The sequence below is a fragment of the Pelodiscus sinensis genome, chromosome 20 (genome assembly GCF_052426305.1).
Source record: "Pelodiscus sinensis isolate ZL-2025 chromosome 20, ASM5242630v1, whole genome shotgun sequence".
In the NCBI taxonomy this organism is placed as follows: domain Eukaryota; kingdom Metazoa; phylum Chordata; order Testudines; family Trionychidae; genus Pelodiscus; species Pelodiscus sinensis.
The window spans coordinates 7,462,795-7,665,312 of NC_143071.1; the positions used below are offsets into that span (position 1 = coordinate 7,462,795).

The 202,518-nt window shown below is 48.4% G+C and overlaps 4 protein-coding genes across 27 annotated transcripts; 2 read left to right on the forward strand and 2 right to left on the reverse strand.

The window, feature by feature from the left end:
• Positions 1-14,080: 14,080 nt before the first annotated feature.
• ARSG (arylsulfatase G) lies at positions 14,081-162,616 on the reverse strand. Of its 21 annotated transcripts, XR_016347541.1 has the most exons (16): positions 137,489-137,698; positions 135,533-135,721; positions 124,114-124,943; positions 122,269-122,456; positions 120,501-120,548; positions 119,132-119,243; positions 118,107-118,244; positions 105,668-105,864; positions 103,711-103,791; positions 96,335-96,443; positions 81,983-82,103; positions 71,586-71,676; positions 68,903-69,244; positions 60,635-60,772; positions 39,584-39,644; positions 14,081-16,059 (listed from the first exon to the last, which is right to left on the reverse strand). XR_016347541.1 is itself a non-coding variant. In XM_089771907.1 (14 exons), the coding sequence occupies exons 3-13, from the start codon at positions 124,332-124,334 to the stop codon at positions 68,946-68,948; spliced, it is 1,605 nt and encodes a 534-aa protein (XP_089628033.1). In that variant the 5' UTR covers positions 124,335-124,943; positions 135,533-135,721; positions 137,489-137,698; the 3' UTR covers positions 14,083-16,059; positions 68,903-68,945. The 21 variants fall into 21 exon arrangements, 16 of the variants coding, with proteins under 16 accessions (XP_089628033.1, XP_089628030.1, XP_089628032.1 ...); XR_016347544.1 differs by lacking the exon at positions 60,635-60,772 and having other exon boundaries at positions 14,082-16,059; XR_016347543.1 differs by lacking the exon at positions 39,584-39,644 and having other exon boundaries at positions 14,082-16,059.
• Positions 21,910-66,743, forward strand: WIPI1 (WD repeat domain, phosphoinositide interacting 1). Its single transcript, XM_075903985.2, has 13 exons — positions 21,910-22,068; positions 33,072-33,154; positions 36,734-36,903; positions 43,102-43,198; positions 47,862-47,959; positions 49,235-49,327; positions 49,662-49,732; positions 51,577-51,684; positions 53,392-53,556; positions 54,112-54,219; positions 55,875-55,996; positions 58,753-58,853; positions 66,190-66,743. The coding sequence occupies exons 1-13, from the start codon at positions 21,992-21,994 to the stop codon at positions 66,235-66,237; spliced, it is 1,341 nt and encodes a 446-aa protein (XP_075760100.1). The 5' UTR covers positions 21,910-21,991; the 3' UTR covers positions 66,238-66,743.
• Positions 138,040-153,177, forward strand: SLC16A6 (solute carrier family 16 member 6). Of its 2 annotated transcripts, XM_006110555.5 has the most exons (6): positions 138,040-138,178; positions 143,189-143,430; positions 144,456-144,599; positions 145,972-146,100; positions 149,025-149,846; positions 150,515-153,177. In XM_006110555.5, the coding sequence occupies exons 2-6, from the start codon at positions 143,196-143,198 to the stop codon at positions 150,754-150,756; spliced, it is 1,572 nt and encodes a 523-aa protein (XP_006110617.1). In that variant the 5' UTR covers positions 138,040-138,178; positions 143,189-143,195; the 3' UTR covers positions 150,757-153,177. The 2 variants fall into 2 exon arrangements, with proteins under 2 accessions (XP_006110617.1, XP_006110619.1); XM_006110557.4 differs by lacking the exons at positions 144,456-144,599; positions 145,972-146,100.
• Positions 162,617-163,448: 832 nt separating the features above from the next.
• On the reverse strand, positions 163,449-194,010 carry AMZ2 (archaelysin family metallopeptidase 2). 3 transcript variants are annotated; one of them, XM_006110564.5, is made up of 7 exons: positions 193,935-194,010; positions 188,970-189,252; positions 185,789-185,962; positions 183,404-183,532; positions 168,761-168,924; positions 166,454-166,630; positions 163,449-165,664 (listed from the first exon to the last, which is right to left on the reverse strand). In XM_006110564.5, exons 1-7 carry the CDS (start codon positions 193,938-193,940, stop codon positions 165,518-165,520), a joined length of 1,080 nt encoding a protein of 359 aa, XP_006110626.3. In that variant the 5' UTR covers positions 193,941-194,010; the 3' UTR covers positions 163,449-165,517. The 3 variants fall into 3 exon arrangements, with proteins under 3 accessions (XP_006110626.3, XP_006110625.3, XP_075760101.2); XM_006110563.5 differs by lacking the exon at positions 193,935-194,010 and adding an exon at positions 189,573-190,642; XM_075903986.2 differs by lacking the exon at positions 193,935-194,010 and adding an exon at positions 190,985-191,105 and having other exon boundaries at positions 163,451-165,664.
• Positions 194,011-202,518: the final 8,508 nt, after the last annotated feature.

Consider the following 202,518-nt stretch of genomic DNA (forward strand, 5'->3'; position numbering starts at 1 on the left):
TGTCCTAGGCTACCATGGCACTTGACTGCACTGTAACTTTCTGGCTCAGGAGTGTGAAAAAACCCATCCTCCTGAGCGCAGCAAGTGACAGCGCAGTAAAGCACCAATGTGAACCAGGCTCCCAGATGAGTTAGCTACTCCCCCGATGGAGGTGGTTTACATGGGGCGCTGGGAGACAAAGCCCTAGTGACAGTCATGTTTCAACACCATTGCTGTAGCAGAGTTTTAAAGCTTCATCTACACTGAGTCAGGGGACACAGGTACAACACAATTCCATTTGTAGCAGGGATGCAATGTTAAGTGTTCTCCACAACCATGCTAAGGTCTTAGATGTGTCGTTGGACACACTGTACATCATGAAATCTTGAAATCAGATGCCCTGCTTTGCAGTGTCAACAAGTGTAGAGAATCCTGTTATAAACCCATGCTATTTACTAAGAACTCTCCCACTTGGGAGACTACACTCACATATTTACCGGGTTGGTAACCAGGTTGTATTTCGGGATGTGAAAGTGTAACCATGTAAACGGTGAACCGATGCGCCTGTGCTTATCAGTTAACGGTCACAGTTACACACAGACTCCCGGTGCATGCATGGAGCCAGCTTAAAAGCCAGCTCCTGTTATGCACCAGCTCCCAGGTAGCCGCCAGCCACCTCACATGTAATCATGTAACTACTGAAATGTTCAGCAATTACAGAGTTACTTAATTACATGCGTTTTAGCATCCCTAGCAGTACTATAGCTGCACTTGACTTGTGCTCACAACATATACCATAAACGGTTCCTAGCAACGTGACTGTGAGCTTGGCTGTACCATGAATGTTTGGCTATAAATGGGTTCTTGCTTAGGTCTGTGTGTGGGAAGTCTTCCTAAAATTCATTGTTCTGTGTGTTAGTAAAATAAAATAACTCTTTCTGTCAGCGTATAACCCGCTAACAATGAAATAGAGCTATGAATGAAATGACTTGGGATCACTGTTAGGACTGCTCCCTAAGTAACAGCTGAGGCCGAATGGGAAAGCGACCCCAGTTTCCCCCAGAACATACAGATGCAAGCATGGTTGTGCGGTATGGTAGGTATGGAGAGGCCAACTCCACTGACATGAGGGTGTGGGGAACATGGTGTCGCATGGATGTTGCTGAACCATTCTAGCGGAAGCCTTGTCAGAGCAGCATGGTTAAATGTAGCATGGTTCTGTCTCTGGTGAAGCTAGGCCCTCCAGTATGGTTTTGCTAGTGCAGTTCTCAGTTCCGGCCAGATCTATTCTAGACCGGGAAGATCGTCTTAAATAACGTAGCTGGAGTGGACATATGTTAAGCCAAGCTTGGTGCCATCTTCACAGCAGGAGATCAATGGGAGCAAATGCTCCCGTCGATTTCTCTTACTCCTCATGAATCGAGACACTGTGGCACCCACTGGGGTTGCCCTCAGCATTCGATTTAGTGGGTCCTCACTAGACCCACTAAATCAAATGCCAGCAGATCAATCCCCAGCATAGTAAGTATAGACATGGCTTCTGCTCCTGCTCCATGGAGGGGGCTGTCTCTAGCTCAGTTTTAGCATGACCAGAGTTGTCCCATTCATGGGATGGTTAGGGGTGGCCATTCCGGGCCCCACACTTTTGGGAGACCCACAATGGCTGGCCCTGGTGTTCTATGGATGGGAGGGACCCAGGGATTGCAGGGGTCTGGCACAGCAACAGTAGGGGTCTCCCTCACCTCCCGTACTCACAACGGCAGCAAGAACCAGAGCAGGCAGCCTGCTCCACTCTGCCCTGCCACTCTCTCCTGGCCCACTGTGCCCTGTTTCTCAGTGGGGGTGGGAAGCCGAGCGTCTCAGCCTCAAGGCACTCCAGTTCCCACTGCCACAAAAAAGCGAGGCATGGGGGGCCCAAGAAAATGGCGGGGTGGAGCGGAGCAGGCTGCTGGGCTGTTCTGGCTTCTGCCACTTGTGTGATGAGTGGGCAGGGAGGGGAACCCTACTGCTGCCATGCCAGGCCCCATAATTCCCTGGGCTGTGTTGATCGGAGGACGGGCAAGGAGTGGAGATGGGGCGGAGCTTAGGGAAGGGGTGGAGCAGGGGCGGGGCCTGTGGCGGGGAGGTTGCACTGAGTTGGGGTGCCCTGTACCCCCCTCAGGACGGCCCTAAGCGTGGCTTACAGAGACAGGGGGATCTTCCTAGGAACCTTTTAGCCACCATTGTGCTTGAGCGCAGTTGTTACTCCCATGGTTACAGCCGTAAGACAAACAGGGCTTTGGAACATTCACTTTTCCTGACTGGTAAATGCCACTCCCGGACAGGGTCTCGGATGGAAGGAGATCGGGTGAATTTCCTGCGGATCATGAGGTGATGTACAGTCGGCGAACGAAGAGCTGGGGATGTGACAAAGGATCGCAGGGGACTCATCCTAGTTGTTGTCTAGGAATGCTGCCCACGAGCTGGAATTTCTGAAGTTGTTCATTCACTGTCCTGTGGTATTAGACAGGAGTCAGACTATGGGGACAGCGGTACCTTCGGGCCTTGCAATCCCTGTTAATTCTGCTGACTCGGATTCTGCCACAGCCAGACATCGTGAGCCAAACTCATCCCTGGTGACGCTCCACTAGCTTCAGTTGAGTTACTCCAGGTCTTGAATTGCCCCCGTACATGAGTTACATTTGTGTCATGCTCTAATAAGCCTGACATGAGGGAGCCAAAAGCAAAAGCAGCACAGAATCCAGTCACAGCTCAATGTAACTGGTGTTTCTTCCCCGTCTCTCTCTTTCCCTGGTTCCTCCCACCTGCCTCACGCCCACGGCTGACACTGATCTCCTTGGCAGCCTCCTCCCGATGAAAGCACAGGGGCTGCTGGAATAATGTGCCACGTCCGGCACTGAAATATTAGCTGTGAAGGAAGGAAGTTCAGCTTGTAACAGCCAGGTGCAGCGCAGTCATCTCAGAGTGACGCTGCCTGCCTATTTCAGATTGAAATGACCAGCTACCAGAAGAAAGCCAGCTCGGAAAGACCCCAACAAGAGGATAAACCCAGACTGGGAGTGGAGTCTTGGCCAGACACCTAAAAAAGTATCTGCAGAAGTTATACCGCTGTGCCAAGGAGTCCGCTACTTGATTATTTTTGTGTTATTTCGGGGATGGTCGTGTTATTCAAAAAAGCTCGTCCCCCAAAATCGTGCTATTGCAAAAATGTATTAAGCGGGCACATGTTAAATGAGTAATTACTGTACATTTTGTATCTAGAACCCTGCAGATCTGCGGATATGCACAGGTATCTGTATCGGCAGATGTCAATGCGGATATCCACAGCTCATTTTTGCAGCTGCAGATATAGATTTTGTATCTGCACTGGGCACTACAGATACATTCCTCCCTGCTTTCCTACTTTGGTGTCCTCCCCAGGAATCTCGCCATATCCTCTGCTACTAGCAGGTGCTTCAGGGAAACCTTGTTAATCACTGTGTCCATTTAGGACACTCAATATTGCCATGAGGAAGCATTTAATTACTTATTTTTTACAGCACCCAGCGGTGTGCGAGGAGCTTTGCATCACAGAAGAGAGACATGCCCTGCCCCAAAGAACTTGCATTCTACTTTAGACGTGGCCAAAGGGCGGTGATCAGTGTGAGCTCTGCGCTTGGGCGGCCACCCAGGAGAGAGTCAGGTGCTGCCCAGCTGAGTAGCAGAGCGCCTACAGCCACTTATAGCCCACACATATGTTTCTATTGGTGGTGCACATCTGCACATGCCTTGGTGTATATGTAACTTTGGGTGGACTAGACTTCACTGGCCTTCTCCAGTGTCTAAAAAAAACGCCACTCGCATAGAAAGTAAGTGTACGTCTAAACTACATGGCTCCATCGACGGAGCCATGTAGATTTGTTGTTTTGGCAAAGGTAAATGAAGCCGCGATTTAAATGATCGCGGCTTCATTTACATTTACATGGCTGCCGCGCTGAGCCGACAAACAGCTGATCAGCTGTTTGTCCGCTCAGCGCGCTAGTCTGGACGCTCCCCTGTTGACATCAAAGCCCTTTGTTGGCAGCCCCGGTAAAACTCATCCCACGAGGAATAACGGGACTGCCGACAAAGGGCTTTGATGTCGGCAGGGGAGCGTCCAGACTAGCGCGCTGAGTGGACAAACAGCTGATCAGCTGTTTGTCGGCTCAGCGCGGCAGCCATGTAAATGTAAATGAAGTCGCGATCATTTAAATCGCGGCTTCATTTACCTTTGCCTATGTGTCTAATCTACATGCCTCTGCCGACAGAGGCATGTAGTCTAGACACAGCCCAACTGGAGACCCTGAGTTCCGCCTGTAGGGAATTTCAGCAAGGATGGCCCAGTGTCAGCCTCCTTACATTCAAGTTCCAAAACAAACTAAAGAAATGAATGTAATGAAATAACTTTATAAAATCATATGAACAAATAAATAATAATCTGATTCTTACCACAGAACACAGCTATTTTATAACCCACAAATATTGTCCAGTTACAGTAAACATAAGAGAAAACTAAAAGTAAAATTTGAACACTTCAGTCCACACAAACACAATGGCTACGTCTAGACTGGCATGATTTTCCGCAAATGCTTTTAACGGAAAAGTTTTCCGTTAAAAGCATTTGCGGAAAAGAGCGTCTAGATTGGCACAGACGCTTTTCCGCAAAAGCACTTTTACGGAAAAGCGTCCGTGCCAATCTAGACGCGCTTTTTTGCACAAAACAGTACTGTGCTGTCTACACTGGCCCTCTTGCGCAAATGATTTACGCAAGAGGGCTTTTGCCCGAACAGGAGCAGCATAGTATTTCCGCAAGAAGCACTGATTTCTTACAGTAGGAAGTCAGTGTTCTTGCGGAAATTCAAGCGGACAGTGTAGACAGCTGGCAAGTTTTTCCGCAAGAGCAGCTGATTTTGCAGAAAAACTTGCCAGTCTAGACACAGCCAATAAGAAGAGACTGAAAGATCCCGAAAGCTTTGATTTAGATGACCAACGTTTCAGTTTGTCTCTGATCATCAAGTCTGCACCATATGCTGAGTCTGAACCGTCTCTCCACTTGCTTGTAGGAAATCCTCGGTTGGAGTCCAGGCAGACTCTTCCTCTGCTATGGATCACTGCTAGGCAGCCAGCTCACTGATTAACCAGTCAGTTAACTCACAAGTGAACAGATTTAAAGAAAACCCTGTTACAAGAAAATACAAAAACGGAGAACAACAAAACAGAAATGGCTCTTTCCTCATTGCTACATTTCAAGAGGAGCTGAAGAATTCCACTGATTGAGAAAGTGAACTAGAACAGTTTGGCTAAAATCAAAACAGCATTTGAAGCAGACCATTAACGCAGAAAAAGATATTTTCCCTCCCAGGTTTTCGTTGCTGTAAGTAGCATTGCCCATGACCCCTGGTAGAGGGTTAACCACATCACTAACCTGCTTCAAAGCACTGCAGAGCAAGGGATGACAGTCTGCTCTCTGCTTCTGGCTCAGGTTCTCCTAGCTCACAGAGGCCGTAGAAAAGCATCTGTCCTGCCTACTTGCTCATGAAGTCTGACCCCAGACTACCACACCCAACTAGGGTTGCCAGGTGTCCGGTTTTGAACTGGACAGTCCAGTATTTGAGCTTTCTGTTTGGGAAACAAATTGAGAAAATAGAAATGTCCGGTATTTTCTAACTTGATGTAATGTAGATTGTGATGTCATGTCAAGTGTGTCCGGTATTTTTGTTGAAACCATCTGGCAACCCTACGCCCAACTCTAGCAGCTTCTGGGTGTGGAGTGTTAAATCCGTCCAGCTACAGTAACACTCAACTCACTTCTACCACCCCCACTGGGTCTCTTAAGTGTATTTCACACATGGATGGAAAAAATTAGAAGGAACATTGTAAGTGATGGGGGAGGTTGGCCAGGAGTTACAGCAATGTGATTACACCATTACTCAGTGAAGACATGAGAGTCATGGAGTATGAGGAGAAGAGAGTAGTGTGCATGGGTTTGGAGGGAGAAGAGGAGAGCCTGGTCAGATTGGCAGGCCAAAAAAAGTATTTTATTTAAGAAGTTGGAGTTTGCATGCTGTGCAGGGGATGTCGATGTTGATGACTCCAGACATAAAGAGTCATTAATCCAAGATGGGAGGTAAGTACAGCATGGAAGAGATTTTGCTGCATGCACAGCAAGAAAAAGCCCCATCTCAGAGATATTGTGCGGTAAGAAACAGCTGATTTAGACTCAGCCACGTGGTGTGTGCAATACATAAACAGTGAGTATTGCAGCTGGTATGTCTGATATAAGTCATGTAAGGACATTTTCCCATCAATAAGTCATATAATGACATTTTCCCATCAATAAAGTACAGTGGTTAAAAGCAAATAAATGAGCCAGCCCTTCCCTATAAACCAGAGCTAGCCCAAGTTTAGCCTGCACAGCTGGCAGACTTCTACATGCTGGTCCTCGGCTACCCCAGAGGTGTGGCTCACAGAAAATCCCCTCCCACCATGGTATTGTTATGCATGCTGCTAGGGCTGTTCCCCACTCTGTGTATGTCTAGAATACAATGTTTTTGCGGGAAAAGGTACACAAAATGTACTCTGCAATTTGCATACCTTTTTCTGCTTTTTTTTTTTTCTTTCCAGAAGAGGCTTTTCTGAAATGTGGCCTGTCTACACTGGGCCAAATTGTGGGGAAAAAAACCCTCTTTTGGAAGAGCTCTTATTCCTCGTGGTACGAGGTATACAGGACTCCCCAAAAGAGTGCATCTGCTCTTCTGCGAAAAAAAGCAGAAGAGCAAAGGCATTCCCTGGACAAGGCGGGGATACTCCAGGGTGGCAGGCAGATGAAAGTAAATAACTTGTTCCCATAGCACAAAAACTAGGGGTCACCAAATGAAATTAATAGGTAACAGGTTTAAAAAAAACAAAAGGAACTTTTTTCTTCACACAGAGTGCAGTCAACCTGTGGAACTCCTTGCCAGAGGATGTTGTGAAGACCAGGACTTTAACAGGGTTCAAAAAAGAACTAAATAAATTCATGGGGGTTAGGTCCATCAATACTTATTAGCCAGAATAGGTAGGAATGGTGTCTCTAGCCTCTGTCAGGGGCTGGAAATGGGTGACTGGGAAGGGATCACTTGATGATTACCTGTTTCTGTTCACTCCCTGTGGGGCATCTGGTATTGGCCACTGTCAGAAGTGGGCTAGATGGACCTTTGGTCTTACCCAGTATGGCCGTTCGTATGTTCTTAGAATCATAGAACACTAGAACTGGAAGGAACCTCGATAGGTCATCGAGTCCAGTCCCCTGCCCTCATGGTAGGACCCTGTACTATCTAGACCACCCCTGAAAGACAGTATTGCAATGCCCCCCAAAAAAGATACTCTCTGAGGAACAGTCCTTCAGGGGCAGGAAGGTTTACTAGATACTAGGGCTGTAAAACCTCATTTAATCAGTTAATTGGTTAAACTTTAGGTTTAACCAGTTAACCAATTAAGCAAGATCCCAGGAGGTGCTGCTGGTGGGACTGCTCCCAGGTTCGGTTAACCATTACCTGGTAAGCATCAGCCGGAAAGGATAATGTTTACCAGGTAACTGGTTAACCGGTTACCCATTCACATCCCTACTAGATACTCACACAGGTCTTGCCTTCTTTATAATTCATGGGGGGATGGGACTGTACCACTCTGTGCTTCTACAGTCACAGAACAACTCAAACAGTTCATCCACTGCTTTAGCATCTGCAAATGTGATTTTCCCACCTTTGTCTGTACTGAAGCAACCCCGTTAATGGGACATGAGATAGCGGCCATCCATTGATTTTCCTGAAACAAAGGCCACCTAGTTACCAAGGTTTAGTTTTCTAAAGGACTGCAAATACTTTCACTAAAAAGATCCCAACTTCCCAAGCAGCTGGAACACAAGCACTCTGGGAAAGGTCATTTGCAGAACAGCTTCACTACAGAGTTATATGCTCCAAACTTCCCACGTATTCATTCTTCCTCTGTGCTTGACTCTAACAGACAGGTGGCTGAGTAAACACATAAAGAAGTCAATCAGATCCACTATACTTAGTCTAGATTGGCATCTCAACATTTTACTGGTTGCAGGATCAAGTGATTTCTGGTGCAGCAGGTGTGAACTCCTCCTCCCCCACCTTATACACAGAGTGCATAAAACACTGTAGACATTTTTACAACTCTCAAGATACCTCTTTCAAAACAAAAATCAACCTTTGAACTGTCAGCTGCCTCCTCGTTTGTGTGTGGAGTCTGAGTATATGCCATATGTAGCAGGACAGAAGCATTTTAATGCTCAGGCCAGGTTTACACTAGGGGAGAAATTCGATTTAAGATACGCAACTCCGACTATGAGAGTAGCAGAGCTGAAGTCAACATATCTTAAATTGAATTTCTCCAGCAGGTCCACTGCGGGAAGTCAATGGGAGACTCCGTGGTGTACGTGCGTTGATGGGGCCCTAGGGTTGCCAGGTGTTCAGTTTTGAACCGGACAGTCCAGTATTTGAGCTTTCTGTTCAGGAAACAAACTGAGAAAATATAAATGAGAAAATATAAATGTTCGGTATTTTCTAAATAAGATGTAATGTAGATTGTGATGTAATGTCAAGTGTGTCCGGTATTTCTGTTGAAACCATCTGGCAACCCTATGGGACTCCCATAAGCATTTGCAGAGGTCAAAGGGAGCACCATCAGTATTTGATTTAGCAGGTCTGTACTAGACCAGATAAATCAAACCCTGAAAGATTGAGCTCCAGAATGTCAATCTCTAGGTAAATACACACAAGCCCTCAGTGTAGTGATATTTATGAAATAGAAGGATGGTCCAGTGTGTAGTGGTAAAAGGCTTTTTATCAAATTGTGCATCTTCAGAAGCTGCTGGGTATATTTACCTTTACCTCTAAAGAAGCTGTTTTCGCACATTGAAGGTTTGAGGCGGGAACCCATCTAGAGTGCTTCTTAAGGATTTATTCAAAGAATAGGCAAACGGATATAAAGTGAAGCATCTGTATGGGTTTGTCTGCACTCAAAACCCAACTGCTGCTGTCATGCGTCAGTGAAGACATGACCCACGTCCACAGGAAGGGTTCTCTCAGCAACCTAGGTAACCCACCTCCCCAAGAGATGGTAGTAAGATCAAGGGGATCATTCTCCCATTGACATTGCACCATCAATACTGGGGATTAAGTGCAGTTTAACTGCATCACTTAGGGTGGTGGATTTTTTGTACCCCTGAACAACATAGTTATACCAGCTGAATTTCCTAGTATAGAGCCGGCCTATATCGCTAGCTAGGTCACTGCTAATTTCCCTAAACCAGTCAATCCAATATAACACAATGCAATGATCAAATCAAGGTTATGATTTGAATCTCAGTAACTGGATCAATGGTTCCATTTATCTGACCAGCTGTGGGGCTGACAGCCACAGCAGGCCCCGTGGGGTCAGGGGGGGTCCAGCTCCATGCTTCCTGGCCAGCCGTGGGAGTTTTATTGCTGTGTTGACATCCCCTCACACAGATGCAGAAGTGATTCTAAGTCAGGCTGCTTTGGAATAACATGCTTTTCACCCCCCTCCCCCAAAATGTCTTACTAATTAGATAAGAAACTTTGTGGGAGGAGGATTAGGGAGAGGGTTTAGTGTCTTATCTGGGGAACTGGTTAGTCACACACGTATTTCTCTCTCACTCACTCCCGTCACCTCCCCTTCCTGGGACCTTGGAGGACTCCAACGTCTCTTTCTGTCCAAACAAACTCTCTTTCACCCCTTCTAGTTTCAGAGGGTCTGTCAGCGCAGCACCATCGCTGGGACCACTGTGTGAGTTGCAAGCACGCCCCAGCGCAGTGCACTGTAACTCTGCCACATGCCGGCCGAGGGTGTGAACTCAGGGGACTGAGTTAACACTAACTAGGTATTTTTAAATTCCTGCCCACATGGGGGCGTTCCAACGCAGCACACCTAACTCCCAGGGTTAGCTGACGGATAGTTCTGGTGTTGCCAATAAGGGAGAGCTCCACACGCAGGGAGCTTTTCTCTGTCTCCTGTCTTCAGGCTTGATTTTGCTGATGGTCAGAGCTCTCCACTTCTTCTCTGGGTAATGGGTCTAGGGAAGGAAGGAGGCTACAACGTGAAGCGGGTGGTGGTGTGAGAAGCCCCCTCCCCTTTTCTTCTGCATGGTTAGAGACTTTCCTAGGGTGTAGTGTCCCCTCAGGACCGCACTGGTCCTGCCAGAGCGTTCACAGGGCCGGCCCACAACATTTTGGTACCTGAGGTGGGGAGGTCAAATGATGCCCCCTCGCTTGGGCCAAAACTTTGAACGGTCCCAATTCTGCCTTCTTCCTGTTCTACTCCTCTCTTGGGACTGTTCTGCTACCTACATATGCCCCAGCAGCAGACACAATTTCCTGCACTCTGGGCCCAAGTGGCGCCCCCTCACAGTCTGGAACCTGCGGCGGCTGCCTCAGTTTGCCTCGTGGTAGGGCCAGCCCTGAGAGTTCAGCATGTGGGCTGTTGCTCATTGTAGACCAGGGCTGGCAACAGATTCTGCCAGGTTCTGAGCAATGGGGGGGGGGGGACTCAGCTTTGAGCCCCCCAAAGGGGCAGGGCCTTGAGCAGAAGCAGTGGAGCTAGGAGCAGGCAGCCCTCAGCACTGCCTGGACCACGGCATGCCTCCCCCAGCCAGCACTCAGCACCGCACAGGATTCCCGTGGCAATTTAAAGGGCCCAGGGCTTCGGTCACCATGGTAACAGCAGTGGCGCCCACAGCCCCGGGCTCTTTTAAGTCATTGGGCCCTTGAGCAATTGTCCCCATTGTCCCCCTGCTCCCATTGGCGTCCCTGTTGTGGACCAATCACTTAGGATTTTTCATCTGAAGTCACAGGGGGACATTTGCTTGCAAAATCCATCCGTAGCCACAAGCCGTTGTCCTCTTCGAATTCAAATATGGCCGACATGCCTTACATATGGTGAGGGCAGCAGACTTAGACTTCAGTGACTTGAGTTCAGTTCCGGGCCCCTTATCCATGAAATGGAGAAAATAGCACTTTCTTCTTTCGCAGGGGCATTGGGAGGCGCTCTGATACCCCAGGGACGAGAGAGATATAGCTTACCAAAGAAGTCAGGGCCCAGATCAGACTAAAAACCCCGGCTCATCTAGATGCCCATGATCTTTGAGAAAATTCTGATCTGGGCTCTGAACTTTTTGACTTGGACCCATTTCTCAGATGGGTGCAACCCTCTCTTTCCTCCCCAGGTTACTCGGGAGCAGGCCACGTTCACTCTTGTGCCAGGGAGCCTGATGTTTTTAACGTTAAAGGAGATCCCGCGTACCCCAGTGGTGATGTTGGATAGTTAGAGATCCCCTATCCACCACCCCTTTAGAAGCAAGGAACTGCAGCAAAGGAATATACAATGGTGGTGCCTCTATCTGGCTGGCCCCTGTACATTCATAGGCTATGTCTAGACTGCAGGCTTCTTTCGGAAGAAGCTTTTCCAGAAGAGATCTTCCGGAAAAACTTCTTCCGAAAGAGAGCATCCACACTGCAAAAGTGTACTGAAAAAGCAATCTGCTTTTTTGAAAGATAGCATCCACACGGAATGGACGCTATCTCACATTTCAGCTGTGATTACTATGGATGGAGTAGCCACCAGGGCACCTGTGCTTTTTCCTATTTCCTCTTCTTGCAAAAGAACTCCCTCTTCCCTGTCCACACACGCCTTTTTCCAAAAGCGCTCTTTCGGAAAAAGGCTTTTTCCACGTAGAATGAGGATTACCAATATCGGGGGGAAACCCCTCTGTTCTTTCGATTTTCTTTTGGAAGAACATGATTGCAGTGTGGATGTAATTGAAGTTTTTTTGGAAAAACAGCCGTTTTTCCATAAAAACTCTGTAGTGTAGACATACCCTCAATGGTATGCCTTAAGAACCTCCAGGAACAAACTTATTCCAGTAATAATCTGGATCTAACTCCCAAATAACAATTATAAATAATATACAACTAATTGTAAATTAGAATTAACACAGCTTTATTTAACCACTTAAAGAAACAGGGTTTAACAAACTAAAAATAAATAAAAACAATTAGCAAAGGACACAGAAATCAAGGAAACATGTCTCGCTGGCATTTTCCCTGTCACCATTTATCCCAACCGAGAGCCAGGGCCGGCCTTAGGCCGATTCGCCCGATTCCCCCGAATTGCAACCTAAAAGGGCCCCATGCTCTGAACCCAGAAGTGAGCCGGGCGCCATGAGCAGCGAGTTAACATTCAGAGCCGGGGGCCCTGCTCTAGCAATTTTTGGAACTGGGTCTCTCCCCCGGTTCTGACTGGAGCGGTGCCTGGCCCCCACCTGCTCCCCCCCCAGTGCATTCTCTCACCCTGCCCCCAGAGCATCTCCCTCGGCCCTGTCCTGTCCCTGCCGTGTGCAGCTCTCAGTGCGGCTCCCCCTCGCTGGTGCGCGCTGCTGCTGCTGCTGCTGCCATGCGCGGCATTAGCCGGTGAGTGGGGAGGACGCCTGGGCATGACGTGACATCACGGCTTGGGACTTTAAAACTCCTCGGCGCTGCGTTGCGCTGCATGGCCTAGCTGTGGGTTCGGAGTCCAGGGCCCGAGCACAGACTCCAGCCCCGCAAAGTGGAAGACAGAAGGTAGGGGAGGGGGAAAACTAGGGGAAGGGGGTGGGAGAGGAAGGGGCTTGTGCGGGGGAAAGGGGAGAAGAAGGGGTTTGTGCGGGGAGAGGGGGAGGGGTGACAGAGGAAGGGGCTTGTGTGGGGGCAGGGATGGGAGAGGAAGGGGCTTGTGTGGAGTGGGAGGGGGAAGAAAGGGGAAGGCACCAAGAGACAGGATGGAGGAGAGACAAATGCCAGGGGGCCAAGTGCAGACAATGAGGAAAAGGGCAGGAGGGGAGGTGTCAGTGGGAGGGGGGGGACAGGGTGATGCTGGGAGAGGAGAGGAGATGGAAAGGTCATTGAGGGCTAGAGAGGGGAGGAGGAGGTGCTGGGAGAAGGCTTGAAAGAAGCGGTGGGCATGAGAAAGGTAGGGATAGAGTAAGTCATGTGTGGGGGCACAGAGGGGCAGGAGGGGAATGGGGGCAGTAGGTGGTGAGGGGGTGGGCATCAGGGAAAAAGAGGGCAAAGGGGGCAGGGGCAGTGAGGGAACAGGGAGGCATCAGGAGGGTGCAAGGCTAAGGGAAGGTGCAGGTGCCAGGGGATTCTGGGGTGAAGCAGAAGGGCAGACACCTGCAGGGGAGGGACCAGCACCAGAGGAGAGAGGCAGGGCTGGTGTGTAGAGGGAGGTGTTAGAAGAGCGGATGAGGAGGAGTAGCTCACATGATCAGAGTGGGGCTACTGGAGGAGTGGGCACAGGAGGGAGAGAAGGGCTGGTGGAGGGGGGCAGGTCTCAGGAAGGCTGAGGGCAGTGAGAAGGGCAGGAGTCAGGACAGCAGAGGAGGGTGAGGAGTTGGGGGGCAGCAGGCACCAGGGGAGCTGATGGAGCAAGGGGAGGAGACATGGCAGCAGAGAGAAAAGGTCGAGGTTTATAAAATATGTATTAATAACTTGGGTGCCACAGTGGCACATCCAAACAAGCCACATGAACTCAGTACAGGTGCACAACACAAAATCCATTCTGCTCATGGGAGGGAACTCTTAGGGCTCGTCTACACTGGCCCCTTTTCCGGAAGGGGCATGTAAATTTCATGAGTCGTAGTAGGGAAATACGCGGGGGATTTAAATATCCCCCGCGGCATTTAAATAAAAATGTCCGCCGCTTTTTTCCGGCTTTTAAAAAAGCCGGAAAAGAGCGTCTACACTGGCCCCGATCCTCCGGAAAAAGTGCCCTTTTCCGGAGGATCTTATTCCTACTTCAAAGGGCACTTTTTCCGGAGGATCGGGGCCAGTGTAGACGCTCTTTTCCGGCTTTTTTAAAAGCCGGAAAAAAGCGGCGGACATTTTTATTTAAATGCCGCGGGGGATATTTAAATCCCCCGCGCATTTCCCTACTACGACTCATGAAACTTACATGCCCCTTCCGGAAAAGGGGCCAGTGTAGACGTAGCCTTAGGCTATGTCTACACTGGTGGCTTCTTGTGCAAGAATATCTTGCACAAGGGTTCTTATGCAAGAAGTCTTGCGCAAGAAAACATCCACACTGCCATGTGCGATCTGTGCTTTTGTGCAAGAGCATCCATGGCAGTGTGGACGCTCTTTTGAGCAAGAAAGCTCCAATGGCCATTTTAGCCATAGGGGTTTCTTGCGCAAGAAATCCCTGCCGAGCATCCACACTGCCCTCTTGCGCAAGAGAGCTTACACCTGATAGAAAAGAGTATAGCTCTTGTGCAAGACGCCCTCTCTTACCACGCCATACTGTAAATTTCCTTGCGCAAGACGGGTGGGCAGTGTGACTGCTCTGTGGGTTGTTGCGCAAGAACAGCTGTACTTGCGCAAGAAGCCGCGAGTGTAGACATAGCCTTAGAGGGAACACTTCCCCCAGCCTCTCTGCTCCTGAGTTAATGTCACACACATTGGGTTAATGCAATTGCAGGATAGCTGCAAGCGGGGGGTTTGGTGGGGCCAAACTAATCCCTGTTGGTAGGAGGATGATGGGAAAAATCCTTCGATAGGGATGACATGACACCTTTTACTTCTGGTCATGTGTCCATCTTGGCCTGAGCGTGTTACCTCCAGAGGCCTGGTTAACGGGGGTCAGAGGGTGTGGCTAATGGGGGTTGGGGCATGGTTAACGGGGTTCAGAGGGTGTGGCTAATGGGGCATCACCAAAAATTATACAAATCTGCCACCCCTGCCAGCTCCAGAGGAGAAGTGCGTCGGCTGCCTGCGCCACAGGAGGTGAGTTTAGTGCAGGGTTTTCCGTGCCGTGTGAAGGGTGTGTGTGTGTGTGTGCGGGGGATTTTTTCAGCTCCACCAAATGCCAGCAGCTCTGGCTCCCTGAGCAGATCACTCTGCCTCTCTTCAGGCCCAGAGTCAGCCTCTCTTCTGTGCTCCGTCCCAGGCAGCATTTCCCAAACAGCCACAATTACTCAGTTACTCCTGTGCAGGCTCTTCTCAGTCACAGGCACAGCCAGAATCTCTCCCCTCCAGAGATAATCACCAACAGCCCCTGAAGCAGCCTGCTATATCAAAGCCCCAGCAGACTCTCAGTAGCAGCCTCTAGCTTCCAGCAGCAGCTCCTGGACTGGAAAAGGCTCCCCACCAGTAATCAGACTCCTTTCTCCAAATTGGAGCCCATCAACTCTCTCCCTGCACTGTCTGGAAGAGAGCAACCATTTCCCTCCTTTTTTCCAAGGCGTCATGGGAGTTGTAGTCTCTAGGGGCTTATCTAGGCTACGCAGAACAGTTGAAAGAGGATATGCAAATTCTGCGGGAATTTGCATCTCCTCTTTTGACTGTTCCGCATAGTCTAGATAAGCCCTAGGGCTAGATTGCAGCACAAAGGATCCTCCCAGTAAAAGTCAGAGGCTCCTATATAGGAGTTTAGTAATGAGACGTTAGATGGTTCATTTCAAAGATTAGCTTGATGCTCCAACCCTTGAAAACAGCAAACAAGACTGTAGGGAGAATGGCCATTTTTGTTTACTGACATTTATGGGAATTTTTTCCTTCCATTTAATTTTGTCTTGAGTTCATTTGCTTTAGGACGTGACTTGGAATCTTGGGATTGGATGAACCCACAAAATAATCCAGAACTCCATTGAAACAACCTTATTTAGTCTGGTTTGAGGCTTAAGTCAGTTTTACACAGTACCCTCCCCCGAATCACGAGTCTCCTTTTCCCAGTCATAATTGTTGCTCTATTATTGTTTGGTTTGGGCCTGTGCCCTGTAACATTCCTAATATACCACTTGCTACAATGCAATGGGATGTTTTAGCTTACATGAAAGGGATTGAAGACAAGTCCTGCCCCGGTCTTTGGGGTTCAAAGATGTTGTTTGGTGAGCTTCTGTTGGAGATGGGGAACACAGGTGGATGGATACAAGGGGCCTCTTTCTCTCTTATGGGGCAATCCTGGATTGGATCAGCTTCAACAGCACCATCACCATTACAGATGCTGCAAAAGACAAAGCATTTGTACTTGCATTTTCTGTTCTTTCAGTGCACTTACATCTTGCTCAGCCATACCCTTTTATTCAGGGTACGTCTACACAGCAGCGTTCATTGGGAATAACTGACATTATTCTGAAATAACAAAGAGTGCGTCTACACGGCAAGCCATTATTTCCAAATAATGGCAAGCTAGAGGACTTCTTACTCGGACTCCTGTAATCCTCCTCCTTGTAACACTCTTTTAGACAATTGAAAACTGCTATCGTGTTCCCTCTCAGTCTTCTCTTTTCTAACATAAGCAAGTCCAATTCTTTCAGCCTTCCCTCAGAGCTCATGTTTTCTTTATTTTAGTCATTTTTGTTGCTCTTCTCTGGACCTTCTACAATTTCTCCACCTCTTTCTTGAAATGTGATGCCTAAAACTGGACACGATAATCCAACTGGGGCCTAATCAGCACAGAGTAGAGCAGAAGAATGACTTTTTGTGTTTTACTCACAACACTCCTGTTAATGCCTCCCAGAATCATGTTTCCTTTTTTTGCAACAGTGTCACAGTGTTGACTTATGTTTAACTTGTGATCCACTATGACCCCTAAATCGCTTTCTGCAGTGCTTCTTCCTAGACAGTCACTTCCCATTCTGTGTGTGTGATACGGATTGTTCCTTCCTAAGTGGAGTATTTTGCATTTGTCCTTATTAAACTTTATCCTGTTTTTACCTCCAACCATTTCTCTAGTTTGTCCAGATCATTTTGAATTTTGGTCCTATCTTCCAAAACACTTGCGACTCCTTCCATCTTGGTATCATCTGCAAACTTAATAATTGTACTCTCTGTGCCATCATCTAAATCGTTGATAAAGATATTGAACAGAATCTATTCCAAAGCAGACCCTCTGTGGAACCCCACTTGTTATGCCCTTCCAGCATTATTGTGAACTGTTAATAACTACTTAATTCCCAATTAAGAACACTTCTCTAGATGCCCCAAAAGGCACAACTGAGGAAGGAGGCCATATTAGTTAAAAAAATTCAACACGGTTGAGAGGAGAGATGAAAGCAGCTTTAAAACATTGTATATAAAACAATTAGAAGAAAGGTGAAGCACATGGTAATAAATGTAAACCAAAGGTAAGAATGTCTGGGGAAAATATGATAAAGTCATAGCATGTGATCTCTTTCAGAGAGATTAGCAGAATGGAAGGAGTACAGTAATACAATAGTTTCTAAAGTTAGAGATTGTTAAATGAGCAGGTCCATGTAACTTGCATCCAAGAGTTGGAAGAGAGCTGGCTGCGGACATCTTTGGCCAGTGACTGTTGATTTCACTCAGTCCTGGAATGCTAGGACTGTTCCAGAGGACTAGAAGAAATCTATTGTTGTCCCAGTGTTTAAGAAGGGTAAACAGTATGACCTGGGTAACTATAGGCCTGTCATTCTAACATTAGTCTCAGCAAGAGAATGGATTGGCTGTTATGGGGCACAATTAGTAAAGAATTAAAGGACGGGAATGTAATGAATGCCCGTGAACATGGGTTTATGCAAAATAGATCCTGTCAGAATATGCTGATACCGTTTTTGGGAAGGTTTCAAGTTTGATTGATAAAGGAAATAGTGTTGATATAATACACTACGCTTAGACTCCTGTAAAACCTTTTTATTGAAAAAAATCTAGAAAAATAAAAAAAAATCCCTCCCATGCCGTTCCGAAAGACTACTGCTTGACATGTTCTGGTGTGAAGCCTGACAGAAATCTGGGGAGGGGCCATGTGACCCTGCATTCCCCCCATATGTTGCCTTGGGAAGATGAGGTACCAAGAGGAGTGGGTCCATTTCAGAGGCCCAGCCAGGCATGCAGGATGAAGAGCACTAGGCAGCAATGGTTGGGTCAGGTCGGTCAGTCACCCTCAGCCCCATGTGAGAGAGGTGTACGGGAATAAGAGTGCGTCACCTCTCCTTGTGCAAGCCTTAAAGATAAGCAGGTAAATACAAAAACTCTAGCTAGGCAGTATTTCTTTGTAACAGGGGCTCAGGCAACTTGATGTGTAGTTCTGATTGATTGCCATTGAATTCACTTGAAAATGAGTAATTTTACCAGGTGTCCCATATTCAGCATAGGAAAATATGGTCACCCTAGCCTGGTCTGACTCAGCGGTGTTTGACATCTGTCAGAGTTGGTGATCATTTCTTGAGGCCACTCCCATCATCAATTATCTTACTGGCACGTAGAGTGTCTTCACCACAGAGGTGAAATACTAGCTGTAGGCAGATACTGCAAAGATTGGTCAACGCAGTTGCGACAGTGTTGGATGGCAAAACAGAAGTATGGTTGCAACTTGTATTACACAAATTTCAGTTGCTCTTGTGACTGGATTTTGCTTGTGTATCATTTTAAAAACCTCCAAGGGTAAATTTTATCATCACCACCCCCGAAGTGTAAGCTTTTGATTATAGTGGCTAATCTGACAAAGTTCCTTAAAACCAGGCATGAAGTTTATCTGCACTACTCCCCTTTAGACAGCAGGGTTGACAGCCAGGGGCAAGGTGGGGGCGGGGGAGGGAGGGCTCCATGTCCCTGGAAGGGGCAGGGCCTTCCGTGGAAGGGGCAGGGCCAAGGCAGTCAGCCCTTAGTGCCCCGTAGCTCTCAAAGTCATGCAGAGTGGTGCTCTGGTGGCAATTCAAAGGGGCCCAGGGCCACAGCTGCAAAGGCAATAGCAGGGACCTCCAGGCCCTAAGAACCACCGGGCCTGGGGCAATTACCTCTGTTATCCCCCCAGGGCAATTACCCCTCTCCCCCTACCCTGGTCGGCAGCACTGCTTAAACTCTATGGATAATATGAGGTCATGTAATACAAGCTTTTCCATGTTTTTTAAAAGGCTTAATATTAATAGAAGTGTTTTCCTGAAATTCTATTCATTTTAACTCTTCCCCCTGCTGTGTTTCCCAATTAGCTCTGCCCTACAACGTTAGCTCAGCCTAAATACATCGCTCGGGGCTGTGAAAAATGTCACTCTGCATGAGGTAATTAAGTCAGCCTAAGCCCCAGTGTAGATACCACTAGGGCGAGAGAAGAGTTCTTCCATACCTCCATCACTGTGGTAAGTGTGTCTATTGCAATGCTGCAGCTGTGCTGCTGGAGTATGCCTTGTGTAGACATACCCTTAATCACTACATTGCATTGAGCATGAGAACCATTTGCCAGGCCAGGCCATCAGCATCACTGAGCTGAGTCCAAACCCATGTCAGCACGAGCTCAGAAATAATATTAAATTGGAGCTATTTGTTTTAACAGAAACTTTCCCTAACATAAACACTTGGTCAGAGACTGATCATTCCTGACATGTTTGTGGGTCTTTAATTCTAAAATACTGAAACAAGAGAGATTTAGGGACTAGATCCTGTGGAAAGGGATTCATCCAGGCATGTGGACACAAGCATCTGGAGTGATTTGTGGACCCATTCACAGGTTCAGAGACGTGCCTACAACCACTACTCTCATGGTACTCTTTCACGTACAGTGTTCCCACTGACATTAGCACTCACATGAGGATTAGTCATCTAATTAAGGGTTGGCAGGCTCTGTCTTCAAGTCTCAATACAGATGTTTATTTAACCATTAGTTTAGTTATATGAACTTTTAGAACATTTGTGATTTAGAAGCATGTTTTCCCTTTTCTTGGTGTTTTCTATTTAATAGGTTTGGTTCTACATGTGATATGAATGGGTTCATTCCAATGTGTAGGATTAATTGCTCTGCTAAGAAGTCTTAGAAGATAGCTGTGTTAGTCTACTTTTTAAAGTAGTGTCCTGCAGCACTTCAGAGACTAATTTTTATCTATCTATCTAGATAGAGAGAGGTTTGTATCATGAGCTTTGGTGGACAAAACCCACTTCTTCAGATGAAACAAAAAACAGGACTATGTAGCACTTTAAAGACTAACAAGATGTTTTATTAGGTGATGAGCTTTTGTGGGCCAGACCCACTTCCTCAGATCAAATAGTGGAAGAGCCCATGAAAGCTCATCACCTAATAAACCATCTTGTTAGTCTTTAAAGTGTGACATAGTCCTGTTTTTTGTTTCAGCTACACCAGACTAACACGGCTACATTTCTTTTACTATTCTTCAGATGAGTTAGTCACATTTCATGAGTGCTAGTTGGCTTGACCCCACCAGGGTCACAATATACTTGGCACTTTTTACACCACCCTTCATCCAAGGACTTTAATTACTTATATGATGGCGAAGGATGGTCTTTGTTTTAAAGACAGTTGACTGGGACTCAGGTTTCTCAGATCTGCCATAGGCATCCTTTGTTTCCTTCGTCAAGTTACTGGATTTCTCTGTGCCTTAGTAAAATATAGATCAAAGTATTATTCCCCTTTTCCTACCCTTTCTTGGTCTAGTCTAGTCAGGTCCCACTTCTGCAGGGATTTACAGCTGTCCCTACAGTTTACATACATCAAGTGCTTCCTTTGAGTCAAAACAATGAGGAGTCCCGTGGCACCTTAGACACTCAGATTTATTTGGGCATAAGCTTTTTGTGGGCAAAACCCACTTCCTCAGATGTGGCTGCAGTTTCTCTGATGAAGTGGATTTTACCCACGAAAGCTTATGCCCTAATAAATCTGTTAGGGTATGTCTACACTTGCACCCTCTTTCAAGAGAGGAATGCAAATGCAGCTGAGCGAAATTGCAAATAAAGCGCGGATTTGAATTTCCCGTGATTCATTTGCATAATCGCGGACCACTGCTATTTCGAAATACCCTGTTTCAAAATAATAAACACCTTGTAGACTCAGTTATTTTGGGAGAAAATCCTTCTTCCGAAATAACTCTTATTCCTCATACAATGAGGTTCACCAGTTATTTGGGAAGAAGGGTTTTCTCCCGAAACAACCGCTATTACACAGTGTTTGTTATTTCGAAATAGGGTATTTTGAATTAGCGGCAGTCCGCGATTATGCAAATGAAGCATGGGAAATTCAAATCCGAGCTTCATTTGCAATTTCACTCAGCTGCATTTGCATCCCTCTCTCAAAAGAGGGTGCAAGTATAGACATACCCTTAGTCTCTTAAGGTGCCACAGGACTCCTGGCTGTTTTTGCAGCTAACAGACTGACAGGGAGAACCCTCTGAGGCTGTTCACCGTTGAGTCAAGACACACTTCAGTCTTTGTGTAGGGTTGCCAGGTGTCCAGTTTTGAACCAGACAGTCCAGTATTTGAGCTTTCTGTTTGGGAAACAAATTGAGAAAATACCGGACATTTCTATTTTCTAACTAAGATGTAATGTAGATTGTGATGTAATGTCAAGTGTGTCTATTTTTGTTGAAACCATCTGGCAACCCTATTGGGAGAGGAGGGCCTTCTCTTGCCAGCTCTCGGAGACCTGGGCTGTCTTGCTATGTGTGTGCCCGGTGCCTGGCACAAGGCTGATTTGGGACACGAGTTGCTAAATCAATCAGGCGGGTGCAGGAGAGGGGGAAGCGCAGAACCACTGAGACAGTGGAATGATGCGGGTTACAGATTACATCCGAGCTGCCCAATCAGCGGGCGCGTCTCTCCGCGAGGGCCCAGCCCAGCTGTTCCCTCCCTTCCAGCTGTTCCCTGCCCCCCCCTCCCCACAGCTGTCAGGAGTCCAGTCTGATGCAACCACAACACAACCACGTGGCCTCAGGGAGCGGCTCTTCCCCTCTAAGCCAATCACAACCGGCCCTGTTGGCCCCGGGGGCGGGGCGTGCCGCCTTTGGCCCCGCCCCTCCCCTCAGAAAGACACGCGATAGGCCGAACCCCGGCCAGGGGCGGGCCAGGTGGCCCGTCCGAACGCCCGTCGGCCAATGGGAGGCCTCAGGCGGCTCCAGCTGGGCCAGCGGAGCCCGGGCCCCCGGGGAGCCACCGAGGCCGGGCGCGAGCGAGGTTGGGGCTGCCGCGCGCCGCCCATGGAGGCCGCAGCGGGAGGGGGCCCGGCCGGGGGGCCCGAGGCGCTGAGCTGCTTCTCCTACAACCAGGACTGCACGTAGGACCGCGGGGGGGGGCGCTAAATGGGGGGAGGGGAAAATGGGGGGAGGGATGGAGTTAGAAGGGGGGAGAGGAGGATGGGGGCAGGAGGCATGGGGGGGAGGGATGGAGTTAGAAGGGGGGAGGGGAGGGGGTAGGAATGGGGGGGAGGGATGGAGTTAGAAGGGGGCAGAGGAGGAGGGGGTAGGAGGCATGGGGGGAGGGATGGAGTTAGGAGGGGGCAGGAGGCATGGGGGGAGGGATGGAGTTAGAAGGGGGCAGAGGAGGAGGGGGGCAGGAGGCATGGGGGGAGGGATGGAGTTAGAAGAGGGGGAGGGGAGGAGGGGGGCAGGATGCATGGGGGGAGGAATGGAGTTAGAAGAGGGGGAGGGGAGAATGGGGGGCAGGATGCATGGGGGGAGGAATGGAGTTAGAAGAGGGGGAGGGGAGAATAGGGTGGGGGAGGAGGGATGTGTTATGGGGGGGGGAGAATGAGGGTGGGGGCCATGGAGGAAGGATGGAGTTAGAGGTGGGGGAGAGGAGAATGAGGGCAGGAGCATGCAAGCGGCTCCCGTGGAGATGGGGAGAGAGGAGGGCAAGTGTCAGACAGGGATAAAGGGGAGAATGGGGCCAGGGGAAGAGAGCCACCGGGGCTGAGGACCTGGCTCTGACTTCTCCCCGGGTGGGGGAGGAGAGAGACACATCTCCTGCTTGGCCCTGTGGCAGGGCAGCTGCCCTGGAACAGGAACAAAGAGACAGCTGTGTCTCCCTGGCCTCCTCTGGTACCTGCTGGTTCCAGGCCAAGTCCAGGCCGCTGCCCGGGCCAGCGTGGGTCTGATGAACCAGGCGGGGCTTTAGCTGGTTGTTGCTGACTCTCAGGCTTTCCAGCTTGTGCCTGGGACCCAGCAACCCTGTCTCTGTCCCACACAGGAACAGCTCTTCTGCTGGGAAAGAGTTGGCTTCAGCATGGCAGAGCCTGGACCGTAGGGACAGTTGTTTCAGAGCTGTCAGGGTCACACTGTTGAAGTTTCCTGTACAATAATATTTATCTGTCCTATGTTTGGGCCTCGGCCAGCAGGGATATCCGGCTGTTGGTGTGCAAGTTAACTCCAGAGCTCCTCTTTCCCTCAGTACATGAACTTACCAGTTACTGTAACTGTTATATGCCAGGGAGCTAGCTGGCACCCCGTGCTGCTTTGATACCAGGAGTCTTATAATGCAGAGCTCACAGCATGTAACCACTATGATTTTTTTTAGTTACCTAATTAACTGCTTTACAACATCCCTCGTACAGACAGCCTTCCTCCTCCTCAAGCCAAACCACTTTATCTTGGGCCCAATCTTGCCAGGTGCTTGGGCACCAGGACATTCTTGGAAATTAGCGACAAGGCATTTCATGGGATTAGGCTGCTTATGCCAAGCTGGTTCATATCCCAAAGGCTTGCTGCAGCTTCCCCAGTGTACTTGTTACACCACCAGGGCCGTGCGTCTGTGGCAATGCACAAAGCGTCGTTGCCAAGGGGGAGTGTTGACCTGTCACAACGTAGGGTTGCATCCTCAGTGTGATCTGGTTAGGGCAGTGGAGTTCAATCCCATCTCACGTCCTGCTTCCTGCTTTACCAGTTTGTGCTTTCCTCACTCCGTGTCGCTGTTGCGCATTCAGGGCTTGGCCGGTCATGAGATGCATTGATATTAACTACACAGTGGGGATGGCAACATCTAGATGCCTGTAGAGATTGTGAGCCTTAGTTTCATGCCCCTGCTTCTTTGTTAGAACCACTGTGTGCATTTATTGACAGAGGGGGTATTTAAATAGTAGTTCAGCTGTGAGCTATTTCTTGGCACGATGACTTACATGGTAGCATGCTAAGTGAAGCTTCCATTGGGTGATCTGACTGCAGGGGTGGGCAAGATGCAGCCCACCATACCTTTCAGTCCTGCCAGCAGCCCGTCCTGTTGAGACCCTCAGGCAGGGAGCAGCCCCATGCTCAAAGCAGCTGGCTGCTCCTTGTGCCTCTGTGCCACACAATTGTGGGGGAAGGCTTTGTGCATTGCCCCTGCCCCCAGCACAATCTTCTATTGGCTGGTTCCTGGCAGTGGGAGCTGAGACACTGTGCTAGGGGTGTGAGACAGTGTGCAAAGTCTTCCCTCCTCTCCCCCGCCCCACTCCTGGCATTCACATGGAGACAGCAGCCAGCCGCTTTGAGCCCTGGGGTTGCAGCAGGCTGAGAGTATGCCTGAGGGTCCCAATGGGCTGCTGGCCAGGAGCCACCTAGGTAAACTCCTCCTGGCCAGAGCTTGCCTCTGGCACCCCACTCCCTCTGACACCCCAACTCCCTGCTTCAGGTCACCCCCCCTTCCTGCCCTAGCTCACCATCCAAATCCTTTGCACTCCTCCCCCTCCCCAGGTTATAACTTTTCTCCCAGACCCTGCACCCACTCCTATACCCCTCCCCCAGGTCAGAATCCTCTCCTGCACCCATGCCCTTCTGATACCCTGCACCCCAGTTCCCTACTCTAAACTCTTTCTGTGCCCAATCTCTGTCCTAGACCACACACTATCTGCATAGAAAAGTGCAGGTGCAGCCCTTTTCCACTTACCAAAATCTTGGAGTGGCCCCTCCATCAAAACTTATTGCCCATCCCTGTCTTACTGCTTTACAAGGGCAGGTGAGAAATATCTCCCATTTATAGACAGGGAAACTGAGGCACAGCAGGTGTCTGCCAACTAGGGATGTAAGCAAGTACAGCTGCTCCCCAAGTTACGAATGCATCAATTTACGACCATTTGTATTTACGATCAACCTCCTATACAGCCGGAACCCGAGTTACGAACGAAATCTGCACTTAACAGCGCGGCCATATATAAGTGAATGCAATCCGACTTATGAACAGATCGAGTTAAGACCTAGTGTTTGGTACGTAACTCATTCGTAAGTCGGGGTCCGGCTGTAGTCGACTACCGGATAGGCCTAGGCTTATCGAGTAGTCGAGTCGACTATTCGCATTCTTATTGAGTAGTCAAGTTGACTACTCACATTCTCACCCCCTCCCCCTTACTACCTCTGTATCAGAGGCAGCAAGGGGGGGAAAGCAGGAGCCAGTGCTGGGGGGAGCCAGCTTAAAGCCAGTTCCCCCCAGCACAGTCTCCACTGTGCCATCTGCCCCTCACCACGTTGCTGCTTCTGATAGCGTGGGGGTGGGGGCAGGGGAGGCTGCCATGAAGCAGCCTCTGCCTGTGGAGGGCCCAGGCTCACTGCAAGCACAGACTGCTCTGCATCCCCAGTGGGGAACTGGGACCCCCTGAGGACAACGACTACTACTGGAGGAGCCTCTGTTCACAGCCATCCCCAGGCTGCCTGTGTGCCCAGCTCCTACTACATTTAAGCTGCAGAACCACAATGGTGATAGCTCCTGGACCTGGCGTGAGCCGGAATGGAGAGCCTTCCCTTATCGACTAATCGTGTAAGTCGATAACATTTGTATCAACTACACAATTAGCCAATTACCCACCTCTTAACATCCTTAATGCCAGCTTCACCCAGGAGTTAAATGTCAGGGCTGAAATAAACCTAGGTGTGACAATCTGCTTTCATAGCCACGAGAGTTGAGTGTAGCCTCCAATACATTTGGGAAGAGACAAGGAAGTAGAGGGGTTGATTAGGATGCAATATCCTGTTTAACTGGTTAATTAAAGGGAGGTGGGCGGAGGGAGGGGAGGCTGCACCAGCCCGCCACTGAGAGAGAGCATGAATACCCCACTGTAGACAAGCTGCTTTGGACAGCAGACCCTGCAGACTAAATGTGAACAGTATTCTTCCTACTACTTAGTCATCCATCTCAACCATGGGTAGCTCCAAGTAAATATCTCAAAACTATTGCAAATCCAGAATAACAATTTTGCAGAAGTAGGGGGAGAGGTTTTCCCCAATGGGTTAATAATTCACCAGTGGAGGTATTATGCATAGGTATTGTTGGAAGACAAAGTGTGTTCTGCAAGCTAGCGTTCTAGCATACAGAAGAGCTGAATTATCTGTTATGCCATTTACTAGATATCCAGCACCAAGGTACGTGTGTGGTTCTTGATTAAATGTCTGGTATCAATCATCAATAGATGTCCCTGAGCCAAATTCAGTTTTCCTTAACCTGTGGTTTGACTGTGGGTAGGAGAGTGTGACTTTTACTGGCTGCTTGGGTGGTCACTTAAGAGAAGTTTCCCTTTGAGACATAGGCTGCATACTGACAGTTCAATTGCACTGTACTACAAGACCAAAGCTGTTTGCTAAGAAATCCTTATTTATGTATTCGAGAAATGTGTAGCTACCAATATTTCTAGAGATTTGGCAAGAAAGCGTTCTATTATGTTTGCACTGCTATCTTACACTTCCAGTTAAGTATCTGAACAAAGAGTGCTTTGACGGAGTTGGTGATGTGCTTCTGATGTGGTTACACGGATTGAGAGCAGTACCAGACAAACACTTCACTGTTCTCCCTTGTCTGAGTTTCTAAACCGGTTGCTGATTTAAACCTAGATGTTGACAGTTACCTGAGCCAAGTTCTGGCTATGGGGAAAAAAGCCTGCACTTTGCGCACACACACAACTGTGCAGCAGCATCTTTCTTGATGTCCTGGCAGCAGCAGCCAAACCAGTTAGGTCTTCGCGGCTCTCCCAAAACACCACTATTTTTAAGATAGAGTCTTGGATTCGATGCTTTGCAGCCAGAGAAAGGTCTTGCTTCTGCTGGCTAGAAGTCTCTACTGGTAGCCTAACAAGTGTTCCTCCTTTTCCCTCCCTCCCAGCAAGCTTTGGAGATGTTTGTATGTATGAAAGTTCTCACAGCTTTTGTAACGCTGCTTAAGTTTCATCCACCTAGTATATTAAAGTTAATGACTAACACCACCCTTCCTCCTCCCCAACCCTCAAACCCAAGGGATTCCTGTCACAGTCCAGGGAAACTGCACCTATCTTTCCTTCCATGTGGTCCCTCGAGGGCACTTGCTTTTCAGCTTCCAGGTCCTCAGTCATTACCTCTCTTGGGCAGAGACCTACTTCGATTCAGTCAGGAGGGATGTCTTGTGTATCTTAGATCTACTTACAGCAGGTTCCACAGCAGTGTTCCCTCTAAGATGTTCCAACCACGAGTGGAGTGAGTTTTGGCTTGTGCACAGTATTGAGGTCATGTGTGCTGGTATGGATGTGTGCCACTATGGTACCCAATTGATTAACACACACTGGAGCAGAAAACCTCCCCTTTCCCCACCATGCAACATGTCCCATTCCCCGCTGCCGGAGCAGACCCCACTCCCCATCATGTGGCAGGTCCCGTTCCCAGACCCAGCCACCAGAACAGATCCCGGCCCTCCCGGCCACCAGAACAGGCCTCTGCCATGTGGCCACAGCACATCCTGGCCCCCCATTCCAGCGGCTTCCTCACCATGCCGTCTCAGCTGGCCCCCTGCTGCGTGGCTCTCCAGAGGAGGTGGGCGGGGAAAGAATTTTTTGTGCACGGCCACGCAGATGTACGCCTTAGTGGGAACTATGGTCCACCCCGTTGTATGTCACTGGGAGAAATTTTCCCAACAACTCCCCTTACTCATCTCATGCGGGTGGCATATTAGAGTAGATGCCCCAAGTATCAGTGGTCGATTTAGTTGTCTTCACGAGACCTGCTAACTTGACTCCCAGTGGACTGATCGCCGTGATATGGCGCCACCCGGTAGCGGAGACAAGTCCTCCAACTGTCTACAGAGGCCAGTGTCTGCTTTTTGCTTCCTGTCTACAGGCTTACAAACAGCATACTTGCTAGCAGTTACCACATGGCTCTTGAAGGAAGCACAATTATTCTTAACGTGAAGGCGTTACAGAGAAAACATCAACACGATAAAAGCCTGTATTCATTATGGATGTAAAATTCTGGTTAATCAGTTAGCCGGGCCTGTTCGGGAGGAGGAGGGGGTGCTCCAGCTGGGCTGAAGCGGCCCCTGCCTGCAGTGGACCCCACCGGGCTGGAACAACACCCTGCCCATGGTGGGTGGAGGGGCTGCTCCAGCCCACCAATTAATCATAGCTGGTAAGCATCTCACTTAATGGTTAGCCATCACATCCCTCGTACGTGTTCTGACAGGCTTGTCAGAAATCATCCCCCGATCGAGTCAATCCTCAAACCTCACAAAATGGTTTTTCTCCGGTTCTAAGCGAAGGCTGCGGTGACCAGCCATGAATAGTTCAGTCTTTTTGTATACACCTTGGCCCTCCCATTTTCAGAGTCTGGGGACAGGCAATGAGCAGATAGTGGCCAGGTCACGGGGCGAGCACTCCGCTGCAGCACCTCCTGCTGGTTGCTCTGTGGAATTTGGTTGGGCAACAGGGCGCCTCCTCCTGGCTGGCGACTCCCCCCTCCGCGGTCCATGCTCGGGTTTCAGACCCAACCACAGTGTCTGCTCCAGTGGCCTCTCGCCCCCTTCCAGGGGGGTTATTGGCAGTCCTATGTCTCCACTGTCACTCTGGCCAACTGTGGCCTCCAAGCCTAGCCCCTCAGTCTCAGGGGTCAGCTGCAGTCTGTATGGGCCACGCCTTCCTCCCAAGAGGGCATCAGCAGTTCTCCGTTTCACCCACCACTGTGGCCCTGAAGCCTAGCCCCTTATCTCAGGGGCAAGCCCCAGCCTGTGCTAGTTATGCCTTAGTGGTAAGGTGTGTTGCAAGGGGATCCAGGCCCACCTGCTACTCTGTGTCCTGACCCAGGGACCCAGTGGTGGCAGCCTTGTCCTGACCTTCTCTACTCTGTCGTTCCCTGAGCCACTTCCCCCTGTGACGACTGGCATCCTCCTGGCCTTTGGAGGTTATCAGGCTGGAGCCTTCCTCACTAGTCCCCTGAGCTTGCCCAGCACTGCTCTCATGAAGTTGCTTTTCTGGGAACACAGTCCTACACCTTCCCTGGTCAGGGCCTAAGTCCTACTTTCTCCTGAACTGCTCTTTTTATACAGGGCTGCCCCAGCAAGCTATACCCTGATTGGCTCCTTAAAAGCCTCTCCCTGATTGGCTAGGCTTCTGCACAGGGTCCCTCCAGCCTACTTCAACCCTTCTTAGCCAGCATGGGGCTAGGGTTGCCAGGTGTCCAGTTTTCTACCGGACAGTCTGGTATTTACGCCCTCTGTCCGGTAGAAAAATTCAGAAAATACCGGATGTGTGCAATGTCCAGTATTTTCTGAATTTCCGGCTGTGCGCCAGACAGAAGCCTGAAGGGGCGGGGGAGCAGCTGGGAGGCGGGGCACTTTTGGCACTGGGAGCTCTCAGCCATTTCCCCCGCCCAGCTTCTGCACACAACCAGAAGCTCCCAGTGCCAAGCACGGCCCCACTTCCCAGCTGGGAGCCTCTGGTTGCCAGCAGAAGCTGAGCAGGGGGAGTGACTCCTAGCCCCTCCCCTGCCCGGCTTCTACTAGCAACTAGAGGGAGTGCCTGCCGGGGGTGCGGCCTGTTGGACTCTGGCTCCGGCCAGTGGCTGCACCCCCCCCCCCCCGCCAGCTCTGCTTCCTGCTCCCCTTCTTCCAGCCCCTCCTCCTCCTGTCTGGCCCCCCCAATCTTCCCCAGCTCTGCTTCCTGCCCCTCTTCCTCCCAGCCAGCCCCACGCCCCCTGGCCGGTCCCTTCCCCTCCCCCTCCTGCCCGCCCACAATCAAGTGTGTCCGGTTTTTTTGGGGGGGAGGGTCTACCTGGTAACCCTACATGGGGCAGTTGCACCTTCTCAGGCCATAGTTTTAAAAGGCGATGGTTTTGCATAAGTGGGGGTGGGGAAACTGCATTTACCTCCCCCCTCCATACTTCTCAGGAAATTCAATTCACATGGAGTGTCCTGAAAGTTCTTTGTTTGCGACATTATTCAGTGTAGTTCTTTGATCATCCCGGCCCACAATAATTCGTAGCCTTTGCAAGAATTCCAAAGACACCCTAACTTAATTCAGTAAGGAGTTTCAGAGATACTGCAGGAAATTGCCACATCTGTGTCCCTGCTCTTTTTACCTTACGCAAGAGGAATATTTTTCCGTCATTGGGAAAGGACAGTCGAGTGAGTAGAGTATTGACCTTTTAAGGAACCCAGAGATCGCATGTTAATAGGTACTAAATTAATGCTGGCAGTAGAAGTCTGTTCTGTTCCCAGCTCTGCCTCAGACTTGATGTGCGACCTCGGGCAAATCACTGAATTTATGCCAGAATGTGACAAATTTGTATTGAAAATCTAAAGCAGTTAATAGAGACTTCAGTGTAAAAGCCAAATAGCGGGGTATGTCCATAGACTGGGCCAGTTTTAGGATTTATGGGGCCTTACACAGTACACAGCCAACCTGGGGTTGGAAAACATCTGTTAACTGGCTTCGTTACCGCTAAGCATGTAAAAATCTTGTTTAATTGGTTAGCCAGTTATGTTTAATGTTTAACCAGTTAACTGATTGAAGTGGGAGGTGGGTGGCAGGCCCCCACCAGTTAATGGGATCCAGTTATTGGTTAACCATTCACATCCCTAATGATCACTTGAACGGCTCTTTCACAGGTTCAGTGTTCTGCTTTCACTTTTAAGTTAACTAGATCCTCTCTAAAAACAGCAGGAGGGCCTAGCCCTGAGGCCACCTTGGCCCCAGCTCTCTCCCTGCCCCCTGGCCAGCCCTGGCTCTCCACCCCACCCTGCTGCTGGGCAGGGCTAAAACTATGCCAGCCCGGGCTATCCCCACTTGTCCCTGGCCAACCAGGGCTTTTCCCCCCACCCCGACTCTTGCTGCCCTCCACCATCCTGGCTGGCCCTGGCATTTACCCACCACTGGGCAGGGCCAAGGCCGTGCCAGACCGGGCTCCTCCCTCACCTCCTCCCAGCAACTGGGAAGGGCTGAGGCCACGCCAGCCCCAGCTCTACGCCCTCCCAGCCCCCTGCGCCAGCCTCAGCTCTCTCCCCACAGCTGGCAAGAGGAGGGGGACTGGGCTGAGGGACCGCCAGGCTCAGCTCTCCCCTGGCTTCCTAGAGGGGCTGTGGCGGGCCTGTGCCAAGGCTGCCAGGGGAGCGGGCCAGGCTGAGGTTGCAGCTTTCCCCGACTGCTGGGAAGGGCCAGGCCAGGGCCATGCCAAGGGTGTGCCAGCCCCGGTCTCTCCCTTCTCTTCTCTTTTCCCCCCTCCCCACCACCGTGGAGGGCTGGGCTGAGGCCACAGGCAGCCCCAGCTCTCCATGTAGGCCCTGGCAGACAGAGACAATCTGCTCCTCTGAGGAAGTGGGTTTTGCCCAGAAAGCTCATGATACTAGATATATATTTGTATTGGTCTAAGGTGCTACAGGACTCCTCGTTTTTCAAGTTCCAGACTAACACCGCTTCCTCTCTGAGACCTTTGGATCCTCTCTGGAGGAAGCAGAACCACAGAACAGGGATAGGAAGAGGGGGATGGGTGGACATTAAGACCCAGCGGTGCCCCAGATTTTCCTGTGGTCTATGCAGCTATGTATTCTGTGTGTGGGTAAGGATGGCCCTGTCCAGAGCACTTCAGTTTTTCCCCACTGTGAAGCGAGACTGTGCAGCACTCACAGGAACGAGGTGTCCGATGGTAGGAATAAGAGATCCTCCAGAAAAGGGCTTTATTCCGGAGGATCGCGCCAGTCTGGACGCTCTTTTCCGGCTTTTCCCCAAGCCGGAAAAAAAGCGGCAGCCATGTTTATTTAAATCCCGCGGGGGATATTTAAATCCCTCGCGGATTTCCCTATTCCAAAGTTAGAAATTAGCATGCCTCTTCCGAAGAAGGGGCCAGTCTAGACGTAGCCATGAAGTGAAAGACAAAGGAAACAGATAGTAGGCATACAGAGATGGGAGTGCTGCATCAGATACTACCTAATGTGGAAAATTACTTATGGTAATGAGTGAGCCACCCCCAATCCCTATTCAGACCCATTCTGATGGGGTCAAATTTGCATATGAATTCCAGCTCAACAGTTTCACGTTGCAGCCTGTTTTTGAAGGGTTGGTTTTGTTTTGTTGTTTTTTTTCTTGAGGATAGCAACTTTCAAATCTGTATCTGTGTATCCAGGGTAGTGATATAAAAGTGTAACAATGTACACGGCTAACTGATGAGCCCGGGCTCAATGGTTAACCTTCATGGCTACACACAGGCTCCCAGTAAGTGAGGAGAGCTGGCTTAAAAGATGGCTCCCCACCTCATGCACACCAGCTCCCAGGGAGCTGATATCACCTTGCGTGAAATTTTCAGCAGTTACAAGTTTACGTGTCCAGGGAGGTTAAAATGTTCTTCCACTGGTTTTTGTATATGACCATTCTTAATGTCTGATTTGTGTTCATTTATTGTGTTGCATAGAAATAGTCCAGTTTGTCCAATGTACATGGCAGAGGAGCATTGCTGGTGCACGATGGCGTATATCACATCAGTAGATGTACAGGTGAATGAGCCTTTGATGGAATGGCTGATGTGGTTAAGTTCAGTGATGGTATCAGTAGAGTAGATATGTGGACAGAGGTGGCTACGGGGTTTACTGCAGGGACTGGTTCCTGGTAGGGATGTAAAATCCTGTTTAATTTGGTTAACTGGCAGCGAGTGGAGAGGGTGAGGCTTACCAGTTAACCATTCACATCCCTAGTTCCTAGTGTTGGTGTTGCTGTTGTGGGGTGTGTGGTTGGTGGTATGTGTTTCAGATCAGGGGGCTGTCTGTAAGCGAGGATTGGCCTGCCTCCCAAGGTCTGTGAGTGCAAGGGATAGGCTGTAGACCCAGCCCACACAGGACACTTTGCAACTTAATTAGCATTGGTAAGCTATCAACCTCCGATGCAAATTGCTTGTTATGTGCACCTAACAGATAGAAACTCAGTTACTGTGGCAGACGGTTACATCTGTTAAGTTGAAATTTGCATATTTGACCAGGGGAATTGCTCCCTCTAAATGACACATTGTACTATTAATTTCATTTTCTGTGATACTGAATGGTTTCCAACATCTGAGCAAGACACTACAAACTAATTGGCACAAGTTTTGTCTTTTGCAGCTCCCTGGCAATTGGAACCAAAACCGGATACAGGCTTTTCTCCCTAAGTTCTGTGGAACAATTGGACCACGTCTACGAAAACTGTAAGTTGGTTTTACCTTGATGCAGAAGAATATTGGGTGGTGATCGTCTTTAGTTTGTATGACTGCTCTTCTAATCTTCCTTAAGGAGAAATTCCATTTGGTTAACTTTCCTATTGTAGCAAAGATAACCTCAGCTTCTGCTCCATCCTCACTGGACTAGAGCGGTGCTAGTTACAGATACGTTTAAAGGAATATTGGCAGGCTTTTAAAAAATCAATTGGAAACACATTCTTAGTAGTATTTCTAACACCAGTGTAGGTGGCTAGACCTGAGCATTTAAGAGCTTTTCATTGATAGGTTGTTAGTTGACATTTTCCATGGTTCAGACTGAATGAAGTGTAGACACTAAACAGTCTTGCTTTCTGGTAGGTCTGCCTCTCAGTTCCCATAGGTTAGCTGAACTCAGGTTTGAGTTGCAGACACGAAAAGATGGAAGAATTTTCATTTACTTTATGGCTAGTAAGTTTCAGACTCACAACTTCAGTCTTCCACCTGCATTACCTGAGTTTGATATTCAGAATAAGGGTTGCTACCAGCACTTCTCTTTTAGGGACCCATCTGCAAGGAGGTTTGACTCCACTGAGCAACTTTTATGTTACCAAACAGTATAAAATGCAATTTTGTTTGCCAAGATCAGCCTAGATTTTAAGAAGCCTGCTTACCTAGGTGCTCGGCCAAAGCCCTTTAACATTATTATAACAATTTAGCCTCATGAATACTGATCTGCCCAGCTGTGTTGCACCACCTATTAAAAAGCATGGTAGTCCCAACCGATCAAGGTGCACTTCAGTAACACAACATAGCTGGAACCACACAGTGTTCCTGCAACAGACTTGTCCTCTTGGATTTCCACAGACTTCAGGGACACTGTTCAAACAACAAGTCTCAGAAGGCTAGTTATCTGAGTGTGAACAGGAGGCCCCCGCTTTGTGACAGCCCGATTTACGACCTTTTCTGTAGGTGTGGAAGGGGGCCAAAATCCCCCGACTTGCGTCATTGGCCCCTCATTTACAACGATATACGACACGTATCGTAAATGTGGACTAACAAGTTATAAAGAGAGGTTAAAATGACTGGGACTTTTCAGTTTGGAAGAGATTGAAGGGGGATATGATAGAAGTATATAAAATCATGAGTGGTGTAGAGAGGGCGAATAAAGAAAAGTTATTTATTAGTTCCCATAATAGAAGAAGTAGAGGGCACCAAATGAAGTTAATGGGCAGGCTTAAAACTAATAAAAGAAAGTTCTTCTTCACACAGCGTGTAGTCAACCTGTGGAACTCCTTGCCAGAGAAGGCTGTGAAAGCTAGGACTATAACAGAGTTTAAGAGAAGCTAGATAATTTCAGGAGGTTAGGTCCATAAAATGCTATTAGCCAGGAGATAGAAATGGTGTCCCTGGCCTCTGTTTGTCAGAGGCTGGAGAAGGATGGAAGGAGACAAATCGCTTGATCATTGTCTTTGGTCCACCCTCTCTGGGGCACCTGGTGCTGGCCACTGTCGGCAGACAGGCTACTGGGCTAGATGGACCTTTGGTCTGACCCAGTACGGCCGTTCTTATGAGTTACGGCACCTCCGATTTGCGACACTATCCCCGGAACTGATCACGTCGCAAGTTGGGGGCAGCCTGTACCCGTTGAAACAACAAGGAGTCCTGTGACACCCTAAAGACTAACAGATTTATTTGGACCTGAGCTTTTGTGGGCAAAACCCCACTTTGTCAGCATCTGATAAAATGGGGTTTTTGCCCACAAAACCTTATGCTCAAATCTGTTAGTTTTTAAGATGCCGCAGTTCCTACAACACTGGAAGCTGATAGTGTTTAGAGTGTCACAGATGACTGGTACAAGTGACAGCCTACAAGAGATGTAGAGCACAAGTGGGCTGACATAGGGGGCCAGTCCCACTCCACACTATTTAGGGGACTCATATTAAAACGTTACTGTTGTCAGAGTTGCCTGTTGTTTTTACGCTCTCACTTAAAATACTGTAATCCAAGCAACAAAGAATTAGTTTGCACAGGCATGGGCAGTGGGTAATGTAGGCAAGCAAAGGCATTGCCTTTCTAAAACTGCTTACAGTATTCGGCTGCCAGGGAGCACTGCAGCCCCGGCCCTCCAGCCAAATGGGGAGGATTGGGCTTGAGAGCTTAGGATGGGCAGAACTTGGCTGGGGGTTGCTGAAGGGGCGTGGTCTTGGGGGAAGGGTGTGACTTCAGGCTGAAGGAGTGGAGCTATGACTTGCCTTCACCAGCTGCCCATGAGCACAGATCTGGTCAGTGAAGGGCAAATATTGGCTGCCTGTAGCTAGAGTGAAAAAGGGGGAACCTCTCCCAGGGTATCTGGGGAGGAAGGGTTGGGGTGGGAAGAGAAAGAGGCCTCTATTTACAGAAAGTCAACCCAAGTACCTTGGCTCCAAGGCATCTGGAGGGTTGGTGCAGCAGAGACTATCCTGTGTCTTATCTTCCTTCGGGCCATTCCTGTTCTCAGGGAGCCCAGAGCAGCCACATAGCAGGTACTCACAGGAAATACCAGCAGACTACGCAGTGCTTGTCCCCTGCCTCAGGGCATCCTGCTCTGTTTGCTCACGGATCCATTTCTTCCCCTCTAAGGAGCTTGTCCAGCTTCTTCCGAGGACATGTGCTCCCTTGATTAAGGTGAACACCCATGAGGGAGCCTGTTCCCTTCTAATTAACTGCACCTGGAGGGCCCAACCCAGACTAGTCAGGTGTGCAGCTACTGCAGGCACTAAGTTCCTATCTCCAAAAGAAAAACCATTAACCCCTTCCTGTCTGGGCTCTGTGCACATCCCCATCTGAAGGCCTACCTGAAGTCATTCCAAGCAACAGTAATCTACTGTATATTTAAAAGTTTGTTTGATCAAGAACTCCTCCTAAACAGTAAGAGCTAGGGCTACCAAATTTGGTACAGAGCTTGCTCTGATCATAATTTAAAGCAAGGTAAGGGTTTGCTTGTGCCAGGAAAACAGGATGTGCCTGGAGTGGGACAGAGACAGAATCAACAAATCACAAACAACTGTTGAAAGAGACTGAACCAAGATGAGCCAGAAAAATAGGATGAACCTGCAATAGGATTGCTTCTCAATAACCCTTACAGAAAAGAGATAAAACAGGGAAACTGGGAGCAGTGCTCTGTTTTGGCACCGCTAAATCAATGCTTAAGGCTTGCAAACTAAAAGACAATGTTATTGGAAACCAAATTGACTACAGCCCTTTTTGGTTAAAACGTAGCGCATGATGAGTTGATAGGGATGAAGAAAAAAATAGACTTGATGGAATTCCCATTTAAAAAATACTAAAATTAACTTCAGTAAAATAACACTATATTTTTTTAAAAATACAATCATTTCAAAAATACGTATGTTTTCCTTTTATGTAAAATATATATATGAATGAAGGCCCTCAATACATCTTCTAGTGTATAACAAAAGCAGAACTCTCACACTAAGCATCTAACCCTGCAACTCCTGAGATAGGCACAATGCATATAAGGGATTTTACTCTTAAAGAGCCAAGCCCCCAAGATGAAAGTGTTGTCCTCATCTTCTTTTGGTTGAACAGATGAGATCCCAGATGTTTATATTGTGGAGCGCCTCTTCTCCAGCAGCCTGGTGGTCGTGGTGAGTCACACCAAGCCTCGGCAAATGAACGTCTACCACTTTAAGAAAGGGACCGAGATCTGTAACTATAGCTATTCTAGCAACATCTTGTCTATCCGTCTGAATCGGCAGGTAAGGGATGAAGGCAATGTTCTCTCTAACTTTTTCTGGCCATGTGTGGAATAAATTTTATGTGCAGATATCAGAGGGGTAGCCGTGTTAGGCTGAATCTGCAAAAGCGGCGAGGAGTCCTGTGGCACCTTATGCACCTCGCCGTATGTGCAGATGTGCACCATCAGTAGAAACACATGCTGCCTGCTCTCCCCTCCCTGGCTGTGGTTTTAAGTTGTTCTCACTCTATTGACTTCCGTGAGGTTATACCCTCTTCCTATAGCCTTGTATTCTCCTCTCTACAAAAAGGGGAGGTCAAGGAGGTACATTCACGCCCACTGGTACCCACAGGTGAGCTACATTGTTTTAGCTAGATTCCATCATTCAGTTCCACCCTCGAGAGCTATGTGGTGTTAAATGGATGTAAGGGGGTGGGCGTGTGAGGACCACGAGCTTTCAGTACCTCTACAGTAAAAGAAGTGCCAGTGCAACTGCCAATTCTGGCTTCAGACCTACCATGGCATCTTCGTCACGGACGATGTAGTCACGGCTAGTAACACAAGCCTGGTTGTAATGCAGGGTGGAGCTTTGTCCAAAGGCTAACGTCTGCATCCATGAGCAGCCCCAAGTCTCGCTGTTTTTTAAAGGTGTCCCTCGTACCGTGACTGTCCTGCTGAACTTACCCTGTTTCCTAGCAGCTGGTTTGGTTTGGTTTTTAGGATTTAAAGTTCTTCTTTCCCACGTCCCCTCTCCTCTCCCTTCCCTCCCCCGCCCCCAATTTCTTCCAAAACACATTAGAAGTTATCATGAATAGAGTGAATTACAACACAAAACTAGGCCCTATAATTGTATCTAATTGGCCATTGCTAGGTTAGCAACAGCAAAACCTGCAGTAAGCATCTCCAAGAGGCAAGCCCTGTCTTGAGTTTCCAGTAAAGTTTTGTTTGACCATTTAATTTCTTCTCTGAAATGTTTTGTGGCAGGGAGGGAGGAGCTGGCAAAAGCAGGACTTCTTTTTGGAGGCCGATTTACGTTTTGCAAATGTCAGTGTAGTTCTAGGCGACTGCCATTCCTTTTGGTGGCTCTCGCTTCCCTGTGCAGTGCCATGAGCCAGAAGTTTGCCAGAGAAAAGAAGGATGCTGTAGTGACTTGGGCACTAGATTGGTCCTTGAGAGACCCCAGTTCATTGCTGTGTGATCGTGGGCGACTCACTCGGTCTTTCTGGGCCTTCGTTCGCCAGCTGTAACTAGGACAGGGTGACTACTCCCAATCTCCCAAGGGGGTTATGAGGATAAATACATTGAAGACCGAGGCACTCGGACACAGTAATAATAGGGACCCTAGATAGATGGTATAAACACCCACTTGGAGGAGAGCTAAATTATTCTAGTGCTGTAAGTATACACGCCACTTGGGAAAACACATAAAAGATACGGTCACTGTCCTGAGATGCTACTGCTCTAGCACAGGTGGATACAATCTATGATGGTTATGACCCAGCACCGGAGAGCAGCATTGGAAAACTAAGCCAAAGAGAGTTTTGAAGATGTAGGAGGATACTCATCACATGGGAGGGTTAGATAATAATGCTCACTCGCTCCTGCTTGCCATTGGGAATAATTTATTTCACATCAACTGTCATTAACATGTGTAAATGGTGGTATTAAGACTATTCTTGTTCCACAGCATTGGGGAGACAAGTTGAGGCAGGTGATACCTTTTATTAGACCAACTTCTGCTGGTGAGGGAAATAAGTTTTTCGGGCTTGTTACAGGCTCTTCAAAGAGCTTGTCTTCGAAAGTTTGTCTCTCTCTCCAACAGCAGTTGGTCCAATAATAGATATTACCTACCCCACTTTGTCTCATTTAAAAAAAGTGTGTGAAGCTGATTCCGCTAGAGGGTTTGCAGACGTTCTATGACTGGATCGCTGGCTTACCCAAATATCTGAACGATCATGCGCAAAATTCTCTCTTGATACTAGGAGGCAAAGTTGGCCCCGCCCTCTGGACATGGATGCATTTTGTTTCAGTGCATTGCTGCACAAAATCAATACAACCTGGGCCAAATTTATCTCTGGTGTAACTGACTTCAGGAGACTAATCTAGCCTGTCTTAAACTTAAAAACAACAAATAGTCTGGTAGCACTTTAAAGACTAACAAAACATGTACATGGTATCATGAGCTTTCATGGGCACAGCCCACTTCTTCTGATGACCCTGGCTTGTGAGTTAATTGGCTGACGATCAAGTTAGGCATTCACTTTGTTACTCTGAAAATCCTGGTCTTGGACTTTAGTATGGAAACCAGACTGCACTGGAGAATATCTGTCATCGTAGAAAACCCATCCAAGCCAAAGAATCACCGTCGGCCATGAAAGTTTAAATAAGAGCAGATCTTGTTGGGTGAATAGTTTTGACTTCTGATTGGAAGATCAGTGGAAAATCTTTGTTGTTCAAACTGAAGAATCCATTTGAATTAGACTCTGGGGCTGCTACTGATTCATGGAAACTCTTTGTTCCCAGCACTGTTATTACTTGCACATGGTGGAAAAACAAGATTTTTTTTTTCCTTTAAATGCTGGAGCAGAGGTTTGTGCTTTAGTCTGGTGAGAAGCAGTGTTTGCATTTCAATGAAAACTCCCTGTGTTTTCCTTGGATCACTCAGCTGCACTCCCGCAGCCGAATCCTTTTGATGTACTTACCAGAAGGACTTTGTTGCTTCTCATTGTGCAGGGCAAGATGATTTTGTCCGTTTCTTGGTGTCTAAATGAAAGCAGAGAGGAGAATGCTGTGGAGCAGTAAACAGCCAAAATGGTACATTCTACATAATGCACGTTGTACAGATTGAACCTCTCTAGTCCAGGCCCTGGGGACCTGACTGGTGCCGAGCCAGAGAATTTGCCAAACCACAGGAGGTCAAGATTGTCTAGCAGCATCACCCACACTTCCACTGCTTGCTGGACACTCTCGGAAGACATTTAGGGGTAAATTAGAGCTAAATAACAGCACAGAACACGGAGAGCCAGGACTGGTGGCTGTAAACAAACCATATGGGACTACAGGAAGCCTGGCCAAAATTCTGATAAGTGGATGTCCAGCTGACTAAAATCATGCCGGATCACGGATGTTGCCGGACCAGAGAGTGCCGGACTAGAGAGGTTCAATCTGTATTGCTGTCGTTCCTTCTCACGCACCCTAGGAATTAGTACTCCACACAGTTCTGATGCACCATTCCCCAGCATCTAAGCAAGCAGCGCGATGCTAGTTCCTCATCCGTGGGCCACTATGTGCCCCTAGCACGGTGCTTTACACTAGTGCGAATGAGACACACATCCTTCCAGTTGACACTAGTGTTAACGACTGCCCAACGGGCAGGGCAATGGAGAAGTAGGGCTTTGTCTGAAACTCTCCCTGAACTACTTCAGGGAATAGTCTCTCCCCTTTACCTCCATGCTCCCACCTGTCACCTGGTGTCTGCTTTTCTAGGATCGTGTTCTTGGTGCAGGACACTGTAATTCTGCCCCACAAACACCCCATCTCACATCTGAAAACCTATTTGCATTCTTCCCCCTACGCATCCATCTATCTGCCCCTCTGCTTCCCTCTAGCTGTGCATCAGCAGCCTCGGATGGTCGAACTCTGGGAAGCCTCGAGACACCTTTGCACACAATATGCTTCACGCACATTATTTTTATGATGTTATGAAGTTGAAGGCTCTTCCTTTCGAGCGTGCCACAGTATGCTAAAGGTGGGCCTCCTTGAATGGCTGCAAGAATAGAAGCTTCTCTTGAATTAGAAGGCGGCTTTGATTTCAAGTAGCATCGGTTGAGCCAAAGTTTTAAAGTGTGGGTGTCTAAAGTGAGTCACTGACCTCCACACGAAGAACTAAAATAAGTGGCCGGCTGGCCAAAAGGGGTGGCAGTATCTGTTGCCAGAGCCGCCCAGGTCTGAAGAGTCGGGCCTCGCCTGCTAGTGCCAGCGTGTCCGAGGGGCTGAGTGTCTGCCACTTCCATTGATGCTGAGGGGAAGCTACAGGTGCTCAGCGCTTCTGAAAACAGGCCCCAGCTGCCTTCTCTGTTTGTACCAGTGCTGAACATATTAAGAACATAAGAACGGCCACACTGGGTCAGACCAAAGGTCCATCTAGCCCAGAATCCTGTCTGCCAACAGTGGCTAATGACGAGTGTCCCAGAGGGAATGAACAGAACAGGGAATCCTCACATGATCCCTCCCCTGTTGCATATTCCCATCCTCTGACAAACTGAGGCGAGGGGCCCCATTCCTACCCAACCTGGCTAATAGCCTTTGATGGACCTAACCTGCGTAAATTAATCTAACTCTTTTTTTAAACTCTGTTGAAGTCCTGGCCTTCACAACACCCTCTGGCAAGGAGTTCCGCAAGTTGACTGTGCGCCGCGTCAAGAAAAACTTCCTTTTGCTTGTTTTAAACCTGCAACCTATTAATTTAATTGGGTGACCCCTAGGTCTTGTGTTACGGGAACATAAGTGACAAGTATCCGATTGCAGCGCCACTGTTTTGAGGCACGGTGCTGAGCGATCATAGCCCTTGCCTTTATATCCTGACAACACTAGGTACAGCTCCGGGGGATCCTGTGTTCTGCTTCTTTCCATTTCTTCCCCTCTATTCTGCAGCCCTCTTCCTGGCAATCGGTACTGGGGGTGGTGTCAACATAGATGGGTGAATGGCAGCACGAGGCAATGCAATGGAGATGGGGCAGATCACAGTAGCTGTCTGATAACCTGTTTCATCTCTGTTGTTCCTACTGAGCTAATTGGCCCTCTGTAATGTGCGTTTCCCCCCTCCCCCCCCGGCGGAATCTGAACACGTCCTGCTGCAGGACCTAGTGGTTTTCAAAGTTACGACCCAGTATAGGTGGTGGAATGTCAGGTGCTGGGTCGCATCACTGTAGGCTGACCCGGTGATTAATGGGGGTTGCTAGGCAGGCTTCCTCCCTCTCCTCGCACCACGGACCACACTGCACTCCAGAAGTGGCCAGCAGTGGGTTCAGCTCCTAAGCGGGGGGGGGGGGGGGGGGGGCACAGGGCTCCACGCACTGCCCTCCCCCTGCGCACCAGCTCTACACTCTCATTGGCTGGTTCCCGGCCAATGGGAGCTGGTTCCCGGCCAATGGGAGCAACGCACAGAGCCACTGGCACCCCTCTGCCTAGGACTCAGGCTGGCTACTGGCTGCTTCCTGGACACAGCGCGGTCTGAGGTGCCAGGACAGGCGGGAAGCAGCCTTAGAGTCCCCACTGCTCTGCTGACTGGGAGTCACCAGCACCCCAATCTCCTTTCCCACCCTGAGCCGCTTCCTGCACCCCAAACCTCTCATTCCCAGCCCCACCCCGGAGCCCGCACTCTCGTCAAAAGATATAATGATGGTGGGCCACAGGCATCAATCATTTTCTTCCACTGAGTCATGAGAAAAACGTTTGCCAACTGCTGGTCTAGACCGCTTTGGAGTGGGGAGCCGAGGCTGGGTTCCCACTCCCAGATGCTGAGTCAGAAATCCCCCACAAGCAGCCGGTGCTCCTTTGCTGCGGTGGTCTGTGAGGCTTCGCACTGGAAAGCGGGAGGAGTCCCATCGCAAGGATGACGTTCGAGTGGATTGGAGGGAGCCGCGCCGGGCTGTGGCGGGAGTCGATTAGCTGGGAAACGAGCGCATCCCGCTCTGATTGTTAGGATTGTAAAGGATCCTGATGTGAAAGGGGCCACAAAGGGGAAAGTGTTTAAAAAGAAAAGCCTACCTCGAGTGAGGCAGGAACGAAACATGGGGCTATTCGGAGACCACCATCGTGGCTAACATTCAAGCTGCTCCCAGATAATCCCTGGCAACCGCACAGCACGGTGCATTTGCGAGTGCTCTTTAAAATCAACTCCCCGGTAAGGTCAAGGCCAAAACGCTCAGGGTGTGTCATCTGGGTTCCAAAGTAGAACGGAATGCAGGCGGCTCTTTGTGGTGTGCAAACCTAGTTTTCCGGGAGCAAGGGGTTTGAGAGGAAAGGTCTCCCCGCTCTCATTAGCCACTCTGGCAATCAGAGATGCCTGGTTTGCGCTCTCAGCTTGCAGGACCTGAGTGCAAGAGTAAACTCTGCTGGGAAAGACCAACATAACTGGCACCTGCTGACATGTTTTCAGTCTGGGTGCAGGGGGCATTAATAGGTTGCAGTTGTGTACCTATCTGCTGTGTTGTTGCAGAGGCTGATTGTTTGCCTGGAGGAATCTATTTACATTCATAACATTAAGGACATGAAGCTTTTGAAGACCATCCTGGAGACACCGCCGAATACAACAGGTAAGCAAAGGAGACTGGATCAAAGGGAACACGTGACAAGCTGGGTGTTCTGCACCGAGCTCTGCCGATCTGAAACGTCTCTAAGAACTGAAATTGAGCCAGCCCCAGCATTCTTACTAACAGGGTTAGCTGGGTGCTGAGAATCCAGAAAGGCCCTGAAGACCGTAAATCTCTCCAGGGACCTGTGCATGTGAGAGGAGTTGTGCCTTGGCCATGCAGAGCTGGAGGAGTAGGAACCAGGGATGGGAGAGGAGGCACAGCTGACTGGGGGAACGGCACCCACTTCCATGGAAATAACTTCATGGAAATAACTCTGACAACACTGCTAGGACTCAGTCTAGCTGCGTTTATGTTGCTGCGACACCCTTGTAATAGCGTGTCCAACAACGGGTAGGAGGCAGCCTTGAAATGCCCAGACCTGGCTTGGCTTTGCTTGATATGGGTATGGGGTAAAAGGAAAGGGGCTTCTTCTCGAAGTATTGGGGTTTCTAGCTGAAGACCGTGGTGCTGCAGGAACCAGGCTGCATGTGTCTTTCTGAGGTAGCCCCAGCATCCAGCTTACGCTGACATCTGTTGGGTACGTGACCTCCAGCAGGCAGCCCGCTGTCTCCAGCAACCACTTAAAAAATCCCCCGTGTAATTAAATTCACCCGTACAATCAGGTGGCCCCGACACGCTCCTCTCCCACGTCTTCACTCAGCCCACACGCAGCACATACTTCCCTCCTCTTCCTGGAGTCTGCCTTTCTTCTTCCACAGCAAAGGGATTACTGCAGGGACCGTACCTAGACTTTACCCTCCTGGGATCCTTCCTGAGTGGGAGGATTAGCACGTCTAGCTTCAGGACGTCCTGCCCTTTCCTCTAGCAATCCTGCTTCAGAGACGCTCCCAGCCTTTTGCATTCCTGTGCACAGGAGACCCAGCTGTGTTTGTCCCCCGGGCGAGTCAGCCGCATAGCTCTGCGCCTCCACATGCGGTCCTGTCGCTCGACACCTGATTTTAACTCTGTATTTAGACCCTGGCCCAGAGAGGCCTGCGGCAGCCAGGGAAGCCTGTAGCATGGTGGAAAGCCCTTGCAACTAGGCTTCTGCCAGGGACCTGTCTGGGCAGGGAGGGGGGTGGCCAGTAGCGGGAGGGAATGCACTTCTTCAGCTCGCCTCTCTGAGCTCCCATAGAGCCTGGCCGTGTCCTAACACTGCTCCGTGCCAGTGGAGGGCAGGGAGCAGCAGAGTCCCCTCTTGTGCGACTTCCGGGAAATCCAGCTCTGCAGCCGCTATTTAGCTGAGCGAGGGGAGGGGAGGGGAGTCCGCGGCGGCTGCTCGTGGCGGGTTCCTGTGTACGTGGTTCTGCTGTCACTGCCGTGGGTGGTGGCATCTCTCGCTGTAGAGCAGGGGTGGGTGATCGTTTTTGAGGGGGGAGGGGCCACTCCAGGATTTTGGTACGTGGTCCAGGGCCGCCCTGCTTCGGGGTCTCCGCAGGGCGGGCTGGATCAAAGGGCTTGGCAGGCCACATATGGCCCATGGGCCATATCGTGCCCACCCCAGCTGCAAAGCCATCTCCGTGGAAGAGTTGCCTGTCTGCTTGGCATCCTGGGAACACAATGCCTGGCCCTCCAGCGCGACCTACTTCTGTCTTTTAACAGATGGCCTCTTGCTGAGGATTAAACATCCTAAATCTTCGACTATAATTCGATGCCGATCAAAAATATCCCACAAGAGACACGCACGCCCAGGCCTGCTGCTGTTGTACGGCTGCCTTGTCTTAGAAGCCACAGGTTAATGGTGTGCTGCTAGCACTGAGCACCGAGTGCTCCTCATCTCCCAAGAGTTTTGCAGGCTGCTAACCAGTCCTCTCTGCCGTCACTGCGAGGGAGCACAGCCCTGTTCTGCAGGCTGGGGGAAACTGAGGCAGGAAGGGTAGTGACTCCCCCCAGCCACGGAGGGGGATCTCTAGCAGAGGCAGCAAGTGGCCTCCAGAGTTCACGGTGCTTGGGGCTGGAGTGCGGGTACGAGATCGCATCAGCGGCGGGTTGTAAGTAGGCCGGTTGCCTTTTTATTAATGATGTCAGTGGCTCAGCGGTGTAATGGCCCTGGCAGGACATTCTGCTCTCACAGGCTCTTGTAGGACTGTCTGGGGTACGGAAGAGCCACATTTGCCTGCAGGCTTGAACTCAGCACAGCTCTGACTTGTTTCCCTCTTCTCTCTCTGTGGGGACTATTGCATCCAGCCCAGCTGCTGCCTCAGTTTCCCCCGCCCAGCTCCCCAGTAACTGCTTGGAGGCTCTCCTGTCTCGACTAACTCCCCTTCCTGGGTGCTGGTTTATTGAACTCCGATGAAACTGAACCTTGCTCTTAAGTCCAATTAGTCTCCCCCTGACTCCTGCCGCCTCTTTGTGCTCTGGGCAGCCCCCCGCCTGCTCAGTGACGCTAAACCCTGAGCTGATCCCCGGAATCAGACAGCCGGAGGTAGCATGGGGCTAGCCCTCTCTGCCCCCATCCTGAGCAGCACCCAGAGTCTGGGCCCACGTCTGCTTCGCTGGGTAGCTCGAATCCGCCGAGATGAGACTATGCTGCCCCGGAGGAGGGGACATCAGACCAGTTCTTCTTCTGCTGCAGCAGTGGTGCTGCTCTTTGTCCCAGGCCTGGCTTCCTGGCTGGGTCTTCTAGCCAGGCCAGTAGCAGGGTGCAACTGACTCCTAGCCTGGCTTCTTCAGCTTGAAGACTCTCTAGCTTAGTGGCTCCCAGCCTTTTCAATCTATTACAATTTTACGTCCCCACCCCAAACAAGATATCTGTGCCGGCAGCCTGCACATCCCTCAGCCCCCGCTGCTTCCCGAGCCGTGGGAAGCAATGTGGGTTGAAGGACGTGCTGGCTGCGAGAGGCTCCATACCTTTATTATCATTTCTGTGTTAAACTTTCCACATGCCCCCGCCCCCACAGTACCGTCACAGACCACCAGTTGGGAACCACTGCCCTAGATCCGAAGTCCTCTCCAGGCTGGTAGGAAACAGTCTCCCGCTGTTGCCTTTAACCGGTAATGACTGAGAGCAAAGGCCTTCCTTTTGAGGGAACTCGCTCCTTGTCTCCTTGGCCTTTTATCAGCACTTTAGCCTCTGGAACACACAGTTAACCTCTGGAACTCCTTGCCAGAGGATGTGGTAAAGGCTAGGACTTGAACAGGGTTCAAAAAAGAGCTAGATTGATTCATGGAGGTTAGGTCCATCAATGGCTATTAGCCGGGATGGGTAGGAATGGTGTCCCTCGCCTCTGTTTGTCTGGAAATGAGTGACAGGAGAGGGATTACCTGCTGTGTTCCTTCCCTCTGGGACACCTGGCACTGGCCACTGTCGGCAGACAGAACAGTGGGTTTGATGGACCATTGGTCTGACCCAGTCTGGCTGTTCTTACGTTCATTTAGTTTTAAAAAAAACTCTGGTTTAAAAAATCCTTCCCCCGTGACACAATCCCACTGTTTGGGCTTTATCAGCTGCCTTGTGTGTTACACTGGACAGCAGCGGAACTGTGTTTATCTGGCTGCTGCTCACCTCAGCGTGAGGCAGAGCAGGGCTGGCAATGTCTCAATACCCTGGATTGCTAACGGGAGAGCTCACGTTACTGGATGCTGCTCTAGTTCCAGGGCTTTTGTTCCGTTCTAAACAATGATCTGAAACAATAGCTGCTGCTAATGCTGTCTGGCTGTTGGGCCTTTCCCACGGCAGTATCCTGGCATGACCGGCCCCGTGAAGCGTGCAGGGAGGGGAAGTGCACTTCCTGTTTGGGGAGCTGCACGCACAAGCTGCCTGGATCACAACTAGCCTTGAACGCTGCAGCCTCCCCTACGTGCGGCGCTTTCCTAGGAGCGCTCCGTGAGGTTTGACGCTTGCTCAGAAATGCAGGTTCTTATGGGGCCAGCTGTCCCCTGCATTCTAGCAGCAGCCACAGCAGCTGGGGGGAGGGGTACCTGTGGCCCATCAGGGGTCTGTGTGAGGCCCATGAGACATTGGGTTTCCTGGTGCCCATGTGCAGAGTTGCCAGATTCTGCTGGGTTTCATCCGCGTCGTTATTTTCCTACCGATATTACTCAAGTGACACACCCGCCAAGCAAGGGCCCGTGACGCGAGGTGGGTGCTGGTTGCTTGCAACAGTGGCTGTGAGAACCAGGCGCTCCCACTGCATCCAATCACAGCGCTGCTACACCCTGCGAATTCTAGGTCCGCCAGCGCAGTGAGCAAATCTGCCCTATCCCGGGAACCCATCCTGGAGACGACCATCTCATGGCCCACTGAGACGACGGAGGGCCACTTGTGCGGTGAGGAGCTTGGCTCCGTGGTGAGGGGGGACCCATAAGAGCCCTTTGAAATGTTGCGGGTGATTGGAGACAATCAGTTACCAGGCTGGTAATTCAGATGAAGGGGGAGAAAGAAGCCTCTTTAAAAGGGCTATCGAGGAAAAAGCGAGCCCTACCCGCACATGCCAGTAGGTGCCACCAGAGTCCAGGAATTTCCTAGTGATTTCCAGCCCACAGTGCGTGGCTGGACGCTCCTCTGGTGAAGCAATGCAGCTGGAACTCCAGGGTTTCAGTCATGGGCTGCACCCGTTTTGTTTTTATGGCATGTGCTCACTCTCTACCTGACCACGTTTTTCTTTGCCTCGTGCCGTGCTAGGTTTATGTGCACTTTCTATCAACCATTCCAACTCCTACGTGGCGTACCCTGGCAGCTCGACTATTGGGGAGATCATGCTGTACGACGGAAATAATTTGGTAGGTGTGCTAACCATGCAGATACTGACACGGATGGAAAATAATGTGCGTAAAAGCTTCAGAAATGCCCGGCAGAGCTTTTCGAACGAAAGAGAAAAGCCCATCCGCATAACCATGCTGCACAGAAATCGACCACTAATATTGGGGGCATCTTCCACCCCTCCTTGTCCAGACACAGCACGTGGTTCAACTAATTATCTGGCATGGGGCTCAGAGTGAAAGTACTGAATTTAAGATCAGTGTGTTTATGGTCTAGTTCTTTGGCAAGGAGAGCAGCCTTCATGCCCTGCGTCCTCAGCAACTGGGGAGAAATGTGTGGTCGTTATAGGGCGAAGGGAGCTGCAAGGCAGAGAGAGAAAAGCCAGCAAGTCACATCAACTGCTTTGGAGAGGCATATAGTGAAAATGATTAGCAAATCCTCAGTCCTCCCTTGCCAGGGTTTCCCGGGGATAAAGTCCCAGGAATCGGTAAAGTTCGGTAAATTAAAAGCTTCGCAGAGCGTGAACTGTCCCCAGAGTTCAGTTCTGCCTGTGCCCAGGCAGGTGCCAAACATCAAGGCTATGTCTACACTCGCGGCTTCTTGCACAAGAATCTGCAGAGCATCCTCATTGCCCGCCTGCTCTTGCGCAAGTAAGTTTACAGTGCAACGTGGTAAGAGGGGGCTCCTTGTGCAAGAGCTATGCTCTTTTTTTGACAGGTGTAAGCCCCTCTTGCGCAAGAGGGCAGTGTGGACGCTCAGCAGAGATTTCTTGTGCAAGAAAGCCCTATGGCTAAAATGGCCATCAGAGCTTTCTTGCGCAAGAAAGTGTCCACGCTGCCATGGATGCTCTTGCGCAAAAGCACAGCTCGCACATGGCAGTGTGGACATTTTCTTGCGCAAGAAGCCGCGAGTGTAGACATAGCCCAAGGGAGCAAGGTAGAAGGGCAGTCACATCTTCTCAGCCTGGTGTGAAGCTAGGCTGGGCACCCACAGCTGCCAGAGGAGTTGTAAGTCCTGGGCACGGTGGCTGTGGTAGGTGGGTAGGAGGAGAGCTGGGGTGGGTGGAAGGAAGCATAGAAACTGTCCTGAACGTAGAAGTAGGCTCAAAAGACAGTGTAATTGCTTGGGACCTAGTATTTCCACATTCCAAAGTACGGGATGGATGGAGGGTAGAACGCAGCTGCTTGAGGGCCCAAAGACATATGGAATGAGCCGCCGGAAAGCAGGTGTGTGTGGGAGAGGAGGGGAAGGGGTTTGCACTTTGGTTGATCCTCCTGTTACCTTTTTACCAACAGAGAACAGTCTGCACCATTCCTGCCCACGACGGGCCTCTGGCTGCCCTAACCTTCAACTCCACCGGCTCGAAGTTAGCAAGTGCGTCGGAAAAAGTGAGCGAGAACCCCGCTGTGACTAGCGTCTCCTTAATGCCTGTGTGTTCGTGGGGTTGCAGGTTTGCTGAGGATCCACAGAGCCAGCCAGTGGTTGGGTTAGCTTGTTTTATAGGAAGTGGAACCTTTCTGTTTCATGCCAGTGAAGCCTCCAGTATTGATTGAGAAGAAGAGGAAAGCTGGGGTGAGGGAGACCATTGAAAGAAACACAGTTGGGATTTGCACCAGATGGGAGGGTGGGAATGTCATTTGCATGTTCTGGGAAAGCATCAGAAAAGGGGCATGTTTCTGCTCGCCCCGCTTGCTGCATGACCTTTATCCTGCATTTTTACAGGGCACTGTTATCCGTGTGTTTTCCATACCTGATGGGCAAAAACTCTATGAATTCAGAAGAGGAATGAAGAGGTCAGTTCACTCCTTAAAATGGTTGACAAGTATGTCCTGGAATCAAGTAACAGCCCGTTCAATACATTCTCACTGCAGGCATTCTTGACCATGTAAGACCATAGCTGCTTCGACATATGTTACTGTCCTTCTATAAGAATGTGATAGCTGTGTATGGCCCCCGCCTTTTTTTGTCTCTGGTAAGCTAAGTGGTACAGTTCAGTCTCTTGCAAAACTGGGTGATTCCAGAGAATTGCAGGCATACTGGATACACTGACTCTTTCTTTTTTGCATAATCTCCCCTCGAAAGGAAAGGTTATTGAATTTCCATTTAATGTAATGAAGTCACAATAGTTATATTGTTAAAGTGAGAATCAGGTCTCTGTATATCTGGGTCAAGTGGGTATTACCGTTTACCTGTTCTGATCTGGTTGGGTTTTATGCCCACATTGTCCAGGCATAAATGACTGTGCCCAGGTCTACACTACAGTTAGGTGGACAAACTGCCTTACCTCGACCTAACTTTGTGTTTACCCTAAAATGTAGCTCCCACCGTTGTAACTGGCCCACTGCACTGACTAAGGCCAGATCTACACTGGTGGAGAAAATCGATGCAAATATGCGACTCCAGAGAGGAGAATTGCGTAGTTGGAGTCGACGTCCCTTGCACTGATTTCCTGGGGCGGCCCTGCAGTGGGAGGTCGATGGGAAAAACTCTCCTGTCAGCTTCCCTTACTCCTCACAACTATGAGGAGTCCTGGGGTCAACGGGGGCGCCCTCTGTGTTTGATTTAGCAGGACCTTACTAGACCCACTAAATCGAACACTGGACGATCCTTCTCCAGAACGTCTATCTTCCTGCAAGTGTAGAAGTGGCATGAGGGCAGGGCCTCTGTGTGTGTGTGGGCTCCTGTGGAGGGGAAGGGGCGGTGTGAGGGCGGGGCCCCTGTGTGCGTGGGGGAGAAGGGGTGGCGTGTGGGGGGGGCCTGTGGAGGGGAAGGGGCGGCATGAGGGCAGGGCCATGGTTTGGGCACTGGTAACCCCCACACACACACTTTTAGGGAGCTTCTGCCACTCCTGTCCTAGTATGAGGGCCGGGGCCATGTCTCCCTCCTAGGGTTGTATTTAGCCTGACCAGGAAAAAACATGGTCAAACGATGCTGCCAGGGCTTAGTTGGGCAAAATGTCTCACCAGCTTTCCAGTCTCTGGGTCAGAGCTGAGCATGCGGCCCATCAGGGTTCTGTGTGTGCAGCCATGACCAGGGTCCCCTGCAAGCTGAGCTCATGAGTGAGAGTCGGTGCTGCCCAGCTGATTAGCAGAGGGCCCACAGCATGTGCTTCTATTGGTGGTGCACATCCATACATGCCTTGGTGCACATAATAAAATTTATTCCAACACGAATGGGAAAAAATTAGCGGGAACATTCGTCCCCGAGACACTTTGTTTGTTGTTTCCCACCCAGAGGGTTGCCAGATTCCACTGCTTTCTGTCCACGTAGTTTTTTCCCGACTGGTTTTAAAGAAGAGGCACGCACGTAAAGCCAGGTCCTGTGCTGCGAGGTGCATGTTGATTGCTCAAGCATTGATTGTGAGAGCCGGGTGCCCCCTCTGCACCCGATCCCAGTGCTGCTGCGGATCCATCAGCGCATGCTGCAAATTCTAGGTCCGCCAGCGCAGTGAAGAAAAACTGCCCTGTCCTGGGAGACCGTCTTGGCTACGACAATATCCCGGCCCACTGTGACACTCTTGTGTCTCACTCATGAGCCTTGGTTGCCTGTCGCGCTCTGGGTCCTCTTGTGTCTGGATTTCTAGATGGCCCGGTGTGGCTGCTGCGGAGTGACGCGCCCCTTCTTTTCTCTGCCCCAGGTACGTGAACATTAGCTCGCTGGTGTTCAGCATGGACTCGCAGTTCCTGTGCGCCTCAAGCAACACTGAGACCGTGCACATCTTTAAACTGGAACACACCACAGACAGGTGAGTGGCTCTAAGCCAGGCCCACTGGCCAGGGAGGAGGAGGGAGAAAAGAGGGCAGGTGTCTCTAAGTTAAAAAGGGATGCTGGGTTCCTGGCCCCTGTTGCTGCTACTGTGCAGTGGTAGTGCCTGGGGCCCCTTAAATTGCCATGGGAATGTGGGCGGGCGGGACCCAGCATTGAGGGCTGGATGCCCCAGACCTGCCCCTTCCAGGTGTGCTAAGCAGCCCCCCCACCTTGCCCAGTGGCCTGCAGATGTTGTCGGCCCCTCAGCTCTGAGTTCCGCCATTTCCCCCCCCCCGTCTCGACAAGGGGAGTTGCCACACAACCATTAGCATGCGGCCTTCCCTTCAGTGAGACTGGTCAGACTGCCCCTTCAGCTCAGTATCCCAGGGGACTGGCTGCTAGGAAGCGCTCTCCCCACTCTTGGCTGGAAAGCATGTCAGGCTAACCTCTCCCTGCCAGTGTCTGGCCAGCTCCCAGCAAGGGTCCCCCTCCGCCGGATGCCGCTGACGTCCGAGTTGCTATAGCAAAGCCAAGCAGTGTTGCCACGGAGCCGCCGTGTGCGTGCGGCTGGAGGCAGGGGGAAGAGACGTGCTGCAGGCAGCACAGCCCTGAACTGGCCATGAGGTCTCAGCAGTTTGCCTGCTGGATGCGTTTCCACCCCCTGTGGTCACATCATGTTAGAACTTGCTGGCCCTGCTGCTCGCTGAGTCAGCCCCAGCAAGGGGAGGGTTTCAGTCTGACTAGCAGAACCCGGCTGTTCCCTGAAGAGCAGATCCAGCAGCGGGCCTTCAGGCTGTGTATGGGGCTTGCAAACGGGGCCTTTCCGCTGGAGTCTGCAGACAGTCCCCTAGCAGCCGTACCGACCGGAGGACAGCTCCCCTGTCATGCTGGGGGCCTTCCGCAGGCGGCTGCAAGGGCAGAGTTCTGTGGCTCAGATTGTGGTCTCGCTCCCCAGCAAGAGAGCCGTCCTTGAAGCCGCATTCCCCCACGCGGCTCAGATGTGAGGTGCAGTTTTCAATCCAGCTGTGGAGGGGGGGAGTGACTTATTGGACCAAGCACTGCTCTGGGACCCAGGAACCCTGGAGCTCTGTTCTTTGCACTGCTGCTGGCCTGCTGGGCGACCTTGGCTAGTCGCTTTGCCTCTCCGTGCGTCAGTTTTGCCTGATGCTGATCTGTGCGCTGCACTGTACTTACAGGCCCTTTGTTCTAAAGGCCTCCTGTCCGAGTGAGCCTTGCGAAGTGCTAAACATGCAGGGAAAGTAACTTATTGGGGTTTCTGGCCAGGCAAGAAAAGGGTTAATTTTTAATCCTGGTCCTCCCTGAGGCGAAGGTGGGGAAGTAGATTTTGTGTCTGGCCGAGGCCATTTGAATTAGTTGGGCAAGCCTACGTTCAAGCAGGTTGCGTGTTTCTGGCCGTATCTAGCACGACAATCCTGCAAGTCACTCTCAGGAGTTCGCAAGCGGGGGAAGGCTTGCAGAAGTTACCAGCACGGCATTTTTTCTCCGTGCAAGCAAATCATTTGTATTAGGTAACGGGGGTGTTGCAAAGCCTGTGAGTCAGCTCGCACAGTCCAGCAAAAGGCAGATCCGTGTGCCGCTGTTCTGATAAGTATGCACGTTCTAACTAGCCATGGTCTCTGTTTTGTTGATGCTAGATATAGTAGCCACTGCACTTAGCCCCACTGACTGGTTTTGTTACCCTCAGCCGGCCAGAAGAGCCTCCCACCTGGAGTGGTTACATGGGGAAGATGTTCATGGCTGCTACCAACTACCTTCCTGCTCAGGTATCGGACATGATGAACCAGGACCGGGCCTTTGCCACCGTGCGCTTGAACGTATCTGGACAAAGGAACATCTGCACGCTCTCCACGTACGTAAGAGCAGCTGCATTCCTCACCCCCTCTGCCGGCAGAGAGCGCTACAGACGCAACCGGACAATTTCCTCATGTGACACATTAGCAATCAGCTGGGCAGGCAGAAAAGAGTGGTGTAATAGTTTGCTGAAGGCGCATTTACTGCATGTAGGGTACCTCCTACACAGTCCTTCAGGGGATGTGGCTAGGTACAGACTTGGTCCCCTGCAAAGCCCTTCCGTAACTCTGGGTCCTCATGTAGGTCTTGTTGACTCACCAGTCTGCACTGGTTGAGTTACACCAGTGCAAACCCATGGGGTCCCTTTAAAGCTGTGTCGACATGACTAGTAACCGGGTTTGGATGGGTTAGGGCACGCCCCAGGCTTGGCCTCCCCTGCAACCTGCTCTGGTGCAGTGTATGCACCACCCATCATGGGGTAAATAGGGCCGGGGGGTGTGCGAGGTAGGAACATCAGGCAGACACGTGGTAGGGATGGGCTGTAATTTCACGCGCTGCATCCCTACCATGGTGCCCTACTGGCTCCGAGATCCATGGCTTCGTTTCTGAATAGGATTCAGAAGCTGCCACGACTGTTAGTTACCACGTCCGACGGACACCTGTACATCTACAACCTAGACCCGCAAGATGGAGGAGAGTGCGTCTTAATTAAGAAACACAGGTAAGCGCCTCCCAGGGGCGCCAACCCCATGGCCTGGCTAGGGAATGGCCTTCCAAAGGGAAACTTGCCTCCTAGAGTAAAACGAGACACCAGGGTTTAAAGCGACTTGTAGTTTTGGGTCCTCAACGTGAGGCTCTTGGAAGGAGCCTGATTTCCAGAGGGCAAACACTAGGCACTTCCTCCCCCGCATGGTGTCTCCAGCTGAGCACCCTGCTGTCCAGGCATCACAATCACTCACGGCTTTGCCGGACTCTCAGCCTGTTTTGGGCAGGGGGACGTTTGCAATCACCTCCTCGCAGAGGTTTGTTCATCTCCGAAATGCGGAGACCCTGACCTTCTACCGCCAAGGCCAGGGCACATCCACTGAGGTCAGGTCCTCTGCACTGACCAGGCAGGAGTAGTGCCCCTCTGACTGGGGAGGGATGATAAGGCAGGGCAGTTCTGGGAACTCTCCTGCCCACCCACAGACGTCAGGCCGAGTGCAGTCTTCTCCTGTGCTGCTGTTTTCATTTGTACGTAGTAGGGATGTTAAAGTGCATTTAAGTGATGGCGTAACCGCTGAAAACGTCAGCGCTTACTCGCAGGGCGGCAGGGAGCTCCTCAGGAGCCAATGTGCATGGGGCAGAGCTCTTAAATATTGGTTAATTGACTAGTTAATTAACCTCATGAATGCTTATCGGTTACTCGAATATTCTGTAGTCCCCAGGGGTGGGGCTGGCAGCCAGTGCACTTCAGCCCCACTCCCGAGGATCCTCCTGCAATTCTATGCTGCTGCCTCTGATACAGAGGCAGCAGTGCAGGGTAGCAGCAGCCCCTGTCCAGGGGAGGATCTGAGCTCCCGGACCCAGCCTGAGCTGAAACAGAGCCAGGCTACCTGCCCGCCTGGCTCCTAATACACTTGAAATGCAGAGTCACAGCAGGGGTAGTTCCTGGACCCAGCACAAGCTGGAACTGAGCCAGACTGCTGGACAGCCTGCTAAAAAATTTACTGGCAAGGGGGTAGGTGCGTGTGGTCTATAGCATTAACTGATCGCTTTTGCTTCTCAGTTAATTGGTTAATGGACTACACTATTACATCCATCTTGTAGGGAGCTGGCTTTTAAGCCACCTCTCTGTGTGTACTGGGAGTCTGCATGTAAGTGCGCAGGTTAACGGAGGAGTGCAGGCTCACGGGTTAATGGTGTACACAGTTACACTTTCACATCCCTAGTACATATATCTGAAATGAATAACCCCAGAGGGTTACGTGACTGGATAATGAAAAGCCTTCGGGGAGTGGTGGAAGGGAATACGTGTCTGTATCTGCCTAAGCATTGTCCGTTAAGCCCACCAAACTCACACACACAAAAGCTGGCTGCTCAGCATACTCCAGTGTGCCCAGCTAATTCAGACATCCGTGACACAGGCCGAGCCATGTACCTTGTGCATAGCACAGGTCCCAGATGGGCCATTTCAGGTTCACGTTTGGCTGCCTGGGTTTTACGGGCTCCTCCTGGTTTTGCAGCAGGGTTGGCATCTCGCGGAACCTTTGGATGAGTCAAGTGAGTTTAAAGCTGATTATCCATCCCCGGTGCTTTGTTAGAGGTGCTGCAGGTGAGAGGAACAGAGAGGATCAATGCTAACTCCTATTCCTTCCCTTGCTTCAACCCGATTAGCCTGCTTGACTCGGGAAAGCCAGACGAGAACCAAGAAAACGACCTCCGGCCTCCCTTCCCTCAGTCTTACGCCGCCACCGTAGCCAGACAGAGTTCGACGCCTTCCTCTTCAACCAGGCCAGGTGAGCGTGAGCTGGGCTTGCAAGGGCTCACAGAACGGAGCCGCGGAGAGGCCTCCCTGACCCGGCCCTTCCCACGCCACGGCCCATTGGAATGACTTGGGATGATTTGTTCTGCTTCCCATCACCCCAGTTCCTGCCATCAAGTCCAGGGCTAATCCTTATGCTCAGGTAGCATCCCTTGGGGGCTCCCAGGCCCTCCTCCATGGATCCAGCTGCAGGGTGGAATTTCACTGCAACCGAGTCCATTGCAGGTTCCATCGTGTTGACCTTCCTTCCCCGCGCCCCGTGTTTCATGACGATCGCCGATTCTGAAATGCCAGTGCTCGTGGGCACGTTTGCTCTTGTGCGCTGAGCACAGGAGAGGGCATCGGGAACACCTACGTTTTGAATTTCCTCTCCAGTACTGACGCCCTCTATAGCAGGGGTGGGCAATAACTTTCACAGGGGTTCACTTAATGAACTTTGGCGCATGCTTATGGGCCAACTCCACCCCCAGAAGGGGCGGGGCCTGAGGTGGAAGGAGGCGGGACTTGGGGACTAGCCTTTTCCCCACAGTTGTCTGGGGCCAGAGGCTTTGAATTAAAAACACAGCAAAGGGCTTGCAGCTCCTGGACCCGCCACTGCCTTGTTGCCTGGCAGCTGCCTGGGGTTGCTGCAGCTATTTAAACAGCTCCCAGCCCTTGCTGGGGTAATGTTGAGACCATGAGCCATTTAAATAAGATCCTGCTGCCTGAGCCACCACATGGAAATTCGGTGGCATGGGCAGCAGGCTATAAATGGAAAGTGGCCAGATGCAGTCCGTGAGCCAGAGCCAGGCCGCATCTTGCCCAGCCCTGCCCTATATAGCCTTGAGCTAGCCATGTAACCACTTTGTGTCAGATGATGCCACCTGTAAAATAAATCCGTGTTGTGAAGCTGAACAATAAGACTGTGGAGCCATACAGGGCATGTCCAAGAGCTCCGCATATAAATGTTCAGTATGTTTCAAGTGAACAGCGTGAGCACGAAGCCCTGGGGCAGCACGGAGGTCTGTCAATCCATGTCTTCCCCCACCCTTCTCTGAACTAAACACCACACCCTTTACTGGACTCTTTCTGATCAGAACTTTGCATATTTCTGGTGTTTCAACCTGGCTCACAGCCCATTTCCTGGACCTTGGACCTGCACAGTGTGTCCAGGAACAGTGAAGAGTTTACAGCCATATAAAGCCGCCACTCGGCATGTAACTCATTTGAAGAGTCTGGTCATTGGATTTTTCAGGAATGAGACAAACTAATTACAGTCAGTTCACCACCGCAAAAAAAAAAAAGTTGTTTTCCTACTTCACAGGGGGATGAATGGGCTATAATACTTAACGTTCTATCATCAAAGCGATACAGGGCTTTGACAGTAGGAAGCACTAGCTAAGTGCTAAGCATGATTAATAATGATGAAAATTACCCTGCAGCTCCCCTGAGAACAGTAGTAACTTTATCGTCACTTGCACTGAAGTTTGTTACTGATAACAGTTGTCAGATCTGTGTCCAACCATTGAAACTGCGGTTGTGCACAAAAAGCCAGATCTCCTGTGGTACCGCCTCAGGATTGTTACAGGTTCATTGAACCTACAACTGTGCCTTCTCCTACAGAAACTAGCAAATGATGCCTTTCAGTGGGTGACTGCCTTGTTAAGACACTCTGGTCGTCAAGACTTGCATATGTTCTAGTCCATGTTCTAGGAATCTGGGCTTTCTTTAATGGACCCAGACACCTTTAACACATCTCCTCCCAGCATAAAAGAAATGATTCCAGCTGCCTTGCAGAACACTTAGACCTAAGGTGATCGGAAATAATCCTAATTAAATACACGAAGGAATATTTCAGGTTTCTAACTCTTGGGGTGGGGGTGGGGAATAAATTAGCAAGACCAAAGTGTCTGACAAGACTTTGCTAAAACATGGAGCATGACTCCTCAGCAGTTTGGTAGCATCAAGCAGGCTGCTTCCCTGTCTTATGCCGAATGCGTGCCAGGGAGAATTCGTTTGCGGTGGGTGGGTGGGTGAGCATCTCGTCCTGCTCTGAGGCACAGTTTCTGTTAATATTCAGCAGAAGTAGCACATACCCACTGAGAGCAAAATACGGTCCCGGCAAAGGGCCTTTTATGGGATCGGCTCTTTTATAAAGAAATTCTTGGCAGTATCTTGCTGCTACAAGGTGCAAATGTACTTTCGGCTACATCGTTTGGTTGTCATAATAACCAAAGAAATGGAAAGACTGTGAAGCAGTAGAAAGCATTATTACCATTTAAACTTTCACCTTTTTTGGAAACACAAGTTGGCGTGATTTTTTCCCTGGGCATTTGTCTGTATAGCCCGAGATCTGTTTTACTATTGAAACTGACTTCTCTGTGAAGCCTCTTTCCTTCTTGCATCCCACAGGAACAAATGCCCTTCCAAGTCTTCTGTACGAAATACTCTTGTGCTACAGCTGTGTGGCTGTTAAAGTTATTGTAGCAAATGAGCCAAGTCCCTCTTGGTTTGCCAATGGTGGGAAGCAGAAAACTTATTTTGCAGAAGCTAATACGTTAATCTGTTCCCCAGGCTACTGCGGGCACAGAGAAGCACCCACATCACACGCACACCGGTAGCTTTGCCAGACTGCTGCAGAAACCAACTTCAGGCTCATGTGCAGTGCAAGAACAGTGTCTCCGCGCGCTCGGTGCTGGGCTTTTTGGATTCATTTGGTCTTAAGTCTGTCGCCTTTCTTTGGTTTTACAGGTTACTCAGAAGACGGGGGAGCCTTGCGAGGGGAAGTTATCCCAGAGCATGAATTTGCAACTGGACCAGTGTGTCTCGATGACGAGAATGAATTCCCGCCTGTGAGCATTAGGAGCCCCTAAAACAGCAGTACAGCCCTCTTGCTAAGAAGAAAGTAGTAACTTCTTACGGAAAAGATGGTTGTTCTATCTCTCTAATGTGCCCCGATCCATTATCAAGCCTATTAACAACTGTGTTACAGACACACCACCAGGTCATTTACACTCTCAGGCATGACAGCGAGGAATGGGGATGCAGCCTACAGAAACTAATGTTAATTAGAGCTAGGGCCAAGCAAATTCCTGTGTTTCAAGCCCCTTCAGGCTTTGGTTTGAATCTGGATCTGACCTTGTAATTTTGGGCCTATCTATCACATTAATAGAAACAGCTTTAATTTCAACAAAGGCGGCATTTTTAACAACACAGTAATTATTCCCTGCAGTGTTTTCACTGCATACATAATCCAGCATTGGGTTAGTGCAGCTGTAAATTGAAATGACCAAACCAAAGGTAAAACTGAGCAATCTTTCAATATCCAGGCAGAGGCCAGGCCTACACTAAAGGGGAAGGTCGAATCAAGACACACAACTCCAGCTATGTTAATTACGCTGCAGGAGCAGGAGTACAGGCTGCTGGGGGGGAGAGGACATGCCCTCTCGGTTCAATTTAGCGAGTCTTAACTAGACCTGCTAAATGGAACTCCAGAAGATTGATTGTGGCAGTGTGAAGACATGGCCTCAGTGAAATGCAAAAAATCCCAGCGTCTTTAGAATCAGAGGTGGCAAGCTCCTCCGTAAGGAACATATTGCGGGGGCTGATCTGTGCTTCCACCCTAGCTTCCCTGTAACATGCAGTCATATGCAAGAGGAGATGGGGGAGAGGCAGGTGAGAGTGGAACCTAGAGAGATTGGAGCAGCCATTGCGGCACCTACGTGGGGAGCAGATACTGGAAGTTTGAATTCAGTAATGCAGCTATGTTAATTGCGTAGCTGCATTTGATGTACCTTAATTTGATCTTCTGCGCTGTCTTCATAGCAGGAGGTTCCCTTACTCCTCACGAATCAAGGAGTACGGACATCAACAGGGGTGCCCTCCACATTTGATTTAGTGGATCTTTACTAGACCCACTAAATCAAATACCAGAAGATTGACTGCTGCAGCATCAATCTTACTAGTATAGATGTGGCCTAAGTAGTTCCCCTTTCTCCCCAGGCAGAACACCCATCCCACTCCACAATCTATCACTGACTCCCCCCGACACACACACACACACACACACACATACACGCCCTGTCTTCCCATGTAAAGCACCTCTGATCCTTTGCCTCACCATCACCACCCCCAATTCACAGTAAGCTTCCGCCCCCACTGGGGGGGAAAAAAACCCAAACCTCCACTACACATGGCGACAGCCATAGTAGAATTTAAAATCCGTTTCCAATATTTTTAACAATCAGCATTATTAGTCATCAGTGTCAGGGACATTTTTGCTCTTTAAAACTGACTTTGGACCTGGCAGTGTCTGTCTAACTATGTGATCTAGTATCCAAACACTATGCTGTTTGCTTAGAGCAGTGTTTCCCAATTTTATTTGGCCATGGAACCCCTAGTGTTGCCTTTAAAAAAAAAAAAAAAAAAAAAAAAAGGCCCCTGCTGCGATTCATCGAGCAAAAAAAAAAAAAGCCCCGACACCGCGATTCCCACTGCAGCTCTGGGCTCTGTCTTTTAAAGAGGGGACAGGAGGGAGTGCCAGCTCTTCACGGAATCCCAGGGTTCCACGGAGCACCAATTGGGAAACACTGGCTTAGAGAACAGATGTTGGTTAGCTGCAAGAATAACTTACAGTAGTTGGCAGCCTCTCCATCATGGTAACACACTACTACACCAGGACGTTGTGACATAACAGTGCGGTGACAATTTACTGCGGGCCAAATCTTCAGCCCTTTACTGAGACCTCACCCATCTTCAGTGGAAGTTTTGCCTGTGTAAAGACCAAGTAAAAACTATATTAAGATCTCAGGATGTGACCCACAATTGGTGGCTGAGATTTTGAAGTTGACTCGGGTTTAGTGAGCCTGTAGAGCACTGAGATTTACTGATGTAGAGTGCTGTGTAAGAGCAAGCTAGCCAGCACAGAACTCTTGTGAAACTCACGGCTGTAGCTGAGAACTGTGTATGACACAGCCTGGAGTACACAGTTCTCTTTTGTTGCCTGGACCTGGCGCGCGCGCGTGTGTGTGTGTGTGTGTGTGTGTGTGTGTGTGTGTGTGTGTGTGTGTTCGTGTGTGTGTTCTCCCCCTTCCCCATTGGCTTCCTGTTTATGGTATTTAGTCTCAAGGGTCTACCCTTTCATGATTGCATGTTGACCCCCTGGGATGCTGAAGCAAATATGCCTTGTAGAAGGAGTGGAGCCTACCAAAAATGCCTGTGCTTGTTTCTAAAGGACCCGCATTAGGGCTTGTGTTCTAGGGACAAGCAAGTGCCAACAAGCAGGAGCTGAACTGGCCTGATACGCTTAAGTGAGTTTGCATGCTGTGACTGGATTGTATGGAAGCAGCCCAAAACCCCTGCTGGCCATCATCAAGCCCTTGATTAAATGGACTTTGATCTGTAAGAGCCCCATGCTGTAATTTACGTGACAGAACAACTTACGTGTCTGACTTATTTCCCAAAACAGGTCCCTCTGCCATGACCTAGCAGTAGGAGCGTCCAGATAAAGCATTTGGAGTCAGAACTTTGTTTCCTCCTTGATGCTGAAGGTTCCAGTTGCTAGTGCAGCATTTGCTTATCCTGAGTTGTTTATAAGTAAGGCTGGTTGGAGCCCTTTACGTGGAGGTAGGTTGATCTCGATGAGGTTTTCAGCAGAAAGGCTTTTGGAGTCCAGGCTGTGCTGTCTGGTCATTTTTTGACTAGTTGACCTAAGCCTGACCTTTCTGATCAGAAAACAGACATTTCAACACAACTCTGTTTAGTGGAAATCAGCACCTCCTAGGACTGGAAGGGATCTTGAAAGGTCATATAAAGCTTGAAAGGTTTTGGCTTCATTCCAATGCAGAACAGAAACAAAGAGCTGTTGCAAAATAGAACTGTTCTCCCTCAGCCAGCTCTACTTGGTAGAGTGCTGCAAATCTGCGGATATCCACAGCATATTTTTGCAGATGTAAGGGCTCTGTTTGTTGGACTTTGTACCTGGACACGCTTTTGTGGAAGGAGCAGCATATGGTATCCTGTAGTTCCTCATGGTTTTTAAATACTTTCCTTCTACTAATTCAGACACTGCTTAATGTGACCAAGTCATTAGTATTAAAGGTATTTATCACATGGGCCTGATGCAGAGCCTGTTGCTGGCTGTAGAAAGTTGCCACTTAATTTGACGAGGGAAGAGCCAGGTCAGATCTCAGTGAGAAGAGGCAATAGAAAGCCCAAAGAAAACCTGTGTGATTTCAGAGTATCATCTGACCACAAGTAGAAGTTGTTTGGGTGATACAAGGTGCTATTGAAACTGGTAGTGACACGGAGAACCAGGCTAATCACCTATTTCACTTGCAATCGTGGGAATAGATTTCATCCTGTGAAATCCACTGGGGACCTTGCATTTTTGAGTTATGGTAACAGCTGGCACGATATTACCCTAAGACTGATGTCTCAAAAGGAAGGCATGGAGGTCCATACTTGATCCCTGTAGAATCCTGACTGGCTGGGAGGACCAGAAATCCTTGTGGGAATGGAGCAGTGACCCCATTTTATTTATTCTGTGTACAGAATTTATTCTATTAAACCTTCACGTGGTTTTGGCCACACACGGCTGCAGAAGTTCCTGGTGTGACTTCTCCTTACCGGTGCTGGTGCTCGGAACACACGGCATTCAGTCCCAAAGAGTTTTCTAGGAGACAAAGGGGTACATCTGCACAGCAACATTATTTTGAAATAACTAGCATTATTTTGAAATAACTTAGTTTACGTGTAATGTTGAAATACTGTCAAGCTGGAGGACTTCTTACTCTGATTCCTGTAACCCTCATTGTACAAGGAGTAAGAGAAGTCGGAGGGAGGGTGCTCTGTTTTGAAATAAGTGCTGTGTAGATGCTCCCAATTTCGAAATAAGCAATTTCGAAACAGGCAATTGACATAGCTCAGTTCTCATTGCTTATTCAGAGTTAAGCCCTGTAGTGTAGGTGCAACCTAAGTCATGGTGGATTTATGCACTTTACTCATGAGTTTAATGCTGGTGTGATTTTTGGACACGTAGCCCAGAATAACCTTTCGTAATTCGGTGCAGCATCTTGAGGCTACCATGATCGCAAGGTGTTTTTCTGAGTGTTCTAAAGGGCTAGAGCTGTCGGGGGCTTGGAAGGAAAAGTCCTGTAGGACTGAGTAAGCATCCCTTCCAGAGAAGGATGACACCAAAAAAGCGTCAGTAGAAATGAAATCGCTGCAAAAGCCCGGGGACTGGAATGGCAAAGAGGACCTGTGCAGAATGTGACGCCCTCCTGTCGAGCTGTAACGCAGGGGGATCCTGCTCGCCTACGTTTCTGTTGGATTCTTCTAGAAAGGCTGAGGGCCAGACAATCAGGAATGTCAAGAGGGAGCCTGATAGCAAGAGGGAATTTCATGAGCTGTGTTTTCCGAATTCCAGCACGGGAGTGCACAGAAATCAGTTGCTTGATAGAACCAATCGCTTGGGACTGACATGCAGAAGGAGCCTTTAAAATAGCTTCTGGGCTCAGGACCTCTTGTTCTGTTACCACCTAACTAAATGACACTTGAATGGCCGGTATGAAAGAGCATGAAGTGGACGGACATTGCTGCCTCTGGGAGCGGATAGCTGCTTTGTGCATGCCCAATAGCAGTGAGAAAACAGAACCCTAACAATAGGTCACACTCTCTGTATGCTGGGTACTTGGGCAGCTGCTCAGGAGAGATTCAAATGCTGACCAGGTGATAAGCTGAGGGCCCATGTTTTTGTTGCTACTGGTGGTGCACATTTGCACATGCCTTGGTGCACATAAAATTATTCTGCACATGGATGAAGAAGATTAGTGGCTCTCTACCACCTGTGTGCTGCCGTTTGGATTAGTGAGATGCCAAAACGGTGTAGAGACTTTGATGAACGTATGCCTGTTACAATTCGCATCCCAGTATTTCTGCTTGGCCAGTGAGGAAGAGGCTGTTCAGAAAAACCTACTGCTGTAGGTATTTCATTATGTCCACTTTGTTCATGCTGAATTGACTCGAAATTGAAGCCAGTAAACAATGTGGAGCACTAGAAAAGAGCATATTGTACTGGATGCAGTGTAATTAGCATGAGTTATGGAAGACTGTCCAATCGCGATGATCAGAGAGTTAACAAGCCTTGCTTAGCAGAAATTGTTTAGTCCCTAGGGCAGGATAAAGGTGACATTGCAGCCTTGTAAAACAGAAGAAGGCTTAGCAACAGGTGCTGACAAGAGCTATGCGCTAGATAAGCTCGTGGTGACGTGTTTTGCCTCTCCAGCCTAGTGCCAGGGAACAGAACTTACTTATTACAACAGGGAGCATTATATTGATCGGCTTTGCTATGCAGAAGTAGGTGGAGCTGCTTCTGTGCACTGGTGCCAAAAGCAGCATTTGCTACAGGCTCCAAAGGTGTCTAAGCCCTGGAAATGTTGGTATGCCCAAAGTTGTTGCGTGGTTTTGCTGTTTGTCAATGTTGGCGCTCTCTCATTTTGATTGCACTAACTCTGCTAGGTAGACATTTGACCTACTGTGAATTTTTGGCTACGTTGCTTATGAGTGGCCACCTCTACAGTAACAAAAAGCAAAAGCGCCTCTGTGGATAATGCACCTTCTTGGCGGAAAGCTGCCGTGGAAGTAAAGCTGCATTTTACTCCTTGCTGCAGCAACTCCTGACCTACTGAGTTTAGAGGGAAATTGGCCTGAGTAGAAATAGCAATTCCTGCAGGAACAGACCCGGATGCAGCTATGTTAGCTTGATTCCTTTTGTGGTGTAGAATCCAGCTGTCTCTCTCTCAGCTTCAGCCTCATTATATACAAAATTAGCAGATTTACCTGGCTTTGCTCCAGTCCTTAATTCAGTTTTTTTTAAATAAAAGGAAAATGTACATGCTTCATTGAAATAATTGCGTTTTTCAAAAAGTGTTATTTTTATGAAGTTAATGTTAGCACCTTTTTTAAAATAGGAATTCCATCAAACGTATCTCTTTTTCTTCATCACTATAAAACTTACTATGCTTTCACCAAAAAGGGCTGTAGTCAATTTAGTTCCAATAACATGGTCTTCTAGTTTGCAAACCTTAAGCACTGATTTAGCGGTGCCAAAACAGTGCTCTCCTCCCAATTTCTCAGTTTGATCTCTTTTCCATAAGGTTTTATTGAGAAGCAAACCTATTGCAGGTTCATCCTATTTTTGTGGCTTGTCTTGGTTCAGTCTCTTTCAACATTTGCTCAGTTATGTCCGTTTGGAAGACTACATTTGCTTTGGTGATTCTCTCTTTTCTGTTTGGTTTTATGAGAAGCAATCCCATTCCAGGCATATCCCATTTTCCTGGCACAACCGAACCCTGACCTTGCTTTTAAGTTATGATAAGAGGAAACTGCATACTAGATTTGGTGAGCCTAGCTCTTATGTTTTGGAGTTCTTGATAAAAAAGACAGTCAAAATCTCTTAAATCTATAGTAGATTACATAACTTGCGTGGCTGAAGGACTGTGGTTCCTTGCAAGCTTCTGAAGAATAAAATCTTTTTTTTTAATCAGACCAGGATTGAAAAGATCATTCAACGTCTCTGCAACTTGGCCCAAGATGCAGGTCATTTCAGTAGGAGCTGGGGGACAATCTACCCCCAAAGGACATGTTAGCTGCTGCATGGAATCTCTGCAGATCAGAGGAACCCGTCTTTGTATAGGGAGTGGGAGATCCTTAGCAGCACAGTCCCATCCCAAACTTTTCCATCAGAAGAGGCATTCTTCCCCGGCGATGGTTAATACGTTGTTGTGAGATGTGTACCATGCTGCTATGAAGTACCTATTTAAAAGTCCTTGCTGTTGTGTGTTTCCTGCCTGTGGCTTAGGAGGCTGCCATATTCTGTTACTGGAGTTACTAGCTGACATGTAGCAATCCAGTGTGTATGCATGCTCTGGGGTTTGTTTTTTTGGTTCTGTGTTCTGGATGAGATGGCAGCTGGATAAGGGACAGATTAATGCCAAGCCGGATGGTTCCTGTTCCCATTACTGTACATGTAGGGCAAAAACTAACTGACCCACACAAGTCCCACTAACCAGAAAGTAAAACCGTGCATGGTGTGTTTTCTCCTGCACGGGTGCAAAGTCACCTACAATACACCCTGCCTCACAGCCTGTCTCTAGGAAAAGTAAGGCAGTTCTGTTTTGATTTTGGTAGATAAACTTGTGCCGTGGAGGTCAGCCGGGAGAAGAGAAGAGGTCCTGATGAGACGCCAACATCAGGATTCAGGACAGGCGCTGGGAGGTGGTTTGGAAAAAAACCCCAAGCTATGTGGAAGAATGGAATTGTGGGCACCTACCACAGGGGGAATAACCGGAGGTGCTACATTGCTTTTACTACAGTATGTTCAAGTGGTTACTTCACCCCTCTGGCCCTGTGTTTGCTGTGGTATATGGGTGTGATGTAAATGTACTGTATGCACAGTCTGTATTTAACAAATGAGACGTGAGAACCCCCTTGTAAATGCTAACCTAACCAGATTTGTATGGAACCTGAATTTTATATCATGGGTTTTCCCGTTTCTAATTTATGCTGTTTTTATGTGTATAAAGTCTATTAAGCTGTGTCTTTGTACAGTATATACATAGTATTTTACCCATGCAGAGTATTTTTGCAGTGATAGGAAGATATTAGGGGGCTGTCCCTCCTTCCCCCCCGTTTATTATGTTTGAGCGCTACCAGAAGTCGAGTAATAAAGTCGCCGCACGTCAGTGGCTGCCCGCTGTGGGAGTTCTTGCTGTTCTTTGGGGGAGGATTAGTGGAACTGCTCCTAGTTTGGGTTTGGGCTGGTGGGGAATCACAGCCCGGTGCCTTCCGCTGCATGCTGACCTGCTGGTTCCCAACAATATTATTTCTGGAGGGGTTGTCAGAGCAGGGAATTGAAGGCGGCGGCGGCTGCTGCAGAACCTGGACTGACCTACCCCCCTGCCCAACCGCTTGTGGTTTCAGGAGTGCTGTGCAGGGTCTGGTCTCGGCTTGCTGCTGTGACACTGACCTGCTGCAGCCTCGGCCTAGTCACTTAACTTTAGCCCTGGATTCCCCGTTTGTAACATGGTGGCAATGGCCTCGATTCCCAGGTCTGCCAGTGCAGCCTGGAGAAGCAGGGCGTGGGGGTGGTTCGGGAACTGCCAGTTAATCTCGGGGCTGTGCTGCCTTGTGCCCAGGAGTTGTGTTCGTGGTCAAGATTGCAAGAGGGCACCAGGCTCTGGCTGTGCCCTCCACACCCCTTCTCTAAGCCAGCCCCAAACGCCCTGCCACCAGGCCAGCCTGCTGCGCAAGAGGAACCCTAGGCAATTGAGGGAGGAAGGGGCCACAGGCAGCAGGGATACCAACATGACGATTAACTGATACACCTGGGCTTATCAGTTAATCTTGTCAACTACACACATTTCCCCTCCCCCCCCTTGCTGCCTCTGACATGGGAGGAGCCGGGGGAGCAGGAGGCAGTGCCCATGAGGAGCTGGCTTTAAGCAGGCTCCCCAAAAACCTGGATCTGCCTGCCCCTTACACCCCTGTGATTCTGTTTCTGAGAGAGAGGCAGCAGTGTGGAGGGTGAGGGAGACAGGCTGGGGCGATATGCATGGGGAGCTGGCTCCACAGACCCACCTGTCCCCCACCCTCCCTGCTGCCTATAGAGGCAGTGAGGGGGGACAGGCAGGAGCCGGTTCCCCCCAGCACCAGCCCTGTGGTGCCACCTTCCCCTCCCCAGGCAGCCGGTCTACATAGGGAGCTGGTTTTAAACTGATGCCCCTGGTGGACCGACTCCTGCCTGCCACCCCAAGCTGCTACCTCTGACACAGAGGCAGCAGCTCAGGGTGGGAGGGGTCTCCTCAGGAGTGCACTGGCTGCCAGCCCCTCCCCCCCACCGCCCTGCCACCCCAGGGACTAATGAATAGTCGTGTAACTGCTAAGATTTCATGAGGTTACACAACTACTGAATTACACGATAACTAACATCCCTCTCCGGTAGTGCAGCCCCTTGCTCAAAGCAGGACCGATCCCGGTCCTCTCAGGCTGAGCTAACACTTGGCAAAGTGCGGAGAAGTACTGGGCATCATTCTAGGGGCTGAGGGTGGCAGCTGGCCTTACCACTTGTCAGCTGTTTACGTCTCTAGGAGGAGGGCAGTTCTCTGTACAATTCCCTTGTCTCTAGGGTACAGAGCTGGGCCACTGTCTTCATCTCTGTTATGTAAATTCCATATTGGTTTAGCTCTCGCTGGAGACAGGAATGACGACCGTGCGTTGCCAAGGGGAGTGAAAATTACCCCAGGAATGTCAGGGGGTGTCTGGCTCTCGGAGCCAACAGATCACAGAACCTCTACCACAGCCAAAGCTATACCTAGAAAAGTTAAATCGACTGCTTCCTGGGCCCCTTCCTCCCCATCTAAGCCCATCCTCCCTCATCCCTGTCCGCAAGACCCTTCAAGGCCAGCTTGAGATCGGAGTGGCACGGGACGTGCAGTTTCGTCTTTTGCAGCAATTGTCCTCCAAGCATGGGCAAGGGGCAGTGCCATAGACCAGGGCTTTGACCCAAAACTGCCTCGCCATCCCTCAGCCACAATCTAGATCCGTGGTTCTCCGTGGGCGGGCCTCCGGCACAGAGCCGTGGCACTTAGGGCTGGATAGGTGGGAGTGGATACAGCCCACAAAGGTAAAAGGGAGGAAGACCCCTGGGTTAGATCTACCAGCCCTCGCCACGCAGGCGCAGAGGTGATCTTTCCAACTTGCTCTGTCTCAAAAGGATGCCACAAGCCCATGCTGTTCTCAACACTGCTCTCTCTCAGGCCCATGCTGGCTACATGCGGACGCATTAGTCCTTCAAGTGGGTTTAGGCAGCCTCCAATTTATTTGCATACAGCACAGAACTGACCTGACAGCCGACTCCATGTGACCCTCTTGTCTACTGCTCCCCGTTAGTCCATTGCGGCTGGGCTAGAGCCGCATGCCTGACATCGGCAAACCGGGAGCTGTGGATTGCAGCAGGGCCTCGCTGCGGGATCCTGGGAGTAATCGGCCATCGAGACGTTATCCGTTGCGATATCCTGAAGAAAGTCTGCCAAAGCCCTAGTTATCGCAGGTAACACAGCCTGATACTCGCCAGCCCTCACGTCCAGAGGCACCTGCTCCTGCACGTCACGAGCCAAATTAAACACGAGCGGTGGTTGGTGATGCTCTTCCAGCCCGATGCTTCCGTCACAGGCTTTCGCCCCACCTGGAAAAGAAACCCAGCGAAAAACTCAAGTCCCTAGCAGCCATCCGTGCTGCAGTGTCATCACTTACCAGCAGATGTGGCAGCCTGAACACAAGCAGCAGGTACTTGGGTTGGCAGGGGCCTAGGCTAGCAGACCTCACTATGGCAAATGAGTTACTTGAAAACAAAGGAGACCAGTGCGTTTCTAGCACAGATCTACTCTTACACCTACAGTAGCTATCACCTTGCTGGACATGGCATCGCAATCTTGCAGCAGCCTGAAAAGCTTTGAGTTCTACGTGGATTATTCCTGTGACAGGGTAGGGAACAACCTGCCTAGCACCATTTACTATGCAGTGGTGCTGTATCGGCATCAGCCGTAGAAGTCACTGTCTGCTCTTTAGGAATCGCAGCAGAGGAAGGACAGGGAGCTAAATTACAATATCTGGCAAATAATAGCACGACAGCCTGCGGTAATTATAGCTCAGAAACCCTATACGGCAACGGAGACCTCCGCTGTGGCTGAACCCCCTCCAGCAAGGTTGTGCACAGGTTTGCAAGGGCTGATCGGAGTTTGACCCAGTTAGGAAATTAGAGCTTTTGCATACTCAACGGGCAAGGGAAGAAGAGCAAGGAGTCGTGCAGGCTGCTCTAAAAGGGAATCGAGCAAAGGGAAACGCAGCAACACAAGAAAGCAAAGGGAACCAAAGGTTAAAAATAAACGAGATGAGGAGAAACATGAGCAGGCCCAAAGCTGCTGGTAAGCAGAGACCCTAGGAGAGACAGCACCAGCTCTGCAGGGGCTACAGATGACATTGGAGAGGCCTTAAAATAGCAATAGGCAACCTAGGCTAGGGAGTGGGCCTCCTTCATCAAAGCGGGCCACAAGATTGTCATCATCAGGACGGTCTCCCGGGACGGGGCAGTTTTGCTCGCTGCACTGGTGTCGCTAGGCTTTGCAGGGTGTGCTGATTGAGCCGTTGCAGCGCCGTGACTGGCTGCAGAGGGAGCGTCCGGCTCTGAGTCAGTGTTGTGTGCAATCCGCACGCACCTCGCGTCACGGGCCCTGGCTTTACGTCTGTGTCGCTTTAGTAATATGGGTAGGAAAAAAACGACGTGGATGGAAACCAGCAGACTCTGGCAACCCTGCAAATGTCTCATGGGCCACACACAGAACCCCCAGGGGCCCCGTGTGGCCCTAGGGCTACAGGTTGCCCACTGCTGCCTTAAAACAAGCCGAGTGCTATGAAGAGGAGCAGGGGAATTGTGCACAGGGTCTGAAATTGGGGCAAGGGGCCCATTTTAATCATCCAGCCTTGGAGCACTTCCAGAGGGAGGTAAGAGTTTAAACGGTTCATCGCTTTAGCTATCGGTTCCTGTTACCATGTAAACTCAGCTAGGGAGTGCGGGTGGGCAGCCCGGACCCCACAGGGCCAGCAGAGGCTGGGGGCCCAGACCCGAGTAAAGATGATCCACTTGCTGCAGTCGGCCGGGGCCGGGGCCGGGCCCAGGAGGGGCCCCCAGCACTCACTGCCTGCGCCACCTGAGGAAGAGGCTGTTCTGGTTCAGCCAGGAGCTCTACCTGCACCTCTGACGGGACTTGCACTTCCTCGTATGGGGCTTTGCGGGGGAAGAGCCAGGAGAGGCTGGCCAAGGAGCTCTGCTTCTACCCGGGACGTGCTGAACCAAGGCAGGTGGCAGCTGGGGTCTCACAGCCTGGACGCCCACCGAGCCCCTTTAACCACGCACGTTTCATCGGTTTCACGGTTAATATTTTGTAACATTTTTCACACCCCCTACTCCGGAGGAGAACGTTGTTCTTCTTGCTGGCCTCACAGCAGGTTCCTTCCTCCGTCACTTTTGCTGAGGTGCCCCAGGTGGCTGCTTCCCCAGCGTTGCATCCAAAGGTCTCCAGTATCCGTAGTTGTGACCCATTGCAGGTGCTGTGGCTAAAGCCCCCGTCCCCCCCACCTCCCCTTGCTCCAGGTCCTGATTCAAAGCCTGGCAGCATGCACCTCCCTTCACGCACATGGCTTGCTCCGCTGATGCTGAGGTGCCTTGCTGAATGTGGGGCTGAGAGGGGAAGCGGCGGTCAGCCCATGCACTGGGAGGCAGCCTCGCCTTTGGGAATTCACACGCCGCTTGGTCTGAAGCGGCTCCGAAGGTCGGTCACACTGGGCCACGAAGCCTGCAGGGGAGGAGCTCGTAGCTGGGGTGAGGGTCTGAGTGAGTTTGCAAGAGGCTACTGGTTTTGTGCTTATTTGGGCTCATCTGCCTGGATTTTTAAATCTCTCCTCAAGGGCACCTTGGCCTCTGGCTAAGGGGCTTTTCCCTATGCTGTATAAACTCAAAAACACTCTACCTGTAGTGTAAAATGCCTTGTATTGAGCCAGCCGTAGGGCCTTTATCTCTCCGTCCTTTCCCGCTGCTCCACTATTGGGGTGAAACAATGTCTACAAGGAAGAAAAAAAGGCAAGAAGTTAGGGGATCCCAGGTAAGAAGGTTTTGTCTGTTCCTGCCCTCAGCTCTGCACAGCCCCGAGGCCAGGCTGTGCATGCAGCGGCTAGCACTCTGCCTCCCCCCGCCGGATTATAAGTATGGAGGACCAAGCATGCTCAAAAAGTGAAATTCTGCAAAGGAAAAGTAAGAGTTGTTGATGTTTCTCTGCATTTGTCCCGGGTGAGAGGATGGCTTGCTGAGATGTCAGACTGTAAGAGCTACATTGTCCTGCATTTTGCTTCAGCTATCCCAGACTAACACGGCTACATTTCTATCACTAGACTGTAAGAGATCTGCTCGCCAAGATAAGACACTTCTCAGAGGGGTCGCCGTGCTCGTCTGTGTCTGCAAAATCAATGAGGAGTCCTGTGGCACCTTAGGCTATGTCTACGGTACAGAGTTTTTGTGCAAAAACCTGTGGAGTGTCCACACCTCAAGTGTGCTTTTGCTCAAGAAAATTTACAATAAAACGGCAGAACAAAGGGCTTTGTGTGGTGTACATATACCTCTTTCTACAAGGAATAACTCCTTTTAGTGCAAGAGTGGACACTGAACAGGGGCTTCTTGTGCAAAAAGAGCCTATCAGAAAAAGCACAGGTGAATGGCAATCAGAACTTTCTTGCGCAAGAGCATCCATGCAGTGTGGTCGCTGTCTTGCGTAAAAGCACATGGCTTTCGTGATGCACTTTTGAGGTCTGGATATACTTTTGCGCAAGAAGTTTTTGTGGAAGATCTCTTCCGCAAAAAGCTTCTTGCACAAAAACCCTGCAGTGTAGACAAAGCCTTAGAGACTTGAGCTTTCATGGGGAAAGACCCACTTCGTCAGATACATTGTCACTTAGACAAGTTACTACCTTCTTTGGATGTGCTATTACATATATAGCTCTACCTTGTGATTTTTACTCCAGGCATCTGACAAAGTGGTTTTTACTCAGGAAACCTTGTGCCCAAATAAATCTGTTAATCTTTAAGGTGTCATAGGACTCCTCGTTGGTTTGCAAGGTAAGACACTGAATCTTGCTCCCTAGCTGTGTTTTATTAGCCCTTTCCAACCTTTTCTCTTGCATCTTGTTTCTTGAGGCAGGGCCCTTGGAGTCCCTTTCGTTCCTTGATGACTAGTGGCCAGGCACTAATTGTGCACTAGAGATTTCATCAACCATTTTGCCTGTTTATAACAACCCCTCCTGTTTTCACATCTCATTCTTAGCAGGGTTATCAACATTGGAACAAATACCAGACAAGCCAGAATGTAGCAGATCCTTGGAAAAGTTGCTAACACCCTTCGTTAGGCGACCGGACAACCCTACGGACATACTCTCGGCTTGTCTACGTTCCCACAATCCCCATGCAGCTGTTGCTGATGAACACTGCGCCCATTGCATTATTGCTGCTTGGCTTAAAACATGAACAGCTTGAACAGACCCCTTATTTTTTCCTCCAATAGAGCTGTTAAAGATTTCAATACGGCCCAACAGAAGCTGCGCTAGTTTCACTCCAGTCAAGTTAACTACTCTGTGTTTTCTACTCCGATACCAGCCCTGTTACACGAACTGTGCTATCGGGGCCTTTGAAAGAGAAGCGGCAGAACGTTTGGCGCTAGAGAACGGAATGTATTTAGCACGCAAGCTGCTGTTCTCCTGTAACATCCCCTCTAGACACCCTCCAGGATGCCTCTAAGAGAACAAGAAGCATTCTGGTCCTTCCTGCTATTATCACAGCTCTGCCAGTGGCAGGGATGTCTAAGAGATCTTTGCAGCAATGTGGGGCCAGCAACCAAGCCACAAGTTCATAATGACTTCATGTTTCTTAGATCATGCCCTGGAACAGCACTGTTCATCTCCACTGAGTCACTCAATCCGCTGGGGGGAAGTCCCTCTTCGCGAATACGGACGTATTAAGGGGAGCTAAGGTGACAAGGAGTGGATGGGGTGGAATCGTTCTAGTTCAGTTTGACACCCTGAATCCACCCTGGATAATCCCCGGGAGCCCAAATATAATTGCAGGGCTAAGTGAGCAGGGTGGGCCAGTCTGTCAGATCATCTCTGCTTGGAATCCTGCTGTTTCCATATGGAGATGAATCACGAGGTTTCCTCCGGGGGAAGGAGTTGAAGTGATTCATAAGGTTTCCACTGGGCTAAAAATTAGAAACAGCTGCTGAAGTTGGAGGCAGCTGTCTGGCCAAGCTTAGCACGAGCGTTCACAGCTGACGAGCAATACGATGCCTGAGCAGGTGTTCTGACCGTCTCCGGACCTCATGCAACTTCAGCTGGGGAAAACGAGCAGACTCCAGCTGCAGGGGCCAGGTCCCACTTCCCCCGTATCCAAACTACAAATGACACGTGAGAACTTTTTTCCATTTTCAGAGAGGCGCTACTCTATTTCCCCCCAAAGGAGAAAAACAGGATCTTAACATTTTCATAGACAGGTTCCATGTGGAAAACATAAAAGGAACTGGGCCCAACTGGGCCGTGGCCACTCAGCGCGTTAGCTCCCTTTGACTCAACATCTGGTCTTCTCCCAGTTTGATGCACTTTTATGGAGCTAGGAGTCAACTGCTAGGGCTACTGTCTGTCCTCTGAAGTCCCCCAAAAGGGAAAGGAGGCCACCTGGTGCAGGGGTCGCAAATAAACAGACTGCCGGCTGGATGCAGGTTGCCAGGGTTAGCTCTTGGTGGGCTGCCAGATAATTTACCTACCTGAGCATCCGCAGGTACGGCCGCTTGCAGCTCCTGTTGGCCACAGTTCACTGTTCCTGGCCAACGGGAGCTGCAGGAAGCAGTGTGGGCCAGGCCCCTACTTCCCCGCAGCTCCTGTTGAGCAGGAACAGTGAACTGCGGCCAGCAGGAATGGTGAGTACCTGCGGATACTCAGATAACAGAGGCTGGTGGCCTGCCAGAGCCTAGCCCTGGGTGAACTGCGTCCGACCTACAGACCGTTTATTGCCCACCCCTGCCACAGCAGTACTTTGAGAAGACCATGTCAACAGAGAGCTGCTTCAAACAGCATGCTTTACGGCAGGTGCACAGTGCTCCTGGCAGGTAGCAGCAAGGCAGAAAGAAGTGTTCACCTACTGGAATGCAGGGCAGTCAGGCCTGATTTCTTCAGCTAGAGGACTCCTGTGCTGATGCTATGCTCTGCCCATATCGGCACCTTTCAGGCAAAGAACTCAAGGGCGCTGACACACAGATCCTGATACCAATTTACAGATGAGAAACTGAGGCATAGTGAGGCTAAGCCACCCGCCCCCAAGGTCACACAGTGAAGCAGCAGCAGAGCTGAGAACAGTCCTGGCTCTCAAAGCCCTACGCAGCCAGGCCAAAGGGAGAACAAGAGCAGGCCTCCAGCACAGGCTCCTGCTATCCTAACAGCTCAGTCAGGGCCAGGGTGGCTGACAGGACTGCTGGATTCCTGGGCAATGGGGTGGGAGGTGATGGCTCCTTTCTCTGGGAAAGAGTGGGGCTGGGGCAGCCAGGCTCCTGCACCACCCAGATGATGTGGCGCCTTTCCTGCCGGCCGGAGCGCAGAGTGTGGGGCTCCAGCGGTGATTCTAAAGGGCCTAGTAGCAGCAATGACAGCCAGGAGTTCGAGGCCCTTTAGAATTTCTGGGCTCCGGGGCACTGGCCCCCTTCACCTCCTCCCCCGCCTCCCGTCAGTGCCATCCCAGAACAGATGCTAACAGCAATTCCCCAGGGGCAGCTATAAATGCTCATAACATCTAGCATCCTTCCGGCCCCGCTGCCCTCTGAGCAGCTGCGGGAGCGGAGATTACCACGAGCTCAAGGTATTTCTGGGGCCCTCATCACCATGGTACCCTGGCCTGGTCCCATTATGGGAGCCTTTATGTTCAATTGCTCAGCAGCGCGCCAAATCCCCTCCCTCGGCCTGTCCTGGCTCTGCGGAGCTGCCCATGGAAGGCTGTTACCAGGAGAGCTCAGGCTCTGGAATGTTGATTAGCGCTGGCCTTTTGCAGGTCCCAGCCTGTCCGAAGAACGGAGCAGGGGCGGGAGACAGGAAAACACGTTGCTGAACAGCTGCTGGTTTAGCAGCATGCAGTGGGAACAAGTGACAGCCCCTCAGAGGAGCCAATCAGTGCCCTGGGCCATGGCCTCAGGCCAGGGCACATCACGCAAATGCTGCCTCTCATCTACCCTGCCCCTTCTCCTTTCCCACCCAAAGGGAACATTCCTTACCCAAGCGGCGAGGAGTCCTGTGGCACCAGACTAACCGAAGTGTTGGAGCATAAGCTTTAGTGGGCAAAGACCCACTTTGTCAGATGCATGACAAAATGGGTCTTTGTCCACGAAAGCTTATGCTCCAACACTTCGGTTAGTCTATAAGGTGCCACAGGACTCCTCGCCGCTTTTGCAGATTCAGACTAACACGGCTACCCCTCTGATTCCTTACCCAAGGCCATCCCTTATCCTGCACGCTCCTCATGGCACGGTGCAGCCTACAGCCCCCTTGCACAGGTATAAACAGCAGTGTAGACAGTTTAAGTGAGCAGAGTAAAGACACGCCAGAGCCTTAGGGTATGTACCCAGCATGTGCATACAGTAATTACTCGTTTAACACGTGCCTGTTTAACACGTTTTTGCAATAGCACGATTTTTTTTTAGGGAACTTTTTGGAATAACACGACCGTCCCCGAAATAACACAAAAATAATCAAGTGGCGGATTACTTCGCACGGCAGTATAAGTTGGTGAAAACAGTGGTAATACGCATGAGCGGATGAATACACGTGGTCACAGCGCTCCTCCGCTCACTCATGTGTTTATCTTTGTGTTTTAACAAACCGCGGCGGCGACTTGCGTTGCTAGTTATCATAGAATCATAGAATCATAGAATAATAGGACTGGAAGGGACCTCAAGAGGTCATCGAGTCCAGCCCCCGCCCTCAAGGCAGGACCAAGCTCCGTCTACACCATCCCTGACAGATGTCTATCCAACCTGTTCTTAAATATCTCTAGAGAGGGAGATTCCACCACCTCCCTTGGCAATTTATTCCAATATTTGACCACCCTGACAGTTAGGAATTTTTTCCTAATGTCCAATCTAAACCTCCCCTGCTGCACTTTAAGCCCATTACTCCTTGTCCTGTCCTCAGTAACCAAGAGGAACAAATTTTCTCCTTCCTCCTTGTGACACCCTTTTAGATATTTGAAAACCGCTATCATGTCCCCCCTTAATCTTCTTTTTTCCAAACTAAACAAGCCCAGTTCATGAAGCCTGGCTTCATAGGTCATGTTCTCTAAACCTTTAATCATTCTTGTCGCTCTTCTCTGTACCCTTTCCAATTTCTCCACATCTTTCTTGAAATGTGGTGCCCAGAACTGGACACAGTACTCCAGCTGAGGCCTAACTAGCGCAGAGTAGAGCGGCAGAATGACTTCACGAGTTTTGCTTACAACACACCTGTTGATACAACCTAGAATCATATTTGCTTTTTTTGCAACAGCATCACACTGTTGGCTCATATTCAACTTGTGGTCCACTATGACCCCTAGATCCCTTTCCGCCATGCTCCTTCCTAGACAGTCGCTTCCCATCTTGTATGTATGGAACTGATTGTTCCTTCCTAAGTGGAGCACTTTGCATTTCTCTTTATTAAACCTCATCCTGTTTACCTCTGACCATTTCTCTAACTTGCTAAGGTCATTTTGAATTATGTCCCTATCCTCCAAAGAAGTCGCAACCCCACCCAGTTTATCTAATGTTGACGTTGACAACCCAGCACCAACACAAAATTGGCTTTGCCACCACCACCTGAAACGCAACCCCCGCCTTTTCCATTTTTTTGAATGGGAAAATTGGCCCTGTATAGCACGTTTTCACTTAGCACAAACATTTTCAGAAACACATCTATAGTGTTAAATGAGGAATTACTGTATTTAACATGGCTCTCTACGCACCCAAGCAGTGCTCCCCGGTCTACACCACCGCGGTACAGTGTCCTGCTGCCTGAGCCTTTCCCTGTCACAGTGACAGGGAAAGTTTCCTAAAATTTAAGTCAACTCCTCTACAGTGTTTAGGAGTGCAAAAAAGCAATTCTTACTGCACAGGCATCTCAACTGAAGCCCTCTGATGAGTAGCTCTAGCAAATAGCAAAGCTTTGCTCCCATGTATCTTAGTGGTCTAGTGAGTCAGGACTTTATTAATTTTCTTTTAAAGCTGATCATTTAAAATTGGGTCTAAACTACTTAGTATATTTCTATGACTGACCGTGCCTGTTGTTTGTCCCTATGTTATGCTTTTGTATTATTTGCTTTTACTGCTAACAATCCTTATTCAAAACAGGACACTGGCTACAACTCCAGAACTGACACAGGTGCTACTACTAGTAGGGATGTTAAAATGCGTGTATTCAGGTAAACATGTAGACACTGAAAATTTCAGAAGTTACATATTTACACATGGGGGGGGAGAGGGGAAAGAGGGGGAGAGCTGATACAAAGGCAGCAGCACGGGCAGGACAGTTGCACATAATCATGAAAGTTAACCAATGTAACCATTTGCACGTTTACACGTTCACATCCCTAACTACTAGTGAAAACTAAGCGCTATTGGAGTGGAAAGCAAAGGCTACCTAAATGAGATAATGTGTAACTTTAGAAACAATTAGTTGTGTAGCACCTTAGAGACTAACATACTTTTTTTTTGTCTCAAAGGTGCTACACAGCTACTCGTTTTTAAATGAGATAAAGTGAGGAAATGTGTAGACACTGCAGTCAGCAAACTGACTCCCTCCCAAATAAAGAAAACAACCCCAAACAGCAGCCAGAACGGTGTATAAATCAGACACTGGGGGGGGGGGAGGAGGGAGGAACCAGTTCAGAGAAGATTTGTGTCAAGGAAAAGCCTGTAACATCAAAGGCAGTTTTGCTATTGCTAACTCACAAGTACAAGATAAAAGGGAGTGGATTCTCATCACAGAACAGTTGGCTATATGCACTCAAGCAGGGAGGTACAGTAGAAATGCAATCAGCTTTCCAGCATGAGTGTTTGGGAGGGGCCAGGCCAACTGATTGCTGACCCACGGATGTGCCCGTATTAGAATGTAATGCACACGCTCCAAGATGCTGGATTGCTTTGACAGACTCATCTGTTTCTCCAGCTGCAGGGTGGAGCACATCCCAGACCAACTATATCAGACTGGCTGGAACAACTCAAGCCGCAGCTGGCTAAAGGACAGGGAGCCAAGCAACTTCAGACACATCCGGTGGGTTCTGTGGGTTTGGACTATGGTTCAGAAGTGCACCTTTGTCTAGCTTGTAGGTAGAAAACACGCAAAACGGCAGGGAGCTGAGCCCTAAACTGGCTGACAGGTTGTCCTAGTCCTAGAAAGAGCAAGCTACTGTTTGTCCTATATTTAAACAGTTTCCCAAACCCAGGGAGCATCTGGCCCTGACAGGGTTAATTCACTGCTGGGGAGAACTAGAAAACTTGCTCACCTTTAAAGGGGTGCTCCAGAGACACAAGCTGATGGTTTGAAAGGCCACGTATGCAAGGCACTTCTCATTTGAGTGTTACGGGATATCCCCTGTATGTGCCCGGGTAGCCTCACCCACGGAGCGGCTTGTTTTTGCAGATACAGACGTGGATGCAAAATTTCCTATCCACGCAGGGCTCTACTTATCGTCTCCATGGGAATGCGAAGAGCAGAGCAGGACACAGCCCTAGCTCTGGGAACAGCCCTGCGCAGGCAAGGAGAGAACACATTTTCCATCCCATCCCAGCCTCCTCAGCTGAATTTCCAGGAGTCCGCAGGGTCTCACAGGAACACAAGTGGTTTGAGACAGGAGTGTGTTATTAATCAGCGGGTAATCACAGGCAGGGCAGATCAGAGCTCTAGCAGCAATAAACTGGAGACAACAGTCAAACTAAATGAGTACCCAATGCAACCTTTCAGAAAGCGTTGCTATTATGACAATCAAGGGCTTAAGGTCAAAAAATAAAGTATTCCTTTGGGTATCAGCATTCCCGGGCTGTTGCACTGCCTAGCAGCCTGCAACAGCCGCCCAGACCCAGCATGGTGCTCTGCATTACCCCCATGCCAGCACCGTACTCTCTACTACCCACAGTCTCTAGCACTGCATTCCCTGGTGTCCTGCAGCATTGTAACCCGAGCCTGCATCGTGCTCTCTTTTGCCCTGCAGTCTCTGCTTCCCTGCCCCACGACAGACTGTCCATCTTCCCTTTCTTCGTTGTGACCCTCTCTTGCACCTTCTTCAATTTCCTCCCCTCGCGCTTTTGGAAACTCCCGTGATGGAAACGGGCAGTCCCGCAAGTGCAGGGGTCAGCAGCCGATGGCTCCGGAGCCAAATCCGGCTCGTCCGTCATTCCCAAAACACACACAACTTTTGACATTCAAATGAACAATGGATTCAACATTTTAAAAGAGCGTCATTACTCGTGTCAAGAGGGTCTGTTTTGGTCTATTTCACCTTGAACCAGAGGCGAAAGGAAGGCAGTGTGCCTGGATAAGAACCGGCTATGCCCCAGCAAGAACCAGCTGGGACACACTGCTCATGTGAAGGGCCGGCTGAGGATGTGCTGTAGGGGCGGGTGCATGCTCTCAGCTGGGATACTGAGAGGAGCTGGAGGCAGCAGATGCCTCCATCTGTCCGCAGCGGCCTGGCTCCAGCCCCCATCTGACAGCCATGGTCTGTCCCCAGCTGTCGTGCTCCTGGGGTAGACCCTGTGGCCCAGTCCTGGTGGCCCCGCAACTTCTACAACAGCCCGGCTCAGGTGCGGCCCAGCCCCGATCCTGGGGCAGTCCCTGCAGCCTGGCCCCCATCTGGCAGTAGGAAGGGGCTGGCGGCAGCCCCCCTCCTGCTGCAGCACGGATAGGAGGGGAGGCCATGATCTGACTGCGGTGGTCCTGGCTTGGCCCCTCATCCAGCCCTGCCCTGGCCAGGTAAGGTAATACAGCCCCAGAGCCTACCCCCCCATACTCTACTTCCCACCTCCAGCACCTTGTCGCCTGCACCTCCCACATATCCCAATCCTCTATAAGCCCCTCATACACCCCAACCCTGACTCCTGCAGCCCCACATCCACAAACTGCACCCCCACCAGCAGCAGAAGTCCAAGTCCGTGAGTACAATGTTTCACACATGCGATTATTCATCATCAAGTCATTATGAACTTGCATATTTTCAGCCCTGCAAATGGGCCGCCTTCTCCCGGCTTTTGTTGACCGCTTGTTCTGAATTTTGATGTAGTCTGGCCCTTTGGTTTGAAAAGGCTGCCAACCCCCGTGCTAGCAGATCTCTGAACCCAAGCCCTTCTATTGTGGCTATTATATTTCTCTGGAACTGCTTTGAGGCTTTCAGCCACAGCCAGGCAAATGGCCACTCGAGACGTTAATTCCCTGACTATTGCTTAGAAACGGGACCTGCACTGCTAATTGTAGCATTTCACTGCGACCCATCACTATACACTCATTGTAATAAGGGTCATCCAAACTCACACAGCCAATGGGCTTTCTCCATCTCTCCCCCACCTCTGTTGTTTATCTCAGGCATCAACAAAGGGCCCCATAAAAAAATACTAAATACCAAACATGCAAGGGATTTGGACAGCAAATCCCAACCGGGAGCCAGTTTGAGATGCTCCCGAGCAGGACAGATTTTTAAAGCAATGAGCTTCACCATGACTTTAGCTATGGGATACTCATTAACGACCGCGGAGTCCTGCCGCCAACATCTTGTGTAACTCTCCGAAAACATGTCCGTGCAGTGGTGGTTCGGCTAACCGCATTTCTCATGCACTAGGATGCTGGGAGATGGCCCTATTGTCATGTGGACTGAATGCGGCAGGATACGGGACGGGCTGCCCTACTTACAGATTGATAATGGGCACGTTGTTCAAGCCAAGGTCAGAGCGCATAAGAGCTTAATCGTAACGCTGTTTGGTCAGATCAAGACAGACACGCTCCGCTGGCTTCAAGTGCCTGGGATTTTTGTTTATCTTTCATGCTAGTGCTACGGTGACCCACATACTGCTTGGGGTGGCGTTCTTCCCGCTGCATCTCAGCCATGAAATGCACAGGGAGCAAGATCTGACAGGTCAACTGCCAAGCAAAACCGAAAGGGGCAAGGACCAAATTGTGGTCTCTGGCTACTCACAGGCAGCTCCTGGTGATGCCAGTGACACACGGAGCCCAAGGCTTAACAACTCGCCCTCAGCGAGGTGGTGTTTGGAATACCTTCCCCCCTCCCTCCCCGGCAGCAGAACGCTGAAGAGAATGCACAACGTACCTTGTGCCCTTGGTGCGACTGCCCAAAGAGAACCTCGGACACGTCTGAGCCATCGAAACGCCGGTGGGGAGGGAGACTTGCCTTTGCCAGGGACACCAAGGTGGGGAAAATGTCCGTGGCGCTGGAGCGAAGAGGAAAGTTTCATTAGAACACGGAGGCAACGTCCTGGAAAAATCCACACCCCTGGGCAGTTGCGCCTATCCCTCAGATAGCTCTTCCCAGGCCTGACAGAAACGCCAGAGCCCCTGGGGAATTCTGGAGTTCGATCCTCCCACTTATCGGAGCTAATGGTGCTTGGAAGTCAGGGCACCCATCCAAGAAGCTACCATAATCCCCAGCCGTGGCGAGTTGAATGGCCCAGCTGGCTGTCAGCATGCTCTGTGGAGGAGACGGAAATGCCTGGTAACCTGTATCGATTAGCACCCTTTTAAGCTAGCAAGCGTGTATGTGAGACAAGCCAGCACGTCTTACACAAATCAATGTGCCAAAGGACACAGCCGCTGGAAAGAGCCCAGGAGCGTGAGCCCCCCAGCGACAGGATGTGTTGGACAATTTCACTACTACATATACGAGAGAATGGGTCAAAATGGGCTTTGCCCAGCAGCCTTGTAGAACAGGGCCAGAGCTGTGAGGGAACATGGTTTCTCTCCAGGCACTTATTGGGCCTCCACACCAGTGTTCCTGAGAGAGACTGACCCCAGGAGAGATTTAGGGGGCGCCCAGCTGATTGGCAGAGCACTCACACCTGCGCACAGCATGTGTTTCCACTGGTGGTGCACATCCACATGCCTCAGCGCACATAATAAAATTTACTCTGCACATGAATGGAAAAAATTAGAGGGAACACTGCTCCCCACCTCTGCAGCATCTGAGCATCTCTCACTGCCCTCGATCAATGTGTCCTCATCTCTCAAGTGAGGGTAGGAAGCCTTATTGTCACAGATGGAGACCTAAGGTCTTGAAGGGTGTCTGTGGTAGGGAGTATCTTTATATTCTGTCTGTACAGCACCTAGCGCAATGGCCTTCAGGTCCACATCTGGGGCTCCTCAGTGCTACCTCAATATGCACAATAAGCAGGTGGGATTGGAAACCTAATTCTCCCAAGTGCCAGCCCATTGCCCTAACTCCTACATCAGCCATGGGCAACCGAGGCTAGTGAGGGGGCTGCAAGATTTTCATAACAAGATGGTCTCCCGGGATAGGGTAATTTTGCTGACAGTGCTGCTGTACCTAGAATTTGCAGTGTGCCGACTGAACCGTAGCAGCGCTGTGACTAGACAGAGGGAACACACGACTTCCACGGCCAATGTTGTGTGCAATCAGCATGCACCTCACTTCACGTGCCCCTGCTTTATGGGCATGACAATTTAGAAATACCGGCAGGAAAAAACAGACATGGGCAGAAACCTGAAGAACCTGGTAACCCTGCGCGTGGGCAACGGTAAACAAAATGTCTCGTAGGCCACCCACAGAACCTCGGTGGATCACAGGTTGCCCACCACTGTCCCAACCTCCCTGCTGGCAGGGCTGAATATCTCCTTCCAGAAAGGAATTCACAAGCACTGCGGACACAGAGGAATCTTACAGGCCTCCAGGTGCTCGGATACCCGGAGTCCATATCAGCAAGGAAGCCGGCAAGGCAGCTGCAGGAGAGCCTCGTAACCCTTTCTGAAGGCCTCCTGGAAGGTGCCAAGTTACCCTCTGAAGGGAAAGTGCTAACTCAGTCACTTTTCACTCCACTTACGGCAGATCCTGTAGCCTAGGAAAATGTGGTCTCACTTATGCATTGCACAGAGAAGTCATAGACACCAGACTGGAAAATGAGAGCAGTGCTGTTTTGTGCATTTATACCGAAAAGCCGTCAGCATTTCCACCATCATCCTCTCTTCTCAGGGGTTTACAGCTCAGCCACAAAATACTGCTCTGGGCTAATGCTCAGTTATTCCATGTATTAAGATCCTGACCGAGAGAGAAGCAGGCAGTTCAGTATCCTGCCACCCAGGAGCTGCGCTGTATAGACCCCTAAGGCCAGGAAAGGGAAGGGCAGGAGTTTCTTCCTGCTGTTTGTGGACCGCAGCCAACTGTTAATGTGCCGATTGACACGAACATGGTCTGGTGAACTGAGCATGGGACTGGTACCAGGAATCACTGAGCTCCCGGCTCTGCTACTGACTTCTTGAGTAGCCTTGGGTAAGTCATTTAACCTTTCCAGGCTAAATTCACCGCTGTCAGAAGCAGGCACAACTCCAGTGAGATAAGAAGCAAATCCAGCTCTCCACCTTTCTGTTCCCCCTCATCTAACCCTCACTCTCTGTAGCTCTGCTTCTCTTCTAAACCTCCCTGTTGTGAAGCACAAATATGAACGCACTCCTAGGGATGTGAACGACTAGTTGACAGTCAACTAGTCGCTTCCCTCCCCCAGCCTCCATCTTGCTGCCTCTGTCAGAAAGAGGCAGCAAGAAAGGGGGGAAGAGGAAGGGCTATTTCAAAGCAGCAGCACCACATGTAGCCTGGGACCAGCTGGGGTGTCCCCAGGCTGCATGTGGCGTTTCAAAGCGGCAGCGCCACATGGAGCCTGGGATCAGCTAGGGACTCCCCTGCTGACCCTGGGCTCCATGCAGCACTGCCGCTTTGAAACGCTGTGTGCAGACTGGGGACACCCCAGCTGGTCCCAGGCTCCCCATGGCGTTTCAAAGTGGCAGTGCCAGGGAGTCCCCAGCTAACCCGGGGCTCCACGCGGTGCTTTTGCCTTTGAAATGTAGCAACAGCTGTTGCTACACTTCAAAGGTAAAGGCACCCTATCGACTAATCAAATAGCCAATGCAAAATGCCTCCACTATTCGATTAGTCTATTACTCCATATTTAACATCCCTATGCACTTCCATGAGTGCCATGTATGATTCCTACATTCTCTGGCGTGGACAGCCACCAGTAAGCGTGCATGCCAGGCAATCTAGGATGGTCAAAACAAGGTCCATGCTGACTCTGAGGACAGATATGTCCTCCCAGGACAGTCCCAGCCCTTTATAAAGGAACCAGGATGTCAGTATGGATGAGTGACACTCTCCAGGGCTCCCTGGACCATGGGCACATTTCATGTTTAAAAACATGTTGAGATCCACAGATTAAACTGCCAGGTAAGAGCTCAGCAGTGTTCACAGCCTGCTTCAATACGAAACAATGGGGCTGGAGATTTTGAAGAGGGCAGCCGATGCTAGAGAGTGGATTACATGAGTGGCCCTTCTTCATCTCCGGCTACACTTATAGGTTTTTGTGCAAAAACGGTGGTTTTTGCGTAAAAACCCGTGAAGCATCCACACCCCAGGCACACTTCTACGCAAGAAAATCTACAGTCAATTGACAGAACAGAGGGCTTTTTGCGGTGTAGGTAAACCTCCTTCTACAAGGCATAACTCCTTTTTGCGCTACAGCTCTTGGACAAAAAGGCATGTGTGGACGCTCCGCAGGGGTGTCTTGTGCAAAAAAAGCCTATCAGAAAAAGCACAGGTGAATGGCCATCAGAGCTTTCTTGTGCAAGAGCGTCCATGCAGTGTGGAAATGCGTTTTGAGGTGTGGACGCACTTTTGCGCAAGAAGTTTTTGCTTAAGAACTCTTCCATAAAAGACTTCTTGCGCAAAAACCCTGCAGTGTAGACGTAGCCTGAGCGGGCCGCAAGATTGTTGTAACCAAGACGGTCTCCTGGGATAGGGTAGTTTTGCTAAGTGCACCTAGAACTTGCGGGGTGTGCCGATCGAATTGTAGCAGCGCTATGATAGGATGCAGAGGGAGCGCACGGCCAATACTGTTTGCGATCAGTACGCACCTCGCTTCACATGCTCTTGCTTTACATGTGTGTCACGTTAGTAATACTGGTAGGGAAAAATCAACATGGATAGAAACCAGAGCAATCAGGCAACACTGCACATGGGCAACAGTATATAGAATGTCTTGCAGGCCACACACAACCCTCATGGCCCACAAGTTGCCCACCACTGATCTCGACTCTTAACTCCCATTGACTTTCCAGAATAGCTAGGCGCGTGGGCCCCTATGAAAACCGTAGCCGGTGCTCCTTGGACTACGAAACCTCTAGCAAGCAGCTTTGAGAAGGCCCCTTATGCTGGGCTCCTACAAAAGTTACAAAAAGGCTACAAGTCTCAGGGCACGGGGATGCCATCGTGGGCAGAGTAAGTCAGCAACCATCACCACCCCCTCCTCAGGGGCTTAGTCTTGAGACGTTAAAGGGCGTTGGATAGAATAAGGAAACATAACTGATAACTGCCCCCAGCCCTAGAACTGCAACCTCCGAAGCTCTCCGTGTTCTCAGAGGCCCTTATCTCCCACATGCCTAAGTTGCCTGAACAGGGTGGTAACTCCCTGCTTGCTGGGCTCCTCAAAGGTCTCTGTCCCAGCTACAGCACTGACAGGCACGTGGGGGAGTCTGTCAGTGCTCCTTCAGCCCCTGGTGCTTCCAGGCGGCTGGGCTGAGCCACTTGATCACACCCCTGCTTTAGGCAGCCAACATTAGCGGGGGCAGGTGCCACTGTTGAAGACACGAGCCCCCCTGGCAGGAGCTCAGACTTGTGCTGGGATCTCGGGTAACTCGCCGAACCTACGTCTTAGCTCGCCGGGCCTGAGGAAGGCGAAACGGCCCTGCACCTTCCCTGTCTCGTGGGGCACTGGGAGTGGATTATTGTTACTGGGCTGCCGCAGAAGGGCCATTGCAAGCAGCAGTCCAAGTGCCAGGTCTGACAGGGCCCAGGCCTGAACTCCTGACTCAACCAACACTCAAGAGTCAAGCAGCAAGACTGGAAACCAAGGGGAGCACCTCTGGCCTGGGCTGCCTGGTACTATCCCGGGTGCGTTGACTTGGAAGCAGAAGAACTTGAGGCTCCTACTTCTCCGGCTGCTAAGACACCGAGCGGCCAAACGACGCCGAGGAGAGCAGAAAGGCAGGCCCTGGCTAACACCCTCTCCTAGAGGCCGGCCGCTGGGTTAGGCTATTAAATGAATCAGGCTCCAAACAGCGAACACTCGGGTCTCATCGCAGAGGAATCCTGCCTACGCCGACCAGCTTTCCTCAGCCTAGTGACAGTTGCTCGGGGAGGCGGCGTTCCTACACCAACGGAAACCCCCCTTTTGTCACTGAGTGGGGTTGCACTCAGGGCCGGACGGAGGCATGGGCGAGCCGGGCAGCTGCCCAGGGCGCCAACTGCTGGGGGGCGCCTGATGGCAGCTGTAAGGGGCGTGCGGCGTCCCTTACATCTGCCATCAGGAGCCCCACGCCTGGCTCCCGCAGCACTGGCCCACCTGCATCCCTGCGGCGCCGGCCAGCAGCGCCCTTTCCCCCACGGCCGCGGGGCTCTACCTGGCCTGGCACGCGCGGTAGTGCGCCTTCAGCTGTAGCTGGGCTGTGCATGCGCAGTGCGCCCCAGGGGCGGGCCTGCGCTCCCTAAGTGGGTGGGCCCATGCATGCACCATGCACCCAGGGGCGGTGCCGCGCGCCCGTGTCCTGGGCGCCAGAATACCTCGGGCCGGTCCTGGCTGCACTACTCCAGCGCCCGTAGTGTAGACATGGCCCTAAAGCTCCCTCACAGAGCCAACTCCGAGGCTGCCCCCTGCCTGCAGCTCCCCCCGCTGGCCAGAAGAGCTGCAGATGCTCCACACACCTCAGGGTCTGGCTTCAGAATCATAGATTCTAAAAATACTAGAACTGGAAGGGACCTCGAGAGGTCAAGTCCAGTCCCCAGCGCTCACAGCAGGACCAAACTCCACAGACCATCCCTGATAGATGAGTATCCAACCTGCTCTTAAATATCTCCAGTGATGGAGACTCCACACTTCCCTAGGCAATTAATTCCTGTGTTTAACCACCCTGATAGTTGGGAATTTTTTCCTAACATCCAATCTAAACCTCCCTTGCTGCAATTTAAGCCCATTACTTCTTGTCCTATCCTCATAGATGAAGCAGAATATTTTTTCTCCCTCCTCTTTGTAACATCCTTTTTAGGTACTTTGAAAGTCCCCTCTCAGTCTTCTCCTTTCCAAATTAAACAAATCAGCTGTGTCTAGACTGGGACATTTTTCCGCAAAATCATCTGCTTTTGCGGAAAAACTTGCCAGCTCTCTACACTGGCCACTTGAATTTCCGCAAGAACACTGACGATCTCATGTAAGATTGTCAGTGTTCTTGCGGAAATACTGTGCTGCTCCCGTTCGGGCAAAAGCCCTCTTGCGCTAATCATTTGCGCAAGAGGGCCAGTGTAAACAGCACAGTACTGTTTTCCGCAAAAAAGCCCCGATCATGAAAATGGCGATCAGGGCTTTTTTGTGGAAAAGTGCGTCTAGATTGGCCACGGACGCTTGGGGTTATTCCAGAACACGGCTCAGGCTCACCCTGTTTTGGGAGTCTTGAACGAGAGCCAAGCTTTGAGTCTGTAACGCCCTTCTTTGTAGGCTCTAGGCTGCATGTGACACTCTGACTCTAGTCTCTTTCCCCATCCCCTCTGTGGGCAGTCTCCCCTGTGACTGGCGTTTGATCAGGAAGATTTCAGAGTTCTCCGGGGGTATTACATTCCAGAATCCCCTGCAGATATGAAGTGCAGATCACAGATGTCAGGAGGTTTCATGCTGTAACAGACGCTTTGATGACAATTCATCTTTCCTGTCAACGTTCCAGGTCTTCGGCTCTAACACAAGAGCTCTTTCTTAGCTGGTATCTCAGGATTCAAAGTTCACTGACGGCTGAGCTGGGAAGACACAAACTGGATCCAGAGACTTCTAAGACTGCTGACAAAACTCAGTCCCAGGCCAGGTCAACCGGCACAAATACATTGCAACAGTCCTGCTGAGGCTCAGCTCAAAGATTAACAATTTTGCACTTCAGCTCCTGTGTTACCTTTCGTATTTTCAAGGTGGCTGCAATAAATAGAGGATGGCACTTCCTTTCTGGGACAGCGACATTCAAACACAAAACCCACTTCCTCTGCTATGAATCAGTGCAGCTGTTCCCGACCATTTACCACAATTGCATCCAAACCTCTCTAGGTGAATGTGTCTATGCCCCTGAGCAATGCACAGACGCAATTTCCAAGAGCTGTGCGGAGGCCAGTGTGATGCAAGAAGAATGACTCTCAGGAGGAAAGCTGGGAAAATGTGTCAGTTCTGAAAGGGGAAGATGCTTTGGCTACATAGCAAACACTGTAATCTAAGGAGACCTGTGGGTAAATACAGACATTCCAACTCTCTGCTTAGGGTCCATGTCTATTTGAACAACACTGGAAGTTCCTCCAGGTGTTCCTTCCAGCTCATTGCAGGCACGAACCAAGATGAATATTTAAAAAAAAAAAAAATCAAAGAAGCAGAACGGCAAGTAACTGACAAGGATCCTGGAGGACATCAGTGAAAGCCGCTCTCTTTCAGTTCACCTCAAGCCATGTAAAGCCTCTGATAATCTGAGTGTTGAGCTTTGCTCAATCTGCAGAACTTTGCCAAGAGTGTGTGGTAAAGGATGGCACAATTTGCTCCTTATTCATCCCAGTGACCTACTTCGGGCCCTACTTTTGACTCGTGAGGAGAATGGTAAAGGCCTCTGCCACTAAATATCATTAAGCAATTAGACATGGCAGCTTTCAGTGGAAGCTTGCTAGCTGCTGCACATTCGCATTCACACTGGCACACGGGAGGGCAGCGTGTGTGAAAGAGAATGCAGAGTGCATCAGCATTTTGCTGTTCAGTTCTGACTCGCTTTCCATGGCTCAGCCCTGCTGCCCACTGACCGACTGGCTCACTCCAGGACCGCCGCGCAGAACACAGAGGGATGTGAAAGTGTAACCGTGCACCCGGTTAACTGAGGAGCCCGGGCTCGTCGGTTAACGTTCATGGTTACACGCAGCCTCCTGGTACATGCAGGGAGCTGGCTTTGCCCCCTCTCTCCTCCTGACCCAGGGTTGCTGCCTCTGATACAGAGACAGCAGCATGGGGGAGGGCAGGTGGAAGCCGGTATTTGTGGACAGGTGATTTAAAAGGCTAGTTCCCTGCGTGCATCAGCTCCCAGAGAGCTGCCTCTCCTCCTCCCCCCACCATGCTGCTGCCTTTGATACAGAGGCAGCAGTGTGGGATGGCAAACGGCAGCCACCTGCCCCCCATGTGTAACCATTGAAATTTTCCAGTGGTTACATGATCACTTTTTTGACAGATCCCTTATGCCTCCTGCAAGGAGGTTTACAGGATTTGTCGAAAAAGGCTTTCTTTCTCGACAGACCCTCCTCTAGACTGCCGCTTTTTGCCGACAAAGTGCTGCATCGGCAAAACGTGGTGGCCATTTTTATGCAAATTAGGCGTGCGATATTTAAATCCCTGCCTCATTTGCAATGTCAACCTGCCTAATCTGCATCTCTCTGCCAACAGAGGGATGCAGTCTAGACACACCCTGGGAGACTTGGCTGCTTGGCTTCTTCCCCTAGGGGAAGAAAGCCATTGGCCTGCCTGCTTCAATTAGGGCTGGGCATTGCACCCCGTACACCTTCCTCCAGCATTCAGATCCACCGCTCCCAACTCCACGGGGATGTTCCCTCCCAGCCGTGGTGTCCTTCCAAAGCAGGCAGAGTCCTTCCCAAGTCCGCGTCATGCCGGTGGCACTAGCATGCCAGAGCCAGAGAAGCTGGAGTGCAGCCAGGCTACTACACAGCTGTGCCACTTTCACAAGGGAGCCAGCCGCTTGCGTTTCCTGGGCGTGGGGTGTTGCATCCTCCCAGAGACGTCCCGCCCATAGGACGGTTCGGGGTGACCACCGCAAGTCCCATGCTTTGGGGCCCCATAGTGGCCACCTCACTCTGGCATCACGAAGCAGCAGGGGTCACCGTCGCTCCCGCATTCGCCCATATGGCGGGAGCCCTCGCCGCCCAACCGTCTACTCTGGCGGGGCGGGGCGGGGCGGAGCTTGCTGCCAGGCCGCTCCGCTCTCACCACTGTGGGGAGTGCTGAGGGGGTGAGCCCTGCTGCCGCCCCACACCCGGCCCCCAGTAATCCCCTGGGTCAGGAAAGGGGTGGAGCAGGGACAGGGCAGGAATGGAACGAAGGTGGAGCCTGCAGAAGGGGGACTGCTCTGAGCCCCGGCGGAGTTACCCCTGGCCCACACCCCCTCGGGACAGCCCTGCACCCTCCCTTCCTCCAGGGTGTTAATTTCAGGCAGCATCTATGCTCTCCAGGGCCAGGAGGGGCAGCAGGCACAGGAGATGGGAAGGACCATGTCTCAGCACAAGGCCCATGGCAGGAGAATTCATTCTGGCACCAATGGGGGGTGGGCCCAGGGAGCCATGGGATGATGCCGGTAAAAGGTGCAGCGCTGGGAGCCCTGAGGACTGAATGCGGCAGAGACCACAGCAGTGCCTGCTTCAGCCGGCAACTCAGGTCAGAGTGGCTGCAAGGGCTGGCAATTCCCACCCTGGCTGCCACAGTCCCTCACAGGCCCCCCTGCTGCCAGGGGGGGAGAGTAAAAGTTCGAGACCCAACAGCTTTGCACCTGCCGGGGGCTTTCCAGCTGCCTGGGCTGAGACTCAGGAGACAACGATTCACATTCCTGGCTCAGTCACAAGCTTCCTGTGTGACTCTGGGCATGTCACTTAGTCTCTCTGGGCCTCAGTTTCCCCTCAGTACAATGGGAAGAACAGCCCTGCCCTTCCTCACAGGGATAACGTCCAGGAGTGATTGCCAGGTGCTCGGTGGCCGCAGGGATGAGAACCCCAGAAGCACCTAGACCAGTGGTGGGCAACGTGCGGCCCAGGGGGTTCTACCTGCAGCCTGCACACACCCCCATTCGCTCTTGTCTCTCGCATACTGGGGACCCTGCACTTAGCTCCTCCTCCCTCCCAGCACTTCCGGGGATGAATGTTCCTATGTGCATCAAAGGGGAGGTGACTTTGGTGATATTGGTGCACACAGCAAAATCCCTGTGACGGGAGTGAGGCCCAGGAATGCTGAGTGTGGGAGGGGGCTCGGGGCTGGGGCAGAGAGTTGGGGTGCAAGGGCTCCGGCTGGGGGTGCAGGCGCTGGGGTGGGGATGAGGGGTTTGGCGTGCCGGAGAAGGGCTCCAGGTTTGGGGAGGGGTTCAGTGAAAGAGGTTGGTGTGCAGGAGGAGGTACAGGCTCTGAGCTGGGGATATGAGCTTTGGGGTGCAGGAGGGTGCTCAGAGCTGGGGAAGGGGGTTGGGCTTTACCTGGGCAGCTCCCGGCTGGGACTGGCAGGGAGGGGTTCTTCACGCTGGCTCCAGCAGCTTCAAGGCTCAGGAAGAGATCTCTGCAGCCCTCAGCCCCTGCGTGGGGTTTCATGGGAACCTGCACGGCCACATGGTTTAGGGGGAACTTAGACCCCTAGAGAAAATCTGTCCCGGTGAAGCAGGCACAGCTGTCATCTCTGCTATACCTACAGTCCTCAAGGCTCCTGGTGGTGCACCCATAACTGGCATGAACGTCAGGTATAAACCCCCACAGCCTCAGGATAACACCGCCCTGGGCCCAATCTGTTAGACTGTCTACAAAACCCCAGGGCTGTGTCTAGACTGGCCAGTTTTTCCGGAAAATCAGCCGCTTTTCTGGAAAAACTTGCCAGCTGTCTACACTAGCTGCTTGAATTTCCGCAAAAGCACTGACGATCTCATGTAAGATTGTCAAGTGTTCTTGTGGAAATACTATGCTGCTCCTGTTCAGGCAAAAGTCCTTGCCAATCTAGAAAAGCATCCATGCCAATCTAGACGCTCTGTTCCGAAAATGCTTTTAACGGAAAACTTTTCCGTTAAAAGCATTTCCGGAAAATCATGCCAGTCTAGACGTAGCCCAGGGCTCCGCCTTGTTGAACACCCTCGTATATACTCCTGCTCTTCCTGCAACAGTCCTGGTGTGACTGACACTCACTGAGGCCCATTTGTGGAGCTGCTGAATTACATCACCACCGGATGTGGCCTGTTGAGGGGAATTCCTTGAAGCGGCCAGGCTGTCAGCCCTTCACAAGCAATTTCCTGCCTTTTGTTGGTCTGCGTCACACACTTGGTGTTATTTAAACCTCCCCAGAGTCTGTCGTCTTTCAGTTTCCTTGTACAAGATCGACTTCCTGGCAGTGCACAGGAGGCAACTGGAGGCAGGCCAGGCTACAAGCACTGGGTCTGGGCTCATGTCAGTCCCGTGACTGAGAACCCCTAGCTGTGGGTGCAAAGTGACCCCAGGGACCTGAGTAGAAGAGCTGCATGGACGGTGGTTTGCACCCCCCAGCCTTGTGAGTGGGTTTCACAGGACAGTGCACACAGCTGGATTGCCTGGGGACCGTGCGGGATTGGAAAGCGGCATCTTTAAATACGTCACTCTGGAGCTGGGTATTTCTGAGGGCCGGCAAGCACCCTTCAGCCCCAATCCAGCCTCGACAGGGCACCCTGAAACTCTGGCAGCTTCCGAGAGGTCGCAGTGTCCAACCTGCAGGGCTGGCGCTGGTAGAAGTCAAAGCAGCAGGGAACCCCCAGTTTCTCCATTCCCCGCTCAGTGCTGCAATGCATTCGGTAACTGCACGCCTGTTTGCTGGGGTGGGAGTTTTACACCCTTCCCTGCAGCGTCCAGTCCTTCCCGCTCCCCTCCTCCACCTTCCTGTGACTGCCTGTTGCTCTGATCAGCTAGAGCAGGGCTTTTGGGTACAATCACAATCCCTTTCTTCTCTGCAGCGGGGGATTAATTCTGAGGAAGTTTTGCCCCAGGCTGTCCTGGCAGGGCTCACTGGTGCTGGCCCTCCACAAGAACCATAGCACAGGAGAACTGGAAAGGGCCTTGAGAGGTCATTGAATCCAGTCCCCTACCCTCATGGCAGGACCCACTACTGTCTAGACCATCCCTGATAGATGTCTGTCTAACCTGCTCTTCAATATCTCCAGAGACGGAGATTCCACAACCTCCCTAGGCAACTTATTCCAGTGTTTAACCATCCTGGTAGTTAGGAAGTTTTTCCTAATGTCCAACCTAAACCTCCCTTGCTGCAGTTTAAGCCCATTGCTTCTTGTCCTATCCTCAGAGGCCAAGAAAACAATTTTTCTCCCTCCTCGTGACACCCTTCTATATACTTGAAAACCGCTATCGTGTCCCCTCTCAGTCTTCTCCTTTCCAAACTAAACAAGCCCAGTTCTTTCAGCCTTCCTTCTCCAATTTCTCCACCTCTTTCTTGAAATGTAGTGCCCAGAACTGGCCACAACACTCCAACTAAGGCCTGAGAAAAGCACAAAGACTTGGATTCCACCAATGCTGCATGATACGCACAAGACGCAGTCCTTGGCTCCACGTGCATGGAGGTTTGAGCCAGCCCAGCCTGAGGTTCGGCAGGAACAATCCGCCCGGCATGTCGGGCAGGGATCCTGGATTCCTTCTACCGCCCTTTGCGCCACTAAGCAATGGCTCATCTGTCAGCACCAAGCAGAGAGACTGTGCTTCGCTTCCCAGTGGGTAAAGCGCATCGGGGCTCTCTGTGAGACGTTTTGTTTACCTTTGCCCACGTGCAGGGCTGCCAGACTCTGCTGGTTTCCATCCGCATCGTTTTTCTCCTACTGGTATTTCTGAAGGGACACACACGTGATGCGAGGTGCGTGCTGATTGCTCACAGCATTGACAGAGAGAGCCGGGTGCTCCCTCTGCACCCAATCCCAGCGCTTCCGCGGTTCCATGGGCGCCGCCTGTGAATTCTAGGTCCACCAGCGCTGTGAGCAAAACCACCCTGGTTATGACGCTCTTGCGGCCCACGGAAATGGAGGAGGGGGCCCCTAACTAGCCTCGGTGGCCTGTCGGTTCTTAGCTCATGTCATGCCCTGAGAGCACATTCTGAGCTTGGGAGAAGGACGATGTGAGATCCAGGCCTCCTCTCACAAGCGTCCAGTCCTGTGCTTAGAGCATCAGAGCTCACCCAAGGAAAACAAACACACTGTTCCAGGGGGTCTTGTGGTTCAACTCCCCTGTAAGCCAGAGAGGTGGCTGGGGTCAGCAGCCGGCTTCTTGACAAAGGTCTCCCCAGGACACGTGAGTAATCCAGCGACCACCACTATTCTCAAATCTCCACCTGGACTCCTGGGTGCTGGAGAGACCCTCTCCGTCTCCCAGGGGCGGATGATAATTTTGCGGGGCTCAGAGCTGCAACGCGGGGCCCGGGGAGGCACAATTTTGTGCATGCGCCTTGGCAGCAGCCAACCGGAAGTTTCGTGCACGGGGTGCATGCACGGGGCCTATTGAAGCACGGGGTCTGGGGCAGCCGCCTCGCTCGCCCTGCCCTATATCCGCCGCTGCCCTCTCCAGTGTGCTCAAGTGCAACTGGCCTGGAGAAGAGAGCATCCCCTGCTAGGCCACCCACATCACTCCCTGCCATGCAGTGCCCCAGGAGGGGCATGGGACCATGGGCGAAGAACTTGCACAGCAGACAGACCATGCTTATGAAATTCGCTGCTGGAAGAAATTCAAGCAGCGTCTCACCTCCCTGCCTCCTGGTGTAACACCCGACTCTTTGCCCCAGCTTCCCTCCTTCATGTTCCTAAGCCGCCTTCTTGGGGGAAAGAGAAAGCTGTTGTCTTTTCATTCGCACGACAGTGATAAGAGATTTCTCCACCTGGGTTCTGAGGGCTCTCAACAGTAGGGTTGCCAAGTGTCTGGTTTTCGCCCGGACAGTCCGGTATTTACGGCCTCTGTCCAGTAAAAAAAAAAACAGAAAATACCAGACATGTAAATTGTCCGATATTTTCTGTTTTTCTCGGACAGAAGGCTGGTGGAGACATTCTTCCCCTGACTTGTCCAGTGGTAGTGGGGGGATTTAAAGGCACAGTGACTTTTTTTTTTTTTTGCTCAACAAGTTTGGTCCCGTTTTTTGCTCAACCAATTTTTCCCTCCTGCTATGTTCGGTATTTTTTATGAAAGTATCTGGCAACCCTACTTAACAGCCAACATAAATCCACACAGAGAACGCCTTCAAGTACTTCTTTGCTGAAGCATTAAAGTGCAGGAGGCTTAGGAGCAGGCTATCCGGCACACAGTTTACCCCAGGCTGGAGATAACAAACAAGGGTCACTGCCGGTTACTTTAAGACAATCCCCTTGTTTGCAAAGCTGAAGGGATCACTTGTAGAGCTACGCAGTGACCTTTTAACTCGCCTGGCAACACATGCCTTCCCCAGCTAAGTTAGCTGCGCCCCAGGGCGACATGCAGTTCTGGAACAAGCAGGAGACACTCCATTGTCTCTGATGCAATTTTAGTCCCTGCCAGAGCCCACAAATCTTGGTGTGCACTAATGACAAAACAAACAGTCCCCAGGTGCCAAGAAACGCAACAGTTTTGTCCTCCTACCTCAACAGTGCCGCACTTGTCACATTTGCAGGGATCCTGCCAGGCCAATAAGCCAGCGCTGGAATGCGATGTCCCCCTTCCCAGGTCGTTTGCTTGGCTGCACTCCCACCTGGAAGACAGACAGGTCTTCTCACAGAGACCGTCCTTCACAGGAGCTTTTTGTTAACCAAAACCTCTCCTCATACAAAGAGAAGGAATTATTCAGCAATTATTGCAAAAGAGAATTGCAACAGAAAACTGAAGCCATATCAGGAAAAAAAAAATCCCTACAGCAAAGTGAATTAAAAGAGTAGCTTCCTCCCATCCCTCCAGTTTCTTTAGGGATGAAATTCACCCGGGACCAACACCAGACCCATGCATGGCTTAACCCCTTGTGTATTTTGAGTCTTTCCAACATGTGGGGGTTTTAATGCTACAGAGTTCTTTTTTCAGAGGAGGAAAAAGTTGAACTGGATTTCCAACTTTTGCCCTTTTTAACAATGATTTTTGGCTGGAGAATGGAGGTCCCTTCCAGACCAAAGCTCCCAGTAGTACCTTTACTTCTTATCCCTTTTAATGAGCAATGGAAAAACTGCAGTGCTGGTTTCATGTAGCTGGTGTAACATTATTTCCACAAGTCTTTGATGTTGTGTGAGAACTTAACACACAGAGGAAACGTTTAGCTTGTGGTAACTACTGACTCTGTTTTGTTTCTATGTGCAGGCCTCAGGGGCTGGCTACAGCGGGGTGTGTACATGCATGTGTTCATACAGTACCAACTGCAAACAACTCCGCTACACGAAAGCTTCTCCTTCTGGATTGCTGAAGCAGCATACAAACACAAACCTGCCAGGCCTGCACCTTCCAAACTAAATCTGCATCATCATTTCTCCGGCTCTTAATTACCCACTAAGTCATCTTCCAACAAACCTGGGTCTAGCTCTGCCAAGGGAGGAAATATAGTCCAGTGGTTAAACATAACCTAAATAAGTCCCCAGGACCATGGGGTATCACCCAAGAGTTCTGCAGGAACTCAAATATGAAATTGCAGAACTAACTGTGGTATGTAATCTATGGCTTAAAAAAGTCTCTATACCAGATTTTTAATTTGACCCTCCATCCATCCATCCCTCTACCTACCTACCTATCTATCCATCCCCAGACATCTATCTATCCATCCATCCATCCCTGCACATCTATCTAGCTACCTACCTATCCCCAGTTCCCCACACTTTTATCTACCTGCCTAACTATCTATCCATCCATACACATCTAGGTATCTATCTATCCATCCATCCGTATGCATCCATCTATCTATCTATCCATCCAGCCATCCATCCCCACACACCCCCTCTATCCATCTATCTATCCTCACCCCCTCTATCTATCCATCTATCCCCACACTCTCCCTCTATCTATCTTCACCCCCATCTATCTATCCATCTATCTATCTGTCCCCACACCCCCTCTATCCATCTATCTATCCTCACCCCCATCTATCTATCTATCTGTTCAAGAACTCTTCCTAAACAGTAAGAGCTAGGGCTACCCAATTTGCTATGCAGCTTCATCTTCTCCTGACTGAAAGCAAGGTCAGGGTTTGGTTGTGCCAGGACATCCGGAAGCCCCAGGAAAGGGACAGTTTCCCACAACATGCACAGGGAGGGGCTGCTGTTCGGAGGGACGTGGATGGGAGTGGGCACCAGGGGCAGCGAGCCCGCAGGGGAGAGCTATCCTGCAGCATGTCCATTGGGGGAAGCTGCACCACCAAGGCAGCGGCTAGCAGGGCTGGGATTCCACCATCTTGCCTGCCAGCAAACCAATAAATAGCCCCCCTGCCACAAACCTCTTCCCCCCCAGCTCATTGCTGGAATTGTGGGGGGGGGAAGAGAACAGGCCCTTGGGTGTGTTGGGGGGTGGCCTGGGGTACGTGTGAAAGCACAGGCCCTGGGTGGATGGGGAGGCGAGGTGTACTGGGAGGAGATGAATGAACAGGTCCCAGGCAGGCTGGAGGGGGGTTGTCTGTCGGGGAGGAGAAGAGGCCTGAACAACGCCGGGTAAGTCTGCTAGTGATCCAAATAAAAAGAGGCCCCTGTGCTTTTTAAATTACATTTCCCTTGTACCAAGTTACAGCTCAATTAACCGACACACAATTAGTCAAGGGATTTGTATACAAACCCGTAACGAGTCATAGCCCACAGAAAGAGTCAAAGGAATAGCCACTAGCTTGCTGTCTATTCCACATACTGTGCTGCCTTTAAGTTTAAACAGGAAATCACAGCGGCCCTTTCGACAGGCGAAGCAAAACAAAACACAAAGCCACATGGATTTTTCTCACTAATACCGGTTGCACAATTGTGCAATGACATCACATTTCAAAGGCCAAGGCTTTCTACAGAAGCTGGACACCAGGCAGGACGGAACATTCCCTTGCAAGTAATAACAAATCCAGCTCAATGACAAGCCGAAAGCGAAGGCGTTTCCAGTGACTAGGCACAAAACAGGGGAACCCATCCTCGTATGTCTTGGAAGGGTGGTGATGAGTCTACTAATTCCTTCCACAGCAAATTCAACGCACCTCCAACGACACCTTACATGGCAGGTGCATCGCTACAGACACATCAGGGTATTCCACTGCCATGTCAGCCCTTCCAGAGGTTCAGCTAAGGACCCCCCCAGCCAGAGATGGGATGACAGTTTCCCCCATGGGTTGGGGGGCTGCTGCAGAGGAGAGAGGAAGCTTTTATTCTGCTGTATGCTACTCATGGAGAAGGTGGGAAAGGCAGGACCTCAGTATTGCTATTTTCTCTCAGTAAGAGCCTAATCTAAAGCTCATCCGAAACCCTAGGCCAAATATGGGTCGCCATTACATTTCAAAAGGGTCACCAGGCGTCTCCCCAGGTGGCTCTTAAGGAGCCATTCACACATTTTTTGAACTGCCCTGGGTCACCAAGTCTTCCTGAATTGTCAAAATGGGTCCCCATCTGGAAAAGGCTGGGAACCGCTGCCCTTCACCAACTCCTGGGATTTGGATCAGGCACTAAGGGAAAGGCAGCTTGCTTGCAGAGTGCTTTTACTAATAACCAATGTCCTTTTGTAAACTTGCCAGCTAATTTTTGGTCTCACCCAACCCATATGAAAATCCGTATCATATGAAAATGGCACTCAGAACACTAACAACAGTGTTCCCCGTAAGCTGAGTGCTTGGGCGACCTCCCAGGAGAGAGTCAAATGCCGTCCAGCTGATTAGCAGAGCGCCCACAGCTGGCAGTGTGACTTTCTGCTGGTGGTGCACATCTGCCCATGCCTCAGTGCACATAACATTTATTCCACACATAGATGGAAAAAAAGAGAGGGAACATTGAATGACACCTCCCTTGCTCCCCTAAACTTCTACCCACACATACACATGAACACCCTACCCAAACCCCACACATACACATAAACACCCTACCCAAATAAAGGTTTGATTCTCCAAAAAGGAGAAATATCAGAGACGCCATAAAATCCAGCAGGGACTTCACAATTGCTATTGATTTTACACTGCAGGTGTTCGGATTCTGCATTTATGAGCGAGAGTTTAGAACAGATAGATCTTATACTCTGGGAATATCAGAATAGGCAAACTATATCCATAAATTTATAAAAGAGATCTCGGGCAACAGAACAGAGACAAGCACGTAAAGGACTGAGATGCTATAGAATAAACAAAGATATTAGAGTCACACAGGCATTTTTTTTACTTGGAAATCTCTATAAATATTCCAGTTTAATATGGAACCCAGAGGGTATGTCTACACTACAAAGTTAATTCGAACTAACGGACGTTAGTTCGAGTTAACTTTGATAGGTGCTACACTAGCGCTCCACTAGTTCGAACTTAATTCGAACTAGCGGAGCGCTTAGTTCGAACTAGGTAAACCTCATTCTACGAGGACTAAGCCTAGTTCGAACTTACTAGATCGAATTAAGGGCTGTGTAGCCCCTTAATTCGAACTAGTGGGAGGCTAGCCCTCCCCAGCTTTCCCTGGTGGCCACTCTGGCCAACACCAGGGAAACTCTATGCCCCCCTCCCGGCCCCGGACCCCTTAAAGGGGCACGGGCTGGCTACGATGCCCGTGCCAGGTGCAAGCCTGCCAGCACCCAGCTAGCAGACCCTGCACCTGGCACGGCTTGAGCCAGCCACCCGATGCCCCCCAGCCCTCGACCTCTTCCCGGGACCAGGCTGGCGGCTCCCGGGAGCTTGCCCGGGACCGCAAGAGGCGGGCACCCGCCTGGTCTAGTGCGGACATCGTGGACCTCGTCCAGAACCTCCGCACTAGGCACAGGAAAGTGGCCGTCTAGGGCAGGAGAGCTGCCAGCCTGGCCACCCAGGAGCAGGTGTGCATGAAAATCAAGGTGGTCCACTGAGACCCCCAACCCTGAGCTCTGAGCTTAGAATGGCCGTACTGGGTCAGACCAAAGTCCATCTAGCCCAGTAGCCTGTCTGCCGACAGCGGCCAACCCTAGGGACCCTGAAGGGGATGGACCGAAGACAGTGACCAAGCCATTTGTCTCGTGCCATCCCTCTCCAGCCTTCCACAAACTTTGGCCAGGGACACCATTCCTACCCCCTGGCTAATACCACTCCATGGACCCAACCTCCATCACTTTATCTCACTTCTCTTTAATCTCTATTCTAGTTCTAGCCTTCACAGCCTCCTGCAGCAAGGAGTTCCACATGTTGACTCTCTGCTTTGTCAAGAACAACTTTCTGTTATTAGTTTGAAGCCTGCTACCCATTCCTTTCCTTTGGTGTTCTCTAGTCCTTCTATTATGGGAACTAATGAAGAACTTTTCTGTATGCACCCTCTCCACCCCACTCATGCTTTTACAGACCTCTATCCTATCCCCCCTCAGTCTCCTCTTTGCTAAACTGAAAAGTCCCAGTCTCTTTAGCCTCTCTTCATATGGGACCTGTTCCAAACCTCTGATCATTTTAGTTGCCCTCCCCTCTCCCACCCTCTCTCTTCCCCTCTCCCACCTCCTTTTCCCAGTCTCCCCAAGTTTTGTTCAATAAAGAGAGATTCCATTTTTGACCACACGTTTTCTTTATTTTGTACATCAGGAAGGGGGGCTAGGGAAGGGTAAGTGGAAGGAGGTGAGGGAGGAATGGGGTACGAGCCCCCGATGGGGAGGACTGGGCTGGCTCTGCGGGCTTCTGGGGGTGGAAGCTCTCCTGCAGCCCCCCAATTGCCCCCTCTCCCCAGATGGCAGCCTGCGGCAAGTGCAGCCGGTCTGATGGCCGAGTGCTGTGATGTGCCCAGTGTGGGCACTCAGGGCACTCCAAGACAGGACTGCTTTGCAAGCGGGGCACCCCTGAGAACTGTCTGTCCGGGGTGGGGGTCGGGTCCCTTTAAGCACAGCCCTCGGCTAGCCTGAGGCAGCAGCTCCACGCTCTAAGTCCTCATCTGATGCCCTGCCGGCACTGCTTCCGGCCATCCTTAACCCCGGTTCAGGGTCCACTTAATGTGGACATGCTAGTTTGAATTAGCAAAATGCTAATTCGAACTAGTTTTTTAGTCTGGATGCGTTAGTTCGAATTAGCTTAGTTTGAATTAACTAATTCGAACTAAGTTAGTTCGAATTAGCGCTGTAGTGTAGACATACCCAGAGGGATTTTTAAAATCTCGGCTGCTGCCAGGTGTTTTGCTATCCTTAGGGAATTGCTCCCCTTTCTGTGGTATTTATCCACTGGTGGGTATGGTTGTCAGTGAGCAGTGGATGGCTAGTCCTGGTTTGTTATTGTAAAGCTGCTAGTCAGGGCTAGGCTGCCAGTCATTAGCAGACACTTGGCTGTGCACAAGTGTGCGGGGATATGGCTAACGATGTATTTTTTTCATTAGGTCAGAAGAGAGCCTACAACCCGGATTTGCTGATTCTGGAGAAAAAAGCAGCGATACAAAATAACCAAGAAAGTATTGCAAAAAGAGGCAAGGCACAGGTCAGCCCCTCAAGCAGCCTTTTCTCAGAATCCTACGTCAGTTTCCTTCCAGGCCTCTACTATATTTGGTAGGTGTCAGGAAACAGAGGAGGAAAGAGATGCTGTCTCACTTACTGCCCCCTCCCCTTCCGTCCTGGAGCAAATGGGGAAATGTAAGCTGACACATATTGATAGTGTATAACATGGGACGCAGACGCAGGAAAAGCCTGAGTCACGCTGGAGACTTTTGGCTGCTTCCATATAAATAATCAAACCCACCACACAGATGGCTCCCTTGGGGACAGCAACACTTAAAACCTCCATACAGTTAGACTGGAGGGCTTAGAATGATATACACTTTTATAGGCCTGATTTCCAAAAACCTGGAACACCCTTTAACTCCTACAGAAGTCAGAGAGAGCTCAGCATTTCCGGGACAACATCCAAGCTCTAGAATAATTCTCAGTAGAGAGCATAAGTCTCGGTGTGGGTCCTCTCAAGAGCTGGGTGGACTTGAAGACCTTTTATATGCATCTCCCAGCATCCTTCTCCATCAGGGCCACAGACAATAGTTTTTTCTCTCTCTAGACCAGTGTTTCTTAAACTGTGTTCCATGGCACACCGGTGTGCTGCAAGGCAGTCGGCGGTGTGCCACGGAGAACAACAGAGTTCAAAATGGCTACCCTTAAAGGGACGGGAGACTTTCCCCCCCCCCCCTCTCAATAACCCCAATGTTTTGTTTTTTTTCTCAATAACTTTCCCCGGCCGTTTTTTTTTTTTGCTCAACAAAAAGTTCTCGGTGTTCCTCATAAAAAAAATTATTGTTTGGTGTTCCTCCCTCTTAAAAAGTTTAAGAAACACTGCCCTAGACACTAGAGTAGATGACACCATAGGCCCAGACCAAGGGGCTCAGTTAAAAAATGATGTTGTGCAATAAAAGAAAAGCTTAAAATGTGAGTCGCACAGGAACACTGCCTGCCTGAGTCTGCAGGCAGCTTAAACCAACAGCTCCAAGAGGTGTGAACGTATCCAGCCATCTGAAGGCTGTTACCTGGGTAAGAAGGAGTCGAGCCATGGCATGGTGGAGGGGCCAGGAGGCTCCCTGGGCATGTGCCCAGGGCCCAAGTTTGCCTTCATTCGGCTTGATGCCTCGGGATGTTTTGGGGAAACACTTGCCACTTAGTACTAGCTGATCTATTCTGCAGGCAAGGCGACTGGAGCTCTGCAAGTGAACCACGCTGGCAAGGGCCTCGCTGTAGCCAGGCAGATGGGAGTGAATTCTGCCAGAGGCAGGGACATATCTTCTCTCTCCCTTCTGCTTGGTGGCCAGATCTGAACAAGGGCCTTCCAGGAAGAGGTCGCTCCCCATTCCCAACAGGTGGCCTGTGACAGCCACCGAGACAGGAACGGCATTGCCAGCAGCCTCACAAGTTACCTCGTTGCCTTTGCCAGGCCCCGGAGAAGGGGCCCACGCTCCCTGCAAGCTCGCACTTCTGAGCCCACGGGCCGTTGTCTCCTGGAGGGGAGATAAACACCATGCGTGAGAAACAGCCAGAGACAGGCAAGTTGGACTGACACAGAGTGAATGCGTCGGACTGCGGAGGCCACGGGAGAAATGCCAGTCTCCAGCCCACAGGCGTAAACTCAGATCAGCTGCGTCAAACCGAAGAGTGACTCTGATTTCGATCTGGGAAACTGAGTGAGGAAGGCCCAGTCTCACTAGCTTCCACAAAGCAGATTGTCTGGTGGCCGGTGGCAATCAAGGGTGCTCCAGACAGAGCCCCTTGATGTTTGGGGGGAAGCGGGGAGCTGCTGCGTCAGGTCTTTGCTCCCCGGCAAGCAATGTCCTGCTCCCCTCCTCTCCAGCGCCTTGATGGCCTTTTACCTCAGCAGGCGCTTGACTGAGGACTCGCTATACTGCTGACCACCATGGAGTTTATTGCCAAATAACAAGGCCATATTTTCTCCAGGGGGCTGAACTTCCACTCAGGGGACTGAGTCTAAGACGGGGAAGTGGGGGGAGACAATAGCAATTGGCTTCAGCATTAATGAGCCGTGGAGCTGTTCCTGTCCTCGGAAGGGTAATGAAGCAAGAACTCCTCGTTAGGAAGGCATCTCAGCAAGAGCGGATTTGGACTTTTTAATTAATGGGGATTTGAGGTTTAATTGGTAGACACGGATGTCCAGGTTCATCCATCTGCCTGAAGCGGGGCCGCCTGGGGCGGGGGAAGACGGGTTGGAAAACAAGCTGCCTGAGGGAAGGGACCGGCGCCAAGTCTGACAGAGCAGCACAGCCCTGTGAGGCCCAAACTTTGCCTACAAAGCACCTGGAGGAGTCCTGCCTCCTGGCAACACCACAAGGCGGGCGAGTCTGACCAGTCTGACCTAGCCAGGCATTTACAACCAGGGGCAGCCCGTGAGCCTAGGCAGACTAAGCGGTCGCGTAGCGCGCCGCTGGCCTGGGGCATCCGATGATGACATCACGGCTATTGACAGCCATGCAGGCGGGGGCGCCAATCGCGCCTTCTGCCTGGGGAGCTAGCTGCCGCAGCCGGCCTCAAGCCACTCCTGTTTACAACCCAACAGGACAGCCCAGGGAAAATCTCTGGGGATCCTGGTGTCCGTTCCCCACAGCCCCCCAATTACAAGGGGGAGAGGAGTCCCCCAAGTTTCAGGGTGACCCTGAGAGCCAGTTCCTCTGAGAAACCATGTCACTCTCCGTCGTGTCTGGGGGGGTCCCACCTGAGGCCAGACACCAATCAGCATTCTCAGCACCAGCTCTGAGTATTGTCAGGGCACACAACTGACCAAATCTCCTCTGTCCCTCCTGTGCCTGCAGCTCCTCTTGCTCCCCAACTCCCTGAAACTTGGCTGGGAGGGGCTTATTCTCCCCCTGTTGCCCTCCCCCAAATATCTTGGCGTACATAGGCCTGTCCCGTGCTGGTTCTCCTCGCTCTAAGAACGGTCGGGGAAGGGCACATTGCAGGGAAACATGAGACAGGAAAATAGGAACAGAAGACACCAGCTCCGTAAAGATCCTGCACTGGGGAAGTGCAGCAGCTCCCGCTTCACTCCAGAATGGCTGAGAGCAGAGCATGGCCTGTGGCTTTCATACTGTTCAGCACACAGACGAATACAAAGGAGCAGAGTTCATGGAGGATGGAATCCACCCCCTCGGGCAGAACCCAGGAACAAGCGTCCTTCCTCCCTCAGGAGCCACACTTTGGCTCTTAACCGGGTGCTAAGGCCCTCCCTAAAACAGCTTCACATCTGCATGTGGCTGCGCTTCACCCCTTTCCCTGAGCCCCTTGCCTCGCCAGCCCGCCCAGCAGTAAGTAAATATCAGTTATCGAGATGATCTGTTATCACTGCAGCGGCTCTTAGTGCTTCACCTGTGAACCAAAGGAATGTGTTTTCCGCCCCGCAGCCGGCAGCTTTGTCCTTTATCTGTCCCACCAGGGCATCCATCTCCCTCAAGCTGGCTCGGTAGGGCCCAGGGAACGAGGAACCGGAGGGAGGCTGAGCGACGACCAAGGGCACGTGCACATGGGCCAGGGCGAGGTATAGGAAGAACGGGCGTCCGCTGTCACTAAACAGGAAACACAGGAAGTGTGTTTAGCATGCATCTCTTTCTCATCCAGGCCCAGCTCTCCCCGGTGTCTCCAGCCCTTCAGGCCACTCTAGGCAAGTTACCATACGTCCAAAGTCACTCCGACAGCTTTGCCAGGTACTTCACCCCCAGGCCCTGCTCTCCGAGGGCCGATTGCCAGAGCCATTACAAGCTGCGTGGCAATAAACGTGGCAGGCAGTGCCCCCCAGGAAGGGGGCCTGTCTCTATGGGCTGGCAAGCACCCAGCCCTGTGTGGGGACATGGAGCAGGAGCAGACTTTCTCTCGTGCCGCGGGGCAGGGCCCTGAATTGCGACAAGGGAACTGAGGATGCCTAGGGAAGACAGCAGAGCCGGGTTCCCAAACTGGGCCAAGGCAGAGGGTTGGCCTCACACACCTTTCTGCACAGGCCATTCCTGCTTCTGGGAAGGTATAACATGCCTGGACCCACCGTCCATGCCTCAGCCACAGGCTTCCCGGCCTGTCCAGTTCAGCCCTGCCCATCTAGCCTCCACATGAGGGGGAGGGATGGAGAACATCACTGGCTTCTGTGCAGAGCAAATCTACGCGAGGGGCAAACATGCCTCCCAGGTGGGCTCCAGCAGCCGGCACCTGTTCCAGAGTGCGGCAGCTGCCCCACGTTCCAAGCCTGGCCTCGTTCTTTCCTGTCACTGGGCAAGAGTCCGTTTTTCTCTGGCGCTGTTTACTCATCCCAGAATTTTATTTGCTTCTTCCCCCACCCTGGGTTGCTAAGCGCCCGCTGCATCCACCACCGCTCCTGGCCCGGCCTGAGGAGCAGACAGGGGCCGTTTCCTCACCCTGATTGCACTTCCTCAGCTCGTTTCTTGGCAATCCAAGGCACCCGCTGCTCGGCTGCCTTCCAAGCCTCGTCTCTCCTTCCTGGCAGTCTGCAGCCCTCCCCAGCGAGCCACGCACGCAACAGGTACAGCAGCAGCAACGCAGGCTTGCTACCCTGTCCCCTCCATCAACAGGCTACCACCCTGGCCCAAAGGGCCCTGCTAGCCAGGCAATCTGAGCTCGGTCGGTATCTGCTACAGCGGGACAGCCACCCTAGGCCCGGCACTGCTGTTCCTACCCCACGTCATTACAGAGTTCTGGAGGGAGACTCAACTTGCCCCCCCCCCCCCCACACACCCCGCCCCATGAAGAGATTCTGGGGGCATCTGTGAAGGAGGAGGACAGTGGGGTGAGGCCCCCACAAGTGTAAGATTTGTGAGCCCCAAGTTCAATTTCCTGCTTCACCTCAGACTCCCGGTGAGACCATAAGCAAGTCACAGGCAGGGGCCTCGCCAGGCCCCTGGGCAAGACGGGGTGCAAGCCGTACTCCTGAAAGAGGCGGGGCCTCAGGCAAAAGGGGAGGAGCTTGGGTTCACCTCCCCTCAGGGGCGCCTCAGTGTCACCTGGAGCGCGACGTGCCTCTCCCGAGCACCCCTCAGCACCCCATGGAGCGGGACTTCAGCAGCAATTCAAAAGGGCTTCAGCTGCCATCACTGCCACTAGTCCCAAGCCCTTTTGAATCACCAGCAGTTGCCCCCTTTACCCCCAGCGGCAGACCTGGCTTCAGGCCTCTCTGTGCCTCAGTTTCCCATCTGTGCGATGGGGACTGCCGAGTGCTTTGCGATCGACCGGGTTTCCCTTTGTTTTCATTCCCCTGCAGTAATCCTAGGTAAGATCTGGACCCCACAGCACCAGGAAGTTGTTTCAAAGGGTTAAACCAACCGACAGGTGCCTGCGCTCCAGCAGTGGTTCTCGGAGCTGCAAACCGTGCACGTTCAACTGTTCACAAGGCATGTTTGCAGGAGAATCCGGTTCTCCAGCTAACCAGCGGGCTGATGATCGTCGGCCCTGAAGTTTGTTTTTAAATCACCAGCGGATGCATCCTGTTTTCTTGTTTACGGGCTATATTTATCTCCTCGAGAGGCCTGCCCTTCCTCCCGGCCCTCTGAAGGGAAGGGTGGGATGACAAGGAATAGGGAGGAACTGGGTCATCGCAGGGATGCGTGTGTACGCACAGGCTTCCAACAAAGGACTGGAAGTCACCAAAGGACACTGCAGTCTGCCACGCTGATTCCCAGCCCTGCAGGTCCACATAGCCTCTGCTGCCGAACCAGGGTCTGATCATCATTAGAGCCTGATCCAATTTCAAAAGAATTAAGATGCTGCCATGACTCACGCAAAGCATGCTTCAGTCCCATGGCCTATGTTTCCTTCCTTTGCCTTGAGCAGTGGTTCTTCAACTAGGGTCCACGGACCGCTAGTGGTTCATTGCCGCCTTCTAAGTGGTCCGTGGCTCGAGCTAAGCCCTCCCTTCCTTCCTCCCTCTCCCCACAGCAGGGAACCCATGCGCACGCTGCAGCCTCACACTCCCCTCTCCCCACTGTGAGGTTGGATCGCCAGAGCTGACTTCCCGGGGGAGGGGGATAAAGTCCCGAGCCTCCCTGCCAGATCCGTCTCGCAGGGAAGAAATGGAGCCAGGAGCGGCTCCACGAACTGTGGCTCCTCCCGCCCCACCCCCCGCCAGCTGCGGGAACAACAGCACATGGATGTGCTGGTTGGAGGCTTTCCCCACTGCTCCCATTGGCCTGATTCCAGCCAATGGGAGCAGCAGAAGGCCATGGCTGGGACACGATGCCTACAAATGGTGAGAGGAGTGAAGGCAAGTAAGTTCCCCCCTTTCCCTCATGCCCTGAGTCTGCATCCCCACCCCTCTCACACACGCCCCCGAAACCCCAAGCTCACTCCTCCACCCTTTCCTATGACCAGACATCCCAACTCCTGCACCCTTCTTCCTGCCCAAACACCCTTACCCCCTGCCTGCTCCTGAATCTTCCCTCCTGGGCAGACACCCTACCCCCACCTTGCTCCTGCACCTTCCCTCACTCTTGCCCCCTCCCCTCCTGGCCAGACACCCTACTCCCAGCCTGTTTCTGCACCCTACCTCCCACCCACCCTCATCCCCTCTTAGGGTATGTCTACACTACCACCCTAGTTCGAACTAGGGTGGTAATGTAGGCATACCGCACTTGCAAATGAAGCCCGGGATTTGAATTTCCCGGGCTTCATTTGCGTAAGCCCTGCGCCGCCATTTTTAAATGTCCGCTAGTGCGGACTCCGTGCCGCGCGGCTACACGCGGCACAGACTAGGTAGTTCGGACTAGGCTTCCTAGTCCGAACTACCGTTACTCCTTGTGGAATGAGGAATAACGGTAGTTCGGACTAGGAAGCCTAGTCCGAACTACCTAGTCTGTGCCATGTGTAGCCGCGCGGCACGGAGTCCGCACTAGCGGACATTTAAAAATGGCGGCGCCCGGCTTATGCAAATTCAAATCCCGGGCTTCATTTGCAAGTGCGGTATGCCTACATTACCCTCCTAGTTCGAACTAGGAGGGTAGTGTAGACATACTCTCACAGCCCATCTCCCACCCAGATCCTGCACCCCCATCCCGATACCACTCGCTGGCAGCCTGTTCTGCACACTGAACCCCTAGTTTTTGTCCCCACCCCAAAGCCAACAGGGGTCCACAAAATCCACTAACCGCGGAACCTTAGAAGAGTAAATCTGGACTATGGGAAGCCCTGAACCTCAGTCCTCCCTGCCCCTCCCCCTTGCCTTGTGGGGCTGAAATGCCAGAGGAGTGAGGTGTCTCAGTTGGAGGCCACATTAGTTAAGGCTGGGAAGTTTTGGAGGAGTTGTTTGCTTCTCACTTGTGTGGCCACCAACTGATTTTTCTGTGGGTCTGTGGTCTCCGACCCAATAAATGTTCCTCACCCCTGCCATAAATAAAAAAAACATTGAAACCTCTAGTGTTGGACATAAATTAATATTATACTTTATTTAAAATTAAGTTTGATAAATTAACATGAGAAATTTAACCCGCTTAATCTGTTTTAATAATTTAAATTAAACCATTCTCCCTGCAGCACTAGCAAAATGGCTCGGGCGTAATTGTGTAATTAACAGCGAGTTTCCATTAGCAACTTTCCACGCAAAGGTTTGCTTTGGGCCAGGTGGGCCACGGGCCAAAAAGTTTGAGAACCACTGACCCAGAGGAGGTCTCCCACATGGAGTTAAAAAAATCAGTCCATCCTAAAAGTCCCTGAATTGCCTCTTTATTCTACAGCCTAGCTGGAGCCAGCCAAAGAGTCACACCCTTTTGCACTTTCTTTGTTGGGCTGTTACATTCCCGCACAAAATTTAGCTTTAATTAAAATATGCATGTATGTTTCTAGCCATGACTGCTCTGGGGGGAAAAATCACTTTATGTGGTGATGAGACATGTGTTTTCCTGAGACTGCAGAGAGCCTGAAACAACAGCTCAGGGAAGAGATGGGAAATGCCCCTTTTGTTTCAGTAGGGCAGCAACCACTGAGTTTGAGCCCTGGTCTACACTAGGGAGCTATTTCGAAATAACTCCCCTTATTCTGAAATAACAAGTGGCACATCCACACTCCCAAGCCTGTTATTTCAAAATAATAGGCAGGTTATTTCTTCCTGTTTTCCACAAGGAATAACACTAATTTCGAAATGGTAGTGTGGACGCTTCCAGTGCCACTATTTCGAAAGAACTACTCCCCACAGTAATTCAAACTAATTACTTGCCAGTGATTCCTGGGGCTCCATGTCCGAGGTAGCACGTCCATGTTAACAGAGCCTGCCTTGGACTAATTTTGAGGCTTCCCCATAGTGTGGACACGCTATTTCTAAATTATTATTTGGGGAGTTAATTTTATTTCGAAATAAGTTATTTTGACGCACCCTGATAGTCTAACTCAAGAGGGCCTCATTTTCTGAATGCTTCCATTGAGCCTGTCTCAAATCAACCTCTGCAGACCCAGGAATAATAGTTCAGCAAAATTTCAAACAAAATTATTCACCCTTTCAGCACAAAAGAAGGATGACGACCCCCCTGACTTCATATCTGGGGAATACTGGTGGAAGTTAATCAAGATCTTTGGGACAGATCAGTTGGTTCTGTTTGTACAGCCCCTACCATAACACAACCCTGGTTCAACACTGGGACTTCTAGGAATAACCTCAAGACATACTATTAAGGATTTAGCCCACTGATGAGGGATCATGTTTGGACCTGGGACTCTCTGGTCCAGCATCATCTGTGGTCTGGCAGGACCACGGATGCTGCTAGACCAGAGAGCCTCTGGACCAGAGAACCCCAATGACTAAGAGCTGGGAGTCTGGCGGCAGAGGGGCTGGTGGCCGGAAGCCTGGCTGGGGGACTAGCAGTGGGCTGGTCCTGTGGCCACGGTGCCGGCGGCCTGTAGTCCAGCTGGGGACCAGTAGCAGAGCCAGTCCCATGGCCGGGGAGTCAGTGGCCCGAAATGCTAGCAGAGCTGAAGCCCGAGCCCACCTAGGAGATTGAGAGCAGGGACAGTCCCATGTCCAGGGGGCTCTGTGCAGAGCCAGTCCAGCTGTCAGGGAGCCTGGCAAGGACTGGCAGTGGAGCCCAGTGGCTGGGACCAGCAACCATGAGGGGAGCCTGGCTGGGGGGCTGGTGGCCCCTGGGAAGAGCCCAGAGCCTAGCAGCAGAGGGGCCAGAATTGATGATCCCTGGTCTGGCAAATTCCTTTGTTCAGGACCAGTCAGGTCCCGAGGGTGCTGGACCAAGGATTTCCAACCTGTACAGTGTTTCTAAGAGGAGGTGGGGAAAGAATACAGAAATCACTAGATTCATCCCTGGTCCACTCAGCTGTAAATTCCTGTTGCTTTTGCATCTACACTACATGCTGCTGCAAAAAAAAGTATATATAAACCAAAGTATTCCCGATGCACCTCACGTGTGGCCACTGTCTAGCGATGTGAGAGTCAGGCGAAGAAAAACTATAGTTAACTAACCTATTTAAAAGTTAAGGAGCAGCAGGCAAATTGGACTTTGCAACCTGCTTCATCCAGTTCTCTGCAGAGAGTGAAACATTTCCTCCAAATATCTAGAAATTCATTTAAAAGCTTTTCCATTAACCCTGTATGTGTACAACCGGGCACAGTGCAGCTGCTTCAAAACAGTCACATGGGTTCAGGGCACCAATTCCAGAACAAGCCTTCCAAAGGGCAGCCGTGTTTCTGCATAGGCTCCATTGAGGCAGGCAAGTGCTCCAATACATGTATTCTGCTGGGATTCTAATACATAGAATCACAGAACACCAAAAATGGAAGAGACCTCAGGTCATCGAGTTCAGTCCCCTGCTTTCACGGCAGGAAGCACCATCTAGATCATCCCTGATAGATGTCTGTCTAATCTGCTCTTAAATATCTCCAGTGATGGAGATTCCACAACCATCCTAGGCAATTTAATCCAGTGCTTAATTACCTTGTCAAAAAGATTTTTCTAATGTCCAACCTAAGCCTCCCTTGCTGCAATTTAAACCCACTGCTTCTTGTCCTATCATCAAACATTAAGGAGAATAATTCTTCTTCCTCCTCCTTGTAACCCTCCTTTTAGGTACAGGCAGTCCCCGGGTTACGTACAAGATAGGGACTGTAGGTTTGTTCTTAAGTTGAATTTGTATGTAAGTTGGAACTGGTACATATTGTAGGGGAAACTCTAGCCAAACATTTCTCCAGAGCTCAGTTTTATTCTCCCACACCTCACTTCCCTTAGTCCTTTATTCTCAAGCTGAGGTGTCTGCTGAGAAAAGCCGCTCCGTGTCTCCCCGGTCTGCTTGGGGGGGGGGGGGGGCGCTAGCTTTGTGTCTCCCTGGTCTGCTGGGGGGAAACAGCTAGTGCGGGGTTGCCTCTCCCCGTTTGTAAGTAGGGATCCGATGTAAGTCGGATCCATGTAACCTGGGGACTGCCTGTACTTGAAAGCTGCTATTATATCCTCTTCTCAGTCTTCTCTTTTCCAAACTAAACAAGCCCAATTCTTTAGACCTTTAATCATTCTTGTTGCTCTTCTCTGGACCTTCTCCCATTTCTCCACATCTTTCCTTAAAACATGGTGCCCAGAACTGGACACAGTACTACAGGTGAAGCCTAATCAGTGCACAGTAGAGCGGAAGAATGACTTCTCGTGTCTTGCTCATAATACTCCTGTTAATGCATCCCAGAATGATGTTTGCTTTTTCTGCAAGGCTACGTCTAGACTGCCCAATACTGCATCCAAGGAGCGTGTCCGCTTTTCGGAAATATTTTTCAAAAAATCAGACATGCTCTTTCACCACCCCTGTAAACATCGTTCCATGAGGCATAAGGGATGTGTCAAAAGAGCACTTTTTTCCAAAATTTGGCGCCATGCAGATGTGCCAAATTTCAAAAAAGGCTCTTTGGAAAGTAAATTGGAAAAAGTCATGCAATTTGCATACCACAAATTGTGTTTCTTTTTCCCATTTAACTCTGCAGTCTAGACGTAGCCCAAGTACATCATGCTGTTGACTCAATAGGCACAAGCAAGATCCAATTTGGGGTCTTTGTGCTCTTAGAATGGGTGTAGGTATAAAGTAACCTCAGTACTATAGCAGATTCTAGTTGCTCTCACACCATAACTTTAAAGAGGGTTGGGTACCAAAGGGATAGATAAAAAACAGATTAGCACAGAGGTAACACAGGGCAGGAACTGCACTAGAAAAAAACACATTTTAAGCATGTCAATACCACTCCCTGGCTTAGATAACACAATCTGAGGCTGGTCAGAGTTCAGGCTCAGACTTCGACACTGACAAACGAGGCAGGCCTAGCACTGAATTGACAGACTCTTCTTGGTGCACGTCAACAGGACACCAGCCATGTCAGTTTGTACAAGGACAATGGACCATGTTGCCTGTGAGCTGCATACATGGGCAACAACCCAAGAGAGATTCAGGTGCTGCCCAGAGTCACTCACAGAGCCAATGGGAAGGAGAATGCAGTCATGGGAAAGCCTGGGAAGATAGGCCAGTTTTACACTTATCTCTGGGCAGAACAGTGTTCCTGGACACTCCTATTTTATCTGGCAGCATCTGGGGGGGAGCACGTAGGCTGTGAACTAAGAGCTGCAACAAGGAGCATAAGGGAGGAGAAGATGCTAATCAGAAGGATGTGGTTTCCTAGATCTATGATTCTGCGAGCTCCCCAGGCGAAGAATGATTTAAAAGACCAGCGTAAACACTTCCAAGGTCAGCGCACTCTCTAACACCGTTCCTAGATCATTTACCAGAAAGACTCAAAGGGCGCAAGCCTCCAAATCCCATTTCAGTTGAGTGGCCTACTAGCTTGCAAAACACACACAAGATGCCTTTCCAGCCACTGATCTTGGCGGGCTAGACAATAGGTTGCAAAAAAAAAAAAAAAAATCTGTCCCTGCATACAGTGATTTTTACACAATCCTTTTCCATCTACATCATCAACCTTCGCCTATCCCAGAAAGCTGTCCCACCTAAAGGGGAAAAGAAAAAAAGTTCTTTTCTCAAGAGCTGTCAGCTTGACAGCAAACAAGTGATTTCAAAAGTGCAGTGAATGGGTGGATCTAAAGTGCAACTCCCAAGCAAAGAGCATTTAACTCCTGACAAACTGGGCTTTGCTCTTGCACTCTTAACAGCTCCTGAGCATTTCCGAGTTGGCCAACGTATCCTTCTCCCCTGTGACAGGCCTTGTTGTGCTGAGAATTGCTCAGTTCAGCTTTCCTAGGCCAGAGTCAGGAAGCGGGATGCTGTTTCTGAGTCTGGTTTCTTCTCAAGCGCGTTTCCACAGCTCAGAAAGCCCCCTTTTGTCCTCAGAAACCTCTGGGCCTGATTCTGTTACTCGCAAGGATGGAGTGGGCTACCACAAAACATAGTTTTAAGCTACCTTTACACAGCCAGTATTTGGGGCCATGCAGAGCCCTGTCCGACCTCTGGTATAAGCTAGAGCAGTCTCAGCGCTGCTCCAACTCATGTTCAGCTTCCCCATCCTGGAAGGGCTGGCTAAGCCCCTTCTTGCTGTCAAAATGCAGCCTGGCCCTCCATGTCTCTTACCGAAATACAAATTAAAAGCCTGGAGCTTTCTAAAACGTCTGACCTGCCAGCCAGTGTTCCTGCTAAACTGCACGGCAGCACAGGTGATTAATCAGCCCCCCACCCCAGTCAGCTCCGGAGCCCTGAGCCTCTGACTGGGCAGGGCTGATTAATCACCTGTGAAGCTGTGTTGCTTAGAGGGAACACTGCTACCAGCACACACAAGAGATGCACTGAAGAGGGCAAAACTCTTCCTATGAGCCCTGCAGAACATCCTTTCATGGCTAGCAGCCTTTTTCCCTGCTGAAGAGCGCTCTGAAAAGTGATTCCACTGAAATTTTCGACTCCCCAGACTCACTCCCTGTACATATTTCAGAGGGAGGGGCCACAAACTCTGAGGATACGCTTCAGCGTCACAAAGGTACACAGGTAGCTAATTCCCATATTGCAATAAGAGGAAGGATCCTAAACGCCTCTGAGGATCTGGGCCTAAGACTTGGGTTGCCAACACTCCTACAGCAGACGGCATTGCAGTACATGGTGTCTGGTCCATCTGGTGAGGAGACCTGGCAAGCCAACCTAAGACTCTCCGTGCTGTGCTCCTATTAATGCTGGGGCAATGGAACGGTATTATTCACTATTCCAGCATCAGCAACACACATGCAAACTCAGTTACCCAGGGCTACGCCAAATTCTGCTCTCAGAGGGACCTAGACCACAGGCTTTAGTCAACAGAGGCTTTGTCGACGGATACGGTCGACAAAGAGCATCTAGACTACTGCCAGTTCTGTCGACAAAGCAAGCCGCTTTGTCGATAGAGAGTCTAGACGCTCTCTTTTGAAAAAGCACAGGGTGGATGCAACAGCGCCTTTTGTCTACAGAACTCTGTCGACAAAAGGCGATTATTCCTCGTAGAATGAGGTTTACCGCCGTCGACAAAACTGCCGCGTTCTGTCGACTTACTGTCAACAGAACTCGGCGGCAGTGTAGACGTAGGTATAGTTTTGTTGACAAAAGTCCACTTTTATCGACAAAACCCTGTAGTCTAGACACACCCAGAAATACCAGAGGGCATAAAAAGCCATGCTGGGTTCAGAGAGGCAAAGTCTGTGATCATTAAACAGGCTCCTCTCTAGAACCTGGGACTGAACCTAAGTCTCTATTAGTCCTCTGGCTGGCAGCAAACAGCTGTGAAACCAAGTAGCAAAGTGTGTGCCTTTGAGCAGGCTCCCACATGGGTGCATGACCTACTTGCTGCTATCGGTCTGTTAGCTCAAGAGGCCCAGGTCTGTGCCCACTGGTTACTCCTCAAGAGAGCCGTACGATTTCCTGCGATGCCATTTCTGTTCATTCGGTTTGCTTTTTCAGAAACCTAGGAAATTATACACAACAACTCTATTAAATGAACATTATGTTGGGTTGCAAGGGCAAAGACTCTCAAGTTAGGCAATATCAGAATTAAGATTAACTGGGCAACCTTACTTCAAGCCCCTTGTGCAGCCGCATGCTGATACAGCTTTTAACTACAGGGTCACATACTTTTTTTTTCACCGGACTCCGTCCTTAGTCAATGTACAGGATGGACAGTGCTCCTCGAATGAGCAGTTATTCTCTATTTTATTTTATCCTCATGGCTCCGGGAAGGCCATACGGCTCATTTGCTGAACACTGCTCAAACTCTGCTCTAAAGACAACAGTATTAATTTCCTCATGGGCTTTTCTAGAGTCCTCAGTACCACAGGATGTGAGTGCTTCAGAGGCATTGCACAATTTGTTTTCATAGGCTCTCAGGTCAGCCACACATAAAATGAGGAACACATGGTTGGTGACCACCTAATGAAAAGTCTGATGAAAGCAGCTTGCCCAGCGTCACGTAGGAAATCTGTAGCAGAAGTAGGGATACAAGCCAATCTCCCAAGCCAGCATTCAACAGCATTAATCATGAAATGTTTTTTTCCCCCCTTTCCTATAATATGCCTCATTTGCTACACACCTTTCAACTTCTGTAACAAATGACCTAGGACAGTCTAATTCATTGCTCTACAGGGGTTCACTCCGAGAGCACTAAATGAGGCAGGGGTCCTGTGGAAAAAATTAGTAGGCACTCATGTTTTGGAAGATTTATCACAGCAATGGGCAATCTAGGCTAATGAGCGGGGGCCCTCCTCCATCTCGGTGAGCCGCAAGATTGTTGTAACCAAGATGGGCTCCCGCGATAAAGTAATTTTGCTCACTGTGCTGCGTTCCTAGAATTTGCAGGATGTACTGACTGAACCGTAGCAGCGTTGTGATTGGGTGCAGAGGGAACCCAAGGTTCTCATAGTGTTGTGTGCCATCCGCAAGCACCTCACTTCACATGCCTTTGCTTTTCAGGCGTGTCGATTTAGTACTATCGGTAAGAAAAAAACCTACATGGATGGAAACCAACAGAATCTGGCAACCCTGCACGTGGGTAACAGTAAACCAAATGTCTCATGGGCCAGAACCTCAATGGGCTGCAGGCAACCCTTCGGCCGCGGGTTACTCACCACTGCGGTATCACAATGCATACACACAAGGGGATCAGATTACGGTTGCACAGACAATCCTATTTCTGTCATAGCCTAACTTCTGAGTGCTGGACTTTGCAACCATCACCTTCTTTTAGGCTACGTCTACACTGGCGGCTCCTTGAGCAACAACAGCTGTTCTTGTGCAAAAACTTGCAGGGCGTCTACACGGCATGCGTATGCTTGCACAAGTAAATTTACAGTCTAGCATCGGAAAACAGGTCTTCTTCCAGAAGAGTTATTCTCTCCGCACGAGGAATAAGCCCTGTTGAGCAAGAGGGCAGTGTAGACAGGCAACATGAATTTCTTGCGCAAGAAACCTCCATGGCTAAAATGGCCATCAGAGCTTTCTTGCGCAAGAGAGCGTCCACACTGCCATCGACGCTCTTGCGCAAAAGCACATGCCAGTGTAGACACGCTCTTGTGGAAGACTTTTTGTGCAAGAACTCTTCCACAAAACAGTTCTTGTGCAAGAAGCTGCCAGTGTAGATGTAGCCGTAATGTTATTTTTCGTGGTCAATTTCCTAGGGGGTTAAAAACAGGGAATAAACAGGAATTCCATCGCGTGAGCTCTTGCTTACCGCTCCGCAGGCCAGCAGCAGGGTGGGGATGTTTCGACCCACCCTACAGAACTCAGCCACTTGAGTTAATGGAGTAGCTGGTTCAAGTAGCAGGACTCCACCAATGTTGGGTTCGTCTCCGTGGAGACAGAGCTATCTCAGGGGGCTGCTTACCTTGCGCGCTGGATGAACTGAGTTGCTTTTTCTGCATACTCCGCAGCCAGACCAGTCAGGTTCACGGGCTGTTGGACAATGGTGCCGTTTTCAAAGAGAGGAAGAGCCACCTTGGTGTAACAATCTCTCCCTGGGCTGCTGGAGAGAAACCAACAAGCCCCATGAGTAATGACGGAGGCTTTCTGAACAGAAAGAGCAGGCCTGCTGGTGCCCTGATGCCAGAGGGGTCCGTTCGCAATGTGGCTCAGTCTCAGGTATTTCCCTCGTATTCGATGTGCCAGAACCTCAAGACTCAACTCTCCGGGGTTTTGGCTCTACTTGTGAGACAGGGGACCTGAACTCGGGCCCTCAATATCCCCTCCCACTCTGGGAAAGCAAACACGTTTTTGTTACCACAGGGCCGCCTGGAGGCTCCAGGGCCGCTGGTCTGTACAGACTCTCAGGGAGGGGTAGTTCCTGGGGAGCTGACAGTCTCAACAGATGGGAACGGAGGCATAGACAGACTTACCCAAGATCACATGGGAGGGGGCTGCGGCAGAGCCAGGGACTGAGCCCAGATCTCCCATGTCCCCAGACAAGTGTCTTAACCACTTCTCTCCCTTGGATCCCACTCAGCCACTGACTTTGGCAGCAGCTGGCCAAGGTGGCCGTGCTCGCTGGTTACCTCTTCTGGTTGGTGCATGAAGGTGCATTGACAGGCTCCTCCAGGTTTCATTGGCCTGAGGAAGGTTTGCCACAATGCCAGGGGAGGAGAGGGCAGGGGGTTCAAAGACCCCCCCAAACCTGCTGTGTTTAAAACACGCTGCAGGGTGAGAGGGAAGGGTCCCTCTGCAAGGGGAAAGGAGAGGGCAGTGAACATCCACCCCAAACCCTTCATCTTTACAGCCCCTGCCAATGTCTCATTCCCAGGATCCACTGGGAAGCATTTTCCATTCAGCTCTGACATTTCACAAGAGAGAGGCCTTGGGTCACGCCGGCTCCCGTCAGAACCCAGGCCGGAGTTCACCCCACCAAAGAAGCTGTACCTTGCAGCTGCAGAGTGTCGAGGGCATGCCGGACAGGGAGGGAGGTTGTAGCCTGGAGTGTCAGTGCAACCCATGTCGTGACTGTAGGGAATCCCAAAGTAATAGTCGAAACCTGCATCCAAAAGAGCGTGTTAATGTGTCTGCAGCTGCCTGCTGGGGATGTTTGCCTTTTATATACTGTTTACATAGTTGTTGCTGCCCAGTTTCCAAGCTCAAGGAAGGGAACAAAGTCACTTCTGGGCAAAAGAACTGCTTAGAGCCTGGTCCTGTAAGAAGAACCACACAGGCGAAGGCTCATGCCCATGGGGCTGCATGGAGTTCTGTCCAAGAAAAACAGAAAATACCGGACATTTTACATATCCAGTATTTTCTGGGTTTTTTACCAAACAGAGGACACAAATACCGGACTGACTGGGCCAATACCAGACACCTGGCAACCCTAGATTTAGTTCATGTTATAACAGGATGAGGCTTCGTTGAGACTTCATCATTTGCACTTTCCTGTGGGGGTTTTTTCCCAGCAAAATCCTCTTTTTAAAAGGCTCTAATATGGAGTTTATGGGAGACTGGAGCGAGTAAATAGCACAAGAAAAGGGGCTTTATTCTAAGGATGAATTGACAGCAACGCTGGACTTTCTGCCAAGGGAAGATGGACTTTTTGGGTCAACTCCACCCAGAAATAACTCCACCCACCCCACTGAAAGCAGCCGTTGGTGTGAGCTTAGACACAGAGAGGTCTAGAGCGGAAATATCCCCTACTCCACCATGGCTACCCAAAGGAACCCACACCTCGCCGACTGCACCCCCTCTCTGCCGACCCATGGGAGCTTGGGAACTGGCATCCCCACTCAGGAGCTAGAGCCTCTCTTTCTGCAGGGAAGTCAAGTCCCTGGCCACCCGGCAAATCCCTTCTGTTGCTGTGGAGGTGGGCAGTCTCCTGCACCGCCTGCCCCTTCCCTGCCGTGCGGCAGAACTCTTCCGGCTCTGCACATGAGCATGAGCGGAAAGGGTAGCACAGTATCGCTGCAGACGAATGCAGAGGAGCCAGTTCCTGGCTCCCTCCTCCCTTTCTGACGGCAGTTACCCAGGAAGAAGGAGAATGGGCTTAAAAAGAGGAAGGGACAGTGGGAAACAGTGTTTACAGTAAGCTGTGCACTTGTGCGGCCACTCAGGAGAGAGTCAGATGCTGCTCAGCTGATTAGCAGAGCGTCCACCGCTAGGTTTTGTATTTTTATTGGCAGGGCACAGTCACACAAGTAAAAATTATTCCGCACATGGGTGGGAAAAAAGCTTCACATGGATTTGAAAGATTAGAGGGGATATTGGTGAGAAACAAAAACATGTCTTGGGTTTTACAACACAGTCTTACCACGGAAGTTGGGATGATAAAGGCCGCTGTGTCCTAGGTGCCATTTACCTGCACGGAAGCAACAGAAAGTCTTTTCAGCAGGAAAGCTTTGCATGTACTAATAATTACATAAAGTGCCCAGGGCCTGCCACTTAAATCCAGTAACAAGAGTTGATGTCTTTTCAGATCCAGCTTAAAACAGGTAATTTTACCAAGAGCTCCATTCCTTAAGGGTGTTTGATTTCAGAGGAATTGCATAAGATAATTCTTATGTTTTCTCAAGTCTTTCTCATTGTTAAGCCCTTGAAAGCTCTGCCATTCAGTTTTTGAAGACAGGACGTTCTACAAGGTTCTGAATGGTGCATTTGCTGAACTGCCAGATATAGGTTTTCACAATCTGGCCCAACATGAAAACCAATGGTTTTAATTATGAAGCTTTCGCTATTCTGGACCATATCTTGCTGTAATTTTGCATGGAAAACCACCTTTGAAGTCAAAGAATAGTTTTGCATGTAAGTCAATGTAAAGATATGGCAAGATGTGCATTGAACTAACTGAATTTCCTGGTTTCTGTGACTTTCTTTTATTGCAATTTGAATAGCTCTGAATGAAAGTATAAGATTTACTCTCATTATCCACAGATGACTGATTTGACACACTAGAATGACTCCCTTGGAAGTTGGTACAGCACTCCATATGTTTACAGTAGGAAGGTCAAAACTTACAGACCATTGACACAACATAGTATAACATAGCTTTTCATGCTAGCACAGGGTATTGCATCAAGGAATATTCTGGTCTGGGGACCCAGAACCATTCTGAACATCATCAATATTTTGATAAAAAGTTACCAATTGTAGGGGAAAAAACACTTTCCTGAAGCAATTCGCCCATTTAAATTTTGGAGGGGGCCAAAAGTTTAGTTCACATCATGAATTAACCACCCAGAAAATTACACATTATTTTCTTTTAAAATATCACAGAACTGCCAAAAGGGAGGGGAAAAAAACCAGGGAAAAAAGCAGTCCTTTAAGTTCTTCTTTACTGAATGCATGGGTTTCAATGTAAGGAAAAGACGCCCAAGCAGTGGATGGGATCCTGTATAAAAAGAGAAAGGAAGAGAGAGAGAGACAGCGACAGAAAGTAGACTGGAGAACATACACCAAGCATCTTGAACCATATAGTTCAACTTGCTCCTGGACCAACCTGCCTCAATGCTAACCCAGAATGGACTGATCCTGGAGGTGAATGAAGAGTGAGTTTCCATGGCACATTTCAAGATTTGACCTGCCTGCTAGCAAGGGAACTGTCATCCAGTGTCAAGCGAGATGATGCTTCAAATGATGCAGACATCCCGTAGCCATGATGGTCAAGCTCCCTTGGCTGAACCACCATCACCATTAGTTAATGCTTCAGTCACAGTAGCCTTCCAAAGCCCCAAGCGGGATTAAGTGGTACAAGGTGCTGCACAGACCACAGAGGCAGACACAGTCCCCACTCCCAAGACTTTACAACATAAATGCTCATATAATCACTTGCGGCCACACCTAACATGGAGTTGAGCCAATAAATTAGCTGCACGGTCGATCCTGTGTCCCCTGCTCAGGGTGCTGCAACGATCTTTATAGTGGGAGGTGCTGAGAGCCACGGACCCTAACTGTAAACCCTGTATAGAATGGAAACCACTTCCAGCCATGCGATTCCCAGCACCCTTGTTCTAGTGCCCTTGCTGCCACTGTCAACATGAAACAGAACCAAGTTAGTGAGCCGCATGCAGCGTGTTAATTACCTATTACCCCAGTGATGTATCCTGCATCCTTCAGAACCTCAGCTAACGTAGTCTCATTGAGGGGGAGGCCACCCACGGATGTGACAGCAAAGTTGTGGGTCACTCCATTGCGAATGCCAAGCCTTCCTGTGAGCAGGGAGGCACGGGAGGGGGAACAAGTGGATGCAGCAGAGTGAAAATCCACAAATCTAGAAGAGAAAGAGACAGAAAGTACCTTAGGAGTTGTGCCTGCAAGGTCTGGCAAAGAGCTGAAAAAACTGTCTCTCTTTGCTGACAAAAACTGACAGGGACCCACATGCTGGGCATTGTTCCAGGAGCCCAGGGCTACAAACCACACACACGATTGCCATTTACTTACCACAATCACAAGTGCAAATGATTGTGCTGTCCATGTTAGTGGCCAAGAAGATGCCCTGTGGCCTGAAGATAGCTGAGTTGAATATTCCTACTACCATGAATCTATCTGGCTACGTCTACACTGCCCTCTCTTGTACAAAAAATATGCAAATGAGGCAAAGCGTGGAATATCACCGTGCCTCATTTGCATAATTAATGAGGCTCCATTTTTGTGCAAGAGGCTTTTGCGCAAAAAGGAGCTGTCTACACGGCTCCTTTTTGCACAAAAACTTCCTCTTGCACAAGAGCTGTTCTTCCGCTTTTTTTCAGGAAGCTCAGGGTTATTGCTACAATGCATTGTATACCCCGGTAAAAAGGTTATTAAAATCATTTTCCAGCTGAGATTTCTCTCTGGGTTCTTCACAAAAAACATGGTATGATTTCCTCTGTGATTACCATAAGTTGTATTTATCAATGGCCTTAAACACGAGACTCCTTATTTGAACCAGGACCTGCCTCTAAATATTTGCTGAACAGAAGAAAAGGCTTTACTGCTAGGCAGTTGGTTCATGCAAATATCTAGCAGGTGTTCCTAAACTGTAAAAACCCAGGTTCCCTGCCACACTGGCCTGAAGCTAACCAGTGTCAGCGTGAAGAACAAATATGTTGCAAACCACCAAAGTCCTAAGCAGTTATGCTCTGTTCACTGATTTCCTGAGCATCTGTGCAGGTTTTCCGATCTTGATGCTTAGTCAAGAACTCTTCCGTGGGTCACCACCTGCACCTTTGGGGGTTGCTGCTGCCGCCTGCAGACCCATGCCATACATAAGAAGGATACTGGGCACTTGTATCACCCCTTCTGTGGGAGTTCTCGAAGGTTTAACAGACACTAAAGCTGGAACTATCAATGGGGTCTTAGGAAGCTAGGTGCCCATCATCCTTTTGAAAATGCCAGCCTGGAAGCTCAGCATCACAACCCGTGTGGGGTAAGGAAGCATTATTCTCCCCCAGTTGCTGAGAGGGAAAGAATAGTGAGGAAAGATACTGCCCAGGGCCACCCAGAGTTTTGTTTCACATTCCTGGGCTTTAAGCACCCTCCCCGTTCCCCCTTCTCCAACCAGCTCATGGCTGACCTGCCTAATCCAGACCCTTTCTAAGGCAAATGCAATGTCTTTTGGCTCTTCATCCTTCTGGCCTGTGCCAGGGCCCCTACAGTGCCATGCCCAATCACCCCCAACTGGTGAGGCAAAATCCCTCCTCTTGCTATTTTGAGGGCATACATGATGTGACTCATGGACCGCCCTGGGCTGGGGCTGGGGGGTGTCTCAGCATTGCGATGAATTTGACCACAGGATGGTTCTCATGTGGGTCTCAGACAGGATGCACTGGCACGTACTGTTGCTGTAAGAACTAGTGAGAACCTCTGTTCGTTTTACTGTTGGACACCTGCCATTTGGTATCACGCACTCAGAAGACTCAGGAACAGTCAGATGCCTCTTTGAGGCTTACCTCATTCCTTCTGAAGCCATCCGATCCAAGTTAGGAGTGTCTTTGGTTTCTGCCCAGTTCGCCCCAAGGTCCCCCCATCCCATGTCATCTGCCAAAATGACGATGAAATTCGGCTTCTCTGCGGTCCTCTTCTCACCCACACAAAGATCTGAGAGGTAATAGAAGAGCCCAGCTAAACAGCCAGCCAGCAGCAGAAGTGTTTTCAGGAACAAAATCTCCATGGTGCTGTGGGAATGCCTCCTGCAGACCTTTATTCGGAGTGAGTCGGTGGCAGTGGCTTATTCCTGCCACACGCTCATCTGAGAGCTCCCATTGTCATGCGTTCCTCAGATGTGATTCAGCTGTTCATTGCCACCCAAGGAGTCACGGTCTCTGGATGGTGCTCAAGAGATGAGCCACAGAACCACAGTACTGACTTGTGAGAATCTGGAAATCAATGGAAGCCTCTCTCTCTTTTCCACTGGCAAACAGCAGACATGCTAAGTGAGATCTTATAGGAAGTCACAATAGTCAGACTGTCATTTAGTAATTGTGGGGTTTCACTAAATATGCAATGAAAATGATAATGTCTTATTAACATATGGGTTTACTGGTTTTTCCCCAAGCTTCTTTATCCTGATTCCAAACCGTCTCCACGTTTTATAAATGACTTAGTCCCAGGAAGCATGACATTTAAATTACTGATGTTTGCAGTAGAACGCTCTAATTTGGCCTTCTAAAAAGGACGTTGTCCATTTTTCCAAAAGAAGAGACAAACGCCGAAGTTGAATGATGTTGAACTGTTCTTTCAATTCCATAAGGGAGACACCTTTACATTACTGCAAATGTTCCTAGGCAAGAAAAACAAAAGACTATTAACACTGGAAAGAGCTAGACCTTTTTAGACTTTACCCTAGTGAGCGTAAGAATTGTTTTTCTGTGGCACAGACATTTCCTTTGCTTTGCAATTTTGCTGTCAAATTTAAGGTGGTTGTAACTCCACTGATAACTACTCCAATGCCTGGAAACAAACAGGCTGTGTCTACACTGGCAAGTTATTCCGGAAAATCAGCCGCTTTTCCGGAAAAACTTGCCAGCTGTCTACACTGGCCGCTTGAATTTCCGGAAAAGCACTGAGGATCTAATGTAAAATCATCAGTGCGTTTCCGGAAAAACTATGCTGCTCCCGTTCGGGCAAAAGTCTTTTTCCGGAAAACTGTTCAGGAAAAGGGCCAGTGTAGCCAGCACAGTAGTGTTTTCCGCAAAAAAGCCCCGATCGCGAAAATGACGATCGGGGCTTTTTTGCGGAAAAGCGCGTCTAGATTGGCCACGGATGCTTTTCCGGAAAAAGTGCTTTTCCGGAAATGCTTTTAGCGGAAAACCTTTTCCGTTAAAAGCATTTCCGGAAAATCATGCCAGTGTAGACGTAGCCACACAGTGCCCATTTTCCCTAATCACCACGTATCAAACATACAGTCTATAATTGGATAAACAATCAAGCCCTATTTCTTCTTATACAATTAGGAGTTGAAGATCACTGGAGAGGTAATTTTGCCTAGATTTACCATGTGATCTCAGATTTGACTTTTGAGCATGAGGTCCTGGGTTCAAAAAACAAATTAGATAGATTCCGGGCGGATAGGTCCATCAAAGGCTAAGAACTGAGATGGTCAAAGACATAACCACATGCTCTGGTTGTCTCTAAACTTCTGATTCCTAGTAGCTGGGACTGGAAGACAAGGGATGGATCACTTGTTAATTGCCCTGTTCTTTTCCCCCCCTGAAGATCTGGTACTGGCCACTGTCTGAAGACAGGACACTGGGGCAGATGGACCTTTGGTCTGACTCACTATGGTTGTTCTTATGCCATGTGGTGTTACTAATCTGCAGACAGGATTTATGTGCAGACTTTCCACCATTTTTAACAATTTACAAGGACTAAGCTCAGTTAATAAAACTCAGAGGGTTTTTTTTTTTTTTAATTAATCTTGATTTACACTGAATAAACCCACTCCTCAAACAGAGCCAGGCTTCCTTGTGTGACACAGCATCTTATCCCAGGAGAAGTGCTGTGGATGTTAGTAGGGCCAGGCATGGAGTTCTCGCAATGCGACACAATCTACAGCACAGACAGCAGTGCTGGGCGCAGGGGAGGCTGGAGAAAAGCTAACATAGTAGCTGTGCTGACGAATTGTCATGAAAATCAGTGCACTGGCATGGTAGTACCTAGGGACAGATTTGGTCCAAGGAGATGTATAAAAAGGCATCAGAATTAGGGCTAAGTCTGCATTGGTGCTTTACTGTGCTGTCGCTTTCTGGCTCAGGGGTGTGAAAAAACACACCCCTTCCCTCCCCCCCACTATAAAGCAGTGTTTCCCAAACTATGGGCCGCGGCCTGTTACCAGGCCGCAGGAAAAAAGTACTGGGCCTCAGCGTGGTTGCCGGGGTGTTCCGGGCTCCCGGAGTGCCTGTGTGTCACAGGGTCTCCCAAGCCTTTGGCCAGCCTGGGCGGAGTCTGCAGCTGGATCTTCCGGCTCCCGGCAGATGTGTAGCTAAGGGAGGTCGGGGGGGGGGGGGGGAGGAGGAGAGAGCTGGCCATCAGAAGCAGCACTGGCCGAAATCGGGGCAGACCAGGGAGATTGGGGGAGGAGCAGCCAGCAGAAGCAGAGCTGGGCAGGGGGCTGGCCGGGGGAGATAGGGAGGAGGAGTAGGGGAGAAGCGGCCGCTGGAAGCAGGGCTTGCCTGGGCCATCGGGACTGTCTGTGAGAGATTGGGGGCTAGTGGAAGCAGGGCTGCCGGGGGGGTGCAAGGTCGGTGGTAGGGAGCTGGCCGGGGAAGATGGAGGGGAGGGAGAAGCGGCCACCGGAAGAGGGGCTGGACGTGGGCAGCGGGACTGGCCAAGGGAGATTAGGAGGAGAAGCGGGAGAGAACTGGCTGTCCGGGAGGGGATTGGGGGAAGTGGGGCTGGCCGGAGGCACAGCAGGGGGAGCGAATTGGCCAGAGGGGAGCGGGACTGACCCGGCCATATACGGATCTCAGGGCGCTGCCCCCCACCGCAAAGCACGAGTGAGTCTGGCCCGGGGATTCTATTGTGCCAGAATCAACTTATTTGAATATTCATCATTTGATTAATGAATATGCAAAATATGCAAATGAATGTTACCGGTCCTCCAAAAGTATGTGAATGGATTTACTGGTCCCCATGTCAAAAAGTTTGGGAACCCCTGCTATAAAGGACTCCCAGCTACCACTCCCCTCATGAAGGCAGGTTACCTAGAACAGTGTTTCTCAACCTTTTTTTTTATAAAGTACCCCCTTTTCCAAAAATAAAAGTAAGTACCCTAGTACCTATAGTTTTCAGACACAAAATCTTTTTCTACCATTGCAACACATTTGTTTAAACACCCGGGCGGGGTGATGAAATTCTGGGGGATAAAAAGTACAAAAATAATAAAATGCTGTAAAACTTAAAACAAAAGTTCCATTTTTTCCAAATTTCAATTGTGTTGATGTATCCCCCAGACTTCTCTCGAGTACCCCTGAGGGTACTCATACCACTGGTTGAGAAACAGTGAACTAGAGTACTGCTGTGCTTTCAACTTGTAAGTGTAGACAAAACCTAAGAGAACTAAGTTTGGCTGAAGGCAGATCTAGGGGACAAATGCCCGTAGGGCAAAGAGAAACTGCCCAGAGTTACAATTCAACATCTAGTGGAACATATAGCTGAACATATAATTTAAGTTGAAAGTTATGCTTTAACTAAACTGACTAGCCAAAATTCACCAAGAAAATGAGCTGATGCTGAAGAAACCAGTATGAATTTCAGGAGATGGTCATGAATGAGATGAAGGGAAGTTGAGGTAATCTACAGGACTTCAAGCTAGTTATACAAAGCCCTCAGCACAAGCCTAATCTGCAAGGACAACAAGAGTGATATCAGAGGATGAGACATTTGAATGGGCAAAGAACTGGTTCGAATATCAAATACAAGGAGCACTGTGAATATGAGCAGATTGAAGTGGGCAGAGAAAGCTAGATGAGTCCAGCTACAGCCAGTATTATGACAGCTGTTTCCAGTTGTGTATCAATGCCCTTGAGGAAAGAATGTGCAGCTGATTATACAAAACTTGTGGGTCAGTCAACACAACCGAGGAAGGCAAAAAAATTCAGAACGATCTCGATAAACTCAGAGGAAGAGTAAATAAATGAATGCTCAAAAACCAAAGAGACCGTGAGATTGCCGAGTAAAAAAAGAGAGAAAACACAACAAGCACCAATGTGTAGGTCAAGAATTTAGCAGCTGGCAGTGGGGAATTAATCATCATTTCCCAGCCAAATTCGGTACTAAGTTTAAAAAACCTTAGGACTGCTGATCAGCAGCTTTCTTTAGTCTTCTAACTTATACTAATAAATCATTGTCACAAATATGACTTTGTGTTGTTATTTAACACCTTAGGTTATACTCACACTACGCTGCCACTTTCCTCTGAGGCTCTCAAAGCTCTCTATAGACATTCATTAACAAAGTGTGTGAGCTACAGAACAGCCCTCCAGATGCACAGTCAATCCAGGGTCACACACAAGCCATTGCCTGAACCAAGAGCAGACCTCAGGATCTTGACTCCCATTCCTATGCATTGACCACAAAACCATAGTCTCTCCCTCATATATTATGCTACCAAAAAGAACCTATATCTGATAGGGAGCTAGATTGAATTAGCACTAAATTGTAGTAAGATTTATGGGCATAAAATTCCTTTAGAAAGATTTTGAACAAATGAGCCCAAATTGTTTCCTGCAGGGTTCCACAGATTAAAGTTACTGCAAGTCTCTTTGGACTTCCCTGACCGATATAACTGTTTTTTCCTATTATTTGGGTTGGATGTTTGAGTTAGCTTTTTTTCTGTTAATGGAAAGAGAAGCATCAGAAATAAGTCAGATGTCTCTTTTCTCAAGTCTTTTTTCTCAGTGTACCTTGCAGAACACTTTAAATATTGCCTTGTGTTCACAGAGAAACATCCCATAAAGTTTGCCAGATTTCATTTTAAAAAATATTTCTGGAATAAACCCTGTTGTATAATCATTTCATATAGGGATGTAAGCAACTAGTCGACTAGTCCCTCAGCTAGTCATTCTTCCCCCCCACGCTTGTGTGTTAGCACTGCGTTTAACCATTTAACCAATTAAACAGAATTTTACATCCCTTGTCTACACTAGAGTTTTTTGCTATTTTACAAACATCACAGAGGACATGTCTACACTGCCCCTTTCGGGCTACATCCACACCGCAGGCTTCTTGCACAAGAAGCTTTCTGCAGAAAAGATCTTGCACAAAAACTTATTGCGCAGGAGCGTGTCCACACTACAAAAGCGCATTGCAAAAGCGCTTTTGCGCAAGAGAGCGTCCAGACTGCAAGAAAGCCTCTGTTGCCCGCCCACACACACCTTTTTGTGCAAAAACTCTTGCACAGAAAGGAGTTATTCCTCGTAGAAAGAGGAATGCCTACACTGCAAAAACCCCTCTGTTCTTTTGATTTACTGTAAATGTACTTGTGCAAAAATGCGCTTGAAGTGTGGACACTTCGTTTTTTTTCTGCAAAAATGGCCATTTTGGTGCAAAAACCCTGTGGTGTAGACGTAGCCTCAGTGCTAAAACTTTAGTTGTTCAGGAGTATGAAAAAAAACAGATTTAAAAAAAATATCTTGACGATTTGGTAACCTTTTTTTTTTTTTTATTAAAGCCGATGGGAAACTCAGTCACACTTGCAAATCGCCTCTTCTACCCTAAGCAATTCTTAAACCATATGTGTGTCCTTGCTGGAAACACTGCCTGTACTCATCAGAGAGGAAGCTCACACTGCTACTATTGTAAAAGGACTGAACCAAGAAATTTAGTTTGCTCAAAGCTGTTAAAAAAAGCCCTAATTCTAAAATCACCAGAAATCACGCTGACATTCTGATTTGACACACACAGCTAACTATTCAGAAGAAGCTGTTACACTGAGCACCCATTGTTTCCAATGTCTGCAGCCTGGGAGTGTAGAGGTGTCTGATCAGACGGCTCTGAAGGAGACGGTGACCAGGAAGCCTCCTGGGAGAAGCCATCGTGAGGCGAACTGGATGTCAGGGATCAAAGTGTGTGGGAGAATCTGGGAAAATGTACCTTATCTGAACTTTGTCAGCTTTCAATTCAGTTCAGAAAAAGGACAAAGGTCAGAGGGGTCTTTGATTTATCCAGCCCCTCCCAGCCCAACCCACAGTGCTGCAGTCAGGCTATGCTTCCCCATACTCAGAAGCAATAGCCTGTTGCTACAGCCTCTGGGACTTTCCCAGGCATCCAAACCACACACCACTTCTTGGTCTTCTGCATGAGGTCAAGTGTACTATCATATAGATGTATCCTCCAACAGGACACTGTACTTTGCCTTGTCCATTCAATAGTCTGGTAGGTATTTATATCTCAGAGTTCCAGGATCTTGGGCCCTGATCCTGTGGGCCACTCCATCAGGAGAACCCAGCGCCTATAGATGGTCACCATTCATGTCAGTGGGCACAGTGGTCTGTGTTGCCTCACGACTTGACCAGCAGAGTAACTTGAAGGATGGAGGCTATACTGCCTGTCTCTTTTGCAGAAACTCTCCATGCACACGCCATCCTAACCACACGCCCACCAGCCTTCCCATCCTAATAGCACAGTAAAGTAAATAAGCAAAGTTTAGCATCACGAGAAAAGAGCCTAATCCGCATTTAGAGTAACAGCCCATGAAAATGTGTCCTTGTGGTGCACCAAGGGTGCAAAACAGGTAACAGTGCTCTTAGCTGAAAATGCCCAAGCAAGGTATCTTTTAAAATTGTATTTGGGAAAAATCAAACCCTGCTGGTAGGATATGTCCTGCTAACAAAAGTGCTCCTGGCTTTGCCTATCAAATCTCACTTAGCACGAGTGACCTACCACAATAATGCATTGCCACACCCTCACCTGACCAAGCTAACTGCGTGTTCAGATAACCAAGAGTGAGGCTAAAGTCTTGGGAGAAGTTTCAGTTTGCTGGAAGGAGGTAAGCAGGTATAATATGGCTAAAAAAAGCCATCCAAATCATTTTCAAAGGACATTGTCCTCTCTGAGGGTGTGTCTACACTGTTATTCTGAATTTCAAAATAGCATGTCTACACTGCAGGGAAGTCTCAAAATGAGTCCAAGGCAGGCTTCTCTAATGTGGATGTGCTATCTCGATTTAGAGCCCCACGAGGTACTGGTGAGGAATAACTTAGAATGGCCCTGGTAAGAGGCTATTTCGGAATAGCAGAGGTGGAGCATCTACACACTCCTATTTTGAAATAGGTATTTCGGAATAGGCGTTATTCCTCATAGAATGAAACTTACAGATTTCAGAATAAGCTGTCTTATTTCGAAAGGCTGTGTAGACACTCACTTTGTTATCTCAAAATAACAGTGCAGTGTAGACGCATCTTAACTGAAAAGGAAAAAGTCATTGAGGCCTATACCTATCCACTAGGATCTGATTACACTGCTTGAGCCTCTTAACCCTCAGGGTATGTCTACACTGCAGCTGGGAACATGTCCATAGCTGGGGTAGGCATAAATGCACTCAGTCTGATGGAGCTACTGAGCTAAAAATTGCAGCATGGCCACTGCAAGCACAGACAGCAATGGGGGCTAGCCTCCCAAATTCAGGCTCGCGGATCCCCAGGGTACGTTCTTGGGTGGCTAACCCATGATGCATAGGCCATACTGCTACTTTTAGTGTGTTAGCTTGGGCAGAGTTAGCACATCTTTACATGAACCCTCAGAGTCATTAATAGAGATGTAGCACAAAGTACAAAGAGACCTAAAACATGCCTACGCGACAGATAATCTGTGCCCAATTCTCCATGCCCGACCATGAATCATCCAAACTTCATAGTCAGCAAAATGCTATAGCGTGTGCTTTTCCCCCGGACTTCAATGGGATTCATGCAAGGGCTTAAGTTCTTTGGGATGGGAACCAGCTCCCTGCTTAACGTCATCCGGCCTGAGGAAGTCTTTGTGCCGTGGGCTGGAAGCCCTGCGCCCTGGTTCCTCCACTATTAGGCTGGATTTGGGAGCACTGGCTTGTGGCAATCGGGGAAGCTCTGTGTGCTGTCCTTTTCCACAGGCACTGTCCCTGCGCTCCCATTCACCACGAACCACGGCCAATGAGAGCGGTGGGGGCAGCACCTGCAGGCAATACCAGGGTGCAAAGCCGCCACTGCCCAGGGGTCATAGGGACGTGCTGGCCACTTCTGGGAGCGGCACAGGACCAGGGCAAGCAGGAACCTTGTCTTAGCCCCGCTGCCCCACTGACTGGGAGCTGCCTGAGGAAAGCGCCCCATGTCCTCTCCTGCATCTCAATCCCCTACCCCAGCCCTGAGCCCCCTTCTGCACCCTAACTCCCTCCCAGAGTCTGCACCCCCAGCCCAGAGCCTCCTCCCGCACCCCAAATTTCTTGTCCCCTTCCCCACCCTTCACATTCCAACCCTCTGACCCAGCTCTGAGTCCCCCTCCTGCACCCAAACTCACTCCCACAGCCCACACCCTCACCCTCTATGCCAGCCGTAAGCCCGCTCCAGCACCCTCACTCCTGCCAAGGCCCCACACCTACACCCTAACCCCTGCCCCGAGCCCACTCCTGCCCTCCAAACCCCTTGGCTCCATCCTGGAGCTCCTTCCTACATCCCAAACTCCTTATCCCCCACCCAGAGCCCGCACCCCAGTCGGAGCCTTCACCTCCTCCTGCACCCAAACTCTCTGCTCCATCCTGGAGCCCCCTCCAATATTGTGAACTCCTCCTTTTCGGTTCCATGCTAGAACCTAGTGGAAGGCCTGAAGCCCGCGCAGCAAGGCTGTGTGTGGCTCAGGACTGATATATTTTCTGGGGATCAGTGGCCCCTGATAGGAAAAAGGTGTACCGGTAGTTCGGAATAGGAACGAGGTGTACCGGTAGTTCGGAATAGGAAGCCTAATCCGAACTACCTAGTTCAAGCCGCGTGTAGCCGCGGGCACGGAGTCCGAACTAGAGGACATTTAAAAATGGCAGCGCCCGGCAAGATGCAAATGAAGTCCGGGAAATTCAAATCCCGGGCTTCGTTTGCAACTCCGGTTGCCTACATTAACCACCCTAGTTCGAACTAGGGTGGTAGTGTAGATATACCCTAAGAGCCTTAGCATGTTGGTTTCTCACCTGGAGCCATACATCTCTTCCACTGCCTCAAAACTATTTGCACTGTAACCCACGGAGTGAATGACAGAGGATCGGGCAGGCGATGAACTCCTCAGAAAGATCTTTTTCACCCACAGGTCTTTAGTAAAGAGGAATCAGAGAGATGGGACATATGCTGATGTCTTCACTCAGAGGAAATGTCCTTGAAAGTCAATGGCGTGAGTTGCCAATTGAAAGTGAATGGGAGTTTTGGGCTGAGTTGCCAGTTGAAGTCAAAGAAAGCTCAAGATTGTTTCTCGGGGATCTGATCATTTACGCCCCAGAGCTGAGCCAGGGATTCTATGGGGCTACACAACCACTGAGAAATGATATGTGCTACATGAAATGAAATGGGCTCTGCAGAATGAGTTAAAAACTGAACAAAGACCTTGATTTATTTCCTAATTTTTGTAAGTCTTAAATCAGATTCCTTAAAGTTCTTTTGAATCCCATGTGAACTAGGGCAGAGTTAATTTTTGTGTTACAGTTTTTGATTATCATAGCAATGTGGCAAGTCTCCACCATCCATAAGAACTGCAGAGCAAACAAGATAGGACTGTTTTATACCCCATTCTGGTCTCAATGAAGTACTATTATCTGCTACAAGTAGGCAAAATCATTGACTGTAAACACAAACAATGATTAATGGTGCAAGGCTTAAGAATACAGAAGGAGAGCTCTGCTTTAAGTCACAAACAATGGGCGTGTGGTGAGGGATGTTGAGATTAAAAAAACAAGAACAACCACAATCTGATTGTATCAATGACACAGTTTGTGTGCTTAGAGAACAAAGCATTGAATGCCTCCCTGGCCAGAAATGAACACGGAAAATAATGTGACTCTTTTAATTGGGGCTACCAGTCATTTTTCAAGCCCCAAAGGTTCTTTTTTCCACAAGCTGAATAATAGCCTGAAACACAGACTTCTTTGGAGACAAACCCTAAAGAATGGACCTTTTTGAGTCTCCAAAGCTAATCACATTATCAGCCAAGTTGATTTAGAAAAAGTTTAATTTTCTCTTGCAAAATCCCTATATGAATCCAAATGCTGGCACAAGAAGCCATACTTTCTGCTTAGCCACAGCCACCACAGATAAAATGAATGCAAGCCTCCTCATATGATTCAGGCCAGGTCTACTCTACACCCAGAAGGTTCGCTTAAGGTCTGCAACTCCAGCTACATAAATAATAATTACTAAACCTGCTAAAACGAACCCTGGAAGATCAACCCCCAGAGCGTTGATTCTCCAGTAAGTGGAGACACGGTCTTAGCAACATACCTGCCGATTACACTGGTTTGAAATCTCTCATTTTAGTTCCAAGGTTACCTTCATTTCATACAAATTTGGTTTCCTTTCACTTTATTCCGGAAAAATACTAACTTTAGGAATAGAGAACTGGAGCTGAGGTTACAGGATGAGTTATTTTTATAGCTGCATTTCCCAAACTGTGGGTTGTGACTAGGGAGAAAGGAGAAAAAGAAAATGCAAGAAAGCCAGAATAAATCCTACGTGAAGAAGCACCTGTACTGCAAGGATGCATGGGCTCCGCTCACTGCTACAGCAGTTGTGGCCTGGCTCACGGAGCACAGACTCGCAATACCATTCATTCAAATGTGGCCAGTCCAAATTAGTCCGTTCAACCTTTTGACTCTAAAGGCATCACCTAAGTTTGTGTCTAGTGCACTTCTGGGATGGCTCTTTGGGCAACTGAACCAAGACAAACATAATGTCCACATCCTGTTTAAAGTTCAGGGCAACTAAGCAATCTGAGACAATATGTTCTGCATTTGTACAGTACCTAGAGCAACAGGGACTTGCTCCATGACAAGGGCTCTTAAGTGCTACAATAATACAAACTATAATGATAAACGCAGCACTACTTCTCAATATGAATTTCATGGTAGATAGTCCTGCCTATATTATTATTTGATCGGGTTTTTTTTTACATTAAAGGCAAGGAGAATCTTTTTTAAAAATGAACAAAAACAAATGATTTTTTTTGTAATGGATTAAAAGTGAAAGCCACACTCAGACTGTCAGTTTGTTTGTCAAGGCTCCAAAAAGAAGACCTACCATTATTGTGGCACTAAAAAAAATAGGCACCAATTAGTCTTTTAAAATAATTAATCAGTGACTGGACACTGCTAGGAAAATGCAACACTTGCAGGAGCTAACCATTATTTTTTCAAGAGAAGCTTACCAGATTCCCTCCTTATAGCAGGCTGGGACTTCCACTTGCACTGTTATATGCACCATCCATAGGATCCTGTCTTGCATGTCTTTCTAAACTGCACACATGCCAACTGTAGTTGAGAATTAAAGAGAATGCTGAATGCAGCGGTTTCAAAGCAAGCAGGTTTCTGATGAGACGCCAGCAGTACCTAACACGCTACAAACAGAGTGGGGGGGGGGGAGAGAAAACATTGCTTCCTTTGTTTTACACAAATATCCATTCTGTCTCTTTATCACACAGAGATGCAAGGGTGTCTACACAGCAAAGTTATTTCGGAAAAACAGTTGTTTAAACAAATGTGTTGCAAAAGAAAAAACTGTGTGTCTGAAAACTAGGTCCTGAGGATACTTTTTTTTCCAAAAGGGGTACTTTATGAAAAAAAAAGATGGAGAAACACTGATCTAGAAGCCTGCCAGAGCTCTTAGCAGAACTCTTGAACCCGTGGAAGAGCCACTCTAGTGGTGACGAAGCCTTCACAAGCCCTTTGCCCTCTCTAGGGATATCCTGTCTGTTTCCCAATTGACTGGGTGAGGCGACAGGACTTTCGTTTTCACATGGGCTCTACCCAGGCCTCTGGCGCTGAAGATAATACAATCACTCCTCTTAAAAAAAAATCCTCCCCACCCAGCCGCCCCCGGCTGCCCCACCTGAGTAAGAGCCCAGTGGGGGAGCAGCATTTGAAGGAAGAGGATGGCGGGGAGCACAGCCCCCCCTCCCTGCCCCCCACATGCACCACCCCACTGCAGCCCGCCTGCCCCCCACATGCACCACCCCACTGCAGCCCCCCTGCCCCCCACATGCACCACCCCACTGCAGCCCCCTGCCCCCCACATGCACCACCCCACGGCAGCCCCCCTGCCCCCCACATGCACCACCCCACTGCAGCCCGCCTGCCCCCCACATGCACCACCCCACTGCACCCCCCTGCCCCCCACATGCACCACCCCACTGCAGCCCCCCTGCCCCCCACATGCACCACCCCACTGCAGCCCGCCTGCCCCCCACATGCACCACCCCACTGCAGCCTGCCTGCCCCCCACATGCACCACCCCACTGCAGCCCGCCTCCCTGCCCCCCACATGCACCACCCCACAGCAGCCCCCCTCCCTGCCCCCCACATGCACCACCCCACGGCAGCCCGCCCAGGATTGCAGGGTGCAAGCTGCTGACTCCGGAGGGGGAGGGGGGGGAAACCCGCCTGCGCGGCGCGCGCCCTTGGCCCCTGCCCCGCCCGCCGCGCTTCCGGCGGGGACTCCGGCTCGCGCCCACACCCACCCGAACTGGAAGAAACCTGTTCTGCCCAGCCCGGCTCCGCTCCGCGCCGGCTGCACGCGCTGGAACCTGGGCGGCGCGCGCCCGCGCCCACTCAGCCCCCGGGGGGGGGGGGGGATGCTGCTGCCGGGCTCGCGCCCGCCGCGCGAAAGAAGCGCTGCCCGGGGAGCGCCGTGCTGGGGGGAGCAGCGGCAGCATCCGCCCCCCCCCCCTTCTGCAGCAGGGGCCGTGCGGGTGCATCGCAACCCCTTTTGCAAGGGCGACAGCATCGGAGGAGGGGGGGCCGCAGGGTGGGTTATTCCCCCTGTGCAGCCCCCCCCTTCACAGTCACAGCCCTGCCCCTCCCGGAGGGTCAAGCGGCAGCAAAACCCAACTTCTTGGCCTGCTGCGCTGGGGTTTGCGCGGCAGCGGGTGCCCGCGGGCGGCTTTGCGCTGGTGCGCGGCCAGCAGGTTGGAGCGCAGGCGGCTCCAGCCCGGACGCTGGGCGTGGGAGCCGCCAGCAGCCCCGGGGAGGGGGTTCTGTCTGGGGCGTGGGTTGGGGGCAGGGAGCGTTTGCCCACGTATCCCTGGAGTAGCAGCTGGAAGGATGCTGCGACTGGAGGGGGGGATGGGGGGGAATGTCCGGCAGGTGTCTGCTCCCTCTCCACTCACAGTTCGGTGAAAATGCAAAGCTCCCCCACGCAGCCTTTCCCCGGCCATCACCACGTACACGCGGAGGGTGGGGGGGGCACCACTCTCTCGCTCCCCATGTGCACAGGACCATCACCCTCGAGGAGGGGGCGACCTCGCTCCAAACTCCGGCAAGAGGAAGGGGTGGGATGCAAAGCAAAGAAGAGGAGTGGCCGGGGGAGGCGGGTGTATTTGGGGGCCCTTTTGCGGGGGGGGGGTGGGGGCTGGGATATTGGGGTCGGGCAGCAGGTGCTGAAGGACCACCCCTCCCCCCTTCGCACGCTGACTTTGGGCCGCAAACTCTGCTTTCCCCCCGCCCCCTAGCGCGCACCCCTCCCTGCAGCGCCCGGCGGCTGGTGCAAGCCGGGACCGGCGCGCACATGGCGCTGCTGAGCAGCCGCGCGCGCCGGGCCCGCCGGCAGAGACCGGCTCGAGCCGGTATATAAAGCTGGGGAGTGAGCGGCGGGGACAGCAGCCGCCGCAGCCCGGGCAGGAGCAGCGCCAGGGCGGCACCCGCCGGAGCCAGGCGCTGGGAGCAGCCCTGAGCGGGGCTGGCATCTCGCCCCCGCTGCTCCAGCCAGCCCACCCACCCACCCACCATGCGGCGGCCCCGCTGCTGAGCCAGCTCGCACCCCCGCTGCAGCCGGGGGGGCCCTCCTCCCCGCGAACCCGGTAAGTGAGACCCATGCGGGGGTTCCCCAAATCCCAACCAGGAGAGGGATTTTTGCACCCAAATTTTTTCCCCTATATTTTAACATTGGATTGGGGGTGCACATTTCCAGACCGCTTTCTTCCTAATTTCTCCCATTAGTGATGACCTCTAGTGCCCAAGATCAGTACCCCCCCCACACCGTATTCCTAGTGCCCCCCACTGCGGGGGCGGGTGTCAAGATTCCTCCAAAGTTTGGAGCAAGAGGTGGGCACTCCCCTGCTTTCACCCCAGGGCAAGTTCCCAATGCTCTGTACTTCAGCAGCGTCCTGTTCCTGATTCGGTCAAGTAGAGCCATAAAGCAAAGCCATTCATTCTTACTCAGCAAAGCATGGAAGTCAGTGGGGGCATCCGCTTGTTTAGCGATGGACAGGAAGGCATCCTCCACTGCTTTGTTGAATCAGGGATCTATTTTGGAGAGGATCCAGAGTGCATAGGAAGAGCAAGTAAAGCAGCACTGAGATCCAGAGCAGAAAGCATCCTGCATGCTTTGGGGAGGGTACAAGATTGGTGAAATCTGCCAGGTGGACCTGAGTGCTCCATTGAACGAGGAAAAGCAGAAAGCTGCCATCCTATCCACCCTATGGCTCAGAGCATCACTTCTGCTAGGTGCCTACACAGCACAAGTTGGCCCTAAATCATTAAGGTTTGTTCCCAATCCCCATTTTGTAAAATGTTTAGGAAGCTATTGTTATTTGACATAGTGCTGAGAACAAATATCTCCAACCAGTTTTCTCTGGCTGGATTTAAATAGTGACAAATGAGTACAGCAGTGTCATAGGAAAAGTATACATTGTAACTTTATAAAACCTTTACAAAAACAAGCCCCCTATCAGTGTTCCTTCAAGCCAGCATCAGTGTGAAATGCACTTTTCACAAGAGACTTGCTGTAGCATCTCTGAAATCCATTATAATAATAAGTTTCCCTAATTGTAAACTACTCTGGGCAGTGACTGTCTTCTGTTAAGAAATCAAATTGCATATTGGGGCCATTGTTGGAAATAAATAATGATTAAGTAGTTGCCATTTCTAGCGAGCTGTAAGGAATTTGGTCTTTGTGCATACAGTCACTAACTGTACTTAAGTGATTTACAACTTGAATGGATTTGACCCTTTGTGCTTAACCAAAGAAAGCAGGTCATTTTCTTTAAGTCATCAAGTCTTCAGTACAAACAAGTCCTACTGCACTCTTCAGCCAAGTAGGAAAAGTTGCGTTTGCATAGACAACTTGTCTCCTAGCACAGGTTTACTCTTCAGCTTCCAGGAGTGTTATCTTCATGGAGCAAGGGGCAAAACTGTAAATCCTTAATCACAGTTAAAAATTAGATTTTGTAATTAGTCAGTGACCTGTATCAAATGCCCTGCGACAGCTTTTTCCATCTTTTCTTGAAGTCCATTTTAATATACTTACATGCTTGTCCTGAATATCAACATGATCGACTGGCCAGCTTTTAATGAACAGATCACAATCTAGCAAAGAGTATGCCCTACATTCAGATCTGTTACACTAAAAGGTGTGTCCGTGTTTCAGTTTGAAATTCATCCTTGAACTCTAAACTTAGCCTGAAAATAGCATACAAAACCTAAACAGACACCTTAGGGTTTTCTCCCCCTAAAAATGTATGGATTTTTTTGAACCTATGCAGGTAGAAAGGAGGAAAAGAAATCATTGTGTAAAGATTTTGGGGGTGGAAAAAAGCAGAGCTGAGATACAGCAACCAGCTGGGACTAGTTCAAGATCCAAGGTTGGTATTAGCCTTTTGTGCCACTATAGTATCTAGAGGTCAGGGTCCCGTTTTTCTGAGCACCGTACAGTAAGAGGTACAGGTTTAGTTCAGCACCCTCGGGATCTGACCAGTGCCTAACCACAGAAAGTCAATATTGTCTAGCAGCATTAACAGTACTTCCACTGCTTACTGGGCTCTTAGAAGACATTTAGAGGTAGATTAGAGCTAAATAACAGCACAGAACACTGAGAGCCCGCACTGGTAGCTGAAAACAAACTTTGAGATCTTGGGAAACCTGGCTGCACCTATGATAAGTTGACAGCAGAATAACTAAAATACTAGACCACAGATGTTGCTGAATTAGAGAGGTTCAATCTGTAAATAGGAAGAACTGACACCCTAAAGCAGTGGTCCCCAACCTTTTTTATATTGTGGACCAGCACACTTATTCAAAAACGGTTGGTGGACTGGCACTGAAATATCTGCATATTCATTGTTGTAATTTTAGCCCATGGTATATCAGGCAAATCAAAGAGGGGGGACATGATGGTTAACAAAAATTTGAAAAACTGCTGCACATGTACTTTTTAAAAAACCAATAAAATAGTTAACACTTGTTAAAGCGAATTCTCCAGCCCAAACCTTTTGCTTCTACTGCACCAGAATTAAAGAGGCAGTAGGTAACAGGTCTGATGGTGCTGACACATTCTGCACATTCATATTTTCCTATGCATTTCATAATGAATAATAATAATGTGTACACCTGCCAGCTGGGAGCAGCTAGAGGCCAGGGGGAGGCTCCTGCTGTGCAGGGAGGGAGGAGAATAGGGTCACAGAGACAGCCACGCTCCACGTGGCCCCAGCAGCCAGCTGTGTAGCAGCTGCCGGAGCTAGAACTAGGGCCAAGTTGAGGCTGCCCCAGTAGGACAGCCTCACCGTGGTCCTGGCTTCAGCTGCAGCTCAACTGGCTGCCCACCACCCCCACTCACCCTGCTGCTGCATGGATAAGTGGGCTGGAAGGGAATTCCCTGGGGAATGGGCAGGGCTAAATAAAAGCCCTCCATCTCAGTGGGCCGCAAGACTGCTGTAACCAAGCTGGTCTCCACGGATAGGACAGTTATGCTCACTACGCTGGCAGACACAGAATTTGCAGGTTGTGCCGACTGAACCGTAGCAGCACTTTGGATGCAGAGGGAGCACACGGCTCTCACAATCAATATTGTGTGTAGACAATATGCACCTCACATTACACACCCTTGCTTTAAAACTACTCGGATGAAACTTTTACCTTGTGTGGGGGCAACTGGAAACAAATGCCCACCATTGGTATAGACCAGGATGTCTCTGATTGCTCTCTGCCCATCCTACTCAGAAGCACAAGTCACAGCCCTTCTCAACTAGCAGGAGAATCGTTATGACAGAGGCCCTTGGGTTTTCAGTGGGAGCTCCAGAAAGAGAAAGGACTCTCTGCAATTCTGTATGTTGAAAGCTTACAAAATAAAATGGAGTCTTAACTTACTCTGGTTAGCTGGCAACAGGGACTCCATGATTCGTCTTGATGCTGTCACACTCATTATAATGCCAGTTTTCAGAAAACACTACGGAGTGATGTTTGGAGGCATCGTTGGAGATGAAGATTAACCCTGGGTTGGAGGGGGGGGGTGCATCTTTTTCTGTTGATTTGTTTTGAGACATAGTAGTGCTTGGCTTTTTAAAGCGAATAGGCCATGTTTATCCCTGGTATAGCTCCACTGACATCAATAGAGTTGCATCAGAATGATTTGGGTCTAGCTTAATATCCTGTATGGCAGGGATTCTTAACCTTTTTACCTTCACACTTCCCCTGAAACTGAACTTCATGTTCACACCCCCCCGCCCCCCGGAGCCATTTTGTGCACGGCCTAGCCCCGCACCTGACAGGAAGATAAGGGGCGTGGCTAGAACGATAAGAACTATTGTAGTGTGCCGATCTCTAGAAGTTAATTAATGTTTATAATTTTAATTCATAATATTGATTATGAAGAAATCTAAACTTTAGAATTTTATCCAGTGAGAAGGCAATTGCAATATATTTTCTGGGAGGCACCTCACACCTCCCCTGTATCCCCTTCACACCTCCCTTGGGGAGGCACACCTCACTGGTTAAGAACCCCTGCTATAAGGTATCACACCACTCCAGAAACCATGCTGTCATGTTTACAATAGGACTTGTTTATATGTCTATGCTAGTCCTAGCCTGCAGAAGGTACCAGTGGTGAATGTGAAATCACCAGATGCATGACTGTTTCACTGAGCACTATTTGCGATACCTGGCATGTCACAACTTGAGACTTGTGCAGGGGGGCACATGGTTTTCCTTTATAGTGTGTTCAGTGCCCTCCTTTATTAATGCTATGAGTGTTCAATCCATCATGCTGAAGCAGAGCGTTCTTTCTGTTTTGCGGGTCACCTTTAACTTCCTCAGCATCGAACTCGTCTTAACAAATCTTTCTTACCATGGAAAAAGCTTCAGAAATTGACCAATGTTTCCTGGCCCCAAGAACCACGAGGGGGCTACACCCATCTCCAAATTTATGTTGGCTACTTGAGGGAGAGGTGAAAGAAAACAGGTTTTTTTCCCCCCTATCTTGAAGAGGTTAGGTTGATGATCCAAGTCACTCCACTCTCTTTCCTTGACTCTTGGCAGCCATTCAGGAAAGCATTTCATGGCTTTAAAAGCCACAGGAAAAAAACAGCCTCTAGATGATTTATGTACCTAACTAATTCTGCAGAGACCATGTGGAGCTGTGCAGGGGTCTGAGACCACCGAGAGATCCTGGAAGAAATACAGTAGAGAAGTTTCAGCCTCCCCTACTACTTTAGTTTTTTGGTAAAGGGCAGCAAGCTAGCAAAACGTAATTGTCAGGATACCGTTCTGAAGTCTGTCTCATTTCATGAGCCCTGTGGGCTCTTCTGCATATTTTTCCATGAACTGCATTTCTTCTGCATTTAACTTAGATGACTTGGGACCGCTTGTCTTCATGCCAAGTTATAAGCTTCTGGTTCATGATTCAAAGGCCCCACTAGCAAATCACTCCTATCTCATAGAAAAAAGAAACTTCTGGAGCCCCCATGTTTAAACTCACAGCAGCAGAGAAAGTGCCTTTCCTCACCAATACATTATGCCATGTTATAATTATTAGTCTTATTAGACTTTGTAAAAAAAAAATAGAATTAAAAAGATGCCTTGTGTTCTCTCTCTTCCAGATTAAGAATGACTGTCAAAGCTATAAAAATGTTGTGCGCCACTCCTAATGTTTATACGAAAGTGCCTGACGGAGGATGGGGGTGGACTGTTGCTTTTGCTTTCTTTGTCGTGGAAGCACTTACCTACGGTATTATAAAATCATTTGGAGTCTTCTTTAATGATTTGATGGAAAGCTTCGATGAAACCAACAGCAGGATATCCTGGATAATTTCAATATGTGTTTTTGTACTAACTTTTACAGGTAAGCACATGGTACATTTTCAGTTTGAACTGAAAATTATTAAGGGTCAGTGTGGCATGGCACTAGTGCACCCATATAAATATTGGAATTTATACTCATTCACATCACACTTAATTCAGAGGAGGGAGAAGTATATAAGCTATCGGTGATTACTGTAGACTGCATATCCCACGATCACAAACCATAAAGAAAAAGGGAATAAACAGATAAGTCATTATTCAGCCCATCCTCCACTCTACATATCAGTTCCTTTTCTTAGGCCAGGAAGGTAGGCTTCAGGTATGCAACACCAGCTACATAGCTGGAGTCAACATACCTACCTCAGTGCCATCTGCACAGTGAGAGTTCGACAGGAGCAAATGCTCCTCTCGGCTTCCTCACCAACGCCAACTGGGGGGCTCCTCAGCGTTCGATTTAGCGGGTCTTTATTAGACCTGCTAAATTAAATGCCAGAAGCTCTATCTCCAGCGTGGCAAGTAGAGACATGGCCTTCGTCTCTGCTAATTCCACAATTCACTTCTGCATTTTTATTCTTAACTACCACAAGACCAGGGATGCAGAAGAAGATCTGGGCTCTGTACATGTCTTTGCTTCTGACTTCTTGTGTGAGCTGTACAAGTCATTTAACTTCTTTGCACATCAATTTCCATACGTATAAAGGGGGGTGGGGTTATGATCAGCACCAAACTTTTGTTTTGACTTTTAAGTGACTTACCATACATTGCTGGTAAGTGCTATAAAAGTACAAAAGGTGGCATTGTAGCTCCACTGAAGTGGGAGTTTTGACTTCAATAGGACCAAGATTTCACCCACAGTATTTATTTCAGGCTCCAGAATTGCTCCCTGGGTATAAAATGCTTGCAGAAGTGTGGATAGAGTAGCAAAGGTATAGGGTGTATGAGTAACTAGAGGGATTGAAAGGAGGTATAAATGGGGGAGAAGAGATCTGAGACAACAGGAGTTAGACAGAATTGTCATGTTTTATGCACTTCTGTCCCCCTCACTCTCCTACCCCAACTTTGCAGCTCCATTGTCTACAGTCCTAAGTAATCGTTTTGGTCATCGTCTCGTGGTGATGGTTGGAGGTATATTGATCAGTATTGGAATGGTCACAGCCTCCTTTGCACGCACAGTTGTTGAGATGTATATCACAATTGGCCTAATTTCTGGTGAGTTACTTTCACATTTCTCAGATACTCCATCTACTGGTGAACTTTCCAGCAAACACAATTTAGTAAACTAAGATTTCCTTATCTTAAACTGACTTAACTAAAAAAAAAAAACCCACCACTCTTCATCTATATTACTTGCACTCCTCCCAATCATTGTGTTCTACTTTTTCTTTCCTTCTATACTTGGAACCATCTCCCACTTACCAAGCAATCTCTCCTTTCCTTAAGCCTTTTCTTTTTCCACAAAGGCTTCCTGTATCAACCACTTCAAAACTAATTTCTAACTCTCTCCCACAACTTTTGCCATGTTTGGTTTTGGGAGCGCTCTTGGGGAGGAGTATTGGATTTTAAGATTTCAGGGGTATCAAACTCTATGATTTCTAAAGTCCCAAATGTGCCCTTGATTTAGAAAATAATTTATTTTGTGTGTGTATAAACACCAGCATTCAGCTTTACAGAGAATATTTGACTTGCATATGCACCTTGTGTGTGTGTCTACTTTCTGGAAGCTTTCTATATATTGTTGTCAGATCAAAAGGAAGTCACATCCCAGAGAGAAAGTATGGACAACCTAGTGGCAAAGTCCCCTGGGGTTCAATCCTGAAAATTTTAAATGCTCAAGCAGATGTGCTGCGCACTGTCATTTCCCTGTGACTTCCGTGGAAGCTGAAGGTGCTCAGCAATTTGCCGGGATTGATCCCTTGAATCTTTCTCTAGCTCAGTCCCCCAATGTAAATTGGGAATCAGGATATTTGCCAAATGGCATGGGCATTTTACAAAGAAACCTATTGCCCATGAAGTGCTCCAACCCTAGGGTGATGAACACCAGACACACACCTTACTAGGGCAAAACTCCTCCTGAAGACATTGCCCGAGTAAAGACTTCAAATTTTGTCTCCATGAAATTTTTATAGAAACAGCTTAAATGACAATGTGCTGCATTCTGTTAAATTTAATTTAAGATCCTAGCTATTCTACTCACAAGACACTGAAATGTCCTAGTAGCTTTCATTGAAGTTGGAGTTTATGGGAATGGGCCAAGGATCCAGAGCCACCAGGAGGCACAAAGTCTCTGGACAAGTAGCTGTAGCCTTCGGCTGCCTTCCTGTGCCTGAGAAGAATGCAAAAGAAAACAAGGGAAATCCATCTCCTTTTTTTCAAACTGGAAATTTCCAGTTATTTGGGAGTAGGAAGTGGGTCTAATGGATCTTGGACATCCTAAGTCAGTCTGTTTTTCCCTAGGGTGCACTACTTAATTGGCAGAACCAATACCATAATCTCGCCACTAGGAAAGCTGACTTAGCTATTCTAACATTCATACCCTGCTTCTTTCCTCGTTGTCATGACAATTTCTGGCCTTCATCCACAGGCCTGGGATACTGTCTGTCTTTCCTCCCGACGGTCACCATTTTGTCGCAATATTTTGACAAAAGACGTTCTCTGGTCACGGCAGTGGCATCTACAGGAGAATGCTTTGCTGTCTTCTCTTTTGCGCCAGGTATGTAGACCAAAATATTGTATGTGTTTATAAAAACAACACATTTCTGTGATCCTTCTATCAGTCCAATGAGAATATGACTGACACCTTCAACACAACTACATTGAGTTCATTGACACGTGTAGTTATTAGGCCAGTCCTGTTCTTAGGACAAAACTCTTGAAGGCCTTGCCTGAGTAAGGACTTCAAATTTAGTCCCCAATAAATTTGTGGATAAATAGCTTAAATGCCGGTGTTCTGCATAATGCTAAGTTTAAGTATAGACCCTAGTTATTCTAGTCACAAGACACTGAAATGTCTCTAACTTTCATTGGAGTTTGGGGGGCAGGGGGTACCAGGGACCAAGAGCTGCTAAGAGAGACATGGTCTCTGGACAAGTTGCAGTAGCCTTCTGCTACCTTCCTGTTCCTGAGAAACATAGGAACCCATCTCCTGCATGATGTTATGGCATAAGAGAAATGATCTGCCTCTCTGTTATTGACCGAAAAAAAAGCAGTGTCAGGTCAGAGGCTTGGCTTTTTAGTCTGTCTCTGCTAGCTGAACAGGGTGAACAACACTCATGCCAGATTCATAGAATCATAGAATAATAGGACTGGAAGGGACCTCGAGAGGTCATCGAGTCCAGCCCCCCGCCCTCAAGGCAGGACCAAGCTCCGTCTACACCATCCCTGACAGATGTCTATCTAACCTGTTCTTAAATATCTCCAGAGAGGGAGATTCCACCACCTCCCTTGGCAATTTATTCCAATATTTGACCACCCTGACAGTTAGGAATTTTTTCCTAATGTCCAATCTAAACCTCCCCTGCTGCACTTTAAGCCCATTACTCCTTGTCCTGTCCTCAGTAACCAAGAGGAACAAATTTTCTCCTTCCTCCTTGTGACACCCTTTTAGATATTTGAAAACCGCTATCATGTCCCCCCTTAATCTTCTTTTTTCCAAACTAAACAAGCCCAGTTCATGAAGCCTGGCTTCATAGGTCATGTTCTCTAAACCTTTAATCATTCTTCTCTTTAATCGCTCTTCTCTGTACCCTTTCCAATTTCTCCACATCTTTCTTGAAATGTGGCGCCCAGAACTGGACACAGTACTCCAGCTGAGGCCTAACTAGTGCAGAGTAGAGCGGCAGAATGACTTCACGAGTTTTGCTTACAACACACCTGTTGATACAAACTAGAATCATATTTGCTTTTTTTGCAACAGCATCACACTGTTGACTCATATTCAACTTGTGGTCCACTATGACCCCTAGGATCCCTTTCCGCCATGCTCCTTCCTAGACAGTCGCTTCCCATCTTGTATGTATGGAACTGATTGTTCCTTCCTAAGTGGAGCACTTTGCATTTCTCTTTATTAAACCTCATCCTGTTTACCTCTGACCATTTCTCTAACTTGCTAAGGTCATTTTGAATTATGTCCCTATCCTCCAAAGAAGTTGCAACCCCACCCAGTTTGGTATCATCTGCAAACTTAATAAGCGTACTCTCTATCCCAATATCTACATCATTGATGAAGATATTGAACAGTACTGGTCCCAAAACAGACCCTTGCGGAACTCCCCTTGTTATCCCTTTCCAGCAGGATTTAGCACCGTTAACAACAACTCTGACTACGGTTATCCAGCCAATTATGCACCCACCTTATCGTGGCCCTATCTAAGTTATATTTGCCTAGTTTATCAATAAGAATATCATGCGAGACCGTATCAAATGCCTTACTAAAGTCTAGGTATATGACATCCACCGCTTCTCCCTTATCCACAAGGCTCGTTATCCTATCAAAGAAAGCTATCAGATTAGTTTGGCATGACTTGTTCTTCACAAACCCATGCTGGCTATTCCCTATCACTTTATTACCTTCCAAGTGTTTGCATATGACTTCCTTAATTACCTGCTCCATTATCTTAGATTGTGTAAGTTCCCTGTACATCTGACAAACTAAAAATAAGGTGGGTTACCACAACTACTTTACGGGATGGGCTGTAACATGGAGTCACTCTGAAAGATCAGTGGACATAGAGATTGAGGGGGGGGTCTCTCATGTAACCCAACTCCAAGATCTTGGGATTCTGAATGAGTCTTTCCCTAGAATTCCATAAGAATTTTTCTTGTACTGTAATTTTGGAAACTCATATCCCATTTTTGCTTCCCCTCATTTAGCTAGTCTGAAAAGTGCTAGTAAGATAAATTGGCCATTTCTCTATGAATCAAATAATACAGTCTGCTGGTGTGAAGGTCTTTCAATTAGCGCAAAATACTCATTTTCAGTTAAAGAAACCCTTGTAATGAAAGACTTGTACGTAAGCACCAGCGCACAGTTTGAATAGAGATTCTCCTCCCCCCCCACCGATTAACTGGTTTCAGGAGAGGTTAGGTAGGAAAGGAACTTTAAAACTGTGTTCACACACTCACTACAAATAATGCCTAATTATTCCCTGCATGTCAAAGTCCATCACGAGCGGGTTCCCTGTAAGCTGAACACTTGGGTAGCCGCCCAGGAGAGATTCAGTTGCTGCCCAGCTGATTAGCAGAGCATCCACAGCCAGCAGCATGTGTTTCTGTTGATGGTGCACATCTGCGTATGCTTTGGTGCACATAACATTTATTCCACTCACAGATGGAAAAAATTAGAGGGAACATTGACAACCAGTCCATGCCAGTTAAGAAATGAAAAGACTGTTTAGAAGAGAGGGAAAATCCAGTAGTTATGACAAGCCAGACTCTCGATACTAGACAACATAGACTGAGCCTAAACATGGGAATCTGGAATTCTGATAGTGAGCCATTGAGTGATCTTGAGTAAGTCACTTGAGACTACATTGATGCACTGACTTTGATTTTGTTTTAACACACGTATTTTGGAGGCTACCTGTTCTGATAACTAAAGTTATTTAATCATTTCTTCTCTGCTCCCTATTTCCCCAGCTATCACCTCTTTGAAGGAACAGATTGGTTGGAGATACAGTCTCATGATAGTGGGCATGCTACAGTTAGGCATTGTCATCTGTGGATCGCTGCTGCGACCGATCATTATTAAAGCACAGGAAATAGTGAAAGTATTGCCAACAGAAGAGCATACAGAGACTAAGTACATGCTTGAAAATGAGCAAACACGCACCTCACTAGATTCAATTGACTCAGGAGTAGAAGTATCTACCTCACCCAGCAGTGTGCCTGGAAACACCAAAGCAGACCTGAAAAGTGAAGAACCAAAGGAAACTGTACAGATGCTTGTTGAAGCTAGCAGCTCCCCTAAAGAACCAAAAATCCAACTACTGGACTTCTCTGTGATGAAAGACCACAGCTTTATTTGTTACGCACTTTTTGGTCTATTTGCTACTCTAGGATTCTTTGCTCCATCACTGTACATCATTCCGCTCAGCATCAGTCTTGGTATCAATAAGGATCATTCTGCATACATATTGTCTGCCATGGCAATTGCTGAAGTCTTTGGAAGAATTAGTGCTGGTTGGGTCCTCAACAAGGAGCCTATCCGCAAGATTTACATTGAACTCATATGTGTCATTCTGCTCTCCCTCGCTCTGTTTGCCTTCCCTTTTGCTTATGAATTTTGGGGGTTGATGATATGTAGCATATTTTTTGGATTCATGCTTGGAACTGTAGCAGGCACACACATTCCCATGTTAGCTGAAGATGATGTGGCTGGTATCGACAGGATGTCTTCTGCAGCTGGAGTATATGTGTTCATTCAGAGTTTATCTGGACTGGCTGGACCACCCCTTGCAGGTAACTTTAAAATAAATGCTTTTTGGAATGTCTGAAATCAGCTACTACTGTTGTTGATGCCTCTTCGTAATAACCACGTTGCAATGGGTTGGGGCTGTGGTTAGTGCTACTCTTGGGTCCTGGGCAGGAAGTGGGTGGGAAGATGAGAAAAATTTCTCTCTAACTGCCTTTCCAGCGAATTAGGAACAGTAGTGGTAGGCTCCAAGCAATGTCCCATCCAGCCCCCTTGAGCTGGAAAGAAGGGAGTCAGCACTACAATGTCTTGGAGCCTGAAGGACGGAAAATAGTGCACTGCTTCCCTGTTCCTGGTAGAATACTAAAGCTGGCATCCTTTCCAGGTTTTAGTGAAACATACATTCAGATGACGACTCATTTAAATAGTGTCTTCTAGCCCTACATCCTGCAAAATAAGTCAGCCCTTTTTTGGGAGCCATCAGTTAAATATGGATTAAGTAAACCCTTGATATTTTAAGGCTTAAAAGGGTACCTCCTAATGGTTAGCTAGCTGATTACCGGTACTTATCTTCAAGTTGCAATATCATAAAAATGCAATGGCAACTATATTGAAAAGTAGAAAGGGTGTTGAGTTAGTGGGATGGACAAGAAAATGGTAGATGAGTGTGACGTGATTTTTTTTTTTTAATCGATGTAAAATGCTTCTTCCATAGGTGTGCTAGTGGACATGACACAGAACTACAGATCAGCTTTCTACTCCTGTGCTGCTGGCATGGTACTGGGCGCTGTGTTTCTGTCCTTAGTAAGACCATGCAAGACGGTATTGTGTCAAGGTCAAAAGCAGAGCTTGGAAGGAAATGTGTCAGAAGCGTTACAAGAAATCCCAGATGACTTTATCGAAATGGATCTCGGAAAAATAGATGATTCAGGAAGAAGCTGTGACAGCAAGGCATAAAAAAGCCGGTCCTCATAAATCCAATACACTCTGTGTTAAAGCTGGGGAAAAAAACAAGTCAGCTCTGCTCCATGTTGTAAAGCTATATTTGAAAGGGAATGCAAAATCTTAATGTGAACAAGTTGCCATCAATGACTATTCTTTTGGAAAGATTTTTTTTTTTAAAGTCCGCAATGGTAGGATCCATATGAAATAGGGCCATGCACTGCTCGCTACATAAAAATATACCTGACCCACATGAAGACATATGGTTCACATTCCTACACTCTGAATACATAACATGCATATCTCAAAGTTCTACTGATCTTAAATAGAAAACATAAGGTTGTATGCATGAAAATCAGAAGTGATGCATGCAACTAAATCCATTAGGTCACAGTCTTTGTCATCGCTTGGCGAGCTTCTCAAACTGTAGATCTTCTTCAACCAACAGAATAAATAATACAGAAGAAATGATTTAATAACTAAGTACCGGTAATCTGAACTCTTGAATTTTCTATCAGAAGAACATGGACTTTTGTTTCAGATCTTTGTAAGAAGACTTGGGGACAGTAGGGTAGGCTAACTGGTTAAAATAGAATTATTGATAAACTGAATTTGTAGTTAACTTGAATTTTGTAAACGCTGGGAAGTTGGAGGTTACCACTTATTTTTATGGCCAGTTATTACTACAGATATTTCACTATAAAAAGTTATTTCTCTACAAACTAGCATCCTGATAACAATTTCTTGATAAGATGTATTGTCTTTAATTTAAACCAGTATTTATTATTTAAGTTATTCTAGGTTTGTTAAAAGCGATCAGATAAATAATTTGAATTGGAGAGAAAAATCTGATTTAGAAGATATTTTTACCTCTTCATCAATCCTTTCAACACCTATCTTGTAAACTCAGTGTTTTGTTTGTTTTTAAATCACAGGGTTGTTGTGAATGCTGCCTGATTTTACTATGGAGGTCTTAGACAACTATGCTCTTAAAATAATTCTGTGGTGGATATTCACTGAATATGAGCGACTCTTAATAGATTGTAGGTCATATCCTCAGCTGGTGTAAACTGAGACAGCTCCACTGAATAGCACTAGCTGAGAATCTGGACCTGTATGATATGGACCTAAACACACCTACAACTTTCACTTACCACAGCTGCACAAAGGAATCTTTGCAGCACTACTGAATTAGCATGAATAAAATCACTGTGGCTAATACAAAATAGTAAAGGCACTTGACCATTACCAGTAACAGTTTACATTAGAATACAGTCTGTGTTCTTAAGCTTCTGTAGGCGTCACATAATTGGTCTACAATGAAAAGAAAATAATCACTGTGGACGCTACCTTGTTTCCATTGAAGTCAGTGAGGTTTTTTTGCCACTAACTTCAGTGATGGCAGGATTAGGTCCTTATTGTGTTTCCCATTTTATTACTGGTAAAGAAGGGAATTCTGAAGGACAACGAACTGGCCGTTCACTCACTCTTATTTTGGTAAGATTCCCTTATGCATTTTTATACCACTCGGCAACTCAGGGGGACAAGTACAAAGTTTGTTTGGTTCTAAGTACGCATACAGCTTGACATGTTTCTCTGCATTTAAGTGGAAGTGGCACTGTATATTAACTGCTATGCTAACATGTTTATGTATTTTATCAGCCATAGAAATCTGGGACAATCTGTAGAAGACTTCTCTCTTTAGGAAGGTGGTTTTGTTTAAACTGTCTTAGATGTCCAAAAAGAAACACATTCCTGCAACAAAGTGTCCATAGCAATCCATTGTTACTGCCTGAATCAGTGTGACTATGCTGCAGTTCTGTGTCTTTTTATATGCCTTCAGCACTTTATCATGAACAGCAGAACCTCGATGAGTTGCATGAATGACTGGAAGATCCACTGTAGGCAACTAGATTTTGTGAATTAGCGAGTAAGCGAACAAACACGATACTGCATTACAAAACTATTTATTTTTGTAAAGTGTTTATTTTTAATTTATGCTAATACTTCTGGCATGCTGGTAAATGTACTGTAGAATATAACTGTAAAATTAATGAAGTCTTAGTAATACGAGACCTCACTACAGCACTTTGCTATTATAAACTTATTTAGAAGTGGGAAAAGCCTCCAGGTTATGTATGAGGATTACCTGTTCTGCAGATTAACGAGGTTCTACTGTAACTTTTTTACAAGGATTTCCAATACAGATTCAGAAATAATGTAAACAAATGGCTGCATAATAAGTTTCTGTACATAGCATGAGCAGGCAAGTGCATGTGTATTCGTGCATGCATGTGTGTGCACAAAAGACCTAGAAAATGCAGGCTTTAATGCATTCAAAACAGGATTTGCTGGTTTGTTCTGTAATGTATTTAGTGAAGTTTGGAAGTGATACGAAATATTGAGTTTTGCAATAAATTTTTTTTAAAAACAAAATTTTTACCCCTTTTATTTCCAGATCTCTTCTGCATTCCTTACTCAAACAGTGCTGTGCTTCGAGTTGTCCTATAATAACCTTACAAAGTAAGACACAGCCTTGTGACTAAAAGGCTTGATTATTACGATTCCCTCTTTAAAAGGGCTTTCAGGAGTGCATTGCTATCACATGCAACTTGCTCAGATTGAAGGACCATGTTTACCCAGTGGATGGAGCAACCATGCATTCTTTAACATTGACTGCCTATGAAGGGGTCGATTAACACAGACCTTGACATGACATTGGGTGTTCTTGTAAAATTTGTACCACTATACTCTGAGCTATAATCAGTGCATCATTCTGACTTCTAACTATGCTTTGATAACAAACACCCATTTTAGGAACATCTTGTCTTAGTGAATTAGACAAGAATGTGTGTTATACAGTAAAAGCTCTGTTATCTAGCACATCAGGGATTCCGGTTAATCAAATGTTCTGGTTAACTGAAAGTTCTACTTTTACCCATGGAATACCAATGTACAAAGAATTATAATACAATAAAATGTATAAATAGTATACGTGTACTCATTAATCCATAGCAATCCTGTACTGCAGAGTTTCATGAAGCATGTAAGTGTATACAGTAGGAATGTAGTTGACTACCTGATAAGCCTGGGCTTATCGGGTAGTCAGGTTGACTACTTGCATTTCCCCCCACCCTTTGCTGCCTCTGTATCAGAGGCAGCAGGGGGCAGGAGCTGGTGCTGAGGGGAGCAGGCTTAAACAGCAGTAGGAGAGAATGGGGGCCAGGGGAGGCTGCCGCAAAGCAGACTCTGCCCGTGACAGGCATCTGGCAGAGCAGTTCCTGCCCACGGGGGGGTCCCAGTGAGGAGCTGGGACCCCCTGCAGATGGGCTGCTGCTACAGCAACCTCTGTTCACAGGCAGCCCCAGCTACCACAGATAGGGGCTGCTTTGTGGCACCTGTGTTCACAGCCAGCCTGGGCCACCGTGGCCAGGCGCTGCTGCCATGAAGCAGCCCCCATCTGTGGCAGCCAAGGGTAGCCTTGAACACAGGCTGCTCTGGCAGCAGCCCTTGTCCATGGGGGGTCCTAACTCCATGCTGGGACATCTCTGCAGACAGGGGCTGCCGGACTCGGCACATACCGGGACTCGCACCGGGTCCAGGATTTACCCCCACTGTGGCTCTGCATTTTAAATGTAGTAAGAGCCGGCCCTGCCTGCGCGCCCAGCTCCAACGATGTTTAAACCACAGAGCTGCAGCAGGGTTAGCTCCTGGATCTAGCACAAGCCAGGACTGAGCGCCTTCCTTTATTGACTACAGTTAGCCAATTACCTACCTCTTTACGACCCCACATATCACTATGGGCAGTGCATGGGGTACACCCAGATCATGAAAACTACACTTACCATAATTTAATCTTTCTTTGGTTGAAATGGCACATCAGAATCTTGCAATGCCTCAGGGTCATCCTTAACATCAATCATCATTGTAGCTATAGGTAGTATAGGTCGGAGATTGAGCTCAGGAATGATCCTACACACATTCTGGAAGCTGCTTTCTTGAACAAATCCCTGATTTCAGCTTGCTTACGTGTCTTCTACTTCTTCTGCATACACGTAGAGTGCAGAATATGCACTTGCCTAATGTATCCTGGTTACTAGACTGGAGATTTATTTTGGGAAATAACAGAAATGCCAGTTAATTGAGTGCCAGATAAGAGCTTTTACAGTTATTACAAAGTAGCTGGCTGGTGCCTCAAAAATAAAATCATAAATTGCACAGGCTGTAACACTTCCTGAGGAATTAACTTTCTCTTCTGCAAAACCTGGGTTCTTATCACATTAATTTAAAACAATTCTCCCCACTCCCGCCCATAATCCTTATATAAAAGCTCATAGCATTAAAGAGGCCAGACAATTACTATGCACCTTAATTGCAACACCAATCCCCTTTCAAAGAATTATTGACCTTCTCCTGAATGGCAGATGTCAGAAACCTTGTAAGCTGGTTATTCACTGGTGGAGAAATCAGTGGCACTTTCTTAGAGTGACTTGCTTTATTACATTATACATCAGTCCTGGAACAAAGGTGATCACAAGTGGCATGTAGGCAAACCTTTTAAAAAAAATCCAGTTTCAGCTAGGAATGTGAAAGGTTAACCACCAAGCATCACTCTACCTGATTCTCCTTAATCTCAGGGGATGGAGCAGCTTGCCCGCCAGCCGGAGCAACCCCTGTCCACGGTGGCCTGGCCCAGTGCCCCCCACCACAGGTTACATGGTGGCTCCCCAGGAGATTTGCTGCAGCAAGGCAGCCTCCTCTCCAGGAGTTGGACTGGCAGGGGCTGATGGCTCTGCTTCTGGAGAGGCTTTGCTGCAGGCTAGGGACATTAAATATGGATGAATAGAACAGTCGATTAACTTATGAATTCTTATCAGAGGGCTAAGCCAGTGCGCTCTAGCCCCACTCCCAAAGTAGGGATGTTAAATTGAATGTAATCAACTAATCGAGTAGTAGATGGAGTTTCCATCCATTAGTCGATAAGCGGGGGAGCCGCAGTGCGATTAGCTCCCAGCCCAAGAGTTAACCCCGCTATGGCTCTGCCTTTTAAATGTATTAAGAGCCCGTTAGTGGCTAATACATTTAAAAGGCTAAAAGTGCAGCAAGAGGGAATCCGCGTGAGGCTGGGACTGCTGATTCCTGGCTCACACGGGGTCCCCCCACTGCACTTCTGATGTTTAAATGTATTAAGAGCTGACAAGCTCTTAATACATTTAAAAAGAAGAGGTGCAGCATCTGGGACTAGGCGCGAGCTAGGAATCAGCTGCTTCTTGGCTTGCACCTGGTCCCTGCTACCCCCTGCCTGCCGCAGAAACGGTGCTGGGGGGAACCAGCTTTTAAACCAGCTCCCTCTCAGACCGGCTGCCTGTCACCTCGCACTGCTGCCTCGGATACACGGGCAGCAGTGTGGAGTGGCAGGGAGCTCCTTGGGTGTGGGTGGAGCGCAGTGGCTGTATCAGAGGCAGCTGCCCCTGTCCAGTGGAGGGGCTGAGTTCCCAGACCTGGCACAAGCTGGAACTGAGCGGAGCTGCCTGCCTGGCTCCTAATACTTTAAATGCAGAGCCGCAGTGGGGAGACGTCCCAGACCTGGCATGAGCCAGGACTGAGCTGGGCTGCTGGCCAGCCTGCTAAAAAATTTACTGGGGGGGGGGTGGGGGGGGTGCATGTAGTCCATAGCATTAACCTATAAGCTTTTGCTTATCAGTTAATCGACTACACTATTACATCCCTACTGCAGGCTCTGCAATATAAAGCTTCGCTAAGCTTTATACTGCAAAGCCCCTAGTGTGTGTAACCATGTAACACTGAGATTTTCAGCCATTACAGGTTTAACTATTTAACTGACTTTTTACATCCCTAGTTTCAACCCAATAGCCAATTTTTTGAGGAAGCAACTTTGTCACAAGAATGAACTCTGTTTAGATAGAAGTAGACCACAAACATGCTATTTGCAACAGCGTTCCCAAAAAGAACTGGCATTGCAAAACTATAACAGAGACTGCACGCTGTTCACATGCTAAGAAACAGAACTTGTTAAACAGTGACATCTGGTGACTTCCACTATAACTTCTAAGTAATCCCTCACCCCTCACACCCCATATAGATTTAAAGTAATTTAATCTGATTACATGGGCCAGATTCTTAATTGCTCTGTATGTAGTCATTTAAAACAGCTCAAAGTGGGGTAAAAGCATTGCCATTCTTATTAGGTTACATTTCACATCCACTTTGCACTGGTCCAAATTACTAAACAAGGTGCAAGACAGAGACTATATCTGCAAGTTAATTCATTTATACAATTTGTTTCTTTCTTCCTCTGGTTGTCTGGTTCTGTAGGCCCAGCATCATCCCTATATCCGTTCATACATTTTTAGAAATGTTGATCTGTCTATCTATCCATCTGAGTCTGTTTGTGCAAGAACTTGTCCTAAACAGTAAGACACACACACACACACACACACACACACACACACACCTCTGCATCAGGTTAACCATGTAAATGGTTACACATTCACATTCCTAACCGGAATACTTGCCGAATAACCGATTGGACAGCCAACCGCAGCAGGCAGGACTGCGCTTGCATCAAGCCGGCAAAACCTGGCCATGTGGGGGTGGCAGGCAGGGTCCTGTTGCTCCAACTCTGCCTGGGTGAGCTGGGAGGACCCTGGCTCTGGCTATGCCAGTGCTGCCAGATGGAACTCTAGCCCCGGCCGCTCCAACTCATCCCATTCAAGCCAGCAGAACCCCAGCCCCAGATGTGCTGAAGCAGGCAGGTGGGACTCCAGCCCCAGGTGCACTGGAGCAGCCTGGGTGACTTGGCAGGACCTTGACCCCGCCAGAGCAGCCCACAGGGACCCTGGTCCCAGCTGGGCCAGAGAGGGCAGGCATGGCCCCATCCGCATGGTCCCTAGCCCTGGCCACACTGGAGAAGGCCAGGTGGGAGCCTGGCCAATGGTTAACCAGTTAAACATTATAATTTTAGTGATTTAACAAGATAACTTTTTAATCACTTATTTACATCCCTACATACAATGCCCACACTCCTTTGCCCTGCAGCTATACATACGTAACAGTCTGTGCAAGGGTCTTGCTCAGGAACAGACTAACCAGAGCAATGGTTCCCGACCTTTTTATTACCACAGACCGGCAAACGCATTCAAAAACTTTTGGCGGACTGGCGTAGTAACATTTGCATATTCATTATGGTAATTAATCTTGTCGTGTGCTATTTTGCATTGCATCCGTACACACACTATGAATAACCCCCCACTTCTCCAAGTTTGCCCCTTTTATGAGGGCCATCGCCTCCCTCCCGCCCCGTTACCGTCACCTCAGGAACCACCCCCCTCAGCACCTGGACACTGGCCCCCAAACTGCTCCCACCCCCACCTCCAGCCCCTCAGCCCAAGGAGAGCCCAACCCCCACCTCGCTCTTCCCCTGCTATTGGCACCAAGCTTTGTGCGCCCGGCCACCCAGCCTGCAGTTCCCGCGCTGTCACTTATCGGCCTGGGCAGCCAGGCGCTCCACGCTGGAAGCGGAAGCAGAAGAGCAGCTTGTTGCCATGGCAGCCTGAACTCACCAGGATCACTCTAATGGGGCAGGGGCTCTCACCCATCCCTCTCCCCGGGGCAGGTGCCGCTACCGCTCCCCCTTGCCTCACCAGTTCCCCGCACAAGCAGCAGCCGTGGGCCATAGAGAAGCCTCAGCTTAAGGGCCTTGAAGGGCCCTTCAAGAAGCGAAGACTGGCGGACTTCCGGTTCCGCGCACGCGCTCCACTACCGGCTAGCGCTGCTCTGTCAGATCGGGTGGAGCGGCCTGTGCCGTGGTGGGGCCTGCTCCTGCAAGACATGAGAACCCCCCCCCCCGCCGTTCCCCATGCTGCTCGGGTGCACATGCAGGCCCAGCACAGACCCCTCCCTGGAAGACCAGCCCGCTGCGCCGCTCACTTCTCCAGCGGACGGGGCTGAGGCATTGGGGTACGTCCTGGCAGCGTACTGCGGCCCGGCTAGCAGCTGTTTGCGGTCCACCACCGGTCCGCAGACCAGGGGTTGGGAACCGCTGAACCAGAGTGACACAGACCAAGCCTTAAAACACCCCAAAGTCTCTGGTTTTGTCACCAGAGCTAGTCATGATATGCTTATTAACCAAGAACATCTATGGAGAACAGATTAGAGGAGACAATGCTTTGCTTCACTTTTTCCACCATAAAACGTTTCAGTAGGAAACAGCATAGCCCAGGGCTTCTTAACCTCAGAAGCCCTGGGGGCCACAATGATACTCACACCACAGGCAAAGGGCTGCAACTTGAGTGTGGTGGCATATACATGCAAACATACAGGGCTTGACAAACTCTAGAATCTACTCGACATGGGCAAGTAGATTTCAGCTGCATGCCCCATTTACCAGCGGTGTGTGCATGCGCAATTCAGCTCTTGCACACTGCAGAGTTGGCGAGCAGCTTTTGCCACCATGTGTCAAGCCCTGCACATGTATATATGCAAATCACCTATCTCCTAGAACTGAAATGGGCCTTGAAAGGTCATTGAGTCCAGTCCCCTGCCTTCACAGCAGGACCAAGTACCATCGCTGACAACTTTTTGTCCCAAATCCCTAAATGGCCTCTGCAAGGATTGAACTCACAACCCTGGGTTTAGCAGGCCAAAGCTCAAACCACTGAGCTATCCCTCCCCCCACAAATATATGCAAATAGTGTCTTTCACAGTGATGGCCATGAATACAAAGATTAAGACAAAACTACACTATGCGCAGGCCCCATTTAAGTCAGTTCTGCTGATATTAATAAAATGCAACATTTACCCGATTTCCACGCATACGACAGCACTTCTAACGAGCAATGACAGTCCAGGAATTGAACTACTAAAACACATATCAACAGAAGACCATTATATTGACTACTTTTTTGGTTTGGCTCCCACCCACGGGCCTTGTGTTGAGCCTTGCATAAATCCAAACCGCACTGCGGGCCGCAAACAAACAGGCCGCACGTGTTGAGTAGCCCTGGTGTAGAGGCAGCAAGGGCAGGGGGAAATGTGAGTAGTCAACCTGACTACCTGATAAGCCTAGGCTTACGGGGTAGTCGACCAATTCACTACTCACTTGCACCCCTATGACACAGCAGCTGATTTGAAACACAAAGTGGAGTCCGATTAGCCAGTGAAGCAGTGGTCCTCAAAACGTGGGGTATGCTCCCTGAGGAGGGTAGAGAAGAAATTGGGGGGGAGGGGAGGCACAGCAGGGTATAGCTCCCTCCGTTCCCATCTGAAACCCTCAGTCCCCTGCTCTGCTTCTAGCACAGCTCTGGCCCCAGCCCAGCCCTGCCCCCATTCCCTTTTTGCCCCAATCCCGCTCTTTTTCTAGCCTCCGCTCCTTTCCCACCGGGAGCTTTCAGTCCTCTGCTGAGCCATCTGTGCAAGAAGATTCCATTACTGGTAAGGAGGGAGGTGCAACAGGAAAAGTTTGGGCATCCCTGCAGTGGAAGATGGATGTGGCTATTGGAATTAGATGGCTTGAAGAGCATTTTGTGTCTCACTTTTAGAAAGCTGCTCTTCTCCCCCAAGTTCTCCACTCCTCACCACTACACCATCCCCACCTCTTTGCTTCTCAGGGCCTGACTACACTTACCCCGAGAGCAACACACCAGAGATTGATCTTCCAGGGTTTGATTTAGTGAGTCTAGAAAGGACCCACTAAATCAACTGCTGACGGCATCCCTGTCGACCCCAGTACTTCACAGGGGCGCAAGTAAGGGAAGTCGACTTAAGGCATGTCGACTCCAATTACACTATTCTCATAGCTGGAGTTGCCTCTCTTAAGTCAACTTTCTCTGATGATGTAGACCTGGCCTTGTTCCCCCAGGCCGCACAGTGGAAACGAACATCTGCCCATACCCTTTTAATCCGTACTAGCCCATGAGGACAACACGCAAGCTTACTGAAATGAAGCATTTTATACCATTTAGAGTCAATCATCTCCAGGCCAGAGATTGTCTATGACCCAACTTGGCTGCAGAGGGAGTCAGAATTCCGCCACTTATGCACCTGTACTAGGGTTTCTTCCACTGCAGGTCCGCCACCAAGGATCAAGCGGATGAGCAAGCGGATGGAGCAGGCAGGATAATAGCTCCACTCCATAATCCACCAGCCAGCAGAGAAGGCTGGCTACATAAAGGGAAGAGGACATTGCCATTCTGAATGGAAGAAATAGCCTGTTAATAAATTATATGGGAATCTCCACCTGTGAATCCCTACCACCTTTCAAAGCCTCAAGTTCAACCTCCATGCTCAGATGGTCCTTTATTACACACCCTCTAGACTGAAGCAAAGACATTTTCAGTCCATGGACGGGTACAGGTATTCCCGCCGGAAAGTTGACAGAGCCTGAGAATTCTAGCCTTCTGCGTACCACAGCATTATGGCTCTGCACTGATTAAGCCTCAATTGGAGTACTGTGTCCAGTTCTGTGTGCCACATTTCAAGAAAGATTTAGAGAAATTAGAGAAGGTCCGGAGAAGGGCAACAAAAATGATTAAAGGTCTAGAAAACATGAGCTATGAGGCAAAGCTGAAGGAACTGGGCTTGTTTAGTTTGGAAAAGAGAAGACTAAGAGGGGACATGATAGCAGTTTTCAGGTATCTAAAAAGGTGTTGCAGGGAGAAGGGGGGGGAAATTATTCTCCTTGACCTCTGATGATAGGACAAAAAGCAATGGACTTAAACTGCATGAAGGGAGATTTAGGTGAACATTAGGAAAAACTTCCTGTCAAGCTGATTCCACAACCTAAGTTGCCTAGGGAGGTTGTGGAATCTCCATCACTGGAGATATTTAAGAGCAGGTTAGACAGACATCTACAGGCAACCCCCAACTTACGACTGCCGTGCTCCAGCTCAGCAAGTCCTTTCAGGCCCAGCACATTGGGGACTACAACGCCCAGGAAGCAAAGTGGGCCAGGAACAGAACTCCCATTTATAACATTGCACCTCTAAGAAATAAGGGTTCGACTTATGGCTCGACTTATGATGGCTCTCCAGGAACCAATTAGGTCATAAGTGCTGGGGTCACTGGTATCAGGGATGATATAGACAATGTTTGGTCCTGCCATGAGGGCAGGGGACTGGACTGGATGATCTCTCCAGGTCCCTGCCAGTTCTAGTATTCTATGGCCAACAAGGGTTTTTCTACTGGTGGGCAGGGGCTGGTTGTTGCTCTGTAATGTAACTAGCTGAACAGGTGCCCGACCTGAGCAAATAATACACACACAGAGCCACCACTGAACACACAGACAAGATGCAAAGTAATAATGAGGCAAATCCTACAGACCATCCTAAGTCCAGACCTGAGATCCTCACTCTGCAAGACCTGGATTCCATCTCCTTCATGCATCATCAACTAAATATCCACCAGCCACGAGCTGTACCTGGATTTGAATCTCTCCCTATAACATCTCCCCCCCAACACACACACACAGTTGCGAGTTGATCAGCAATAGCCACACCTCCTGCTCTGCCCTCCCCTGCACTTTCCGAGCTGGCAGCTGCCAACACACTGCAGAGAGACACAGGCCCCATCCCCCCCAAGGGTCACAGCTCATTACAAGCAGCTGTGTCCCGCACACAGGTTTGTAAAAGTTGGCACACGCCGCCCCCAGGGACAGGCCCCCTAGAATCAAGCCCCACAGCCAGCCAAAAGAAGGGTGCACTCACTGGTGTACTGAGAGCGGCCCGCAGCTGCCTGCCTGCCATGCTTAATCCTCCCCGCTGCGCAGCGTGACGCGGGTGAGCGAGGCCCTGCCCCGCCCAGGGCCACACCGAAGGGTGGAGCGAAAGTTTCAGCCGCCTACAGCTGCTCGCTTCCCGGCCCCCTACAGAGCCCCGGGGCTTCACGCGCAGCGCTTTGCCTGCACCACGCACGTGGTTAAGGGCGGGCCCAGCAAAAGGGAGCGATGTTGTTTCCACTACCCCACTGGCCTGCTGCGATTGGCTGCTGGAGAAAGCTCTAGCCCGGCACCCCCTGCAGATCTGCATCTGGAGAGTGCGGTGATTAGCGGTGTTGTTTTTACAGCACCATCTCTCTGTGTCGGAATAGCCATAGAGATGCAGCTCTGTTAGTCTGGGGTAGCTGAAACAAAAGACAGGGCTATGCAGCACTTTCAAGACTAACAAGATGTTTATTAGGTGATGAGTTTTCGTGGGGCAGTGGGTCTGGCCCACGAAGCTCATCGCCTAATAAACCATCTTGTTAGTCTTTAAAGAGCTGCATAGTCCTGTCTTCTGTTTCTGTGGGGGGGCAAGTCCCCTCACTAAACTTCTGTGCTCTTACCTCATCCACCTTTGCTCTTTAATGCCCTGGGACCAAAAGGGCTATAACAACACTGCTTATAATCTTTCGTGAGGAAGCATTTTGCTCTGTTTTAATGAGCCTTTAGAAATCAAATGTCTCCCTCACTTTCTAACCATTTCCACCTGAAAATCCTGACATAGGACATATACATGGGAATGCAGGTTCTAGTGAGTTTGCCATGCATGGTTACCTATGCATAAACCAAAAAAAAAAAAAATTCTGGTGCCTATGAATGGTGCAAGTATTAATTTTGATTTTTAAAATGTCATTTAAAAAAAATCTGTATACATTTAAGATTTAAGATGAAATCCGGGCCTCACTGAAGTCTTGGAGTTTTGCCAAAGTTTTAGTCCTGGTGATTGTCATCAAATGTTTTCCAAACTTTAAAAATATAATGAAAGCAGCGATGTACTGAACATCCTGTATAGTTTGGTTATTCCAAAATTGGTGAACACAAAAATCCACTGGTAACACAGAGGTTTCCTGCTCAGTGCCTTTAGCAATTGAGGTGTTAAGTGAGGTGGAGAAATGTGGACTGTGTTCTGCAAACACTTACGCATGTGAGTAAACTTTATTCACCCAAGAAATCAGGATAACAATGGTGACAATTCATGTAAATCAAATTACTTCTATTCTGAAGTGCTTGCAGGATTACCCCAGTTCTGCAATCTGATCTGCACAGAGGGGCCTCTGTTCTGGAGTAGAGCACCATTCAGTATGGCTGCCTCTGCTGATTAGATTACAAGATCACAGCCTCAAAATGGAAGCCTCTGGGACATGGATTGTGTCCTTTTATATAACTGTCAAATAAAATTTCCACAAACATGGCACTATGGAAATTATAACAGCAATAAATATTATAACACGTTTCAAACGGATTTAAATCTAAAAATCATAAAACATTCATTTGGCATATATTTTTCCATTGGAACAGCAATGATTTATTTATAAACTTCAATAGAAAGTTAATTGCTCACAATGCAAAGGGATTTGGAAGGGAACACAAATACACCTTTGTGAAACAGTGCAAAAATAATCCTGAAAATTGTACACAGTGTGAAATCCAGTCCTCCAGCCTTTCTTTGGGGTAATGATGGGAAGAAATCAGTTTAGCAGCAACAGACTAAGGAAGTGTCCTAACAGGATTATATAAAGAAAATTGAAGTATAATTGGGTCTTGGTGTCCGTAATTAAAATAATAACCTGCCATGGGAAATTAAACACATCACACAACACATCAATTAAATCTGTTCTGCTTTGGCTCTTTAATCAGTTTCTTTTCATTCTGTTCCTAATTTAAAGTACCCAGGCACCATTTCCTGATTCTCAAATGAAAAACTCACTTTGGATCTGACCCTGCAAATGATTTTGCAGACAGACAGGCCGCTGCACCCACATGGAGAAAATTGCAGGCCTCTAGGCAGGTAGTGGGGATGGAATCCTCTCCCCAGTGACTGTCTTAATGCATGTTTTCACTATGGGCTAGAGCAGTGATCCCCAACCCTTTGGGGCTGCCGGGCACCGAGGGGCAGCACTATGCATGCGCCACGCGCTTAGGGCAGGGGCCGTGCATGCACCAGGCACCCAGGGTGAAAGAATGACTTGGGCCGGCCCTGGTCACTAGGTGGGAGCACATAAATGCCCCGGTGGGCGCCATGGCGCCCGCAGGCACCGCGTTGGGGACCACTGGGCTAGAGCAACAGGCAGTGATCAATCCAGTGGAGGTCGATTTATTGCAAGCACTCTCCCATCAACTCCGGTACGCCACCAAAATGAGAAGATTAAGTGGAGTCAACTGGAGACTGTCAGATGTCGACTTAACACAGTGCAGAGACAGCAGGAAACAGATCTAAGTACATAGACTTCTACATTATACAGGTAGCTGAAGTTGCATAACTTAGGTTGATGGCCTGCGGTAGTATAGAAAAGGCCTGTTACAGGACCTGAAGAATACTACAGATTTGCAGCTTCAGCGGGTGTGGGGGAGCTTGGCCACTGACTCCTCATTATTCAATGCTCCTAATTTCCAATGCTTGAGAAAGAAATTAGATAAACACTACAATCCTCTGCAAATATTTAGAATATATATTTAAAAGCTACACATTACGCCCTTTTTACAAGATATTAAATATTCTTCTGTATATTCCTGCAATTGAGATTAAAATGTACCTTGATTTCTGTTATGAGCATAGCACTAGCAGAGATCAAATACTGTATGGTCATGGAAGAAAGAGTTACTGTTCTGGAGTAAAGGTAAATGGTTCAGCAACAAAGGGATGGATTTTTATTACAGATCCTTACAATGCAGTGGATGACCTATAGCAAGTTACAACAGTTTTAGAAATGGTCAACCTGGAAGTTAATCTTTAAACAGAGGAGAATAGTTCCCCTTTGATACTACATACATCCTACAGCTTTATTTCTGCAGGACATCAAGACATTTTAATACCCACTCTCGACACTCCTTAAATGCTTCTATGGGTTTCAGCAAACCCATCTTGGCTTCATTGCGGAGTTCAGCTTCCATTCCATTCCCATCTTCATCCATCCACTCCAGTAACGCCTAGAAAAAGATACACAAGCTGAACGGCCATTCATGAGTGAGTTTTGGATCAAATTAAACTACTGAACAACTCTGAAATTGTTCTTTCTCCATTATAGTCTACTGGGAACAAACCCAGTTTATAGGGATTAGGAGTTTTTCAACAAGCCAACCATAAATACAGTTATTCTGTCCTCCATTTTAAATGTGAAGAATTGTCAGTACAACTAGCCACTTCTATAGCTCACTATTTAGTATAACAAGTAAACACTTCGTTTCCAATAAACCATGGGGACAGTATTCTGCATAAACAATGATCTTACTTTGCATGTCTCAAACCACAGTTTCCTCTGGAGGCCATGAATGTTTGTGCTCCTTAATTTTTAACTTTTTTAAGCACTACAGTAGAGGACCAAAAAGGTACCAAGAAAAACACACTGACATTAACTACAGTTTCCATAGCAATGTTTCAAATAACTAAAGTGGCAGAAACAAACACAAGAAAAATGTTTTTTCTTTCTGTTTGCGGCTGTGAGATTCACTCCTGCTAGGGGTCAAAAGGTTAAACATTGGGATTGGATAATACACGCTAATTGCGGGCTAATCAAATATCATGCTCTTTGGCACGGGCAGACAGCCATAGGGATCTGTAAGTACTTCTCCCATTTACATTACTGCACATGTAGTCAGGTGCATGATGAAAGATTTTCACTTTTTTAGGAAGATCAGTTATTGGCAGGTCGTTAGACCTGAAGAAGTAGTCTGTTCCTCAATGGCAAATCCTTCCCTTTCTAAGCAATTTCTCTGTACCTGGTATCTCTCCACAAGGTGAAAGCCAATGGCAGACTGCAACTTGCGCAGACAAATTGGACACAGGTCCAACGGGCGTCGGTCTGATTCCTCCAGATGATTGGAACCCTGCATCACACACTGCAGCCACTGACAGTGACGGAGTCCAAAGATGTGTCCAATCTCATGGATCAGGGTCTGAAATACAGGTCATACTTCACAAAGTACTGTAATCTATATTTTCCCCTCTTTCTTCTGCTCTCTCTACATCAGCAATACCCATTATAACACCTTCCGAAATGGGCTGATGATACAATGATCCACTTCGAACCCATTCCAAGACAGGTCAACAGAGCTGGTACTGGGCTGGTACCAATTTTAGCTAAAGAAAAAAGAAGAGGATGGCCTTGTAGTTAATGAAAGGAAGTGAATGTTGAATTCCCAGCACTGCCACAGACTTCCTGTGAACTGAGTAAGTCACAGTCTCTCTATGCTTCAGTTCATCAGCTGCAGAATGAGGACAGTAATACTTTCTCCCATTCTTGTTTTGTATTGTGGACCTGGGCTCTAAGCTCCCCAAGTTTAGAGGCTGTCTCTTCCTCTCTCCTTTTTTTTGTACATCACCTAGCACAATCAGGCCCTAATTTCAGGGGGACCTCTCGACACTATTGTAACAAAATATCTGCTTCTCAGAATATGCTTAAGTGATTTTTAAAACCAGATGTTTGAAGTGTAAAGAATTATCCTTATAAATATAGTGCTACTATCCAGGGAGCTCAAAGTACCTTGCAAGCAATAGTAAGCTAAGACTCACGACCCCCTGACTAAGCCCCAGAGATTGAATTTACTGGCCTTCAAAATAAGGATTTATTGTGTTTTATTTAGGTCAATCAATACTGAGTAAAGGGAAGTATGATCTTCCTTGATTTGGAAATTAAAATGCATCAATTAGGTGAGGTGATTTCTCCAATTTAGGAAAATGCTATTGTACTCTCTGGCTGTGTCTACACTGCACCCCTTTTCCGGAAAAGGGATGCAGATGAGACAAGTCAGAATTGCAAATGAAGCGGGGGATTTAAATACCCCCCGCTTCATTTGTATAAACGTGGCTACCGCTTTTTTCCGGCTCGGGGCTTTCCTAGAAAAAAGCACCAGTCTACACGGGATCTTTCGGAAAATAAAGCCTTTTCCGAAAGATCCCTTATTCCTGATTTTAAGAGGAATAAGGGATCTTTCAGAAAAGGGTTTATTTTCCGAAAGATCCCATCTAGACTGGCGCATTTCTCTGGCAAAGCCCCGAGCCGGAAAAAAGCGGCAGCCACGTTTATACAAATGAAGCGGGGGATATTTAAATCCCCCGCTTCATTTGCAATTCCGACTTGTCTCATCTGCATCCCTTTTCCGGAAAAGGGGTGCAGTGTAGACACAGCCTCTAGTATCTGGACAAAGGCTCTCAAACCACATCCGTCCACTGACAACAGGAACCACAAATACCAATGAAGTTCTTCCTGCAGCTACAGTATCTCCAGGAGCGGCCCGAGGCTGGCTGTAGCAGCTGGCGCCCCAGGCAGAAGGCACGATTGGTGCCCCCGCCTGCACGGCCGTCAATGGCCGCGACGTGATCACGGGACGCCCGGGCCGGCAGCGCCCTAGGCGACCACCTCGTCTGCCTAGGCTCATTGGCCGCCCCTGAGTATCTCACAGACACACCTCTACAAGAAGTGGTTAATTAAACAGGCAGGCCTGGAGGTTACTAAACTGGCTCCATCCAGTCAAGCTGAAGCAGATTGGTAGTGGATCCAGCCTAATAGATCTTGGATCCAATACCCACCAAAGGGCTCTTAGCAAACCAAAGCCCCTCCCCCTTGCAAAAACACTAATTCCACTCCAGGTTCTCTACTCCATCTGTGTTACCCCCCACTCCTCAGTCCTCACAGCAAACACCAGCACTCTCTAGAGCTTAGCTGTATCCTTGGATCCAAACTTTGTCACTCCTCAGACCTTTTCCCAATCCAAGATTCAGATTAGTGGATCTGGCTTTAATCCATCCTTGCCAAGTACCCTCTACTGAGAGCATCCTGCTCCCATGTACACAAGTCTAAGGATATCAGCTTGAACATCCAACCTGATCTCAACTACAAGGCTAAACGATGACAAGACCAGACTCTGCTGTTATTAACACTGGTGTAACTCCATTGACTTCACTGGTGTTACTACTCCTAATTTACTCCAGCAAGAGAAGAATTAAACACAAAACAAAAACTGTTTGTATTTCCAAATGGAAATTTAAGGCTATCAGTAACTTTGCAGATCCCAATAGGCACCCACCTTGCATGACCTCAGAAGCAGCACACTGGTGACTGCAGGCGTATAATAGCCATCAAAAACCGAATAGTCTGAGGAGGGAAGCTTCTTGACTTTCTTCAGTCTGCCTTTGTAGCTTGCACTATAAAAGTCACTGTCATATCTGGCAAAGCTGAAGATCCCCATTCCTTAAGACACAATCAAAAAGGAATTCTATCAGAGAAGTCTCAGAGGGGTTGCCATGTTTGTACATATCTGCAAAACCAATGAGGAGTCCTGTGACACCTTAGAGACAAACAGATTTATTAGGTCATAAGTTTTTGTGGGTAAAACTTACTTCATCAGATGAACTGGAATGGAAATTACAGAGGCAGGGGTGTATATATAAAAACAACAAAAGAAGTTACTTGTCAAGTGTAGAACCAGTGTTAATTAGGGATACGACAGTGTACACGTGTACATGGTTAACCAATGAGCCTGATACAAAGGCAGAAGTGTGGGAGAGCAGGCAGGAGCCAGTAGGCATGGGGAACCGGTTTTAAGCTCTGAGGCAGCAGTACAGGGTGGAGGGCAGGTGGCTCCGTGGGAGCCGGTGCTTGTGGGAAGCCAATAAAAAGGGCAGCTCCCTAAGCACTGGCTCCTGCGTGTAAACTTGTAACTGCTGGATTTTTCAGTGATTACACATTGAAATAAATACACACGTTTTACCATCCCGAGTGTTAATGAGACTAATCAAGTCAGGCTATTAGAGAAGACTGTCACAGATCAGGACAACTCACTCTGTAGTCCTTGCAAAGCATCACTTTAGACTTTTGGCTCTTCAGCCATCACCTTTGTTCAGCTGCCCTGTCCCTTACTATTGGAGGAATTCTATGCCAAAAATTAAAAATTTTGCAAGCAATGTTTTAAAATTCTGAAATATTCTGCAAAATGTATCAAAAAAAAGTACAGAACCATGCCAGTTTCAACTATTTTGGTAATTTATTTCCAAATACCTGTCAGCAAGTAGGTCTGTAACAACACAGGCACACAAAAGAATACGTCTAGTAGTAAAGAGTTAAAGAAACTCCTATGACAACCCAGTTTCTCTTTCTCTGCCTGCACTCCCTAAGAGCCCATTTGGGGGGCAGACACTCACATCCCCTGCCCTCTGAGAGCCCAGCTGCATAGGCCCCTCAGCCCAGACACCCATCCCCAACCTCAGGGTACATCTAGACTACAAGCCTCTTCCAAAAGAGATTGTCTAGACATCCACAAGACTTTCAAAAAAGTGATCCGCTTTTTCGAAAGAAAGCACCCAGGCAATCTGGACCCTCTCTTTCGAAAAAGCCCTGTTTGCATTCAAGAGATATTCTGTGCAAAAAAATTAAATTAATTCAAAATTCTGCATTGCGCAGTGGTGCAGAATTGCCCCAAGGAGTACTCCTTCTCTCTCCTGATTGTGATATTCCTAGCAAGTCAGACTGTCTATAACCAGCCATCATCAGTGTGTTGGTTTCTCTGTGAAGACTTATAAAAGAACATAATTGCCACTAGTTATACATTATCATCCAACTCATTATAAGCAAATGCATTTATTCTTCAGGAGAAAGCATCACAGATAAAACATTAAAACAATAAAAGAACCTGAATGCATGCTAATAAGCTTCTCAGAAGTCATCCATCCGTCTTACGGGTCCTCAGGAAGCCAAAGTTCTTCCAAGCCCTCTTTGGAAGGACTGGGGCCTCCCTTGGACAGAAGAAAGGTATTCCTCAGTCAGTTTATACTCACGCTATTTAGTCCTTTCTTTGTCTGTTAGACTCTGAAGAATCCTAGACTCACAGGATTGGAAGGGATCTTGAGAAGTCTTCTACTCCAATTTCCTGCACTCATGGCAGGACTGAACATTATCTAGGCTGTCCCTGACAGATGTTTGTCTAACCTGTTCTTAAAAATCTCCAATGATAGAGATTCCTCAACTAGGGATGTGAATGGTTAGCATTTACAGTTACCCAGCAGCCCGGCTGGGCTGGAGCAGCCCACACCCATGGTGGGCCTGGTCTGACTGAAGCACCCCTGCCTACGATGGTAAGGTCAGGCCAGCCATACCAAATGGCAGGTGCGGGGGGTGCTCCAGCCAGACCAGAGCATCCCCAGCTTATGGCGGGCCCACAGTGGGGCCAGCTGTGCCATGCCATGGGCAGGGAAGGCAGAGGGTACCCCAAACTAGCCAGAGCCTGGTGCCTCACAACAGGCAGAGAGGAGCAGATCCCAGCTCACTCCTGTTTAAGCAGTTAATCGGTTAAACAGAATGTTTAACCAGTTAACTGATTAAATGGCATTTTACATCGCTATCCACAACCTCTCTAGTCAGTGTATTCCAAGGCTTAATTACCTTAACAGTTTGGAAGTTTTTCATAATGTCCAACCTAAGCTGCCCTTGTTGCAATTTAAGCCCATTGCTTCTTGTCCTATTCTCAGAGGTTAATGACAACACATTACTTACCTCTTTGTAACAACCTTGTATGTACCTGAATGCAGTTTGAACCAGTATATACGATCATCACCAGGTGGCGCTACTTTTCTGGGGGGGGTTACAAATAGGGATGTAAAAGGTTAACTAGTTAACCAGTTACCCGGTAAGCATTAGATCTACCAGATAGGTAACCAGTTAACCAGACAGGTTGGATGGCAGGAACTCAGGGCAGGGCAGCAGGTGAGGCCATAGTGGCCCACCCACTCCCGCACCAGCCCTGGCCACGTCTGCATTCCTAGCAGCCTCTGCCACGTCAGCAGCTCCGCCCTCAGCTATGGCAGCAGCCCCAGCCACATCCCGGCTGGGAACAAGGGGATCCTGGCCTCATCCACGCTACAGGAGCAGCCCCAACTGTGCCTGAAACCTCAGTCCTGAGTGGGGCAGGTGGGACCCGCAGCCCCAGTCCCAACCCTGGCCGTACTAGCAGCCCTGCCCTTGCCCCAACAGCACTGCAGTGACCCTGGGCAGGGGTAGGCAGGGCCCCAGCCGTGGCACAGCAACAATGCCATGCCTGTCCACAGCCCTGTGAGACAGCGCCCCCAGCTGCTCTGCGCCAGCCCACCAATGGTAAACTGGCTAAAGATACAGTTTTAAATATTTCACTGGTTAACGGTTTTGAACGATATTTACATCCCTAGTTACAATAGGAGTGAGTTTGCCTGATCTTTTCACCAATGTTCCCTGTAAGCACTTGTGCAGCTGCCCAGGAGAAATTCAGATGCCATCCAGCTGCTTAGCAGAGCACCCACAGGCAGGCTTTCGGTGCACGTAAAAAATTATTCTGTACGTGGATGGAAAAAAATTTACACGTGGGTGGAAAAGATTAGAGGGAACTTTGCTCTTCACCTCTGTTCTTATTTCCTGGAGGAGCTGTGGTCACTCTCCCGTGGAAAGACACACATTTCATGGCCCACAATAATATAAAAATATATTATAGTAAGATCTCTTAAAGATATTGCAGGGAATTGCCACATCCATCATAGACACCATAAACCCAACTGCAGTGAAACAAACTAGGAAATGCAGGACTTCTGCTCATTTTAAGCGCACTTCTATGTACTGTACTAGATACACAGAAGTGTTTGAGCATGGAAAGCATAGGGCTCATTTACCCTCTAGCTAAGGGGTGCTTGACCCTTCGCCTTTGCCCTAGGCCAGGGGTGAGCAATAATTTTCGCAGCAGGCCCACTTAATTCATTTTGGTACTGGTCTCGAGTCGGCTCCACCCCCCCTCTATAAGTCCTCCACAACCAGGAGCCCTTTAAATGGCTGCAGCAACACTGGGTGGCTGCTAAGCAATGCAGAAGTGGCAGGACCGGGAACCGCGAGTCCTTTGCTATACTTTGTCCCAGCTCCTGATTGCAGAGCTACCTGGAAAGGGGCTGGAGCCACAAGCTCGTTAAATAGTTGCAGCAATCCCAGCGCCTGCCAGGCAATGCAGTAGTGGCGGGACCATGAGCTGCAAACCCTTTAAATAACATCACTTTGAAGGGTTCACAGCCCTCAGCCCCGCTGTTACTGCACTGCCCGGCAGCCGCCTGGGGTTGCTGCAGCTGTTTAAAAGATGCGTGGCTCCAGCCTCTGTCAGGCTATCGCTACAGCCGGGAGCTGGGAGCCATTTAAATATGATCTCGCTGCCTGAGCTACCCCCTGATGCATTCTGTGGGCCAGATCAAAATGTTAGGTGGGCCGGATTTGGCCCCCATGCCGCATCTTGCCCAGCCCTGCTCTGAGGCTCCACTCTTGCCCTACGTCTCCCCTTCTCTTTCCGTTCCAGTCCCCAGCACACTCCACCCTGCTCCTTCTCCTCCCTCACAGGGTGTCCTGCACGCTGGGAAACAGCTATACCCAGAGAGCAGGAGGGAGGGGAAGGACTTGATCAGTAGGGCCAGCAGCAGGTGAGAAGCGCTGGGGGAGGAGAAAAGGGGAAAAGCTTGGCTGCCGATGAGTGCGCTGAGCACCAACTATTTCTTCTCTGGACACTCACGGAGCCCGCCTATGATGGAAAGTACAATAGCAAACAATAATATACATTGTGCCCTGAGCTTTAAAATCCTCTTTTTGCTTTGCCACATGTTCTAGCTAGTGAATGTACCTTTCAATTCATGACACAGCACAGAAGGACAAATAAATCTACCTTACCTATTTCCAAGCAACCTAGCTATTGCTCAGCAGTGGGCTGGTTTCTAGCCCTGGAAAGCACTACAAAGAGCAGGCTCTCAGAAGTTAGTAAAAGTGCTTTACGTGTACAGCTAGCGACCTCTTCTGGTCAAAGGAGGGTTTGGCCGACAGAGCAAAGATCTGAAAAAATACACACCAATCTTTTACTTTTACCGTAGGACGATATTATTGAAAATCCCAGACACAGTACATTTCCTTTTCAAACAATAAAACCAGATCTTCCAGGTAGTGAGTCCAATATATTCTCATTCTGCTGATTTTTCTGAGCTGACCAATTAAAATTATTGTGAGAATAACTGACGTACAAGTTACCTTAGCATTGAGCGTTTCCTGTATAACTGATCCCCGTGAAAAACACGGCAGTAGGACCCTGGCCTTTTGGATGTTATAATTAGAAAGGTGATGAAATTACGAGGTCAGCGCCTCGCACTAGTCTTCACTGAGAATGGAACATGACTTCTGTGGCACAACTGATTCACAATGACTCAGGAAGGAGTGGATGACTCAGATCTGTCACACACAGTTTACAAGGCTCCCTTCCATACATTCATGTGTGTAACCATCAGAGGCGTTTGGTGTCTACTTTAAATTTGCCACCCCAGGATGTTGTAAAACACAAAAATAGTCTATTTGAAATTCTATTCCTTTAGGATAAAATCTTGCTGTCATCAACAGGAGTCCTGCATGTAAGTCAATAGGCCCACATCCCACATGATCAAAAGTTCTACTGAGAATCATTGAGGATTTACAATAGAGGGAAGTGCTATGTGTACCAGCAGCAGAAAGAGAAACTATAAAGCTACCTATATAAGAATGTTCAGGGTCTTAGCACTGCAATGCAGCATGGGAGTTCCACAGCTGGCTCTCACTCCTCAGGTTGGAGGGAGGTACAAGTGACACAAGAAAAAATAACTCTGCCACTGAGGAAGCAATCACCTTGTGTTGCCCAATAATGACCCATCTTGCTGACCTTGGAACAACAATGATGGGCTTCTAAACAGTAGCCATCCAAGGATGCATCTACACTTCCGGGTTTTTTTTGTTTTTTTTTAGAAAAATGGCCATTTTTTCCGAAAAAACTTCACTGAAAGAGCTCTTTCGGAAAAAGGCGTGTGTGGACGCAGAAGAGGGAGGGTTTTTTGTTTTTTTTTTGAAAGAAGAGGCCTCCAGGAAAAAGCACAGATGCCCTGATGGTCACTTTGTCCATAGTAATCACAGTTCACATGCAAGAGAGCGTCCAATGAATGTGGATGCTTCTCTTTCGAAAAAGCAGGTCATTTTTTCAATGCGCTTTTGAAGTGTGGACGCTCTCTTTCGGAAAAAGTTTTTTCAGAAGATCTCTTCCGAAAAAGCTTCTTTCAAAAGAAGCTTGTCGTCCAGACGTCCCCCAAGTGTATTATGACAGAAGGATAGTTGACTTAAAAGACCTGGAAGGTGGTAATGTTAAAATGGGAAGTGTGAAAGCAAAACTTTGCAGCCTCCCTAAGAGAACTGGCCCAGAAAGACACAGCCATTCCCAGAGCGAGGGAGTGACCTAAAAAAATAAGTAAGATTACAGTTACAGATAAAGCTCATGTTGTACATAAAGAAAACACAGGACAATACAAACAAGTAGCAAAAAGGGCAGATGTCCACTATATCTAGGGTTCAAAAGAGAGCTCTCACTCTGTATTTCCTAGCTATGTTTGCATCATACTCTTACATGCCCTTAATGCACTTTAGATTTGACGATTTTTCCTTGTGTGACTTTCTCTATGACACAAACCAGGACACATCCTGAGAAGTATAAATCATCTATACCACCCAGTAAAGTCAGCAGGTTACAGTTAGGAATTTCATCATCATGTTTAAGTTTCAAGAAAAAAAAATGCAAACTGTCATACATTAAATGCAGCTTGAGAACTTAGGATGATATCCACAACAGTGCTTAGACACTTACCACACAGTTTTGGCTCCATTGCAATCCACAACACTCCCAAACAACCCCATGGTAAGGATGTTACATTTAGATTATTTGGCTAATAGAACAGTCGATGCAATTTGCATCGACTATTCGATTAGTCGATGAGGGCGCCTCCACCTTTGAAGTGTAGCAACAGACCTGGGGGGGGGGAACCTCAAGCAGTCCCCTGCTGGCCCCGTGCTTGCCGCAGCAGTTCAAAGCGGCATCACCACTTGGAGCCCGGAATCAGCTGGGGATTCTGACCCCAGGCTCCATGCAGTGCTGCTGCTTTGAAATGCCATCAGGCTGGTATCAGGCTCCACGTGGTGTTCCAAAGTGGCAGCACCACATGGAACCCGGGGTCAGTGAGGTGTGCACAGCCTCCACACAGCACTACTGCTTAGAAGCACCCCTTCTGCTTCCCTCCTCCTTGCTGCCTCTTTCTCATAGTCTGATAGATGCAGCAAGGAGGGAGGGAAGCAACTAGTCGACTAGTGTATCAACTATCTGATAAGCATTTGCTTATCACAGGGCTACTCAACACACGGCCTGTGGGTCGCATGCAGCCCGCAGCCCGTTTGTTTGCGGCCCACAGTGCGGTTTGGGTTTACGCAGGGCTCAACACATGGCCCGCAGGTGGGATCTTTTGAACATGGCCTCCACTGGGAACACACTCCACAACAGTGAGGCGTCTCCCAGGTGGGGTGAGCCGTAAAAGACGTAAATGGACGGGCTGGCTGGAACAGAAGGGTACGGGGTATCAGCGTTTCTAGGCTTTAGGGAGGAGGTGCCGGGAGCTCTGGGGCATTGTGGGAATTGCTGGCTGCTCAGCCTTGTGGGCGGAGCCTGAGCGGTGCTGACTGGCTCACACTGGCCACGTGTGGGTACAGTGCCACGGCTTAAGGTTTAATCTTTGTATTCATGCCCGTCGGTGTAAAAGAAGCTATTTGCATATATTTGCATATATATTTACATGTATATGCCTTAAGTTGTGGCCCTCTGCATGTGCTGTGAGTATCATTGTGGCACCTGGGGCTTCCAAAGTTGAGTAGCTCTGGCTTACCAGATAGTCAACTAGTCGTTCACATCTCTACCCCGTAGGTGCGTAAGCTCACTGAACACGGTAAAAGTTCCCCGGCACAGTGAAGTAGTGCTAAATTCTACAGTGCAGAAATGAACTCAAGTGGTAATTCTACAAACCACAAAGGAGACTCCAAGATCTTGTGTGTGATGTCACTATAAGATAGGTTTTGAATATGTGTATTTTAACATTTGACTAGTACATTTTATCTCACTGAAAATTTGCACAACAATAATTATGAGACGGCACATATTAGCAACTATACATATTTTTATCTGCATAAAACACCATGTATCCCAGCTTTTATATGCCAAACCGTACACTAAACAAAGTGCATCCAAAGCACACATGTAGTTAGTCAGAAAGCACACTAACACTGCATGTAAATATTGCTTTTACATTATATTCTGTGCAAACTTCAAATAAAGCGTGTAAGATTCCAACCGAGTAGTTTACACTGAACTCAACTTCACTCAGATTTTAAATTTAGAGTTGGCGAATTTGAAATGGTATCAGGTGATCTACTATGTAATAAAGGATTAGACTTCTCTCGTAAAGCAGGATTATGAACAAAGTTGCACAAGAGGACATTTTCTGTTTGCTTAACATTAGAGGCTAGGTCTAGACTGCAGTGTTTTTGCAAAAAAAGCTACACAAAATGCATTCTGCATTTTGTGTAGCTTTTTTCGCCTTTTTTTTTCCAGAAGAGGCTTTTCCGCCATTTGGCCCCATCTAGATGGGGCCAAATGATGGGAAAGCCTCTTCTTTTGGTGGAGCCCTTATGCCTCATGAAATGAGGTATACAGGTGTCCGAAAGAGCGCGTTTGCTCTTCCACGGAAAAAAAACAAGAACGGAAGAGCAAATGCATTTCTTGGACAGGGCAGCAGGATTTTTGCAGGATATCTTTGGTATCCCGCAAAAACCCCATGGTCTAGACGTAGCCAGAGAGACAATAGGGAACGTTACCACTATTCCTTACTTAATTTCAGCAATGGCACATGGGCCTTTTTGGCATGAGAGTTTGTGCTCAATTGATTAAATTTTCAGAAGAGTCTCAGACCACTGTATTACTCAAGCTTTAAAGTGGGTACAACTCTACTGGAATTAGATTAATGGAATTACACAACTGTCAAAGAGGCATTCAGCAACAGAGAATCAAATCTTTAACTTTGAATCCACTATTCTGCCCATAGGAAAATTTGCCTCTCAAACCTTGATGCACACATATTGAATACTGCATGCAAATCTGATCACCCCATCTCAAGAAAGATATACTGGATTTGGAAAAGGTACAGAGAAGGACAATAGGCATTACTAGGAGTCCTGAACACATGCCATACGAGGTGAGATTAAAAAAAGACTGGGATTTTTCAGTTTGGAAAACAGATGAGTAAGGCTTGTTTAGTTTGGAAAAAAGAAGATTAAGGGGGGACATGACAGAGGTCTATAAAATCATGGGATGATGTGGAAAAATTGAGTAAGTGTTATTTACTCCTTCAAATAACACCAGAACTAGAAGTCAATGAAATTAATAGGCAGCAGATTTAAAACAAACAAAAGAAAGTATTTCTGTACAATCAGCCTGTGGAACTTTTTGCCAAAGTATGTTGTGAAGGCCAAGACTATAACAGGGTTCAAAATAAAATTAGATACATTCACGGAGAATAAGTCCCTAAATGGCTATTAGCCAGTGTGGGCAGAAATCTAACTCCACGTTCTGTGTGACTCTCAGAAGCTGAGAGTGGGTGATGGGAGGAACCACTCAGTGATTGCCTGTTGTTTTGGGTTGCCAGGTCTACCAGACAGTCCGATTTTTGTGCCCTCTGTCCAGTAAAAAAATTCAGAAAATACCGGACATGTGCAATGTCCAGTATTTTCTGTTTTGCCGCTGGGCGCCAGACAGAAGCCTGGCGGGGGTGGGGGGCTAGGACTTCCAGCCACTCCCCCCACCCAGCTTCTGCACACAACCACAGGCTCCCAGCGCCGATCATGGCCCTGCCTCCCAGCTGAGAGCCTGTGGTTGCATGCAGAAACCGGGTGGGGGGAGTGGTAGGGAGTCCCAGCCACTCCCCCTGCTGGGCTTCTGCACGCAATCACAGGGATTCCCAGGCTGGGAGGTGGGGCTGTGATCAGTGCTGAGAGCCTCCGGTTGTGTGCAGAAGCCGGATGGGGGTGCGGGGAGTGGCTGGGAAGTGGGATGCAATTGGAGCTGGGAGCCCTCAGCTGATTGCGTCTGAGGAGGAGTGACGCCTTGGGGAGGAGAAGAAGCCCTGTCCCTGCTCCTGAGCGCTGTTCAAGCGCTTTGTGGCACCATAGTCCAGGAGAGAAGCCTGCAGGAACTTTGTGGTTGCGTTTAGGCGCCTTCCATGGGCCCTCAGTCAAAACTGACTGGGGTGGAATTTCTGCTTCTTCCCACTTGGACACCCAAAGACTTGGCTATGGGGGAGTCACCTTCCTACCCATGGTTGCTTTGGGTAGCAGGCGGCAGCTTTGCATGAGCTCTGCTGCTTCCTCCTTTGTTCCCAGCTTGGTGGCTCTTGGTAGTAGCTTGGTGTGGGTGATTGGTTTTTTTTTGGGTCAACAAATTTTTAGCCCGTGCATTCGGTATTTTTTGGGAGACCACCTGGCAACCCTAGTTGCGTTCATTCCCCCTGAAGCACTTGGCATTGGACACTGTCAGAAGACAGGATACTGGGCTAGATGGTCCTTTGGTCTGACCCAGTCTGGTGATTCTGATGTTCTTACGTAGAACCTAGATATATCTGTTCCCACTATACCCAACTAGACCCCTCTCCTATCCCAGAGCTGAGCTGAGCTAGAAATCTAGATTCTGATAGGGTCTCTCTCTCTCTCTCTCTGCAGAGTTAGTAACAATGTCCGTACATTAACATTTTAAACCTAACAGTGTCCTGTAAGTGACTTGCCACAAGATGTCAGATCATCTTATTATTAAAGCTGAGTGGATCTAATATTTGTCTTTTATATAGGAAATAGATATAGGGCTCTGGTCAGCTAACTAGTTTTTTGTCAGATAATTTTGCAGAGTTTTAAAGTGCCTAAATAGCCCCTAGAATCATGGTTAAAGTTGTCCCTCCCCCCACCAAAATCTGAAATTAGGCCCCTAATAGCTGTGTTAGGGCCCATCCTGAGATTGATGTCAGTGGCAAATGAGTACATTCAAAACCTCCCAGAATTAGGACTCAAGCTGTATTATCCAGTTCAGCAAGGTCCTTAAGTATGGAACTACCTTTAAATTATAAAGTAGTCTCATTCAAGTCCATAGGGATACTAACAAACTTAGCCACATGCTTAAGTGCCTTGCTGAATTGGAATCTGTGCCAGATTTTGTCACAGATGTTACATAGGTAATTTTAGATTCCTTATTTCTGGCGTCAACTAGCCAATTCAGGGGAAATAATACATAAAAAACAAACAAACAGTGAACCAGAAAAATACTATTTAAATTAAAGCTATACATAAAGGGGCCAACATTTCTCACTGAGAGCCTTTTCTCTGATGAAAATTATAGATCAATTGATTATTTTCAAACAGTATTTTGTTAAATACGTTAGAATGTGAATTAAAGAAAAAAATCAACATAAAAAAATATCCAATTTAATCACAAGTGTAAATAAGGGTAATTCCACTGATTTCTATGATAATTTGGCAAGTGGAGGGCTTGCTCTATCAGGCACATAAGATGGGAATTGAGGAACGGGTCAAATCAGAAGCACCTATGCAAACTGGACTTTATTTCTAGTAGTCAGCCTCTGGAGAAATAGAGCCAGTTGCAATGTATTTTGGGCAGATGTCAGACCAAAATCTACTTGCACTTATGTTCAGCAATCCCAAATAAAATTAATGTAGTTGTCCAATTATAACTGAGTACAGAATTGGGCTCATGGCAAGATATGGCAACTAAGCCTGGCATTTAAATGTACTCACCCACTAAGCAAATGGTTTTACCCAGTCAGTGGCCTGAGCAGATTTTTGCAAGCATACATGTTTTTGGAATAGCTAAGACGAGAAAAAGTTTTACTTTGAACAATACAGGCACTCTATTTAAGGTTGAAAAGGCCAAAGAACAATATTTTGAGATGTAGATTTTGTGCATCATAGGTTAAAGGCTGTCGTGGTCTGTGAAGTGAATTCATACTGCAAATGTGCAATGAGGACAGAGAAGTCCTAAGTTTTCTTTCACTAATACAGGAATCACTCCATTGCCGTTAATGTACAGACTCCAAATTTACAGTGGTGTGACACCAGACTCAGAACTAAACAGTCTAAATATTATAACTTTATACATTTAGTCAATGTGGTTTGCAATACCATTTTCTTCTAGTTTGTAAACCTGAAAGCACTGGTTTAGCTGTGCCAAAAGAGAGCACTACTCCCAATTTCTCTGTTTTATCTCTTTTCTGTAAGGTTTATTGAGAAGTGATCCTATAGCAGGATCATCCAGTTTTTCTGGCTCCTCTTAGCTCTTGTGAAAGTAACTTACATTTCTTACAGGTACCTTTGTATTTCAACTCCCCAAGGGGCAGGAGGGGAGCTGTAATACAACAATACCTGTAAGAAATATAAGTGTGGAGTGAAGTGCAGGGGCCTCAAGACAGGGGGTTATTGTGGGGGGTGGGGGAGGTTGCAGGAGTTGGGGATGTGGGGCTCAGGGCAGGGGGTTGGTGTGGAGGGGTGTGTGCAGGGGATGGTGGAAATGCCCCTTCCCCAATTCACACCAGGGCTGCTTGCTCTTCCCCTACCTGTTTCTGTCAGGGAACGAGAGCAAAGTGCACAGCTCATCTGCAGTGAGGAATGCAGCAAACTGTGCACTTCTCCCTCGCTCCCTGACAGTGATGAAGGGGAACAGCCAGCAATGTCTCCATATGAATCTGGGCAGAGGGGAGCTTCAGCCTCCTTCCCCCCAGCCAACCTCATGATTCTTCTGTTTGGCTTTATGAGAAGTAATCCCATTCCAGGCACATCCCATTTTCCTGGCATACTCAAGCCCTTGTGTTGCTTTTAGTTATTATAAGAACAAGTTGCATACTTGAATTTGGTGGTCCTAGCTCTTACCGTTTACGAGTTCTTGAATAAACAAACACACAAACTACCTCTAAAATATATGGTAGAAAAAGATTAAACTAGACACAAGATAAAGCAGTTGAAACATTCAGTTACAATGCAAAACAAAAGCAACAAAATGAACACAGGTCTACATTTATTAATAAATACCTTTCCTACCTAATAAAGTAGGCTTCCCCTGCAAAGTTCAGATTGTGGTAAAACTGTCTGGTTTCCCAAGAATCATGATCTAAACATGTATGAAAACACCTTTGTTCAACAAGGGGTTTCCTCAGTGAATGGATCCAGAGGGCCTTTCCCTCTTTGTTATACTGTAACCAATCTTTTGTTTCTATTCAGAGACAGAGCAAACCCATCTTGCTGTAAAGTCCCTTTTTTATCTTCAAGTGGTTTTGACTGTTTGCAGTTGCATCTGATGGTTTCCCATTCAAAGTCTTGCTATTGCACAAGACTAAACAAGTAAGCCTTGCATTGCATTCTCAGTTTAACAGCGAGGGGTGATAACTCCAGCCTTGAAGAATAGGCATTAACCTTGATGACTAATTTTTGCTTCAAGTTATAAAGCAAACTTTCTATATATTACCCATACATACGTCTCGCAATGATTATGAATCTTGATAAGTTACAAGTCTTCTATAGATAACTTACATGTTTCTCTTTATTCTCTTCACCCTATAAAACATGTTTGGCGTACTGGGTTTGTCTGGGGTAAGAGCTGTCTGCAAAGAACAGGGGGCCCTTTGCCAATGGGTCATGGTGTTGCAGAGGGTTTGAGAGTCTTTGTAGCAGCAATTTACTATTTTTTGCTGTTCTTTTTCAGCCCAGCCTCTGCTTGTGACAGTAAGTCATCAAAGAAATACAGGTAATTTAAGCATGTTCTGAGGTGGATTTAAATTCTTTGGGCAACAAAACCTTCTTTATTGGCATAAGATTTTCTTTTAAAAAGCAAAATGCACAGTTTACTTATCAGAGATTAAAAAAGAAACCTTAAAAATGTGACCTCAGTTTCTCTGGCACTTCTGTAACTCGCTAAACAGACAAACAGAAACCAACACAAACCTAACTGTATAAACCAAAAAGAAAAAAAACAAACCATTTAGGGCTGTGAACTTATCCAGCAAGATTCAGTATAGAAAGGGAAAGATATTTAAAGTAACAAAAAGTCTTAGGCATTTTTCTTTTAAAGGTAGACTAATCAAATCTGTTGTTCTTTTGACTGTTTCTTAAATGTAATGAGCTTGAACTTTATGAGTTAGAACAGGGCTACTCAACTTTGGAAGCTCCGGGGGCCACAATGATACTCACAGCACATGCCGAGGGTCGCAATTTAAGTGTAGTTGTATATACATGCAAATATATGTAAATAACTTCTTTCACACTGACAGGCATGAATACAAAGATTAAGGCAAGACTACATAACACGCAGGTCCCATTTAAGTCAGTTCTGCTGATATTAATAAAATGCAATATTTACCCGATTTCCACTCATATGACAGCACTTTTAATGAGCAATGACAGTCCAGGAATTTAACTACTAAAACGCATCTCAACAGAAGACCATTATATTGACTACTTTTTTGTTTTGGCTTCACAACAATTCAGGAATTTAACTGCTAGAACACATATCAACCCAAACCACACTGTAAATACACCACAGGCTGCAAAGAAATGGGCCGCATGCGGCCCACAGGCCACATGTTGCGTAGCCCTGAGTTAGAACAGTATCACACACTATTTTTACACAAATTATGCATCAATTCAATTACTTCCTCCTGTATTTAGCATATTTTATTTCTTTTCACTGTAAATTGATTCCTAGCATTTTGGAGTCATTTTAGTTTTATCCCGATATAAAATTGAATACCTTCTGTCAAAGAGGCTTGTCCAAAGACAAAATTCCAGGATTCCCTTGGATAAAGATCTATCATTGTTATCCCAACAATACAGAAAGCATCTCTGGGCTTTTTTTTCTTTAAGTATTTCAAGATGTCCCCTGTAGGAACAACAGAAAACAACTCATTTCAGGAGAAGCATAAGTCAGCAGAAAAGAAAGCTGTGAAAGCCGTCATAGTATTATGCCAATGGTTCTCAACCAGGAGTACGTGTACCCCTGGTTGTACCCCCAAGTGTTCTAGGGGTACATCAGTTTCTCTACATATTTGCCTAGTTGTACATTAAAAGCACTAGTGAAGTCAGTTCAAATTAAAATTTCATACAATTACTTGTCCCTTATTGCTCTGCAAAGCGAACACTGAAATGCAAATACAATATTTATATTCCAATGTATTTATTATAAAATTATATGGTAAAAATGAGAATGGAAGCAATTTTTCAGTGATAGTGTGCTGTGCCACTTTTGTATTTTTATGTCTGATTTTGTAAGCAAGTGGTTTTTAAGTGAAGTGAAACCTGGGGCTAAGCCAGACAAATCAGACTCCTCAAAGGGATACTGTAGTCCAGAAAGGTTAAGAGCCATTGGATTATGTGATGTAAGTGTCCAGCTACATTATCAAACTGGAGGCGCCAATGCTGCTAACATGGTCAGATCTTGTAAACCTTCCATATACAGAATTTCCAAGGGGAGTTCTGCTTGCAGGATTGGTTTCATGATGAAATCGGGGCTTGTGAGAATGCACTAAATAAGTACACAGAAAGCTACACGGTGAAGCTACAGCATACTAGCTTACTGTGCTCACTAAGTTTCCACCTGGATCCTGATAACAGACACTCAGTGTTCCACAGTGAGCTTTGACAAAGCACTAACCCTAGATAAGTCCTTAGAGTAGATAATATTTTTCTATTCAGGGTACTGAATTAATATTTTACAAGAGTACTCAGGCTGCTTAATAAATATAGATGTTTGAATCTATTTGCAGGTTAAAAATCCCAATGGTCAGAGGAACATTTGGTGGTCTCAGCAAAGTTTCTAATAGAACAGTAGCCAATTCACAAAAATCACCACCACGAACTGGCTTCAGACAGGCCATAGTAAAAGACTTCACAGTAATGCTTCAATACTTTCATATAATTATAAGGGTCAAAAATGATAATGTAAGAAACAAGAATGTCTGTACTGGTCAGACCAAAGGTCGTTCTAGCCCTAGTCTTCCAACAGTGGCCAAAGCCTGTGCTTCAGAGGGAATGAACAGAATATGTAATCATCAAGTGATGTTGAGGCAATATCTAAAGAAAAAGCATCTCAGTCTAAACTAGCTTGGACATCTGTTTGATCTTTAGACTCATACAATATATTCTGTTAGTTTTAAATAATTAATGTTTCCATGAAAACTACTTGGCTAGCTGACCATCTGATTAGTTTAAGGAACTTTGTGATCAAGCTTGAATGCACTACCAAGCATGTGATATATCAATATACAGTAATGGAATGACAGTCACTTTTTTTTAGACATTAATCGAATGCCTTTAACTTGCATGAATGGCACTGATGACAACAGAACTACTCATGTGAATAAAGGTTGCAGCATCAGATCTGTAACCAAAGCTGGGATTAGGATCTTGCATTACTGAGTTTGCTCAAACAACTAGCCCATACTTCTCCACTGCACTGTAAGTTGCATGTTTGGAGATTCTAGTGAGCTGCTGACAAAGAACCTCTAGTCATCCATCCTTTTCTCTTTCTGCCTGTGGCACTGATATAACCTCCCCTTTAGGGTATGTCTAAACTACACCCCTCTTTCGAGAGAGGGATGTAAATTAGACAGATTGAAATTGCAAATGAAGCCAGGATTTTAATTTCCCGCACTTCATTTGCATAATGGCAGCCACACAGTCTTTCGAAAAAGGGCTTTTCGAAAGTAAAACCGCCATCTAGATGGGGTTCTTTTGGGGGAAAAAAACTCGTTTTGAAAGATCCCGTACTCCTCAAATGAAGAGTATGGAATCTTTCGAAAACTTTTTTTTTTTTTTTTTAAAAAGAACCCTGGTTAGCCGGCGGTTTTACTTCCGAAAAGCCCTTAATGGTCGCCATTGTAGAAATGAAGCACGGGAAATTCAAATCCCAGCTTCATTTTCAATTTCGATCTGTCTAATTTACATACCTCTCTCAAAAGAGGGGTGTAGTTTAGACATACCCTTACTGAAGTATATAAACACCTCACAAACTTTAATATATTTAACCTCATAGCACCCCATGACAGAATTTCAAGAAACTCAATGGCCATTTATTATCCAAATCTTTTTACAAGGAGTCGGTTTCCAAACTGATACTATTCTCCTGCTCCCTACATACCTGCATGAATCTGTAGATTGCATGTATACTCGTTCACTCGAAAAGCACAACCTGTGTGTGAAACAGGAACTGGCTCCAGGATTTTTACAGTTAGGCTATAGTAAAAGGCTTCACAGTAATCCTTCAACCATTTCATATAATCCTCCGTGCTAACTTTGGTGTCCCCAAAAGAACCTATATAAACAGTACAAAATAACATCAAGTTAGAAACCTGCTATGGTAACTCATTCAATCAACTCATTTTTTAAAAAATCCCCCCAAAGAATTATAATTTTAATATTCCCTCTTATTTCATATGTGGTATTGGACATCACATTTACTCCAAGTTATCAAAAGAAAATACAAACAGTTATTATAATACATGGCACAAAACACAACTGTAACTGTTCATCATTTCTATGCAACTCCAAGAAAGCCTCTTTTTATTTAACTTCTATTCCCTTAACCCAAAAATGTGGTGACAAAGTTATTCTACTGGAATGCTCCAAAATACTCTCTTAACAGTGATACAGCCACGTTTGGGATAATTATTGTACAGTAAGGAAGTGGGAGACTTGTTTTTTAAATAAAGGTATTGTGTAATCGCTGTCACATTCAAGTGCTGTGATGCATAATATTTAAAAGTCAAATATTACAATGGTAACCATAAGAGACAACACAGACATCAGTGCTGTAGACTGCAATAGTGAATTCATTACTCATAACTGTAATTAAAACATCAGTTTCAAAAGTAATAGCAACTCCCATAAACAGTTGATCAAATATAGATGGAGTAAGGAAACTGATGGACTGAGTTTCACCATATTGTATTTGTTATTAGCTTGTTATTACTATCAGTGGGTTCCCCCCCCCCCCCAAAGATTATGACTGTTCCTGTTTTTCTTAAAACAATTTTATACACAAGTTAATCAAAACCTGTGAAAGCTACCATAAAATATGTATTCTATATTATTTACTGTGATCAATGACAGCATGGATCTTCACAAGAAAGAACATATTTAATAATAGTAATTTGCATTTCTTTAGCACCTTTCATCCAAAGAAATCAAAGCATGTTGTAAATATTGATTAAGCTTCACAACTCTCCAGTAATGCTTAATTAAGTTTTCACCATTTTAAACATTGCTAAACAGAGGCACAGAAGGACCTAATCCTACAAGTCTCACAGGGCTAGCCATGTTAGTCTGTATCCGTGAAAGCAACAAGGAGTCCTGTGGCACTTTAGGCCTGGTCTATACTAGGACCCAGAGCTGGCCCAAGGTACAGGCCAACCGGGCTACTGCCTGGGCACCCATTGTAGGGAGCGCCGCGCGGGACTGCCAGGCCAGGGACCCCGGGGCAGGACCACGTATGCGCTGCGCACCTGGGGGCAGGGCCACGCATGCACTGGGCACCCAGGGGCAGGGACACACATGCATCGCACTCCTGGGGGCGGCACTGTGTTCCCAGGGCGCACGAATGGCTCGGGCCAGCCCTGCTAGGACCTTAGTCTGAAATTAGCCCCTCAAGTTTGATTTTGTAAGTGTTGCGTCCACACTACCAAGCCCGTTGTTCTGGAATAAGGGGCGATGGAATTTGAAGTCTGCAGTCCTGCTTTTCATGAGGAATAACATTATTCCCGAATTTGTAAATCCAAAATGTTAGCGTAGACACTCTGGTACCACTAATTCAAACTTACTGGCCTCCAGAAGGCTTCCTGCAGTTCACCAGAGTGCTTCCTGGGGCTCTGAGTCCGAGACAGCATGTCCACATTAACAGAGCCTGCCTCGGACTACATTCAATTCTTCCCCTTAGTGAGAACACAGAACTTCAAATTTGTAAAATCAGCCGCCCAGAAGTCAAATTTAGTAACTTGAAAATAATCTCCTAGGGTAGACATGGCCTTAGAGACTAACATTTATTAGAGTGTAAGCTTTCATGGGTAAAATCCACTTTATCAGATGAATTGGAATGGAAGTTGCAGAAGCAGGAGTATCTATAAGGAAGAAGTTGCTTGTGTTAATGAAGCTAATCAAGTCTGGGTGGAAGAGGGTCATTCATAGCATTTGGTCTGGAGATGTGAATATTCAGAGGGGGAAATTGCCTTTGTAAAGTGTTAACCAGTTGAGATCCTTATTCATCCTAAACTGATTGTGTTGAATTTGAAGATGAATTCCAGTTCAGATGTCTCCCTTCGTAACCAGTTTTTGCAATTTTTTTGTAGAAGGATGGCTACTTTCAAATCCATTACTGAATGTCTAGGGAGGTTAAAATATTGTCCTACATGTCTGTGTGAGTTACCATTCCTGAGGTCTGATTTGTGTCCATTTATCCTTTGACATAGAAACAACCCAATTTGGCCAATACACTTAGCACAGGAGCATTGCTGGCACTTGATGCCATGTGTCATGTTAGTGGATGTGCAGGTAGTTGAGCCCCTGATAATGTGGCTTATGTGGTGGAACATCATGCAGGGATGTTGCATGTAGATATGTGGACAGAGCAGGCAATGCAGTTTGTTGAAGGGATAGGTTCCTGGGTAAGTGTTTCTGTGGTGCGGTGTGTGGCTGCTGGTATTTGCTTCAGGTTGGGGCGCTGTCTGTAGGCGAGGACTGGCCTGTTTCCCACAGTCTGTAAGAGTGAAGGATCGTTTTCCAGGAGTGGTTGTAGGTTGTCAATGACGTGCTGGAGGGTTTTTAGCTGGGGGCTGCAGGTGTCACCTGCTTCAGGACAGACCCAACAAGGTAAATAACAGAACACCACTTGTTATCACTTACAGCCACAGAGCTAAAAACCATGAAAGCTTATGCCCTAATAAATCTGTTAGTCTCTCAGGTGCCACAGGACTCCTCATTGTTTTTATTAATCCTACAAGTATTTATGGATGAGTTGACCTCTAGTCCTATGAGTAGTTCCATTGATTCTAATAGGACTACTCAGATGAGTAAAGTTAAGCACATCCATAAGTGCTTGCAGGATACTGGTGAATTTTCTGTAACAATATAGCTGAATGTCTGAATCAGGAATAAAACACAGGAGTCCTGACTCCCAAGTCTGCTCTAACCCCCAGACAACTTTGAGATCTTCTATAAAGTCTTTTTATTTGAAAATTGAAACATATAACCTAAGTAGGTCATATTTAATTGGACAGGCATATTAAAGACACAGATGGCTTGGTTCAGCTATCATAGTTAGACATTACCAATTGGCTGTACATAAATGGTACTTTTCTCAGATGTTGGTCTGCTTCTGTAAGGATCATTATAAAACTGTTCAAAGTCCTGGGTGGGCTCCGGGTGTGAAGAGATCCAGTCTGACTCTGAATGCAGTGTGATGGGTCTGAAAAGTACACTGTCTGGCTGAAATGCTTCATTCAGCAAACACTTCTCTCTAGATTCAAGATTCTCATACAGCTTCACAAGCTTCATGTTCTTGGAGATCAAAGCTGTCTTCAGGGCCTGCTCAGAGTGTTTAATCACCTTCATCTGACCCAAGGGAAAGAAAGAAAAGACTAAAAGCATTTATAAAACCAGGTTTCATACCTAGCATGTTTTCTAAACAGCTTCCTTCCTTCCTCTACCACCACCTGATGACCCAGCCTCTCATTCCTTTTCTGATGTGTTGGTAAGTTAACAGCTGTTTTCCACAGTCTCTTAGCTACCCAGCCAGGCTGTCTAGCTTCCTCTTTTCCCTACAATTTCCATACCCAGCCCCCCTCCCCAACAGAAGCAGCTTCTGCTTTTTGGGGGGTGCTGAGGTGGGGGGTGGAGGGAACCAGCATGGGAAAATTTTGCTGTAAACTCACAATTCCCAGTGTAGTTCTACAAATGATGTCATTCCTTTGCTTCATCCTCCGCATTTAAAATATCCCTGTTGCTACTGTATCAGTCTAGTGGCTGCCACTGCAGAAAGATCTTTATACTTTATTCTGATCTCACTTGCACCAGTACAAAAACAACAAACAAAACAAAAAACAATGCAGCTCCCTCAGCTGACGTCAACAGATTTATGCTGATGTAGGAGAGCCAAGATCAAGAAGCTGTTTCTTCTGTAAGCTTAGGCAATTCTATCAATAACTGATTGAACAAAATGATCTGAGGAAGTGGGATTTTTTGATCTGAGGAAGTGGGTCTGGCCCACGAAAGCTCATCATCTAATAAACCATCTTGTTAGTCTTTAAAGTGCTACATTGTCCTGCATTTTGCTTCAACTACCCCAGACTAACACGGCTACATTTCTATCACTATGATTGAACAAAAGTCACTATGACTAAAAAAAACACCCCATAAACAATTCATCATGCACTGGGTGAAGCACTTATCAGTATAATACAAATGCCAATTTTTCCTCTGTAAGGACACTTCTATTAATCATCCACCATTTAGGATAGTATCTTGTTATCTCATCTCTTGCTTCTTCATGTATCTTCATCTGCGATTAGCAAACTGAATGCCAGATTGCTGAGTATCAAGATGGCTTTAGTAACAATCGTGCCTGCACTGCAGAGCACATTAGGAAATATAAAGTGCACGCAATAATTAAGAATACAACATAATACCAATACATATGTAAATTTAGGAAAAAAGATTACATATATATTTAAATTTTCCTAACAATGTATTATAAAAAGTATTAGGCAGGACTGAGGAGATTTTTAAGGGGACTATGTTGATCCCATTAGTTCATTGTGCACAAAAAGTGCATTTTATTTTCATACACTTGATTGTACTCACTGCTGTTTTTTTAAATGAGAAAAAGTATCAAAGGCAGAGAAGGGGGATTACGTTATCGGGTAGTTCAGTCCTCAAAAGGGGGACACTGAAATTCACCCTCTCACCCCTACACACCCTGTCCCAAAGTGTGTGGGGCTGAGTGACTAATCCACCTCGCGCACCCCGCAAATAGCCCTGATCCCATCACCACATCACCCCGACTGCTCCTCCACACACCCTGTTAGTTACCAGCAGTCGCGGGTTATGGGTCGCACACACGGGTCCCAGCACTCCCCCCACAGCCACCCCAGAACTCCCCCTGCCCCTCAGAATGGCCCCACCCCCTGCCCCCCACAACACGTCCCGAGCCCCCCCCCGAGCCCCACACCACCCCCTCAGCACCCCTCGGATCCCCACAGTGACCCCCCCCCCCCGCCGCGGCGCCTGGCCCGCCCCCCATCGCCCCCCCGCCTCGCAAGGCCGCCGAGCCGGGGCGCGGCCTTACCCTCCTGCCCCAGCGGCGAGGCGGGGCCCTGCGCGCCCGTCCCTCCCGCCGGCTCCAGAGCCAGAGCGGGGCCGGGCCCAGCGCCTCAGAGACTCAACACGGGGGGGGGGGCTTCTTCCCCGCAGCGCCCCCCCCCCACAGCGCCCCGCGCCCCCCTGCCACTGCCCCCCACAGCCCGGCCTCCGCCCCCTCCTACTGCCCCAACCCCCCCACACCCTGCACGCCCTCCCCCGCAGCATCCCCTGCTCCCGCCTCCTGCCCCATAGCATCGCCCCACTCCCAGTCCCCCCACAGCATCCCCTGCTCCCTCATACCACTGCCCCACACGCCCTGCACCCGCACCCCATACCCCTCCCCCTGCAGCATTCCCTGCTCCCGCCTCCTGCCCCATAGCATTGCCCCACTCCCACCCCACAGCCCCCCCCACAGCATCCCCTGCTCCCTCATACTGCCCCACACGCCCTGCACTCCTCCCCCCACAGCATTCCCTACTCCCTCATACCACCACCCCACTCCCACCCCACAGCATCCCCTGCTCCCTCAGCACCCGCACCCCACAGCCCTCCCCCCATAGCATCCCCCGCTCCTTCATACTGCACCCCCATTGCATAAGCCCCACTATCCCCCTACCTCATACCACCCCAACCTCACAGCACCCCTGCACTCCCACCCCATAGCCCTCCCCCCACAGCATCCCCTGCTCCCTCATACTGCCCCACACCCTCCCCTCCCCCCACACTGCACCCCTCACACTCCCTCCCATACCACTCCTGCACCCCCCCCACTCCCAGCAGCCCCCTCCCTCCCCCCATCCCTCCCACTGCCAGCCCCACCCCACATCTCCCTGCACTCCCCCCCACCCCCCCCCATAACCCTCTCCCCCCCTTCCCAGCCCTCCCCCCATCTCTCCTCATACCTCATACTATCCCCACAGCCCCCACACTCCACAGCATTTCCCACACTCCCCCACCCCTCCCAGCGTCTCCCTCCCCATAACCCTCCTCCTCCTCACACTGCATCCCCCTGTCCTTATTCCACCCCCACATCTCCCAGCATCTCACCCCTAGCATCTCCCACCCCTCAGAGCATCTCTCACACTCCTTCCCCATAACAACCCCACAGCATCCCCTCAACTCCATACCACCCCCACTCTCCTCCCAGCACCTCCCCTCATTTTTCCACCACCCCACTCTCCCAGCATCTCCTGCATTTTCACCCCATAATTCCCCACACACGCAGCATACCCACCCCCTAGCATTTCACTCACTTCCACCCCATAACACTTCCCCTCACACCCCACTCCTCCCAGCAGCTCCATTACTCCCCATCCCATAATACTCCCACACACCATCCCCCCTTTGTCCACATGCCATCCCACACATACACTTCCCAAACATCCCCCAAAGACGAGCTCTCTGTGGCTCCAAAGCTTATTTCTGTCACCAACCCTGTCTCTCTAGTGTCCTCGGGCCAACCCAGCTACAACACTGGAGACAAATTATTTTTTCCATAAGTTTCATGCTTTTTAATGAATTGCAGGTGCTGCTGCTCTGTTTTCTGAGCTCTGTGTTCTCAAGCTTTTCTCTGCAGCCATGAGGGTTAGAAAGTTACTTGAAAGAAAGCTGAACCTCAGCTGGCATCTCTTGCTGCTAGCAGCTGGGGCTTTACAGAAATGCACCCCAAAATTGTAAGACCTGTCACAGGAATGGAAGAGTTACCAGTAATGCTCCCTGTTCCAGCCTGAGTAATGCTAAGACCTGGCCTTACTCTTCAGGAACCATAGGGGCTCCCTCCTTTTGACTCAGCAAGGACAGTTGCCTGGAATTGGGCCACAGCCAGGGTGTGTGGATGGCCCACCAGGCAATGACATCCAAAGGACACACTGCATTTTGTCCCTGCGTGTCTCTTTTCTGGTTGCTTTAAACCTCAATAGAGGTATCCTGATGGGGGCAGGGATGGAAGAAAAATAATGGCCTCTTCCCATGCTGCCCTGATATGAGAGACTGAAATGAGACATTACTCACAGAAGACCATACCATTTCTCAAAATAATATGGTCACCTCTCTTCTTAAACCTTACCGCTCTGCAAATTTTGATCACGGGATTTTGTATTGCCTTTAAATTACACAGATGTAATTATTGCACAGAAATTATTGCAGGTGTATTGTTTGCGATGTGTGCAGTCTCAGACAGATGTCCTTTCACCAGTTTGTACTTGGTTCAAAATGCAAAGATTTTCTTTGCAAGCACAAGAGCTTTTTTTTTTTTTAAGTTTACAAAAAAAAAAAAAATCTGGCACACAAGAAATCACTCTCACTTTTGAAAGTACTATCAGTTTTGTAAATTCAATCCCAGCAGCTGTAGTTGAGTTGTTTGGAGTCATTTGATTGTATCCAGGGAGCCTTTACTTTTCTTATGAAGCCACTATAGAATACCAGAGTTCTCTCAACCTGTTGTGGCACCAGGGTGCAAGTGAGGAGAGTACTAGTTTAGGGCCACAGATGATGGAAATTCTCCATGCAGAGCCCTAGACAAGTGAACTTCAAGACCTATGACAGCTGCGGGATTTTAAAAAGGCCCTTGTGACCCAAGGCAGAGCCACATGAATAGCTCAGGAATAGCACTGCCTACAACTGAAGGAGTTTGTGACCTCAGTACCCTTGATAAGTCGAGATCCACAACATCAGTCAAAATGGAGAGCTCCAACTGGACATTACCTTTTCTGATGGTATGACAATCTAAAGCCATTGGGCATTCTTCAAAATCTCTTGGTCTTTACCAAAACTCAGAAAGTGAAGACAACCTTTAGTCTGTTTTTCTTTTTTTCAAATGTCTGAAACCAAAGCAGCCAGACAGTCCTCCAGAACCCAAATTACTCTACCCTAGGAATACAACCCAGGACCTGAATAATTCCAGAATATGATGCTATAGTTCAGCAAATCCCAATTACCTCCATGAAAGCTCATGCATCCTGTCTCATTAAGTTGAAGTGACTCCATCTCTACTGTCTGGGAAGATACTGAGGGTAGGGGGAGACAACTGCGGAACAGTTTCAAAAAGTAAGCAAACCTTCAGGGCATTTACAGGAAATAACCCATCATTCTGTGTACTGCGTGTTTCTGAAGAATAGTGTTTTGCTGCTGTCAATCTGCAAAAACCAGCTGTCCTATGAAACATGACATAACGGTTGGAGCTTCTCTCTCAGGGCAAACACCACCAATTTAACTAAATCAAATGCTAAACTGATTTTAATTAAATCAGTGCAATCCCCTTGAGTGGATTCACTTATATTGGTTAGAGGCAGACTGATACTGATTTAGCTTAATTCAATTCATTAGTATTTAGTTGAATCAGTGCAATGTTTCTGTGTAGACCAGGCTGAAAACTAATGAATTTGCAGGAATTAACCCGTTTTGGGATAGCAAGTGGTGCAGTGTTAACTAAGCTGCTACAGGCAGCTGACAAATGGCTGTTATTTCCTGTTATTCCAGCTACTCTGTGCTGCATGATATCTAGGGAGGGGATCTTTGAAAGATTCAGCTGATGCATCTGTGGTTTTTACAGGAATTAACTAGCTCTGCCTCTTGGAGGGTTTTCAGGAAGAAAGCAGTTTCTCTCAGCTGCCACTGTATAAAGAAAAAATCCCCCTCAAACTCAGATGTCATTTCCTGTCATTTTGGCTGCATTAGCACGGCATCCTGAGACCTACGGAAGTGCCCTATGAAAGACGCTGTGTCTGGCTTTAGGATGTCTAGCCATCGTTTTATGCCCATCTGCAATTTCTGAGGAGGATGCTGTATTTTTGGGTGTCTCGTTACACTTGTACAACAAAGCATGGAGAAGAGACGCGCTCTCATATACTGGGCAAATTCACCTCTAGGGTGTCACCTCCATTGACATCAGCAAAGTTACAACCAAGAACAAATGTGAACTGTTGGCTTTGAGAGAGTGGCTTGGTAATGAGATAGCTTATCATAGAATCTGAGTGCCACCCGTGTTTAAAAAAAAAAAAAACAGTGGTAACAGCAAACTCCTTACCAAACTTCATGGAGTCTCTGGCATCTCCCCCTTTTTCAGGAGGGTTTTAGTTTTTGATTATTTAGATGGGTGAATGGACCCTTTTGAGGGGGAATAAGGAGTCAATATTGTGAAAATCATGCTTGCTGTGGAAACACTTCTTCAAAAAGTTATGTTGCATTACCAAAAGACTAGTCAGACTGAATTTGCCCAATCTCTGGAAATGTATTCAATAGCTATTTCTCCTCGACTGAGATATATGGATAGAGTAGTCGCACTAGATCAGACAGCTGGTCCATCTACCTCTCAGTATCTTAGGACAGTGGCCAAATACCTGATGCTTCAGAGAGAATTAACAGAACAGGCCAAATATCAACTGATCCATCCCGTCACTCATTCCAAGCATCTGGCACTCAGAGGCTAGGGGCAGCCAGAGCATGAGTTGCATCCCTGACCATCTTGGCTAATATCCTCCAGGAACATATCTAATTCTTTTCTTTTTTTAAACCCAGTTATACTTTTGTCCATCAAAACATTCCCTGGCACTGAGCCCCACAGGTTGATTGTGTATTGTGTGAAGTACTTCCTTTTGTTTGTTTTAAATGGGCTGCTTATTAATTTCATTAGGTGACCCCTGGTTCTTGTTCTATTTGAAGCTTTCTTCACAGTATTCATTTTATAGATCTCTATTATACCAGAATTCTCTCTTCCAAGCTGAACAGTCCCACTCTTTCAATCTTTCCTGTTCTGGGAACAGTTTCATACTCCTAGCCATTTTTGTTGCCCTTTTCAGTATATTTTCCAATTCTAATATATCTTTTTGAGATGAGGCACGCAGAACTGAATGTAGTATTCAAGATGTAAATGAACTGTGGATTTTTACAGTGGCATTGTATTTACTCTCTCATTATATAACCTTTTCCTAATGATTCCTAAAATTGTAAGCTTTTTTACTGCCACTGCACATTGAACAGATGTTTTCAGAGAACTATCCACAATGACTGTAAGATCTCTCTACTGAGTAGTAACAGCTAATTTACACCCCATCATTTTGTAGGTATTATCAGGATGTTTTCCACTGTGCAGTCCTTTTTATTTATCACTATGAATTTCATCTGCTGTTTTGTCACCCAAGCACCGTTTTGTGAGATCTCTTTGTAACTCTTCAGAGACTTATCTTGGACTGAACTATCAAGAGTAATTTTTGTATCCTCACTGTTTACCCCCCCCCCTTTTTTCAGATAACTTTTGAATAGGCTGAAAAGTATAGGTCCCCGCACAGATCGCTGAAGCACCCTACTATTCTCAATCCATTCTGAAAATTCACCATTAATTCCTATACTTCAGAGAGAAAAAAGTTACTGATCAATTTCAGAATTTTCCATCTTATCCCAATTGCTTACTTTGCTTAAGAGCCTTTAGTGAGATACCTTGTCAAAAGCTTTCTGAAATTTCAGGTACACTATATTCACTGGATCACCCTCATCCACATATGTAGACCTTTTCAAATAATTTTAACAGATGGTGAGGCAGGCTTTCCCTTTATAAAAGCTGTGTTGATTCCCCCCCCCCCCTCCAATCATGTTCATCTATCAATCTGATAATTCTGTTCTTTAGAATAGTTTCTACCACTTAGCTGGCACTGAGATTAGGTTTATGGCCCTGTAATTACCACAATTACCTACAGAGCCTTTAAAAAAAAAATCAGCATTATTTTAGCTAGCCTTCTGTCATCTAATAGACTGATTTAACTGATAGGTTACATACATAGCACAGTGATGCTTCAAGTTCATATTTGAGTTTCCTCAGAATACCACTGATCCTGTTAATGTTTTATTGCTTATCTAGTTCCTCCAAAACCTCCTCAGTCAATAAACACCTCAAGCTGGGGCAGATCCTGAGATTTGTCACCTGAAAAGAATGGCTCAAGTGTGGAAATCTCCCTTGCATCCTCAGGAGTGAAGACCAAAACAAAGAATTAATTTAGTTTCTTTACTGTGTCTTCCTAAGTGCATGTTTAGCACTATGATCATACAGTGTCCCCACAAATTGTTTGACTTCCTGCTTCTGATGTACTTATTGTTATTGCAGTTAAATGCCACAAACACAACTGACATGAACTCTGTCAAAAACTGGCTAACAGCAGAGAAAACAAAAAATAGTTATTTACTCCTTACTGTAATGCAAGAACTAGAGAGGTCGCTACATGAAATTAATAGGCAGCAGATTTAAAAACAAACAAAAAGAAGTACTTCACAACGCACCATCTACCTGTGGAAGGAGGTTGTGAAGAAAATTGACTTGTCGGATACCTCTGGAATCTCTGAACTCACATGTTTGCAATCATTTGCATAATCCTGACAATCCAGCAGATTTGCTTAAAGATGTTCCAGGATCTTTCCTACATAATTGTGACTAGTAACTAGTATTCTGAAGTTGTTATTTATTCCCAACAAACTTAGCTGTGTATTCCATAGCATGGATCTTGTTAGTATTTTAAGGTTTTTTTGTTTTTGTTTTGCTTTTTAAGCAGCCATTGCTCTGAGATCACTGTTTTCTGGGCTATCCCACTAAGAGATGAAATGACGTTTAGGCTTGGCATGTCTATTCAAAGAGAAATCCATTCTGATGTAAACACAGTGGGAAAAAAAATCATGTAAAAACTGCAAGTGTACATGCTCCAAACAACTCCAGCAACAGGAACAACCTAGGTACACTCACAAAAGCTAGTATCTGGAAAACATGGGAGACCAGACCTGTGAAATCCCATCGAAACAAGCGGTGGGATCTTATATCGATCAATCAATAATTTGCAAGTGTATGAGAAATTTCTCCAAGGATCTCCAAGTGCTATAAAAGAATTCATGAACCCCTCTAGCACCCTTTTGAAGCAGGGTTTATTCACAATCAATTGATGAGGAAAACCAAAGCACAACACGATTAAGCGACTCTCTCACCACCATAGAGCAAGGCTGAAACCAAGCCTAGACTCTCAGGTGGCTAGATTCATAGTGCCCCAGTCTAAGCACCAGGCAGTGCAACCTCCATCATAGAGGAAAGTCATAATATTAAGAGTGGTGGGTCAAATTAATCTCTCATGTAACTCCACTAACCTCAATGGAGTCACACTTGGGATGGATCTGGCCTGTTACAAGCAAATCAAACAAGGAGGAAGAAAAGCTAAGCTTGGCTCTGGTGGAGTACAGTTGGCTGCCGTCCAGGTCCATTTCAGTGAATGGGAAATAACGAAAACAAAAACAATTTACCTTCCTAATGTTTTAGATGAGTGATAACATACATGTTAATTACAAAAAGTGTCTAAATACCATCCCTACTGATTTAGGCAGTTGGGGTTTTTCTTCCAATTAAGGAAAAAATCCTGCTGAAACTTCACCATGGAACAGCGGCTGAAGCTCTGACAGAGAAACACCCAAGAGGGCTGGTCATGGACATTTGTACATTTAAAGCAACACCCCTTTTCTTCAGTGTCTCTCTCAGAAAAAGGATAGCAGAGATTATTTTGCTTTGATTTATACCGTGATGAACAGCAGCAATACACATCCTAAATTAAAAAAAAAAAAAAAAAGAGAGAGACAGGACTTTGCTACATTCTGCAACACATACAGTGATTTATTTTCAAAATCCCTGAAGAAGGGAGCGGGAGCGGCACAAAGGTCTCAAATCTACAGACCAGTATTAACAGTGTGCCAAAAATTGAAGATAATAATGCAAGCCATCAAATATTCTCTCTATATATATTTTAGCAATTTGAGAGTCAGATAGCCTGTTTATTCAAGAACTCCTAAACAGTAAGAGCTAGGACCTCCAAATTTGGTGTGCAGCTTTAAAGTCAGGGTTTGGTTGTGCCAGGAAAACAGGATGTGGCTGGAATTCAATGGTTTTCCATAACATGGAAAGGGAGAGGGCCAATTGGAGGGACAGCAACACTGCAGAATGGCCACCAGAGGCAGCTGTACAAGAAAGGGAGTGGCCAGCTGGGGGTGTGGTTCGTCATCTTGTTGGCCACAGCACCAGGATAGCAGCCTCCCTGGTCTTCGACTGCAGTGCCAGACTGAGGGGGATGGGGTGAGAAGCCATGCTGGGCCCCACCACAGGGTCTGGGCAGCACATCCCCAGTCCCCACCCACACAGGAGCATCTGCTTGGCTTCCTCCCTGCCTGACCTGGCAAGCACCAGTGGGAGGCCTGTGCAGCCTCCTGCCTGTCTAGTGCAGGGAACACCATACCACTGGTAAGTCTTCCAGACTATATATAGACACACATCTTGGAGAAAAGAAACATGCATTCATTTGGCTGGGGAATTAGAGCACAGATTGTAACAGGAATCCCTTCTAAACTTCAATCATAACATTCATGATGATCCCTGAGGGCTAATTTGGTGGAACATGGGACTAATGCAGTCTGTCCAAAATACTGTATCCCTTTTAGGAGTTGGATTTGTCTGGTATACCCCATTTCACTTCACTTAAAAACTACTTGCCCACAAAACCAGACAGAAATCTAAAAAAGTGTCCTGGCACACGTTTACTGAAAAATGAGTGACTCGTAACTATATAATGGTAAAATAAATGTGAATATTGCACTTACATTTCAGTGTTTACTGTATCGGGCAGTACAAACAAGTCTGTCTGTATGAAACTATAATTTGTACTGACTTCCCTAGTGCTTTTCATGAAGCCTGTTGTAAAACAAGGCAAATATTAAGAAGAACTGATGTGCCCCAGAAGATGGGCCCTGGATTAACAAACTAGCTTTCTGGAGATCTGATTTAAATCACAAGCAGAAATGGATCCTAGTGATCTGGTCCTAGTACTCCAGGTACCACCACAGTTTGCATCACAAAACCACTACCCAGGTTAGTAAGTCCTGCACAGGAGACACAGGCTTTGGGGGAGCAGGAAAGTCAGGACTGAGTGCATTGGGGAGCAGTGCTATCTGGGCCCTCATCAAGACTGCAAAAGCAAGCAGGTCTGTAGGGCAGGAAAGAGGTACATTGCCAGAGTTGGAGGGCAGGAAGCTTGCACAGAACCTGCTGACACTAGCCAGAACTATGATTCCTCCCATGTCTAAGCAACGAATCCCCACGTTTGTGGGGAAAAATAAACAAAACATCCCATTCTGGATACCAGCACTTGGAGAGTATCTTCCTTCAGAGAGGCTTCAGATGTATGATGCAGTGTTCAATACTGTATTGAACTGTACTAAACAAAATCAAATCATTCCCCCCCGCCCCATGCATTTCTATACTAGGTTGCACAGGCACCCATGTTCTTTCCTTTCGCTCAGCCTAGTTCTACAGGCCAAAGCATCTCTGCACTTTCAAGGGATAAGCAAAAGCACTGTAGTAAGCCCAAGACACAACGTTTAGGTTTCTCTCTTCAAGGATTTTAAAGCCACTTCTTAGCAGGCTAGAATATAAAGACCAGCTTGAATAGACTAAAGGCAGGTTCTGTCCCTTTGCTCGACTACTCAGCCTAGTTATGAGGGCACATGTGCACAGACAGCTTGGTAGTTACTGCTCTACTGTAGAAGGTGCTTTCCCACACCCATTTACCTTAACGTGCAGCCTCACCTAGATTCCACTCGCTCTAGAGCACAACTATGCTTGGCTCTACTTTCAAGGACAGACTGAGGTAGCAGGATCAAGCCCTGAGGAGTGCACAAGGCAGTGTTTGCACACATGTGGGCAGGGAGCATTTCTCTTGCCTTTATTGGGTGTATTTCTCATTTCTTCTGGATGTTTTGATTCCTTGTCTTGCATAGTCTACAGCTTGTTTACTGAACAAATGTTTAAGAATTTTATCTTGGACTCTGCCACCACAGTGTCCCCTGCCAGAGGGGACGGCTTCTGACGCAGTCTCAGGCCAGGGCTACCCTAAAGGGGAAGGTCGCATCAAGATAATGTAGCTGAAGTAGTGTAACTACGTAGCTGGACTCAAAGTATCTTAATCTGCAGTTCCCTGCCATCCTCACAGCTGGAGCAAAGCTGACTTCCCTTACTCATCACAGGAACAGGAGTTTTGGGGGGGGGGAGGGGGGGAAGAGGGAAGAGGAGAGGAGAACAGCTTCCCCATCCCCTCCCGAGTTTGATTTAGCAGGTCTTAACTAGACAGGCTAATCAAACTCTGGAAGAATGATCGCAGCAACATTGATCTTCCACTTAGTGAAGACATGAGCTTAGAAGGATCTAAATTCCATTTAGACAGCCTGCACATACACAGTGCAGAGGGAGAACAGGGAGTTAAAATAATCTTACTGCATGCAACCTCAGGACAAGCGTCGCACAAATGCAGAGCCACATATAACCAAAGTCAGTTTATTCCAAACCCTTGTCATCATTTCATTTTTTATATTTGCAGTTGAGGATTAGCACCAAAAAAACCCCAGATCTCAGTTTGCAGGCATAGGGAGAGACATGTTGTAATTAAATAGCATTTCAAAGAACAAGCAATTGTTCAAGTAGGGTCTTGTTACAGCTGTTGTGCACTCTCTAATTGCAGACAGGATGCATAGAGGCTCTTTATCCAAAAAAGTTTGATCTGTGTGCAAAATGTTCACTTTAAAAAACCCTCCACCTCCAGTCCTCTTTAGGGCCCACATTTAAAAAAATTATATATAAACTTTAAAAAGACAATCTTTCTAAAAGCGCACCAAAAGAGTAAGAATAAAGTTTTCAGCTACCAATTCAGGAGAAAGATTGGATGGCTAAATACTATTCAAAGTAGTTGCTAACTGTTAGCCATCCAATCTTTCTCCTAAATCGGTAGCTGAAAATGTTATTTTCTCTTTTGGTGAGATTTTAGAAAGACTGTCTTTTTAAAGTTTTTTTAAATATATTTTTGGTCTTTGGTCTTAAATGTAGTGTGTTTCCACTACTAAAAATGACACGGTTCTTGCTGGTCCGGCACTCGGAGGCAGCAGGGAAAAAGCTGCCCATCCAAGCCTGGGGGCAGCTCTGCTTCCACCCCCATGCTCTGGGGGCTCAGTCCCCTCCTTCCCCTTTCCCTCCCCTTTCCCTGTGCTCTGCCCTAGTTGGCTGGTCTGGTCTCTCCCAGATGGAGACAGGGCAGAGTCTCCCCTTGCTTCCAGCCCAGGCAATAGTGAAGAACAGAGAGCATGAGCAGGACAAGGTGCCTTCCTTAGACTGGGCTCTGGAAGGGAGGTCTTCCCTTGGGGTCTCCCTCTGTCAATGGAGTGTCCCCCTTGTACCTGGGCTGGTCCTGGGGTGGAAACAGCGATCACTGGGAGGATCTCTTCGTGCCCTGCCCTGAGGGAGGCACAATGGGGTCTCCCCTCACACCTGGGTCTGCCCCAGCAGGGGGCTACGCTCAGGCCTGCTGTAGGGGAGGAGACGAGACCTCACCTTGTACCTGTTGCCGGCCTGGTCCCGCACAGTGAAGATCATCAGGTAGACAGCATGGCCAGGCTGCCTGCCCAGGGACAGCAGTGCATGGGCACCCTTGGCCCGGCCCCACAAGCAGGCAGCTCCACACTTCC

What these genes read in the sequence shown, in the direction of transcription:
- WIPI1 (XM_075903985.2), top strand. Translation starts at nt 21,992, where the DNA reads ATGGAGGCCGCAGCGGGAGGGGGCCCGGCCGGGGGGCCCGAGGCGCTG. An exon ending in TCCTACAACCAGGACTGCAC is followed by an intron (nt 22,069 to 33,071) that starts GTAGGACCGCGG and finishes TGTCTTTTGCAG; the next exon opens with CTCCCTGGCAATTGGAACCA. An exon ending in TTCCTCTTCAACCAGGCCAG is followed by an intron (nt 55,997 to 58,752) that starts GTGAGCGTGAGC and finishes TTGGTTTTACAG; the next exon opens with GTTACTCAGAAGACGGGGGA.
- ARSG (XM_089771907.1), bottom strand. Translation starts at nt 124,334, where the DNA reads ATGGAGATTTTGTTCCTGAAAACACTTCTGCTGCTGGCTGGCTGTTTA. An exon ending in GGCCTGGCAAAGGCAACGAG is followed by an intron (nt 96,444 to 103,710) that starts GTAACTTGTGAG and finishes TCTGTCTTCCAG; the next exon opens with GTGGGAGTGCAGCCAAGCAA. An exon ending in CAAGGCATTTTACACTACAG is followed by an intron (nt 69,245 to 71,585) that starts GTAGAGTGTTTT and finishes TTTCTTTTCCAG; the next exon opens with GTGGGGCGAAAGCCTGTGAC.
- AMZ2 (XM_006110563.5), bottom strand. Translation starts at nt 189,626, where the DNA reads ATGCGGAGGATGAAGCAAAGGAATGACATCATTTGTAGAACTACACTG. An exon ending in GTAGAACTACACTGGGAATT is followed by an intron (nt 189,253 to 189,572) that starts GTGAGTTTACAG and finishes CCCTTGGGTCAG; the next exon opens with ATGAAGGTGATTAAACACTC. An exon ending in ACCTTGTGGAGAGATACCAG is followed by an intron (nt 165,665 to 166,453) that starts GTACAGAGAAAT and finishes ATCTTTTTCTAG; the next exon opens with GCGTTACTGGAGTGGATGGA.
- SLC16A6 (XM_006110555.5), top strand. Translation starts at nt 143,196, where the DNA reads ATGACTGTCAAAGCTATAAAAATGTTGTGCGCCACTCCTAATGTTTAT. An exon ending in TTTTGTACTAACTTTTACAG is followed by an intron (nt 143,431 to 144,455) that starts GTAAGCACATGG and finishes CCAACTTTGCAG; the next exon opens with CTCCATTGTCTACAGTCCTA. An exon ending in TGTCTTCTCTTTTGCGCCAG is followed by an intron (nt 146,101 to 149,024) that starts GTATGTAGACCA and finishes CTATTTCCCCAG; the next exon opens with CTATCACCTCTTTGAAGGAA.